Here is a 287227-nt window from a genome sequence, read left to right as displayed (position 1 = left end):
ATCCTGGGGATCCTCCTCCCCCTAGGTAAGGCCTGTTGTACCAACCTCCTGCACAAAATGGTACTTTGCCCCTGCTCCATCTTACATAGGGGCTTGCTGCTCCCTCAGCACCAAAGCAGGCTCCTGCTGCCAAACACCACTTTATTTTTCAGTACACAAACGCTCTTGCCTGACTCAGCCTTTTCCCACACCATTCCTCATGGGCTCTGTTAGCGTGAGGTAACTCAGCCCTGAAGCAGTTGTTTCCCTAATGCCCCATTAGCTGCAGCTACAGGACAGCACGGAGTGTTTCAGCTGGGATTTCATGAAGATGTACGAGGGGAAAGCATTTGTCATCAAACCATAGGCCTGTCAGCAGACAGCTAAAGTACAGAGGCCACATATTTGATAAAAGGTCTGTTCAAAAGCAGCAGTTTCAGAGATGCTATCACTACCAGAGCGCATCCCTCTCCTGGAGCTGGCAGGCTTTCTATAAATGGAGTCCCACCACATCAAAGGCACAGGGTCAGGAAATGGGATCACTCTTCCCCCAGCTGTAAATATGACTAGCAGGCTACAGTTCTGACTTTGTGGAAGATCAACGTAACATCAGAACCAGAAGAAAGGAAAGACAAAAGGCAAACAGTTCCAGCTAGAGACCTCTTTTCTGCTGACTGAAGGGCAAGGAATAGGAGCTGAAGGAACCAGCAGACAGCGCTCGCTCTCTGAGCAAATGAGCAAACGTCCAGCATGGGCTAAACAAATGGTCAATGTCTGAAAGTGCTTTCCTAAGCCCAGGCAAAAACAGATTTAATAACGATTTTTACTCCTCCCCACTGCACAGCACAGTGCACTGTGATTGTTACACAGCTTAGAGAAGTCATCACCGCAGATGAATGAGGCAGTGACAGAGGCATCTCACAAGGTTGACATATAAGGAAAAAAAAAAAGGGAATCAGGCCTCTAAGTTCGCTAGTCCCATAGTTACAGGTCCAGTAGCCAGGAACACTGAAGGAAACACCTCTGTGGAAGAAGCTGCACTTTGAAGCGAGACTGGAAAATTGTCCCCCCTCCTCCTCTTAGCATCTTTAAACGATTTCCTGAATACTAGCTCTCTGAGACCAGCAGATTTGCTACCAGCAATTTGCTCAACCTTACTGTATCAGTGTGTTCTTCTTGAGCCACCAAAAAATTAGTAATAAAAATACCAGGGCAATCATTAGAAAAGCCTTCCCAGAAATCCAGGTGCAAATTCTTAACTCTCCCCCAAATCCAAAGTTGAAATCACACAGAAATTAGTGACCATGAACACCTGAAAACGGCCCCAGGGTTTCTTTAGCAGCAAAGCACACAATGCTTAGAAAGAGCAGAGCAAACATACTGACTCTTGCAATTTCATCTAAGGTGAGACAGCTGTGACTAATGTAGCTAAACACACTGACAGGTGGTATTAGGCTAGAGCACTGATGGAACTGTGAAATCAGCTGTGGTCTTAATTCACTGATTTCAGCATCTTAATCAAGACAGTTTACAGAAGCAAAACAGGAGAAGGCTTTACTTTTAACCCAACCTATTTGTAAGTGTTAGAGGCCATATATAAAGCTGTTTGCTTAAAGCCTTTGGACCATCTGTAAAAGTAGGGCATGTAACCGTGATGGTGTCAATAAGAAAAAACAAACAAACAAGCCTCTGCTCAAAAAAGTGAGGCCTGTATATAGAACGATTCTGCAGAAATGCCAGAGCACAGCCCACGCTTTTCTCCAAAGCATGCTGCTTTGGATTGTTACAGTTATCAATAGTAGCCTAAGCCAGAGCGTGGGCAAGCTTGGTTTGCACAGCCTCTGCAGTCTGAAGCAGGATGGAGGTGCAATGCGCTTACATCAGGCTTTCACCAGGAGTCCCACTCCCACTGGGAGGAAAGGGACATCTCAAAAATGTCTCACTCATTTTCTTCTCTGTTAAAAGCACATCATTGTTAACCAAGATGTAAGTGAGAAGCTCTTAATGCCATTTTCTGGTGTGTAGAGTGGGAAACATAAGTTCATATTAATAAATGTAGGCCCTGCATTCAGACTTTCCAGGAGAATTTAAACCAGAGACATTGAAAAGCAGATTTAGAGTAAAAATGAGAAAAAGAATACACCAGTCATTTTACATGCAAAATGTCATTAGCTGATGCAACTCACTTCAGCCAAAATATAAGTGAGATTCAGGAAAGGATTAGACATTTACATGGATAATGAGAATATCCAGATCAACAAGAGAGAACAAAGTTTGCAGAATACAATCTCATTTCTTAGAGCATAAACCACCCTCTGTCAGATGGATGTTGGAAAAGGCTCCTCAGGGCAGGCTGCCCCATAATTTCCTCCTTAATTTTACTGCACCCACTTTTGAAGCACTGTTGCATACAGGAAATTAGATTAAATATAGGATCAGTCTGGACTAGCAGTTCTCTATATATAGGAGCTTTGTTAAGGAATTCATGGACAGTGCACATTTCTTTCATCTTTAATATTGTTAAGAATATTGATAGAAAGCTAACACTGTATCTCAGCATTATAGTTGCTGTGGAAGATGACTTACAAGACATATAATGGTACAGAAAGTGGACATAAGCTACACAGGGGGACAGTGCAAGCACTGAGAATATTCACTAGATAAGCTCGGTAAAGCATAAATGCAAAAGCAACCAAAAGGAAATAAAATCAGTTTTGTACAGTCCACTGAGAAACTTCAACGAATCACTAAAGGCTGCAAGCCAGCCTTTCAGACTAGGACTTTGTTCACTAGCATTTCAAAGTCAGAGACACTTTGACACTGAGTAAGTCTAGGCAGGCTGCACAAACCATCATTTAAGCTCTCATCAGTGGTGAAAGCAACCAACCTTTTTATTCGGTAGCCCTGAAAGCAGAAGTCATGGCATGGCAGCCTTCCTGTCCTCCTCTGGTAGCTCAAGTAAGCATCAGGTTTTGAGTTTGCTACATTCTTCTAGAGCTGAAACTTTTCATAAGCAATAGAGATTAATGATTTCAGGTCCACTGATCTCAGGGTTGATCCCTGGAAAACCATGCATGCACTGAGAACATTCAGTTCACTAGAAGCCTAGGTCCTAAATTTCTAATTGATGCCAGACTACATAGCTTCTCTGGCAGCTTGTTCTTTTAGTCACTCATCAGTTGAGGACATATTCTTGTCTTCATCATCAAGCATATCTTTTAGTTGTTGACGAGAAAACTCCTCAAATACCAGCTCTGCTTCACTGAAATGGAAGAAACACAGGTCTTTCAAAATGATGTTAACAATTTTTTTTATACCAGCAGACTAAAGGCAACATATAGAAGGAAGAAGAGAAGCCCGGAGCAGACTCTGGTAATGTTTCTTTTATCTTCAAAGGGATTTGGATCACATTCCCACAGGCACCATCTTCATTGGTGGTATTCTAGCTAGTATGAAAAGCAGTTGATTGAGCAAGTCAGGACACAAACTGTGGAGGTTTTCATCTGTACTGAATCATCTCCATTCCAGCTAAATATTTATCAGCTAGCTGAATAGTCTGCAGCCTGAAAGGGTCTTTGTCTAGAAATAAAATGTGAAACTTTCAACCTTATTCCTTCTGTACTAAAATAGGGGCACATGGTCAAACCTATCGAGTTCCTGAAACTTAGAGCTACGGAGCACAACTGACCACAAACACATCCCTCCATCAACTGTGAGGCAAAACATGTTCTCTTAAACTAGTTTCACATGGTCATTCATTACTGTTCAACTGCTAGCAGTAATTTGTCAAGCCACAGGAACTTACTCACTTTGGATTTAAGCTTGTACTCTGTGAACCCTGTAGATTTTTGTACAATTGTGAAGAGTTTTCAAAAAGTCAATGCACAACTGCAGCTAGAATGTGAAATATCATTAAAATAAACTTACTCATCCTTCCCTGCAGTCATCAGCATGCAGTACAGGAGGAAAAAAGACACACCAAGTAGTTAGAACAGTGGATGCTAAAACCAGCAAAAATTTATAAACTGACAAGACCAAACAGTGACAACCAGTAGGATTTGCAGGAACACAAGGAGAATTCCAGAAAGTCTCAAAATGTGCATACATGCACCTGATGAAGTAAAACTCAATCTCCCAAATGGAAAAGCACTCTAGCAGTGTTGCCCAAGACATCAGAAGGGCTGAGAAACAAAGACAGATTTTCCCATTTATGCTTGCTAGTGGTCACAGCTGTGAGAGACATCTGTGCACACACTTCCACTCAGAGATGACAGTACTTGCATGACATGATGTTAGTCTTAATTGGTCTGTCACTGTAATTTAAGTAGTCAGCTGATGAGAAGACAATGTTCTTGTTCAATAAACATGAAGGTATTAAAATCAAACGAGGTCAGAATACCGAAAGGCCTAGGTGGTCTCTCATTAGATAGTTTATGCACTGGAGGCAATACTCCCAATTTCATCCTTGCCTAAATATAATCCTCAGACCTTTGGCACTTGTGTTTCTTTAATAGGATCTTTGCTAACCACACCATAACGAATTCTGCTTGCTAGCAGGATTCCTTGGAAGCTGTTTCAGCACAGCCTAAAACAAGCAGAACAGACTGTGATGAAATGGGAGCTGGGATTTTTTTGTTCTCACAGTTACTTTAGCTTTAGCAAGTAACAGTTACTTCACTAGCTTAATTCTCATGAGTCTAAGTCAGGGAGCAAAGCACACCTAGGCCATCGTTCTACAGAAGTCGTCAGGGATGCTTCAGTGACTGGATAACTCAGTACCTGGAGAATTCCAATGCACACTGAAATCAAGGGCAACAAGTGGCGACTAGCACTGCTGGAAAAGTCAGCATTAAAAGTGCGCCAAATGGGGCCACTCTAGCCAAAATGCCTCAAAGGATGTCTCATGTAAAGACATTCATGATGGTGTCTATCCAGACTTGGAAAGGATGGTTTCCTCTACTCACAGAAGCCAAGATGAAGTCTGGAAAGTCTCAGGGCATACATGCTTGATTGAAATGGATTTAAAATGAAATATTTAGAACTTTAAAAATTTCCAACACATAGAGCATCATTCTCATTTCATTTTTCCTCCAATTTTTATTCTTTAAATAGTCTGCTCTCTTTCCCCTCTTTGAAGTACATTCATTACTATGGGAACAGTGACATACATCAATGATGTGGGTGAAGCTGAGTGATACCCACCAATGCGGTTTGAAGCCAATTTTACAAAATGGGTTAAGGGAGGAAAAATAGGTAGTGTTTCAATTGGGCATATACTTTACTGTCAGATGTTTATTGAATCAATAGATAGTGTGGCAGTAGAGTAATGCTTATCATATACCTCAGATGTAAGATTACATTCAAAGATGCACTACTTTACCTTCAGGCTGCTATGCTAACATGTAGTTTGTTAAATGGTTACATTAGCACCCTAGCAGGAGTTAGGCCCACTCCACATAGTTACCTTGCTGTCCTGCAGCTTGTTTAACATTATAACATTGGATGATTCTCAGGAAGCTGAAAATGAGTAGACTTTTTCTTTTTTTTAACTGGCATCCCAGCAATTGTTTTGAGGGTTGTGATAGGAGGGGGCTGTGTTCAAGGATCAACGAGGCTCCAAAATGTCATCATACTCTCTGCAGAGGGTTTTCTGTAAGCTTTCATTATGCAGCCACAGAAATGATTCCATATAATTAAAGTTGTGGCATATGGTAATTTTCATTATAAGCTTGCTTTTAACCTTTCTTAACTTTATTGGGGGGGAAGGTGGGGGGGAAGGGAGTAGGCTGTGTTATTTTTCAAGACATTAAAGTGCTTAAAAAATTAACTAATTTCTGAAAGTTACACTACCAATACAGGGCAGGTATAGCTTTAATATTAAAGGGACAAAGCATTTATGGGTTTCTTGAAACCAGCCCTTTCATGCAAGTTTAACAAGGGAGCAGATAAATGACCATTTGTTGAACAACAGATAAAACAAGGACCAGTGTCCAAGACATAGGGCTACAAAACATAAAACATCAGGAGAAGGGCAGGAAAACCCCAGATGGAAGAACTCATGCTGAGACCATAGCCTTGAGAAAAACCCAGCAGGAGCTTCTGGGCTATCTGCTGACTGGGAAAGGTCTTGGAAGCATGAAGAGACAAAACCCAGTTTGAATCTATCTTTAAAAGAAAGAGATCTCCATTTTTGTCAACAGGTGGAAAAGAGAGACTGCCAATGCAACAGGAGCTGCTTCGCCTAAAAATAACCACCTGTGAACCACATGGGTCCAAAAACAGTTGCAAAACCAGCACACATGAAACATGCAAATGCTGGCCTACAAGAAGTCCAAGACAGGGAAGCTATAAACAAACATGGGAAAGGAAAGGTAGAAAGCCGTTCCTTTTCTGTCTCCTCCAGGCACAGAAAAAGAGCAATCTGCAATAGCCGTGGACTCCAAAAGACCTGCTTTTTACTGAGTGATGAATGCTTCAGAGCTCACTCACAGACAAATAAAAAGGGCAAAGCAATCTGCTGTGAAATAAAGCACACAGCAGTTGATCACACTTACCCCAGTTTGGCCCTAAAAAAATTAAACAATGTTTTTGAGAACTGTATTTTCTGAGGTTCTCTACACTCAAATCAGCCCTGCATGATTAAATATACTGATGCTACACATGTTTTATTTACTTTTGCCATAAATCACCTTGGCTAGAGAAGGGAAAAGGATATTACCCCACTGCAAGGAATAAATCATAATATGTGGCATTTTTTAATCCCACTTTAGCTTTGACTCTAGAAGATGGTTGCTTTGACTTCTTTCCTTTCTCACAGCTGTGTTCTAAGATGAAATGACAGTCAAGTAAGCAGGGAGGTGCAATAGGCAAACTGGTTACTACTGACTCATCAGTAAAAACAAAAGGGAATGGAAAAAGAAGATAAGGAGTGATCTCAAAATTCCCTATGCATGCACCCATGCCTACACCCACTGCAGAGGCTGCCGAACAAGCCAGCAAAGACAAATTCTATCTTGTGGGACCTTTGAGAGTCTAAACGCTGTTTGTTGAAGCTCCATCTCTGCAATTAAGTCTTGATTCTCTTGATTCCAAATTAGATGTTATTTCACTAATGAAACACATCTTATTTCTCAGAGTTTATGAACTAAGGTGGTAGAAGAAAATTTTAAAAGCATGAACTCACAATTTGGAAGAGTGATTAGGCACAGGGCATGGAAAACTACCAGCCAATAAAGCCAGAAGAGTTTTAGTTTACCAGCTTCATATGGAAGGCTGTTTTATTCCCTGTAATGAGCTCAGACACCACATTCCAGCACAGTTTTCAAGTCAACTATACAGGCTTCAGAGGAATCTTCTGTTGTGTTACAGTATCTTTTTTTTAAGAGAAAGCATTTATTTCTCAAGTTAACCATTTGTAGGGCTTTCCCATGGGATAAGCTCCTGAAACTACCTGTATTTTTTTTCAATTTGTAAGAAACTCACAATTTCCATCTGTACAAAATACATGAACCATAGCTGTCTTTGACAGCAACTCCTAGAAGACTTTGATGTAGCAAACAATACGTGGGCTGTGCCTTTGCTAAGAGGATGTGTTGGGGGAAGCGATCTGAGAAATATTGCAGTTCTCCATTTCCTTTGTAAACTCTTCTGCCCACATCCTTTTGAGTGTACTATATAAAGGAGTGTATCAGCCATCCTTTGAAGTGATCCTAGAAGGGAGAACTGACTGACTTCCATTTTTCCTCATATTACAAATGCTTCTGCCAGAATTATCTGCCTGAAGCGTAAGTAATAAAAAGGGGTTGCAGCATTATTAACAACAAAAAATGTCATGTAAAAAAATTCACACTATTCTAAAAATGTAAAATTCTTTACAGTTGCCTAAGCCTTTGGACGATCCTTGTTTGAAGCTTTCAAGCTTTTCTCTGTGTCCATGAAAGCTCCAGATTTTGCAGCCCTGAGCTGCCCCACCATCACCTCTGCCCTGCGAGGCTTCCTCACGGACACTAGATGGCCCTCACCAGACACCGCTCCTGGGGCCACTGGTGCCAGTCACAGCCCCTCACCAAGTTCGTGGGCAGGGGGATTGCTGCAGGAGAGTCTGAGGGAAATGCTTCAGTATGTACAAGCTACCAGAAGAGACAGAAGACCCTTGCCAAAGTGGCTCTCGCACAATGAGTCACCCATCTGAGATCGTGACCAAGTACGCAGCAATGTCAGTGTTTTGCTGGCAGAGCTTCGCTGGCCTGCAGCATGAAAGGGAAACCCGCAGCATGGGCACAGCTATGCCAACAAAAGCATTTGCTTCACAGCAGCTTCTCCAAGGTGATCCAACCTTATTAGTCCTATGGACCAACCCTGAGGACCCGATTTCCACCTCACAGGCCAGCCGGAGACAGCTTTGGGCTGCATGCTGCTGTGGGGTGTCCTGTGCTGCTACTCAGTGATGTGGCTGCCTCCTGTGTGGCTACAGCAGAAAGGGGGTGAGAGTGGAGTAGGCCTCGTGGATTTGTCCTGAAGGTGCTTCCTAGACTCATTGCACTACTCTGATGGGGGTGTAACATGCACAAAAAACTTCTCCTATGAGCATGTTCTGTGTCTGTGCTGAGAGGCCCTGCTGGCACAGCTCACAGCAGGGGTTTTCCCAGTGGAAGTGAGACTTTCCTATGGTGCAGTTCTCAAGAGGAGTGAAGAAACCTACCTTTGCCCACTCCAGCACATCCATAATTAGCAAATACTGATTCCCAACCAGAGCAACTGAGTGTGGAGAATATCACCAGTCTCTCTTCTCATCACTCACATTTGATTCCTCCAACAATTTCACACAATAAGGACTGAAGTCACCCCTCTCTAATGCCGCCAGTATAGAACATGGCATCTGTCTGGGGATAACTCCTTTCATAGCCTCCTCCATCTTCTTCCAGTGGTCATGTTCTTATATATAGCAACTTTAGGTAAGTCTGGGCCCAAAGAAAAAAGAAAGAAAAAGAAAAGCAGTGCACAAGCAGCCATGGGTTTTTGTTTGAAGCCCATGCAACTTTGTCTAAGTACAGAGGTCAGGACAAGATGACTCATCATCTTGACAAGCTCCAACATCAAAAAGCTGACATAATGTTTTGTGTTCAATAGCTGCTTCAGATGCTGTACAGGAGCTCCTGATTTAGTGCAAGCACCTTGCAGTTTCTGTACATTCACTATTAGAGCCAGCCAGGGCCTGAGGAAGTGGGAGGAGAACACAGATCTCAAGACAGCCTGCAGTTTTGGCATCTGATCCCAAGCCTTGACATGCCTGGGGATGGCTAGCTCCTTACACTTCTTTAAAGTTCCCACACTTCCATTTACTGACCTGACTCTGAAGAGACATTCCTCTCAGATACCCACTGAACATGAAGGCCATATCACAGACACCGTGGCCAATGCCACATGAAGATAACAGGGACTCTAAATCATGAAGAGTTTTATCACCTCTGAACTTTGCTTAAAAGTGGTTTGCTTTTTACAGTGCTCATGTGTCTTAGGTGTTTTCTGTGGCAGATTCTTGTTTGCTATATTGGAATCCAGCTGGGAATTGTTGACAGCTTCATTCAGGACATTTCGCACAGTAGTCATGAGATTTAACTGTGTAGTGCTTCCTCAAGCCCCTGTGCTTTGAGCTGTGATTCTATTGATGAAAGACAAAAAGGGAATATGACCCATTTCCACCTTCTCCCATCTCAGCATCCCTTCTTCTCCCTGTTATTTTATGCCTTGAGGTTGAGATATATATACACACATGCATATACATATACACACGCACAGAGCAGCCCTCATACTGGAGTATTGTAGACTCTCTAAAGGCTTCCTGTAGAACAAATCACTATAAGCCTTGCAATGGTAAGATTTCACATGAGTCTGTTACTGAAGAAAGGCAAAAAACAGGCATAACTGACCTGCTAGGTTCTTCTCCTCAGGTTTGGGGTGCATGAGACGAAACGGCAGCTCTGTGCCCACTTCACTTTGGGGAGAAGAGAGAATGCATCAGATCCACAGCTCCATTCATGCCTGGTTCAGACCCCTTCCCACCTCAGGCCAGCCCAAGCCCTGAACTCCAGATTCACTCATTCTTTCATCTTTTTCTAATCATAATTTTCCCCTCAAAAAGACTTAAACTCTGATTTCTCCACAAACATCCCAGGCATATCCACTTTAATAAACTGGGTTCATTATGTGCTGAATATACTTGCATGTACACAAAATCAGAAATATTTTTGTAATTGCTTCATTTTCACAGCTGAATGCCCAGAATTCTTATTTCTATCAGCTTAAGGGATAGTTGTTTTTTTTTAGGGAGGTGGGAAAGGGAATAGGGAAGAGGGTAAAAAGACAAATTAACAACTACAACTGCATGGTCTGAAAAGGAAGATGACATTTACCTGGAGGTAAGGTCTCCCAGCATGCTACAGAAGAAAACAAGGAGAAAAAACACAAGCACATTTAATGCCTTTCCATTCTGGTGCTCTACCAAATGCTGTTTTATTGATGGAGTATTGAAATCACCTTCCTCATATACTCTTCTCTACTTGCCACAAAGCGTAACATCCAAATAAACTTGCTTTTAAAAAAGGTAATTTTCATTTTTCATGTCCTTCCCATGGAGAAAGAGTCTAGGTTTTTGAACTCTTAACCAAGTGTTGGACATGGCTCTTTTTCTGAGAGCCAAAGGACATAGGCAACTGGAGGACCACAGAAGGCAGCAGTCATTTTATCACACTTTAGGCAAATGATTGACTCATTTTTATACTAGAAAGAAGGACAGATTAATTAAATACAAATGTAAACAGTGACTATCACCAACAGAGAGTTACCCTTGTCCTCTTTTGCACTGTATGCTGGGAACTAGCTCATGTTGATAACACCAGCTTCATCCAGAAAGCTGGCTCAGTACAGAACCTGAGCTACAGTATTTATGACTTTCAGGCAGGTGTCTCTACCTTCTGCTCTGGGAGAACAAGAATGCCAACATAAAGGCTCACACAAAGTTTCACTTCAGTTCTCACAAAATAAGTTATGGCTTTGAAACAAAAAAATTGCAATGCAAACTAGAGGTTCATACTTCAGCCATAAAGTTATATGGTATCTAAGGAAGGTAATCCAACCTCTCTGGCTCAGGACAAGTTCTTTGGATAGGCCAAGACTGATTTCCAGGCAGTTTATGCTTTAGAGGGAGCCTTATGTCCTACAATATGTGCCCCTTCTCTTAGGGTGGACTGTCCTGCCCTCTCCCTACTCATCAATGAAGTACACACACTCCCCTCTCTTAACTCTATGCACATGTAGCGAAAAGTCTGTTATTCTTACCCTGGAACAGTGAGCTTCACTTTGACCTTGTAGGAAACCAGAATTCCCATCACTGTCTTGTCTATTCCATCCTTAATACTACCAGAGAAAACAGACAGCAGTGTTAGGCAATGTAGCAACAGAGCAACAATATATGGCTGGAGCAAGAACTAGGTGAACATCTATTCTCCTGAAAGTGATAGAGCAGACAAGCCTAGGGACAGCTAATACCTCTCCAGATCTGTGATCACTATTTACCCTGAATGAATATGATAGGCTAAGTCATGCAACTTACATCTACCCATCTGGACACACGTTTACAGGTACAAACTCCTGATACAAGTGTCTCCTCCATCCTCCCCTCTTCTTTATAACCCTCCACTAGCTAAGACCTTTTAAAACTCTACTCACAGGGTGCTAGAAGCCAAGTTGGTGTCCTCATCCTTTAGCTTTCCATCCAGAGCTATTTCCCGGGTCTCCCGGTTATTTGCTAGCAAAGGCAAAAGTGTCAGTGTCTTGGTCAGGCTGCTGTTTGGCTGCACCTTTTCCCTGCAAATAAGCAGCAGGTAAGAGAAGGAAAGTGATACACACTCCTATTTGTGTTATGCACCCAACCAAGAGAATTTCAGAACAGATTACAAAGCCATCCAAAAGATGTGGAATTTATCTGTCCAAATTTAGTTGTCTACAATGCAGACGTCTACATCTAAACTAGTCAGAAAAATTTGCTTTATAATCAGCAGAGAGGAACAAGAACTTGCAGAAAATTATTAATTTCACATTAAGGCAGACTTCTAAAGTAGGTCAAACTATGCTGCAGACCTCTAAATTTGGACAAAATAAATCCTAGCTTGGAAGACCAGTACTCAATGGAAAATATGTCCCTAAGCTACAGAGCAAAAAACCCCAGAAAAATATAAAATGTCTGGGTGTGTCCAACCCTCCTCACAAAGCAAAGTTCAATGCTGCACTGCCAATACAGTGCAGTGCAAGAGAGCAAGTGATTCTTGACACTGTCAATAGGCTCAAGGGTTTCATGGGCTTTCCAAGGCCAGAAGAAACCAAATGGAATGGTGTGAAAAAGACTGACCTCAAGCTACAGCATCCATGACTTCCACTCAAACAGCAGCACCTTTCAGAAAAACGTTGCATCTCTATTTAAAGATTTCAAGCAATGGGGAGCCTTCCACAGCCCCTGTTAAGTTTTTCTAGTGAATAATTACACTTCAAACAAAACCCCTCTTCTGCAACCTTCCTCTGTTCTCTGAAAAAAGATGCAGGCTACCTGCTGGCTATGAGAAAAGGAGACCAGCTGCATCCAGAGAGTACAGGTGGTGTGGGAGACACACACGAGGTGAGAGGAGAGAGCACTGTAACAGCAGGCAACTGGAAGACTATAGCTAGGAGTACGTCCCATTACTGAGGAGGAGGGTAATTAAAAGGGTGTGAAGGAGCAAGAAGGGATAAGCAGAGCATTCACTCACTGTGCTTCCTCAGCAGCTACCACCTTTGTATAGTAGTCACTGGAGTACAAAACCACATTGGCAACCTGCTCCACTGCGTGAGAAGGGAGAAAGCAGACAATCAGTTGTGCGTATGCATCAGAAACAGCATAGCTGCCTCCCTGCCCCTGAGTCTCAGGAATGGAAGACATGATGAGGACAGCAGGAAAACCCATCCATTTAGAGCCTGAAGGGACCACCAGGTCAGACAGCCTGACCTGGATAGAGACCAACAGCACACAAATGGTCAAAGAGATGACAAAAAGTCAATAACCCACCATTTCCCCTGGGAGCCCCTGCTCTTTCAGTTATAAAGATCTCCCTCTTCTTCTCTAAGAATGTCTGCTTTTATCTCTGGTCACTGGTATCTCTTGTGTATCTATAGCCAAAGCATTTTCATTCAGGAGACACAATCATCAAGCAGACTGGATACCAAACTGCAGTCAAGAGCCTGTGATACTAAATGGCTTATATTCTCCAATCAAACACAAAAAAAACATACGGTAATTCTGACTGAAACACTGATGAGGAGAGAATCTGGGGATCAACAAGGTCTTTTTAAGCCTTACAGAGGCGTGTCAGCTTAAAAATATTTGGGAATCACTAGATAGTGCATCCAAGACCAGCACTGAACTGGCTTTCTCTAATATAGAGTTCTGTAAAAACCTCAGCAACTTCATTCCCTCCTTGCCTTCCCATCTCTTTCTCATCCTTTGTGTCTCAGACTGTCTTCCACAGGCCCAAGTGCAATGGGTCTTGTGGGATGAAAACATGCAGTGCCACAAATAAAACAGGCACAGTACTGAAAATCCTCTGGAAGTCAGCCCCTGCCCTTGGCTTCCTCAGGAGGAATTACACCATCACTGGCAGAGCAGCTGTTTCTCACATTGCCAGGTGTTTCTGAAAACCCAGGCAAAACTGTATGCAACCTAGGCACATTCACATTCACAGGAGCACATTCACAGTAGGCACATTCACAGTAGCAGGAGCATCACACTGAAAGGGGAGCCCTTCCCACCAGCCTCCCAAAAGAGGTGGATTTTTCCCCTTGCCCACTGCAGGTGCCAGACCCTTTCTGTTTACTAGAGGGGACACACTGGTTTCTGAAATTAAGCCATACAAGTAACCATGAGAGTCAGGAAAAAGGCTGCAGTGTTTCACTTGATGAACAGCAAAAGAAACAGCAACAGACAGGGTGGAGGGACAAATTCCTGACTTGTCCCACGCTGCCTGCTTAAGCTGTTGCAAACACTAAATTCTGGCTCCCTTTCAGCCCTCCCACCATTCAGTCTTCTAGCCCTCAAAGAATCCCAAGCAACAGTAAAAACATACCCTGGACCTTGATCTTCTTCACAGTTTTCTCTGTGCTGTTGTTGACAGTGATAGTGACTGGAATGGGCTCGCCATGGTAGTACACCTAGAAGGAATTTGATGCTCAGAAATCCAGCCAGGAGGCTTCTCCCAAGCCCTAAACCCCTCTAGTCCCCCCAGATTAAATCTCCTCACAGTGGCCATATAAGGCAAGATGACCCTTCCTTCAGTGACTTATCTAGCCTCAAATGCATCTTGTAATGGGGTCTCAGCCTCCCCTAATAGTAGCTACTGACAGAAGTTACATTAGAGCCCTTGAGTGCTGGGCCAAGGCAGTCTCAGCTGAGACCGTCTGGGTAACACACGAAGTAGCTGCTTTGGGCAGTAAAATGCATATTGGCATGCCAATACTATGATGTCCACAGCCCTGGGGCAAACTCCTCACCTCTTTACTGAGGCAAGCTTTCAAGTGTAACGGCTTGTTGGACATGAAGAACTGCCAGGTGGTCTCCGCACAAGGTTGGGGTCCTGGCTTTTCTGGAGCATATTGCACCTTACGGATCAGCAGACGTGCAGAGTTCCTGGGAATCAGCAGAGGACAACATGGTGGTACTTCATGCTTGGCAGAGGCAGGAGTTCTGCATTCACATGTGCTTACACCCAAGAAGCCCAATGACAAGAGGGGCAAATCTGAACAATCAACCAAGGTGCATTACTGAACCACCCACCCCCTTTAAGAAGGGCAAAGCTGAAGACACACACATGTTCTGTTACCTCTTATGAATTCTCTCTTCCACATTCTCTGTTGAGAAAGCTTTCACCTCAAAGTCCACCCCACAGCTCTGCCAGAGAGAGAGAAGACAGCTGTGAAACCAGCGTCAGAAGCCAAGAACATCTGCAGATGTTTAAATATCTTTCTATACACCAGAAATTGGCAGATTCCTGCCAGCTGCAAATTCGTCTGGCCTCCTACCATTATAAGAGAGATCCCTGCCAACTGATGTGGCAGCATCCACCTGTTCCATGCTGCTTCTGATAAATGAGGCTTAGTTCCCAGCCTTTGACATCCCTACTCCTAAAAGGCTTTCTGTGAGAGCAGTGCTGCAGAGGTCACAGCATGCTACAGGTTATAAGACTAATCAGCTTGCAAGGCTCTCCAGTCCACCTTGGGTTTCTGAGCTGAATTTCTGAATGGCTTTGTAATGCCAATACCTGACTTAGGGTCAACCTTCTTACTTCCTAACGTCTAAGGTCAATATCTAATGATCAGGCCAAGCTGACCTTTGTTTTAATGGGTTTATACTACCATAGGACATCTGTGTGAGTCCCAGATAACACTCTACAGAGCAATATGGAAACTTTTGCTAGAATATCATTCCTTGGCAAAAACCACAGCTTATCCTTGTGGCACTGGCTTCTACAACCTGCATCCCACCTTGCCTGGTTGTTAGTCTAGCTCAGCTGTTCAGAGAAGTGTCCAGTGAAGTATAAAAGGAATATTTTAAATCACATCAGAAACCTTGTGTCCTGGTTTCAGCTGAGATAGAGTTAATTTTCTTTATAGTAGCTGGTATGGGGCTATGTTTTGGATTTGTGCTGAAAACAGTGTTGATAATACAGAGATGTTTTAGTTGTTGCTGCACTAGTCAAGGACTTTTCAGCTTCCCGTGCTCTGCCAGGTGCACAAGAAGCTGGGAGGGGACACAGCCAGGATAGTTGACCCAAACTGACCAAAGGGCTATTCCATACCACATGGCGTCATGCTCAGTATATAAAGCTGGGGAAGAAGAAGGAAGGGGGGACATTTGGAGTGATGGCGTTTGTCTTCCCAAGTAACCATTACGTGTGATGGAGCCCTGCTTTCCTGGAGATGGCTGAACACCTGCCTGCCCATGGGAAGGAGTGAATGAATTCCTTGCTTTGCTTTGCTTGCGTGCGCAGCTTTTGCTTTCCCTATTAAACTGTCTTTATCTCAACCCTCGAGTTTTCTTACTTTTGCTCTTCCGATTCTCTCCCCCATCTCACCAGGGGGGAGTGAGCGAGCGGCTGCGTGGTGCTTAGTTGCCGGCTGGGGCTAAACCACGACAGTCCTTTTTGGCGCCCAACGTGGGGCTCAAAGGGTTTGAGATAACGACAGGTTTGATTGGAATGTGCCAGATAGAATTTATAGCTGTTATTCCTGTTTAGCTATTAATCAGCAGGCTTCTGTGCCTGCCATAGGCTTGCTTGCCTTACTGTATGTTAGAGTCTAGGGCTCATTAGTGTCTGCTTTTTGCTTTCACTGCTTGCCGTGCTGCTGTACTGCTGATCATTTTAGGCCGCTGTGCCTGGGAACATTTTGGTAACAGCAATGGCCTTGCACCTGGGCTGGCAGATGGCCAGGACATCGCTGCTGTTTCTGTGCTGCTGTACTGGACAGGCTGGAACTCCGGTGCGAACTCGAGTCAAAGGGACTGTGACCTGTGGATGAATCCACGTGGGAGCAGGACACCCCAAAGCATCTATTCCCATGGATAAGCCCATGCCAGAGCAGGTATATCTTGAAACGTCTGTGGCCATGGTTATGTCTGTGCCACGGCAGGTATACCTCTGAAGGGATTGTGGCCCAAGGATAAGTCCATGCTGGATAAGGTGCACCTTGAAGCATCTGTGGCTGTGGATGAAGTCCATGCTGCAGCAGGTACACCTTGAAGCATCAGTGGCTGTGCATGAGGCCATGTTGGAGCGAGTTTACTTCTGAAGGTACTACATTCTGTGGATAAGTCCAAGCTGGAGCAGGGGCAAGGGGAGGACTTCATTGCAATGTTAAACCTGATGGTCTGGTCCAAAGGGACCAGGGGTGGAGATTGTAATGGAAATACCTTTAAATTGTTGTAACCCATGATTTGAGTTGCATGTTATAGGAATTACTACAGCCAGAACCACCTGAACCAATGGAGGAGAAGCCTTACAAGAAGCAGTGCAAGTGCAGCAGTGACCTGACCTGAGCTGGCTTTGGTGCCCAATAACTCCAAGAAACACACCACCTCTCCTGTCCTGAGTAACAACCATAAGAGATGAAGCCCAAAGTCATGGACTAAATGAACTCAGTGGACATTTTGTGGACATTTATGGACATTTTACAAATATTTTGTTGGGGTGGTCCATAGACTAAGGGAATGATATGTGCGTATTATATCAAAGGATGGGAAGGGTGACGGTGGTTAATGAGAATGTACTGGATTATGTGAGACCTGAGCATGACGTAAATGGTATAGAATAAGGGGTGGATACTGTCCTGGTTTCAGCTGAGATAGAGTTAATTTTCTTTATAGTAGCTGGTATGGGGCTATGTTTTGGATTTGTGCTGAAAACAGTGTTGATAATACAGAGATGTTTTAGTTGTTGCTGCACTGGGCAAGGACTTTTCAGCTTCCCGTGCTCTGCCAGGTGCACAAGAAGCTGGGAGGGGACACAGCCAGGATAGTTGACCCAAACTGACCAAAGGGCTATTCCATACCACATGGCGTCATGCTCAGTATATAAAGCTGGGGAAGAAGAAGGAAGGGGGGGACATTTGGAGTGATGGCGTTTGTCTTCCCAAGTAACCATTACGTGTGATGGAGCCCTGCTTTCCTGGAGATGGCTGAACACCTGCCTGCCCATGGGAAGGAGTGAATGAATTCCTTGCTTTGCTTTGCTTGCATGCGCGGCTTTTGCTTTCCCTATTAAACTGTCTTTATCTCAACCCTCGAGTTTTCTTACTTTTGCTCTTCCGATTCTCTCCCCCATCCCACCAGGGGGGAGTGAGCGAGCGGCTGCGTGGTGCTTAGTTGCCGGCTGGGGCTAAACCACGACACCTTGCAGAACATCTCTTATCTGGTGACTTCTGCTGCAGGGGTTTTGTTTTGTTTACACATGTGTGCAAGCCAGCCCTTCTCTGCATTTGTTTTAATTCAGAAGCAGGTCTTAACACATGCTATTTATAGTGATCTATGAGATTTTAGGCACTCGGTCTCCTTTTCTCTCACATAGCCTGGGAGCTACAATCATCTTACATGCAGCCAACCCACAAATCATGTGGTACCCTTAAGGAAACTACAAGCATTGCAGATTTAGTAGTCTTGCTGCTATTTGACTAGATTCCCCTTCTTATTCTGAGGACTTAAATTCCAAGTCTGTGACACACACTTATAGCTCTTGTCAGGTTCCTGACATTTGTGGCATAGCACAGTAAACCCCAGTATCACCTTATTCTACTCTCAAGCTAGTCAAATACATTCACATGACTTTTTCCATATGACTTTCCTCAACAATGATAAGCACAAGTGTCCCATTGGTCTCACCTTATCAACATCACGAGGTGCAGGCTGCAGACAGACTGAACAAGGCAGGTAATCTGGAAACTGGGAGGAAGAAGAAAAAAATACCCCAAAGCAATATTACAAACATTTCCAACTCTGCGATGCTCTAACATAGCGGTCACAAAAAGTACAAAGCAATCCTGAAGACAACAGGTCACTCACTGTAACGTAGTAAACCTTTGAAGTTCTGGCTAAGATAGAGGCCTTAATATACTGGGCCTTACATTTGCCTTGTATGAAGAAGTCCCTCTCTTCCAAAAATACTTTAATAGCCAAGGAATGAGGGGAAAGAAAAAAAAAAAAGAATGAAAAAAAAGTAAAACAAGTCCAGGCACATGAAGCACCTGGTTTAAAAAACAAACAGAGCCCTAGAGGCATAGCTTAGCTGGAGCATCTGGCTCCCCATCCAAGATAATCAATACAGCTCACAGCAGTGCTATTCACTGTTCACAAGGGCTTGAAGCTTGAGCAAAGAATCTCTGTGTCAGAAACACAAACTAAGGCCATGAAGATCAGCCAGCCGCCAGCCAGTGTCCATTCGCTCCTGGCCTGGGCAGGGCCAGCAATTCCAGATGCCAACTGGGAAGGCTGCAGAGTAGCTCATGAAGACTGAGTGCTAACACCTCATTAGAGACTCCAACAGTTTGAAGATCACTAGATTGTATTTGAGTGGTTAATAACATTATGACAGGTACCAACCCATTTAGCAGAATCATTCAAAGACTTATTTGTTGCTATATCAGAGCATGTGGCTTTCAAACCTGGATCTTTCTAGGGAATGCTAAGGCAGACATGTCACTGACAGTACTGGAAGCATATCCTGTCAGAATCAGAATTTGGCAATGAGCTGTTATTTGTTGACAACATCTGATACAGAGCTTTTCATCCACTTGTTGATCCATAAAATTTTTAAAGAGAAAGGATTTGGCACTTCCTCTGTGAGCACTGGGACAATGGTATAAAGTATTCCAGCCCCTCAGGAATGGGGAAGACAAGGATATATGGGGATGTTGCTAGCATAAAGCCATTGCATGTTTCCTTGCCTTTTCAAGGAAAGCACTTTTCACATGCAGTTAGGATCTTCTTGCACTTTACCACTTAGGACGGTAAGAAAAAAAAATTGGTACACTGCCTGTCACTCAAAACTGGAACTTTGCATAACATGAATTCACTATTAATCCCTGTCTTCAGTCCACCACCGGGTCTCAGCAGCCTGGTAATAACAGACAAGGAGAAGAGGGTCAGAGGCTCTTAGGAGATATTTACCGTAAAGAAAAAGGGGTAAGCGTTTTTCCCCAGCTTCTTTAGCAGAGATTCCTGCAAGTGGGAGAGAGACTCTGGCTTGTCAACAGGTGGGTACACTTGGACCCTAGAGAAGAACAGGTCCCGTCGGAAGGTGAGGCCAATCACATCAATGTCTTCCTGGCCATACCGGAAAGCACAGGTCAGGGACACATAAACTGGAAAGAAGCATATGATGGGTAAAGCATGCAGCAGGCTAACAATGCAGCCAGGATGGGATGTAAAATCCTCCTGCACTATAGAGTCAGGGAAACCCATTTCAACACTGTTGAATAACCCAGTAAGTATTCATACCATATGTAAGAACATACATTACGCTGAGTAAGAAACCCATTCGCTGGGGAATAGAGTTACATTTGTACCCTTAAAACAATAAAAAAAGATTCTGAGTATCTCACTTCAAAAGAGGACTAAATCTCTGAAACATGTGTTGCATAAAACCTCAAACCTTTTTTCCCCTTGATAATTGCAGGATCCACCAATACAACACCATCTGAAATAAAGGAAAAAATAAAAAAGATTAACAGAGGATAATCAGGGTTGAGAGAGCAGGAAGGACAGCACGTATCCTTGTGGACTTACCTACAGGTTCCACATTCCCTACGTTGTCAATGAAGTCCCGCTTTCCCAGGTAGATGGTCAGCTGTAGGGAGATGATGACATGGTTGAACTACAAAGTGTTGATGGTTGGGTGGTTGTGTGTTGGAGGGGGACATAGCAGAGAGCTATAAATCTTGTAGAGATCAGAACAATTCCCTTTAAAATGGAATATTTATTTTTTTCCAGCAAACATGCAATCCCCACCAGACTCAACAGGATTATTCATGTGCTTCAGGACATCAGAATTGAAGACCTGATGTAGACCAACTCCCAAAAGTACAAAGTAAATACTTGTGCATGGGACAAAGAACCATAGATTTAAAGATTTTTGGTGCCATCAGGTTGGAAAGACAACAAATCAGCTTTGTTTTAAACATTTACCAGCAGGAGTACAACCCAGGAGGAGTGAGAGGCAAGTTGCCTTCCTCTTGCATTATAATATATGAGAAGCTTGCCCTATAAACTCTGTTTACATCATCTCCTCAAACTTAGCACTAAATGCAGTTCGTGGTCCTTCTTCAGAAAGAAATGAAGGGGACAGGAAAGAGCTTTCTAATAAGTCTCCAGTCTGACTACAAGTAAAACTCATATAAACCCATTATTATGGTACTTACAGCTTTGTCACGGGTGCTTTTTTTGAAGATAACTTGTTTTTGAGGAGAACTAGCATTCTTCCCACTCATCCCCATCTTTTGAGACTCAGGGCAGCTCATGGTCAAAGATGGGTATGTGACTGTGGGTGAATGAAGCTTTTCTGCCCCAAAAGGTCCTGGGAAAGATGTCAGAAAAAAATAGGTGGATGAGATAAAAGTGGAATTATACTTGGCAGGTAAAGCAGTCTACTCCCATGTATAGTTTACCAAAGACTATTTCAATAGATACTCGGGCACAGCACAGAAGGTGGGTTTCTTTTCATTTTAGCAGTTCCTCATTAAAAAAACTAACAAACAAACAAACAAACAACATAACATCTATTTAAAAACAGCTTTTCAGAAACACTACAAAAGACCAAGAATTCTTTTTAATTCATATTAAAAAATTAGTAGACTAATAGAAAAATCTGGAGGGGAAGGGATAGCTTGGCCTTTGCAGAGAGGTTTGTAGAGTAATTTTGTGAAGAAATCCATAAGAGTACAGATAAAGGTAATCTGATCAACACAAGGTACTTCAATTTTCAAAGGGTACCTGAAGATTTGTCATCGGAGGATCTAAATTGTCATGAGATAAGCAGGAAGGTCATTTCACTCATTAATAATGGGAAAAAATATAGGAAATAAAGAATATCAATAGATACGGGTTTTGGCTACTTTCAGGGTTGGGATTGTTTTGGGGGATTTTGTTTGTTTTTGTTTTGGGTTTTTTTACCATTGCAAGTGTACAACAGCACAGTGTCATCTGTCCTGGGACATTTGGTATTGAGCATATCCTTGAATGAATAGAAAGAAGCCTAGATAAGGAGTGAATAGCCTGCCCACAGACACAAAGCTATTCTGGATTCCCCAAAATAAAGCTGTCTTTGTTAAGCTGGAGGAGTGCTTCATGATGAAGACTGGATAGGTGATGAAATACCGTACATTCTATAACGGTAAGTGAAAAGTATTGCACTCAGAAAATACAACTATAGTCTGACATGCACAGTTATACTTGGTATCGCTTAGGAAGAACATCTTGACATAAGCAGAGAAGTTATTAGGAAATAAATCAAGTACACAACAGAGAATGCCATTTATAACATTTCAGAACCCCTTACATATCTGCGTCTTGGATACAGCATGCTCAGTCTAAAACCTAGAAAGGTGGTATGTATTAGTAAGGAGTCAGACCAAACCCAAAAATGAGGACTCATCTGTTCTACTGTATTTTCCTAAATCAGAACCAAATGCAATCCATTACTTGCAGGGTATCATTGAACTCAAAACAGAACGAACCTTAAGAATATACAGTCCAGCTACCTGCCCAGAAAGGTAACAAGTATAACCAGGGGCAGGGAACAGCTTGTACCCAAGGAAAAAACAGATGGAATAAGATTCCTCGGGGGGGGGGGGGGGAAGGACCAAAAAGACACAAGAGATATCTAGAGAGCGATGTCCAGAAAACCTGAGTTATACAAAGCAGAGAGAGATTAGTTTTTCACTTTGTCATAAGTCATAAAATAGGAGCATCCAGTTAAGTGATCAGACAGCAAATTCAAAATAAAGTGAAGCACTTCCCCACATAACACAAGATTCAAGAGTACAGCGTGTTGCTGCAGAAGGCTCTGGAGATCACCAATATTAATTGATTCGCAGGATTAGATGCGTTGTCAGGGAAAAGGCCTTTGGCAGATGTTGGACAGGATGATCCAGGTGCAACCTTAACCCTTTAAGACTCTGAAGCTGAGGAGCAGCATCAGGAAAGGACGATGCTACAGTGCCCTATTCTTACACTTCTCCCTGTTGGACCTGTGCGAATGAGTGCTACTCAAATACTGTATTAGACAGACCGTTGGTCTGACAGTGTATGACTGTCCTTGCAGTTTGCTTCAATTCTATTTTTCTGCTTGCTTTCCCATTTTAAAACTGTTTCAAGCGTAGAAAGAGTTTCTAGGGCCTATTTGCACACAACAAACTGTAGAAAAAGGAAATACTTCCCTTCTTAGAAAGCTGGAAAAAATGTAAAGTAGAGATTAGAGGCAGACTTTACACGTTTAAGAATTTCTATTTTTATGAAGTATAGGTAGGTTTTCCATGTCCAGACTAGCATTTGTTGCTGAACAGACACCCTACTCATGCTGTAGACCCAAATAAACAAACCAGCAAATACCATTAAATACCTTGCTGTGTTCCAAATGCCACAGGAGCTGCCACAGGACAAAGACATGAACTCCTAAACTACTGAAGAAAGATGAATTTTCTGCGCAGCCATGTCCTACGCTTCTTCGCATCTACCAGACGGAATCACTAACCCCCTAGCAAACAAGGAAGACAATTTGTAGGGGATTTGAAAGCACGTCTCTAGTTGCGTCCATCCAGGATTTCAAGAATTAATCCCTCTCCAAGAGCAAATATTGTACCTGGGCTAAGATTCAAGTGGGAAGTGGTTAAGTCAGCAACCTAAAGCATTACCTAAGGAAGCTCAGATTGTCAATGAAGAGGTCTACAATGTCATACTCACATGCTTTGTAAAGACAACAGACTTACATAGAACAGGATGGTTACTGAAAGCAGCTTTATTCTAAAGCTCTTTCTCTATCTTCTCCTTCCTAGGGTTGCAAGCCATCCAGCCTGATAAGAAGCTGAACAGACTAGAGCCATTTATGAAAACAAGAGTTTATAAAACACCGAGTCTCTATAAATAGATGCCATTATGAAGGACTACCAAACACCGAGAACAACGTATTATTCCCATAATCACAAAGCAGTTTATCTATTATTGCTCCACCAACATCCCATTGGCATGCTGATGCATAACAGTATGTTGCTAGCTAGTACACCTCCCCTCCATAATTTACTTATAGAGTGAGGCACAACATCCAAGATGTAAGACACATGAACAGAGATTTCAATCAATTTAGCTTTTCTGTTCATGAATGTCCCAAGAATAGCTTCCCCCCCCCCCCATGAATTTGGTCTTGATATTATACACAACAATATGTGTAATTTTTGGCTTGCAAGCTGCATAAACAGCTGTAGCTTTCCTCTGGGCTGCATCTGTTAGTTTGATTAGAAATATCACATGATATCCTCTCCACTTTCCAGCCTGAACAGCACCCTCCATCTCAGGCAATCTTGCAGTCACAAATCAAGCTTGTTTTTTGCAAACAATCACCAACATTTGCCTGAATATAGCAGCCTGGGTACACAAATTATTCCAAAAAATGAACACAGAACCAGTGTTCCTCAGCTCTTTCAGTGTTCTCCAAATTCCAGCAACATTTTATTAACTGGAGGTGGATTATTTGGAGAGCTTAATCACTACTCTGTTTAATCAACTCTGGCAAACACAAACCAGCCAGCCCTAGAACATGGAAATTCACACATGCCTGTGTTGCTGAAGGAAAGCCAGATCCGGGTTGTAAGAAGTAGGAAAGAGACCCCAGAAATGAACCCACAAAATCAACCTGTTCTACTCAGTCACACAGTGCAAAAGCAAAAAAGGAGAAAGCTGGTTTTGTTAAGAGTTTGTGCCGCTGACACTGGAGGATTATTAGGAGGATAATTAATTATTATTATTCAGGAGAGGAATGAGCATTCCCATTATACCTGCTACTCCTCTGAGGGCCTGGGAGGTGTGGGTACTTGTGCCATTGCAAACATCTTCAGGGGAGCTTGGAAGCAGCTTCTCCATAACACATTTCCTAATGCACCCTTATGTCCGGAGAAAGATGCCCATCCCAGCCCCCAAAACCACTTGAAGGGCAGCTCCACCTTTAGCAGAGAAACAGCATGACAGCTACCTCTGCACATCAGGTACCTTCATTTTCTCTTCTTCCCTCTGCAGGTTGAAGCAGAAAAGGGGGCAATAGAAGTAAATACATAAACTATAGCAAAAAAAGCTAAGATTGGTCACTAGAATTTCCTACATACCATGGTCCTAAGGAATTTTAATCTAAAATGCTGAAGGTCTTAGCCAGCTAGCCATTATCCTCGAGCATTATTAACCTACTTCGTAGCAGCATCAACAGGCAAAACAAAGCCTTTTGTGTAAGATCTGTGTCCATGCTGTAGAAAAACACAAGTATAGCAGCCTAAATTATACGCACCCTAAACCCTTTCTGATCCTCCCCAGCAGAGCCTGCAGAGTTTTTATTACGTTAATCTCCCAATAATCCTTCATCATGCTGACTTGTCATTTAGTGATCTGCTTTTCTGCAGTAACCAAGGTCACCTGGACTCTAGGTAGGTGCCTTTTCAAGAAGGACCTTCTGTCACAGCAACAGGCAGAAGAAAAAAGTATCTTGCCTTTAGAAATGCTTCAGAATGCCAAGGTGAATATTTTCATTTTTGCTACAGTTCTCACTTCCAAGAGCTGGACAGGTTTCTTTTCTTACGAAAACGGGAGGGTGGTCACTGACAGCTCTCAGTTATGTATGAAATTTGTACATTAAACAGCTGAAGGCTTTGCTTCATTACTCTGAAGTAGAAACCAGAGTATTATCTTCAACAGGGGTTTTCAGGTTTTTAAAGAAACATGCAACTCCTATTACTGGCTTAAAAACTTAACACAGTAGCAGTCAAAGTATCACAGCAGAAAAAGCCTTCTATTTTCAGCAGTGTCTGAAATACAGATACTGATTTCCTCAATTCAGTAATTTATCCAAAACATCCAAGAATACATCAGCCTTTTAAGGACAGAGGCACTTGTTCAACGTGGTAAGACATCCTTCGGTCTCAAGGCAGTATTCCTCAGACAGGGCAAGACCAGGTTGTATCTGCGGGATATCCAGCTTCAAGCTAAGAGCATTATCCTCCTTCCCCCTCTACACCAAGTCCCACAATGTGGCTGATCAGAAATCCACAATTCATCAGGAAAACAGAGCACAGAAAACACACATTTCAGGTTCCCCTCTTCGCTCATTCAGAACAAGATCTCACACACACAGACACACAAATAAATGAACCAGAGCATTGTGGGGTTTTAAAAGCAGAACACAGGTTTATTTACAATCAAGTTCTTCTGGGCAGCTGAATAAATAAAAACTTTGCCCCATATACTCTAATTCCCCTCTGCAGAAAGTGTCTCAACAAAAGGCTAGGTTAGAGAGATGCCTGTTGTAGCAGCTGCCCCCTAATCTAGCCTCTCCAAAGAACACACTTCCTTAGGAAAACACTGTCAGGAAAGAAGGAAATAAAGTGCAAATAAAAAGGCAATAAAACGCTGGTGTCTTGTCTTGAGGCCCAGACAATGTGGAAAGGTTTGGCTGGATAAAGTTGCCAGGTATCTCACACCCAGCCACATCGTGGTTTTGGATGCTTAAACAGGGGCAGAGCCAAGACACTGCTCCGTAGCACAGAGAAGGCTCCAGCGCAAACAGGAATATTGCACGTGTGCTCAAGAAGGGGGCAAGTGGCCTGGAATTGCCAGCACCAAAACAATGGATTTGGGATTTAACCCCACTGCTCCTCTGCGTTCTACTGACAGCCGCCAGGACAGGACAGATGAAGAGAAAAAGGGACTGAACATCTATATTCTGGTACTGAAGTCACAGTATGACTACATTCCTCATCACAGCAGCACAACAGAAGTTGAACTTCTCTCTCCTCACACCCAGTAACCAAACTGCCTGTGGAATAAAAAGATTAAAAGTCTCCTATTTTGTGATACCCAAGCTGTTGAAGGGCATTTTAACAGAAGGGTGCAGAAGTCCTGAAGAATGGACCATTGCCTTAACAACAGGTGAAACTGATGCAAAGAGTTCACATGACAATGCTGGAGAACCTGTATCAGGATCAGAGCAGATCTGAATTGAGCTGATGACTCAAAGGCAGAGCTGCCAGAGCCATGGGACGCTCTCTTTAAAAGCTGTTCCAACACTTCAGAACTGCCTAGGACCTGTCCACATTTTAGGATCTTCTCACCCCCTGCCTGAACTAAGCCACAAGAACAGAACACAGGAGACAGGACATGTATTAAGTCAGCATACACAGTAACTTCTTTCCAACATTTCCAACTCAGAAGTGCTGTAGATACATTTGTGTGACAGGGTATTTGGCACAGCTGTCTGGTGAGGAATCCCGCTAGTATCTTCAGCTCCACTTTGTGCATAGATACTGCATGTAAAGGCATGACTAAGTAGCATTCTCCATCCAGAACAGCTAATCCCTTGCTGAGTCCGAGTGCCACAGTGCAGTTACGGCCATAAGAAGTCTCTGACTCAGGCTCCTTCTCCATTGCTTTAGAACTTTCCTCTGGAAAGTGAGGCCCATGCGCTTGTTAATATCCCGACTCAGGATGGATCTGGGCTTGGGTCTCCATTCTGCTCAGCCACGGACCAGCACCGCTATACACAGAGGCGCTGGATGCTCTGCCTTTCACCCTCCGTCCAGTCAAAATTCAGACCACAGGACAGCCTTGTTTCCTTTGTCCACACTGACCACATGGGCACCCGCTGGTGACCACGCGACTGCATTGATAGAAGAACTGAAATGGAAGCCAGGTATAAGTTTACAAAAAAGCTGAATTCCACAAAAGCACTTACCATTGGAATGAAATATTATAGTACTCTGACTATCAAAGAAAAAGCACTCTCTCAGCTCTCAGGAGACTCAGGCTTTTAATAAGCCTAAGAGAGATATGGTTTCTTCAGAATATATGAAATGTATTTTATTAGAATTGTATCTCAGTTTAACAAAGCTAACCTTAATTCAATCTAGAGAATACCACCGTGAATCCACAAAGAATCTGCATATTAAAAATTCTCACACACCAATATAAGTTGCAAAGCTGTACAAGTACAATTCTTTCATAGCTCAGCAAGATTCACAACCCAGATCCCCACTTTAGATTATGTGGCCAGCCTCCCCTCACCTGTGATGCTTTGCAAGTGTCCTCTCCAATTTCCCAGTGAGCACATTCCAAATGTAGAGGGCCCCATCAGCTGAGCCAGCAGCCACATAGTTACCGTCAGGGCTATGAGATCAGAGAAGGTGCAGAAGGCAGAGAACAATTTTATCAGCAATTTATCAGCACACATCATCATTCCACCTGCAACTTCCTAAGCAAGCAACTTGAGATTAAACAGCCTTTTAAGAGTTACGTGTTACCAGCTGCTAACACTAAGAGGTGAAAGCACTTTGAAATCAGAAAGTTTCCAAGACACTGGATCAACATCTACATATATACTCTGTCATGACCAAGAGGTAACCTTGGGCAAATCACAAACTCTGCCCCAGTTTTCCTAGCTGTAAACAGGGACAATGCAGCCAAGCATCAGGAATAATTCACTTTTGCTGGGGAAAGATTTATCAGACATCTTGCTTATATCCGACCTTACCTGAACACAACTCTCGTCCAGTCAGAGCCACATTTGAATCCCTGGGCGCTGAAAAGTTAGAATCAGATAATTGTAAATTCATTTATAAGAAGATGGACTTTCAGGTTCTCACTAAAGAGCATGGTAAGGATTTCTACATGGTTCAGAATAAGCTCCAGTATCCCTTTATCACAATTCTCATTTCTCGTACACCCTCCTTTCAATCACATCTGAAGAAATTTTTTCCTTTACACCAAAGACTTCTAAGCCAAGCTATCATCTTTAAAGAGGTAAATTAAGAGATTCACCAGAGCAGATCTTTGCTGTTAGACTCTGGAGAACTTTGCTACCAATGTAGAAAAATAAGTTAGGAGACTGTTGTCTCCATGGAGATACTGAAAAACACTCCAATGCTGAGGGCCATCTGCAATCCAAAGTTCTGAAATTCATTATGTTCTTGTGGAGAACACACTCACCTGAATGTCTGCTTGACAGCACTAACCCGCAGATCAATGATCTTTAGTAGATCATCACGGGAACAGGTCAAAAGCTCTGTTCGCTCTGAGTTCAGGTCCAGAGCTGTGATTCTTCCAAGCAGCTCCAGTTCTTTTACTATGCTTTCAGTCCTAAAGACAGAAAGAAGAAAAAGAAAGGGGGGGGGGGGTGGGGGGGGTGGGGCCAGGGAGGGAGAAACAAGAAAGAGTAAATCAGAGTCCAGAAGCAAAACCACTGCATCAAAGAACTTTGACTTGTCCCACTGTGGAAGAGGAGATAAAGGATTACTGGTTTATTCTCACCTTTTGATTCTTTCCCAAGCTAGATCTCACTTTGTGGATAACAGTTCCAGCCAACAGTTAGATACTACTTTCCTCACAACCCCACCCTCTGCAAAACTAACATCTAGAATGGCAAGTACTGACCAATGCAAAGTATTTGCAAGAAAGCAGACTGCCTTTTCAGATAAGAAACAGCATCCCCCCCCAAAAATCCCAAACCCAAAACACCAAACAGTATAAAAGTAGTAACAAAAGTCTCTTTCAATGACCTTCTGCAACTCATAACAGTCTCATTAGCTTCCGAGCTCAGGAGGAAGAGTTCCCTAGTTCAGATTATACTTGGACAGCAATCCCATAGCCATTCCTACACTATAAGCTCTCTTACAATAGTTTTACCTGATGTCCCAGAAACGAATTTTCTTATCAAAATGTCCACTCATTACACATTGCTCAGTACATACGATGTCATTGCAGCTAGATCCTGCAAACACTGTTTTTATACCTAAAAAGGATAAACCAATGGTGACACACTGAAATTTATACTGTACAAACTGATGAAAACAGAGACAAAAAAATAATCACTATACCACACACACACACACAGAGCAGTGTCCAAGGAGGGCCACAGGGCAGACAAACTCTGTCTTAGAATAATCCTGACTTAAGTCTTCAACAACCTCTCTGCCCTTCTCAATCTCCTTTGCTGTGGCTAATATCCCTTTAAATGCTCCCATGACAGCTGCTTTATTTCCACTGCATATTTAGACAGCTATAATTTGCTACTGTTAAACGGTCTCCTTGACCTATGTTTGCGGCCTGGGTATCAAGGTAACCTTGAATCTTGACTACTCTCTCAGTGCAAGCAGGTTTAAGAGCCATCAATAGGAGAAAAGCCAAGGAAATAAGGTGTTTCTCCTAAAGAAAAACATGGATCCTAGCATTTCCTTCATTTGAGATATTGACATTTTTGGTACATTTCCAAGAGCCATTTCCATTGACCTTGGGGTTAAAAACTCTGACCTGGCTCCAAGTTTTTAGTGGAAGACTAAAATACCCACCCCCAGACTGGTAAACAAAGAACACTCGCAGAACACAGCTGCAGTTAATGTAATGGCATTAATAGCACTTCCTGCATACACATGATATCTTACTCTTATTTCAGGTAACAGGCAGAAAGAATCCAATTACTTGAATAACAACAGAAGATGGCATGGCTGCTAGTTTTTGCTTTTTTAAGACTAGCAAGAAGATGAAAATCTGGCTGATGTCAGACTTCAGTAGAAGCACATTTACATTAGGTAGAAGCACAGAACATGGATGAAAGACAAAGTTAGGTTTCCTTACAAACTTTGCTGCGGAGGTCCCAGAGCTTGAGGGTCCGGTCATGACTTCCCGAAACAATGCGTGCATTGTCCAGCAAGAACTTGGCTGACAGAACTTTACCGCTGTGACCTGTCAGGGTGTGCTGAGGACAAGAGATTTACATGGTAAAACTGCACAGTTCCACTTGCTCCCTTTCCTCATAGCTTACTAGTTCTGCTATTTAACAACTCAAAGACAATCTTAAATCATAATTTGCATGTCTACTGCATTGCTTGGAGAAAAAAAATTATAGTTAAACAGAGATTAACACTGGGTAGGAGTGTTAAGTACCACAGAGTTCAGCCTGAAGTTGAGAGACACAGGTCACCTTTGGCTGCAGTTTCTCTAGCTACTCAGGGAACCTGCAAGCTCTCTTCCTCAACACTCCATACACCTACGTTTCATGGACAGATGGCAACTGCAACACAGCCTTGCAGGAGCAATGAGGAGGAGTGGATAAAGCATGCTGAAAATGGAAATTGTGCCTTCAGGTTTTTATAATGAGCTTCCCTCAAGGATACAACAGGGTATCTGGTCTCAACTGCTGTTATATCTTCAAGCCTGAAAGCTGAGTCAACCAGAGATTTCAGAGAAACTCCCTGCAGCAGTTTCCGTAACTGTGGGGGAAGGCTCTGTGGGGCCGAGAAGAACATGAACCACATTCACTTCAAATTACTGAATATTTACATATTTAAATCACAAAAGAAATAATGAATGACTGAAGTAGGAATTGTGAAAAAACAAGATAAATCTTTGGTATATAGTTAGATTTTTTTTTTAAATACTCAAAGGACTATCAAATTACACAAAGCAATCTGGGCTTGGGAAATACAAAAGAAAAACCCTTAAGAATGGAAAGAAATGGGAGCAAAGTTTGGGAAAAAAGCAAACCTGATACACAACACAAACTCTGAAAGAACAAATCATCCCATAAAGACCACTTCATCTTAAGAAAGGACACAAACTCCAGAAAGGACGATCTAAACTTTCACTCTGCATCTCTCTTCTGCTCTTGCTGCACAGTCATTATGTACAGATATTTGCATTTCAGTAGGGAGTTTGTGGCAAAATTTACTGTGATTTCAGCTTCACTGCCTCCTGCTCATGCGCAAGCCATGACAAACCCATACCACAAACACTTGTGAAACAAAGAACGCACTATTTTATCTCAGCAAACAGTGAATGCACTCACCTAAAGCTGGCAGTCACCAAGGACACCAAAAAAATTACAGGAAGATATGGTGAAGCCAGATGGACGTTTACAGGGATAACGAACTTTTTGCAGTGAGTAATCTATAGTCTGCTAAATATTTATTCACTATAATTCACATCCAATAGTAGGTTTTGCAGCCAAACAGAAGCTGCTAAAGAACTGGTATTCTTCACTTTCCTAAATGAGACCCAACGTCTCCACACTGAGAGCTACCCAGTGAATTACAATGCAACTGTAGCTTATAACTGACATGTGAAATGTCAGAAGATTCAGAACAAAGTAACATCTTCCTAAAATAAAAAGTTGAAGAAAAGTGTACATAGGAATGACAATTAAAAACACTTAGAAAGCTGAAAATAAACTTTTATTTTGGTCAAAGGTGAATCCTTCTTTAAACTAGAGTTAAGTGTTGGAGAAGAACATGAGTACAAAGGAGTTGGGAGGAGAGAAGGAATCTTTCAAAAGACATTGAGAGTAAAGTCAAGCACTTTTAGGTTTGCTGCCCTTAACAGCTAGGCAAAGGACTCCTTTTCAAGAATGCTGCTCCTGACTTAAAACAATAAATCCCTTTTTGTCTGCTGCAAACCCTTCTTCAACTGTCCTCTCCTTGGATTGCGGCTAAAACATTGAAGTGGTTCTCCATAAACCATGAGAAGCATTTACATTTCCACAGATGGAGATGTAAAAGTGTTTACGCAGTAAGGTTTTCTAGTGGGGGCGGGGGGTGGGGAGGGCTGTATTGTGAAAATATGCAGTAACTGGAGTTTCCTGCAAGGCTGTGCAGAGACCAATGCTGTATTTTAGGTCTTGCTGTGAAGACCCTTAAGAGAAATAAAGATCCTGTTAACAAAAAGAATTATTGAAAGTGTCTGTAAATTCCCAACTTCCAAAATTGCCACATTCCCATTAGACAAAACTGGAAATACAAGACAGAAACAGCCTGAGCTTTGCCTTCAAGAGACTCACCCGTAATCGATTGTCATCAACTGTCCAGATTCTGCTGGCAAAGTCATTTGAAGCTGCTAAGAGGTAAGAACCCTGTGAACACAAGATTAATTTAAAACTACTTCTGCAAGTAAATATGCAAATTAAACTCAAAAGTATTTCCAATAAATCATTAAAACTGTATTAGTGCTATATCGCCAAGGGAAAAAAAAGAACAAAACCAAAACCAGAGTAGCATTTACCAGTAAGGAAAGCTAGTGTAACAACTTTCAAAAAGGCTATGACTTTTTCTTCTCATCAAAACGTGACAGCGATTTGTAGAATCATGACTACAGATAAAAGGAGTAACAATAACCAGACCAGAAAGGACATTCTCCTTTCCCTTCTGCTGCAGTGAGGAAGCAGGTTCTAGTTTACCCTCATCTATTGTGGGGTTTTTTTGCTCTTTTTTGATTTTTCACAGGGAAAAAGCCCTGCATCATCTACCCCCACTGCTCAGATAGGCTTCAGAGTGGCATTAGCCTGATTCTTGCAATTTTCATTACAATTCTAACATTTTAAACTAAGATTCCAAAAACTCAATCTGTCCAAGGAGAGATAAATTGACTTGTTCACGGCTTTAGGCTTAGGGCTCTTCCAAGTCATCCATGATGGAGAATGGACACCACAAGATTCATGCTTGCACTCCTGTCCATCTCAAAAGACTTTCCTGAATCCTTAAAGCCCATTAGCATCTCACTTCAGGCAGTTCTCACCTCAAATGTGTTCAAGCAGCTTGCGAAAATTGGAACTAGTTTCTCCTGCAGATTAGCAGTGCCAGCAAATCTCTAATGAGCTGGTCAGTGTCCAAAGGAAGGATCCTTTTGGGTGTGTATCAATAAAGTTTAGCACATAGAATCACCAAACAGAAGAAATGATGTCAGCTTTGATCTACTGTCTATGCAGTAAAGCACTGTGTTATGGGAGAGGTCTCAGCAGAAAAGTCAGATCACATGTCCAGTTATAACAATCCAAGACCCCAAACTCCTTCAAGCAAGACTGTTGGATGCTGATCCCAGTCATGTCTCCAATACTTCAGGTTAACATGAACTGAACACATCACAAGCTGTCAGCAAACACTCTGCCAGCCACACCATTACTGTGCCGTGACTGGTGAGAAACTGCTGGGAGAAAAGGTCATGGAAGTGCAAGTCTTAGGATAATCAGACCTTTTACTATTCATCACAGACCTCAGCACAGCACTTAGGGAAATAAACTTCACAGAAATAAAGCCTCAGTGTATTTGCTTCTTTTGTGCTGTTATGCCAGCTTTAGTGGGAAGCTGAAGACTAATTTCTTACTTTAGACAATGCCTAGTGTATTTTATTGTAACTTTATCATAATAGCGCATAACAGCCAATGTCTGAGCTGCATATCATCTTCTGAATCGTAAAGCAAAGATGAGAATTACAGACTGCAGCATACAAAATAAAGATCTTTTGTACAATTTTTAACTATTTGCAGTTACTCTCATAAGTATTTTAACTCATTTCTTAGGTAACTCTTCGAAATATTAGAATGGAAATTGGTAGCAGAGCACAACATAATTCAGTTAATTTATTCCCAATCACAAACAATGGATATTGCACAGATACTCACAGCACTATCAAATTCTATGCTTGTAATCCCAGCATTGCTACCAGAGAGGGAACCTTTGGGCTCACACCTATCTGCACAGAGAAAGACGAACAAAACTTAAGCAATGGATTAGAACAGAAGCTGACACAAAATGAACTATAATATAAGTTTGTTTAGCATCCCACCATATCCCAAAGCAAAAAAGTTTACCTCCCAAGACTTCCCAAAGCTTAACCCTCCGGTCCATGCCTCCTGTTGCTAGTAACCGGGAGCCAGGGCTGAACTGCACTGCATTCACCTCCCCATCATGTGCATCCTGAGGAGTGGGAGGAACAGAACAGCCACCCAAAATGGAATTAGTATAGACCCAAAAAAACCACAGATTAGAAAGCTATAAAACTTAAAGGTTATACAGAACCACAGCTGTAGATCTTTCAGCAGTATATAGGAAACAGACACAGACTGAAACTCTACTATGGTTGATGGTGTACAAACAGAGCAAAAAGGCTGATCCTTATCTAAAGAAAAAAAGCACAAAGAAAAACACTAGCAAGGACTCAACAGTGATAATAAACTGCCAAAAGCCTTACAATGCTTCATAAATTTAGGCTTTTTAATGTAAGGCTTTTAAGTTACACCAGAAAAAAATTAAGGAAAGGACAGAAAACAGTAATAGGTGATATGCTGTAGAAGGAAACTAACTTTTCATTTCTCCATCTAGAGCCAGCCATGGAACATGATCAAATCAGTTCATGCAACCACAGAACACTCAAGTCAGGCTCGAGTTAGGAAAGTCTGCTAGAAAACAGCATAACAAATTAACTGCATTCATTTAGTGTCTTGGTGATAATGCTACTTTATATTGGTGATTAAGTAGTACCAGCACAGTTGTGACAGCACCTTCTCTCACAGAGAACTTGGGCTTAAACTGTGGTTCCTATCTGCAGGTGCAGTGACACCCCTGCATCCCTGCTTTCTCACAGCTTAATGTTTTGAAACTTGAGTTGGCCACTTAATAGCGATTCTTAACCTTTTAAAACATGTGAATTTTAAGATTCCTTCCTTTTCCCCCCCCTGTTAATTTCACAGCTTTATACTACTTACCCACACAGTATTAGTACCACATTCTTAATTCATTTGCTGCATTCCTTTTTAAGTATTTTCAGTAACTGCTCTTTCAAAATCAGTTTTTCTGGAAACTTGTATTTTTCTGGAACTTGTTGCTTGAACTTGGACTGCCAGCTCATATTTAGGGGTCATCACACTTCAAATCTGATCTTTCTACAAGTGCAGAAGAGCCATTCAGAACAAAACTGGTCAAAGGTCTCGCCTAGAAACTATGCCGATGAATGATGGCTGAAGTAACTACCTTCTCTGCCTTCCCAAGCCTGTTCTACTCATCTCTCCAGAAGTGAGCTTGGTCTGCTCCCTTTATCTGCCAAACCTTTGGCAGAGAGTTCTTGCATTCATTCCTGGAATGCTCTGCTGGACCTAGACATGTCCTCACACTCCACCCGGGCTCCAAATGCAGGAGCCAAAACGTAACACAGATCATGTCCAGAAGGAACATATGGATTCCCACAAAATGAGTAGGGACTTTTTCCTTCTAATATTGCAGTGCTAACCACACATCACCTCCATCCTGCCACAGTCTGACAGGCTTACTACTGCAGCTGTTCCTACTCCTGCTGCAAGATGGGGAATTGGAATGGGGCAGCATTCTCCACATTGCCAAGACTAGGGGTCAGCACAGTCTACTGTGGTTTGCCCCTCCATATTGGGAAGACAGGCCACGCTGCTCTTGGAAGTTCAGATGACATTACAGATCAAGAGAAAGGCGAAAACAACATAACCTCTCACATGGTTCTTGAAAATCTTACATAGATAGCTTTGCAATACCTTTTATGATGAAATTAGACAGGATTCTATCTGTTGATCAACTGTGCTTGCTGTACATAGCCAGAGGAGGAGAGAGGTTGCAACACGTACTGCAGCATGAACACCTCCTCTGATGTTCCCTATTCAAGCCAGCTCCAGGCTGTCACTTACATTATGACCCTATTCTCACTTAAGGTAACATTGCTACTCCCTCCACCCCATGTCTTCCACTAGAGAAGATGGTAACAGGACAGGCTAGGAATACACAAGCCTCCATGCTGCAGCGAGGCACTCTGTTACTCTGGATGAAAAAAAATAAGTCATTTCATATCCATGAAATACCTACATCCAGCACTGGAGTGCCTGAGAAAGCTCAAGAGGAATGTTCAAGCAAGTAGCTGCATTACAAGACAATTTACCATAATATCTTTCATTTAGAAGGCAATGCCCTTCACAGAAATTTAAGTTTGACCTTGTGAGGCCAAAATGACATATAAAGGAGGTCTCAGCTTGAAAACTTTAGATCACACACAACAAATGAAGACACCCCACTACCACAAGCTCCTCTTAACCAGTTCTGTTGGATGACATTCAGTGCCAGAACTCCCTTCACTGTGGAGAACTGGAACTGAATTAATCCCAAACTGTCAGCAATCTCTTCCTCAATCACAGCTCTACTATGGCATGACAGAACAGGGACTGCTGGGAGCCAAGAGGGTAATGGAGTGTAATTCCCCTGTGCCCTCAGACCTTTTACTAGTCATCATTGACCTCAGTAAGACAGACATCAAGCACATTGGCTCCAAGAAGCATTTGGGCCAAGAATTAAATGGGATGAACTATGCCACCAAATCAAGAATTCCTTCTTGTCTGGCAATGTAATAGAAAGAGTTTCAGGAGCTCAGTTCCCACACAGATAGGATTCACTTCCTCCAAATACAGTAAAAGGAATGGTAAAATCGAGAATTCCTTCTATACTTACAAAGACACATATGGCAGTAGTGGGCACTCTCACTTCTTTACTGGCACCTGGATGGGGCTCTACATTATCCTGGGGAGGAGGGAACGAGGACAAAGAACGCCTCCTGAGATGAAACAAAGCAGAAATATTTTAAAATGAGAAGTGAACGCTGTTTCTCTTGATTTCATCCAGATCTGTACCTGTCACTCAACTACACTGTACAGTGATTAAAAAAAATGGGGGAAGGAGTTTTTAAACTTTCTTTTATCCCATCTTTCAAAAATTACATTTGTCATATAACACTATATCCACTTGTGGCTTTAGATATTTCATAGTATGCCAGATAAGTTACCTGAACTGATTACTGACCTCATTTTGGAGCAGTCATTTTTTTTTAATAGGAAAGAAAAACATGGGAATGACTGCAGCCGAGTACAGCTGAAGAGACTGCAAGTCCATCATTGTGTCTAGGGAGACTCAACACCACTGCAGCACTACATCCCAGGCAGCAAAATGCTCCATTCAAAAGATCGAGCTGCACCATTTAAGCAAAGACCGTCCACCTAATGCAGAGCTTGACTTAGAAGGACTGGCTCCACTCGGGATACTAAGCACAGAACCCAACAACTTATCGTAAATAACCTTATTAAAGGAGGAAAGTGCAGTGGAAAGTAAGAGCAAACCCCAGGTATTCTCTCCACAAAGAGGGGCTCATTGCCTCTCTAACTGTAGACAGTTTCTAGCCAGTGTTACCAACATTTGAAATCTAATCAGGATAATGCAGCTGGGTTCCGTGTTACTTCAATGGAATACATTCACATGCTGGACTAAGAGCGGATAATGTTTTCACCTGGCAGCATCAGAAGATTGATGTCCCAAAAGGGGAGACTCAGACAGACTGGAGGGAAAGGTCAGAGGTCAGCACACGGCAAGATGGAAGAAACAGGAAGTTGAGGAGAACAAAAAAGAAAAAAAAAGAAAGGCAGAAGCTAGAAGAAAGGCTGAAATTATTTGTTTGTATTCCTTGCATCACCAAGATTCTGGTGTACATTGAAACCAATATACAAAACAAAGACGTGAAAGTGTTCTAACCTACCCAAAGATATTAGTGATAGAGTCCAGAAGGCCTCCAGCTGGCTGGGAGAGTCGCTTACTGAAGGAGGGGAGGACAGGTTTAAACCTTGTGAATAGCTTCTCCACATAAAGATCAATACAAACACATTTCATAGTAACAAGTCTCTGGAAAGACTCCCTCCCCTGCAGACCCAGTCCAAAGACAGAAAACACTAGAGGCAGGCATCAGTTCAAAAGTCACTAGTAACTACAACTCAGAACATAATTTGTGAGTGAAGTTTCTTCAATTTCCCTCAACCTCCTCCCTGTGAATTACTGGTTTTAGATATAACAGTCTGCCAAGTCTGAAGTTTCAACCAAATTAATCCATGTTCTCATCTAACTATATCTTACTTTCCACTCACTGCTATTTTAGAGGAAGAAAAAGATGCATTGAATCTAGGTGAAGATACTTTTGGCATTTCAGCTAAATCAAATCACGCAGCTACTTGTAAAGTCACATTGATATCTTGTATAGTAACAGTGATATAATACAATAGGCTCTGCAATATCCATTTTATTGTCTATTTTGCTTTTAAACCTTTGGTTTTAAGATTAGACACAGATTTTTCAGACACTAGTTTAATTTATTTAAAACAGCAAAGGAAAAACAGAGCATATTTAGAGCATGGTAACAGAGAACACAGCACATGAGTTTCATACTGCTCTCGTGGAATTACTAAACTGTGTTGCAACTAATGGCAAGTAAAAACTGTAAGTAACATTCCCAACATTGTTCCAACTCTTATATCCCTTGCTCTTCCTCAATGACATGATAAAAAAATCTCTCAGTCTACAAACCTGGATGTTCGGCTGACAGCTCGCACTGGAGATGTCTCCTCAGCTGTGTCAGAGGTTTCATCTGCAAGCACTTCAATATCATCATCCCTGCTGAAGTGAGAGAAAACACTTCATTTTCAATCAGCCAGAGCTTCCTATGGAAACCACCCACTGATGTATAGGAACTGAATGGACAACACTGTTCCAGGGTCTGTTGGTGTCTGCACCCAACCCGCATCTAGGTTTACTTAGCTGTAGTAACATGTAGGTAGATCCAGATAACACACTGATCTAGCTGTTGCTGCCAGAGATACTACATTCAACATACAATGTCTGAAAACAAGTACATGCAGCACCTAAATTTCAGGTTTTTCTTTCCAGCTGCCAATTACAGTCTTCACTGACAAGGCGGGATTGCGCGCCCTCCCCCTCCCCCACATTTGGGTTGACAGGCATCCTTTCCAGATTCTCTTTACTACAGGCATTATATTTCAGCTTGCAGCACTATACACAGCATTATAAGGACCTATCACATCTGAGCAAGACTTTGCTACAGAGTGAACTATATTTGCTGGAACAGTTACAGAACAGCAAAAACATGAGTTATTGCAACCCCAAATATAGGGGACATCCTATTTTCACAGCACCTTTTTTGCTGTTCCAAAACAAGGAAGTATTAAAAAAAAAGCACAAGAGTTTGAATTTTCCTTCTTCATCCACACCAAAGATATCCGGATACTTTCTATACTGTTGTACTTCAGGTGCTGCTCCATTAAGTACAAGGGATGTTTTGGTACATTTCATTGAAGTGTTGGTGTACAACTGAACAGAAGTGTGAGGTTCCAATACATATATCAAATTAATCCAGCTAAACTACTCAGCTAATGCTAAAAGGTTTTTCCCCATTAGTCATCGTGGGCTCTCATAGTCTAGTATTTTTTCCTTCAATGACGATTTTTCCTCCACTGCTGATTTTGCAGGACAGACTATTTTTAAACACAATCAACTTGATGCCATTGGACTGAACAGGAAGTTTAAATTCAGCATTTAAGTAGGAATAAACCAATTCCTGTCATCAGATAACACTCAGCTGCAAAAGAATTGAAGAGGATACTCTCATACTCTGATTGAAAGTATGAGGCTGATATTTCAATAAAACACTATCAAGTTCTGCTGATATTTCTTTTTTTAAAATCTAAAGTTTGAGCTATTAAAATTGTATGTAGCAAAAAAAACTTTTAATATTAACTTAACATATTTTTGAAGTGAATATAAACACCAGGGCACACTCCTTGAAATGCTGCAATTTTCCCCTTCAGTAAGCAGCACATTTATACAATACAAACCCTCTAAAATTACAAAACCAAAACCATCTGTGAAGCAGAGTATGAGTAATTTACAGAAGCAATTATTTTCTAGATTTTTTTTTTTAAATAGGCTTCTTTTTAACCTCTCAGTGTCTCACATCAAATTATTTATGAAACACTGAGACCATCATCCCCACCAAAAGAGGAAGTAAAATATTCAAGCTGTTGTGCTACAGCTACCTCTGAGCTCAGCTCTAAGATAGGAAGGTCTCACTTTGGGTAATGGAGAGGAAGAAGCTTAACAGGGAAAGTGGCCACAGACATTACCTGTGTGTTTCCTCTCTCTGTGCAACATTATTTATTGAAAAGTATAATATTCTAAGATATTCCATGTGCGTTTACATCAAATAACATGGACAAAAGGGATGTCACTATTCTTACGAGCTGGGAAGACTGTCCTCTGGCTGGGGACTGTCCACTGGCCTGTGACACAGAGGTCAGCAATAATCTTGTCATGGAGAGTCACACCTCAATAAGCTAAGGGAATGGAAGCATTTAAACATTTCTTTAAAAAATGCAAAGCAAATTGTGCTAACTAGTTGTATTGTTAATTGCAGTTTCAATTTTCCTTCCAAATGCTACAAGCTCTCTCATACTCCCCTTATATGTGCTCTTCCTACCTACCCCAGACTTTTGCGTGGGCCCTCTTCCAGAGCAGATACATTGCTCCCATCACGTGCAAGGACATGCAGCACAGAGACCTAACGTGATTACACCATGCTAATACAAAGATAACAAATATCAAGAAAAAGCCTGCACACTGCTCTGGCACTGTGCTCTGCAGACTGTCTCAGCTGTTTCCAGTAACAATGCAGCAGGTGTAGTTTTTCTGGATTTGGCTAACCCAAGTGCTAATAACCTTATCAACCTCCTGCAAAGCACCTATACCATTAACTGCCCACTTCAGTCAGCTGATTAAATACCACCCAGGAGTAAACATAGCAGCAAATATCCATGTGCTGCTGCTGAAAAGAACAAGAGACTATTTATCTCTGGCTTGCCAGGAAAAGTAACTCCATATCTATATTTTTTTTCCCTACAGAATAAATCTCTCCCAGTATGGAAGTGATCAATATACTTTCACCCACCTTAACTCACTCAGTACCTGTTCCTACAGGAAATCCTTGATCCTATTTGTAGTCTAACACTTAAAAATATAGGCATCTCAAGAGCATATTGCTCCATGATTAAAGAACTATTCTGAAGACCAAAGGCACTACATAACAAGTGTTTTCATGCTGAGATAAGAATATATATTCACCGTATGAACCATTCTTAGGACTTTCAGTCCAAGCATCTATTTTTAGTCATAACAGAGCTCTTTCTTCTGGAAGTTCAAGTAGGGAGAGTTACTGTACATTTTTTACTTTACACCAAAGTTTTAACACTCCTCTACATCACCAAATTTAGAAATAACTAAGATACCATTTATCATGCATCTGCATAGAACTGAAGCATGAAGTGATGAAGGAGACTCTGTAAATCAAGACCGCTTACGGTTCAACAGGCAGGGGTTCTTTGGCAGCTTCTGCTAGCTCCTTCTGCAGTCTGGCTTGTCGTCTCCTAAGAAAAGGAAAACAAGGTTATTTTAAAGGCTTCCTTAATCCCATTCCAAAGGTTACCCTGCACAGTTTTGATGGGCTTTTTAAGATTTCAGGGGGGAAAAAAAAAAGCAGCCAAACAAACAAAAACAAACAACAGACCACTGCCCTAATTTTACCCTGCTTTTCAAGACACTCAGTGCAGGAGAGGCAGTTTTCTTACTGTGAATAGCAAAGCACAAGATCAATTGAGTAAGGCAATAAGGTGAAGTGTACCTATGGCCCTTTATGACCCATATGAATGCGCACTTGCTCAGAGTGCAAGAACTTGCAAAAATAATAATTATGTTAGTAAAGATAATACAAAACTGCCAAGTGCTATGAGACTTGTCTTATAGCTCTTGGTCTCCAAGTATTGTTAGTTGGCAAGTAAGCTGAAGCAATTCAGAAGAATAAGAAAAATTATTCTGCAAGGGAAAAAAAAGTACGAACTTATATTTGCAAGTTATACATAGCTCAGTCATGGTAGCTTCTCCTTTTAGCAGAATGCAAAATACACTTAAATTGGTTAAGTCAAAAAAAGGATAAAACTAGGAGTACTATCAAGATGCAATGTGAACAAGATAAGTCTAAATCTAGTACCAGCAAAAAACCCCAGCTTCCATCTGATTTATGATCTTTAGGCTGTAGTTAAATGTTGCTCAAGAAACAAAAGAACATGTTTTATCCATTTAAAAGACAGGAATGTTTTCACAAAGCATCCATCTGTGATGGCCAAAAGAAGGAACACAAAGTTCTGGACTCTCATTGTGTTGTGCAAGAATACAGAGATCAAAACTAAATCTGTTTTTATCCTATGCACTCATAAGCATTCAAAAATATATTGGGAAGTAGTTTATCAAATAGAGGTCATCAATCTCACCTTGAATCCTTTTCATTTTCTGCATTCAAACGATTGGCTTCTTGTGCTTTCTCTGCCATCCAACGCGAGACCAGCTCCTGGTTGTCTTCAGTAGTTTTCCTCAGTTTCTCCTCCAAGGCATTGAAGGTGATCTGGAGAGCATCATATTCATCTTTCAGTGTCTGATTAGCTCGCTCAAGATCTTGCAGTTTGCTACGCAATTCCTGGCACTCTGTTTCCAGTTCAGAGATCTTTTGCAAATACTCTGCAATCCTGGAACAGCAACAAAATACACAAAACAATTATTATATCCTTTGGAACCTATACCATCCACCACTGTGCTATTTGTACAATGCCTAACAAAGGAATTTTTAGCCCACGGCTAGGGCTGCTAGAGAATCTTGTAACACTAATAAATAACTCAACCAGAAGTCTGGGTCTCATACCAACCACACAAACAAAACAGTTCCTACTCACTTTGCTTCATTCATCTGCATCTCTTTCTCCTTCTGCTGCATTTGGTTATTCAGATCAATTACAGACTGGGCCAACTAGGGAGAGGAGAAAATTACATTACAAAATGCAAGGATGCCAGCTGGGTAACACATACTAAGCAGCAACCAGTAAGAGTACAGACCAGTCTAACATCACAAGCAGGAAGCATACCTTTCAGGTCTTCTTTCACAGCTTTCTATACAGATCTGTCTACTGCCCCTATCACACAGGTCATTACATCAGGGAATCTACTTTCAAATATGAGCTGTCAAAAAGTTATTGTCCTTTGATATTTCACTCCCTTCCCTCAAGAAGTTTCTTTAATAAAATCACATCAAACAGAATGCATATTAGGAAGAAATTTTATTTTTTAAAGTTGTGGAAAAATCAATACAGAAACTAAAAATTGCCAAGTCAGTGAACAAACACATGAGTACTAACAACCAAGCAACAAATCTTCCTGTTACCACCAGGACAGCTGCTACAGGAGACATGTAGCTCACATATTGTAAACACAGGTTTCATGAAGAGTTTTCCCACAAAGAAAGTTGCTGGTGGAGTCTCTGCAGTGCACAGGAAATAGAGGGGCAGAGGCCAACACTAATGAGCTGTTGCTGCCAGCTGACAACTACCCAGTCAGTAAGCGGCAGCAAGCGCCACAGCATGCAGAGCCTCGGCTGCCCGGGGAGAATGTACACTGAGTTTTGAGAAGAGTGCCTGCCTATGTAGATGGCTTAGGATACCAGGCTGGGGGGAAAGAAGGAATTTTCACTGCTTTGACTAGTCAGTGCACACCTCCTGTAGAAAGCTGTCTCCTCTCTGAAAAGCTCCGTATTACTGACACTGGAGCTTCTCCACAACTCCAGTGAGGTGTGATCAAAGGAGCATGATAACATTTTCCAGGTCACTCCCACCTTCTCCCTATGAAAGCCTGCAGTACCATTCAGGTACTAGCTCCTGAACTCATTCAATCCACTGCTGTGGTTTTTAAAAACCCAATTCTGCCAATGAAGCCTCCACATCTTCCCTAAAAAAAAAAAAGCAGCTTTTCCTCTCTTCCAGGCTCAAGTCTCACAGCTTACAGGACTCCTGGGCTCCCTGCTGCATCTACATGGCAGAACCAGTACTCTCTTTTCAGTCTAACACCATGGCACTTTCAACCTTTGCTTGTGCTTGCTTATTTTGTCCACTCTTTTATAGCAGTGGTGCTGCAAAGTGAGAGAGACAAACGACACACAGCCACCTATTCTCTCACTCATTCACAGTCTTTTCAATGTAGAACTAGTGGTAGTGCACAGCACTGTAAACTGGATCAGTTCCTTCCTCCTCTAACAAATACAGTTAAAAACCTACTCGCAAAACAAAATTAAGTACTTCTTAAAAATCATGCTATGCTGACAACATAAGCTCTTATCTCCTGGCTGTCAGTTTTAAAGACCATCTCTGGTTTATTTTAATCATCAACATGGGGAACTTTAAAAGGCTGTACGTGAAATGAGGAAAAAATGATGATGAATAAGCTTGGTAAAATTAAGGTCATAATCACAAAGGGCCACATATGGACCATACAGAACATGAGAGGACTTGCTAACCTCGCCACGTTTCTTATGCAGCTCTGTCAGCTCCTCTTGATGCTTTATCTTCAGCTGTGCCAGTTCCTGCAACTGAGCATCATTCCATGTGCCATCATGTCCTGGACTGGAGTTTGAGAGAGAGGAAGAAGAGATGTCACAAACTAGAATCCAATTGCTCCTGTGCCTTTGATCTCAGGACAAACTTCCTTGGATTTTCTAAACTACATTAGAGATACAGGTCTTTCATAACAAATTAAACCACATCTAGCTCCCCCACAACATGCTTCTCGCCAACCAAAATGCCGTTATATAGTACTGGAAAATTAATTTACTGAGGACTCAATTCGCCTTTTTGTACATCTCTAAAATAGAATTCAAACACAGATGAAAGATAACTAGCCTTTGCTTAAATTTGCATGAAGACAACTGAGTCTTAGAAGTACACTCTCCAAATTCTGGAAGAATTACAAATATTTTACCACCTCAAATTTATTTTGGAGAGAGCTGGTGGACCTTGAAGATGTGAGACATCTGGAGACAGCATAATACAGGGCATAGAACCAAAAGCCAGGGAATCAAGGGTATATTCGCAGGCCCTTGGGTTTATAGTCCCAGCTGTTACAAGTCGCTTCTCCATTGTCCCAACTATGTTCCAGCCTTATTGTGTAAAGGTTTTGCAGTGTTTTTTAACTGTGTTATACAACACAGTGGTACCGTAACATAATCTGGAATTTCTACGCACCAGAACGCCACACATATTACCCCCCAAACAATTATGACTGTAACATTTATCATTCACATCTTTGAAAGCATAGGGACAGGAACAGAAGTCAGTTTTTTAAAAGCATATACACACATATACGTATCACACACACAGACTTTGAGCAAGTTAGCAGCTATATTATAAATTACAGCTTTTAAAAATAATAATTTTAAGTTCATTACTATTATGCCAGACAAACAGAACAAGCATCTGTTTCTGCAGTCATTCTGTGTTATAAAAGTCCAATGGGAAACAGATAATGTATTCAGAAGCTGAAAGGTCTCACAGCGGTATCAGTAACTTAATGCTCTTCTCAAAAAACAAACAAACAACAAACAACACCTTACTGAACTAACGCTGCACTAGAAGACACTGCATTTCCAAAAAACTGTGCCCAAACAGACAGGAAGCCAAGTCCTATGGTAATATCAAACATGTCCTATAACTCTGGCCACACATACCTCTATAGCCCGAACTAGATACTCCTCCTTGGCCTTAAGATAAGTAAAAGCATTTTTCCTCAGCTATCTAGGATTAGGAAATTCATTCTTTTTCAAAAAAACTGTCATATACTGAGGACAGTATCAGAGTTCAACTTAGTATTTACTTTGAAGATGCTGTTTCTGTGCATTTCTTCTCATCCTCATCTACTCCAGCCTCATCTCTTCAAGTAGGTGTTCAGCCAGAATCAAATTCCCATAAACTACAGATGGTTCAAGACAACTGCGGTGATCAGAAAGCTTTTGAGAACTTTTACACAGGTGTTAACTCCAGCCTGCTGGACAAACGCTGACTTATTGCCTGCAATTCCTGTAAAATCAGGAGTTCTTCTTTCCTTACTAGTAATAGTATACAGTAGCCTTAAATGTATTTGTTTTGTAGCCCAATTAGACATGCATATACAGTTTTGCATTATATAGCAAAAAGAGCTTCAACAGAGGAAGCAATTCCTACAGAAGCAGGAAATTCTGAGCTACTGCCCTGCCTTTTCTTCAGTTACACCAAGAGCAGAACCTAACAGCCTTTACCTGCTGGGATTTACATGCTGTCCAGACAGAGAACACAATACTAGCATGCTGGTTTGCTGTGGATTCAAATGCCAACAGAATAAGCAGCATGACCCCTGCCTGCTGCACTAGAGTGCTATTCCCAGGTTAGAGAGGAAGTTTCCTGAAAAATTCCTGCTAAAAGCAGGCAGAAGACACATTCTTTTTAGCATAGAGTGCTTATTTAGGACTGGCACTTCACAATCATGATTTTCTCTATTCTCCCCTTCTACGTGATAACACAGATTGAAAGAAACTAAGATGTTGTTTTCTCCCTGCAATGCTTGAGATCGGACAATTTCAAGAGTCAGACCATAATCATTAGGAACTAATATCAGGCAAACCTTATAAGCATTACAAGGCAAACAGATCAGAAGCAGAAGCTCATTCTGGTCCACCTCCATACTTTGAGTTAAATTAATTAACAAATTATTTTCTGTCCAAAACTTGGTCAGATCTTTCTGCACTGTATACTGTAAACATATTGTAACTTTATTACATGTTTAGAGTTAATTTATTTTTAGTTCAACAGATTTCCTGGTTTGTTTTATTCCAAGTTACTGTAGTAACTTAGAAGTTGTTTATGTAATGCATCAAACAATAGTTTAAGGTTACTGTGTGCATGACAGACAGCCAACTGACAGAAAAGGAATTTTAAATACCTGATCTCATGTCTGCTCTGCATGTCATATTTTTCTGCTTGAAGCTTATCAGCCAGCACCGCATGAAGGTCTGACTTCTCTAGTAGCTTGTTATCTGAAAGGGCAAAAAGTACAATTAAGAAATATCCAAAAAGCAAAACCAGATTCCCACCTTCTTTTTCTACCAGCTAAGATCTAGTATCTTTTATTCTGACACAACCAAATATTACGTAAGCCTCCACCATATTAGTGTGTGCTCCTCTCTGATGACAGCAGGCTAAGACGGCATTCAGCTACAACTCCAAGAATTCCTCACTAATCCAGATGCTGTGTGAGACTGGTCTTATTAAAGTTTAGTAGAGACTCTGCTCAAGTATATTCCTATCTTCTAATACAGAAGGAGTTCAAAGCTCAAACTTTTTATAGCCCCTCAACTGATAGCAACAAGGAAACAGACCTGCCAGAGAACTGGTCACATCCAACACTGCACACAACCCCGCCGAGGTTTGTTTGCTCCCCCCCCCCCCCCCCAGCACCTCAGTGTGTGAGCCAGCAGCATTAGGTGACTCTCCACTTCCATTCGCTCCTGTCACAGTTGAAGCAGGAGAGAGATGGGCAAGTAAGCACTGGATAGAAAGTGCTGGCCCCTGAATAGCGCCAAATTTTACAAAAGATCATGAACATGGTCAATAGCACTATTGTTCTCAATTCCACAAACATCTGAGCGGGAATTGCGCAGACAATTTAGACGTTCAATCACTGTCCACAGCACAAACTCGGTTTAACCTGTGAGAGAACTGAGAGAAGCAACTACTTATTCTCCTCAATAATGTAGAAACCCTAACTTTTCTCCATTTTAACAAACATCTCCCAACCACTCTTCTGAGGCCTCGAGGGCCCTTTACCGCCGCGTTTTTCCCACTTTCCGAGAAGGGGGAAAGAAAAGCGCCTCTCGGCCTCAACCCCGCCGCGAAAGCCGCGCCGCTGCGACCCGCTTACACTGCCCGATGATCTCCTCGAAGGCCTGCCGCTGCAGCCGGTCCCGCCGCCGCAGCTCCGCCGCGATATGCCGCTTCCAGGGGGGAAAGCCGGCGGCGCGCAGCCCCGACGCCATCTCCGCGGCGCGGCGGGAAGGGGCAGCGGGGCCGAGCACCGCCCGGGCCGCGGCCCGCGAAGGGCGGCCGAGGGGAGGTGAAGCGGGCAGGAGTGCCGGGAGGCGGCGGAAGGCCGGTACCCGGCTCGCGGCGGGGCGAGCGCGGCGGCGAGGAGCGCCCTCTCAGAGCCGGGGCTCGGCCCCCAGCCGCCGCCCCACGCCCGCCATGGCGCTGCGGCCGCGCTCTGTCAGGGGCCCTCGCTCCTCAGCGGCGCACCGCAATGGCGACAGCGGCTGCCCCGCCACTGCCTGACGCCGCCCACCCGCGCGTCTCCGGCACCGCTACCCCCCCACCACCCTTGCCCCCGCGCCGGGCAGCGCCGTGTCGAGGCCGCACTGCAAGCGTGGGGTCAGCCTCCACCACCGGGCAGGCAGACACCCTTCTGAGAAGAAGGGGCCTCACGCCACGCCATTTTGCGTCCCCTCCCGAAGGCGCGTCCGTCCGCTGCCGCCATCTTGAGAGCGGCGAGCTCCACCATCCAGCCCATACTGCCATCTTAAGAGGGCCCTACCCACCCCCTTCAGAGGCGCATGCGCCTATCTCCTGTCGCGCCTCAGGCGGCGGCGGTTGCTGTCGGGAGCGGGAGGAGGGGAGGGGAGGGGAGGGGAGGGTGGCGGCCCTGGGCTGTCCCAGCGGGAGAGTGCGGCACCTGCCATGCTAGCGAAGTGAGTACCGACAGCTGCGGTTGGCGAGTGGGGCACCAGTGTTCCGCCGGCGCCTGGGGCTGTCCCGCTCCCGCCCTTCCCGGCGGCCGGTAGCGCCTGGTCCGGGGAGAAACCAAACCCCTCCGCCCGCCTGCTCTCCCCGTGCCGGGGCTGCCCGCCCCCGCCGCGGACAGGGCTGCGTGTGGCTTTGGGCAGGGGCCAGGACTGGGTTGGTTTAGGCACTGAACACTCAGTCCCTCTGAGCGGAACCAAAAGGAGGTGAATGCCTGGCGCCCCAAAAGCGCAGACATAACTGAGGTCACCCGTCAGGAAAAAATCCCGGCTTGCTCTTCGAAGCCTGCATAACTTCCCTTCCTCCCCTGTACGTCTGATGGGATGAATCTGGAAATTCAAGTCGACTCAAAGAAGTTGATATTATTAATACCACTTGTCTTTTCCAACGTTTGGAGTGCAGAGTGCCACAGGTTCACTAGGATCTCCTGATACTGCTAATTTTTAAAAGAGGGGATGAAAGGACACCATTTCAGAAAGCATGACTCATAATATACATAAATAGCTTCCCTAAAAGAATAACAAAAGCTTTTGCTATTATGTCACCTAGCAGAGCCAAGAAGTACGTGACACTTTGATGGGGCTTTGGTGAACTAAATGACTGGTGCACGTGTGGCACCCAGGGCACGTGCTGGCTTACCAGCCATGACTCTAATGTTCATGCCTTTGCCTTTTATTTTTAAAGTAATGTTATTACTGTGAATGAACATTAAATAGTTACTAAAAGCTATACAACTAGCAGAAGGGTGATGTACTGCATTGCCCAAAATAGAGACACCTGCGATACTGTTTGTTGGGTGTTTATTGTAGTCTTTTACCCAAATCTCCACCACAAAACAACCTCCAGTTCCAGCAGGGCATACAGAGCATCAGTTATGAAGCTTTACTAAGTTACGCTGCTGTTCAAGGAGGGTGGTGGTGAAATAAAGTGCGGTTTGGGGGTTTTTAGATAGGATTACTTTGAAAAATTATTTGGAATACAGGATAAACTACAAGGGCAGCCTTCACTGCACTAGCACATCCTGTCCAGCGTCACGAAGAAACCACGCATTCTCTGGCAAATGTAAAATCTGTAACAGCTTGCTTCATTGCTTTACTTTTAATTGCTTAACCTCTTAAGTAATGTGTTAGGTAACCATATTATTGTAATTTAATTTGAAACTGGGCAGGATTCATAAAGCTTTTTGTCTTGGACTACCTGAATTGTTTTGTTTTTCTTTTGAGTAAATGAATGAAGATGCAATTATTAAATTGTAACAGAATAAAATAGATGATTCACTAGATTATTACACTGGAGGAGAGAGCGCTGCTGGCTGAGTTAATAATAGTTCGTGCACAGCTCTGTCTTATCAAGTACACAATACACAAGATTATGCATGTTCTCTACAAAACTAATTTGGCCAAGTAAAAGCACACATCCTACTTTTTTCTGCTTATACATCATAAAATCAAGTTAGATGTTTAAAAATGTCAAATTACTTGTAACTGTAAGCTTAAGTCCTAATTCTATGGATATAGTTACTGAACTTCTGAAGGGCAGTGGTGAGAGAAATTCATCCTTTCACATCTTCTTCTCTACATCTTAATCCTCTGCAGAGAAAGAGGGAACCAAACATGAAGCATGAGAAATGGGGAGAAGACAAAAATACAGAAACAGGGATCAGACTCAGTTACTCCCCTCCTGAGGCTTTTACCTTGGCCTTAATATATAATCAGCCCCAGAGTCTCTCACTACCTTTGAATTACGAACCACCTGCTTTCCTTTAGCCTCTCCAACAAAAATCCTTCAGCTCATTTTTGAGAATAGGCTTTTCTCACTAAAACTGGGAGAGAAAATAGTTATCCACTATTTCTTTAAGTGCAGCAGGAAAAAGAATCAGTTTGAGCAGAAATGGCATGAAAAAAAAAAGAAAAAAGTGTGTCCTCATATCACACTATGTTAAAGATGTCCACCTTTCTGTAATCTGTGATTTCCGTAGTGGGCAGGACATCCCGATTTTTTTTTTTTTTTACAATACCTGCTAACAATTTTTCCACTTCAATACAAAGGTCCTCTTTCTTCTTAAATTCAGCTTAGGCTTCTGGCAGTCTTTCCAATAACACATGCCTGCACCATGTCATCATCTGTCATCTTGCTCTCCTTTTCTATCAACAAGCGTTACAAGAACACGTGATAAAATAGCTCATTCAGACTGAAAGTGGCTTCTTTCTCCATTTGAAGTGCCTTTCTGCTACCACCATCATTAAAATCTGCCAATTTGTTCAACAGCCTAATTCAGGAATAAAAATTTAAGACAACTAACAAATCTAATGATTGTCAGAAAACTCATACTGCAGTGAAAAAGTAAAATCTATGCCTCCAATGACAGTATGTTGTATTCTACATCCATAGAGGCTGAAACTCTGCTTCCCAGAGAAAGCTTACTGCGTATTTGGTAGTTGTGCATCCAGGGGAAAAAAGGCAAAGGAGAAAAAACTCTCTTCAGCAGATACAAGTAGAGGGAAGCACAGGGAGGCAGTTTCAGATGTTAGCAGCTGTAAAGGAAGAGATACTTGCACCAAGCATGCAAGATTGCTCAGAGACACAGAAAAGGCTAATATCAAAATATTTTACTGATCTACCTGCCATGAGGGCCAGTTCTTTACCAGGTGACAGGCCAGACATTGAGTGCCTGTCAGAGAGGTTCATAGTGGAGCCAGGCAGAATGGTCAAATGTGCACTGTACTGGTCACAGACTCTTGGATCAAAAGAAAAAACACTGGGACAACTTTCTTCAGCACCCAGGTGTGCCTATATGTGGGGCCATGGCACATCTTCACCAGCTTTCCTAGTACCCAAGCTGGTGCAGTCTGTGCATCCTAGCTGTGAGGTTAAACCCTCCACCACGTGGGGCACGTTTAGTCCTTCTAAAGGTATAATCTTACCCCAGATTACAACAGTTTGTATTTAATTACTTACAAATAAACAGGGAGATAGAGAAGCAGCAATATCTAAATGTAGTCCAACACTGCGTTAAGTCAGCCAGGAAGTGCCTCTAAAGACAAAAGCTGTATGCTACAATCCATGTTTAAAAAGGATTTCACTCAGAGTCTTTATGCGTGCCCTTTGTGTAACTTTGGGACTCCTGGAAGGTGCTGTCCATTTTGTGAGATCTCTGTTGTGCTTCTGTATCCATTTCTGTTTCTGATGGCAAGCTCCACTCTTAATACCTGCAGCAGCTGCAGTTTCCCGTGAAGACACTGCAAACTGAAGACTGCAAGTATGCCGGAAAATAGGTTTCCAGTTCAAAATTCTCTTGACAAATAGGACGCTGTTCAGCAGTGGTAAATGCAAGGTACTGCCTCAGGCAGGAGGAACTGGGCACGTGAATGCAGAAAGATCTGTAGGAAAGGACCTAGGGTTTGTATTGGTTCACCAGCTGAACATGAGTCAGCAACAGCATACTATCATGAAAAAGGCAAACCTCATCTCAGAGATAAACAGGGCTGTCGTCAGCAAGAGACCTGAAATGATCCTTCCCCTTTAGTCGGCAAGAGCAAGGCTTCTGGTGGAGACGTGTCCAGGTTTAGCCATCACATTCCAAGAGAAATCAAGAGTGTTGAAGTAGCCTAGCAGGAATGACCAAAATATATAGAAGAATTGACCCAGAGGAAAGATTTGGGCAGTTGGGACTGTTTAAAGAGGAGAAGGCTGATGGGAAGCATGAGAGCAGCATGTAAATATGGTGTGTCAGAAAATGAAGACAATAACCTGATCTGCTTGTTCACAGGGGACAGGAGTAGACTATAAAGGGCTTGAAGTCCATCAAAAAATGCCCAGTAGAGATGAGGAAAGGCTGGTAAGGCTAGTGAAGCTCTGAAACAGACTGCTTGAGGAAGATGAGAAACTCCCACGCTGGAGGTATATAAGGCCAGTTAAAAACATTCCTCTGTGAAGAATTTTGTAGTTTACCCTTTGCTGGTATGGCGAATGCATTTCATTGGTCCCTTCAGGGTCCCTTCCAGCCTAATTTTTCTCAGATTCTGTGCTGAGATGACCATGTTGATTGACACTCAAGTGATGAAACTGATCCTTCCTCAAAAGTGACTGGAAGAGTTTCTGATGCAACATTTCCCTTTAGACCCGCTGTGAGGTTGGACTGAAGCTTGGTGCTTGGCTTCAGTTACTTCCTTTACTGCTTTCTGACTAGAACCGGAAATGTTCATTTTCTGGGAAGATGCTGATCACCAGTGTCCTTCCCAAAGGCTAAGTTAAATTCAAAGCTCCATTTTCAAATTAGGCTTTTTTTTTTGATCTTCGAGTTTACATTTGAAAAACCATTTCCCACATCTGGTCATTTTCTTTGTGCTTACAAGCTATAATTGTGAAGATGCAAATTGCTGTAAAGTACGGAGCAGACATAATTTCCATGCTAACTCTTCATCATTTCAGTGAACAAAAAGGTCTCTTGTTCTTTTCAAGTTTCTTTGCTGTCTTTCCTTCTTCCCTTCTCTGGGTTGACCTGTTTCTATTGGAGACAGCTTTTACCCACCTTCCTTCTGCTGGATTCTCTCTCATTCTACAAAGTCTCTACTTTGTTGGTTGCTTTTCTGCAACCTTTCTGCTTGTTGCTGGACCCTGTCTCCTTCATCCATTCCCATTCATTCATTCTTTCCCAAGCCCAACATTTACTACTCTGTTGTGTGCCATCTTTATCTCTATTAGTTATGATATAATCTAATGCTTTATGATATGAGAGATTAATGTATTCTGTATACAATCTAGACCAGACCTTGGGAAAAAAAATGCAATAAAGTCTTAATAATAACTGTAATGTGTAGGAGATTACCATCGCTGGCACAGAATGGTTTCATTTAAATATAATCACAGAAGCACAGAATAGTTGAGGCTGGATGGGCCTCTGGGAATCGTCTAGTCCAACCACTAAATCTCAGCAAACGCTCATGGCTAGTCTTCATGATGTCTCCTGCAATACTGGGTTTTTGAGAATACAGTGTTGATTACAGTTCTCTGAACGCTACAGAAGAATGTCAGTTATTTTTGATCTAAAAGGATATGTTGAAGCCCTTCCACGTGTTTGCAGCAACCGAGTCTTTTCGGGCAAAACTTTTATTCATCTCTAGAAGCTGAAAACAAATAAAGCAGAATTGTGACAAAAATAAACCACGTCTGCAATAAAGACTGGATTCATACATGGGACATTGTGAACCAGCAGATAGTTCTGCAGAGCTGAATTAATCTCTGCATGTCTAATGTACCTTTTGTTTAGCTGACTTGGGAGCTAGTACAAAGATGATCTGTAAATAAAATTAATTAAACAGGATAATCGTAATGAACTGAGAACAGAAGTTCGGGAAATTTGGTGATGCATAGTGAGATAAAGCTTTATCTCATTATGCATCACAAAAAATATAGCAAATTACAGTAGGTAAAAAGAAATCTCTCTCTTCTGTCAACCTGGGATTCATCTGTGAAAGAATTTCTGAGAGACTTCAGAAGTTTTAACACAAATGCAATCCTAAAATACTTCTTATTAAGAGCCACATTTGAAACAACACCATGCGCACGCTGTGGAATTAGAAAGGAGATCTTTTTCGTATTCCTGTGAATAATAACCTGGTGTTTGCTTATATATATAGAAAGAACATCTTGTACCTCTACAGCTAACACCTTTTCTACACTAGGGAAATTTGGCATGTTGAAATGACTATTTGGATTCTGTAGCACTTGCATAATGAGCCCCCTCCATAGGCGCTTGCAGGAAGGCACTGGTGACTACAGCACCTCTTAGGTGGCAGATGTAAGCAGCTATGTGAGACAGTTCCGGCTGTACTCAGCTCTTGCTTCAGCTGTGCACAGAAAATAGGGAAAGTCATCAACTCCTTCATTAAATTCTTCAGCCCCAACAAAACAAGCACCATGCAGATGCAGCTGACATATATTATGGCACCAAACTGTCGATTGTTACAGCAGATCAAGAGAAGCCTTCACCATCACCTAAACTTTCCTAACACACAGTCCACCTGCTGCATCTCTGATTATGTTATCATCAAGGGATATAACAAATGAGGGTAGGGATGGACTCTCTTTAACAAATGCCCTAGAGTGGAGAGTGTGGATTTCTCTCAGGCAGAGATTAGAGAAATAAAAAAGAAATATTTGGATATTGTGCATTTCCAGCCAATCTGTTGCCATCTGAGGCCATTGGTTAGGAGATCTCTGGGTCACCTTGGTCAGTTAGCTAGTCCTGACACCCACAGTTTAATCATACACAAATATCTGAGCCTTCAAAATGTTATAAAAATTAGGAGCTTTGTCTGGAGGGGAATCAATTAATTTTTGGACAATACATCCCTTCAATCACATGGACTAATTTAATTGTACTATCACAAGGACAACAGAAAAATGTGGTAAAAAATTTAGAAAAACTTTCATTTTAAAAACAAATGGGAGGATAGTGACTAAATGATTAGTTTTAAGCTGTATAGAAAGAGACTGCTTGGCCCCAGCAGACTAGAGGCCTAAGCAACATAATTTCTAACATCAAAATTATCCCCTTGCTATTTTGGAGTGACTAACTCATCTTCATTTGTTTTTTTTTCCTTTTATTTTCCCTCCTCCTTGAGCCATTTTCTGTAAGACCCTACCTTTACCAGGAAGGAAACATGTAGCCCACTACAACATTTTAGGAAAGGCTTTAACAGCGCCCTGTGATAGTTTTACGGTTGAGGGGACAATTAAGCTTGCATTAGATGCATCAGGTGCAGGCAGGAAACAGGGTTTTAAAAAGTTACTGTGTTCTACAACATTACATCCTGTAGCTGCGAACTTAAAGCATTTTTGACAGCTGGGTCTCCATGGAAATACATACACTAAGACTGCAGCTATTTTAAGAACTTAAAGGATGCCGGAAGCTTATGGATAGGTACTACATCTGGGGGAAATCAGTAAATTTTTTGACAACTCATACCCTTCACTTCATGTCTTCTACGCATACTGCCTGTACCAACTTAACTGGACAATAACAGAGATTGCAGAAAAATGTGCCTGGTTTGGCAAGAGAGTCATAGGCCCAGGGACATAAGAGAAAGAAGCTTGTGTTCAGTCCAGGTTTCATCTGGTTCAGGACACGGGCAGTAAAACCAGTAGATATCATCTTAAAGGCTTTATGACAGAAAGTAAAAACAAACCAAACCAAACATAAGCACAAGAGTTATTTTTTAAATTCAGTTTTCTAATATTCACATCTGGCAAGCTCCCACAGTTGGTGTTATCAACTCTACCATCTCAAGGTACAGGTAGTCTTACCATAAAGACAAGTATTGTGTAGTGTCCCACTACTTTTTTTGCATCAGCCCATCTCTCCCACTCTAAGTCTAAGCTGCTCACCTGAGAACTCTCTCTTCTGTGGAGGCCTCAGAAAACTCTTTACAGAGCCTTCTTTTGAACATTTTCCACTTGCAAAAAGTGTGGTGGCATTTGCCATCATTCCTGTCATAGAGAAAAACTCAGACTCTTTTTGGAGCCACAAGTGATAATTCTTACCCAGCTCTCAAGCTAGGTAAGTAATGCATTTTTAGCATGGGAATAGTAATGCATTTTTTTCTGCTGGAAACTTGGCAGAGAGCTTCTCTTCTCCCCCAGCAATACACCTTTCTAAAGGACAGGCCAAATCAAGTACCTGTATGTCACATTATGCCTTAGGAAGTTCAGTGTTCTCAAACACTGCTCACCTGCAAATCTGTGCCAAATTTAAGCAGTATTCCCAATTAGGATAATATTTTTGCAAGAAGCTATCCTTGCTTAATCTCAAGCTTTTATTTTGCAAACTTTGGGGAATATACTTTCTTTTCTACAGATTAGGAAGTCAGTGGATATACACAGAAAATCTGAGCCTATCTCGTTGAGAAGTTAAAAACTTTTTGTAGAAATCCTGTCACATTTCTACCTGCAAACATATAAGGACACACCACAGAATTAATAGGAACTGATCTAACTCTCCATATTAGACAGAAAGCTCACCTGCTCCAGGAAGGTTTTACTCTGTGGCCATACGAGTTCTTCTACAATCTGGAATAGAAAAGTGAAATGCTCCCCAGGGCCAGGGAAATACCACAGGTATTGAATTATGGGGATTACACAGAGAAGATTCTGTTGAATAAAGCAAGACGAATGTAAGCTCATGGCCTGTCTTGCTGACTTGTAGGTTAGAGAGACAGGTGTTTCAGTAACAATGCCTTGAAAGTCCAACCTGCATGGCAGAAAAACCTCTCTCTTTAAAAGATTTCTACCTTACAGATTGTCCTCTTCCACCCATTCTCACAAGCCTATGCTTGGCCTCTTCCGCTCCAGTGAAATTACTGTACATTTTCTATACTCATACAATTAGTAACTGTACCTGCTAATGGGTGCTAGAATTTTTAAACCAGCTGTATCCACAAAGGGTCTGTGCCCACAGACAAATGTGTCCTCAGTTGCAATATTGCAGCAGCATTGTTGTATCTTCCCTGCACTCCTCTGTGCCTTTGGTGTTTCTTCTGGGCAGAGACTACTGTCACTGAGTAAGCTGGTGTAACACCCAACTAAAGCTAAATCATGGCAGGCAGTTCTGAATTTTCAGTAAATAATAATCAGAAAAGTGACTATTTTATTATTTTTAAGTAATCAACATGGAAAAAATAGCAATGATTAAGTCACAAACAGGCATAGCCTAATTGTAACCACATTAATACTTAACATGAATATAACAGAAATTACAAGTATGTTAATACTATTCATTCTCAGTCAATGAACAAAAGTGTACAGTAAGGTCAGCATTAATCTATTAAGAATGCTACAAAACCAGCCAGCCAGTGTCCTTCGAAACATAGTGCTTGCTGTAAGACAGGCTGGAATGACTGCTGTCCGTCCCTTCAGGCAGCTATACTCCTAGGCTGCCTATGGACCCTGCCTATTCTCCCATTTCTGCACATAGTTCTGATACTTCCCTTTGTTTGTTAGGGGTACAAAAGCACTACCTGCTAGGAAAAAAAAAAAAAGAGCTACAGTGCCAAGGGCCAGCCCTCACACTCTGCATGAATAATGCATGTATGCAGCCTGGGAGCTCACACTAGAGGCAAAGCCAGCTCTGTTGACAGTGTGTGACATTCATCAGTATCTGCTATTCAAACTCTTTTCCCACCCTCCCCTAACTCCTTGCTCCATGAATAGGACATGCTTTTGGAGCTGTACCGCTTTCAAAATGCTTTCTTTTACATATCACTCTTCAATAGGAATTCTGTAACACAAAATAAAAGTTTTGCTTTTGTAGAAAGGGGTTTTTTAAAATACACCCCTTCCATCTCCTAGTCCTTATACCGTACCTTCCTCTTTTCCAAAACATTTACTAATGCATGTACTTAACCACCTGCCTCTTAACAGAAGTACCAAAGTGACACTACAAAAGGCTAACTTGTGTTTGGTATTGTGTCCTGGCTCTTCTTGGTCTGAGCCACATAGGATAAACTTCTCAGCTAGAACACTTTCATAATCACAGAGAGGGATACACCCTCAAAAATAAAAATCCCCAGTCTTTTTAGAACCAGACCAGAGGACATCAGTGTGAACAAAGCAGTAATCTCCATCTTTCTTCCCATCAGGATTGCTCCTAGGGTGCCATCTGCTCTGTTGTTTCACTGTAGAGACAAGAGAAGACATCAGCTTGTCTATTGTCGATTCTAAAAGTTTTGATGGAGAAGGAAAAAAAATCCTACAGCTTACTCAAGTGGGCTCTCTTTTTCTCCCAAACCCGTTTACTAAGACCTCCCCTACTCCTTCTCACCCAGCTCATGACGTTCTGGGAAAAAAAAAACCAACAAACCACAACAAAAAAACCCCACCAGCCCAGAAAAGTAGATGTGTGATTATTTCTGTAGAGGGTTCAGTAATGTTTTTGGACACCACTGTTCTAAGTTTATAAGTGTTTCTGCTAGATATCTACTTTTAATCATGTTTTTATTAATTACAGCAAAGCAAATCTATTAGCCAATACTGTAGATTTGTGCTGTCAGGCCAAGTTTAGACATTCTCAGAAACAATGCAGTATGCACCAAATGAGCAATAACAACATAGCTGACTATCTGCATTCCTCTTCTGGCCATGAAGCTTAAACAGTCCAGAAGAAGTTAAAACTTCATGCAAAACTAAGGCCATGGTTTCAAAACATGACATCTTCTGCAGCAATATTACTTTAAGATACTCCCTTGCATTCCCTGCTCTGCAAGCCCTGTAGGTTTGTGGGACAGTGCTCTGAGCTTGGTTAGGAAATACAGAGCGAGGGCACAGTGGTTAAGCCAGTACTACTCTAGTAGTATTCTGCTGTGACACCACAGTCTAATAAAACTTCCACCCTGCCTTATTCCCACAAGTAACACACCGGTGTAGCTGTTCTGCCGACTGGTCCCTCTTCTGTCCGATGCTTCCCGGCGTGTGGCAGCTCCGAACTGTCCCGATAATCTCGGCCCTTGGAGTTCTGCATGTCCAGCACTGCCCGGCTCTTCGAGGGAAGGGGTGGCTTGTTGTGCTGTCCCTGGATGCTTGAGCTGACTTCAGACCTCGATGGCTTGACTAGTTTTTTGAGTGGTGCTGAGTTTTCTAATGATGTAGTCATCTTCGGTTTGCCTTGAGTCTTTTCACCTGTATTCTTTTCTTCAGATTGGCCAGAGCAGGTATAGGACCGAAATCGCTGTGTGGGGACCAGGAAAGATGGTGATGGTTGTTTGCCAGAGGTCTTGCTGCTCTCAGGCTCCTGTGACTTTGTGAGATGAAAGCTCTGATCAGGCAGTGGCAGCTGCTCTTTTCGCAAGGCCTTGGGGTAGTCCTGCTCCTTCTTTGATGCCACCTTGCCCTTAGAGCCCATAGAGCCATACAGTGGGTTCTCAAACATCTCTGGCTTTTGCTGTCCCTCCTCCTGAAGCAAAGGCTCTGCTGTGGTTTTCCCCAGTTCAGGTGGCCTGTAGTCATCAAAGCAGTGTAAAAAGCAGACTTGTAAAGAGCAGGCAAGAGACACTGACTGATTCAAAGAGAAAACAAATAGGAAATGAATATGATAAAATTAAACTGACTGTGCAGAGGGGTAACAGGATAACAATTAAACTCAGGGGGAGAGAACAGAATTGTGTATTGTTTTCACTTTGTTTAATCATTATTAACATGACAGCTGAGAGCAGATATGCATGGTACTGTATAAACTCCCTGCTGGACTACAGTCTTGTCAGAGTGATACTTGGCTTCTCTTTAAACAGAGATAAGCTACTGAGCCAAACTGCATCAAGTGCTTTGATGGCTCCGCGACATGCACAAATCTGAATTTAAATATTAATAAGAATCCTCAGATCTGGCAGAGAGGATTGAAATGGCTGTCTGAACAGTTAACATAAGAGCTCACATCACACTGTAGCATTTTACAACTAGGTCAATCTCCTCTTGCTACCAATGCCACATGGTATTCCTAGGGAAGGGATAAAACTCCTTAATGCACGCAAATGCATTGTATATAAGCAATAGCTATATACTGTAGGGTGAGGCAATAATTGTGCGTTCACAGCTGAGCCCTTTGAACTGAGGCTCAGACTGGAGTGACAGCACAGCTGTACAATGGGACAAGGGAGGTTTCGTGGTTTTTGTATGACTCAAACTGATTTGGCAAGGCTTTCATTTGGAGAACCACCATGATACTTAAAAGATCAGCCACAATATCACTGAACAGAGTGGAATAGGGGTGAGCGGCACATGTTCTTTGGGTGTCTTCAAATGAGTTGTGTTCCTTGCTTCAGGTTATTTTCTGGAAGTCAGTACATGCAGGAGCAAAGAGCTGAGAGCATGCATGATGAAGCATTGTCAGGTACATAACAGACTGAGGCAGTGCTTGCAGCTCTGACTTCTGCAAGTTCTGGCTTATAGAGTGCCACATACATTTACCAGTGAACTCTAGCCCAGAGTCAGAAAGCAGCTGTCACTATGAAAAAGAGGTCTGGAACGAGGACACTGATTGCGTACACACACTAGGGTGAGTAGCCTCATCACTTTACTAAGTTGGGTAGGGATGGGATATTTTCAATTGCTGGATGGAAATTCTGCATCAAGACTTGTGATAGATGCAGCACATGGATGCTAACTTCTATAGCAAGCTGGACATTTGTATAGTAGTGTAAGCAGAAATTCAGTTAAAGTACTTCACATATGACATGTGAAGGAGCTCTCCTTCCTATCCAGTGGAAAGATCTATGCCACACTTCCCTTTTCTTCTTTGTTACTACAGTCAACTCTGTAGTCTTCTCCTTCTCTTCTCTTGCTAGAGAATTAAACTTATACATATATATTTGGCTTTCCTTTCACAAAAGTCTGAGGAACTACTACACTAGTTTTCTTTGAGTGTGTGATGTCTGCACTTGTGACCTTCGCTTATCTTTTTCTAATTCTAGAGATAAGACTGAAAGAATATGCTGCACCTTGAACTTTCTGTACAGATAATGAAATAGTGACTGTGCAGAATGACAGGAGAGAGGGGACTAGCCCCAGTGCAAAACTCAAAGACTCACAGGTACTCTTGATTCCGACTACAAATGTTTCTGTTTACTGTAGGCTGGAGGGATGTTTTTGGAGATAGAGGCGACAAGGAGGGTGATGTGGAGGATGACTGACTCTGTCCCATTACGGAGGTAGTCTCTTTGGCCTGCTGCTCATAACTCCAGAGAGAAGGTGGCTGGTCTGGTGAAGGTATCTGCTTAAGTTGGCTGGTTGCAGAGGGTTGTTGAGAGAAAGCAGCCATCCCCAGGTAGTTGGGGTTGCTGATGTCTGTGGGAGTGGAGCTGCTGAAGAGAAGAAACATTGTTAGGCAGATACACGCACAAATACATTTATTTTTTTGCCTCCCTGCCAGCTACAAAGGAGTTAGTGCCCACTGACTGCTTACATTCAATACCACCTACTTTTTTTTTTTTTTGGTCACTGTTGCTTCAGTATCAGAGAATAAGTGGGAGTCCTGCTAGCGGCTCCCTGCCCTGGGTCACTGGAGAGGAAGCAGCTGGGTCAAGGCCACCGCCCCCATCCCCAAATAGCTCCTCTGGCTGTGGCAGATGCTTCCATTTCCAGGCTGCAGAGAGCACTCAGCTTCTGCAGCCACATATAGGAGCTTTTACAGGTTACTGGGCCCAGCAGTTCAACTGGCAGCTGCAGCAGGACAGCTCCAAGCAAGAGGCAAATAGCAGCACTGGGCAGCATTGTGCAGCATAGGAATATGCTGCTGGAACAACAGGAGAGACATTTGGCCTTTTGAGGTGTACCCATATAGACTAGCAGGCAGAAGGCAGGAAGCTGCCCGCAAAGAAACGCACCCGTGAAACTGGAGTGAAAGGACAGCCTTACCCAGAAGCATCCCATGACTCTTGGAAAGGAGAAAGACAGGCAGTTTGAGCATAGCTTCCCACCCCAAGCTGGCAGAGGTAAAGCAGCAAGATTACCGTAACATATCCTCCTTTCCCGGGTTGTCTGGAGAAGAGGAAGCACTCCCCCAATAGCGAGCAATGGCTGCTGCCTCTCTGGCCATCAGATGAGTAGATTTTGACTTTCTGTTGGAAATAAAGGGGCCCTTTTTAAGTGGGGTGCAGGGACCCAGTTTGACTAATGCATTCTCAGCTTTTGAAGCTTTGGGCACATAAGCATTGACCAGCCCTGACCAGAGAGCCACAAAGGCAGCTTCCCAGTGTTCACCATGCCTATTAATACCGCTCCCACAGCAAGCCCAGCTTTGCGTTTGTTGAGCCAACTAGTTTTCTGTAACTGACTTACCCACTTGCCCTTTACCTGTTAGTCTGATCCCAGTCTTTGCTAGGCTCTAAGTTGCTGGTGTTCTTTGGCTTCTGCCCAGCGATTTCATCACGTTCAATCTTGACAAAATCTGAAGGAAAGAAAAGGCATAAAAGAGTGTTTTGGCAGCTTCAGAGTCTGGTTCCTTAAGTTTTCTGTGTTACTGCTTGTATTAAGGCATCTCCCTTTGTCTATCAGAATGACAATGAGACAGTTTTAAACAGTTGTTGCTATTACGTTTTCAACTGCCCACTAATACATATCGTGTTTTGTTGACATAGGAAAAAGTGTGTATCTTGAAATACAAAGGTCATGATCCCCCAAACAGTCATATATGGGTCATTTTACCATTGACAATAATAGTAAATGTCATGAGGCTGCTTTTGTACTCTGAAAGACAACAACAGGTAGCAAGGTAAAAATAAGCAAAGTCTGTGATCTTTTAACTGAGGAACTGCTCCTTGAGCGCCTCACATGCTCTTTGCAGATGTTCCCCAGGGTGACTGGGGCAGGGAGAGCTTCAGCACCTTGTCATATAGCCACTGCAAGTGGAAATAAGGCATCACCATTCAATAAAATTGGTATTAGTGACAGACAGGGGGCTCTCTCAGTCTGCTTTTATTTGAATGATGAAAAAGAAAAACCCAAATGGAATTGCTATGTCTTTCTGAAAGAGTACAGGTATACTCCTGAGAACTAACGATACTCACATCTCCTTGCAGGCAGCATCAAAAGCTCTTGCCTCTTTGGGACTAAAAGCACTGCAAGGATAATTTTCAATTCCGTGACAGTTATCAGAAATCTTTTGAGATGGATGTTCTCTAGAGCGAGCATTGCAGAGATGATCTCGTTCCTTACCATACAGTTTCTCTCTCTGTTTTCCTTGTGATGTTTGTAACTTGATTTCACCTTGGAAGACCCCTGTTTTCTCACCATGGTGTGTCAGCACAGTATGGATAGGAACTAAGGATTCTGTTGCTTCTATTCGCAGGGCAATGCAGCCTTCCCCTAGAGGATGGCAAGGAGACAATGAGCCTGGGACTGAGAAAAAAAACATTGAAATCTCTTTCTCGTGTCAGTCATCTACTATCACTATGCCGACAGGGCTGAGATTACTGGAGAGCATCTGCTTTGGATCACAGTAAGGAGTGTAATATCTGTTGAGAAATCAGGGGCATTCATTTCACTTCTTCATGTATGTGTGAAGGATTTGGGCACTGGAGACACCCGCAGGTGACTACAGGGCTCTGAGCTTCCATTACTGGTAAGGAAAACCTGAGCCTGTGACTGCCATTTCAGTTAATGGCATTTCAGCAAAGAGCATTCTGTGGACAAGGACTGCAATCTCTGGCTGGTTAGAATTTTGAAGCAAGCAGCACTGACAATGACTTTTCTGTAGCTAGGAGAAATGCATCAAGTAAATGCAACTGAAACTGGATTTGTACATTCTGAATAAACCCATTTAAACAGGCTGACTCCTGATTTAATTCCTGTAAAGTACTTTCTTTTTAAGCCACTGCTGTTTTAGGGCTGGTAAAGCTCACACAGATTAATGCTTCTAGTTCATATTCCTCTAATCATCATTACCTCACAAAATATTGCCCACAATGTATTTTTGTATGTATTGAGTTCTAAATCAGAAGTCAGAGCATCATAGATGTTCAGTCTATAAGAGTTACTTCTGTTGTCTCCCACTCTTTCAGCGGTTTGGAAAAATCTAAGTAGATTTTGACTCATCCAGAACTTTAGAGCTAAGCGCTTACCATAAGATTCATCACTGTCTGATGACTTAATGCTGATCAGGATGTGTTGATCCAGTAGGTATTCTGGGTCTGAAATAATTGGAGTCAGCTGCGAAGACAAGTTCATGTGGGTCAATACAATAGGTGGTCTACATGAACACAGTTCTCCCTGTGCCTCAGTCCCAAATGAGCAAAACTTAGCTGGACAGACACATGAGGGTATCATGTCACCCCCAGGATCAGCCTCTTCAATGATGTTTGGAGGTCTGTAGTAGAAGGCTACACGCTTTTAGAGTCTCCACACTCTCGCTCCCAGCACAGCAGACAATGCTACAAATCAAACACTCACATTGGGCTGAGCTGCAGTTTTTTCCTACAGTGCAGACTGAAAATTGCTCTAGGAGGAATAGATCTGGACTCTGGTTACAGTCTGTGCCCAAAAATCTGTTTGGCTGTTGTTACAATCACTTATTGTAGAGTCTTTCCCCAATCTCTCAGTGTAAGGTACTCTTTCCAAAGTCAGCAGTTCTTCTTTTGGGCTATTCAGAAGGGTACTGACATGCATATTTGCTCCAAATCCAAGAGCTCTGATAGTTCTTCCAGCTCCCACCATGCCAGGAAATGGAGAACAGCTCCGATCTCAAGGATAGGACTTGTCTTTGACACTGACATGCAGAACATTACTTCTGGCCACTGATGGTCTTTTTAACATGGGTAAAACATATTTAGTCAATTTTTCTCAAAAATACCAAGAAAAAACCCCTTTGTCTCATAGGGCAAAGAAACTCCAGCGCAGCTGTTTTATCTTCCATCTAAAACTAAAAAAAAAAAAAGGCCTGCTTAAAAGACTTGTCAGCATAGTTATGCTCACTAAAAAGGTGAGAAAAAAGTCATGCTCCTGAGTGACATAATCAGGCCAGCAAAATTCCTGATACAGGTGAAAGTATACTGGCAAGAAAGTCCTTTCCTTCTTATAACATACTCTGTTTAGCTTAAGCCCATCCTGCATTCTTACAGTCCCTTTTGAGTGTAAACAAGACCACAAGCATGTTCCTGAAAGTAATGTTTATATAAGCAAAAGACATAATGTTGCTTATGGGATGCAAGTGGAAGACTTCCCTTCCATATGGAAATGGAAACATAGTCCCAGATTACCTTTGGAAGAGCATCAACGAACTTTACCACAAGCTCCCCTTCATTCCCATCCTCATTTTCTCCTTCCTGGCTCTTTACAAAACCTGCGAAGTGATGAGAAAGGAGATCACCAGCGAAGAGACAGCAAGAACTTGGCTACAAATCCTTTTCAGATGCTAGATCTCCAAAAGGCCTACAATTATTTTCCCACTTGGACACAAGTATTAAGAAGCTTAAAGTCTGGGCTTTGGGTGACTGTTTACACAGTAAACTTACAAGTGATTTTACTAGAGCATTGTTAAATGGTTTTATTTTACAGTTAAACTTGGCACTGAAAAGCTCAGTGCATACATGGACTGGAGGATAAGAACATGACAGCTCTTCCTACGCCACTCAAGATAGCACACTTTTGAAATTCTAATTTAAGATTCGTAATACACTGTTTCCATAGAAATTTATGCAACTTTTGATACAGCCAAAAAATAATCTTTTATGGAACTGTCTTTGACACAGCGCTCTGACATGCGATAATGTGGTGAAGCATACACCGAAGGCATGCTGTCCCACTTACAGGAGCAGTCCTGTGATGGGGAATCGCTTAAAAAAAACCACAGCAAGGGCACGTAGGCTCACATTACATAAACAGCTGAGACTCAGCCCTGCAGCACAGGGACAGGGAGTAAAATCTGCAGCACTGGTGGGTACACAGTCCCATTTACAGAATCAAACCACTATCTTTCCTTTCACTTTAAGTTGATCCTCTGACTTATTCTTTTCAAACCAGGGTAATTAAGTTATTTTTATTATCATAATGCAGATGCTTTATTTTGAAAGCACCTGATCATTTGTAGCAGGCACAATTACAAATTTAATCAATCGTTTGCTAAGTAGAGATTTTCTGTGTGATAAGCAAGAACAACACATGTTTGTCTTCAAGAAAGAGATGATCAGATTGCTAAACAAGATGGAAGAAATGGTGGAAGGCTACATGTCTAAGCATGGGTTACAGCTGAATAGCTGTGAGTTTTGGATTGTATTGCTGACAGTATAGGATGACTTGTAAACTACAACAAACCTCTAGGACATCTCTTTTTTGCAGTGGAACAAGTGATCTATGCAGCTGTTTATTTACATCAAAGCAAGAGGAAGGGGAACTAATCCAAACAAGCAGGAAACTTTGACAGAAAGAATAAAGATGGGCAAAACCATACTTTCTAAGCAGCTAGAGTGAAACTCGATGTAGAACTTGGTCTGGGACTTGGTCTTCAGAGTAGCGTAGCAGTGCAGGAACTCTATCTCCCCTTGGGAATCTGTGTACTTGGAGTCTAGGAAAGAGGAGGGGAAGATAATGGCATTTTCAGTAGGAGATAAAGAGAGGGCATTTTTTAGTGGACTCTTTAAGAATCAGCTTTTTCTTTCAACATATACAAAGCACTGCATTTTATATCCAAAGGTAAAGACAGCTCATTTGCACCCAGCCTGACTAACCATTCTTTGAAACAAACTGTGAGGTGACTCCCACTTCAAAGGTGGCAAAGACAGGACTGTGGTCACTTGTCATGATGTCAGTGGCGCAGCCTGCCAACGAGAAAGGGAGGATAGTTACTGCCCTGCTCCAGTGAGATTGCTGCGATAGAAATATTATTCGGTAATTTTCCAGAAAACATAACTGTCGCTGTGGTAACTGTCTCTAGTCAAAGGTGTTTCTACATAATCTCATGTTAGTCTATAGGAATGTAACTCTCTTCTCAAAATACATAAAAATTTGGTTAACGGACACAACTTTACCAGATCATTTTGCAAGTGACTGTCAGTGTTAGATTCCCCCAGTACAAAAACCACTTGCAGGCTTCCTGATTGCCTCTGCAACATGCACTGCTAATTAAAGCTCTAATATGGCAGGAAATCACACAAGAATACACTGGTGCTACTTCAGTGCTACAGAGCAACTCATGGCCCAAGATTAACAGTGAGTGAGCAAGGTCTTGACTTGACCTAAGTGCACACTGCGTTCCAGCAAGCCCTGTCCATTGAACAGAACAGTGCATAAAAGCAGATGCCAGACTTTCTAGAGGTGTTTATTTGACCACACATGTCATCATCATAGGGTCTGTGATCAGATCAGTCCACCTTATTCCCCAAGAGACTTCTACAGCCCTTTTCTCAATCCCATGCATAGGAAACCATCAACATCATGCTCAGATGCTTGGTCCTATATTCGTCAGTGAAATTTCAGGAACTAGTATCTGAGCCTTTTTTTAAACAGGTCTTATGGGCTTCCTCTCTTCCCTGCACTGCACTTTTGTGGTGCTCCTCAGCAAGAAAGGGAATAGGCTCTTGGTACCACACAGTCCTTCTGGAATATGATTTGATGGAAGAGACTTGTTTGCAGCTCCAGCCTCTGCAGACTGGGCTGTGTACACAGGGTCTGCCCTGCTGGCACCATCAAGCAAGGAGCTCCTGGTGGTAACTGCACAGGAAAAGTGGTTGTTGTTGCCAAGAAATAACTGGCATAAAGTGATCCTACAGCGTGGCCTAAAGCTGGACAGCTGCAGCTGTCTGAGTGGTATTCTGCATATAAAAGAATAACAGAATTAATTCCCAACCTTGTAAGGTTACAGGCAGAGAGATTTGGCTCCACTCTGCTGGTTTAACATCAGGTCCCTCTATGCTGAGTGCCTGGCAGTGCAAGGAGATCCTACAGACTCTGCTCTGAATCATTTCCGTTTCAGACTGATTGCTTTGCTATCTACAATCTGTTATCTACCCACCATAGGACTGACACACAACATGCACCATGGGGTATGATTTCCAGAGCACTCGATCACACCAGGATGGCAAATTGTACTTCATCTGCAAACCAAAGGAGAAGTGATGTCAAGAAGAAGGGAAAGGACCAGTTCACAAAAGAACAGGAAATTCACTTGCCCAAGCACTATATATTTGCGTCAAATCTTTTTGTTTGTATTGACTCCTTTCAAAACACTACAAGGGCAGAAAATGGGGAGACTGGTTTAGGTCGCTTTCTTCTGTAGGAGTTACTTTCCCTGCTCTGCCATATACTTCTGAAGGGAAATCAGTTTTCACCTACCCCTGTAGCTTTTTGCTTGGTGTAAGCATACTTCTCCCGAGTACCTCTTTCAAAACGGTAGGTTGGAGCAAAAGTAATCTCTTCTTCCTCTAAAACAGACAGATAACTCTGTTACAGTTTGTCCCATTGAGAGCCCTCATCTGGGCAAGACAGACACTGCTCTGTACGCCCTGCCCCACATCAAGTCTGGCAGAGAAGGTTGCTGGAAATGGGAGATAAACCTGCCAACAAACTCAGAATCTTACCGAACTGCAGAAACACCTTTTGGTCCTTTCTCTCTATGAGAAGCTGGTCAAAAGCCAGCAGCTCCGGATACTGCTGCTGCCTGATCTTCTGGATAATATTCTCTGCTTCCTGCCAACAGGGAAACAGCAGAGCTGCAGATGATGCAAAACCTTCTTATAAATACTCTGTTCACTGGTGAGCCGGCAAGTGCTTCTGAACTGTTTCACAGAGCTGTACCCCCTGTCACTTCCCCACCTTTCCCTTCACTGAAAGGCCCCAGTCTTTGCTGCGTGGCTGAACATTTGTCTGTCAAAACAGGCATCAAAAAGCCCACACATCCCCTATACAAGCATATACACACATACACACACACAATCAGATGCACATCAACACCAGGCTTGCTGTTGTCTCCCGCCTACTGAAACCTATCCAGTATTTATTATGGCTTGCCTGTTTCTGAAGGCCTGTTCTGAGCCATTAAAAGCTAACCAAATAGAGCAGAAAGGCAATCTCTGGATCAAGCTGTTCAGGGACAGATGCTCGCTCACAGTGGGAAGGAGAGTTGGGAGGTTTGGGGAAGCGATGCTGCCTGGAGCAGCAAAATGTGCCAGACGGCATTCCTCGCGTGCCCTGCGCCTATTAATCCTTGGAGAGGGCAAAGGGGTTTTCCTTACTCTCCCTCAACTGGTGTCACGCTCATGCCCTGGGGATCCCTTCTGCCTCCCCTCTTTCTGCCATCTTGCCCTAGATTAGAAAAAGATAGCACTTCTATAGCAACACAGTATTTTGTCTCTCCAGGGATTCACACAGAGTCCCCTAACCGTTGGGGGCTGTTCCACACGGTAGTTCAAGTCTCCCAGCCAGAAAAGATGAGTAAAGCGATGAGTGATGTTAAACGGACTCAGTTTCTTATCTCCCAGTGTCAGGAAGCGCAGGATGTTCGTGTAGTTCTGGTTGCGTCTGTCAAGACAATACAATACATCTGCCTGACATACTAAATTGCCATGCAATTTCTAAACTCTTGAGCTGGCAGAGACTGCCGCTTTACCAGGCAGGAACCGATCTGGCTCAACATCTAGAGAAGAGCAGATCAGAAGCTGAGAACTTGCCACCCCTGCCTTGCTCTGCACCTCGGCAGACAGGCCCAGGTAACGTGCTCAGTGTCTCCCGGTGAGCCAACCAGTAGCAACCAGTAACGCAGCACAGCTTTCATGCTGCAGCTTGTATTGTGTGTGGCCCGGGGAGCTGGGGGGCAGGAGGGCAGCCTGCTGTGAGGAGGGGGCAGTGGCATTTACAGCAGCTCCTGGCTGCTCTACCTTGGGTGTCAGACTGTTTCCACCTGAATTGAAAGGCTGGAAAGCTGTCCTAAAGCCATGTTGGTCGCCTCCTGGGGCTGTGCTTTTCTGAGCTGCATGTCCTAGAAACCCAGCATTAGATTGTTGCCTTCAGCTTTTAGCAGCAAACACATAACTAGATTTTGGCAGCTATTCCAGGCCCTGGGGAACCCTTCCATAGAAGTTAACTCCATCAGTGGCAAAGACCCTGTGCAGAAATCCCACACCATCTGTTTTCTGGGTCCTGGACTGGGAAAGATGGCAAAGCCAACCTCTTAATTTCAAGTGCTCTTTGCTTTCAAAACCACTCCTTCCAACTGCTCCAGCTCCTCCCAGCGTGGGCACAGATCTCCCACAGATGTTGGGATCTTTGCCTTCCAGTCCTGTGCTGCACAGAACCTGCCTAGACCATGGAAACTCATTTCACAGCTGGGTATAGAGAATTAGCCACCGTGGAGATATTTCTGTGCTACGCACCTCCCTCTTGGTATTCCTGACAGCGTGCTCTGCCTAGCAGGGTCTTTCTCAGCTGTGCCCCAGGGCGCACTACAGCTCCTGTGCTCACAGCACTGCCTACAGTGAGGAGGCAGACAGTCCCCTTCAGCACATTATTCTGGGATGGGAAAAGCCTTCCCACATCTCTCTAAACCACTGTAGATAAGGGAAGTGTTTTCCTCATGTACTGGGCTTGCAGGACAGGTCACACAAGTGTTGTGCAAGACCTTTACACTTGGCTCTGAAATAATTTTGCTGTCCATTTCACGTGCACCTATGTGGTATGGCCATATAGCAGAAGTCCCTTATTTAAATGGTGACACAATGGGCAGGGTCTTTAGCATGGGTTGCCCTCCCAGAAGACATTTAACAAATTTTTATGGTCAGGAAAACACGCTTGTGACTGTCTGGTGGGCCCTCCTTCTGAGCATGGCCCAGAGAATTTCACCCTGAGTCAACATCCATTTTTGAGAGGGGAGCATGTATCTTACCTGTGTTTCTTTTCACTTCCTGAAGTCAAATGGCTGTTAACAAACCCAAAGGAGGTTCCATTAAACATGAATGACACCCCCACAGCTCCTTTATTACCTGGAAAAGATAAGCCAAAACCATCAAGAAGTCAATCCACCTCCAGGCTGAGTCTAGCAAAGATAATAAAGCACCTAGCACATCTTAAAAGTGAAGTGGAGGATGGAGAAGAGAAACAAGTTGACTTAATCAGCACAGAAACAGTACATACAGCACAGATCATGGTACAAATTTTCTAAGGATGCTAAAAAAAATTAGTTGAAGGGAAAGAAGTGCAGTTTCCTTGTGAAACCCAAGAAAGAGTAATCCAATAGCCAGTCAAAGGTGTTTGCTGGGAATATAAATATATATATATATGTGCTAAGTATACACACAAATAGATTTCCTCTCTTACAGGGTAAGATATAATCAGTGCTAGTGGGATATAACTTTAGTAACACTAGTGTCACATAAATGTAGTCAAAGGAGTCTTGTGGAGAAAAAGCTGTTCCATTTCAAGGACAGTATTGGCACAGACTGAACAGATCTCAGTCCTTTGGACAAGACCAGCTCTGTTCCTCACCCAGTGTATTTGCAATGCCTGTCTTCACGTTGTCTGTGCAGATGTGGCTGATCCGGTTCTCATGTTCTGGCTTGGCCAGTACAACAATCCTGATGTTCCAGAGGGTATGTATTGCTATCTGCAGGGATGGGAAGGTTAGAGGTTATATTTCTGCACATACCTGTGAGCTGTGCTGTAGCTGCAGCCTTCCTGACTCCTGTAGTACTTCTCCTACACAAATTTTCTTCCTGTGCTCAGGATCTGCTTTCAGTCATTTTAATCAAAGGTGGGAGGAAGGACCTAGCTGTTTTCTAGTGCTATTTTCTAGTTAATCATTGGAATGCCTCGCTTGCACAAAATACAGTTTCCTAATCACTATGAGAGTCGTAAGTCCTGCTCTCCTATGGCCTTCCAGATATGCTTAGATTTGTTTCTTGACATCACTGAAATTCAGGAATGTCCAAACCTGGTCTTAATAAGGTTCAGTTTCTTTTATGATTGTGCCTGTGTGCTGTTACATCCTATTTTGAAAGTGCAATAGCCTAGGGTGAGGTCTAGGCTACAGCTGTCTCAGAAAGTTTTACAGTCTCCTCCTTTATTAAGGTCAAAATATCACCACCACTTGACTCAGGTGCTCAGCGTCTGCCCCTTGCTCCCAAGCTGGTAGGCAGAGGAGCTTCATGGCAGGGTTCCTGCTTTGGCAGTGGAGGGATCACTGTCCATGGCAATATGCCCATCTAGCCAGCTCCAGGGGAGGATCTCGTGGAGTCCACAGACAGATTCAGTTCACTCTCCCTCATCCAAATGCAATGACAATAAAGGGAGAGAAGGGGAGGTGGTGTAGGCAAAATGCCACTTATTCCTCTGTCTTTTTTTTTTTAGCACAACGTGTACTCTCCTCATATGCCTGAGTTATGTGCAGTAGCTGGAATAACCCCTCACCACTTTGAAGCTGATACTGGTGATTTCCTGCAGGGATTGCCTCAGGGTCTCCAGCCATTCCTTCTCCCCTTGGGGATCCTCCTGGGTGCCAATCACATAGATGTCATGAGGAATGTAGTCAGCAGTGTCATCCCGGGTCTTTCCCTGCCCCTTGGAGAGAAACCAGGACGTGATCTTCTTTGGGGGAGGTGCAGCACCTTTTATTAACAAATCAAACACCAAAGTAAGTCAGAGTATGTTCTGTCAAACCCACGATATAGACAACCCATAGGGACAGAAATAATAGGCTTCACATTCACTCTGTCCCATATGTTTCCTATCAGCCAGGGCACACTATTCCAAGATGACAAAGATGTTAACCCCACCTGACTCACTCATGAAGGAGTAACTCTGCTTTGACCATCTTCCACCATTTCATTAGCTTACCAAGGCTAGCCACGTGTAAAGGTAAGGAGCTGTACTCCTGGCCTGCCACTGCCTTTACCTTACCCCTTAAAGTATGACTGAGCACAGACAGCTCAGCTTACAGCAGTTGAACCAGGCTTTTCTCCCAAAATGGGAAAAATAACCCTCGTTAGGTTCAGAAGCAGCTAACGTGCAGTTATTGGAATTGCTCCTGCCCTTTCTGCAAGGTGGAGGATAGCGTACACTGCTGCACCAGCTTTGCGCCAGCCACAATTCCCTGTCGTTGGAGGAATCCTTCAGTACCCATCAGGGCCAACTTTATGGTCCTTTGACTAGAACCATGAAAAGTGTCAAACTGCATGCAAGAATAAGCCTAGAGATCAGCTCTTCCCCTGTCCCAGTGGAAGACAATCCTGGTGTACAGATCTGCTACAGAACAAACACAGTGTCTGGAGCTCATCATGGGAGGTGAGCACACATTTTGACAAGTGTCTGAAGGAACACCCATGTCAGAAGGGAGCCCATACCCATATTCCAGGTCCCAATGAAGATGGTGATCATATCAGGCTCTGGTTGCTCCGAGTGTTTATTCTTCATCTGCTGCAGAAGTTGGCAGAACCCTTCTCTCTTCTAGACAGGGAGGAGCAGAGACAATTAATGAGATGCTTAACTCCTGCAACAGGACCTCTTGAAAAACTAGCTGAACCAGGAAATTCCCAGCACACTTGAAGGGCAGATTAGCTGTCCACTATCCTGAAACCTTCAAAGAGGCTGTCTTTCCTGTGGTACTTTCTTAGGCACTTAGCTTGTGCATTACTTTAACAAGTGCTGAGCTGGTCAGAAGAAAGCCTAGACTTCCCTCTTGTTTGTCTATATGAACCTTTTTGCAGCTACCCTCACACAACTCTTTGCCTCTTCTCACGGCTTGCTGACACTCCATTCTCCCGCCTCAGTGACAGCACCTAGGTAATGTTTGCCCTCTCCAGTATCTCTCTTTACACAGTACACTTGTTCGTTTTCTGGATGTTTCCAGAACAAAGGAGAAATTTCATTTTTGCAAAGCCATCCACCGTCCTTCAACAGTTCCTCTTTCTGCCAAGGAATGCCCCTTGTACCACTCCCACCCAGCTACCTGCTCCAGGCTGGCAGAAAGTAAACATTGTGTATGTACCTTGGAATCAGAAAAAACATATTCCTTCCGCTGCGTTTTTTCTTTTTCTGTTTCCAGCACAATCACCAGTTTGTTAGGGACCTTCTGGGACTTGATAAGCTGCAAGACTAAACAGAGACTGGGCGTTATGAGCTGCAGTCACTGAAACTAGAATCCTACCAAAACTAACAGGACCCTGCTCGCAGGCTCAGGACTTACACTGCCTTTTATGTCTGGGGCTCACTTTGCCCTGCATAACTGCATGCATTTTAATGTTGCTTAATCCTGTTCCCTATAGGAATAGATTTGGACTCTGAAGTGAAGAGGAGCCCTAAAAATCATTCTGCCTGGAGCTCTTGTCCATACCAAGCCCTGCAGTCTGAAGTGAAGCCTTGGCTTCCTGCAGGCAATCTCTCTGTATCCTGAGCCAGCCTACATATATTCCTTCCCCATCTGTGAAAGAGGAGGTAAAACTTCATTTGGTGGTAAAGGTGATTCCTCCCCATCTAAAATAGCAGCTAAGTAATTATGAACACCAGCTGGAGAAAGCCATATATGAAAGCTAATCTTTTCAATCACTGCCAGCAACAGGTTGAGTTTCTAGCAGGAGAGAACCCAAGGGCATCGTTTACTCTCTGATAAATCCTACCCTGCTTGGCCCAATCTCAGTGACCTGCCTGTCCAGAAACATAACAGAAGAAAAGGGAAGTTGTTTGAATTGGGCCTTCACAGACCAAACTGGCATTGCTCATCAGTAGAGATATTGATTCACGTATTAAAAAAGAAAAAAAAAAATCAAGGGGAAATTCACTGAAAAATGTTATTGCAACTGAGTATCTGGCTTTTTACCATCAAAAATCATCACAGAAGTCAATATGTTCCTGCAGAATATTTTTTTTCCAGTGACATTGCTTTTCAGTAGGAAAATGGGTCTGTTGCAACCATCTCTACGGAGAATCATCTATCAAGACCTGCTCCCTTGCAGTCCTGCTACCACTGTCTTCATTTAGACCAGGAGGCCAGGTCTAAAACAATCTGTGAAAGTTGGGTACCCCAGTAATGACTCCCTGCTGTCTGCAGGCCGCTTTGGGGATAGGCAGTCTAGACTGACTGGAGCATTGCACAACACCCAGGACCTAGCAAAAATATCTGCACTCTGGGCCAAACCTTGCCGTCATTGGGGCCGAAGGGAACCCCTCCCCATCATCCAAGGGACCGAGAGTCTAGTCCAGCATTTGTGACCTTAAGCATCTTACTTTTCTTGTGGGTATAAAACTTGTCTTCTGGACCATCCTTAGCTCTCTTGATAATCAGTTTTCCCATTTCCACATCAACTTTGAGATGTATTTTTGAGAAAATTCCTAGGGAGTCAGCTTTCACCTATTGGAAAACAGATTTCTCGTAAGCGATCTTCTACGCTTCAGTCACGTGTATTACAAATGCAACACTTGCCTGAATTCATGGACCCATATCATCGTTATGCCAATCCCACTAGACATCTCTTAAGTATTTGCATGGTGCTAAACAGCATCCAGGAATAGCTGTTATCTCTGTGGCAGCACAGCAAAGTTCCCAGGAGCTGAGATACCGACATATATCTACATTACTGTCTCTCCACATTGTGATCAGCATTGTTAAAGAAGTACATTTACCTCAAAAGTGACAGGGGGGATAAGGGAGCGTCTGTGTGTTGAATCAGGACCTTCAATCAACAGTGTTTTCACCTGTAAAAGAATTTATGTGTACCAAATTGCATTTGGCGATTCTGCACTACGTTGAGAGTAATGACGTCAGAGCAAAGAAGGATTGCACTGATGATGAACAAGAAGCATAACTAGAGGCAAAAGATGACAAGAAGGTAATATAAAATAGCTTTAAAACTCTACCTTTTCTTCAATGGAAGACAGCAAAGAAATCAGCTGATTGAGTTTCAATACAATATTGACTGGACTAGCTTCCCCGAGCATCTGATAACCGCAACATAGAAACAAAACGAGAGAGAGAGAGAGATGCGTAATTACCAAACCCACAGAGCACGGCCTGGAAGCGCAGCAGTCTGGCCCCAGGAACACTTCGCACACAGAGCAAGGAGCAGCACTTGTGCCTCTGCCGCTCGAATCCATAACGGGCAGCACAAGAGCACGGAGTTTGGCTGAACATGCAGAAGTATGGGAGGGTGGAAGGACAAATTTGCAAAACTTGTCCGTAGGTTAGAGGCAGCTGGGCATGCAAGGGAGTCAGCTTGCTGCTGGGGAACAGGTTTGCATGACCAGGTCCAGGGCTCAACATACAGAAGTCCTGGACTTTTGGTTTTCTGGGCTACTGGTAGGGAGAGGAAGGTCATGGGACTTAAGTGGGCTGGGGGAAGGAAGGATTTGGCAGTGACACATCCTGGAGTGAAGTTTATGGAAAGAGAAATGTGCAGTCCTAGCCCACAGGCTGAGGGAGGATGGGGAGATGGAAGTCCTCAGGCAGTTCGCTGCACTTTCCTCTGGGGCAGGAAGGGAGAGCAGGCAGAGGGGACTATGGGATAAGTGAAACTGTGGGGATATAACTCACTGTGTGCCCTCTGCACTGCAGCCAGAAAGAGGCTAGAGAGAACAGAAGTGGTAACTGATCACCTGAATCCCACCGGTCAGTGCTGTGCAACCAGCCCTTCCCTCCCCCTGTGCTGACAGCCGCCCGAACTCCTCTCTCTTCTCCTTTTCCCACCTTCCAGCCAACTTACTTGTGAGCGCTGATGGACGCCAGGGTGCAGCTGCTGCTCAAACACCTTCTGGATGGATTCCAGAGATGGGAGAGTCCTAGAGGCTTCACTGGGAACAGAGACACGGCAGAGGTCTAAGGCTGCGGTTGGGTCCCTGGGTAGGTTAGCACTTGGTCTCTTTGGACAAAGCCACGCAGCAGAGACTATGGGCACACGTTCACACCAGGCCTGCTCTCGCCACGTGTCATACTCTTACTGCCCTCTGAGCTGGTGGGATGGGTGGTGACAGCATTTCTCAACTGCCCTAGAGACACTGCCAACGAAGGCAGCTTAGACTTAGGCAGCTGACTTTGCGTTGCAATGGCTGACTGCAATGGCTGACGCATGGGCATAGTGGCTGTTCCTCGGTTTTTGCTTTGGAGGTGGTAACTTCCTAAATCTCCCCAGAAAGATGTCCCAGAAAGTCTGGGCCAAACCTGAGGACACTGTGTAAAACCAGCATCAACCCAACCATACCAACTCATAGATCAAAGTGCACTCAAAAATCTCAAAGCCCAGCGAAGTTTGGTGCCTGTGAATGCCACAGCGGCAGGAGCAGCTCAGTTTTGCACAGGTTTTGCGCAGCTGCTGAGGCTGATGCAGGATGCTGGGGACACTGCACGAAGAGGAAACTAATTTTTAGATTTTTAGCTCACATGACAAAGAGGGGCCCTGGTGCAGTGAGGGGGTGGAAGAGCCAGCCTTTAATCTCTTGAATGGGAACAGTTTGCTGGTTACAATGAGATTCCTTCAGCATTTTCCAGTTAGATTCCACAGGATGCTCATTTGTCAAAACACTGTTGTATGAATTTGGCACAGAAACCACGCTCCGATAATGACAAGACTTATCACGGAAAGAGCAGCCAGGGAGCGCAGGTCAAAAGGAAGGTGATGGTGGGGAGCACTGCTAGAATGCTTGCATTGTGCCTAGTCAACAGTGGATATTAATGATTTCCCTCACTTTCCTAAGTCTGAATGGACCGGATTTTACTCCCTGTTTGTTGGGGAAAGTGCTCCAAAGTGAAAGTATGCCTGACTGAAGATTACATATTTGTCTTGGTGCTGAACCATGGATGATTAATGGCCTAAATTAAGCACTCACATTTGAAATTTCGGTCTGAAAGACTTGTCATGGGGCACACAGAAGTACAAGATACTTGTAGGAATCTGGATCTGCTAAACTTAGTCCTCCAACACCACTATTCAGCTTTGGATTGCCTAGGGCTGTTGTCACTGCAAATGGCTCTGGCCCCAAACCCAAGACTCCCATTGATTTCTGCAGCCATGGAGTCAGGCCCCAGGAGGCTGCAGGCAGTTACAGGAGCATTGGGTGAAGTTCAGTCTGAAAAGAATGAAAGGATATTTACTGTGACTAAGAGTGCAGGACATGTAGACCGTCTCTCAAAAACAGAGCAGCAGCTGCTTGAAGCAGTTCAGAAATGATTTCTCATGGGAAAACTGCCTTCTGTTTACTGTACAGTGCAACATGTAGCATGCATGTCAGGATGGGGGAAGAGCATCTGCAAGTGTTCAAACTCAACAAAACCACAAAGTGGTTTTAATTGCACTTATAGCTCCTTTTGTTTTCTTCTCTTGATAGTATAAAGGAAATATATGTAGTGATCTTCATTGAAGTGTCAGAAACCCGAGTACCCGCATATGATTGCACAAGTGCTAGTATCACAAGTTCTTGAAAAGCTGCCTTAAAAAGATCCATATGAAAATTATCCAGTGAGGGAGAATAAAAAGGAGCATGCAGAGCAATGATCGACGACCAAATGATGGCTTCAGACAGTAGCAGGCTGAACAGGCCACTATTAGTGTTTTTCACTTAAAGCTGGTAGGGAACTCTCAACAAAGTCCACTCACATGGGTAGTCCCTGCTTTTTGCTGCACTGGCACCAAGTTCTCCATGAGTCAGCTTTCCAGCCCCTCAGGATTCCCCTGACTAAGGAAACCTTTGTACACCAATTTCTTTTAGCACTGAATGCTTCACAAAAGTACTCATCAGCCTTACAGGTCTCTGTTTTGTTTCGTTTTTAGTATATGAGCTGCCAGAGTGAACAGCCTTACCCAAGAGTGGTTGCCCCGTTGTCCCCCAGGCTCTGATAAGATATGCTGACCCCCTTGGCCACAGCTAGCCCTAGAAGGCAGCAGCAGCTTCCAGCAGAGTTAAAACCAGCTTTCAATGTCTCTAATGCATATTGGGGTCTGGTCCTTGCTGAATTAATCAGGGATCAGTGGTGAGGAGGGTGAGGGGAAGAGATCACAAACTCTGCGCTCCCGGTCTGCTGTGGCCCAGCTGTGCTTGAGGTTCTTGCTCAGAAATGGGTCCTGCACATGTCCATGGATAACACACAAACTGCAAAAGGCACAGACTGTTCACAAACAGTTGGCCCAACTCCTCTCCCAACTCCATGGTTCACTATAAGCTCTTTTCTTCTCCTAATCACTGAGCAGCTCCAGTATCCATCCCCTCTACCTTGCTAACATTGGCAGTCAGTGCTTACCCATAGTCCAGTATCAAAACACAGAAGTGAGTCAACCAGAGGGCATCGGGATGCTCAGTTTTCACAGTGATGGCAGGGTGTCTGAGAGCAACCCTGAAAGATGGGACAGCTGAGCTCTGGGAGGTTGGAAGAAGCCAGAATACAGCATCACAAAAACCTCAGATTCACAGCAAATCAGTGTGGCTCACAAACAGCCAGGGTCAGCTCAGCCACAGCGACTGTCTGCCTGCACACTCTTAACCCTCAGCAGTGCCAGGAAATTCAAAGGAGTTTCAACTCCAGTGAAAGAGCTCAAGCTGTGCCAATTAAAATTTCTTCTTGTTGTTTGTTTTTTTTAACCTATTATCAAATATTGTGAAAATAATGAAATTGAACATTATTAAGAAAAAGAGGACACAACCACTGAGAAGCAGCCTAGGAATTACCTGTACATTCAGCTGGAATCCATGTGCAGCTGAAGAAAGCTGAGGTAAATAAAAACTAAATTTAGGTAATGCCACTGATTAAATTTGAGTTCAGAAGTCTGATAAGGGAAGTAAGCTAAAACCCCAGACAACCTTGGAGATTAAGACTGCAGAAAACAATAAGATACCCAAGCATCTGACTATTAGCCAGCTGAAGCTAAACAAATAGTTTGGTTGGATGGTAGAGATTCATGGGACAATCCAAATAGAGGGGGAAATGTTCCTCAGAGAGGTCTGACTGGGACTGAAAACAGCCTCCAGTTCTAGACCTTCACAAAAAAATTGAGAAGGCAGCTCCATCTATCTGAAATAATGCAGGTATGGGGAGAAAATGCTGGGGAAGCAGGGGGAAGAACTGCATGAGGACATACATTTCCATAGCTACACGCAGCCACCAGAAGGACAGAGGGCAGGCAGCTTGCCCTTTGCTGTGTTTGCAGTGGTGCAGTGCCCCTGTGCTCAGCAGGCTTCTACCAGCAGAAGAACTCACCGAGCTCTGTTCTAGGATGATGCTTTGCAAAGTCCAGTCACAAAAAAAATCCTACAGAAAATCTGGAAATGTAAAAGGTGTCCTGACACTTGAGAGGATTGTAGACCCATTGCATCTCCTTTCTTGCCATCACATGTACATTTATGAGGAGTAGGGTTGTGAAACCCAGATAAGGTGAAGTAGAATAAGAAGTTGGAAATGGAAAAAGCCAGCCATCATCAGAACAACAGTACTGGAGATATTTTAGTAACACAAAACTCTCACTTGTGATTTCATTAGATTTTAGTTTCCATTGTTCAGGTTTATTCTTAGCTAGCCACCTGGGTCTCCCCCTCTGTGGGCGTAGAGAAGCAAAACCCTCAAGCAGGGCACAGAAGAAGGGCAGCTCTTCACACAACCCATCCTCAGTCCTGCCAGGGGCTTGTCTGTGGGCGGCTGGCTTCTGGCAGAAGGAGCAGGGCTGCATATTCCTCCCCCTTTGCCTGGTAAAACATGCACAGTGCCCACTGCTTCAGGGGAGTAATGGTGGTCCCAAGCAGCTGAGCACCTCACTCACTCCCTGCCTTTGACCCTTCCATGGGTTAAAGCCAACCAAATCAGCAGTATCCACCCCTCATTTTAGCCCTTTCTTCAGCCTTGGTGAGCTCTAGGACAACAAGATCAGGCCAGTAGCGCTACCAGCCTCACTTCTAAATACACTGGAGAGAAGGATATTGCAAGCCACAGATACAAATGTGGAAGTGTGTGCCCTCTGCCGTAGAGTGCTCCAAGGTCTCTGCAGAAGTGTGGACTCATCTCCTCATTTGCTTAAAAGCAGCAAGGGGGGAAATCATATCCTTCCACCAGAGAAAGAGGGAGCTCTGCAAGGTTTTAATTCCCTATCAGAGTTTTCCTATTTGGGACCTGGAAGGTCTATAAATAGGAAAGGTAAAATTTGTGGAGTCTGGATTGTTTCTCTTTTCATTTGAGCTGGACTTCACTGACATCAGTGGAATCACTCCAAGTTCACAGTGCATTAGTGGGAAGGAAAAATCAGTGTTTAAAACATAGCTATACACCAATATGTGCTTGTTTCCATAAACGACTTGTGCTTGACAATTCTGTGGGTGTCATTTATGCATTACCAAACTATGCAGTTAATTGGTTAGTGCATTTTTTGTTTTGTTTCTTTCTAAGCAAAGCATAAAAATTAATACTCCACTGACTGAAACTGCCTACTTCACTGTCAGAACTATGTCTTTATATAGATTTCACACCTTTGGACCAGAATCACAGGTAATGAGATCTAAATGTAATGTTTTTGAGGGTAAGCCAATTTTCTATGCCAGAAACGCAGGTTCTGAATGCATGCATGTGGAACCTATGTTAGACTACAGTGTTACAGCATTATACTCTGATCTCTGAAAACCAGCCTCTAGTTACCTGAAGAGTCCTTTGCAAAGAAGTGTAAGTAGTTTCTTCAGTTGAGGAAGATTGCTTGAGCCAGTCTGCACCATCTCAAAGTCACTGATTATGTGAACTCGCAGGTAATCCTGGATGAGTTTAAGATGCTCGTCAGAGACACTGTGAAAGAAACAGACAGGTCAAAAGCCAGCTCTTCTCTCTGCTCCCAAATATCAGACAGCTTTATATTTTTGTGAAACTTCCACTGCCAGCACAGACAGATGGGGGGCAGTTTGCCTTGGATTTCAGTGTAAATATGCAGTTCTCAGAATTGGACCATGGATCCCCCACCACACCGCTGACACCTTCTCCTCTTCCTCCTTCCCCACCCCAAATCCTCTCCTCCATGACCACTGAGCTACCATGCCAGGGGAAGTCTTGTGATGCCTGGCTTTGCCAAAGCCATGGTGGGATCATTAGCCTTAGAAGGTAAAGCCAGGCTGCTGTGAGGTCACTAATAGTCAGCAGCTCAGGGGCTCTCAGGAGATGAAGACTCCCTTTCACCTCACCAAGTCCCAATTTGAAGGTTTTATTCCAAACAATCCAAAACAGTCTTAGGGGGTCTGATATCACAGAGCTGTACAGGATGCTCCCCTCCACCCTGTCCCTGTGGTGCCTGGACTCCAGCACCACAAGGAAGGCTGAACCAGGCGGACTGTATGTGCTGTCTTGTGCCCTGACAAATGCAGAAAGTCCCGGCTGGCTGCTTAGCAGATGAAATGGTGCAGGCAGCTGAACAAAACTGGGTTTCTCCCAGTCAGCCAGCTGCTACCAGGCAACCACAGCAGGACCTGTGCTGCCACACACCACCACTGTTTGCTCACAGCCTCCCACTGCCCTGCCAACGTGCATGCCTTCTGATTTTATTTTTATTTTATTTTTAAACTTTGCAGATCCGGCCATTAAATGTCATGCGGCTTCCTCTAAGGCTTGAGTGCATGTCCAGATTTGTCACAGCTAGCACGTGGGACAATGTGAGTCACACCTGTAGCTGGAGTAAATCAGTAAGTATGAGTACCTGGAAATCCACACACAAGTTTATTCTTTTTGAGGACTGGTTGGTGCTTTCTGATACAGCCTGTAGTTCAGGCACACAGCTAATACACCAAGTTGTCTCAGATATTGCCATCCTTTATATTAGAAAACTATACCTCAGTGGAGAAATTGGTGATTTTTAAAACTTCAGAAAAGTATTTTTTTCTAGATGAAAGCTGGACTGTAAAGAGTAGCCAATACATTGTAGATCTGATTCTGTTCTTCAATTGGTAGTACAAATGAGGAGTAGTTTCGCTGAATCAAATAGGTCTTCAGCTGTCCCAAACAGAGAGGCCCAGAAAGCACAGAGCTGGGCTGAAGGCTGATTCTGCAGCCCTGTGACTTGCCATCCTCACCTGCTTGTGTCCTGGTACTGCAGTCGCTGGAGTAGTGTCTCAGAAAGGGACAGTTTATTAACATCTGCCACCCTGGAGTTTTCAGGGAGAGAAGATACCTCCTTTGTCTCGCTGCTCGACAATGCCATGAGGATGTTGCGTGGGGGCAGGATAGGAGGCGTGGGTACCAGGTCTGGCAAGGAGGAAGGGAAAGGCACAGTCATCCCAGTATGGCAATTTGACCTCCTCCCCCTCACCCACAGATAGGGCAGAGTCTGCACTGCAGTGGCAGTCACCACAGAAACCATCTCTTCTGAAGGGCCTCTGATTTCAGAGCTGGAAAGCTCAGGGCTTGATACTGGCCCAGACCTGTTCTCAGGGATGTCAGTGGTGGGAGACCACTGGGCTGAGCTGCCAGGCTTGGACCTCACATGCAGGCAGCGTATGCCTCTACCTGGCAGTGTAACCTCATCCGAGTCAGTTTGACTGTCCCATCTGCACAGCAGCTATGAAGGTTAGTTACTTTGAATATAACGCTTAGAGAACGTAGCTGTACCTCGTCCATATCATTACCATGGAGATCTGCTACTGGGGCAGAATGGATGGAGGGGCATGACAGAAAGAGCACCAGAAGCTGCTAATGGAAAGAAGTGAACAGCTAAAGTAAGCAAACACAGATGGAGAAAATAGACCCCATAATCCAATACAGAGGGGCTGAGTATCCTGCCTTGTCTTGTGGGCATCAAGTTGGAAGCACAAAGGGTTTTCCTGCTCTGTCATCCTGCTGCTCAGCATACCTCCCTCTCCTGGAAGAAGAGTGGGTTCATCTCCATTTACCCCGACCATGGTTGCCTTTCTTTTCATACCGATCACTCCAACACTTTGTTACACCTGTCATATGTAGCTGGTTGAGTTGTGAGGTTTTGTTTGGTTATTTCCTAATGGTGGAATTTTCATTACAAAAAAGATACCCAAAACTGATCCATTGCTTCTGGGCAGAAGCTGTGATTCATAGAGCCACCGCAGCACTGAGCAATGGCACAGCTGGGTGGTGCATCTGCAGGGTATCTGGGTGCTCATCTTCCACCTCTGCAATTCTATGTGCAAGATGGCCAGACATCTGTAGGCCCTACATGGCTCCAGCACAATGGCATTAAAGTGCCTTAACAAAATTAAATTCTGTATGTGAACAGCCCAGCCCCAGTGCTAATATCTCTTCATCTAAAGGCTCTTAGTCTTGGCTAGAACTTCATTCCCTGCTGCTCTCCTCTCTGTGTATTATTTTTGCTGTAGTTCCCTCCCCCGCCCTGAGAGCTGGAGACTGAGTGCAGCTGGCCAAAAAACAGGAACATCTTTCCTGAGCAGCTTTGCACAATTTTGTTCTGTTTCTTCATGAGAATTGCATACCAAAACCTTCCAGCTCCTATTAGAGATCCATTGGATTGCATAAACATACACAGGCACATGCATCTGCTTTAGTGCACATGCCTGTCTGCCTGTCACAGGACTATGTCCTTCAGACAAGTTTTATTGTAATGCTCATCATTTCCAGACAGACGTCAGAAAGGACAGGAAGGATGGCTCTGTGGGCATGACCTTCCCCTGGGCTTCAGGAGAACAATGACAGATCCAAGGCATGATCCAGGAAAAGTCCAAGGAACAATCCAAGACCAGTGAGTGTCAGGAACCCACAGTGACATTTCATATAAAATAGTTACGATGATGCCAATCACACCTCTTCATCATACATCTGCCTCTACGCACAGAGTTAGACTGTCTGCCACTGTGGGATCTGTGCCCTCTGTTTATGACTGTTAGAAACGTCCTCTAGATCAGAGCAGATAAGGGGACCTGAGTTTCAGATGACCTAAGACCCATAGCAGCTGCAGGTGTGTGGCACTGCAGAGAGATGTGCTCCAAGTCTCTAGAAGAGCATCTCTTCTGCTGAGACAGTGACCCTACAGATGCAGTGCAGGCAGAGGGGTGCAGAGACATGCAAGATGGCTGGACATAAACCAGCTTGAGTCCGGATGAAGGACAACAGATTAGTCAGCCCTGCACCTGATACAATATACTTCTGCAGAGAGTCTCAATGTATTCCCTTGAGTGAGCTAAAATGGTGCTCTAGATGCAGTACTGCCCCAGAGCCATGACGACTCACTGCCTCAAGGTCTTGCCAGCTCAGGTCTCTCTATGCCCTGCTCCTTTTTATTGCATGATGTGCTCTAATCCCCCTGCCTGCATTGCATATCTCCAGTCCAAAGTAAGTGTCAAGGGTCTGCATCACCAAGTCACATCATGGGTTTCTTACCAGCATCCTCCTCCTGTTCATCTGCAGCCTCCTCTTCTTCCCGTGGCACTGGATATTTGAGGTGCCATACCAGACCCATGTTCTCCTTCTTGTAAAATTCTATCAGTTCCTCCAAGTTCTCAAAATACTTCACGGGAACACCCTCTGATGCCTGAAACAAAACACAGAGGCTGTCATGGTCTGGGATTTCCTACCACAGAAACACCGCTCCTCACAGAAGGAAAAACAAAGTCATAGAGAGAGAAAAACCCACTACTGCTGTCCAGAGAAAGCCAGCCCAGCTCTCACTGCCCATCTGACCACAGGGTCTGTGCAGAATGACTCCTGCAGTACAAACAGAAACAGATACGCACACACGTTCCAGCCAGTGTCAGCAAAAATGGCAACCTCAAAGATTCACTGAAGCCAAATGGAAGAGCGCTCTCATTTGATTCAGTGTGCTTGGCTTCAAAGCAAAGGAAGACTTTAAAAACAAAGAATTCTCCTGGATAATTTTTGCATTCCCTCTTTTACTGAGCACAAAACCCCTGGACTATGTTATATTTTGTGGTATCCAGGAAGAATTTTTCTGTGAAATTGCAAGATAAACATGTCTGAATCTAGACATTAGCATCCCTTCCAGGATTCACAGGCTCAGAACTAGGTTCAAGTGAAACAAGCTAGCAAGGTAGTCACGCAAAAAAATGCTCAGATGAAGATTTAGAAAGCTGAGGCTCGCGACACAGTTAGGACTGTGAATGCATCAGGCATGACACTGAGCTTGCCAGCTGAATTTTAACTGTGACTAAAGCTGTTTTAGCACAGCCCTGGCCACTAATCTCAGGAAATGGATACTTGCAGAGGGCAAACAGAGGGATAAGGTTTTAGAGGTCTTCAGAGGCAAAGCTTTGGAGCAATTATATCTGCGCATCGGCATGAACGGTAAATCTGCTGGATTCACCAGGCAGGAACAGCTGCCACCCCTGCAGCTCGGCCCCTTTGCTTCAACCAAGGGCCCTACCAAGGACAGAGAAATGATTTGTCATGGCTCAGCACAGACCTCCTGACCAAGAGAAGGAGCTCTGCATTATCTCCAGAACTGCGCTTAAGTACCATCCAAACCCAAGGCAACAGCAACGCGTAACAGAAGCTCTGATCACTCTTCACAAGGGGTGCTCTTCCTGGCAGGGTGCTCTCTTTCTGGACGAGAGGTTTTCCCAGAGAAACCAGCCGAAGAAAGCCCCGTCTACACATGCAGCAAAACATCAAGGAGCAGGGGCAGAACGGTGCAGAGTAGATGTTTTCCAGCCCCACAAGACTGTTGTTCTTGGCTTAAAAGAGCAACACTGGGAACTGTTCACATCTGGGGATACAGCAGCAGTGGGCAATCAAAAGGAAGACCTGATCTGCATAAAAAGCTGCATAAAGCTAGATTTTGCACAGGAAATATGGTTAGTTAATAATGGATTAAAGCTTTGCTTCCAGTTTGAAATAACTTGTTACACAGCCACACTTTAGACATTCTGCCTCTGACTAACAGGCAGGACGTTTTAATTTATTTTTGGGTTGCAATTATTGGCTGTAAAAATTAACACACATCAGTTTTTAATACAAGTTTGAACGAGCTTATTTACCTGCCATTTGTGTTTGCCCAGTTTCTTATTATCTGTGAACTTTTTTGTTTAAAAGGCAAATGTAGCAAACCAAGAGATTAAACAGGAGAAATGCTAGCATAAACCACAGTGAGCAGAACGCAGAAAACTGTCTTCAGTGAGTCCTAACAGCAACAAGACTTCTTTTTAATTTTCCTAAAGAATAAAATCTCAGGCCAGAAATTAGGACAGTGCTTTCAATACCGAACCACATTTGAAGCCTTCAGTGCCCTCAGACCTGCCATCAGAAATACCTTTCATTTTTAACTACACCTGCATGTCTTTAAAGGCACAGCAAGACACATTTTCATAACAAATATGTATGATGTTTCTGAGAGCTCTGCCTATACAGCCTCCTTTTCTGTCCCCCAGGTGTTCCTGCATTTATCAAGATTTATTATTCTTGTACATTGGAAAACGTCACATTCAGCATGAAAGCGGTGCTTGGGCAAACACTGGATTATATTTTTGTGAGGCCAGAGGTCTTGAAACAAATCGTTGGTTAAAACTTCACAGGACCATAACAGCGTAGGCCAGATCCTGCTCTGCTAGAGCAGCTCAAACTCAGCATAATCAGAATGACTTCTGATTTACATCCATTAACGCAAATAGCATCTTGACCCTCCCAGACTCTTCTGCTTCTTGATGCCAACTGTGAAGGCTGGGAATCAGGGAAAACCATCAAGGAAAAAAAGCACTTAGCTCTAATCCATCATTTGAAAGGATCCTGAAGTCACAGTGCCCCACTGGGACAGACCTGGAATAGTTCAGCCAGTTGCTTCCATATTTCTCTGTTCACCTTCCCTGCAGTACCTTCCTCTGCTCTGAAGTCCCCGTGTTTGTGATTATTTACGCAGCTGTGCGCAGCAGTGCCCCTGGCAGCCCAGAGCACGCTGTTCGCACTGACTGCAGGACGGCAGCACGCTCAGCCCTCATGCCCTGCCCACTGCCTTGCTCAGGATGGAGCAGTGTTACCCACACTTCACCCTCCAGATTTAACCTGCCTGGGCTGCCTTCTGCCCACCACCTACAGCACCCGTAGATGGGCTGGAGCTCATGAGAGATGAGGCTTGTGATCAATTGCTTTGCCCTAAGCTACCCCAAAGGGTGCCTCGAAAAAGGTGTCAGCCCCATCAGAGCACACACTCAGACCCTAAAACACATCGAGGGTAAACAGATGGGTCAGGGTTTGCCATCTGCATCTTTGCGGGAGGAAAGCTTTGCGACCAGTGCGCTCTCCCATCTCTTGAATTACTGCAGCCTACCCCACCCCTCCTCTTTCCAAACTCGTCTTCACACTCCTACTTCACTTTCCAAAGACCTCACCGTCTGCCTGCTTCCCCAGATCTCCCCTGACTGATGACTGGCCCCACAGCCCTCCATCCCACCCCCGCACAGCATCCCTCCCACCCCAGTGCCCAAACACCGTCTTCTCAGCCTTATTTTGCCTCTCAGCTCCGGCTCTCCCAGGGCACCTGCAAGAAGACGCATTGCCCTGCACAGGTCTTTTCAGGCCAAATGGAGCCTTGATGTAAGTGGCAGGAAAGGCTGAATTAGCACTTTTTGCTGCCAAGGGTAGTTCAGTCTCTGAAACCATGCTAGTCTCTGTGGTAACCAGAAGAAGCAGCATTTTGTAACAGGCCTCCTTCCTCTAACTCAGCGCACCGCATTTCAAGAGTGGACCAGAGCCTGTGGTCCAGCTCAAATTCCCCAGAGTGGCCATAAGCCCTGGCTCACGTGCAGGCTAGCGGGATGCACATGGAGAGAGGCCCCACCGTTACACATCCCCTCTACCCTGGTAGTTCAGCTGGCTGGTGAGGCAGCCAGCCCACCACCTCCAGCCACCTTTCTCGATGAACCCCACCATCTCCTCTCTCAAGGATAACTGGGATTTGTGGCCACGTGGAAGAGCTGGGCTTTGCACACATCCAAATCCAGCTGCTCTTTCCCAAAGAGAGGCAGTCTCCATCCTGGCGGTGCCAGCTCCTCTGACAGCCCACCTTCCCCGAGCCCGTTCAGGATAAAAAGGACCAACTCCCCACAGCTCACAGTAAAAACAAAGGGTGGCGCTTTCCTATTTTAAGACAGAATTCAGCAGGGAGCTGAACATGTGTCCTGAGCAGCTGCACAGAAACAGTGAGAGCTGCAATAAGGAAACGGAGAACCGGCAGGGCGGGGAGCTGCAACCAGCCGTGGGCAAGCACAGAGGGAAGGATGGAGGAGCCTCAAACCTGCTCAGCGCCCGCTCATGGCAGGGGAGCTCGAGGGCCACAGCAGCAGCACTGCCTCTCTACACATCAGCTTTGCCATCACGAGAGCCTGAAAGCAAAGGTCACGGGATTATTCTCACTCATTTTCTTTTGTATTATAATTGTTATTATTTGCAAGGACCTTAACAGAGGAAGCATGCGGGAAGGGCTGTGCCCCACCAGCACAAAGCAGTGCCCAACAACCCTCTCTGCCTGTTTGCCTGCACTATGAAATGAGCTCCTCTACATTCAAGGCACCCCCAAATTTCCTCACTCCCCCTGAGCGAGCAGGGCACGCTGCTTTGCGCTGCCTCCCTCTGCACAGAGGCACAGCAAAAACTGCACGTTGTTTGAATTGGGAGAGAGAACGGTAAAAGCAAGACCTCGCTGCACTTGCTTCTCCCCCTTGGGGAAAGGATGAGAACAAAGCCTGCGTGACAGATGTTAGTCATGTTGTTCGACACACAACTGCAAGGCACTTGGATACCACCGGTGACGAATGCCATGTGAGCCCCTCCAAATCCAACAGCCCGTAACTTTGCTACCAGCCCCAGGGCAATAGGACCATCCCCCAGGCTGCGGTGTGTTGCCAGCCTGCAGTGCCCAGGACTGCAGGGATTATGCCTGCATAGCATCAGTTTAACACAGAAAACCCGGTTCAGTGATGTTGCAGCTAGCACTCAGGTTGCTAGATGACCTACCTGAAGGCTGGTCAAACACTTTTCACTGCCAGCAAGCAAGGAAAGCAGCACATAGCTGGGACATATGCTTTCTTCACACCTGAACTTGTGGCAAAGGTTTATAGTTTGGGAAGGAAAAGCAGTGGTGGATAGTGAAATACTGGCATTGAGTCGGTCTGCATCTGGCTGCAGAGCGCATCACCAAAAACTGGACTGACGGTGCACTCTGAATAAATGTCCTTGAGACAACCACACTGGATGACAGGAGCGAGGCGAAACAGAGCCTAAACTTTATGCAAACTTGTTCTGGTTTTTGAGACAGGGAGCCGATGCGGAACGGGGCACTGCAAACAAAACGGAGCAGGACGGGGCAGCGCAGAGCAAGCGGGAGCCACCCGAGCAGAGCGCAACAATGAAATCCACTTCCCGCCCCCCGCCCCTTCATTTAGTAAGTAACTATTACCTCGGGGTTATCACAGGATAGATCTTGTTTTAATTGTGAAGTGAATTGTTTCGAGTAATTAGAAACGTGGATGGCAAGTGTCATCTCCACGGCAACACACCACATCCCCAGAAACGCACTCACACATCTCTCGGGACACCGGAGCAGAGGAGGGCAGGCTCTGCTTCCACGGCCATGCCTCCAGCATCACCACCGGTACCTCAGCTTTGTGCTGACGATAGCCATAACATACAGAAAGGAAACACTGAGTGAACGTATGCAATACAGGGAACAGCCCATAAAACAGCAGAATTGCACAAAGGAACCTGGGTAACTGAATCAGAGACTGCATAGCAATTTTACAGTAGGAAACTGCATCAGAAAAAGCCTATGTCTTTCTAAGATCTATTAATGGGAGTGTCATATGAGATGCAGGAAGAAGCTATTCCACTGTACTTGGTGCCGTAAGGCCTTAGCTAGACTGCTGTGCCCAGCCTGTGGCCCTGCTTTTTAAGGAACATGTAAAAATACCAGGGGGAGTCCCAAGGAAAAATTTTAAGGACAGCTGAAGAGTTGGAAAATGTGATTTACAATAAAAGCTCGGAAGAAAGGGACTGGTATGGTCTGGCAAAGGGACAGCCTGGAAACATCACAGCAGCAGTCTTACAAATTTTAAATTCCCTTATAAAGACGATGGCAACCAGCTGTGCTGCAAGTCCCCCAAGGACAGCAGATGTGGCTGGCTTGCTTTGCAGCAGAGGAAGTTTAGATCTCAAGGAACCTTGCCAGGCAGAGACAGTAAAGTCAGGCTACACAGGGAGAGTGTGTCCACATCTCTGGAAGCGTCACAGTGCAGACTACCCAGGCATTCTTCACAGCTAGCTAGCGAGCACCTGATCCTGCTTCAGCCTGAAAACAGGGCAAACGCTGGACTCTGAGACCTCAAAAGGCCTCCTGCCACCTCTACTTCTGCAACTGTAGGAAGGCCTGTGCAAATCTGCTTGCTGCCTCTTTGTCCAGATCCTGCTACATCCTTGAAGGAGACTGGTAAAACTGGATATGACCATGCTTGTCATGACCAGCCCAGCCATTCTACTGCATCCCAAACCACAGACTCTCAGATCTTCCACTTCTGACCCCAGCCCTTTTGGCTGGAAACCTCCTTTCCCACAGGATGTCCTGGTGTCTCCTGTCCTCCAGAAACTGCCCTCAATTCTGCAGGTCCTTCCAGTTATCAATTTCCCTTCCATCTTCTGTACACTCACAGTACAATGGTTTAACACAACTAGCTACAACTTGTTCCTGCCTTCATGCTGAATAGGCCTCTGGGTTCTTCATTTCTTGAAAACAGGTATGACTAAAGCCTTTAATCACTAGTCTTTGGTTAAATTTTGTGAGCCCCTTTGCAAATTCATCCACCTAAACTTTTCAACAGGTTTTTGTATGGCTGAGATCATCTAATCTTCCTTTATATCTGATATAAAAGGGCCAACAGGGCCCAACCTAAGTCTCCTTCATTATCTCCAGGCAATGTCATCTGGCCAACAGAACACCTTGACAAAGATACTCCAAATATGGGTTTGCTGAGAAGCAGCTCTGAACATAGTTTTAAGAGAAGTTGTGAGTGGAGTATAAAGACATAAAGTGAAAAGAGATTTAAAAGATTTAAAGCCTATGCTAAGCTAGGCAAGGAAGTGGTTAACTTGGGGTTCATTACAACAATTGTATAAATAGATGGCACAGGAAGTCTGGGGCCCTCAGAAGGAAGAGGAAGTGTTTTCCTTTCCTGAGCCAAGGCGCAAGGAGGAACTAGGAAACTGGTCATCTGGTTATATTGCTTAAGGCCAATCTTTTCTAACCAGAGTGCCTTAAAACAGGTATTTAAACCCATATATAGGCATTTCAGTAGCAGTCAATAAGCTTTCAAAGTTATAAAATTCTTGCAATACCCACCAAGTTGAACGGAAGCTGAAAATCAGGTCACTTCTACTTTGGTGCAAAAGGCTGGCAGGAACTTTTTTCCTTCTAGATTTGGAAAAAAAATTTCTTAGGCTTCCTGGTTTGGAAAAAAGTTGTCTTTAAGACTGTCTGTTAGCTAGGAAGTCTAGGTGGCATTTTTAAATTTCCTTTTGGATCTCATGTAGGCAAGCTTTTATATTTCACTGAAGACCTGAACCTAAGAGCTAAGAAACTCCTGGTAAATTATTTTTAAAGCATTTTAAAGCGACCTGGTTGTGTTTCAGTTTTGTTTTGTTAGAAAACATTTCTTATTTTTAGATCAAATCTTGTGCTAAGAAACTGCAGGAGCATTTCACAGGAATGGAATCATAGACAGGAATCACAGCTGGGAGAAACAGCTACTTCCCAAAATAAAAGCCAGCCAGAAACGTACTCTGTTTCAAATGCAATGCCCGGGGCTGGGAAGAAATGGGGCTGACTAGGGAGTACAAAGGGAGAGGAGCAAGTGCATGGCTGAGGAAAAGGGGGATCCTGTGATATGGACGGTCGGTAAGGGAATGGTGTAAAAATGATCAGTAAAAATAAGTGGTGGGAACCTGCAAGCTAGCAGGGGAGTTTGGATGCTGGGTAAAGCTCAGTGAGAGGGTCTCTGCAGGGGAACTGAGCACGAGAGAAGAGGCAAAGGGAAGAATCCAGGGAAGCTGGGCAGAGGATGCTGGTGTGTGGCCAGAGCAGCACCTCCTCACCTGGAAAAAAATCATATGAATTTTTGGGAGAATGGCAAAGGGTAAGTGCAGCTGTAAATTATATAACTTGAATAATGTTGGAGAGAATGGAAGGTGAATAGTCCCTGTTTCCTCTGAGATGAGAGATGATGAAGGCTTTCTTGTCTCATTCTGCATACTGTTTGGTCCCAATGCTCAAGTTTGCTTATTCATGTCATTTTGCTACAATGGCCATTTACACTTAAGACTTTGGGTGAAAATCATGGAAATCGGAGAGTTCTGGGAAAAAGGGCTTCAGAATTTCTGAAAGAGGTTATTCATGGAAGGAAACATGGAATTGCAATTTAACAAGTATGTATTACTTCTAGCTTGCGTTCCCAGCTGAAAACCAGACCTCCAAACAAAAAAAAAACCTAAGTTAAAAGAGGAAAAAATAAAGACAATTACTGTGTTGTCAATCCTATAAAATTCCCTCTGTTCCTCAAATGCAACTGAAGGATACCATTACATACTGTCTCTACCACAAGCTCCATTTCTTTAAGCATATTACTGACTTGAGAGACACTGTATATGAATTACTGGCACTACATCACAATTCCTTTCTTATTGTACATATAAAAAATGGGAATGCTAAACAATTTTCACTGTCTTTCACACTAGTGTGCACAGAACATTTGTTAAAGTTCAGCACCTACTTCCTTGCTTGCTTGCAATATGTGCATGAAATATGAATCCTATTGCTGCTAGCTGGAAACAAGTCAATCAGCTGCAAATCAGCATTTTGTTAGGAGGGCACATCACTGGGCAGGAGGGCACATCATGACTTCACTTCCAAATTGTCTGGTACAGTGCAAATCTAGATTAAAACTGGAACTCCCTCCTGATCCAATTTGGGCCAAAATGGCCACCTCACTTTTTCCTATCCACAATGTCACAGAAAAGACTTGGGAAGCACAATGCATTTTGCTCATGTTCGGTTTCAAATGCTTACCACGTTCTATGCGTGGAATGTGAGTCCAGTTTGAATTAATCTTAAAAATATCCTGACTGTCATATCTGCCACTTCTGATCTCTTCTGGCCCTGCAAGAGTTTTCCTCTACGTGATCCCACTTGGGCTTCATTCTGGCAGCCCGAAGATTGGTCATGTTCACAGGTAGGAAGTGCTCCCATGGCAGAATTGGGACACTTGCAAATTAAAAGAGTCTGTTGAAGTGAAGGAACATTGAAAGTTTTCAGTACACTATAGCTGGTGCCAAATTTTTATCTCAGGTTCCTTGTTAAAATTCTACATCCTGAAGAAAAACACATTAGAAGTTCTGGAAGGTAAAGGACCTATAGAAGTCTTTTGAACCACCATTCTCTCACAAGATAAAGACATAGTTTGTAAAAATAATGAACTCAGATCCTACTTAAGGACCCCAGTCCACTCTGCTCTGGCACTCCACATTTCATACAAAAAGTATGTTAATTGCCAAATATCTAACTAATATAGTTAGATACAAGCTAGTTAAGAACACCAAGCAATTGTAGGAAGCATCAACACCCTGTACTTGAGGTAGTCCTTTGCACTAAATAAAACATTCAAACTCTAGCCATCAAAAAAGATTTTAGCAACAAAGCGTACTATGGTCCAACTCATAGCACCAAGAGAATCCTCCTGAGCAGCCAATCCTTTCAGCATTTCTCTGTGTTATAATAAATAAGATTTACATCAACAACAAGCAAACAACAGTACGGTTCCATGACAGAACATGAGGGACTGGTGTTAAATTTAGCTACAGGGTGCAAGTCAGATGAGTTGGTGATGAATGAGCAAGGACTGCAGATCCACGGGGATCTGATGCAATTTTTTAGCACTTCAGTAGTGTGTGGGTAGAATTTAAGTAAAAGTTTTGGAGTACGCTACTTCTAACAACTTTTGTAATTTCATCACAAGCCTTGTGCTTTTTGGTTTTCCACTGGAAAGCTTCAGCACTTGAAGTCAAGTGAAAATTTCCATTTTCATTTCTGCATAAAGTATCTAGCTCTAGTGATTACCAAGACAAGCTTGAAAACACAGGTCCTCAAGAGCTAGCAAGGCAACCAAGGCAGCAAATGTAACACAGTCATCATTTCTGAAGGCAGTTTGTGGAGGTCATCATTCTGATTTTGTCAGCACTCACTGCTGACAGTAACTGAGCTGGGGAAACTATTGCAGGTCACTGATACTTGCTTCTCAGTGGAAATTCCCAAGCGCCCTTCAGCTTTTCCCTCTATAGAAGGCAATAAATACATCCTCAGGCAACAATGTGAGGGGTTTGAAGTCCTACGAGAGAACTTTTCCCTGAGACAGGTGAAGGTGTGCCTACACTGGCTCTGCCTGCACAGCAGGGCAGGACCCCTCAGCTCAGATCAGTCCTACACTACATTTCTGGGGGTTTCTTCTAACCTGTGCAGGCAGACAGTGGAGGATGCATAATCAGCTCTCTGCTTTCCCTATTGTCTTCTGTGCTGAATGAATCCCAGTTTCAACAGACACCAAGCACTAAATGTGCATGAATTACATAAAATATCCAGTGGAAAAGAGAAAATGTAAGATTAAAGAAATTATACTTATAACTGAAGCATAGCAATGCAAGCAGAAGGTGCATGTAAAACAGCTGCATTCACCACATTATACTGCATAACTTTCTGGGATTGCATAATTAAAACGAAAAGCAATGCACAGATAAGGGTAAGCACCTTAGTGTTACAATTTCCTGTCTTCAGCCTGCAACATTTCTAAGGCTTTAAGCTGCAGCAACTGTTTTCTATTTTTGTGACACTAAGGGTGACCACTCGTCCTTTCTTTTAAGGGACTGTCCCTTATTTCATTCATTTACTGCATGCGTAAAGCAAACCCTTACTTGATTAGAAGCAAGCACTGAGCCATACCTGCTAATTGAACAGATACAGAATCCAGCCTGAAGAAGCACCGTCATTTAACAAAACTAACCACAAAACTAAAAACAAACAAAACCCATCCTTCAAACCCTCTCCTTTTATGTTCTCCCCTGAACTGCACCTCTGGAATAAAAATAGCGGATGTGGTTTTACAAATTTTTTTATTAAACTTTGCCCCCTAAAATTGGACCCAACCCAAGGTCTTTGGTTTTGCATGTGCAGGGATGTGGCATAGAGTGAAGACAAACTTCTGGAAAGGCTACCTAGCGCCTCTGTGAACCACCAGTGCTTGCTGCATGGGGGTTCTACCGTATTCAATCACAAAGAATACTTTATATTGAGTTAAGAGTTTTAAACAACACAGGTCACTGCATCCCCATCAAGTTTTGGAGAATGAGGTTTAATACAGAGTTATCTGGAAATGGTAATTTAGCAGCCTGCTAACACAGAGCAACCCCAGCCCATAGAGAGCTTTGCTATACTTGGTCCATGGGGTTTGCTGAACCCAGCTGTGCTGGTTGTTATCTTCTAAAATACTGGAAAAGGAGATCTGTAGAGCCATGGGATGGAATAGGAGAAGGGAACTGACTTAGACTTTCAGAGGAGAATCAAGATGGAAAACTCTGTCAGAAGTTACAAATTGAAGACAAAATAAGTCAGCGGGGCAAAGACCTGGGAACAACCGAAAGCTGTGTAGTAACTTCACTCTTTCAGAGGGACTTTGAAATGACTGAATCTGAGCTATCTTTGCTAAAGTCTGTTTCGTTTCCCTAAAACAATTTGTCATTTGAAATCAAGTCCTGTGTGCTTTGCATTTATGCAGCAATCTTAAAACTAAAGGATTCTACATTTCTTTTAGAACTTTAAACAGAAATAGCTTCAACCACCAAAAGGTAAATTTGAAAAGTATTGGTGGAGCAGACCTCATTTACCTAAAACAAGTGCAATGAGGACAATACTTCAAATTGAACATGTTGTTATTTAAAGGTGATCGTATCTTTATATTTTATATTTATACCAGTAATAAGCTGCAGCACGTGTAGTGTGCTGGGTGAGTTACATCTCTGTATGGGGGACACATACAATGATACATCCCGATACAGCCTGCAATGATACATCTCATCAGCAAATCAAGATACATCTCTAAAGAAGAAAGGGCATCACCCTGTCAAGTGCAGAAACGATTTTGTACAGATGGCAATATGTGCTGTAAGACTCACTGTAAACAAATTCAATAGCAATGTTTTCCAAGACTCATTCCTATCTTAAATGATCAGGACAAAAAGCCTCATACAGCACCAACAATATATTAGCTTCTCTTTCTTTGAGTAAACAACTCAAGACTTGCCTGAAAATGAGTACTTTTCTCTGCGACCCTTCGCGCCTCAAAGCACAGAAGCAATAAAACACAGTGCTTCATCACCACGCTGCTGAAAGGGGAATAATCTGCCATCTCCCTGAATACTTTAAATTCAGTTATGAAGCTTCATCAGAAGCTTTGGAAATACAAAATATAAACAGGATAAGACAATCAAATGGATTAAATGCTATGTGACTGATTAATATTAAAGCTAACATCCATCAAATTACTGAAAAATTAGAGTATTTTCTTGTTGATAATGTTGGTTGTGTAAGTTTTCAATTTTTTTTCCTCATCTGCCAGGAGAGGTTTAGAATTTCAGGAAAGTTTTCATTTTGCTAGTCCTGAAGATGTTGAGGTGTGTGTTCCCAAGGTGCTTATCTCAATTCGGATTATACATTTGGCCTCTCAAGCACAGACTGTAGTTAATTTGAAAAGTGTATTTAAAAAAAAACAACCCTTCTTATAGTTCTCAGTCCATGAGCAGAGATTACTACCCCTTCCTGTAAAACGTGCCCACAGAAACGGTAGATTCGGGATGGAAATGTCTGCATGAGGGGCGAGGGCAGAGCAAGAACTTCCTAAAGTATATTTACTGCTGGAGAAAGTTTCTGTGCCGTTGGAGGCTGAGTGTCCCACCACCTCCCAGCCGCTCGTTCCCGTCCCCCAGCCAAAGTCTCTGCCCCACTTTTGTGCCAAGAGCAAACTCGATTGTTTGTGCACTCGAGCTCTCATAGTTGGAACTGAAGGATCCAGCGGAGTAGGAAAGAGCTGCTCACTATGTGGTTGTGGGTGGTCAAAGCCTTTCAAAAGGATAATACGGTGAAACGATTATTCTTCTAAAACAATAATTGTTAAACTGGTTACTGTTTAACTGCCCTAATCTTTATCTTCTGAATCTTAAAGTATCTTGCAGTGCCTGGAAGTTGCTTTTGTACTTTCAGTGAGGATTGCCTATTTGCAATTTTGAATTGTTTAAGCATGATGAAGGCTTTATGACATAACATATTTATTGGAGGGCAAACTGTAAGAGAAATTTATGACATGACATTTCACTCTTTGGAGTGAAATTTTATGTGAAAGCACATCCAGATAAAAGGAAAAGAGATTTCACTTCATGGCATGCATTAGCTTTCAAATATCAGATTTAATTTTTTGAAGCCTGAAAAACAAAATAATAATATAACTTAACCTGATTTAAGCCATCTTCTCCAAATGTTTTTTTTATATATTTTCAGGAAACTTGAAACATTCTGGAAGGGTTCAAGCTAGACAAAAGCTGGATATGGTTTGTTTGTATGAAGAATTTTGTATACAGAGAGATTCAGTAACAGGAATGTACATGTTTCAGGAAATACCTAGTTCTCTTATTAAATGCTGCTTCTTTCAGTTTTTCAAAACCTGTGAAATGCATTATGTTTATTCCTACCTCAGATGGCACAGTGGAAAAAACATTTTCCTTGTATAAACAGATTTGGATAGTTTGCAGAAACATGAAGTACACAGATTTTGCTACGCCCTGACTGCAAATTATTTTCAGCCCTACATGTAAAGACTGTAAAGAGTTTCACAAACTGATTTAAATCAACATTAAATCATATTGAAAAATATTCAAATTGGAATATCTACCATTTTCAGTAATAAAGTGAAGCTTAATATAATTAAAGTATGTATTTGGCATACTAGAAATCTGTTTCCCTAACCATGTTTCAAGACATTGCTCCTAATTATTATCTGGTTGTCTACTTGTCCCTTGTTTCTGTCCAAGAAAAGTAATCACCCTAATTATACCTCAGCCCTTCAGTGCCAATGGAGTACCACAAACATGGCAAGTTTTCTGTGGTAATAACTAACTCGGGTGAGATCAATTCCATCCTTGGCATTAACTATTCTTGAAATTTACTGTTATGCATAAAATCCCACTTTCCCATAGAGGGTCTGCAGCTCTGCGCACCGCTGAACTCTTGACTCTTCAGCGGGGTCCCCAACTCCAAAGCTTTGCTGGGACCACTTAGTTTCACCTTAAGACTGGGCTGCACCTCCTGGCTCTCTCCCTTCCCCTTGGTGACCCCCTCTCTGCTTCCTACTGAAATTCCCTCCCTCCAAGCCCCCGGTGCCTCTCTGTCCCTCATGCAACACTGCTGTCCCTTCCCCTCCCTTGCAGCATGCAGGTGCTGATGGTCCCCCTCTAACTCCCAGGGACACTGGCATGCACCCTGTGGTGCTGGCACACCTCTCACCTTGGCAGTACCCCAGCCCAAATACACACACCCCTGCCCACCAGCATACACCCACCTGGAGGGGGTGGTTGTCCAGCTGGTATGTCCCAGCCCACCAAGCATCCTCCTTGGTGGGACACTTTGTCTCCTCCTCAGTGCAGAGGGAGGCCAACAGTGCCCGATGCATCTCAGCTGCAAGCAGACCATGGATGACTTACAGTCTCCATGCAGCCTGGTAGTGATATTTTGGGCAGGCCTGTGCCTGTCCTGTCCTCGCTGGAGACCATGAAGTTTTGACATCAATTTGAGCAAGTACAAAATCCTTACACAGCTGTCTGACAGAAGCTGTAAGTGGCTGCAAAGTTGTGAATGGGTGAGCGTCACCCAAAGGATTTTGCTTTGCATTATCTCCCACTGAAACCAGCTCAAGTGTAATTTCCTAGTAGAAAAGTTTTGATCAGATATAGATAGCTCCAAGGCAAATCACAAAAACCTTACTACAGAAAAGCTCTTCTTGGCCACACGTGTCAGAGCAGCACAGCAAACAGGGATTACAGTGCAGTATCAGAGAGGACAAAAATTTTGCATCTCTCTGCAAAGGGCTCACAAAGGACTTGGTACTGCATGTACCACAGCCAGACACTGCCTCTGATGTTGGTGACAACAGCAGTGACACCAGGAATGCAGGAACTGACCTAAACTCATGCTGTTATCAGATCATGCTGGCAGGATGGGCAGTGGTACATCTGCGCTCTGGGAGCAGGTTAGCACGCCGGATGAAGCTTTTACGCCGAGCTCCACCCTGGAGGACTCATAAACAGAAGCCAGAACAAATTCTGGCTAGAGGCAGGGACAATCCTGCCGACCGGCTGACGCCAACAGGCAGCCCTCTCATTGTATGTCTTGCCTGTCCCGGGACAGAGGATCTTGGTCTTTCTGGCATATTTAGCCAAGCCATATGCAGACAGAGTACAAATCTAGATGTTTCCCCCAAAACGTGTTTCTAGAAGTGTGCTGGAGAGGGAGGGTTTCAGCAGGAAACCCTATACACAGTATTTATCAGCTCTCCTGCCTTCTGGGAGCCGGTGCTGCAAGTATACTGGTAACCTACAGCTTCAGTGTCAGTTGATACAGTGAGTCACAGCGGCTGGCCTGCTTTCTAACTGCTCACATAGCACCATTTATTTCCTGTTGCACACAGCCTCATATCAGACTAGAAAAATTTACCAGAAAAAAAAAAGGCACTAGATGATCACTCAATGTAAAACAGTGCTGCCAGGGTATCTATAATTTTCACTGAAGTCAGCAAAACGTACAAGTAAATAGCATCAGCCCCTCCCTTTGCAACAAGTAGTAAGTATAAATATAAGTAATTTTTTAAAAGCCCTGGCAGCAATGGTGAACTTCAGCACAAATGCAAGCCGTGCTCATGCTCACAGAAATGATGATCTGGCACTAGAACTGCAAAATTAACATCTCCCACATTTACCCATGGAACAGACTGCAGGAAGATGCACACATGCCGCTGCTTTCTGTCAAGAAGCCAGGCATCTAGGACAGCCTGGGAAGGTGAAGCGGAAAGAAAAAGACAGGCAGTAACTTTAAAAATACTAATGTTTTCCATAGTGTAATACAGTCTCTTACGCAGCGTGAGAAGGCAGCAGCTTTTCACGATTCTTTCTCACAACAAGGTAATCCACAGAAATTGCCAAACTCTGGAGGTGGTCAAACAGTTTTGCTCAAAGCAAAAAAAAAGTTTATTAAAAAAAAATGAAGGGGGTTGGAGCATATGCTATACAAGGCATGGTCTTCATTCAACCCCCCTCTCCCCATTAATTAAAAAAAAAAAAAGGGTGAAAAGTTCAGAATTGCTTATCTGGCCTTTTTCAAAAGGATGATCCAGTTTCTCCATCTGAAATAACATTTTTCTTCAACATCCTGACAACACTGTGATAACTTCTGAAAAGCTCAAAATCAAAATGAAACATTTCACCTGAATGCATTTTTTTAAATTTTCCAGTTTGCTTGAAAATGTAAAGTGGTTCCTACTCCTGCTCAAGCCAAGCTCTATTTCTGCCCTGTCCTGCAGAGCAGCCAAAAGACACAAACACCATTCAAGGGATTGTGGGTGGCTGGAGCCTCAATCTTTGGCAGCCCGCAACATTTCAAGGCAGGTACACAACTTGAAGCAAGAGCTCAGCTAGTGGCATGAATGGGAGAGCAGACTTAAGGGTAATACAAGAAAAAAAAAAACAGGTTGGCAAGAAGAACCCAGGTTGGCAAGAAGAAAGAGCACCCTTGCCAGAAGGAAGCAGCAGTGGTCGGGTGAGGCCTGAGCCCTGAGGTGGTGGACAAATGTCTCTGGTTCAAGTTCTGGGTCGCAGAATGGGAACGTTACATGACTGAGCTGAAGCATCAGGTCATGCCCACGGGAAAGCGCTGGGAGGCTGTGCCTTCCTCAAACTCAGAGGCCAGACTGTGCCACAGAGCACAGGAGGATACTGCACACAATTATCAAATCTGTCCATGGCACTGAGCTACCAAAATCATGCTCTGCAGACGCCCCAGTTTCTTAAGGAGACTCCACCTTTAGAAACAAGCTAAAGCTGTTCCCAGAACTACTAGGCTGACTGTCTCAAGTGGCTTTAGCAAAGGCATCTTTGGTGACAGCCCCGTTTGTGCAATGTTGACATCTGTCCATCAGGATATCTCCCCCCAGCCTTCACAGAGTGGCATGAGGTAAGTGCTTGATCCTGCAAACGACCTGTGAAGTGTTATCTGACAGACTATGAGCATAAACTAAGATGCAATCTAGCTGCCACTAAGAAATGACTGATTGCACAGCAGCTAGATTGCCGAACAGCCATCAGATAACACAAGCTGTGAACTCCTATTTGAGATGAACCAGAAATATAGAGAGATCAAACTCCACAGGGCTTTAGAGATGCTACAACACCACCCTATACCAGTTCATATTTACTGACCAGCCAACTCCAGTGTCTTCTTCCTTCTCACCCCCTCTTTCAAGCATCCTCACTCAGGAGGCAGGTTATACTCTTGACAGTGAGCTTTTAAAATTGCAGTATATAAAGGCAATACAGGCTAAAGCTTTGGGCAAAGGCAGCACCACAGTTTTTCAACAGCAGCTTTTGACCTCAGTGTCTTCTCACACTGAACAAGAGTCAGCTGTAATGGGAACCTCCTTACCTGACTTCAGCCTGCCAAGTCTGGCAGTCCAAGGGGCTTCTCCAGGCTCTTCAGGCAACAGAGAGAGACAGGACCTGCCATGGACAATTTAGGCTGCCCAGGTCAGAAACCTGTTTCTTTCCCACTGACTACAGAGATACAACTCAGCTTTGACTGCACATCTAAAAATGAAGGAAGATGAATACTGATATACCACACACATCTTCTGATCCTGTGAAAGTCAGCAAGAGACAGCTATTTAAAATTATTTTTGGTAACCCTATCCTCCTTAACAGACCGGGACTGAGTTCCCCGTTTGTAAAATGGGAACAAGAGCACTTCCCCTTGTTGAGGAGATGCTAAGATCACAAGGAATTCAGATTGTGCAGTGATGAGGGTCATATTGACACCTCAGCTAGTTTTATAAATGAGACGCATTAAGTGACAGCATAGGAAAGTTTTACCTTCTGTCAACCTGGATGGCAAGAACTGAGCATAGATGCCTAGCTTAGAAAGACAGTTTTAGTGTCTTTAGTGTTTAGTTTGAACTTGTGATTCCCAAGGATTCCTTTGCTGCTCTGACCCTCTTTGCCCAAACATGATTACACTCAGCTAGTCCCCAAACTTTCAACAGCTCTGCATTAGTTATGCCTCCCCATTTGAGCAAGGGAAAATCATATTTGTTTTTACAGAGAAGAAAGTTGAAGTACCCCAGCCATGACTTGCCTGACAGGCAGGCAGGAGCTAAGCTAACTCGGGGGTAGTTAATTTCCAGCCTCGTACCCCTGCTCCTGGATCTGTGTAACTGTATGTTTTTTGCTCTCTTCCTGTCTCAGCTTCTCAGTTCTCTGTGTTTTACTACAGTGAGAGTCTACAGGCTAACAGAGATATCTTGATGACTAATTGTTCTCAGCCTAAGGAAAAGATCTTTACTTTCTGTTACAGATCCTGTGTTTCAAGGGTTTTTTTTTTTTTACTCCTCCCCTCCTTCCTTAAATATGTTTTCATCAGCAGGATGCGAGTTTGATTCATCCAAGACATGGATTTCTTTGCCTATATTTTGAAGTCTCAAGTAATGGAAGGAGAAAATTCAGCAGTCCCAGAAAGAAAAGGGAAAGAAGAGATATTTGTGTTTGAATAAAAAAGTCTATGACTGTAACCACTATGGCCTGGTATGTTTTGGGGGGATACCAGTTTGACTCCAGATATGGCAGGCAAGAGGGGTTCCTGACTATGCTAACTGCTGTAGAGCTGCTGCAGATGCAGAAACCCAATGGTAGATCACGTATCATGCCACAAAATGCTGGAAGGACATATGCAAATATTTTTTTCTTCAGCCTGAATGCAAAAATGTGCACCTCTGAATGCAAAAATATGCACGTCCCTTTCTGCCACCTGTACTTGAACAATTAATTTAACCATGCAAAAAATGACATTGAGTATTATTCCACTAGTGCCGGACCAGGCTCTAATTTAAAAAAGAAAAATGAAATCTACTCTCTGAGACTCAAAAAAATGTGAAGCAACTTGCAGCTTTAAAGGTGAAAAAACTCCAGAGAGTGGCAGAGGGAGAGCTGTCATGTCACAAGTGCTGTGTATGTAGCTGTGATATTACACATCTTCTGAACCTGCTGTCATCATGAAAAATGCCTGACAGACAACAGCCCAGATCTGGGCAGGAAGACAACTTTGTTAGCTTCAGGAGGGAGCACTATGCAGGCAAAAAAGGTCACATTGCACGATCAGGGCCCATATTTGTAACTAATACAGGCTAATCTCAGCATTTAGTATTGAATCTTTCCTATGTCTTTTTTTTTTTTTTAATAAACCCAGAAATGAGAAGCATCTACCAATTCCTGTATTAAACACCTGATCTAACTCCATAGGATTAGTAGACTCTTTCATTTTTAATGGGATTTTTTTAAATGTCAAAACTCCTTCCTATTCAACAGCTTTTACATCCTTGCACAGGAGAACTATTCTTTTCAAAAATCTGATCTTTTAATACACATGAAGTAGTTTTTGTTTTATCTAAAACTAAACAGACAAGCAACCAAAAGTGTCTGGCCCAGCTGGAACAACGTACCAAGAACAGCAGCCAATGACATGAGACTGTTTTGCTCTGAGCCTCAATTACAACTCTCACTGCATCTCTCTCTTGCCAGAAGAAGCCAGCCCCCTTCTTCTGCCTCTCCCACAGAACTGGAATAAAGCAGCACAAAACAGGAGGTGTTGTGTCTTCAAAACATGAGTTAACAACACTTTTTATTTAGCCTACTCCTGATATTCAACCTACAGCTCCTGGCAACCCAGCATACAAAGGTATTCCACCACAGTCCCTCTGCATCCCACAACATATAAACAAGAGAAATCCCTCACAATCACAACACAGATCCCAAGAGAATCTTACAAATCGCTTCGGGTGTACTTCTAATAGATCATATTTCCTTAACAGATCCAGTAGATTTCAAAAGGTTTCCTTCAGAAAGATCCCCTGGAGTCCTGATAACACTGTCTGGATCCACCAGTAGTCCAATAATCCCTCCCCAGAGAGGATGAGGACATATTTATTTGTAAATAATACCCTGCAGAATTCTCTATGGAGAACTAGAAGGTGAGGAGGTGAAGGTGTGTGTGTAGTGGGGAAAGCCTGAGCTGACTGACATCAGTCACACTTTCTGCTTGTTCATAAACCTTGAAACAGCATGAGAGCTGCCCATTGCTCCAGCAGAGAGAAATACTGATTTCTTATGGCTGCAGTACTCTGATCTGTGGACAAATGGAATAGTTGTGCATGAAAAGAGGCCCTTTGTCATGGCAGAAACAATTACAGATCCAGTACAAACTGGGAAACATAACTCGCATCTTCCCGGGTTGTAACGTACAGAACTCCATGCCAAGTCCGCACCATCCCTTAGCTGGCAGGTCCTGGGAGCAGCCTGCAGCCCAGCACTGCCTGCACACAGGCACTTTGCTCTGAACTCAGATTTCAAACCCTCTTGTAACTCGTGGCATCTGTGCCCTTCTAGAAAAGGCTGCACGCCAGGCTGCATGTTCAGCATCACCAACACGACCTGCCTGCAGAGCAGCTGAGGTACGAGGAGGGGGCCAGGGCTTGCCCAGGGTGCCGAGGCCCCATCCAGGGCATGTAAGGGCAAAGTGTGGGGTTATGTAGCTGCCTTTGCAGGTAACCTCTGGCCTTTCTTTCTTCCTCTCCCTCAGGTGAAAAGCCAACATATGATAATTTCTGTGCTTGTTTTCTGAAAGACAAAGCAGCTGCCAAACTCATACCCCGAACCCATTCAGAGTCAGGGTTCCCCAAGTTCCCTTCCTCATCACAGTGCCAGTGCAAAGAGCAAGGCTCTGCCACAGAGCTGCTGTGGGACTTGGATAGTTGTACCCATTGCCTGGGCCCCAGGTCTCCCCAACACTCTCCCCGCCTGGGGTGCTTCACTTGCAGGCTATCTGGCACAATGAGATCCTGATCTCTGCAGCTGCTCTAGGTACTGTAAATAATGGTAAACACTGTATCACCTTCTGGACCCCTATCTTACCATCACAACACATCATCACACCAGCACAATATGCCAAAACACGTTATTTAGGACAATAAGGCTGAGATATATCAGATGATGGGGAAAAAGTGAGTATTACTACAAACAGCCTGCAGCATACTGTGTGGAGCCAGATCAGAATGACAGGTTATTCATTGCAGCTGAGTGCTGGCCCCACGCTAGCAGCCTGCAGAGCCTGCACAGCATTGCCCTGTGCTCTGGGAAGCTGGATTAGCTTTGGTGACATGCCGTAGTAACGCATACAGACCCAGGTCAAGCCTGGCATAGTGTCCTGCTGCCAGTTCCTCCTCAGAAACAGAAGTGCTGTGGCAAGCGAGGCAGAGGTATCTCAACGGCTCTGGGGAAACCAGCCGTAGCTGGTGAGGCCAACTGGGACACCTCGCTGATGCTGGTCAGCACACAGTCCTCTGGAGCACAGTGCCGAGAGCCTGGAATTGGCCTTGGTGGCAATACAGCTGTGTTTGTGCAGAGCTGCATCTGAGTGGGGCTCCTAAGAACAGCCCGAGCCTGAGCCACCCAAAAGTGGGTGTGTGCACCCAAGACACACAATCCACAATTCTTACCAACAGCTGAAAGAAAGCTGCCAGCACTCAACTGGTCTCACTAACCTGATCACTCTAGTTTCAGATATGCTGCCTCTTTGGTGCAGATCTCAAAGAAAAACTGATGCCCCTGAAGCACATCAGGAAATACATAAGTAACATGGTGCGCATGAGCCATGTGAGCTGCACATGGAGTTGGTAGAAGTCTGTATTTCTAGTATGGGAAGCTAATTGTCCTCTGAAATGGAAAGGAACAAATGTAGACCGAGTCTAAATAGCAGGGCAGACTGGGGCGCATGGGTAGCACGGGCGTTTCCATTTCACTTTACAGGGAATGTCCATGCAGCACTGGCTGTGCTAACAGAATGGGTAGGTTACAGTCCCCACTGCCTCCTACTAAACCCATGCCCACTTCCTGGGGCTGCAAGACACCATGCCTCCCTCCCCACCCCAAGTTTCACGATCTATATTGAGAAAACAAGGGCTGAGAGGTGGTACAGGAAGGGGAAGTGGCTCGTTCAGGATCCTAAGCAGAATAGGAATAAACAGAAGGTCGGATACTCCTGCCCTCAATCCTGGTACCTTCTGGATCCTGAGACCACAACTCAATTTACACTCCCTGGGTGTAGGTAAATTGTGCTGCAATTTTGGATTGAAAAGATCTGCAAGGTATTGATAAGAAGCTGGCTTCAGAGGAAAAGGTATTCCATAAGCTGAGGTTCTCAGCTATATAAAACATGGTAGTACCACTGAATTGAAGGCACACATGTTAACGAGTGTGCTGATGGCCATAGCAGCGGACCAGAGACTAAAATCTCCATAGCAGTGAACTGGAGACTAGCACTGTGCTGGCCACGGGCATTAGTTTAACTCCTTATATCCTTTTTCTCTTGGTGTTAGAACTACTTTGAAAAAAAGCAGTGAGCGATCTTATACGCATCTTTGTGGGACCGAATGGTACACAGCATGGCTTACCTGGACAATTAGCTTATTTTCTTTATCGGGCAGAATTCGGTAGGTATAAACGCAATTCCGGAACCTGGAACAGATCAGAGGAGATATGGTTAGACCATCTCCAGAAGGGAATCGCACCATGGCACCCCTCTCCATGAGAAAAGGTATTGGAAGATCCTGAGACACATAGATGGCTTCATGCACAAGGGTTTTAAACATTTCTCTTTCTTTCTTTCCCTGAAGTCTGTGAACTAACACAAACCTGAAGTGTCCCTGGTCACTGAGACATGTTTGCAGATGTCACTGCAGAAAGTGATATCAGCATCAGCCTCAGAGTGAGTTTTTCAACTCTTCTTCTGGCCGGAAAGAAAGAAAACACCAAATGGCTCTAGCTGTCAGTAGAGTGGGCGTCTCAGGAAGGAATGAAAAAGCAGAAATCCAAAAGACACAGGGCCAAAATCAGCAATGAATGAGTAAATTGAAGGGCTAGTATATGCATTGACTTGTATTGGAAAAAACAAATAATAGGTTTCAGCTAAATCACAGTAAGACAGCTGATTGCTAGGCACATTTTCATGCACATATCCTAAACAACATTCTAAATGAAAACCCATCACGCTATCCTGGTGCGGATGCACACCGTACATGTGCATCTCTAGATCAGCCATAACAAACATTTTGTCCCAGCTAAATTAAATTAGATTCTTTTTTAAGGGGGGATGGAGGAGTCTTTTGCCCAGTGGAGGACCGCATTAATGCACAAGAGCCCAAGGGAAGCCTGAGCAGTGCCGTAATGTGGTAAGCATGACCTTCCTCAGCAGCTGCTGAGCTTTGTGGAGCTTGTCCAAGAAGTGTTGACTAAAAAAAAAAAATATATATATTTTTACCTTTCTCCCAAGTGAACAACAGATTGATCAAATCTTTTAAGTCACCTGCAAAGCACTCTGTTAAAACATACAACATGGTTTTAAGCCAGCAAACAATGCTAGTTTCAACCCCTTCCTCTCAAAGGGAAAAAAATTGAATCCACTGTCAGAGCTTCCTTGGCTGTAACAGAAACACTGCATTACCTGTGGAATCGTCATGAAATGTGGGCTGAGGTCAGCCCCCAGCTGGGGGGATCAGGCAGATCAATAAAACATCCTCATCTCTTTTACAATTATGTTGCGAGTCTGTTCATCATTTGCCTTTCAGAATCCCTCCATGCAGGAGAGAGAAAGAGAGAGCGCCAGGATTTTAAGGCAGCCTTCTACAAGGAGTCACAAAGAGCAACTGGAAATGAAAAGAAATTACTCATAAATCATAGCTGAGTTTTTCCAGGGTGTTTGGAGGATTTTGTCATGTATCCACATGAACCTGTATCTTTTGATGGCATTAATGCAAAGGACACAGAAGAATTAGAACTGCTCCAGAGCTCAGTACCACTTCACTAAGCAATGTAAGACCATTTCACAGGCACCTATTCATTCACACATCCGAGTATCTCGTACAGAGCTGGAAGTCACAGACATGATCCCCAACTGCTTTGGATTGCCACAACACTGCTAATTTCACCAAGCCCAGGGCAATCAATGCCAGATGAGGATATGCCCCAAGGAAGGGTATGGGTTTTGTTTTTATCTGTCAATGCAGTTCTCTTACACCATTTCCTCCTGCTGATATGCAAACAGGGCTAAGCAGAACTGCTCATGCAGCTGATGAGAGAAAATTTGTGTGTGTGGAGATTATGAAACTGATAAACAAACCGGCTCAATGGCTCTTGTGTCACAAGAGGACCCTCCTTGTTACCTTCGCAGAAAGTGCCCCATCACACAGGCCTTACGAGGCTGCTGTCATAATACTTGTAAAGAGGTTTAAGCTGAGGACAGGTAAAATCAGTGGAAGAGCAAGGAAAAAAGGGCTGTTGGGTGAGACAGGAGCAGGGAGGAGCACTTCCTAGGATCAAAACCCTGAATCCTCTTTAGTGGTCCCCTAATTTACTACATGTGGGTGGAGAAGACTGGTCAATTTCTTGCTCCGTTTCTACCCTTAGGCTTTCTCTCCTCAGTGTCCTGACTGTGAAGTTATGTGGTCCCAATTACTGTCACATTCCAGGTCCTTCCTAAAAACTGGGTTGAGTTCAGAATTGCTTAACCACTGTTCAGGCTGTCTATGTGCGGGGTAAACATAACATCAGCCTCAGCTTAAACATGTCTCCAAGTAGTTTGTCATCTCTCTGTCCTTTCAACCAACCAGAGGAGGAAAGGGAACAAGGCTTGTATTTTCCCTTTCCTCTCCTGCTGTACATGTCTTTATGCACAGGGGATGATGTGCACATTGGGAGCACCTGGAAATCCTAAACAGGACTGCCGTGCTAGGCATGGTGCTAAGTGTACCATGAGAGAGGCCGTCCCCCCAGGGGGTTGGAATTCTAAATGAAAACCCATCTCACTATCCTGGTGCGGATCCAGAGTGTCCAGAGTGTCCTCTGAGAGGGATCCCAAAGAACGCTAAGCAGGCTCTTTTTGATTTCAGGATCCAGGAACTCCCCTCCAGGTAAGTTAAAGAGCCCATTTCTTGCCAATAAACTGGCAGATCAAATGATCCAGGCACAGAGAAAGGAGGAGGAAAATGGCTTTGCTTCTTGCCTTTTATGGGGCAGTGTGACCAGTAGAGCAGAGGACAGCAGTGCAGGGGGAGGAGCGTTCCCTCTGCATTTGCGGACTCTTCCAGCTCTCTGCTAAGTTAAATGCTGCCGCTCTAAGTTTCAGAAAAGGAGGGGAGGCACTCTTAAAAGGCCCTGCAAATACACCTCCCTTACTTGCCTATATTTATACAAACCCTGTTTTCCTAAAGCAGCTCTTCAAGAAAATCACTATTTCATTCTATGATATAATAATAATAATAAGTGCTTTGCTGGATTTTGACTGATCTGTCCGATAAATATTAGAGCTTTGTAGACTATGACACTTCTTTTTCAGAGCAAATTTCATGGGTTTTTGTTTTCCTTATCCATACACAGTTGACACTTTCTCACTTTCAACATAATTCTCTTTTTGTGAAAACCTTTTGCAGTCAGGCTTTCAATTCCCCTCTGTCTCTCATTCTTTGTCTCCAGCCTCTCTGTTTTTTAAACAGAAGTAACTGAAGAGCTCTAACTTCAAGCATCTTCCAGTCAATAACACAGCTGAAACTGATACATCTCTGAGGAAGTTTTCAGCTTCAGCAAAGCTGCCCATTTTGTCGAGATGACATTCAGAGAGAAAGACTTATTCACCGCCTTTAACCCTTTCTCTTCACAAACTAACTGCAAACCACCATAAGCTGAAAGCTTGTTAGGTACTTTGACAGAAGTTTGTGTGAGATTTCTCAGGCTGTAATTAATGCCAGCACTTCGCACCACAGATCTGGCTGCCCTTGGCTGACAAGGCTGGGTGCTCCCCATTTCTTTAATCAAGCCATTCATGTTAGCCACCTCAGAATGGATTTAAGAACATAACCTTTGGCTCCCGGTTCAGAAAATCCTGGTCATGATATTGTTTCTATTTCCTGATCCCATGTCTCTCAAGTCACAAAAGGCTTTCAAAGTTGGCTGTGTAAACATTTACAATGGAAAAACTTATGCAAATGCATGTTAGTAGACATTTTTACAGCACCTTCCCTTTCTATAATCCCCGCCATCACTCCGTAAAAATATTTTATGTACATACTGGTTACAAGGCAAATCAAAGGTGTCATACTAAAAACACTCAATGGAAGCAACAGTCTATTCCAGCAAAACGTTCCCTAACTTGCAAGTCAGGCCCTTAGCCTGTGCTACATGATTGCCCCTCCTTCCTCCTGCTTGTCCTGTCTATTCATCTGCAGCCGCCCTTCTTTCTCTGCTCCCTCCCATGAAAAGAGAAAAACAAAACTCTTCCCAATGTTATTACAAACATCTTAACAGGCAGGCACTGAGGCTCTCTACACTTTGTGAACACCCCCATTACCCAGCCACCGATCTCTGACAGTCCAACACCTACGCTTATAGGGCAGTTACCCAGCCCCACGCTTTTCTGCAGATGAATCCTCTGCAGCAGACTGTGCTGTGACCAGAAGTCTGACCTCAAAGACAAGCAGTTAGACCAGAGTTACAAACAGCAGCACCACCTTTATCCCTGCAAGAAACATACTTTCAGAAAGAAACGACACTGAGAAACTTGCTTGTAATTTCATGGGGGGTAGGGATGAAATAAGATTTATTCATCTCCTTCACAATGGCAGCAAAGAGGATCTGACAGGCAGAACAGGGTCCCACAGAGGCTCTCTTGATGTCTCCTAAGCAGAGAGCAACTTCTTATCTCTCTGTAATGCAAAGTCAAATGCCTCAGACTTCACCTACTGACTTCAATCTCCTCTTGCCCCTGCACTCCTGCCTCCAGAAATAACACCTGCCCCTCACAAACTCAGGGCAGGAGGCCTTGCTCTCTGGTCCCAAGCCCCAGCCCAGTACAGGGGGGTCAGGGCTGCCAGCACTTCTCTCCTCTCCCTGTTTCCCACATGAAATATTTACCCTGTGAGCCATATTAATGATGCAAGTAGAATCACCGCTGTGCCGGGTGTATCATGAACAGCTCCAGGAACTATTTCAAGCCTTTTGCTGAATGGGACACAGCATTGTACAAGCAGGTGGGTCAAACACATGCTGAACCAGAGCGAGAAAAGTGCCTGGGAGGGTACCAAGCTCAGTACTTGAGTTGTTAAATGTAAAATACCTGACCCAAGTTGTTAACAGGCTCAAAGAGGTCAAGAGGTTATTTTCTCTCAGAGCACAGCCGCAGTATCTTTGATTATTCTCTCCTTTTGAATCAGGGGCAAGAGTAGCGTGAGCAGTACAGCAGTAAAAGAATATGGGTTTGTTCAGCCTGGCCCTGCTCCCAGCCCTTCCCTACCCTGTGGCCCAGTCAGGTGAAACCAGCCATGCTCTGATGTGGGCTGCACCTTCCCAGTGGGTACAGCGGCTGTTTGCCTCTGTGCTGGAGAGGATGCAGGGGATAACTCCCTGCACAAGCAGGTACAAAAGTGTTCGCGTGAAGTGCGAGGTTGAAAGCTGTACTTACAGCACGCAGAGTGCATATGCCGAAGCAATTGACTCACTGGCCCGCACAAGGAAGCTGCCATCCTTGCCTACTTTGGAGAGCAGGTCTTCAGCTCTGGAGCGAGTGATGTTGCCGTGGTACCAGCACTGATCCATCGCTGGAGCTGGAGGAAACCTGAATGCCAATACAGGAGCTGCCAGAGCTGCCTGTGTGTCTGTGTGTAACGATCAGGCAGCTTCAGCTCACCAGCTTCCTGTTTCAATAGTACAGAGAGGGAAAGGAAACTCAGCCGCGGACAACTTCCTCAACTCAAACAGCTCAGAGAGTGAGCGTGACATGTTCCTGCAGCCCCCACTCTCCCTCTTCATGCTGCAGCTGAAGTGACTAGCAAGCCCATGTTCCCTGCCTTTTCCTCCCCTTTCATGTCCTAATACTCTGTATCAAAAAGTCCCAGCTGGGGATCCCTTCTGCTCCCCCACCAATTCAGTCCCCCAGGCTTCGGTGGCCTGCCATCCCACATACCAGACTCTTTGAGTTTCCATCTTTTTCCTGTCTGTCTGTCCTACCTGCTACAGGTCTCCATGGGGAATAAATAAATCCCAGACTGATCAGAAACACACTATGCATTAGGATACTTAGCACTGACTGCCCCATTCCTGCCTTGCCTAGTCCTCACATCTAGCTGGGTGTGAGGAGGGGACTTTAAAGAACTGAAAAAAAACTACCCCTGCACGTTTCCATGCACAGAAACAGACTTAAAGTCTGATTTGCTCTGGGGATTTGTGACCAAAGCTCCCTGTCAGCTACTGCAAGATGGATTCAAAGATCTTTCCTACTCTAAATCCCCAAAGGTGGGATGCAGCAAAGCCATTTCTGGCAACCAGCATCAGAGAGGGGAGAACTGGAGCTTTCACTTCCCTTTTCTTTGTCCGTACATCTGCCCCTTGTCTGTGCTGTATGGCGTGCTCAGTGCTGCACCTCCAAGGCAGAGCAACAATGGGCATGTTTGCAGCAAGCAAGGACATTGCTAGAGGGGCGCTGCCTGCATGGCAAATTTGGTTGCCTATCCTGTACCTCCAACCACTCTGCCTTTGAAGGCAAGCACTTCTGCACATGCATGTTTGAGCTATACCTAAAAGCAGCAGCCAAGCTGGGACTGTGCCTGGGACTCAGAGTACAGAGGGAGAGTCCCCAGGAAAGGCACCGACACTGCTAGCCCTATGCAACCCTCACCTCCCAGAGCCAGGAGAAGTGCTGGGGCCACAGTACCTTGATCATGTACAGGGTACCAGAGTGCTGCCCCTGTACACAGCATGGACAGCCAGGCAGGAGAGAGGACTGAATTGGGAGAGACTAGATTTTGTGGCTATGAAGAGGGAGAGCGAACCAGTGCAGCCCAGCATTCATCCCTGCCTGCCTTCCTGGTGCTTTCGGTTATCCAGACATCTGTTCTGCAGTGACCAGCTTAATCTCTGCCATTGAGATTAAACTGTGGGCACCAGCAATTCAAAATTGTGTGGCCAGCATAGGACCCTGCTAAATGGGCAGAACTGCAATGTGCAGGGCTTCCTGTCCACGCTGAGCAAGCACTGTCTACAGACCAACATTAGCTCAGCTGGACCTGCCCTTCAGCTTCACCCAGATCCACAGAGGAGCCAAACTCCCATGGATTCAGGTGCCTAAAGGGAGTCAGATGCTGAATGCCATGAAGTGGCTCTGCATGGACAGTAGCTACAGCTTACTCTTGTAAGCTACAGAGTAGTTACAAACCCTGTTCTCCCTACTGAGAAGAGTGTCTGCATGTGGCAAAGGGACTGTGCATCTCCTTTGGCAGTCCTGCCTGGCCACGATGTGCTGCTAGTCTCACCTGTACCAGCTCCTTGGGATGCGCGATGCTTACAGTAGTTTCTCTGGAGCATAGCTGCAGCAGGAAGCAGAACAGCTCTGAATGTTAAACCACTGCTTGACCTCACAGTGCTCTCCATGCAATGGACCTGTATGTCGATGCAGAGTAGACAGAGCTGCTGCACAACATGAGTTTTGCTGGAATGCAACTGTGTTTGGAGAGCTTCTCCTGGTCTACTGCAAGTTAACACAAAGTAACAGAGAGGTACAAGCCCTGGTCAGACAACTGAGACTGATTAGCTGGATACTTAACTCCTATCCATCCTGCCACCAACTTCGGTTTTTAGCAAGCTGCTACTATTTCCTTCAAATGCATGAAACCCCTGTCCAGCCACACACAACTCCTTGACTTGGAGACATAAAGAAGGGGATGGGATCCAAACACATGTGATGACTGTGGCAATAAGATGTGCAGGATGGGTTCTGTGCATACTTCTTGGTCCCAAAAGAATGCACAGTACAGCTCCAGCTGCTCAAAGGGTGAATCCCAATCCCCTAACATAAACACTTCTATGATCCCTAATGGCTCATTCGCAACACTGCCTGAAGAGGAAATGGCGTCTGTTTTACTCCTCATGGCTCTGGCATGTGAACTCCGCAGCGCTGGAGAAAGATCAGTCCCTGCGTGGTCAGCACACAAGTGTGTGCATATCCTGAACTACCTGATTCCCAAAGGACAGCGGTAACTTCTTCTGTCCCACACAGAGACAAGAGGCTGCTCTGCAGCAGATACTTACACCATTCATTTTCTTTCCATCTGTGCCTGTGTTGGAGAAGGCTGGTGAGTAGATCTGAGGAAGAAGAGATTAGAGAAGTTATCTAGAGGGGAGCTAGAGTGTTTGCCATAGAGGGGGAGTGCACTGATCAGCCTGCACCAGTTACATGCCAGCTGATACAGTGATACTACAAATATAGCCAACACAGCCCTAAGGTTTCCACAAGGAATAGGATACACTTCAAATAGTCTACACTGTCATTCCACAGTCGGGACAAAGAGCTACCGTGTAAGAGCTACCCTCGTAAAACAAAAGAATAATGGGTACATCTGTCAGACAAATCCAACCCAGACTCAACAGAAGCTTTTAGATAACTGCAGCAGCAGCAGCATTTCATTTACACTTACTTGAGAGAATGAGGCCACAGACAGAGAACTGGGACACATTTTGATGCTGGATAATAAAAAATTGCAGCTCTGGCAGTCTACAGGCAAAGCAGACATTATTTTTCCCCACATTAGGGTATTATTCCAAGCTGTCTCAGACATTGCAATAAACACTTTATCTAATCTGGGTTTGCTACAGATGTCCAGGTAGTATTGTACCAGCTGGCTGTGAACTCACCAGCCTGTCCAGGACCAGTAGATAAATACTGTCTGTAGCATCATTCAAGATGCATATTGGTCACCCAAACTCCCCCACATATATCCAGTCTGTGCAGTGCATCAGCAAGGGCACTGCGAGGCTTGGTCAGATGAAAAGTTCTTGAATATGCTTTTTCATGTGATGAAACAAAAGTATTTCATAGTATGCCTGATGAGGGAGGTTAAGTCTGTAGGACAGCAGTTAGCTTTGCTGAAGTCTAAATATAACATTCCCTCATTAGGCATCAGTAACAGGCTATTGGCCACAAAGGTGTATTTAGACTCTGGCCTACATCTAAAGAGCACATGAGTAATACCCACAAAGTACTGGTTAGCTGAGCCACTCTGTGCTACTCCAGCCCAGCACGTTACTGACCTGCTGCTTGGGAAAGGCTTGGCAAATTACAGGCATATTTGTGAAGGCCATGAGATCTCTTCACTCCCTTGGTACCTGCAGCCTCCAGGTGCCCTGAAACAAACTTGGATAGTGAGAAAAATCAGGGCCACTTCTCCCACTGCCCCTGAAAGCTATCAGCAATAAAAGGCAATGGTGGGGACGCCGAGCAGAGACTCACAGACCTGAGCAGTGACAGTGCAAAGGATCCTATGGGACCTGCTAGCGTTCCCCAAAGGGGATGCGTTCTGAGAATGCTCTGAAAAGCAGGTATTTTTCTTCACCAATAGAGCAAACAAACATATTTTCCTTGGAGCCGTTCCACACGTGCACACACACAGAATACAGCACACAGCAAACAAGCACTGACTGGTTCATAAAGCAGAATTTTGTCCAGAGGCGTGGGTAAAGCTTTCCTAGCTCCATCTGCTCTGACATGTCTCCCTTGGTACCCATTCATTTCTGGTCACTCCCCTTGCCTACTCACAGCATAATGGCTCCTTTCAAATCACACCATAGCCTCAGAATAGTCTCTCTCTCACCAAAACTGGGGCTATTTCCTTCAGAAACCTGCTGATAATCTGTCTACATTGGAAAGCCTTCCAGCTGGAGCACTCTCATGCTGCTCTGGGCTTGGTCAGGTCCCCTTCCTCTGACACCTGTGCCTTTGCAATTTGCTGGACATGGGGCAATGGTATTTATTTGACATACTGCCTCATATGCCAGTAATACTCTGTAATAATAACAGCCATGCTTGCAAGACACAGGGTTGTCAGCGATAAGAGCAGTTGCTCTATGGATCATGGCTTAGCACTTGTGTTAGAAAGACCAGCAAGTATTTCCCCTCCTGACTATAAATTGGGAGCTCCCTCTGCAGACCTGTCCTGATCCTGCAGTTCTGATACAGGCAAAATGCCGTTTCCGCCACTTGCCCTGTCCTCAAACACGGGGGGTCCTGATGTCCTACATGGGTCCTGCTGTCACTGCCCAGGGAGGGGGAACAGCTGGAGCACATGAGGCTGTGGTTTTCTTACACGTGAGAAACTGCAGCTTCTTAGTGCAGTGTAAGCAAAAGGGCAAATAAGCAAGAACATACAGCACAGGAAGTAAGGAGAAGGCTAAGTTAGATAGAAGTCCCTGGAGGGCCTGGGAACTCAGCAAGGCAATCCCAAATCCGCAGAAGTGTGCAGGGAATATCCCAAGAGCATGGCATCCCACGGACTCGCTGAAATGCGAAGACAGCAAGCCCTGAAAGCTAGAGTTGCCAGCAAGTGCTACACTGACTGCAAGAAGCAGCACACCTAACCAGAGCCAAAGCAGTTTTCTGAAGAAGATAACTGCAGATATGGGGCAGTAAGTCCAGTGTCCTCTCTAGCACTTTCTCCATAACTTACCAAATACAGCTCAGCATAAAATTGCTGCCCTCTGTTCCCCCACAGTCCCTGCACTGTCAGCATGCACGTCCCTAATCAAGTCTATCAGAGGCCTCAAGGCAAGAGGCCCTATATAAAAGTCATGCTTGTTTTGAGCATGTGACATTTAAGATGGCAGCCAAAGGAAAAGGTGAGAAGGGAGAACAGGCAACAGAAAACAAAACCAATCACATGTTCAGTTTTAGTATGTTTAATAGACTTCGTAATCTACAGATGCCACAAGCCAACACCAAACTGAGGGTGCAGGAGTACAAAAACAACCCCTTTTGCTGAAAGATGAGAAGTGACAGTGAAAAGAAGTATCAGCAAAGGTGGTTTTCAGAGGGTTGCTAATGGAAAGGCTCAAGCCTCAGCACTCTGATGGAAAGGCTTGCTTCAAAGTGAACATTACAAAGATTATCTCTTCACATTGTTGGTGGGTCCCATATTCAAAGAGGCAGGAGAACAAGGGTGAGCCATCTGGCCCAAACCCCATGTACTGCAGATCCGAATAAGCACACAGGCCCTTGAAGAGGATGCTTGGTTTTGTCCAGTGTGCAGGATTTAAAGGGCTTTTGTTTAGGTAAATTCCTAAATCTCTTCGACCCTTTGGGTCTGTAGGATGAGCGTAGAGCAACCAACTATCTTGGCATCTGGCATCAGGGGGAGGCGGAAAGGCAGTAACACTTCCATGACATCCAGAGGGAGGTTCTACTAGCATTTCAACCCTCTGGCCTCCCTCAAAGTCCACCCCATGATTGTAGCTGACAGCCTGGATTCTGGCTCCCCTGCTGCTCCTTGCATTGCAGTAGAGGACCTTCCTGCCACAGGTGTGCACCTCCGCTACCTGGCACTCCACCGCACTCTCCTCACCCACAAAGTTCCCCATCTCCCACGTTGTCCCATGGTCAGAGCTGATGAAGCAGAAGGCATGAGGGGTGGGGTGTTGCTTAGGGTCCAAGATACGATAGGCATAGGCAGGAATCACAAGGCTCCGGGCCTCATTGAGCAATTGTAATCCATGACCTGGCCCCACTGCAAAAGTGGCCCAGTTCTTGTACTCAGTGCTAATGGTACCATTGGTGACATCCTGGACAGTGCTCCAGGTGCGTCCTTGGTCCATGCTAGTCACGTAGCAGAGACGTACCAGGTTGATCTTTGTCCTGAGCTGATGCTGCTCAGAGATCTTTCCTGGGACGGCTATGAAGAACAGGATCAGTTTCCCTGAGACCTCATCGTAAACAGGACAGGGGTTCATAGATCGGTGGTCTTTCAGCTGCGCACTGACAATGGTCTCCATGCTATTCCACTGCCAGGGCCCGTGTGAAGGGAGACAAGAATGAAACACACCATTACACATAGATCCATCTTACAGCGTAAGGATGCCTGGATAAAAGTTACAGAAGAGCACGAGAAGAACAGAAGCGAAGCAAGTTAGTGGATAGAGCAAGAAATGGGAAGACAATATACTGGCATTGCCAAACCTAAGTGAAAATTATTTGGATGACACAATGCACATGCACTTCACCAAACAGGTGGGTTATGTCCTTTTTAATTACTACTCACCGAGGAGCTGATAGCTCTATCTCAATGCAGCTAGTGTCTGATGACACTGTTTAAAAAACTACTGAATCTTCAGAAATTCTTACATACATATATATGTCACACAGACACGCCCAGTAGTCAAAGTGTGCTGGTACAGACACTGTGCTGTGCAAGTGTTTCTTAGGAAGTCAGCTAGATAACTGAGCCCTTTTCAAGTATCCTGGATACTGACAAATTCCTTTCCATTCAGACTCCTGTTCCTCCATTTTAATCCGCATGTAAATGGGCATCCCAGCCTACACTGAGGCACCTTGCTAGAGCTGATTGCATCACTTTACACACTCTGGTGTGGAAATTTGGACCCTGAGTTGTCCAACGCAGAAAACAGGTCGCAGAGCAGGTATAACTACCCTCCAAGCCCGGTCTTTCCTTAAATGAATAACACAATCGCATTTCTAACACTAACACTACAATTAGAAAATTATTCCTACATAGTGTTATTGGCTTGGTAAAAGCAGCACTATTTTCCAGTAAGATTATACTAATTAGCTTTTCTACCCTGACTTGCTGATTACCCTTTTTGGTCATGTCTTATCTTTGTCTATTCAACCAGTATTAACTTTTTTGGAATATTTAATATTTCCATTTTAAGAAACTCTAGCATGTGAACACAAATTACTAACTTTATGACCAACTGAGCCCTACTTAACTGAATTACAGGGGGTTACACAAGATCTTACCTGAACGGTATGACACTGCAGGTGCGCTCAGAGGCTGGTTCTGCGAGGCAGACTCCAGCTTTTAAGAGTCTATAATCTAAGACAACCAGTCACCAATGAAGGATTGGAATAGAAAAATATAATGACTTTTGTTTTTCCAAGACATTAATGCATTTGCAAATGCAAAAAATGATTATAAATAGAGTATCCACCACCCCCAGTCACCCAGCAAGATAACTGTTAATAATAACTGGTAGATTAATAAGGTAGCCAATTCACTGGCACAGACAAACCAGACGACACTCTTTTGCGTGGGGAGACTAGCTGTTCTCAATTGTTTTTTAAACCAGAAATTCGTCCTAAGAAGATGAATTAAAAAAAAATAGTCAGTGATTACTAATTCACTCCTCCCCATCCCTGTGGCACTCCCCATTTCTGCCTCTCTTCCACATCTTTGCTGTCACAAAGGACTTTTGTCCTATCTCTCTATCTGCTTCCCCAGCTCTGCTATGATGGGTCAAAACCATCCCCAGAAAATCTGCTGCACCTGCCTGCTTTAGTCCCTCTGACAGCTGCCAATCATGGGGTTGAATCCCAGCAGTTATAACAACACATGCATTACTTATAAGCAGATTTGTCTCCTATAACTGGGGAGAAGGAGAAGCTGCCCTCTCCCTACAGCGAGAGGGCAAACACATTCAACTCATTTGGGGACAGGGGAGCAGTACAGGTGGGCACTCTCCCCATTTTCTCCCCACACTGGTACCTGAACATGGTGTGCGGCTGGGTCATACATGCCTCTGCGCATCGCTATTAGCTTGGCATGTTCATCTACCACATCCTCTCGTTCCTCAGCAAATGCCAGGATGATGCTGAAACGTGGCAGGTAGAGCAGGGCTGGAATTCGATAGCTCCAGGTACCGTTCCGGAATAACGTCTCTTGCTTCAAGACAGGAAACGAAGCCATCGTGCTAGGGGGAAGAAGACAAAATGAAATGCATTTTGACCCACCCTTAGCCCTGCAAAATGTGATGGGGCAGATTCCACTGCTTTTTGCCCTCCCTGCTCAGTGGAACCTGTCCTGCATTGAAACATGATTTCTGCTACTTTCAGCTTTGTCTTTTTCTTGTGCTTTTCCAAAGAGAACCCATGTGTTGCATACTAGCTGGCAACACAGACCAGACTTACCCCAGGAACAGCCTGGTTGATCTTACTGGAGTGATGTAAGGTAAGTAAACTGAATACAGTTAATGAAAAAGCTGTCTGTGGTTTGTTTTTTCTTTTTAATTAAGTTCACAGGCTGGGATTTTTGTCGGTTTGCTTTGTAATTCAGAAGATAATAAAACATTATAGTATTTTCCCTCAGAAGACCATTACTGTCTTTGTTGATGGTATTTCCAAAACCCCGCACAGAACTTCTGCTTTGCCAAATATGAGCTTAAAATCCCATATAAACGACACACTGAGGCAATCCCTGACCCCAGCTGTGCCCCTATTTAAGAATGATATGCCCTGAGCATGAAAAAAGAAAGAGAACATGCCTCCCCCAGTAAGATTAAAGAACGGTCTGAATGGTGTCCCACCACATCAGGTGGGACTTCTGGCCAGGCAAAAATCTTGTCACCTGTACAGTGACTTAAAAGCAACATTAGGAAGGCAAACATGAGGGGGCATTTAGGGAAGCTGCCTCTCTGTAACTAGTCTGTGCTATGTGTCCACATTGTCTCTCTTCTTCTCCTTAGACCCTCTCTGCCCTCTTGCACCAAGCCTCTCCCGTGAACTCATTTACCCTGGAAAAACCCACTGGCTATGGGGAATTATGTCAGAGGAGGGAGAAAGAAAAAGGATATCTGACATGATGCACCAGAAACTGAAGGCCTAAATATCCCCTGCTTGGGGGGGTGGGGGGGTGGGGGGTGGGGGGTTGGTGTTAAAAAAAAATAAAAAATCAAGCCTTAGATCTCTGACGCATTGAGTGGGTAGGATGGCAGGAGAAGATGACAATACACTATGAGTAAGAAATTCAAATGCCTCCTACCTCAGCTGAGGCAAGACTTGCCTTGTTGAGGATTCTCCTATTTACCTAAATCTTGGAAAGCGCTAGGGTGGCTATTGGCCACGTATCAGATCCTTATGTTTTTGAAGGCTGTCTTGATAATTCAGGACCAGATGGAGGCAAACTGAAGATTGCTTATACAGCTGCAGAGTGCATGTACCTACCTGGAGAATAGTTTCCACTCTTCCATATCACAAGAGAAAAGATTATATTAGCCAGCATAACTAACATAGATTTGGTTAACAATTTTATTTTTTTTTTCCCCACACAGTGCTGATTACTGAATTAGGGCAGCACAGATAAGCTAAGTTCATCCTCCTCAGATAGGACCATCACATTATGCTCTATCCAGATCCATAGCTAGGTAGTGATTATTCAAATATTCCTTGCTTCCACCTTCCAGATGCTAAAAATCAGTGAGATTTTTGAACTCCCAGCACTAATCAAAAGGGTCTGAACTGCACTGTTTTAGCTAAAGCCAGCTGTACAGACCCCAGCACGCTACAGCCCCATTGCCACTCAGATGCAAAGCCACTGGAGACAGAAGTCTATCTCCAAAGGGTAGCTGCTTGCTCCTCACTGTCACTGACAATACGGCAGTCTGAGAAAAGGCAGCAGCACTGCTACTATACAGAAATGTTACCACAATTTGATTGCAGCTATCCATGCAACAACATGAAGAAAATAGGAACACCTTTCTAGAACAAATAACTGTGCTGTTCACTACTTACCAGCATGGATCTGGCTATTTATATAGACCACAGTCGTGGCTGTGTTCTCATGGCTCCTGAAACAGAAGCTCACTAGAGTGCTTCCAGGCTATTTAAAGGGAGATTATTTAAAGGGAGATTAGTCAGCCTGTCTAGTGCAGCACAGGTTCCCTAGCATTCCTGCTCATGATGCCATTCTGATATTGCAATCCTGCTTCAGGGCAGGGCACGAAGGAGGGAAAAAAAAAAAACAAAAAAGAAAAAAGAAAAAAGAGAGAGAGAGAGAAAGATCTGGGCTACCCCACAAAGCCCCCAGTGCAAAGTCAAAAGAACAGTGCCATGGGAGGCTGTGCTGCAGCCTGCTGTACCCAAGTCCCTCCCGTATGAGCCTGTCATCCGCAGACATCTCTACCCATGCTCTTGGCCCTGCCACGAGATGCTCAGTGTGGGTGTCACAACACTCTTCCTCTTATTGCCACATGGGGACTGAGGGAAGTGGGACATTAAAAGGATGGGAATAGCTGCCATAGAAACAAGCCTGAGGTTCCTGGACACAGCACCCGCAACTATAATCGAGGAAAATACTAGAACCAAGTGACTCTCCCATCTATTCAGAGACTAAACAGGGATATGTGTGAGTGTGTGTGTATACAGATACATACATTTGTATATATACTCCCTACACACAGTGTGGGTATTATGTCTGTATGCATATATATACACACTATATTATCCATCTACAGAGAAACTCTTCCATCCTTTTTTAAACACACTTAAACTCAGTATTCAGCTTCTTCTACCTTCCCCCTCGTGGATCCTCAAGCAGAGATTGAGTCACAACAGTTTGAGTTTCATACAGAATCATAAAGGCAGAGTCTTTAAATAAGCTTAAAGTTCTTAATACATTAAAAAAAAAAAAAATAGTGCTGCTTTAGTTACTTCTCCAGCCAGTTGAAAGGAATTGATTTTTCTCTTGACCTCTACCCATTTGCAAAGGCAAAAACACTAGCTACACCCTCCTGAATAAAAGAGAAGTAAAATTAGCAAATCATTCACAGGACAGCAAATCATCAACAGGACAGCCACATGAAGAGTGTTCAAAAGCTCATACTTTAGCACTGCAGGAATGCAAATCATACACGCCAGTCCCTCCGAGATTAAATTGCCAAGGGATGCATGCATCCATGATGCTACTTTGTTCCTAAACCCTACTGAAATAGCACTGGCTGGCCTGCAAGGAAGAAGAAGGTGGTAGTGTTGCAGCCAGCACGATGTAAGGACATTGGTAAGATGAAATTTGTAGACCATGGCAATATCTTTTGAAAGAGCAAGAGCTATCACTAGAAAAAAAAGACAAACAACTGGGAACACAAAGGCCTGAAATACAAGCAGGCGACTGGAGAGCTGTACGCAAACCAGCAACAATTGCTCAGACCTGTATCAACTCAGTCACCTTCGAGAGAAAAGTTAGCTGTAGTTTTGTGAGGTAAAGGGGTGAGAAAGGGAAAGCGGAGCTGATACAGTAATTTTTTCATAGGAGAAAAAGAGGTAGCTGGTAACCTCTTTCCGGATGACAGAGATGCTAGTGAGGAGAACGGAAATTTATCATGTAGCCATTAAGCCAGTATTCCTCTCTGTGTTTTGGTATTTAGTGGAGTTTTGAATTTATTTCCCAGGCTTATCCTTGAGAAGTGTCCTGTTCAGGAGACTGACGTTTACCTGCAATTCCTCTCCAAGGCACCAGGGAAGATGCTGCACTGAGATCCAGTGCATCACCTCCAGACTGAACTGGCCGACAGGGAGAAAGACGGACACAGTGAAAACACATAAAAGAAGGGGGGAGTTAAATTGGAGGAAACCATTACTCATAGTTTGCAAGTTATACAGCTGTAATGATTTCCAAAGCAGAGACTGTTTCCAGCACACCAGAAGAGTCAAAAGAAATAACAGCTGTCAACAAATGAATCTATGATGGATCTGATGCCTGGAAGGAGCCCAAGTTGCAGTAAGAGATAGGTGCTGGTAGACACCAGGAGAGGGTATTTGTTCCTTGCACTTCTGTCCTTCAAGGCAGCTCCCATGGACTTGTCTGTAGAGCAGGATCAGCCCTTGCATGTTTATTTGCTTTAACCCTCTCCAAGAAAAGTGACTAAAAAGGATAACATTTCCACTGGCCTCAGCTTCTGTAAAAAACCTGTCCTTAACATGTTCAGATCCAAGCTGAAATGACAGTGTGTCTTTAAAAACACACCAGCAGAAATGAGGTAATATGTTGAACTCTATCCCTTGGTCCCTGTCAGAGTGCTCTGTGCAGGAGGCAGCTTGTTCTTGAAGGAATTCAGATAGATCCCAAACAAACTCACTCATTCAGGGAGGTTTTGGGTGGAAAATACAAACAAAAACCCCGAAAGCGCCATGTGTAAAACCCAACTAAAATTCTGCTTTTCAAGGCAAGCACAAGAATCCATGTCTGGTCGTTCTCTACTCAACATCAGACCTGGACTTACAGTGTTTTCCAAACTTATAAAAGTCAACTAAGCACTATGCTGAAATACATTTCTTGTTTCACTTAAAGAAAAGAAGACATTTCCATTGGGATATTGCATAGCAGGGTCCAGGAGTAGCCACATTCCAGTTGTATAGGGCTAAGAAATAGGAGACCCAGTTTGCTTCTAGAATACTTGCTACACAGCATATTCCTGTGTGCAAGCCTTTCCTCCTAGCTAAACAGCATGACTGTGCCTATTTCTGCCAATGTCCAGCATCAGAGTGCTCCATCTCCAGCCTTCTTATGCCCCTAGACCAGATCCTACACTAAATCTAGGCTGTGGGATTTCTTAACAAGCCAGACAGCACACATTTATTTAGTCCAATAAATCACCCTCAATGTAAAGTCAGAAAGGAGAGTTATCAGCAAGACTTGTCAAACAATAAACTTCAAGCAAACTAAAACATTCAGAATTCAAAACTGAAAAGGCACAAAATTGGAATTACTTTAATCCAGCAGCCAATTGGATTAAACTTTTTAACCACACTAGAAACATAAAGTTTTTCTTGTGGTAAAAACTTCATACCACACTTAGAAGGGGATTTTCAGCCTTCCCAGTACATGCTTTTCTAAACAATCAATCAAGTTCTGCTTTTAAAATGTTGTGGCTCAGCCTGGCAGTAGCTCCTGTGCCTTAAAGTGCAGGTTTTCACAGCACTAGAGAGGAATTAAATGAAGCAGCAGTATATTTTCTTAGCATATGTTTGGTGGAGGAATATAAAAACTGCACTCCTACTTGAACATACAAAATGTTGTATTTACCTTTTTAGTTCCTAGCAATGTCCACTGTTAAGAAAAAGTTGGGGTTTTTTTTTTTAAGAAAAGGAAAAAAAAAAGAAATACCTCTTTCACTCTGTGTCTCCTGGAAGTCACGTCAAAGGGGAAAAAAAAAAAAACAACAAAACCAAAAGGCACTCCTATTGGATTAGATAAAAGGGAAGCTCGCCACAACCTCCAACCTGCAAAATTATTTATATTGGCAGCAATGTCAGCTGTCTCAGATCCCCAAGAAAAGCTAGCAGCTAGCATGTATACACAAGCTGACACTTAAATAGCAAACCTGTTTTGCATATAAGGGGAGGTTCCATGTGAGCTGGACAAGTGCTAGGGAAAGACTTTTAAATTATCATAGTAATTAAACAGCATATTTCTACCTGCATGAACTGACAGCACTGTGGAACAGCTGTTGTTGCTAATGGTTATACAGTTCAGTATGCTGTCTTATTCCTTGGTCCTCCTGTCCCCCTGTCCTGAGGAGGGGAAAGTTCCCCTGGTCCCAGCATGCAGACTCTGAGAACTTCCTCTCAGAGTGCCCCTGAGCCCTGGCAAAGCTTGCCAAAAGAACCCAGAAAATGGTTATAACCAGCAGGTGACAGTGCAGGTGACATATTCCTCTCCTGGCTCCACCCACCTCCCATCCATCAGCATGCTGTTTCTGGATGAAGAAATGGGTTAACACAGGAGCCCCCAGGCAACGGTACAGGAATGACATGCTGGTGCATGCAGATGCAGCTCACAGCAGCCTCTGTGGAGGTGTTACCAGGGCCAAACCATCCCAGCAGCTGCAGTCAATGAGCTAATGGGGAGAGTCAGGCAGAGGAATGGAGGGAGAGACCCAATGAGCCTAGGGTCCCAGATGAGGAAGAAGAGGACGACATCACCCCTTCTCCTAGCTGTGCCCTGGCTGGCTTAGAGGCAGCACCTGCAGCTGCTGAGAGCACCCAAGCAAATGATTTCACGACTACCTTGTGCTACTGATCTAATATTGTGCTGCTGCTGTCAGAGATGACCCTTCCTATCCCATTCCTTGCTGTTTCTTTTGCTTTCCCTCTTCTCTACTGTGTTTCCATTGCTGACATTAATGTTTCTTGTCTTTCAAGTGATCTGAAAAAATTAAAATAACAATCCTGCAAACAGATCTTGCTAGTAATGAAAAAGGAGGAAGAAAAGTCTCCTCATTTGACGGCAGTTGTGGTTGATCTGTGCAAGCCAAACAGGGAGTTGCAAAAGTGTGGATTTACAACCAATCAACCAACCAACTGAATTAATGTAATGCTTCTGTATTACTATTTTTCCTCTCTCTTGAGCAACCCTGTATCCCTTCTTGTGCCAGCACTGATGCTCTTCTTACCTTGGCAAGCCATCAGAGGATGTCAGTCTGGCAGAAAACTAATCCAGGGAAAAAAAAAAGTGAACAGTTTTCTGCTAGGTCACTGCCTGGACTGCGCCAGCAGAAGTCAGACAAGCAGTAGGATCTGCAGTAGGAGAGGGAGTAGGAGCATGAAGCTGGTGGCAGGAGGAGCAGACTCACCTCTCTGACTGGCAGGTAGCCATTAGATCAAATTAGCTGTACGCTAAAACCACACCCCATGTTTACGAACCTTGCCTAACTGGGCAAGTAAAGTATTGCCTTAACTGAGACACACAAGAGAAGCCTGAGGGCATTTGTATCTCGCTGCTTTACGTGGAATCACACAATAGTCAATGTGAGGAAAAGTCCCTCCAGAGACAGTGGCATTGATATCCACCAGATAATAACTTTTAACAGTGACTCCTGGAGAAAATCCAGAGTCAAGTAAAAGAGAAGCAATTAAGGAAGGAAGAGAGACACTGAAGAGGCTGCTAAGGCTCAGTCTGCCAGAAAGCCAGATGTAAACGATTGCTTTGTGGATTTCTTCACCTTTTTTCTGCTCCCTGGTTAACAGCAGTGTTACTCAGGTGGTGTTCGGAGTCACACACTTCGCTTCTGCAGCCAGACAACCCATAAATGCTCGTTTGTTTAGTAGAAATCACCTTGCCCAGCTGCAGCTTAAAACTGGTTGTCCATCTCTTCTTAGAGTGTGAAGTCCCAAATGTGGCATGCTGTGGTGGCAATGGTTCCCTGCTCTACGTTGGCAGCACGCACATGGCAGAGTGGCTGTGCCTCTGGCCACCCCCCATCTCCCTTTATCATCCCTTCCTCCCCAGGCAAGGCCCCCACCTTCCTCCGCAGCCAGCTGCGGTGCCCTGCCTTCGGCCCACTCCCCAGGGCAGGTATCAGACATGGCTGTACAGAAGCTAACAGCCTAGAACGACTAAAACTACTCCCAGAATGAAGAATGCACTGCCTAGTCCTGTCGTGAGGTTAACCCGGGTGTACCCCAGTGCCTGTGCAGGACAACCACACAGTCAAAACACGGGCACCGTGCGGTGCTTTCCCTGCACGGCCACTGCCGAGCACTGCCAGCATCCAGGCCTCCAGCACTGCTCTTCAGGCACTAGCCCATACCACAGTCCTCTATCTGCAAAAAAGCCTCCTTCCTGATAAAAGAAAAAGTGCTTTTTCCAAACAACATGTTGTGTGCTGCAACTATTTTACAAAACCATTCCTTGCTAACTATAAAAAATGGATGTCTCGGTGTAGACGTGCTAGGTTTGATCCCCCCTCTTTCCTTTTGGTGTAAATCAAAATCAGTGTCAGCAGTGAAGTTCAAAATGGGTGTAGATCTGAGACGAATCAAGCTCTTCACTTCTATTGTTCCACGCTTACTTCATTGCCCTTATATCTGATTGTTGTAATGAAAACGTTTTTAAAAAGGTTAAAAAATGCAAATGGGGTGTGTGGGTGCATTAATAAGAGGATATAAAAATAATGCAGAAGATAATATAACGACAGAATACTGAACAATGGAGCATTTGCATTTGGAGGACCATGTTCGATTTCGGGTGCCACCTCTTAGGAAAGATATAGCAATAGCTGCAAATGAAGGCTAAGGAAAAGAATTCAGAAGCTAATGTTCGTGAAAAGAAATCAGTAGGAAAACAAGAGAGGTTACATTTAATGAGTGATACCTAGTCCATTAAAAATTATCAATGTATATTTCCCTTACAAAATGTTCAAACCTGAATCCATTGATTCTTTAAACTATTAGAAAGACAAGCCCAGCTCAGGTAATTCAGTATTTTTGCTATGCTATACAGTGTAGCAGCTGTCTCAAGCAGGTATAGCTAAAATCAAGAGGCCTTCTATGGAGTCAGGCCATGCAAGAGAGCAATTACACCATTTTGCAAATTTTCAGTTAAAACACTATGGGCTGCTCTCCAGACATTAGGGAATATGGTATCATTTACGCGGAACATAAATTCTATAGACCTGGAGTCTGACTGAAAGTCTGCTCTGTCGGGGGGGGGGGGGGGGCGGGGGGGGGGGAAACAACAAGAAAAAGCCAAAGTAATAATAATAATGAAAGTAACATGCAAATGCTAATGGCAGAGCTCTTTAGGAAACAGGGTTCACTGGACAAGGAAACATCCACCGTTTTCTTTTAATTCCAGTTCTGGTTAAGGAAATGAGCCTTCGTGCACATTTGAAATGAGCACCTCACTATCCTTATCAGCTGTAAGAGCAACAGGTATGAGGAGCAGGTACTCTTTCAGTTCGTACTGTTTCACACTCCATTGACTCCAGTTACTTTTGATTTCCAGCAGGAGGAGTAAGCAAAGAATTGTGCTGCCAGTGTTTCTTTCCCAGTAAATAATAGCCTTTTACAACTTATTTCCTCTCCTCCTGGAAAGAATGGGGCAAAATCCAAAAAATACTCCCTTGACCCAAAGGGCAACAACATCACCCCATAATGGACCTGTAAGCCTTCTGTCACTCCATGGTGAATTGTGGGTTTGTCACAGGGAAGCTTCCTTACTCTGTGAGAGACAACGTCCAATAAACAGCCTGCCTATGATACACATTACACCATTTTTCCATTTACTTTGCCCATTTGGAACAGAAAAAAATAAATATACTTTATTTTTGTAACAATACAAATGGCACAATCTATGGGAAGTAAAGGAAGAGAGGTGGTGAGATTTACATACAAAAAGAGGACTGTAGAAGCAGGATTTATTTAGCCCTCAAAATAGCAACACTGGGAAGGAGTCACTGGAGCAATTTAATGACTGGAAAATGCAATAGAACCAGAGTCCCTTGCTTCACGTACTCTGCCAGTGCTGGGACACTCAGATAAGCAAGTCTGAAGCACAAGGCTAGCTAGATTCACCCTGGAGCAACTCTTGCGACAGAGAGGAGCCCAAATTCCAGTGCATCCCTCATTCCTGTGTCCTGCTAGCTCACAGACCAGGAGTGCACAGGTCTGATAGTGACCTTGATTAATCATTACAGGATTAATTGCTGACATCCCTCTATGCCCAGGCCAGGCCCTGATATAAAGGGACACTGACACTGGCAACCATGAAGCTATGATGACCGACCTCATATTAACCAAAGCTTTACTCAATGAACATTTGTCCTTCCACAGAGTAGGCTGGGCATACAGCTGCATTTTAAAAGGAATAGGGTAATGTTGTGGCCAATTAAAATATTTTGAGATGAACAAGGCACTTGGCAAGTTCAATGAACTTCAAAAAGAAAAAAATCAATGGAAAGACTAGCATCAACTTCAGCAGGCGATATGATGCTTTTTGTAAGAGTCATTCAAACTACAGGCTTAAAAATACCAAGTGAGTTATCCAAGGATGAGGGAAAACTTCTCTGCTAAGTATAGCAGTGCATAGGTATCTACAGGAATTACAGGCTTATTTGTCTTCCTTTGAAGCATTGGGCCCTAAGCTGCCTACAGAAAAGGGACATTCAAGTAATAGCAAACAAGCCCAGTGGAGAGAACAGCAAATGTAAGCACAACCTGAATAAGAAATTGAAGTATTTCAAGGGCGAAAATTATAACAGGCATTTGGATGAACAGATACAAAAAGCCTTAAAATAAAACCAGGCTGGCTCTGCTGTATCCACCCCAGTGCCCAGGTATGTGAACACACATCAAATTAAAAAATGGCAATCTAAAAATACTCATAAACATTTAGGTCTTTTCATCTCAAATGGCTGTAAATAATGTAAAGCAAGAGCAGTTTCTCAGCCAGGGGGCCTTAAAAGCGTAAGCAAATACCATCTACTGTTTCCACTTATTTGAGTTTGCAGATTTGGACCAAAGTTTCACCCAGTTGTTAAAAATTTATACAGGAGGTTTAACAATGCCCTGTCATTAAGCCTTTGGCACAAGCAGTGCAAAGGACATTCAGGGCATGTTTGTACTAACTTATCTGGGTAAAGGGAAAGCTGTTCCTTTAAATTATGTTTGCTGTGACTCTGGAAACTGAGCAAACAAAGTCTGAGGGAAACTTCACTCTCAAGCAGAACTGACAGAAGGTACAAGGACTGAAGGACAGGGATCTTCTGTAGGACATACCTGCCTCAGGATTCACAACTGAATTGCAAATCTCTAACAACTTGGGGGAGTTTAGTCCAGACTTGTTGGACATACCTCATCCTGATGGCAAATGAGAGACTGGTTCAGCCCCAGACTGTCAGGTGAGTAAAATCCTATTCTGGGGGGATGCTGGAAGAGAAACAGTCTGGGGAAGAAACCTCAGGCCACAAACAAAGGCACAAATCCAGTCCCTGAGAAAGAACTGACTTTGCTTTACAAGCAAAGTCACACTGAAGGAGTCCTGTGCAACCCAGACAGAGCACAGCCGTGACACTGTTGAAATGCTGGCTGACGGAGAGGAGAGACACCATTGGCACCGCTTGACAGGCATGAAAACCACCACAGGGAGGAAGCCTAGTCAGAGAGGAGACCCAGCCTGCACAGAACGGGCATTAATGTGACCAGCTAAACAGCAAACATCCCCAAAATCAACCAAACTGTGTGTCTTTTTCCAGGGGCAGGAAAAGTTGTGTTTTTTCCTGGCAAATGTTTATGTGTGATCTTGCTTTAAAAAAATATATAAATAAAATAAAGACAGGAAATATGAAAAACAGCCTGTTTTCCTCCTAACGCCAGGCTGATCCTTCCCCTTAGCCGATCTTTCCTTTCACTCTCAGGAGACCAACTGCTGTGTATCCAGTGTAGCTGTGAACTGTCCCAGCAATTATGTATATTTTTAAATGCACAAAGTAAACAGGGACTCAAATTTCATAAGAACAAGCTAGCTCTTGAGATGTTAAACTATCGATGGATTCAACCATTATAGTGGAGTTGCCACTTCCAGATCTAGCTGAAAGCAGGAAATGGCACTAAAATAATGAAAAACATTTAAAACATTTCGCTGAACCTGCAAAAAGGACTAATTGGCTGAAATTCATTTTAAGAGATGGACAGAAATTTTACTCAGGTCTGATTTTCTCCAGACTCGAATTGGGACTGATAAATCCAGTCCCCCTTAAGACCAACTGTAAATCCAGGAGGGTGTATGAAACACTACAGTAATTGCGAGAAAAGAAGAGCCCAGAGACAAAGAACCCATTGTCCCCCACTGCCATAATTTGAGAGGACATTTGCAAGACAATGTAAAATGTTTTAACTATATAATTACCATTATCTGTCCCTGAGTATGTGGCCAATGCTTGGGGTTTTAACTCAAATTCTCCTTTTGGAAGTAGCTTGTTCTATGATTTCTATAGGCAGTTCTAATTTTTCCCACAATAGTGCCTGGAGGCAATATTTCATTCTTCCAAGCCGCACCCCATGTAAGCAGTCCCATTAGATCTAAAATAAGAAAAATGGACAAGACTCAGTAAAACCTAAAACAATCTAGAAACCTTGTCTCCTCCCTGCCCTCTCTTTCCTAGCCAAAATCATCTTTGAAACAGATGTCTGTGAAAAAAACAGGTCTAGCGGGTTAGTCAATCCACAAAACCTGGGCTTTGCTAGTCCAAAAGGGAGCAATTCCTGAAACAATAACCCCTTCTTAGGAGAAATTGCAGCCAGTTCAAATAAAACTTAGGAAGAGCGACAGGGACACTGTCTAGAAATCTAGACAAAATGCCTGCTTTTCACTTGGGGACAGAAATGTAGGAAATAGCAAATGAAAAATAATTAAAAAAGAAAGAATACCCAAACTGGTTCATTTTTCTTTAATTACAGTATTGTCCAGAGCTCTTTTGAACCCGTCAGGCTATCTCATGTCATGATCTTGTACTTACACTGAGTTCCCGCTCAAGTAACTTAGAAGAAAAAAGACTATGGGAGAAATATAGGAGTATTCATAAACTGTAGTATACCACTCCCAGTCTAGAGAAGGGGACCTAAGACCCAGGAAAATCCCTGATGTGCTCAAGATTGCCCAGGGAACTGCAGCAAAGCTGAGAAATGAAACCTGCTCTCACAGGGCCCGATGCAGTGCCACAGCTATGAGATTCACTACCCACATCCCAGCCTTGCTCTTTCCGTGCTTAAAAACTGGGAATGAAGAGGAGGGTAACAGAGGAGGGTTACAGGAGGGTTAGGAGGAAAGGTCTGAAAGGGAAAGGTTTACCAGTTTTCACAGCACATTGGTAAAGTGAGCTACAGAGTTATGGTTGAGGAGACCATGTCACTTGTTTGACAAAAAAATGGAGACTTACTGTGGATGCACATGCAGCCAGAGAGCACTGCAAGTTGCCTGGTTTTCTGCAGTGCAACACTGTCTAGTGCTAGGCAAGTGTGGGGGGGCTTCTGGATGTCATTGCCTAAGCCCTGAGGGCAGAAGAGACTGCTCCGCATTGGGAGCAAGCGTCCTGCAATCTTCCCTTTCTGCCAGGGTCCTCCCCTGGGGCTAAAAAGAGCCCTTCTGGAGGGGAAGGTTGCATGACTGATGCTGTTTGCTGCACAGTTTCCAGAGTTTTCTATCAAGTATTTTTCCTGAGTTACTAAAGACACGTGCAATCAGGCTATAAGAATAGTATCAGCTTATGTCAGGTTTGAAATTAGCTGAAATTAGCTTGATGCAGTTGACAAGGATAGCCTGGCACAGCAGCACTCCAAACCTGCCTGGCATTTCAAACCAGTAGAAACCAGTCTAACAGGATTCTGATGTCTTATTGACTTCTGGCTCCCTTGCAGCTATGAATTTACAAGCGGATTCACGAAACAGGCACTCCTTGGACCCTCCACCCAATAACCACTGAGGGAGGAAAAACTGAGAGGTCTGCTATTTCTTGATCAACAAAATCAGCCCTCGTCTTTCCCTGCTTCTGTATGGAAGCTTTCAAATAAAACTCCCTTTGAGTTCTTACCTCTCTGCAGTTCAAATAACCACCCATGCTCGTTTCTTCCATAACAAGTGTCTCATATGCAACCAGCAAATCTAGAAATAAAAGTGGATATCATTATATTTTTCCCCAAGAGCAGCACAGGTGTTGTCTGCTCCAGGGACACTGGGCCTGTCTGCTTACTAACGAGTCTGTCTTGAAAAGCTTCAACCAAGACATCTGCTAACCTCCTCTTCTAAGTATCCTGGCATAACTAAACCTCTCTGCTTTCAGCAAGGCATTATACCCAGGACATTATTTCTCGTACTGTGTTCCTGACTAAACCACTTCATTGCAGACTAAACTTTCTACACCTGAGTCCTTTAATTTTTTAAGTGTAAGCTTTATGTTGCAGACTCTTTCCATGGCTAGAAGGCTTCACACGGTGCAAACAGAAGAGAAAAAACAAAAAGGAACAAGGACTCACAACTTTCACGTGCAACCCTGTAAAACAAGAGATCGCCAGGCAGGCTGCTGAGGGCCTTCTTGTGTACTTGCATAGTACATTGGTATCTCATGTTTTGAGGCCATGTCCTGTGATTTGCACCTAGCCTTGCGTTGATAGTTGTGTACTCCCCCCAGCCTAGGAGATGCAGTGATTTGTTTTTTAATTATTCACTTACCTTCCAGGGATAAGCCTGGAAAACCTCATGAGTTTTAGACCACAGCTACTTAGCAACAATTTCACTAGTATCTTCTAAGCAGAAATGAGGAATGGGATGGCATCAGGGGCAACAATATTTCATAATCAGCAGGGAAAAGGAAAGGGGACTTCCTCTAGAGGCAGGAGTTCTTGTTAGTATAGAGAGAGATGTCAGTGATGTCAGAGGAACAGGATGAGTTTTATACTTCTCAAGATTCTCCCAAAATCTTCAAGCTGGGATGTAGTTTCACCATTGCATGTGCACTAATTTAAGGGAAGAAATAAAAATAAGGTCAGGTTTTTGTTTAATTAGTTTTAAGAGCTTATAATGAAAACCAGAAGGGCTTGTAGATTTCCACTTGTGGTCTTCTGTATGCTTTAAAAATTAGGTTGACTCCCCCTACACAGCTGGAGAGCACGTGTGTGTTTATATATGCATATATGTGTGTACATATACACATATGTAGAATAGCTCCAGAGAGGGAATTCTTTAACATCTTAGCTATAGCCCGTAGCTACGTCTACTACACAAGACCCAGGGATGCAGCATGGAATGCGATGGGATAGGGCTGGACCACTCCGAGATACATGGATTGAACAAGTACATCTATGAGCAGAGATGAAAATTGTTAGTGGTATACAAGAAATCACATATTTTTAATCATTATTTTTGACTTGTAAAGAATTGGTAAACAGTCAAAAAGATAAATCATCCTGGCAGCAGAGAAATTTGCAGTTATTTAGTGTTATTCATTAAGTATATATTGATATATATTAGTTAATTAACACAGAGTAGCTGCTATAAATACTCCATGTTTCAGGCAGAGGGAATTGTGTGAAGGCATGTATCCTTTTCTGTTATGTGTAAGTAACCACTTATGGGATACAGTCATTTTGTGTCTATGTTTACACATGTATGCTTACCTCTACCCATGGAAGGTCCCACAATGCCAGACATAATTTTGGAAACATTTTTATATCTAGCAAGATCATATGAATAATTTTTAGCTGTTTTAAATGTACTGGTTTCTCCCTCCAAGCCCCGTTCTCTTGGTCTCATGGTGTCTCCAAAGCACATGGCTTTGGAGGCTATATTAAACGAATCCAATGTATTTATTTTTAGTCTCTGAAGTGTTTCTAAAACAGGTTCTCTGTAACATATGTGCAAGACATAAAGGTTTTATTGTCACAAGCGTGTAATGAACTGCATAATTCTCTCTTGGTTTTGCTTGCTATAAATAAGGTACCATCACTAAATCAAGGCAATAAAACCATTCTGTTACTTTTGTCACCTGAAAGACTATCTCAAAATCAGAGTGGTTGTAGTTTGATTCTGTTAGGACTGGTGACAGGTTCAATCTTATTTACAAAATAAGTACAAAATGTTTGTTTTCTGGAAACATGAGGGGTCAAACAATTTGATATTCTTTCAGCCAGCCCCTAACATACTGTCTACTTTTCTCTGGCTTCTGCTGTGAACCTCTTTGGTCTGTGTCTCACTTTCTGGTTGGTCTGTTCTCATGCTCCTCCTGGTTTCTCCACCCCTGTGCCTTAACCAAATAATACCTTGGCCTTGCATCTAAATAGTTCAAACTCCTTTGTGAAATGTCATGTACCTTCGCTTTGGACAGGGACATGTGCTTAACTGCCTCTTGCCACCATCTAAAAGACAGGGTCAGGACTCTTAACAGTTCCAAGGAGGGTTATCCCAACCAGTAACAATGAAAACATAAATATACATACAGTCAGGCAGCTCAGGGCCCTGATGGCTTTAGGTTAAGATGTTACCATGCCCAGCTGCCTGCGTGTCCTTCTGCTGGAAGTTAGTCCCCCTGTAGCAGGGGTGGCTCAACGGGACACGTGAGAGTGCCTCACTTACACCAGCTTAAAGCCTGTGCATTAGCTTAAACCACTGATGAGGCTAAATGAATTCATAGCTACATCTGCTGAGAGCTAAATCTGCCAGAGCCTAGGGCTGAGTCTGTGGGTGTTACTATTCCCCTGACTCAGACAGAAATATCTCCCGATGCAAATGCAGGCCTGAGCTTGTGTGGAGCCCCAGTGCCTTCAGCAAGGCCCACCCGCGCGTGGCACTCCTTAAGGGATTGGCACCCACGTGAGCAGAATGGCAGCTGATGAGTAAGGCCTGCTGCTGGATTTTGGACTGTGCCCCATCCCGACGGAGATGTTTTCGCCTCATTATGATGCACAGTGAAATAGTTTAGAGATGACATTCCACTCCACTTAAAACCAAGGAAGAGGGGAAAAAAAATCAATGCCTAATACATGGGCAGGGATGTAATGTGGGACTGATGGCAGTGGGAGGCAGAGGTTTGTTTTCAGTTTGCACAAGACTTTCAAAGTAATTAAAGCATTTTAGGAAGAAACTGGTAAGATGCAGCAAAATCGGTGTTTGCATGTACATTCAGATTATACTTAAAGATGAAATATTAAAGGAGCCATGTTAACTATGAGGGCTTGAAGACAAAATACTGTCTTAAAAGAGCTCCATCTGGTTCATCAAATATACATGAAAGGTGCATCTCTACATTCAGCGTGCAAAACCTTGCAGATGAGTCATTAATAGGGCTTATACTTGAAACAACTTCAACAGATAAAAAGGAAGAAAAGATGATATGACCTTCTGCCCTTCTACAGCATAAAAACCCTACAGCCAAGATAGTAATTTCTGCATTGAGCCCCAAAACTTTCTGTTGAGCTATACATAATTTAAAGGGGCATTCAGTCATGGACGGGTTTAAGGTGATGGCAAAACTAACATACCACTAGATAACTCAGTGTAGGGATTCATTGCCCTCTGTGCTGAAAGCATCTGCCTGCCTTCTGGTGGGACACAATCCTTGCATATTTTGTGTGGGCACTTAGGCACACCAATACTGTTATCTTGTCCTTGGTCATGGCAGGGACACGTTATACAATCAGACAAGGGCAATTTATCTTCTGTGACTGTATGCCCCTATACAGAACAACCATACAGACAAGTTGTATTCATACCTGTTATTTCCTGCTTTGAAACAACCCTGAGTTGCATAGCTGGATATTTCAGCCTGTCTCTAATATTAATTAAGCAATCTTCATTATGCTTCCAGACTAGGCAACAGCATTGTATAACATTGGCAAATCGAGCATTTTTCATTTCAAAACCATTAAGCATTCTTTAAGTATATACTTTCTTACTACACTACTTAACACTTTTCAGTCAGACAATACACTTCCCCATTTTAAAGGGGAATTAGGAAGTTAATGAAGCACTGGATCCACCAGCAAGCAGAGCCACTAGCCTCATCGTACTGCACCCCTTCTATCGCAGGGAAAGCTGGGTGCAGGGAGCCAGCTAAATCCCATGCAGACAATTGCCTCATGGTGGTGGAAGGGAGCATGCAGAAGAAATCCTCCCAGAAACAGAGGCTGTCAGCTCAGGGCCAGCACCAGGCATAACAAAATAGCCCATTACCCAGGGCAGCAAATACCAGGGGCAGCAAAGTGGCCATGATCCAACTGCCTGCTCTGCTGTGCTGGAGCCCTGGAAAATTGCTGCTGAGAGAGGGATCAGGGCATGTGGAGCAGCAGGTTCAGCAGGGAAAGGAGGTGGCTCTTGCCAGCAGCTTGCACCCCTCCTGTTTTAGCAACAGCTGAGGCAGCCAGCCTGACTTTCCGGGACTGCCAGCCCCCAGCAGCTCCCTCTGCTACCGGTGCCCACCAGGGCTGCCACCAGCAACAGACCACACAGTCTGCCCCTACCACAGCTCATGCAGCTGCGCCGGCCTGGCATGTCACGAGATGAGCAAAAGGGAGAGATGATCAACCGGTGCTAGAATATACCTCCTGCTCCAGACTCCCGGATCAAGCTCTGCCCAGACTAAACCCATTTGAAATACCTGCAGGTCTACACAGCTGCAATCTCAGCTTTCAGGCTGCAGCTTCTGCTACTAAAAACATTCTTATCTTTGATTAAATCTAACTGATTAAAAGGAGTTGCTTTTTTGATACACCTGATACCCTTTGAATCCCTATCAGCTCACTCTCTTTGTACAGTAGGGACCAGCAGTTAGTCGTTGGCATCCACAGCCAGACCATGCCTTGCAAACGCATCCAGCCCCACCGTCCCAGAAGCAGCAGTGGTCCCCGTTTCCCACACACATCCATGTGTCCAGGTCCACACTGCTCTAGGAACCTCAGACCCTTTTACCATTTTTATTAGCATTTTACCTAACGTTCCCAAGATCAACTGCTCTTGTACAATTTCATGGCATTTGCTGGTAAATGCCATTTTTTTTAAATTGGCAAGTAAAATTTCTATACAGTCAAATTCCTGGAGGCTGAATTATGCGTGAGTCAAAATGCATATCTCTAGCGTTGCTGTATGTGCATCACTTGCTGGTTTTACTGTTGTCATCTTTCTCTTTTTCCCTACAGACTGCTACTTTGGTCTTCTTGAACTACAGGGAAGTATGTTTGCCTGCAAAGCACATTCAGGCAGGTGGTGACGCTGCAGCAAGACATGTGATCTCAAGATGGCATGTGATTATACTCGGGATGGGTTACTCCTGACGCAAGACCTGACACTCACCTACCTGTGACTATCAGAGGTGAATACCTTCTTCAGAAATTCACTACAAACACTCAGACAGGGATAGTTATGGTCCACACCTGCTTGAATCATTCATTCTCTGTCACTGAATAGCTTGACTGCTACCAGAATAATATAATACAAAATTTGAATGTATCCTTTAAACTCATCCCTAGTTTTTAATACACCTAAAGCAACTGTAAAAGCCAGGACTATTTGATTGATATATCAGTAAATCGTTTCTCAAAAAATTCTTAGAGTATCTATTTTGGAATCAGAAGCATTGCCTTCAGAAATACATTCTGTTCTTGAACTCTTCATTGAAGAAAGTAAAAAAATATATATATTGTTTATAGCCACCACAATAAACAAGTGCCGCCTCAGCCCTGCCTCTCCTAGAAAAGGTCTTTCTCTCATCCACTGCTATATTCACTTCTGGTCAAACATCTTGTTTGTTAGGGACTGTTTGGTAGCCTGACAGCAAGCTAACTGTTCAGGATGGACAGCCTTCATTCCTCTGATGGACCAAAAAAAGTGTATCTGGCAAAGATAACTACACTGGATTGATAGGGCTACTGAACACATAGTTACGTCTTTGAGCAACCCACCTGAGTGAGTTTCACTTAGCCATGCAGAAGGCTCCTTTTCTACCAAGTATCTTTGTAGAAGCCCAACAACGACATCCATGTACTTTCATATTCATCAGGTAAGTGAAAGGGGAAAACAGTCTTCTCCATGCATGCGTGCACTCCCCCACACACACATGCGCGTACCTATTTGCCTAATGATTCCTTTGGAGATTTACATGGCTTTGAAATTAATCCTGACTGGTGAGCAGCTCCTCTGAAAACTTTAACTCATTTTTCAAGAAAGCACCAGCAGCAATTTGCTAAGCATTGCAAACTATGTCGGCATTGCAAAGGCCACAAAAGAGACAGGTATCTGCCCCAGTCTGAGTAACATGGACAAGGGGCAGCCACTCGAAGCATGTAGGAACTTTGATATAGAGGAGATTGTTACAGGTTCATCTCCTCGAGCAGCAAGGCATAAAACAGTTTATAGAAGAGAAATAAATATAAAATAAGTGATTGTTAGAGTTTAGAGTTAGGAACGATTATAGGTGTAATATTAATTGTGGTCCAGTTAACAGAAATGCTTCCATCACAGTTGCAAGGATCAAGCCTTTGGGGCTTTAGTCATGGGACAGTAAGAACGGCACAGGAAAAGAAATAGCCTCTTCTTTCTTTTCAAGCTGTCTCCAACAGCAGCTGTTTTTATTTCGCTGTTCCACAGAAACAGAAACAGGCTTAGTGAATCTCTATACCTCAGAGTAATTTACAAACCAAACTTAACACCACAACCAACAAATGGGTCCTTCATACACTTCCAGTAACACTGGAAACAGTCCCAGAGCAACCACCAGTTCCAAACAGTCCAAAAGTCTTGGCAGAATTGAAGTCAGGATCCAAATTTAGCAGCTATGAGCTGCATGCTGTGGTTCAGGTTATGAAAGGAGAAAGCAGACTTTCTCATCTGTAGAGCCAGCAAGCAGGCCCAGCACATGATTTCAGGTAGTGACCATCTGTCCCTCTATAAGGATAAAACATAGGGCCCTCAAAAATTTTGGAAAGCAGAGGATTCACAGATGATGTCCCAACTGTCCCTGATGTCCCAGGGTCAGCTAGAGTGATCCTGGGGACAAGTAAGAAAAAGGTTTGTGGCACACATGGGATCATAGAGATTGCAGAAGGCCCAGAACAAAAAATTGAGACACTTGCCTTGTAGAGTATCTTGTATATTGGATACACAGTAATGTAATAAACCAGTGATATGTATAACTTCTCAAAACAGCATCTAATGACTAATACATAGCACTATTTTATGCCCTTCTCTCAGTGAACTGTTGATTTTATATTCACATTTCCTATACAGCATCTCTTTCTACTATTCATGATAGCCTCATCAGTCACAAAATCACGTTAGGTACTTAGAAAGGCTTTGACAGCTGTAAGAATTCAACAAGAGAAAGCCAGCAGCGAATGCTTAAGTAATCAGTTCACGTTTTACCCCGTCTTGCAAAGGCTGAAGGATCAACTGCTGTTTTGCTGTTGTAGTGATTTGCCTCCTAAAAATGCTTGGGAGTACTAGCATAGTCCATGTACTGACACACAGAGCAGCGGGACCCCTGTGCTGAAGTCCCTGTGTCACTGAGGGGGTATACTGGCACTTGAAGGCAACTCTGGGAAACAAAATCAAGTCTGTGCTCTCCATTGCTACATAATCTTGTCTCTTCTACCTTCACTTCTCCACAGTTATGTATTTTTCTTCACTTACCTGCACCGCAGGAGTGAGTGCTGTTAGTGTTAGAAGGCACCCAGCCCTGTAAAAGGCATTAATTCTTTTATTACAGGGAGAAGTACACAGATGATAGACAGATTAACAGAGCTTTCTCTTCAGCTTTTGCTTTCTATTCTGTAACATTTTCACCCTCAAAAACAAGGACATGGCTTTACCTATATCCACTCTAAATCAACTAGTAATCTACTGCTCACAAGTGACAAAAGGGAGTGGTCATCAACTGACCAAATAAGACATTTTTCCAGTAACATCTGCAGCACTACAATGTGTCATGGCAGGACAACCACGAGCACGTCAAAGCAATGTTCAGGATGTTAGAATGAGGCTTGTAAGGTGATGATCTCAGCATGATCTCAGACAAAAAATCCTGGGAGGTCCCCCTTATCCTAAACAGACGATGCACTACAGCCTCAGAACTAACCAAAACTTTGTCCTCTCTTTTCCTGTTTTGTTTGTCCATCTCCAGCTCTAATTTAGGTAAAGCTGATGGAGTTGTGGAGGCTACCTGTCTTCTGCTGCTCTGCTGCTGATCCATCCTCTCAGTTGCCATAGAGACAAGATCTGGAAGCCATGGATGGGCACGGGAGGGAAGCCACCCACAGGCTCTCTGCCGGTGGGCTCCGGCAGGGCCTTTCTCAGCGGGTACTGAGAGAGTCAGGTTCAGTCTCTGAAGGTGAGGATGAGTCAGAAGGTGCTAACCCAGTGACCCACGACAGGGACCCGCACACACATTACATTGCCATTCAAAGAAATTCCAGGTACTACCGGTCCATGAGGCTGCCGAGAAGAGAGAAAAGAAAGACTTCAAGAGAGGCAATGCACGTGGGGCATGCTACAGGTGGGTACTGACCCAAACAGCATTATGCTTCCTTTTCCAGTGCGATTAGGAACTATAGAAGTCAATGAGATTAGAAAAGGGACAGGGAAGGTAGAAAGCAGCTCAGTGGTCAGCACATTACAGAACACCCCTGCCCTATGGCACAGCTGGCAGAGGGGTGCCATCCTTTGCTCATCTTGGAAATGCAAAATGGCTGGATGTTTAAACATGCTTCATGGCAGAGAATCTAAACAAATGTGGGACTGCTCTGCCACCCCACTGCTCTCTAAGAGAAACATAATTTAAACAGAGAAAGACATGAAGCTGTCAATGAAGTAGGAACTTTAGCATACAGGAAGGACATATTCAAAAGTAGTGAGATCTATACAAGTAACTGTATGGCAAGCTGAGTGGCGTATAGAGGAAACAGCAAAAGTCAGCGAAAACAGAGCAGTACATTTAGGGACCAAGCCTGTGGAAATTGCAATGGGCCTTTATGAGAGGGGAGCAAGACTTCTCTGAAAATGCAGTTGCTGCCACCTTGCACTGAATACAGCTGTAAGAAACAGCTAAGCTCCCTTTGAACTAGGAGGCTGAAATAACAGGAACACCATCCAGAATATACATGCACTCAGTCATGGCTGCAGTAGAAATGGAACGAGTTGGCTTTCTCTGAGTATGAACAGTACAGAGCATGACTGCAAAGCTAGGCTTTCACTGAGCTGACACCTTGTCTGAGCAGCTGTCTGTGAAAGAAACAAGAGAAAGATATGAGAAGCTGGAGAGAGAGCCAGGAAAGGAGCTATTGCAACACACTCAGAAGCACTGGAAACAGGGCTGCAAGAAAACAACTGGAAGTGGTTTTAATCTAAACGCTAAACGCGAGAGACCTGGAACTGTGAACACAGAAAATGCTCTTTGCTTCATCTCCCAGGTGTTCAGAGAAACTGAATTTTATAACTGCTTGTAAATAAAAGGAATCACAGCGAAAATACCTTCAGATTATAATCTAACAGAAACAATGTGCTGGACTCTGAACTTTGGCTAGCTGCAGGAGTCAAAACGATACACTACTCCTGATGTTTGAGTGCTATGCAAGCCACTGAAAGCTATTGCTTTGTTATGCAGTAGTAAAGCACACCGCTTCAGCCCCTGAAAGCAGACCAAGTTCTCTAAGAAAACAAAGAACAGACATCCTCCACCCCAAAATAGAGGAGATCTGGGAAACGTCCCCAGGAAAATAGGTGTCTCCTGCCTGCCTCGCCAAGGGAGACACGCTATTTCAGCGGTATAAAGGCCCATTCAACCCTATGGCAGGGACAGAAGGAAAGTTCCCTCCCTTCTCCAAGTTTCCAAGCAGACAGCAGTAGAGCAAAAGAGCTCCTGTTTAATATTCTGCTACTGTTGTCAATGAGGTTTGTGGGTAAACTGAGCGTCGCCTATGCCAGAGCAGAGCTGCTCTCTCCACCCTGCCAGTGCAGCAGCAGGACCAGAGCAGAGCCGTCCTCTCACCACCTTCCCAGAGCGCTGCTGCAGAGCAAGCACAGAAGAGACTCGCCCTCTCTCTGGCTCCCCGAGCGTCACAGCATCCAGACCGCTCCTGAGGAAGCCCTCTCCCCTGTTACCTGCTCCTGCCACTGCAGCAGGACCAGCACAGAAGGACGCACCTTCTTCATACATCTGCAGTGTCACGGCATCAGGACAACAGCACAGGAGGACACCCCTCCTGTCTAGCCAGTGTCATTGAGGAAGGACAAGCTAAAAGAAGGGCTTCTCTCTTAGCAGCTCATTAGAGCATCCACAGAAGCTGACCTGCGCTTCCCTCCCACACCCCCCTCTCTGTGTTACCACTGCTGAAACAGGATCTGTTCCAAACAGGGCTTTTTCTTCCATATCTGCAATTGTTCAGCAGGACACACTGGGAAGAGCATTTTTTTTCTCCAGTCCGTACAGCAGGACCTGGGCTAGGAGCAATAGCTCTTTCTCCAGTATGACTGTAGCAAGTCCAGCTCAGAGCTACAGCTTTTAAATTCAGCTAGGATTGTGTAAGCAGCTCTTCTACCCTCTCCCTCTACTCCACTGATTCCATCCCCTCTCCCCGAAACTGGACAGCGGGTGCTTCTACACCAGCCTTATTTGTAGCAGGAACTTCTTCTGACAGCATTTGCTGACGTGCATGGAAGCAAGGGATGGGTGAGCTCTTTTATCTTGACTTCAAACCCATTTGAACAGCAGCTATCCAAGAGTCTGACTCAAGCTCAAATGTTAACCTGTTCTCATTTTGCTTACGGAATGACGGGGGGGGAGGAGAGGGGAAGGAAAGAGGAAAGGAAGAGACAGAAAGATACAGGGAAAAATACAGAGTAGGATACCAAACGGGAAAAATAAAGACTCAAGAAATGAGAGCGAGAAAAATAATGTAAAAGAATATAAATCCAGCAGAGAGAAAGGCTCTTATATAGGCACTCTTTGCACCAGCCTAGCTTTGGCTTATAGCCTAGGAGCTGTAAAACATAATAGATGCTTTCCTTTAACTGGAAAAAGAGTTTGTTTTTGTAAGCAATCTCCTCTGACAGAACGATACAATGTTTAAACTATTCAAAAGGCAGAGACAATAAGTCAAACTAGCATTTCATAAGGCCTTGGCACTGTTTTAGGGAGTTTTAAAAGTCTGGATTTCACCCTTTCCCTCTGAAAATCCATAGCATTGATTAAAAGGGTGTGTCAGAAACCAGCTTCAGTCAGATCATTGACCTGCCTGTGCTGTCACCAGTTTGAAATGCAAAGAGAATTATGACTTAGACTAAAATATTTCTAATAAAAAACAACAAGGCCATTTATCAACAGGCCTCAAACAACAGGAGGTTTCATTTGAAAAGTGAGATGCATCCTCTCCTGCCAAGTACTGCAGTAGTAAGCCATGGACTTAATACAACTTTGGCTCCCTGTGAAACGATCAGAGGTTCATCTGAGGGAAATTGGAGAAGCAATTAAAAGTAAAGCTCCTGTCTCACCCAAATCTAGCCTTGATTTATGCAGTAAACTGAACATCTACTGTGTGCCTGAAAGCAGAGCAGTAATGAAGCTCTGACTTGGGAAACTGAATATTGGCATGCACAAGCACACACAGTGAAACCTTTTCTTCTTAAAAAATTGCACTGAAAATCACTAATGTTGGGACCCAGTTTTCAGTGGTGAGAGTGCTACTTGCATACATAAGGACTGATGCCTTATAGCTACCTTCACCTTTTCTCAATTGCTTTTGCAGCTGTGACAAAGGCTGTACAATCTTGTACTATGCAAGCTGATGACACTTCAATCTTGTTGAAAATCCAAGCTAAAATGTAGCTGTCTTTGTGCCTGTGGTCTTCCTGTTGCCTTTGGTGCAAGCAAACCACTACCTACAGTAAAAGTAAAGATGACCCTTAAGAAAACGACTGTTTTAACACCCTCTTGGCTTTCTCTTATGTCGCAGGTTCACTCAAAAACAACGAGCCTGTCAAAGAGCCTCTGAACGTTTTATCTCATAAGGGATCGCCATCTCCAGTAAACTCTGATAAGACAACGTTAGATGAACTATGGATCCAAAGGTAAGGAAGTGCACACGCAAGGTATTCACCGTGCCTCCGCTGAAGAATATAGGCAGAGCGGTGTCAGAGCAAGAATGCTTGTTTTGGGAAGGACAGCTGAACTAACCTATAGGTGCTGATCCATGCCTTCTCACCCCAACTGGTAGTGCTGTTTTCAGTCTCAATGATATATATCGCATAGTACTAGAATCATGGTATAAAGGGTCTTATGAGTCTGAAGGAGACAGTGAAGGAGAAGGGGGGGAACAAGAAGGCAGTGGGGAAGATTGAAAAAAGGGGAATGTGATGCAAGATCACCCAGTGGTCTAAGCAAAGCGGGCAGACTGCCTTAAGCAGCTCGTTGAGAGAATAAGGACAGCCTGCAGGCATTTGCTTACAGAACATCCCAACATAATGGTGATCCCATTCTCAGCATTCCCAGAGGGCTCTCCTGAAGCCTGTTATACAACCCCACATGGAAAACAGGATTTTATAGCTGAGGAAGTAGCTACAAAGATGTTTTCTAAAGTATTCTGACCTTCTGTTCGCTGTTTACTTTAAAGAACGTATAGGCAACAGAGGCTTTCAGTGAGGTAGCCCTTTTTGGCTTAAATCCCTCAACGACCTAGGTCCAGCAAAAAGCCCTGATCCTACAACCCATAAATTTACATACATCCCATAAATTTACCCTCACCCCTGCTCTCTTGCCACTGCAGCCAGGCAGAGAGAGGAGCAGTTACCTAGCCTTACATTTTCTAATATGTGAGTGAGGTATTCTCCCAAACTCCCTCTCCAGCTCCTCATCTCTTGTGTGTATAACTAAGAGATAGTCCGTACTTGTGCTGTGGAAGATCAAGCTGAAAGTCCTAAATACTTGCCCTCTAAAGGTGCATGCATTATACTGCACTGTGTGGTCCTAATTACTGAACCCAGCTGTATTGGTGTAATGCATAGTACCTTTCCAGGCACCTTTCCTTAAGGAGAGGGCTTCAGTAAAAAAAATTTAGCCAAACTGCCAAGTTGGGTTTAAATAAATTAATTGCCCTGGCTAAAATTGATAGCCCTTTGGCATTAAATTGAGCATATGAAACTAGACAGTTAGAATCTGCTGCAATGTCAAACCTGTCTTCCTCTCCTTGCGGAATAATCATCACTGTCAGGCTCTGACATCCTGACACTGCCACTTAGGCAGCTCTGAAACATGCAAATTCTGATTCTCCCTGGAGCTGGAAACAATGAGCCTGTGCTGGGAGTCAGTTTTGTCAAAGATGCTGCTGCGCACGGAGCTTGACAGGTCAGTACAGGTTCTAAGTAATGTGTCTGCAAAAAGCAGGCAATGCTGCTGAGTGGCATCGTCCTTGGCAACTGAGCAGAGAAATTTGGCAGAGAATGAGACCAGAGCTCCAGCTCAAACTGAGCCCGTGTACCCCTCTTCCCTTCTCCAAAAGACTGGCTGTAATTTATAAGAGAACCACTAGAAATCTGCATTGTGCAAAGCCTGCAGGAGCCTAAGGATATTGCCATTATTTGCAATAATCACTATTCTCCCCCTTCTATGGGGAAAAGAGGCAATTGTGAAAATAAGGCATCTAAAATATTATCACTGGTCTCAAGAAATGCATTTAACCTCTCCCCAAAAGAACAAAACTGGTACCTATCAGCTAAGAGTTCTTCTGAAAGCAGAAACTAGCAGTTCTGCAGAAAGGACAGTATAGGCACCTCTGACCAGCACTGAGAAGGTCCATGGGTTTCTCAGGAGTGAACCCCCACAGCCCTGAGGGCAGGTGGGGCATCAGGGCTGCATCTCTTCACATTCAGCAGCATCCTACAGCAACTATATAAATGCTAGGCCTGGGCAGGCACAATCCTTTCTCCTTGCATGAAGATAACCAGCGTGTCTGACACAAATGTGTTCTTCACAGATAGCGATGTCACTTCACATAATAGCCGTGCTACATAATTTAGGACAAGAAGTAAACACAACTGGGGAACGTAATAAACGTCTCAGGAAAAGGAATAATTATCTGAATTGTACTCAGATGGGATATATTCTTTAATACTCCGATTAAGGAAAAGCACCATAGGCTCCTTCAAACCTACCAGCGACTTGAATCTATGAGTCATTGAAAGCTCTCAGAATAGTAGAGGAGTTCATTGATCTCAGAACATTGATGTCGGAAAACAAGATGACCTCAAACATTATTGCTAGTGTTCCAAAATCTGCCATACACCCTCCATAACATACTTCTTAAGAGCATTTTTATGCCTAACTATTCTCAAATGATTTTTTTCCCATGACCTTTCTTCTATGCAATCCCCAGCTCCCCCTAAGCACTCTAGAGTTCTCCACAAGATCACGTGTCTTGTCTCCCAGTCTCCCACATTGTACAAAGATCCAAACCCCTTGCATGACGAGCCGCTTCCCAACAACTCGGCTGACTTGCCCTGAACATTTCAGTGCTGAGCTTCTAGCACAACTTTCTGTTTTTCAGAGTAACCAGAGTCAAAGACCTGGAAGGAACTGAACTTACCAAAAGCTGCTCTTTCCCACTGTGATCAGTCCTTCCAGCTTCAGAGTGGCAGCAGTTGTGCAGACTGAGATTATAGAAAGCCATCACAGAAAAATATCCACCCAGGGTGTCCATCCACAACTGTCAGCCTCAGCTGAAAGCAGCTCCACAGAGACCAGCAAATTGGTCATTTCAAACCCTAGAAAGGAGATTCACTAATCAGTGTCTACCCTGTATTACCAGCTAATAGGATGTTGACTTCTCTTCATTTCTAATACAATACAGATGTTTTAGCAGCATGACTGTATTAGGTACCTACCATTTCCCACTGAGTCAGATTCCAAAAATGATGTGTCTTTATTATGGGCCAGTAGATACAGTGGAAGAGAAACTTGGTGTGACATTTCATGTTGCAAAGGTCACTGCGAGGTCATTGGTCTACCAGTGCAGAGCAAACGATTTCTTTAGGCTGGTTATGAAACCTCCAATTCAGAGAAATGAGGGTCATCTAAAAATCATGTGATTACGTTTGATCTAAGCTCAAAGAATAGAAGTACTACAACAGTGAATACAAATAGCCACCTTCAGCAGCAAGAGGGAATCTACCTTGTTTGTATTCTTGCAAACACGTGTATTAGAAAGAAACACTATGCATGTAAAATAGTGTAGCACTCTGAAGGATGCTTGTGTGAATTTGGGTTAGATCCCGTAGCCCAGCACTATTTGTCCTGGGCAGCAGAGGGCACTGCTTTTATAGCCTGATTTAACCGGAAAAGCGGGGGAAGGCCTCTAGAGAGACTGGGACCTGTATTGCAAAAGGTCCTATACCACACTCGAGCAGTTTCTTTCTACTTAAGAAATAAATTTCTTATAGTCACCTCTTCTCTATGCTGCCAATGGTGCTTCGATTTGCAAGTGGTGAAGTCAGGAATAGCTGGTGCAAACACGTGTTGACCAAACCTTTGTATTTTGTCTTTTAGAGACAGACAGACAGACAAATAGATAAATAATTTTTCCCATCCCTCTTTCTGTACAATCTGAATCTTAAAAAGTCTAAGAGCAACAGTATTTGCAGGGAGAAGAATTTAGAAAACTAATACATTTTCAGTAAAAATAGCCACTATAGGTATTAAAATGTCAAAATGTCATATTTCACAGGATCATACAGAATAGTAAGCAATAACATAATGCAATTCTAATTAAGTACCCTTCCAGCATGCAGCCAATGGGGATCCCCATCCCAGTCTGCCCACCTATTCCACCCAGTCTCTGCTTGTCAGGTTTTTCAGCCCAGTCATGGTTTCATTACCCAGCAAGGTCTAGGCTTTGCCCTCCAGTTCTCCCAGTCTGATCTGCTTCATCTGGACATACCAGTCCAATCTCAAACAATCTCTTTGTTTCACTCTTTTTCTATCAGCTTCACCTTGTAATTCCCCACACGATTTCCTCAGCGTACTGTTTCCCAGACACGTTATTCCTATCTCTTCCCTCCTGCGGCTCATATCTCAGTGTCCTGCCGTTCCCCAGGCTCTTCACCCCTTGGCTCCTCATACAGTCTCAGTGTCCCACCCCTCCTCCTTGCTCCAGGGCTACATTTTACAGCCTTTTCCTACTGACCATTTCCTGAAGCACCCAGCTGTGGGTGAGTTCCTCTCTTCCTAACAGTCTCCTGGCCTAGAAGACAGCCCCTCCCTCTCCATGTTTGAGTCTCACTTAGTCTGTTTTTCAGTCAAGTAGTTTTCTCATTGTCCTGCCTGGACCCAGCACAAGGATCACTGAGGATATAGCAGAAACGGCCTTTATTCACAGCACCTAGAACTGGACCAGGCAGTTTTTACAGCTGCAATATCAGAAATGTTTCTGTCAGCCCTGAGCAGGACACAGGTTCTCTCCAGGGGCAGCAGCTCAGGGATTTTAGATGCTAAAATCTAAGTCTAGAGTTTGTGTGTATTGCAGAGAGTGGAAAAGGGCCTGTAATTTCTATGGATTTTCCTAAGTGTGGCAAAGACAAAGCCCTGGCAAACCCCGAATTTCAACTTGTATTTCAACAGAAACCGAAGTTGCTCAAAGGATAGAACAGCAGGTTTTCTGTTTTCCTTTAACAAGGATCCAACAATATTTTCCTAAGCCTAAGAAATTGTTAATTGTTTTTAATACATAAAAAATAACCTGTCTATGGCAGATGGTCAGTAAGTAAAAATGTAACCCTGATGATTATGAGCATCAAAAGGTTAGAAGCATCTAAAGGTAAGGATCTCATAATAAGAAGTTCTGAACATTTTTAGTTATTGGTAAGGCTGCCAGCCCAAACAGATATAATTAAGGTATTTTGATGAAAGCTTAAGGAGGTTCAGGAGAACAGATGTGCTCTTGGCCTTTAGGTTCTAAAAATATTAGGGATGAGGAGTTCTACTTATCTCCCACTAAAAAGTCAAAAAACAGGCATAAAAATTGCACAGACACACCCATTGTCAAAAACACTGCTAAAAACCACACGTGAACAGAGAGAACCTGAATGAACCTGAAGTATGAAAATATCCTTGACTAGGTATAACATTATTCAAATCTATTACTAACTTCACACTTCTCCACAAATTTGGTTAGCTCAGATTAAAACAGCACTTCTTACCTCATCTTGTGGCCTTTCTTGGTGTGAAACTCCCACTGACTAGAAGGGTTTGGGGAATTTTTCATGAATAAGATCTGCTGGACTGCCTCTTCTCTTTTTAGTTTCTGGAAGAGGAGGTCTAATTTCTAAAAACTGCTATAACAGAACATTAAAAAAAAGCATTTCAGCATCATTTGAAAACAAGCTCTTTGCACAGCTTTATTCTAAGGATTGCTTTTGAGTTTAGATGAACATAAGAAATCTTAATTAAAATGATTAATCATTTTTCAAAATTACTAGCACCTGAAAATACAGGCCAAGATTGGAAATTCATCCTGCAAACATAACTTAAATGAGATAATTGTAATAAACTAATTATAAACTCACACCAATTATCACATTTTAAATGCAACCATGGACTAGGTCAGCCAACGTTTAAAATCTTTCCCAATAGCAGTACAGTGAAGCTGGGAACAGTCTGCAATCACATTAACTCCTTTTTGCAAGCTCAAACCTCCTCTCCTTTGCCCACAGGGAGCTGAACCATGGTCATGCTTCATGTCACCAGAGCATGGCCATCTAATGATGGCCATGAGGATCATTTTCAGTGCCTGCGTGCTGGGGATCCTAAGAATTCTTGAGTCAAAACTGGGCTTTGGTCTGTCAGGGCGTTGCATGACTTCTGTCACCAGGAAGAGAACAGGGCATGCAGCACCGCTTGTGTGGTGCTGGGGTAGGATTTTTAACTAATTGCTTTAATGTATGTTGTTCTAGGAGTCAGATTCTTTCTTTCCCCCTACAACTGACAGGGAATTTTCAGATGAAATACAGGGGTTTTGGTCAGAAAATTGATTTGTCATAATGAGATTTTACTGATTTTGATGATTTGGGGGGAAGCTTTATAGGCTCCGGATCAAATTCATTGTTGATACAGTGAGAGAGAAAAGAAAAACTCCTCCAAACTCCTACCCGGATGGTTAAGATTAGGTGGAGTGGGAACTTCTGCCTGAGCCTGCAGTTCCACAGCAGTGTAAAATAAACCAAGGTGGCACTGCCATGGTCCTGCCATCCATCTGCATGTCTGCCACCTCCGCTGTGCTGGCACTTGCATTGAGCTCATCCTGTAGTGAGACAATCCAGACACACACAAAGCTCGTTCTACAAAAAAATGAATCATTTTCCACCAGTTTAGCTGCCCAAACCTGCTCACCAAGAATGAGATGAGCGTGAGTGCTGGCATAAAAGTGAAGGTAGAAATCTGCCTCAGGGAGTCAAGTGAAAAGGGGAACTGAGCAGCTAGGTCAGCTTAAACTGCACACAAAGTCCTAACAACTGTGGAAGTAGGAAGAGAGAGGCAGCTATGCCGGAGCTATTCTACTTAGCAGAAATAGTCCAGTATTGACTGCCTTAAGTGGTATCTGGTGAATAAGGCATTCACCAGGTTCAAGCACCTTTCCCAGTGACCAGAGAAAGCAGAGCAGCTCCAGGAGGAGAGACTGATCCGCCCTGGAACAGGCAGTAACATGTGGGATGTGAGGGAATGACACAGCTGTGACTCTGACCTGGATCCCCCACACCCAGCATGAACATCCCAGCCACCAGACCGCTGTGAGAGAATCACTTGTTTGCCTGCCTTCATTTTTCATGACAACCTTGGAAAGCTCTCTGTTTTGTCCCCAAACAGAAAAGCAAGCTTTGGAAAACCTCGACAATTTTTGCAGGACAAAAATACTTCCTTCTTGCTAGATACCATTTTTTACTGCGGTCCCAGAGCTCTGGGAACACTCTGTCACCTCACTTGGGAGAAAAAGTATTTCTCAGGCACTTGTTGGGTTTACAGACGTTCTCTGTATGTCAACATGAAGTATGAGCATAAGCCTGGCAATGAAGAAAGAGCAACAGTTTTGAAAGACCCAATTACAATTAAAAAAGAAAAAAGTTCTAAAGGAAGGGAAAGTAGACTGTTAGTCATTGCTACACAGTGGAACAGATCTCTGAGGCACGAAAATACAAGCTGTGGCCTCCCATGGCCACAAGGGGCACTTCACCCTCAGCTGGTGTTCTCACTGCTTCCTAGCTTCCAACATTTTTATTATCATTATTACTTCCAGTGACATTTTTCAGGTTTTCATCTCAGACCAAAAGTGAAATTATTTTGGAAAATTTGAAGGAAAAAGGAAGACAGGCAGGATCAAATTACCAGACAGTTATGGGATCTTGAAAAGATGCTTTCTATTTGTGAATGTTTTTCATACTATGACCCAGACGCTTTTTCTAAAAAGAAATTTCAATTTGCAACAGATTCAACCCTTGGGAGTGAAGCAATGTGGGGGGTTAGAATCTTTTAAACTCTTAATGCATATTTCTGAAAGATTTTTTGTTTTAGTAGATACACCCAAAAGTTATATTCAGATATGTATTCACTCTAGCAGTGTCAGTAAGAGCTTATGCACTGACTTTGCTTTGCATACTAGGGAGAACTCCCCACTGCTCTTGGTCCTTCCCTTTAGAAAATAGTAAACAGCATCCCTGCTTTTCCAGAACTCAAGATAACAAAGAGGGTCAGTACAGTCACTGTCCTCCCTCCCCTTTTCTAAGAAAGCAGCTTTTTAGCATCCCACCCACTTACTAAAACCCTTGACAATATTCTTGCCCTGGCAGCAAGCCACCAAAACATCAGTCATTAGCCAGAGCTTCAGATAGTCTCTGCCACTTTATCTCTTCTACAAGGTTTTGGCTGCCCCCTCACTCACCTGTCTCCCCAAACCCCCTAGCCCTGGTGTTTCATGGCTGATAACCCACTTTCATACCATACTGACCATCTACCCCATGACAATCTCCCTCTGTACAGCCCCAGCTGTCAGCCTGTCCTCCTCCTCCTCTCTAAGTGCAAAACAGGCTCCAGCTCTCACCCTCACCCTAATTTTTCCTATCCGTTGTCTGGTCCTTCTGACCTCCCTGTCCGGGACTGGACTTGGACTGAACTGACAGTCTTCTCTGAGTCCTCAAACTCCTCCACCGACATTTCCAGCTGTTTTTCTCTCCCATTCTGCCTCTCAATGACTTAAGGACCAAGCTCTCCAGTGTGCGAGATCGAGATCTAGTTCACATAAGCTGAGGGAGTGTTTCTGAATGTCTGTCTCATGTGCTGACTGGAAGCTATCCTGATGTATCATTTAGCAAATACAATATAAAAATGATAAAAAGGAAACCATTTTACACATACAGACCAACACATGGATTTTATGTTGTTGCATAAATTACGTTATCACCTACAGAAAAAAACACAGTTATTTATGCAACAGGGAGAAAGCGAACGCGAGGAATAGCTGAGCGTTTTCTGACTGTTAACTCCTCAATTGCAATATGGTGCAGATGACGTTTTTTTGCTGGGGGTTACTAACGTGTAGGGAAGAGCTGCACCCAACCTGTCCGCAAGCACTCGAACCGATCCGAGGGTGTAACCGTACTCTGGAGCTCAAGAGGATTTATCCCTGAGGCGGAAAAACAATTACCTGAACGAAGACAGATATAGATCATTGAGTACTGAGATACTTACTGCCTAAACGAGACAATATATCCTTATGGAAGTAGCGATGCTGAGGAAGGGGAGACAGGGGAAATGACCGAACGGGTGCAAAGCCCTGCCGGAGGAGGAGAGGAGGATAGCGGTCAATCCTGTGGGGTAATCAGGGGTGCAGTTCCCGGCAGGAGGGATTAGGCTGAGTTTCCCAGTTACATTCCTCCATCTCAGGGTTTCATTCCCGGAGAAGAAATGCACCATATGCACCAGATCTGGAAGCAGTTCAGGAGAGCCCCCCTCTCCCACCCCCTTTTCTCCCTCAAAGCCAGCACCAGCCGCACATAGGCAAAGAGGTGCAGGGGATGGGGGGCAGCGCTATGCCCCGGGTCTGAGGGAGGAGAGGTCAGTGCCAGGGCAGGACCCCCCTCCCGCTGTGGGGTGGCTGTGCGTGGAGGAGAGGGGCTGGGGCTCGGGCTGGTGCATGGGGTGGGATGGGGTGGGGGGGTGCTTGCTGGGGGAGGGTGCCTTGCTGGGGAGGGAGGGAGGGGATGGAGAAGGGGCTTCTGTGCATCTGAGGAAGGAGTCTCTCTGCAGGAGAGCAGGGGGGATGGAGGTAGGGGTGCCTGTGAAGGTGGGGGGCCCCTGGGGCAGGGATTGCTGCCTTTTGGGGGGGCCCTTGGGGAGGAGGGAGTCAGCCTCCTGGCAGAGGAGGGACCTGCATTGGAGCTCCGGAGGGGAGCTGGGGGGCTGAGGAGGTCTCTGCGGGCAGGGGTGCCGGGCACCGGGTGGGCGGCTGCAGGGGGTCAGGGACTCTGAGAGGGGATTTTGGCGGGGGCGGGGGGGAACCTGAGGGATCTGTGGGGGTTCGGAAAGGATTTTGGAGGCTCTGAGAGGGTCTGCAGGGGGGCTTCGAGGGGCTGTGGAGGGACTCGGGGGTTGGGTGGGAGCTCTGAGGGCTGAGTTTGGGGGGCTCCGAAGGGGCAGTGGGGGGCTCTGAGGGAGCAGGGTTAGGGAACTCTAACGGGCTCTGAGGGGTCTCGGGAGGGATTTGGGGAAGGCTGAGAGGGCTCCGTGGGGGTTTGGCAGAGCTCTGTGGGGCCTCGGATGAGATCTGGGAGCACAGACAGGGGCTGTGAGGGGCTAGGGGGCTCGTGGGAGCCCGAGGGGAGGCTCTGAGGGGATTCTGAGGGTTCTCTGTGGGGAGAATCTGTGGGGATGCCTGAGGGGGGTCTGAGGGGAGGCTCTGAAGGGGCTCTGTGGCGATTTTGGGGGGAGAGCCCGAAGGGGTTCTGAGGAGGTTTGGGAAGGGTCTGATGGTTTTTTGGGTGGAGAGCCCCTGGGGACGCCTGGCAGGGGGTCTGAGGGGAGGCTCTGAGAGGATTTGAGGGGGGTGTCTAGAGATTTTGGGGGGAGAGCTCATGGGGACGCCTGTGTGGGTGCCTGAGGAGAGGCTCTGAGGGGGTTTGGGGGCTCAGAGGGTCTCGGGGGGCTGCGGGGGCGCCCCGGGGGCGGCCGCAGCTCCCCTCTCCCTCCCGCGCAGGCTGCTGCCTTCCTACCCCCGTTACCGTGGCAACCGCCCGGGCTCCCCCAGCCCCGCGCCGCTGCCGCCGCTGCCGCCGCCGGAGCTGCTCGGCAGCCGCCTGCCCCCGCCGGCCATGGAGCTGCTGGCCGCGGCACTCAGCGCCGCCTGCGCCCTCGACCAGGACGGCTCGGCGGGACAGCCCGACAGGTGAGCGGCGGGGTGGCTACTGGGGGGGTGCGAGGGGCCGCGCCCGGGGGCGGAGGGGGGGTCCCGCCGGCGCCCCGCCGCCGCCGCGGCTGAGGGTGCCTGCACCTCCCACACGCAGGGAGCCCCCCGCGGCCGCTGAGGAGAGCCCCGCCACCGCCACCGCCACCGCCACGGCCGAGGCGCCGCCGCCCGCCCACCCCATGACGGCCGACTCCTGGAGGAACCTCATCGAGCACATCGGTAAGGAGCCGTCCCCCGCCTCCGTCCTCCCCCGCGGACCCGGCGGGGGGATCCGGCCGGGGTGTCCGGCGGCCGCGCTCTCCCACAACTTCGCCGCTCTCCCGTTCCCCGCACCCGCGGCAGCACAGCAGCCCCTAGAGGTGCCGCCGCGGCGGGCCGGGCCCCCTCACCCGTCCCCCGAAACCCGCCAGACCAGCAGCGTTTAGCGAATGAAACCCAGATGTAAACCCAAGCGGTACATGGCCGCTTATGGAAGCCTCAGGCAGGGGTAAGGCGGTTGTGTTGTGGGAACCCAGCTCTCAGTCCTCGCTGGGAAAACCTCTCGCCGTTGGTGTAAAACATAATAACCATGGCCGTAGCGGTGACTTTTTGCTGTCTTTAGGGGCATCAGGTTTGCATGCTGCCTAGCAGGAGATTTAATGGTGTCGCTGAGCAGCTTTACCTTCATTCATAAATAATGGTTACTTCTTGTAATTATGAAGCAGTTAATCGTTAAGGCTACAGCCAGCTTCCTGCTGAAATCTCATTTTGCGTACTCAAAAAGGCGTAAGGCTAAAGTACTGGGTCAGCTATCCCGCTGGACGTTAGCTGTATGCACCGGGGTCAGCGTGTATTTGTAACAGCCACTGGCTAGCATTTGCAAGGGAGGAGTACGTTATTTTATCATTTGTGGTCTCTGTAAAGGCAGAGTTGAGGTTATCTGGGTGGCTGTGGAGGAGAGGACTGTTATGCTTTTGCTCTTGTGGTATTTTTGATTATTATTATTATTTTTTTTTTTTTGTGTGTGTGGCATGCGGAGAGGACCTTCACAGCTTGTTTCTTGGTTTCCCACATCTGAATTGTGAAATTCCTTAGAGAGATCTGGGCAACTGCAAAGTAAAACCTGCCTCGGGATGGGGGTTAATGGTGGGAATATAGAAGCTTCACTTTTAAACAGTTCTGTTCAATTTCAGGAAATAAATCTCCAAGATGCTTGAATCTAGAGGGCAGGAATTTAGCACTTTGCATGGGAAAATCAGATACATAACTGCGATGAGCAGCAAGGTGAACCTCCCTGGCAGGAACCAGGAGGCTTCTCACGCTGTCTCTGGGAGAGGAGAGCGGCTGCAGTTTGGTGTCAGGCTGTGGCAGGCAGCGCTGATTCTTGGAGCGCTTGATGGGACAGTGCTGGGGAAAGAGGCTGGTGTGAAACCAGCAGCCTGCCAGCGTCTGTCAGACAAAACAGCCAAGTTCGGGGCCTTCTGGAGGAAAGTGGTGAACAATTTGCATAGATGATGCCAGATCTGTTACTTGCTTTTGGCCTTGCAGGCACTAATCTCCCAAGGCAGATGTGTCAATACGTTGTCAGTTTACTGTGACTGTGCCGCTAAGAGGCATGATAAAAATACTAAAACCAGCAGGACTTCAAAGCAACCCAGTTGCTATATTCATATATATTTTTATGTGCTGTATATCAGAGGGAAGCCGTGCGATAGCTCTGCACGCCAGTGTAACTGCAAGTAGGTCTGTTGCACCTTGATGGAGGAGACAGGGTTTTGACACAACCAGAGATGCTATGCTAATCCCCAACAGAGAGGTCATTTCAAATGGCTGGAGCACACTCGCTCCCTTCCCTCCCTCCTGCCTTTGAGGCATTAATGGACTTTTTGCCTGAAACTGGAGCAGAGAATTTCAGAGAAAACGTCTCTGGACCTCCTGAGATTTTACATAGCTTTCAATGTAATAACGTTTACTTTAAGAGCACTGCGAACTCTCTGAGGCGAGCATTTTCCACAATTAGTAACTAGTTTTTCAATTCCCCTCCCGGTTTTTGAGAGAGCTGGGAAGGGAGACTGTGACAGCAAAATTAAATGGAATAAACACAAAGGGAAAAGTCTATTGTGTACTATACAAACTATGTAAACACCCCTTAGGAAGATCAGCCTTAACCACTTAAGTCAACAGGCGACACCAAACCCATGCTCTGACGACATGGTTAACCTTTAGCCAGGTCACAGTAGGGGCAGTTGGGACATTAAGCAATGAATGGAGCTTGTACGGGTCTCTGACATTTTGTACTTGTTTGCTTACTAAATGTAAGCATTTACTAAATCATTGTATCTTCTGAGTCACATTCAGCTACTAATCTCAGCTTCTTTCTACACATTCAGTCAGTTCCCAGATGTATTGCTCTCTCAACATGTCAAAACCCTGTTCCCTGACCTTGCATCTCTTATGCCACCCATCCTGTGCTGTGACCATCTCCTGCTTCATCTAGAGTAGGCTTTGCATGGCTTCTCTCCCTCTCTCTCTCTCTCTCTCATCTAAGCCTTTGCTCTACCCATTGTAACCTCTTTACTGACATACAGATGGACCTTTTACACCAAGATAGCGAGGAAATCTTTTATCCTTGCTAGCACAACCCTCTTTGTTTCTTCCTATCCGTCTTCTACCTAAACATCTACCTGTCTTTTGTCTTTCTTCTGGTATCACCTTTCTGCTTCCTCCTCATATTGCTGTCTGGGGTAGAGCTTCAGCCGGTCTCTCTTCAGCTCCCTCCTTAAAATGAGTTACCTTGCTGTCATTTCTGAATGAGTTCTGGTGGTAGATGCCTTTAGTCAATCAGATCTCCCTGTGTCCGTATTTGCCTTTGCCTGCCACTGAAGGCTCTGTAGGTCTTACCTGTTTGGTTGGTCAGACAAGGAACCTGGAAACAAAATCAAGTTTCATTGTCTGGATTTTATTTCCTTAAAAGCAAGGGGGAAATTTGTCTTGAGAATCTTTTTTAAAGGGCTGATCTCCAGATCTGCACAAGGGACACTAAATCCCCCTTACACAAAATATCCTTAATTGCCTCTGACTTGCAGGGCAGAGCCACCAGCACAACATGGCTGTACAATCAGACACTGCAAGTATAATTACCTCCTGTATGAGTAAAATAGATAGATTATGCTTCAGTTTCCCAGCATGTTTTCCCTTGAGTCAAGCACTGCCCATACTGCTGCAGGGTGTTACTTCCCAGCCTGTCTTGCTCTTTGGTGCACAGTTTGGTGTGGCAGAAAGTATCCAGTGCCCTACCACACCAGAGCCTTCGAGCACAGCCTGAGCTTACAGATCAGTACCACTGAGAGCAGCTCCGATTTAGCAGGCTCTCCGCTCCATTCCTGAAGGGGCCCTTTCCACCCCACTACATCCTCAGCACCCTCACTGATGCTGAACAACAGGCAGAAATGCTTAGGAAAGTCATATAAGCCTAGTTGATGTAGAGCGAAATTATGTAAGTAGCAGCAGCATGCAAAACTTCAGGGGAAGTCTCCTCTCTTCGATTATCATGTAGGAAGCTAACAGAAGACTGTATGGTTTCCTAGGCACAGCTACCCTTATTGCTATTTTAATCCGGTGTTGAATGTCTTTCCAGGGAGAACAGATAACAGGATACACTCGCAGACTGCCGTAATGCTGTCCTTGTGCCTGCGCTTTTCCCCAGCATATTTCTGATGTAGTTTTAACAGTGACTGATACAGACCCTCGTGAAAACTGGCCCAAAGATTTAATAGGCAGTAACATCTACGTTTCTGCCCTCCCTAGACAAACTCCTGACCCAGTTGTCTCTCACCTTATTACACACAGAATCTGCTTCTGAGATCCAATATCGTGAATGCATGTGACCAGATAGATTTTAATCCCTAATGATTCAGACAAAATAAATTGGGGGGGGTAACATCAAGGACTTTTCTCTTTATTCATTCATGTTACACTTTGCAATTCAAGTATAAACTAAGGGAGATAATGTAAATTGCGCTCCTTCAATTTGAGTGAGGAGAGTGACTCAGAGCAGGCTCATGCTTTCCTGTCTTTTCGTATCTTCAAAATTACATTTTATATTCAAGCAATTAATATTCTGGGTCCTACAGATGGCTCAGAAAGAGAAATGGGACAGTTAGAAAGCCCTAGGAGAGACAAAGGATCTTCTAAAGATGGCCCAGGAATTTCAGGATTCCTACATTTTTCGTGCCGTCAGTTGAAATCAGGGGTGGGGGCAAATTTTGTGCAATTTCGTCTGCTCCTGAAGTTAGTAATTGAAACTCAGAAGACACCTTGTGTGATTGATGTGCGGCAAGATGGTATGAATTCAGAGCCTTTTCCTTAGTGCTGTGCCATTCAGGTACCTTTTGAATGTTAATTTTGTATCTTCAATCATCATAGAAACCAAGAAGGAAAACAGAAGGAAATTAAGCAACATGTCCAAGGCTAACCACGAAGTCAATACCAAAACAAACTAGTAACTGTAGCTTGTTGTCCCAATGCTTCACCTGTCCAATGCCTTAACAGCAGCTCAGTGTTTCCTCCTTACGGATTTTCATGGCCATCAAATTGCTCCTTTAAAGTAGTTTCAATGTATGCAGTATTACTTTTCCAGATGAACACTTACACATACCTATCAGTCTATATAACTTGTAACATAATAATATTGCAGAGAAAATCAAGGTTTAAAAGAAACATTTAAAAGTCTGGCAAATAACAAACCAGCTCTTTTATGGCTTCCGGTTGATCATGGATTCATCTAACTGTGTCACTAAATGTTTTGAGAGAGCAGATTGTTGACAGCACTTTAGATTTAGAAATAGCCTTCCATTTATAGTTTCCACTTCTGGCTGAAACAGGAATGCCATAATTGGCTTTTTCGCTTAGCACGGAAGGGATATCTCTCACCTCTGCTGAGGTGAAATAATGCAAACCAAATATCCTTTCCCACAATACATTTCTACTCTTTTGTTCAGCTGTAAGCTCAGACCTGTTAATGTTGCCTCCTAGGGCTCTTGTATCAGGAATATCGAGATAAATCTACACGCCAGGAGATTGAAACCAGACGACTGCAGGATTCACAGACAGACCCTGAGGAGAGTTCACCCAGCGAGGAAACCCCATCTGAAGCAGAACCTACAAGTACAACCGAAAGTAAAGCTCCACCACAAATCAGTTTGCTGAGGAACTCCAACTCCAGGTTCAACTTATGGCAGGATCTTCCTGAGATCCGGAGCAGCGGGGTCCTCAGCATCCTCCAGCCAGATGAGATCAAGCTGCAGGAGGTAATGGGGGAAGGTGGAGTGTTTCTTAACTGGGTTGCTGCTTAAAAGAGTGAGAGTGAATTAAGTCGAACAATCAAGATTTTAAAATGAAAAGCTTCATAGCAGTCACAGACAAGCCTTGCCCTGCTGAGTACTTTTCTGTGTTGCACTGGTTAGCACCACTCACTCTTTTTTTGAAACTACAGATGTTGTTCTATATGCTATTACTGCTGGACATTTCTGTAGCAAAAAATAACTTTTTTTCCCTTTTCTGATTCAGTGTTAGGAGCAATTTACAAAGAAAGGGAGGGATAATGAAGAGGCTGTTGCAGTAGAGCTTTTGGTTCCCAGTGCACATTAATCCTCTTCTGAACTTAGTAGCAGGATACATACTTTCCCCCAGAAATCTTAGAAGAATCTAACCATTAACTGTGATCTGTTTTAAATATGATGGCATTAACGGAAAGGGAAGAGATAGAGATTGATAAGCTTCCTTATTTTTAAATGTTGTTACTAGGAGTCTTATGCAAAACAGTAAAAAATAACGACAAGTATATTTGCATTTTAGCCATACAGTGCAGTGACATCACTGTTTAAGAGTCATACGCTGTTAATTTATAGGGCTGCAACAAACAGTGAAACGAGTAGGTGGGGGTAGCTGCCTCAATTAATGAAAACATCAGTCACACAACGATTTACAACTGGTTGCTATTTTGGATAGTGTGGGGAGCGTGAGTGCTCTTTGTCAATGCATAGCACTGCATTTGTAGCCAGCAGTGGAGACAAACAAGCCTTGTTTAATGTCTGGTGTGTGCTGTAATACGAGCAATAGGCCTTCAAAGGCTCTATCCTGTGAGTCCTACTATACTCCTGTGCCAGGATTGCTTCTGGTTAGACCGTTGTGGCAGTGTATCTGTTCAGCCCTGGCTCATGAGATTGTATCCAAAGTGCTGAAGAACATCTCAGGGTGTGAGCAGTTCCCCCTAAGTTTACTTGGATTGGCACAATCAGCATTTATGAATCCCTTGTCTATACAGTGCCACCCTAGTCCTGGACGAGGCTGTAACTTCACTGTAACACTGGAAAGGCTCATCTTGTGAACTGCAGGGATGTGATGAGCAGGGCTGTGTTACTTACACCCTTAGTGGAAGGGACCGGTGTTTATACAGGGTAGCTTGGGCTGGCAAGCACAGGCTGTTAGTGTGTCAGGGTTATGGCTGAAGGTGACTAAAATGATTTGTTGCTTTTCCATGTTCTTCTGCACTGGTTATTTCCATATCAGATTTGTTCTGTTTACCTGGCAAAACACGGTACTTCTAACTGCCAGCATTACAAACACAATCTGGCATCTGAAAAATTACAAGCTTTTTACAAGCTTTTCTTTTTCTTTCTGGTTCAAAATGAAGAGTCTTTTACAGAGAAACATTCACTTAAAAGTTTGCATTATAGATTTCAAAACCTGCCATTTCTGTTGAGTTACATTCATTACCTGTAGGTGTTTTAAGGAAAAAAATCTCTGTGCTGCTAAACCCCAACATTAAGTGTGCTGAATTTTCTTCTCGCTGCTTAAATAACAAGAGAAATAAAGCAGATGGAGATGGGACAGTGCTGCCTTAAAGAAGTGCTGTGCTTTCCCCTGATGTTAGTTTATCAGTGCTGAAATTTTCTTCCTGTTTGTTCTGGGATTAGCACAGTAAGAGATTATAAAATTGCTCAAAGCCAGAAAGCTGTGAAATTGGCTGAACATTGAATAGATAAAGAGGAGAACTTGCTTTGTGAGGAGAGTCAAGGACAGAAAACAAGGAGGGCTGGAGAAATCACTGAGGCAATTAAAGAGATGATGTTGAATTCAGCCTTGCTATAAGCAAGCACTGCTTGCTCCTGCAGTGCTGGAACTGTACTTACGTTGGATATGAATTGGGAGCGTGAGCTGTACATGAGGACTTGATTAAGTGAATGTAAAGTGTTCAGCTTCATGAAGGAGAACTGGAGGAATTTACCTGAAGTACAAGGCAGCAGAAATTCTGGAGTAAATGTCTTAAGGACAAAATCATACCTTTCTGACCCATTTTATCTTCAAAGCTGTGGTAAACACAGAGACTAGAAGAGCTTGCAGCTTTTCAGCCAGGAAAGGTAGAACAAGAGTATTATTTAGACCACAGGGAGGAAAACCAGTACACAAATGGAAAGAAAGGTGAAGCAAACGCCTCTGTTCACAGCTGAGGAAGGGAACACCACCATAGCTGTGATGGAGCAGGGCTTAAACAGTCAAAGTTGCTCATCTGCAGTAATCTGCAAAATGAGAGAGACAAGAAGAGGAATCTCGTCTTCGTTATTGGTGATGACAGAAAATGACTAAGCAGCTTATTAATACAAGATAAAAAGACACAGGTGGTTTTCAAGCATCAAAACAAGAAACTTGACTGGAAGAGCAATGGATGCGTGAAAAGTATCACGGAAGACAATTTGTCATTGTCCCCACTGCAAAAAACGAGCCAGAAAATGGAGTTTCAGGAAAGGACCCCCCCCTCCCTCCCAAACCACATCCACCCCCCAGCAATTTCAGCAAAACAATGTTGCAGCATGGCCCATTAGCTCCAGGAACTCAAACAGAATTCAGGCAGCAATGGCCTCTGCCACACCAGCCTTTTTCATCTGAAGCGAATGTGAGAGTAGTAAGATGTAAAACAACAACTGGAAATGTCACAAAAATGTGGGTGCAAATGCAGAAAAAGGAAGACCAAAAGAAAAAGCAAAAGACATGTTACAGACCACAGACATCAGGGAAGTACAAAAATTATGTGCTACTGGAATAATTATCAGAAATTACTAAGTCATTGATAGGGTAATTTTAAGTATCCTGACATCTGTTGAACATCAAACACAGCAAAACATGAATCACAAAGGGGTTTCTTTTAACTATCTAGAAAATGTAATGATGCAAGAACAACAAGCCAAAAGAAATGCTGTTTGGGTTCTGACATGGAGTCAACGTGGAGGAAGTGACAGGCAACATGTATGTAGCAGGAGGAAAAAGTGACTAGAGACAAAACACACTGCCTGTATTACATGTGATTTACGTTAAAACAAATTCTGTCACCAAGGTACTAGGCTCTGAAGAGGTAGTGATCCAGAGATTAGAAGAAACAACATTTAATCAGTGAAACTTCTTTCAGCATGAACATTAAATTAGATATTGATAGGGCCATTTTGTGGAGTGGCTCTGGTTTATTCCTCTTTCCCAGTTCAGTTCTCTACCTTTCAGTTTGTCCTTGTTCTATTTACTGTATAGTTTCTTCATTTTGTCCTTTTCTGCTTGCTAACTGTATTGATTTTCCTACACCATGTTCATCTTCTATGTTTTAGTAGATTCTGAGCTGAGTGGAACTCGCCCAAAACAATTTACTAATAAAAATAGTTTAGCAAAGTATTCTCAATCTTTGAACTGAACCTTGAACTGAACCATCTTTGCTGAGATGTATGAGCTTTGATAAAGTTTTTGCCAGGGATTATTTGGATTTGGGTCACTTTGGTGTTAGAAAAAGGGGCAGAGACAGACTAATCGGCACCATGTGTCATGGTGTGAATATAGATCAGAGAGCTGCTGCTCTGAAAATGTTCTTTGCTCAAGCAAAAGAGGGACTTGAACCTCGTTGTGCACACTGGTGACATGGCCTCTGTGTGGAAGAGTGCATTTGATGGGTAGGCAGTCTTTCTCTCTTGTTCCGTTTTCACAAAAATGTCCAGAAAATATTTAATTTCCTTTCATTCTTTGTGCAAACCTTAGATTTCAAACCTCCAGAGAGCTCTCGTGCTGGACTTACTGCACTTCTAGCAGGTGGATGTCAGACTGGCCCCGTGAAGGCAACCAGGTCTGAGAGCTGGTCACAGCCAATGCCGTGGCATCAGATCAGAACAACATCCCTCCTAGACTAGACCAGAATTCCCCCATCTTACTTTGTGGTTTACATGAAGAGCAGGGCCATTGGGAACAGATATTTCTAATCTATGCAATAAAACACCATATTGTCTCAATAGGAATTTAGCCTGTAGGATTACTTGCTCTTGTCTTTGGTGACTCTTATTTTTTTCTCCTTTTTTATCTTCTACATTTCCTTCTTCCTTAGGCTTCACTTCTCTTTTCCTTTCTTAGTCTCTCTGCCAAAACATAAGCAATGAAAATGTTTAGTATAGGTTTTATGTGACTATAAGATTTCATGAAGTTAATGACCCAGAGGACTGATGGAACAGTATTGGTCATGTTTCCAAGAGATAGTTTCAGACTATTTGTAGACTCAGGAAGATAGTATTACATCAATTGACATTTAGTTCAAATTTTTTTCTAGTTATTTTTGCAATTCTGAGACCAGCAGCTCATGCTTTTTTTTCTAGTGACTGCTTAGAGCTAGCAACGTTCAGTTAGTCCACAGAGATCACACCATCACATCGCATGGTTGGATGTTTGGTGCCAGTTTAGGAGGTTTGCAGCTCATACTTACCATTCAAAAGGGAAACAGCAGTCTGGGCTGCTTGGAGTAGGTACTTTGGGTCTGCAGAGGACCAGCTGGATCTCCAAAGTAAATTAAGAAACTTGTGCCTTGCACATGCTGTGAACACTTCCAGAAGTTTGTCCCAATCAGTGGAGATGTTCTTTACTTTCCTCCTTTAAATCAGAACCCTGTGCATTGATATTTTCACTATGGATTTCATTATTTCTTTAGTATGGCTTGCACTCTGCACGTGCCCATGCAGGTCTAGCACCTCCCACTATGGTGAACAGTAAACACACACAAATTAATTTCTCCAAACATAGGCAGAGGGGCTTCTGCAGATCAGGAAGCAACCTTCTAGATGAAGCAAGTTGTCTGAGGATTTAAAGGCTGTGGTAGAGTGGCAGGTCTTGGTCTTGGCTCTCATGGCCATCCTGCAATCAAATCTGGCAGAAAAAATTCCTGGCTTGGAGTGTCTGGAAAGCTGCAGTGCAAAATGACTGGGGGCATCAGTCCCTAGGATATCTGAAAGGGATAGACTGTCCCAGCATGTCCTGTCTTATTCTTTGTTATATCTTTACCTGTTTCCACTTCTCTCATTTATCAAATAAAAAGGTACAGTTAAAGCTGTAAGACGTGCATTTAGGACCTAGCCTGCCATGCAGAGAGAGAGAGGTAGGTTCTCTCTCAGCTTCACTGGGTGCCTTGGTGAAGCTGTTGGGAGAACCCAAGCTGATACTCCTCCACTTTTCTCATTGGGCATCTGGCCTTGAAAAAAACAAAACATCCTCTTATTCCTTAAACACCAGCTGTTCTACATACACTGACCAAGTACATTCATTTCTAGCCACACCATTTGCTCTGTCTCCCTTCTGGGGGCTGTGCAGGCACGGCCTCCTTCTCTGGTGCAGGAAAGGACCACCTCTTTGACTTAACTGGCCACTGGGAGTATTTCCTAGACTACCAACCCTGCAAAGAGCTGAAACATCACTTCAACTGGTATTTTAGCAGCTCTGGATTGAGTAAGAGACCCTCCTTGCTGCGCCCATCCTCCCAGACCTTGGACTGCAGCAGTGTCAGTAATATAACGCAGGTCTCTGTACCTCAGGTTCTTCTGTGATGCATAGTGATATTTCCAGGAAAAGGCCAAAGAATTTAAAATAATTTATTTAAAAATAAAAAAACAAAAAAACAACCTCCCAAAACCCCAACCAAGCCACAAGACAGATCCCCAGCTAATTTGAAAGATATTTATGCACAGCACAAAAAATACTGCATGTACCTGCTGCTCCATTGGATCTCCTTGACTTTAGGTGGGCCCCTGCAGCCTCTGAGAGCGGCAGAGCTCAGGGACTTGCACCCACACTGCCTGGCCAGCTCCCACCCTCACCAGGGTGCAGAAGAGGAGCTGTGGGCAGTAGGGGAGCTTGGGCTCAAGGGTCGAAGCAGCTTTTGGTTCAAGGAAGCGAGACTTCCACTGAGCTACCAAAAGGTTCCTCTTTCAGTAGTGGCAGCATGGGCCAGCCCCAGGACAAGGAGCCTAAGACACACCTTCATCAAGAGATGTCTGAAGCATCTAATGATTTTTCATTGTGTTGAAGCCCTTGTGAGAATCTTCAGTTAATCTTACTTCAACTAATGGATTCAGTAGTGGTGTAAATAATCACCTTTTTTGTCTACCTCTGAACAAAGACAACTAAGTCTTACCTGGAGAGTAAGGGAGCTCTTGTGTGGTAATAGTGGACTGTCCCCGCGGCACCTGCTGTAGGCAGAAGGCTTTATATCCTCGTCTCATTATCTTGTTTTTTATCTCTGAACCAAATGACCAATTTGTCTTTCTGCTTCCCCAGATCATATCCCTAGCCTGAGGAAGCCAGGCTTTCCTCCAGAGTTTTCTCTTATAACAGGAGAAGCAAGGGATGAAATCTGAGGATTATTTATGACTTATGGTAATAGGGACTACTGTGTCTTGTCCCAGTCCTTGGTGAATTGGGTCAGAAAAGTGTATGGCCAGGGTTGACCAGGGAGCCTCACATGGACAGTAACAGCTGTATTTTGTTGGGGTCAGGGAAGACACAGGGGCTTGGAGCACCACAGCTGTGTGCTCTGTATTAGCTCTGCCCCAAGGAGCATGTCACACACTGGGACTGCAGTGTGCTGGGTGCTGTACATCCCAGCCCCTACACCATGGCTTTTCTAAAACAAGAGCGTAGACGGTACAAGGAAACCCTCCTGGGTAGCACAATAGGCCACAATGAGCAGAGCAACAAGCCAGTGCTGTCATGATCAGCACGGGGTTGGAGGGTTTATGGGGGCTGCCAGGGGGAACTCCCCGAAAGGGAGATGAAACTGCAGGACTGTGACAAGTGGGCATAGAGGGGGCCAGTGCCTGGAGCAGCCTCAGGTTAAGACTGAGTGACACTAGGAAGGAAGGAGGAACCCATGAAGTGCTCTTTATGTGTGCATGTGCACAAAATCAGACTGCTTATATATAATGAGAAAAAGCGATAATTCTGCTGGAGAGATTCAATGGAAGGAAATGTGGTCAAACAGCTTAGGAGAGAGACAGAAGGAGCCAGGGCTGATGATTGAGGGAGGAAATCTTCCCATTCAAGTCACTATCCTGTGTAACACATGGCAAATACCATTGCGTGCTTACCTCTCCCCATACTCTGGGCCTGGAGGGTGGGTGCAAGGTCCATGACTGTGTGCAGCACAGATGTTCTCATTAATGTTATGTCTGCCTCTCTATAGAATTAGAAGGTACCTGCTGATTTCCTTCTTTGGGATTCTCCCCCAGGCCATGTTTGAGCTGGTTACTTCCGAAGCCTCATATTACAAGAGTCTGAATCTGCTGGTTTCTCACTTCATGGAGAACGAACGTCTGAAAAAGATCTTACACCAGTCTGAGGCACACATCCTCTTCTCCAATGTCCTGGATGTCATGGCTGTTAGTGAGCGGTAAGACAACTGCTGCTGGATTTTTGTCCAGCTGAATGGCATCGCTTTAGCTAACCTCATTTGTAGAGGGATGGAGGAGCTGACTAGGGGCAGTCTGTTACCCACTGTCTTTTCAAAGAGCCTGTGGACACATTCATTGCTTTGAACCCCAAGGGCTTCTTCTGGGAACTATCTGGGACAGACAGGTCCCAATTAATATGAGCGCTGGGTTTCTCATCTAGCTTCCTGTTGGACCTCGAGCAGCGGGTGGAGGAGAATATTGTGATCTCGGATGTGTGTGATATTGTCTACCAGCATACAGTTAATCACTTCTCTGTGTACATCACCTACGTCTCCAACCAGACCTACCAGGAGAGAGCTTACAAGCAGCTTCTGTGAGTTCCAGTGCTTGATGCTAAATTATTTTGCAAATTGTATAGGCCACGGATTTAGCTGTAATTTTGATATTTATGAGAAAGAGCTAGATAGCACAGAAACAGGATTTCCCACTTCACTGATTTTTCACTGCACCTATAAAAAGAAAACACAATTAAAAGGTTTTAATTCTGGGGTGGGGTGATATAGTATGTAAGTAACATACCAAGTAAATTCAGAGCCAGCAGTTCCCATCTGTGGGAAATATTTATGGTGTACATGGGGACACACACTTGTGAAATTTATGTATTTTTAAACTGCCAGTAGAGGCAAGAGATTGAAAGGCCAAGAATATAATACAGCTCTCTGACAACAAGAACAGCCTTTTACTCTTTTACTGAGCTTCTCAGCAAGGCATTTGACCTTCCCAAAGTTGAGAATATTTTTTTTTCCAGAACAACAAAGTTTTCTTAAAAGGAAAAAAAAAATCCATTTTCTTCACATTCTGTTGTTACACACACAGATGTTACCTAGGCCTGAGGATGTAATCCAAGATATTTTTGCAGCATTTTTCAAGTTTAGGAAACCTTTTGGTCCGGTAGGAATACTCTTACACCAGCTCAAAACAAAGAGTGGCCTACAAGCTTGTCTTTGAGTAGGTAAATTAATTTTTCTTTAGTTACAATGTCCTGGATTCTTTCAGGACAGCCCATTGCACATGCTGCCCTGTATTTCCTCCCCATAGCAGCAGCTGGTTCAGGGGAGTGTTACAAGCCCTAATTCTTTCCTTTCTCTGCTCTGTAGCTTTTGAGGCAAAAAAAACACTTCAAGGGACCTCTGTTGAGCTTGGCCAACTGTTCTCTCCAAAAGGAGGGTACTGCAGGGTTTCCTTGAGTCAGAGTTGAGCAGTATAGCTGCAGAATATCAAGTTTGCCTAGAGCCATTAGCTAAACGCTCAGAAGCAAAGCAGCAATAGGCTGGATTACTTGAGCTTGAAAAGGACCTGTTGGAGATAGAGGTATTCTTAGATACGAATTTAGAGGGCAGCATTTTTTTCATCTGCAGGAGAACCTAAAGCAAATTGAAAAGAATAGACTCCCTTCCACAGGCTCCTAGTTAGCACAAGAATTTTGCAGCACTTGGCTGAACTCAAAGCCTGAGGTGTGTCACAGTTCCCCCCATTTGGCTGTTCCTCAGACACATGCAGGTCCATTCTGCTGTGGCTCTGGTGATCTGCTGCAGCAAGTACCTGCATCATACGAGTACCTGCTGCAGCAAGGAGAAACACTTACAATGGCTTATCTTGGATTGTTGCGAGTCACACACAGTAAAGACAGGTTTTGCATAGTTAGCAATGTCTTCTCATCCATGCTGGTACTGCTAGCTAGGACTGCAGCAGTGCAAGTCTTCCTCAGGGCCCCACAGTTGCCAAGAGGCATTGTCTTTGACTATGGCAGCTGGGGCTTGTGAGGCTGCTCTGTGCAGCTGTGTCCATGGCCCAGCAATGCCCTCATCTGCTGCAAACACCATCAGGGAAGGCCCAGGCATGGCCCATGCCCTTCTCAGGTCAGATAATGATTTCCATCCTCCGGCTAAGCAGGCAGGAGTAGCCAAGCTTGAGCTGTTTTGTGGCTTGTCTTGTTCTTACGACTGTGTGAATTTCACCTTGTCACAGAGATCCAACTGTGTAAAAATATATAATTATGCCTCTGACTCATCTACTTGGACACACACCCCATTCACACACACCTACGCACACAGCATATGCTGCTGAGCTAGATGTGCTAACACATGTGAACACTACCATGGCTTGTACATTAAAAATCTATTTTTTCCCTCCCCCAGCACTATAACTAGTTCTAGATTTAAACTAAAATACACCTAGAAGCATTCAGTCCCCTCCTCCCCTCTTTTCTGTTATTGAGAGAGGCCAGGCAGATGCTGTCTCTGGGACCAAGCTGCTTTTGGGTCACCAGCCACATACCAGAGTTGCAGGCAGGGTAGCATTCAAAGCCCTCACCTTCCCTCTCTCTCCTCTCAGCCAGGACAAGCCAGCTTTCCGGGAAGTGATCTCACAGCTGGAGCTGGATCCCAAGTGCAAAGGCCTGTCCTTTTCTTCCTTCCTGATTCTGCCATTTCAACGGATCACTCGGCTCAAGCTGCTGGTGCAGGTAGAGTTTTGCTCTTCTATCTCTCCCGAAGGTCTTCTGGATCACTCCTGGAATTTTCCTTTCCAGCTGTTGTGAATGAGGCTTAGATACAGCCACGATCAACCCCAGAGCTGGAAGAAGCCTTTCCACAGAATCAGACATTCTCAACAACTATAGAAAAAAGATTTCAGTCACTCAGAAATCATCCCCAAATTAGTTTGAATTTGTCAGATAGCTTTTACTGAGCAAAAGAGTTGAGGAGGAACTTTGTTGAGCTGCTAGGAGGGGTAGCAACAGTCCATCAGCCCAGATGCCTGATGGTTAGGATGCTGACACGCAAATGTGCAGTGCAGAACAGCTGCAGAATATGGAAATGCTCCATGTGTAATACTCTACATCATGGTGGCTTGGACCAGACTTGGTCAGCCATCTTCCCCCTGTGCTTTGCCAGCTTGTCTAAAGACTGTCCTGGAGGACATGCTTTTAGGGATGAGGAAACAGCTCAGTCCCAAACAGTCTTATCCCACTAGGATTACCAATAGCACTGTCTGTTAGTGCCAGCTCTAGCTATTTTTATTTATTCATTTATTTTTATGAAATAGGAGTCTGCGTGATATATTTCTTTTAGGTATAAGGTCAGATGGGAACGGGCTTTAATGAAAAAGAGGAACTAAGAGGTGAGAGTCACTGTACTCTGTCACCTATCCTGTGATTAGGCTGATGGCCAGAAATAACTCTGAGGCTAGCAAAGACTTTTCTATGCTGTCAGATTGGGATCAGAGTTAACACAGCCTTTCCTTCCCTACAGAATATTTTGAAGAAAGTGGAAGAGAAGTCTGACAGGGAAACCACTGCCCTGGACGCACACAAAGAGCTGGAAACAGTAAGTTTGACTGAGCTAACTGCAGTCCATTAAGATTAAACCATTGTGCTCATTTCTCTCCCCTAGAAAAGACCTACAAAGTGTATTCACTCCTGGAGCTGTCCCTTTGAATCCTGTCACTGTGTTTCAAGAGTAATTTCTTTTTTTTAAAGTCTCCCTTGCTCTCAAAGATGGACTAATCTAGCAGCAGTTAGATGTCATGAGGAATCCCTTGCTAACAACAGATGTGTATGTTTCTGCTGTAGGAAAGGGCAGAGAGAATGTTTTCCCTTGGGGTCTTCAGGAATACAAAATGTTTTTGCAGATACCTGAAGGTGATAGATCCCACTGAAAGATGTAATTAGCTGCAACAGGCAGCAGAGTACAACTGTGTCAGGTTTCCTCCAATACAGCACACTTCTTCCTCTGACCTAGAATAACGGTTTCTTAATGAAGTACTCAAGTCTGCTTTTAGCCCTCTTCCCTGAAGCTGGTAAGTAGGTGTGGTGTTCATTTGTGCTAGTTACTGCTGTGTACAAAACACCAGGAAGGCATTGGGATGTTTTCCATCCGGACTGTTCCTGACACAGTCAGACAGGGCGATCCTACCTCCAGGCTACATATCCGAATGATCTGCACATAGCTGGCAGCTACATGGGCTGGGACAGAGTGTTTGCACCCTTCTCCATCAGAAGCTTGGAACACCTCTTGAATCCTGAAGTTCAGTATAAGTATTTGAAGTTGAAAATTGTGCTAGAACGTCAGCTTGAGGATACAGTTGCAGCTTCTGACTGAAACACTAGAACAAAATGGGCTCTTGGATTTGCCCTGAACTAGTCTACGAAGTGTACACTTTGGAGATCACTAGGGATAAAGACAGAGACCTTAGCAGTGAAGAATGTTCTGCATTAGTTAGTACTTGCAGAATACCTCATGACGTACCTGATAGCCAGTTGTTTTTCCATTGGTCAAAAGCCTGAGGAAAGCTGTTCCTGTAGTATGCGGATGACTACAACTGCTGATGGAAAAATGCTCTTTTTATATTCAGCTGTCAGTGACTCGTGATCACTTTCATAACTCCCTTTGCGTGATTACTTATCTGAAAATGTTTGTTTAGATGCCTGATGTCCAGCTAGGTGCAGGCATCACAACAGAGACCATCTGGTGCTTATTTTCTGTATAGGTATCCTATCTGATAGGTAGCTGATCACTGTTTCAGTTGCTCATATTCTGGTGGATTTTGAGTAGCAAAAACAGAGCACAAAGTGGAGCTTGTTCTCCAACATAAAATGTTTCTACCTAGCCAGCTCTCAAGAGAGTTGCTCCTTATGAAACAGGCAGTGGCATCTAGGTTAAGGTCCTTGTAATAGGGTAGTGCCTGCACGTTGGTTGTGGTTTTTCAGTTAAAAGTTTGTACTCAGAACACAGCTGGGCTCTGTATGATGAACATCTCTTTCCCCAGGACATTTCATAGCCTTGGCATCTGGTGCTGCTTGGCAGAACCACAGCATTTGCATCTTCAAAATGAGGATCTTTGGCTTCGTTCTCTTCTTGAATGTGATACTGCCTGTGTACTCGTTTCAAGTGTTGGGGACAAGAAAGATGAGATACGTGGTGTGTCAGGATTTGGCAAATGAGCTGTTCCCTTTGCTGTGCAACCAGGAGTGTTGCTTAATGTTGTCTGGTTCAGTAACTGAATGCAGCCATCTAACATGTCCTCTGATAGTCCAGCTATAACATTCAGCTATAACTTCCAGCTATAACATCTTCTGGGTGTTTTGAGGGTTTTTTTGTTGTTTTTTCTTTCTTTCTTTTTTCTTTTCTTTTTCATGCGAATACAGTGCTGATAGAAGAGCTTGGCTTGGTCAGTTCCTGTTACAGCAGGGCACTTACCCTGTCACGGTCAGGCCTTTCTGTGCTGTCCGTCATCACTTACCTGCTTAAGGCCAGTGGAGGCAAATCTTTCTACTCTCCTTTTCCCAGGTGGTGAAAGCATGTAATGAAGGTGTCAGGAAGATGAGCCGAACAGAGCAGATGATCAGCATCCAGAAGAAATTGGAATTCAAGATCAAGGTATGAGCATAGGCTGGTGCCCCTTTGCAGACAGCGAACAGCATCCAGGTGTTGTGCGCACATACATGGCAGTAGTAACCTAGTTGCAGTCCTTTTAGTGAGTGTTCAGTGGTGACCTGGTCCATGCTGTCCCCCTCCAAAGCCTTTGAAGGGGATGCTGCTGCTGCAGGCACTGCATCCATGCATGTGATCTCTGTGCACACATGCTGCAGAGGCCGGGGGCAGCACTGAGGCCAGCATGTTGTGCATGTACGCAGATGTGACACGCTGGCATCAAACCACCTGTGCACAGTGGGTGGCTCCTGCTCCAGCACTCAGTTCTGGCTCTTCCCTCTCACCTCTCTTCAGAGTGCAGGTCAGGTTTCAGCTATTATTTTACATTACAAATGACATTAAAGGAAAATGAAAGCTCCAAAGCAAAACACTTCGAAGCTGGAAAATACCAAAACGAAGACTATCCCACCATTTTAATTCATCCCTGCGTTTATGCATTATGTACAGTCTCTAATTACCTGCTGATGATCTATTTTGGCTCCACTCAGGGAATGACTGAATTTAGAGGTGTCTGATCAGATCTCATTTAATATATGCCATGAAACTCCAGTGCTGAGTATAAAGTTGCCAATTCTTTTCTTGAGTGCTATGGAGATGCTTCTCAGATCTGTCTGCTTCACAAACTTTAAGGAGCATATTTAGCTTCCCAGCAACCTTTTTATGTACCTTTGCATTTGGAAAGCCACAGTGGTTGCCCAAAAATTTGATTTTCCAGAGCACTTTACCGGTGTGTCAGCGCTAGTCCACAGGACAGCAGTAGATGGAGGTAGCCACAAGACTGCCTTCATGTCTTATAAAGCGGAGGCTGTAATGACAGGCAGGAGCTGGTTCATCCCTGGAGCAGGTCTGCCTTGAGCACTGGCACAGGCAGGGCTCCTCTGGTGAAAAGAGTGCAAGAGTGTGGAAAGAAAGACTGTGCTACCATGCATGTGTCGAACACAGGGAGGGAGCATAAGTGGAAAGAGTAGCAGTTATGCAGATATTTTCCAGTATTTCAGTCATTTGACTGGAAGCATAGTTTTCTTCTAATGTAAGATGTGCTTTGTTCTGGGCTTCTTGTTTTTAACACAACGTGTGGTAAAACTCTAGCAGAAGTGCTGTTGTGGCTGCGTGGACAGTATCTCCTCCTGGCTGGGACAGACCCAACCAGTGAGAAACCATTTAACCTGGGGTTTTTTGTAGCCAAAAGGCCAAATACATGTTTTTGAAAGGCAGTCTCTCTAGCCAGAAGGCACTTGGCACTCCAGCATCGCCATCCTTGAGTGTTTGTTCATTCTTGGGCCCCTGCTGTGTCCCTGTCCGAGCTCTATTACACTCTGTGCCGGGCTGCGGTGTGGATGGCAGAGCACGCTGCCCTCTCTGTCCAGCTCTGCTCCATCCTCTGCAGTGCAAGTTGTGGTGATGGGAGCTCACTACCCTTCCTTCTGCATCTCCTGTTGCTTGCAGCATGTTGACCGCATAAGCTCATGGGTTTTTGCTGCTTTCCTGATCTTTGCCATCTTTTCTCACTTCTAGTCTGTGCCCATCATCTCTCACTCCCGCTGGCTGCTGAAGCAGGGGGAATTGCAGCAAATGAATGGTCCAAAGACATCACGAACACTTCGCACCAAGAAACTCTTCAGAGAAATCTACTTGTTTCTTTTCAACGATCTGCTGGTAATTTGCCGGCAAATTCCTGGGTGAGTGCAAAATTCGGGTAGTATGCGGGGCACTTCATTACTCCTGTTTGCCCCTGGGTTTATCCAAGCTGTGATGCTGTGCCCCCATCCTGTCCCCCAGGCACAGGGAGGGCACCCTGGCCTGACCTGTACACCCCCCTCCAGCAGTCACTTTGTCTTTGGGCGCAGTTGACTCTTCATGTGTGGCACAGCTCTCTCCAGCTGAAAATTTATGGCAAACAGGATGTGAACAGATTCCAGGCCAGGTCTCCCAGCAGGGCAAGCAAGCACGTATCCACCAGTTTCTGCAGAGTGGCAGTGAGCTACATCAACTGGTGGGCTGACCCAGGAGGCCTGTCTTCCTGTCAAGAAGTGATTTTTGACTCATCACTGCCTGAAGAACAGACTTAGTTAAAATTCTAAGAAAGCAGGCTAGAAAATTTGAGCAGCAGGGAGGGGTATACGTTTAGGCCTGAGGCTAGTGGTTATATTTGACATGGTGTAGCCTGCCTCAGGAGGAGGAGAATGTCATCATGCTTAGGACTATGTCTTGTGCAACTAGACACTAGTGAAATACAGCAGCACAAACAGACGGGTCCCAGAGAACAGCATGTTCTTTGTAGCATTAACTAGACTCACCGGTAGAGAGCATCTCACTAGTCCAACGTTTCTAATAAACATGTCGCCGCAGTGTCTGTACGCCTGGAAATATTTTGCTTCTGCGGCAGCTTGTATCCAGAAAACACAGAGGCATTTTACAAATAGGAATGAATTAAGCCTCACAGTCCCTTTTGAGGGAGCACCGTCTGTGTTTTGTACATGGGGAGTTCAGACAGAGCAAGCAACTTGTTCTAGGCCATGTGGGATGCCTAAGGCAGAGCAAGGAGAAGGTCTCCTGCTTTGCGGTGGGTTTTCATAGCCACCCGCTCATCCCTTCCCACAGCAGGGCATCTTTTATCCTCCTGGTATGCAGAGGTTCCTGGTCTGTGTCCCCAGTACAGTTCTGGGTGGCTGAAGCCGAAGTCTCCTGGGATAACTGCAGTTTTTCCTATTCCTCTAACCTCTCCCAGGGACAAGTACCAAGTGTTTGACTCGGCTCCCCGGGGGCTTCTTCGGGTAGAGGAGTTAGAAGACCAGGGGCAGAGTTTGGCCAACGTCTTCATCTTGAGGCTGCTGGAGAATGCAGATGACCGGGAGGCCAGCTACATGCTGAAGGCATCGTCCCAGTGAGTACAACAGTTGCCCTGCCAGCACTCAGCACTGCTCTGTCCCTACACCCACGCAAGGGCAGCACCCTGCCTGCATGGGGGCCAGCTCTCTGGGCTTACCAGGGTCAGGCCAGGCAGAGGTCCCACTGCTGCAGCTGGGCTGGCCCTACAAACCTCTCTGCCCAGCATCGCTCTCCCAAGGCCGCCTTCATTCTCTCCTACTGAAAGGCACTAGTGAACTAGGCAGGTTTCTCTCCTGTATGGTGTATTTGTAGTATCCGGGGTGGAAGATGGACAGGCACTTTGTATTCAGGGACAGAGAGGTCAGAAATCAGCCCTGGCACAGGAGCCTCACTGATTTACAGCCCGCAGCATATTCAGAAAGTAAAAGCAAGTAGGATGTACACTGTGCACATGCCAGCAGCTCAGCTGGCTCACTCGCAAAGATCAAGGCCACGCCTGACCAGCCCTGTGAAGCAAAGTGGCTCCTGCTTGTGGGCAAAGGTGGAGAAGAGGCCTCTTCCTCAGCGCCTTCCACAGTCGATGCCGATCTTGCGCAGCCCTTCTGCTGCTGGGGGCCTCCTTGTATGCCTGCATACAGGGTTTTTTGGCTCACTGATTTTTCACTTGAGACTCCAACAAGCTCAGACTGGGCAAATGATTCAGCTGTGCTAACACAGACCTGATTGTTTTGGAGCTCAAGGCATGGCTTTCTCATTGACTCAGGCCTTACCAGGCCCACATTTTCTAGGCACAGTGTCTGTGCTATTACAGGTGTACGCGTCCCACCAGTTAAACAGCTACTAGAGATGATGCACACCGCCAGCTTGATGTTACTTTGCTGTCAGTAGGCCGGCGTTCGACACCCATATCCCTTAACAGACACCAGCCTCACCTGGGACCACGTCCTGCTGCAGCCGCAGGGGCTGCACCCTGACCCCCCCAGCACAGTGCAGCACTGGCATCAGGAAGACGAGCCCCCAGCGCAGTGAGCAACTGCACCTTCTCCCCAGAGACATGACTGCAGCTTTGCTGTACTGAAAATAGAGATGTCAGTCATGTTATGCAGGGCAAACGCACATTTTGACGTCTGTGAGACTTAGCTGTGCAGATAAACGATAAACGAGGCCAGGGTTTGCCTCAGCTCAGGGGAGGCAATTGCAGTTCTGTGCTTCTGCATCCTGTCCTATCTTCTAGAGGGCCACAGTGAGTGTGCAATCCAGCACATGGCTTACCAACAGGTCTTGTGCACTGAAATGTGATGTAGCAACTGCTGAAAGCTGCTGTTCCAGAGCTCCAGGGATGATCAGGGCAGTACTGGGCACAAACTGGAAAACTGAAGAATTAGAAGAGATAAGTGGGTGCCAGAGACTGCTGCATCTGTTCCACAGCTCTTGCAGCATTGCCCAGCTCTGAACCCATATGGCAACGATGACCTGCTTGGTGGCAGCTTGCAGCTAATGCCCTGGCTGGGCTCTGCCAGGAGCTGGCAGTACGTTTGGACACAGCTGGTCGCAGGGGCAGGACTAGAGCGCAGGTGGGCCCCTCGCAGGCTGAGAGGAGCTGGGGGCAAGGTCAGCCTGCAGATAGGGTCACGAGCACAGCGAGACCCTTGGTTTGATCTCTGTGTGCCAACTCCTCAGTGCACAGAGCCATCATTCTGCAGCTGCAGGTGTTTTGACTGGTCCTTGGCATCGTGCTTCAGCCCTGAAGCACAAGGTATTCCCAGCCCCGCAGATCAGTCTGCCAGCACTCGTCCTTCGCGTCTCCCTTTTAGGCCCTTCTCCTCCCAGAAGACGCTCCGGTGGCTTTAGATGTGTGTCAAATTCAGGCCTTAAAACTACCACCTGAGAAGGTAGAAAGTTCTGGCTCCCTCGGGGCCGGGAGCACAGCTGGTCCTCCAGGCAGGAGCTGGAGCCTGTGAAAATGAACTACCCCGTTTCCAAGCGGGGCTGAGGGAAGCCTTGAGGGAGCGCCAGGCCTGGGGCTTCTCTAGCACCTGTGAAATCTTCACCCTCCTGCTGCAGGCCCAGGTTTTGCAAAACAGCATGCTGGATCTGGCTTCATGTTTGCACGGGTCTCTCGTCTCATCCACTGCCAAGCAAGGCGTACCCTTGGTATGCTGCAGCGTTTGTCTGCAAGTGAATTAATCAGCTCTGCCCTTTAAACGTTCCCGCACAGCAGATGTGGGAATAAATGGTTCCTCTAACTGCTTTTCTTCAGGAAAAACTGCTCCTATTGACCCAGCCCACCCAGGAGCTGCCTTTGCTGGTTAGAGCTCAGGGGATGCCAGGCCCCCCGCCCTGCTGCTGGCTCTCTGAAGCCGTGCTGCTCCCCAAAGGGGGATCCTGCTGCTCGTGGGGACAGCCAGCCCGGTGGCCCTGCAGCAAGCCAGGCCTGTGCAGCAGGGCCCAGGGCACTGTGGCATGTGTGACATCCCAACCAGTGTGTGCAAGAGGCGGGCTCAGCATCACCAGTGAGTCCAGGACCCTGGGGGGGCAGGCAGGAAGGGGCCGTAGGAGGAGAAATTAGGAGCCATGGGCTGGCTGGGCAGGAGAGCTGGGCTCCCTACAACTGTCTCATGCTCATGGCCTCGGTTTGTCTCCCGTATCCAGGAGCGAAATGAAGCGCTGGATGATTTCACTGGCCCCGAACCGGAGAACCAAGTTTGTTTCATTTACATCTAGACTTGTTGGTAAGAGACACAGCATGGGAGCCAGGAGCTTTTCACCCCTACCCCAGGGCACCTTATTCTGCCCTGATCTCAGTCCAACTCCAGGCCTGGGGCCTCTGCCAAAGCTGAACCCTCTCCCTGGGCTCCCCTTACATTTTCACCATCAATACCCACTTGCCTCTGGGCCTGGCGCTGACCCTGACCTTGCTCCCCTCCAACCTGGGCTGGGCTGCACCAGCACTCTCCCTCCCACCCAAGCTGCTCATGGGTGGCACCGCGGTGGTGATGTGTACCTGGCTCCCTTCCCCACAGAGATGCTCCCCTAGTCCCTGTGGCTGAGGCACCCCTTGGCCTCCATGGGGTTTCTTACCAGGTCAGAGGGACCATTCGCAGAGCTCGCGGTGCTACACCCACCCGAGCGGGCTCCGTCCCAGTCCATCCCTCACGCTCACCCTGTTCCCTGGCAGACTGCCCACAGATCCAGTGTGTCCATCCGTACGTGGCCCAGCAGCCAGATGAGCTGTCCTTAGAACTGGCTGACGTCCTCAACATCCTGGACAAGACAGACGATGGTACAGGGGATGGGATGGGGCTGGGCTGGGAGTCCCTGTGGAAGGGTGGGCTTTGCTCTAGGCAGGTGGCTGCCGAGCAGACAGGAGGGGCCTTCCGGCCAGGGAGAGACCCCAGCATTGGCATCACAGCCGAGGGAGCTCACAGCAGGAGGAGGGAGTTACTGCCTCCTCCTAACACTCATCAAATCCAGGCTGCCCTGAGCTGTGGCAGTGCTGGCACAGCCGCCCTGGCACTGGCTGTGGGCCACAGCAGGGCTGGCACAGCCACCCCAGGTGTAACCCAGAGCTGTTCTTCCCTTGATGATGCTTTGCAGCCAGCCGGTCCTGGTTGCTGGGGCACACTTGTAGCTGGTGGGCTCAGTCACATTGGGTCTCTGCTGGGGACCACTCCTGTGGCATCAGGGGCAGCAGAGGGCACTCAGTGGCAGCAGTGCCTGCTTTCTGCTGGCATCCCTTGAGCCAGTTATCCAAACACAGTGGCTGCTCAGGCAAGCAGCCCTCCTTGCCTAGATTTACAAACTGGGTCTGCTCCAGCACAGGCCTCTGAGCAGCTTCCAGAAAGCACTGCCAGCTCTGTAGGCTCTTTCCAGCACAACTGTCCCAGTGCAGGAGCAAGAGCCAGTCCTTCCCCATTTATGCCCGTCTCTGTCTCTGCTCAGGCTGGATATTTGGGGAGCGTCTTCACGACCAGGAGAGGGGCTGGTTCCCCAGTTCTATGGGGGAGGAGATCCTGAACCCCAAAATCCGAGCCCAGAACTTGAAGGAGTGTTTCCGGGTGCACAAGTCAGATGATAGTCAGCGGAGGAAACTGGGCAGCAGAAACCGCCAATGACCGCTGGCGTTCCTGAGCGTCTGGAGTGCCTCTGGGAGAGGGGCAGAGGACAGAGGCTGCCAGCTGGGAGGATGTGGCGGTGGTGCTGTGGGCCATGGTGCAGGACCTGGTGTGCCGGACCAGGCACACGCACCCCTGAACAAACATACTGTAGTTCCTGGGCTCCCCGCCATGCTTCCCACGGCACTGATCCTTTCCTGGAGATCAGTGCTTCGAACTGGCTAAAATAACCCTTTTCCAGATGTTCTGTAAAGCCCCAAAGAGCACGAGCCAAATGGACACAGCCCGAAGGCCAGTGGGTGCCGGCCAGCTGACCCCTGTTCCCTGCACATGTGCTAGCTAGGGGTGGCTCAGGCCGCTTGGGAAAGGCACGTGGCCACAAACGTAACTAAGCAATTAATGTCGCCCATTTTGAGCACTTAGAGCTCATCGCTACCTTTTGAGTTTGGGGCCCTCCTAAAGCGGCATCTTACAGGGGTAGAAACTGAAGCAGAGGAGCTGTCTTGCCACCTCTCACGCAGCCTCTTAGCACCAGGCTGGGACGAGCCCCAGGAACTCCACCTCCCCAGTCCTGCTGTGAAGCCACTGGGCCCATTCCCATGGGCAGACCGTCGATCTGCTTCCAGTCAAATGCTCTGAAACGCTCCATACCCAGCCCTGCTCCACCAGCAGCCCAACCTCGCCAGCCCTGACCCACGTCTCTGCCCGCCTGATGGCCTCGAAGCACATCTGGGCCCTGCCCCATGGCTCACCCCTTCTTCCACAGCCGGCATCCCTCCACAGAGCCACTGCAGAAGCCTGGCACTGCGGCCTTTCCTGGTTGATCTGGCGCTCACGGTCTCTGCTACTCACTGCTGCCGAGGCACAGAGCAGGGTGGCTGTGCCATCGCCTCCCCACGCCCCACCATGTACCACGGGAACACGAACAGACCCGGGCTGCCATGCAGCAGGCAAGTGACATTACCCCAGGAGCTGTTGTCCCGCCTGCTGCGGGAGGCCCAGCGATCGCTGCCTGCATGCTTGTAACCCACACCACCCAGCTGCGCGCACAACCTGCACGCACGACCTCCCTGTACAGGCTCACCTCCATGTATATACGCAAATCCTCTGTCGCCAGCAGAGCTGGATCACCACTCCTTCCAGCTGTGGCACTGAGCATCGCATGAAGCCCAGAGCACAGCGCTGAGATCAGCCAGGGGACGGACCCACGGCAGCCGCCTGTTCAACAACCTCGCTCTGAACAGTCCCATACATGGCCGCAGCCGAGGGCCTCTTAGCTATGGGCTGGTCCTGAGCTGCAGCCAACGTCCATCAGGGAAATCAGTTATTTGGCATCTTTCTGTAACCCTGCAAAGGAGAGTCTTCCAGGCGCTGTGGCCTGTGCTGCCATACCCTCCAGCGGTGCCACGGTTGTCCTCGAAACGGGGATGGAGAACAGCTGCCTGCCGACGGAGCCACGCACCAGCCACGCGCACAGTGGAGGAGCACAGCCATGCCGATGGCAGCGTGGGGAGGAAGCAGGATGCCGGGGAGCTGCTGGAAGGGCAGCTCTGGAGCGCTGCACTGGCGCTGGTCTTTGGGCCACGTGGAGCCCAGGTTACACATGGGGTGTGCAGCATGAGGCCAGACCCAGCTGAGGGAGGGCTGGGGCTGTCTGTGCTGTCACCGCAGCCCTGGGACAGCCGGCCCAGAGTCAGCCCTGCACTGGGGGGCCTGCAGCCAGCCCCCAGGACCAAACTGGTGGGAGCCACAGAGTGAAGGGGTCCCCCCCTCAGGCCTATCTTAGTGCCATCATGTTCGCATGTGGCAACAGCCAGCAGGGCTGTGCCTGCCCTGGCCACCTGTAGCAGCTCTGGAGAGAGGGCCCCCAGGCAGCTGGCACCAGCCGGAGGCTCCCGGCCGCCTGCCAGCGCCCAGCCCAGAGCTGGGGGCCAGGAAGGGACCACACCCTCCCATCTGGTGGTTTGAACTCATTTAATGGGGAGACCCCCAAGTCAGATCCCCCCAACAGCACCCCACAGTCAGCTTTCTGACTACAACCAAACCTCCAGCTCAGGGTCCAGACCTCGCAGCAGCCAGGAATTCTCTATAGCAGAACCCAGAGAAGCTCCAACTCTAGAAGTCCTTAAAAGTACCTGAGAAATCAGCACATCCCAGATCCTCCAGCTTCGCAGCACAGCAGCCAGCCCAGCCCAGGCACTACAGCCCCACACGCCTGCCTGGGATGTTTCTCATAGCACAGAAATGCTCCCTTACCCATCAGAAACCGCTCTTTCACTAGTGAAGGGGCTGACCCACGTTCCCCCCGTGGCAGGACACTGGTTCTTCACTGCGTTGTTCTAGGGGGAAGAGGGGCCCAGGGCTGCCATGCACCGTCCCATGACCCACCGCCAAGCCCTGGGACTCACCCCAGACCCTCTTGCTCTGTTGTGACGTTTTAGGACTCCAAACCCTAGGCACAGGCTGTGCCATTTTCAGGCACCAAGTGGCATCCAGTGTTATTTCCTCAGACCCAGCCCTGCACGCCTCCGTTTCAGTGGTCTCAAGTGTTGTACAGGGCCAGGCCTGGGGCCCACAAGCATGGGCTGGAGCCCCCCAAGCCCCTGCCGGGCTGCCTCAGTGAACTGAGGGGAACTTCTCATTGTCTCGTTTTTCTGTGTGATGAAATATAGCTGAGCGAGCCAGCACCAAAGCAACATGCGTGCGTCTTCTTCCTCCCCCCACACTGACTGCTCGCCTCCTCCCCAGTCCCCTCCAGTGTGACTGGTGGGGGGCAACTGGCCCAAATGCTGGGGGTGAAAGTGGGACTGAACATGAATGTGGGGTGGGGTGAGACCAGGGAAGTATCGGGGTGGTTTATCACCAACAGAACAACCCTTCCCAAGGAAAGCTGTGCAAGGTGATGCCCAACACCGTTAACTGCCACCCAGGCAGACCAAGGGAGCTGCTGCCAGCTCAGAGCCACTCCCTGCTGCAGGTCCCTCCGGACTGCGGGGGTGACACCGCCTGCTGTGGCCAAGCCTGCCAGGTCTGTGTGCACCCAGGAGATCTGCACGCTCAGAGCAAAGAGCACTTTGCAGCTTTGCTGCCCGGCACAGAGGCTGGAGCACCCTTTGCTGCATCCATGGCAGCATTTCTCCCCAGGGAGCCCTGGGCAGATGGGGAGCAGGAGCAGTCGAGGGCAGGAGACAGGCTGGTTGTATTACAGAAAACACTTTTATTGAGCTCAGGAGGCAGAGAACTTTCTCAGCGTGATGACGACCAAGGCCACAAGCACAGACGTACCCAGGAGGGAGGCGATGACAATGGCACCGATAGCTCCGGGCCCCAGCGAGCCTGCAGGGACAGACAACAAGGTGGCGTGAGGGCAGCAGAGCCAGTGGGTCCCAGATGGGAAGGGCTATGGGGATCACCCCCCACACCCAGCACCAGCCTGCCCCAAGCTCCCTGCACTGGCCATGGTGGCCCTGATCCTGTGTCCCCACACAGCCGAGGTGTGGTCCTGTGCCCCAGTGGCATCGAGCCCTTGGGCAGGGGGCTGGAGCCAGCCACACGCCCCTTAGCCAGCTCCCGGTGACAAGGACAGCTGCCACAAAGCAGGTCTCTGGTGCTCAGCTTTCCTCTTACGCCTGGCATGGAGGGACTTGCTTGTTGCAGAACTGCATCACAACAGGCATTTGCTGTAGTTCAAGAGCCAGGGAAGGTGCTCACGCTCCCCGATTAAAGAGCTTCAGGCACGCTCTTGCCCTGGAGCCTACCTGGGCTCGAGGCGCTTCTTGCTGGTGCCTGCTGTGACTGGTCAGACCCGGGGCAGGAGGAACGGCCTCGGCAGCCCCTCGCCAGAGCAGCGCGGCTGGGGACAGGCTGACTCTGGTGGCTCAAACACCTCCTGGGAGGTGACAGGCCCACGAAGAGCGACTCCGCAGTGAGGACTTGCCTGGCCACTGTGGGAGCGACCTGCAAGCAGCCCGTCGCGCAGCCACGTACCGTCCCTGGCGTCCAGCCGGTGAAGGTGGGTGGTGTCCTCAGGCTCCAGCTCGGAGGTGTATGGGGGGAAGGCGGTGGCATCTGAGAGCCGGGCTGTGGTGGTGGCAGCATCCAAGGGGCCAGCTCCGGAGGGCAGCTCGGGGGGCTCGTTCCAGAGGGTGGGCACTGGGCCCTGCGGATACTCTGCTGGGAGACAAGCATCCACGGTCACTCGCGGGCATGGGCAGCCCCGGCCAGGCTGCTGGTGACAGCAGCAGCTAGGACAGCCACAGCTCAGCAGGGCCCAGGGCTCCAGCTGCCTGCCGAGTGCCCCGGGGCGGATGGAGGGCGACCCAAGGGCTGAGAAACCCTGTGGGGCAGAGCCCTTCTCAGAGGGCACCACCTCTGCAGAGCACCAACACCCAGAGCAGCTGAAGGCAATGCCCGTGCCCCAGGGTGAAACCACGCTGCCACAGCCTTTTGTGGCAACCTGGTGTACACACAGCACAGACGGGACAACAGGGAGCTCCCCACAACTGTGCGATGTCCGCTCACACACAAGCAGGCCCTGCGTGAACATCCACAGCCAGTTTGCTCGTGGATGTCTGTGGGACTGGGCCGGGAGGGGCTGTCACATTCCTGCAACAGGCAGAGGGCACCTGGCCACCCGCACTGGCCAAATTCACAGTATCTCAGGGCCTTTCTGTCCTGCACCACCAGCCTACGTGGTGTAGGGTGCTGGAGGCACTGTCACTGCACAGGACGCTGCTCCCCCCACATAGGAGCCCCAGAGCCTCGACTTCCCTCTGCCCCACCTCCACACCGTGCCAGGGAGATGAAAGCCAGGCCAGGCTCTGTTTGATGTTACCATTCACCTCCTGCTATTTCTTCCCCCTGTGGGGTCGGGGACCAAACCAGAGAGCCCTCCCTGTCTGTGTGTGGCTGAGCTGAGTGCTCCCCGTCAATGCCCGTCTTGTTCAGGTGGGCTGCGATGGGAGCAGGAGACATTCCACAGCTCCCTGCCGAAACCACTGGGAATGTCACACTGGGACGGGGAAAAAAAGGAGGTGGGGGGGAAACCTAACAGCATCCAGTGCCAGGGCCCACCTGAACTGACACGATGGTTATCTGGGCCGGGAAAAAGGGCGGCAGAGGAGCTGGAGCAAACAGCCTGGGCTCCCTCAGGCAAAGCACAGAGGTGTCCCCAGGCACCCCGGCTCTGGCACGGTGTCTCTCGGTGTACTGGGGTACTCGGGCAGCAGGCACTTTGTGGGAGAGCAGCGCTGAAGAATCGACACTAATGGGCTCCACCACACTTTGTTCTCCCATAGGAGCGTTGCATCAAAAGCAACAGGAGGGCCAACACCAAAACACCCACACCTTTGCTGCCTGTGCAAACCCACTGCTAGGGTTCACCACAGGGCTCACATCAAAGAGTGGCTCCAGGGACAGTGGGAGCTATTCGAGGCTGCCTGCAGACCCAGGAACACAACAGGTTCTAGACTAGTTTTGGAAGGTCCTTTCTATAGCCATAAAAGCTACAGGATTTTCCGCGAGACAGCTGCCAGGTTTAACTCTGGCCCAATGAACAACAACAGAGACAAATAAGTGCCCGCTTTGAGGCCTGTGCCAGTTCAGTCAGGCAGTGGCACCAGCACACTCTGGCTGGCTGACCCACCCTGGGGAGAAGCTGGGAGCACCAGCAAGCACCATGTCCTCACACGCTTGGTACATCTGTGGTCACAAGCATCAGAGGTGGCATCGAGGGTCCCCGGTATGAGCACACAAGAGGTTTGTGCTCCACAAGGGCTCCCCAGAAACACCCGAGCCCCTTGCCGGGCCCTTCCCAACCTGTTCTGCAAAACCAACCAGCAGAGCTAGAAACTTGCATCTCATCCGGAGGCTCTTCCAGAAAGAGCCATTCCCAGTGGGCCTCTCCTATAAATCCTGTGGTTTAGCTACCAGAGGACAGATCAGGAGGAAATACAGAATTTAGAGGGTAAATGTAGTTAAAACAACAGGGAAAGGAACCAAGCAGAGCTAAGGCTATTTAGTTAGCAATGGTGGCATTAGGAAGCTGTTGGTTTAGGCACAGACCAAACGTACGTAACGCTTTTGAAGCCCCGGTTCCAGGCTGCTTTGGCAGGTGGAGAAACTCCACACAGAAGAGCTATACTCCAGCTACAACCTTCCCGACTGTGTCAACACCCCCAGGGCCAGCACCAACACTGCAGCCGTTCCCACCTGGCAAGAGAACACCACGCTGGGAGGACATCGTTGTTGCATTTCCCAAGAATGTTTTTCTCTCCAAAGCCAAAAGAGCTGGGTGTACCCCTCGCATCTGACCGGGGGAAAGGCGTTAGCTCAGATGATCTATAACAGATGCAGGCACTGCCCAGGGAGGCTGTAGGACCTGGACAGGGTCTTCCCAGCTCCCTGTTCTCAAAGGGACAAGGAGGCAGCGCTACCCCCTTCCGACCACAGTGCAAAGGCTCTTTTTCTAACCAGACCCACAGGTCTCAAAGTCTCTCCTGTCCCCGGTGCATCTAATTCCTGAAAAATTTATTGCAGCTCTCCAAGCAGGGCACAGAGCTTATTTTTGATAGCCAAGTAAAGAGGAAAGGGTCTAATTTGTTTATGATCCCAGTGATTTTTAAGACCTGGATAGAGTCCTGGATGGCTTCTGGATACGTATTTTGTTAATTCCCCTTATCTGATTAAAACATGCTTTCGGTTCACCCTCACAGAAAGGGCAGAGTGTGCTAAACATGCGTTTTCTGTCCTAAGTTCTTGCAGTTTTACCTTAATGGCGCTTCAACCAAGGGAAACACGACTCCTTTCAGTCAGGTCTAGTGCCTCACTAACAGGAGTTGTCAGCTCAGAAGCAGCAGCAGTCGTGCACACGCATACAGTGAAATACTTGCATATGAACATCACCAAGAGCCAGGGCTTACTGCTGGGTCTCCTCTTCGGGTCCTGCACCTTGATGCTGCTAGAGCAGATGCCGAGAGCCCTGCAGCAGGCACACGGGGTGGGGGAACGCAAACCCAAATGCAAGCACCATCCCCAGAGAAAGCTCCCAGCAGGCAGGTCTCTCCAGAGCAAACTGCTGCAGCCTGGGAGAGTGTGTGTTTGCAACGAGCACTTTTCTTTCCAAGACTCGCCTTTGATTTTCCCTCCTAAACTAACAGCTTGTGTCCTCACATGCCTCCATTCCTGCCCGTTTGAGAAGCCCAACCACCCATCCAACTACCCACACACATCCAACGGGTTTCTTTAACAACTGGAGAAGTCACACCTGCTCCTCTCTGCAGTACCCTGACGGTCCCAGTGAGCGTCAGCCACACTGCCGCTGGCTGAGAGCAGCGGATCTCTCACGGAGCAGCATTAAATGCCACATTCCCATTTCAGTCCTCTGGTAAAGGCAAGAAAGGCGAGGGGGAAGGACAGAGCTTGTGTTAGGTGCCCAAAACCAACACACACACACAATTAATAAGGTCTCACATGTCTCCAAGTGAGACATGAGGGCCTTTTCCGGTCGCCTGTTGGATACACTCTGGCTGGACAGGCTCCAAGTACAGGCACGGGACCTGATTCAGCAGGTTAAGTTCTCTGCTCTGCTGCCGACGCTTTGTGGGACCTCTGCAAGTTCCTCTCCCTCCTGGGCTTAGTTTCTCTGTGCATGAGCAAGAGACCAGGACTCTAAATACGATCTACAAGAAAAGCAGCACCAGAGCAGCCAGGCCTGCCCACCTGGATGGTTACTGTCATCCTGACTGAACAAGGAGGACGCGGTCTGTGTGCCCGAACGAATGCCTCCGAGTGACAGCTCCAGACCCAGCGGCAGCCTTTGACAGGGAAAGGGCAAGTTACACAGGACCTCCACAGCCTTGGGGCAGGGCACAGCATTTTTTACTTGTGCAAAAAACCCAAACGCATTGCGATCTCAAGTGAGGGGGTGCAATCGAGGGCTGGAAACCAAATATCAAAGGCAAGGTAGCGCATGGTTTTCCTGTTCACCCAAGAACTTTGTAGAAATAAGGAACTACCAAGAAACACACTCAAAACGCATCATCCATCACAAGACCAGAAGCTTAACATCTGGGTGAGAGCGCCATGCATTAGCTGTGCTGATCCTAAAGCTGATCCTAAGGCATCAGTCTTAGGATCGGTCCTGTCTCTAGGAAAACCCACCTGGTGCACTTGCATGGTTTGTTTGCCCTGGAACAACTCAGCAGGGGCAGCAGGTGGGCACACGGAGCAGCACATGTGGGTAACCCCACCACTGCCAAGGCTTCGTGCCTCAGTGCTGGGTGCTCTAAAGGGAGAGAAAGCTTGACCCCATGGCACAAACGAGCTCCCCCCCAGCATTAACCCTGTCTCAGCACTGGAGCACAGACTGAGGGCAACTGCTGCTCCACAGACTACCAGTGAAATCCACTTGGTAAAAACACAGCTTGGCAGCACTTAAGAGAAAGACATGGAATAATCTTAGTTATTGGGGTTTTACAGGGCAAATATGGAACCTGGAAAAAATAGACTAAAAATATTTCAGTGTTTTGGAACAGGCCAGGTGGAGGATGGCACCTCTTCCTTCCCATATGTTGACACTACGAATTGCCTTATTTCAGGGAAATAGCTATACTGCACTGCATTTTCTCCCTCTCTCCAGCACAGGTTAATTACAGCTGAGGCCAGGAAAAGGGAAGAAAATATCAGCGTTACTACACTATAAAGAAATACACCATGCATTTTCTGAATGATGCAGGGACCACCAGGACTTTAGCAAGATCTAGAAGGGATGATGCCAAAGGCAGCTTGACAAAACCACTGTTTCCACGCTCAGTGAGAAGGAGGTGGGGTGGGCTGCCAGCACAGTGACACAGTAGCCCATACCCCAGATAGTCAGTGGCTGAAAGACTGGAAAGGTCCCCACAAGTGATAGCCCTTGAGGAAGCCAATCAAATCTCAATGATCCTTCAACATACACCCAAACAACCAGAACCTCCCCACAAGCAGACTCTGCAAGACCTCAAGGCAGGCAGATGTGGCCACCTAACATCTTCATCCCATTTGACCAATACTCTTCCTCACACAAGCTGGTTTCAGCATCTCATGATCCTCACAGCCTGTCAACAGGAGATGACAATGAGACTTTCCTCCTCCATTAGGTGACAAATTTATGCTTACAGTGACAGAAATGAGTGCCTCAATAGGACACAGACGCTCAGTGGTCCTGGGAAAGAGGCAAGGGCACCCACTGTAACCTGAGCATTGCACACCGTTTCTTCAGTCACAACAGTTCACAGGACAACTTAATGGCATCCAGCTCCGCTGCTCACATCCTTTTCAAACCCTGGGGGCTTTTATGCCTTTTATTCCACAAGGTGTTGTGTCTTCACATTACATCCATTACAAGGAGGGGGGAAGGTTAAGGTTACACGCTGCTTTCTGGAGCACACTCTCTATCTCCAACCCAGTAACCTTAGTCAGGAGCTGATACTACTGCCAGTAATTTATAAGGAGTGTTGGTGAAGAGCAGGTTGAGTAATGGTCTACAAAGACCTGCTATAAGTCTGGACAGACCTGTTGGAACACTGCATCTTTTTAAGAAACTTGCCTGACAAAACCTATTTACTACTTCTCACATTCTAGTACTTGAACTTTAAAAACTTCCTAATATCTTTTATTCGCCTATTGTTGAGAAAGAAGACACACAAGTTGCTACAGAAAGATGTCCTTGGACAAGGTCTTCTCCTGTATGTTTTCCTTCAGCACAACATCTCCTGTTCTGCTGCTTTTTCTCCCCTACATGCATTCTGATGTGCTGCTGCAGTAGAAGGTATTCCCACATTAGTTCAAAACAAGGAAATTCATGAGCCCACATCAGCGTTTAGATGCCAAATATATACAGGATTCAGAAGCCAAGGCCTTGCAAAGGCTTTTTACTAACTTCCACTTCACTTGGAGCTCTGAATCCATTACAAGAACTGAAACTGGTTTTGCCAATAGGAAAAAAAAAAAAATCAACTCTTCACAATCCTCCTGTGTTCTAGGCTTAAGTGCCACTTGGGTTTGGAGAAAGTGGAAGTGGAAAGGATTTGGGTGTGCAGAAAGTCCTTGACCTGGCTCTGTTTCCTGTTGCACCAAGATGACGTGGACAAAAAGGGTTAAAGACTTGGTTGTTTCTCCATTTCTGACAAATGGGATATTGGAAAGAGCTCAGTACCTCGGAGGAGAAATTCAAACTTTCTCCAGCCACAGAGCCCTGATGACACCATCCAGGAAACCAGACTGGCTGGGCAAGAAGCCAGATCAAGGTACAAGATCCACCAGCACCCCAAAAGTGCTCTGACTGCTACACCCAGGTGGGAACCTCAACTGCCAGCGAGATCCTTCACGTCTCGCTGAACTCCTGAGCACTTACCTGAGGGTTCTGGTACTGGGTAGCTCTGAATCACCGCTGAGATAAAACTAAATCCAACGAGGAAGGGAAGACTCATTCTGGACCTCAGGTCTGCATGGCCAGCATCCCCTGCAGCCCTGCCTGAGGCAGACTCTGCTTCTGCTCACCGTGGAGGGCTTTGCTATGGAAAGTACGAGGTGCTGAGATCGGAGGGCAGCGGCTGGGTGAACTCTGAGGCCAACAACGGGCTGTCCAGCCCCAGGTAGCCACAGCAGGCACAGGGCCAGGGCAGGGATGAAAAGAGGCCTTCATAGGGAGTACAAAGGGCAGCCTGTGATGTGCGAGCACCGGGAGCTCGAGTGTGGAGCAGCGCGGAGCGTTGCGGTTCTGATGAATGTTAAATAAACTTGTTTACAGAAAGGCAGGGCTGCATGTGTATGCACGGAGACCAGAGGGCTGTCTCTGTGCCCTTCCCTTCTTTGTCTGCACGAGGCAGGAAATTTCCTTTTCTAATGGGGTGAAAAGCAGAAAAAATTCCACTGTGCACTAAAAGCCCCTGTATTAGGGATAAGTAGCTCTCCACTCCTAATGCAGCAGAAAATCATTCTGCTTCTGGGATGGCTTACCATAAGAGGCTGGTTCCCCGATGCCTGGCTTTGAGGTAGCAGAGAAGAACAAACTTAAGAGGGCTCGAGCCTCTAAAATGTGACTGAGAGAAAGCACGGAGTCTCTCCTACGCCCCCGGATCCGAATATTGCATTCATCAGTACAAAGTTCTTCAAGCGCTACTGGCCTTGCCGCACGAGCGCGACTCACCCCATAAAGGAATCAAGTGAACTTGGGGTATTTCACAGGAGCAAAGTGACACAGGGAGGCAGCAACAGTTCGGTACAAACCATTGCTGCAAAGCCAAGTCGAGAGCAAGTACACAAGAAAGCTGGCAAGGCAGGAGACAGAGCAAATATGCACCGAACATTGGAAACTTAAAATAGCGTAAAAGAAATCCTAACTCGGAGAGGAAGCAGATCAAAGTTTCAGTGGAAATGAATCAATTTCTGCAGAGTGAAACAGGCTGTAACAGTTAAGAAAAGACTGTGGAAAAGTTTGGGGAAGAGCACTGCCACTGTTTCTGGGAGCATGAGCAAGCTACAAACAGAAACTGTGCACTGTACAAAAATCAAAGCTCAGGGTTTGAGAAGGAAAACATCCATTTTCTAGTGCCCATTTCTTAGTTACTTTAAAGGTTTCCCAGCAAGGTGTCCTACAAAAGGAGGATCTGTGGAAATACCAGCTACAGTAATTCTGTTATTGTGCCTGCAGATGTTCCACCTAGGTGCAGTGATAGACTCCCCTACCCATATGAAAGCTCCTTTAAAAATAAAATAATCTCATCTGCTAGAAGGCTGGCCAGGATCTCCCTGCTAGGCAAGATGCTCAGAACAAACTGGGAGGGAACTGCAATCCAGCCTTGCTCCAGGTCTTGGAAGGCAGGACAAGAATTTGGGAAAACAAGCGCTGCGCTCTTGCCTGTTATCTTGGCCTGAGCCATGCCTTCAACAGCCTCGCCTGCGCTTAAAGAAAGAGGCTTTGAGGGAAGCAGTTCTCCATAGCAGTTTTCACCTGTACACTCAGAGCCCATCTATGGAGTTGGTCTGGAAGCCAGTTTTCCCTCATTTGTAAAACCCATCCCAGACCAGGCAGCCTTTGAGGCTGACTGTGCCCTCGGTTCCCCTCAGCCCACATAGCTGTGCTGAAAAGCAGGAGCAGATATCTGAAATTACTAGCCACCTCCTTAAAAAAAAATAGCGCCTCATGGAATAGGTGCCCCACGCTAACCTTTCCCATCACCTCGCTGAACTTGTCGCAGCCGCGTACCTTCCCAGCGCTGCCATCTGCCTCGGTATACCCAGCTCTAGACAGAAACTCAAAGAGCTTAGATGCACACCTCAGCTTTTGACCAAGCTAAACGTTTTCATAGACACTTTCGTATTTCTACTTACAGCAGCTGTGGTGAAGTGCTCTGCTGTAGCAGAAAGCATAGAAGGAACTAGAAATTGGCACACATGCTTTAGCCAGAGGAAAATGTTTCTTTTCATGATTGTAACTTCTCGTTACCATTAAAAGCTGACAGATAACCTGTCCCATCAGCTGCTGAGAGCACCCCATCTACTGTTGGCTGACCTGTCTACTGATCTACTGTCACTAACACTCACAGAGGCACTACTGCCATTTGCTTAGGAGAAACGACAAAGGATTTTCTCCATTTGCCCCAGCAGAAACATGGTCTCAGGATGCAGAGTATATTCTTACTCACCACCAGCCACCGATGCCAAAGCTAGTTTCCATTAATCAATTATAATTCAATAAATACTTATGGACATTTTTGGGGGAGGGAGAGGAGGTACGCAAGGAGAGAGGCAGGTTAGCAAAAGACATCCCATGCTTTTGGGCTTTAAATGCAAACAAAGCTCCTTACCTGTCAGCACAGCAGGGACCAGGATGCCACACAGCGTTAGCAGGACCAGACGAAGGACTCTGTGGTAGGGCATGGCTTCCCTCAGGAAGAGCATCGGCAGGAATTCTTAAAACTCTTCAAAATACGAAACAACTTGGAAGTTTCACTGGTATAATACAAACTTTGTCCAGTCAGGTCAAAAAAAAAGTTTCCTTCACAACAGCAAGTGGACAGAGAGAGTGCAAAGCCCAGCAGAGACTCGCTCTCTCCGACTTCTAGAGCACACCTCCTCCTGAAGGCAGCTCCACCCTCTACAAGTTGTGCCTAAAACCCCGTAGGCAGCCAAGCCGTTAGGCATCCGTCACCCTGCCAGGTCGGTGCACACACGAGCACTTGTTGGCGAGCCCTTCCCAGAGGACGCGGGGATGCTCCTGGAATGCCTTCCCTCCGGCCGGCCATCCCACGGCACGGGAAATAACACAGGAGCCATTGGGGCAGCTAACCCCGAAACCAAGCAGACTGCTCGAGGGCTTTGCTCTCTCCTCAGTGTGCAGGGCAGCGGTGGTCTTTCCAGGGTGGGCACAGCGAAAGAACAAGGGCCTCAATCTTTTGAGGCTAAAACACTCTGAAACAGAGCCAGAGCAGCTCCGTGGCACCCTTGTTCTCTGGGTGTAACACTTAGAGGCGGACTAGGAGCCGTGTGTGGTCTCCGCTGGCAGAACTGCCTGTTAAAATCTGGTAAGTCTTCCAGGAGTCACCTTTGTCAGGCAAGGCCAGCATCCTCCTCAGATCTGAACTGCACAGACACTACCTCCTCCTGCAACCCTCCGCCACTCTGTCCCTCCCCTCCAAGTGGGCTCATGAAAAGTCCACAGCAGAGAAAACTGAGGTTTGTTTCAAATCACATTTGCACCGATAGAGACTTGGGAAAGGATGAAGTGTATAAAAAGGGGAACACTCCAGCTTATTGTCAGAGGACAGAAGAATTCCGTTAGGATTTTTTAACGTTGATATGAGGATGAAATACTTCACCATTTCTGTTCAGAAAAAGATGTAATAAAGTACATAAACGCCCCCAATGTCAGTTCTTTGTGCTCAGAAAATATGACAAGTAGTTTTGTCTTAATTTCAGATTCAGATTTTTCTGCTAAGGGATCTCTTTGCTTTTTGGTGTTCTCTGACAGGCAGCCAGATACAGTTCAGGTGTCCTTTTAAATGATTCTGCTTGCTGCAGTTCTTTGCAAAAGTGCCTGGCTGCAAGGGGAAGCAGGAAAAACAAAGAGGACTGAGCAGTGTCCCTGCAGCGAATGAGAAGTTAGGAAGTAACCTGGTGAAATGTGCTCAAAAAGAAACCTCAGACATCTCTAGCATCAAATTCAACATCACCTGTCAAACTTGGATCAAAGCCCCATTAGCTCTCCAGGTTCACATTCTGCCTGAAAAGGAGCTGGAAGTGCATAAATATATATCCACCAGCAGACACAAAGCTGTAGCTCCTATTTTTCCCATCCCTACTGATGGAAGCGACCTCCGCTACAGAAACAGGCCCTGTTTGGCACAGAAGGTGACAGGGCAGTCACCTGAGCATACAGTCTGAACATGCCAGCATCTTGCCTTTGTACTAAATACAGAAACCAGAATATTAAAATATTAAGAGCAAGATCTTCCCCACTGGTCCATTATCTACAAATTCTCAGAAGCCGAGCAAGGTCCTTGGGGTTTGACAAATTATTGCACATTTTCCCTGCTTGCATTTCTGCATTTTCATTTAGCAATCGGCAAATTGTTCCTTTCCTGCTCCCCAGCTGAGCTGGAAATCAACAGGCTTTTGCTTATTTGTTACACAGTATAGAGTAGTCCAAAATTAGCTTGTAGAAATTAGGTCATACCATTAAAAAAAATAGAAAGTACCAGACACCTTATACACTAAAAAAAAAAAGATAGATATTAAAACAAAGTCAAGTTACCAGCCTAAACATGTACTGTTCTCTCCCAGACATCAGCTAAACATAATGCAAAGCTACTGTAGAAGTTAGTTCTTTACTGACTTCATATTCTTTGTGATCATGTGAATGGCAGGACATTTATCATCAACTTTTACTGGGATTTTCCACACAAAAAACAAGCAGCAAGCGGGGGGGGGGGGGGGAACGACAAGATTTTTTTTTTTTTTTTCTAAAAAGGGAAGCCTACAAGGTGTCCATGTGGACTTTACATTGAGGGGGGGAAATAACACCTCTCATTTAGGGAAGGGAATTGGAGTGGGTGGGGTGGTTACCAACTGGCAAAAAAAGGCTCCACGGGAGAGTGTCTGTAGTGACAGAAAACCAGCCGTGGCTTGATCTCTCCTGCATAACCACGAGCATGAATGGACATGTTTCTCGGGGGGGGGGGGGGGGAATTAAAGCTTTCTTGTGAGAATTTTCCAATCTCAACTTACTGGTGTTTATTTGAACTCTAAAATTATCAAGTAGAAAAAACCCACCGGTATTCCTCACCAGGGAAGAAATAAAGCAGCAGTTGTTGTTCCACATCCTGTGTATTTGCTTGTTGTTTCTTGATGAAAACTGATGATAGTCAAGTCTGGGGTCAGTTTTAGCACCAGGAATTATCTCAAAACTCAGCTTCGACAAAAGCAAGCAGGAAGTTTTCTCTCAGATATAATACAACCAGGTTTTATTTAAGTTCTCTCTTTCCCCCCCCACACTGGCAAAAGTTCAGAGGGAGTTTAAAGTTTTGTAAACATTTTAACTACCCCTCTTCCCCCTTTTATGAATTTACAAAGCAAAGGAGACAGGGAGACCAGATTTGCAACAGTTCCAAGTCTCTCCATGCTATTGGATCCAAAAACTATATACAAGTCTGCAGCAGTCTCTGTATAGTTACTGTACATGTTTGGGGGCAGGGGGAAGAGAGAGGAGGAGGAGAGGAAGGTGACCCCAAAAAATGAATAAACCAAACGAAATAAAATCCAAAGCCAAACTGCTCTTGAGCAACTCGAACTGTTTTCTTTAGGCAGTGATGACAGAAAGACAGACACCTTTATACAACTCCACCAAAACTGTAGCGTATCTCCCTTGGCAGGTTATAACCCTCTGGGAATGGGAGATGGGACCAGGGGGTTGAAACTAAGTGCATTTGGCAGTTTTTATTTTCTTTCTTTTGTGGTGTGTGCACATGGGTGGGTGGAGAAGGGAAGGTGGTGTTAATCTTTCGGTGAGAGAGGAAGGTTATGATTCCATAAATACTTAAACATTATGGATCCCAGTGAAGATGTGTGAAGTAGTTTAAGGTGTAGAAGACAAGCAGGGCCATCATTGCACATAGCTTCGCCCTCCACAGTCTCTCTTCATGACAAAAGGGCATCTCTACCTAAGCACTGCTTGAAATGACAACTAGCTAAGACTGCTAGGCTGTATATCTGAAAGCCAGTGTTCACTCCCACCAAAGACTAAAGATCCACACAGTACAGATCCTACTGTCTCTTAAACGAGACAAATTTGCAGGAACAGAGCTCAAAATAAACTGGTCCTAACCCTCCGAAGGTAGCATTTCAGGGATAAATTCAACCTGAAAGAAGAGATGCCACCCCCTTTTTTTCCCCAGAGTAGAAGTCCCCACTCGTCCAGGAAGGCTGGAGTATGCCGAAAGGGAACTCCACCAGCTTCAGCATCACCACCTAATGAAGACAGACTCGAGCTTTCCCTCCAAAAATAATGTGCTGAGAAGGGCTGGCAGGGGGTGTGCAACTTCAAACCAACCCAAGCTAAACTGTGCCCGCCACCGCCCCTCTCCTGCTGTTGCCAGTTCTAAGGTTAGCTTATGAATGCAACTCCTGGCTTGGGAGAGCACCTCTTGCCCTGATGGAGCGCGGAAGTCAGTATCGGTGTGGCATTTTGGTTTTGACCAACATCTGTTAACCACAAACTCTCTCTCTCTCTCCATGACTGCATGTGTTGGATGTGGTAAGAGTAACCAGGAGAGGGAAGCAATGGTTTGCAGAATCCCAATTGAATTTTTTCCAGGTATGTCAGCAGAAGAAGAAATCACAGCACAGTGAAAGCTTACTGCCCAAATCAGCCTTGTTGTGAACAAATCCTATCTCCCACCCTCCCAGGACTCTGAACAAAGTCCCCTTGACTCTAGGCTGACAGTAGGAACAACGCCTGTGCAGTCCTGGGCAGAAAGGGTTTGCTGGGGCTAGAGGAAGCAGCCTGAGATGATTGATTCTGTGATTCACTGTGAGGCGAAGAAGAAGAACGCATGGTGGAGAGTACTGTGTCCGAAACGGAGAATCCATGGTTAACAGATGCAGGAAAAGCCAGTTGATTTGCACATGCTCAGTAGTCTTCCAAAGTCTCTATTTCTCCCATATTAAGCCGCTCTGATGAGGCATTCACTGAAAACCCTGTAAACCAAAAAGGACTTGCATTAAAAATCTGGATGTGGTATACTGTATTTGATGCAATACATCTGTTACATGCAGTAGCAAGCGTAAGATAAAGTGAATAATACACATCACATAAAAACTCGGTGAAATTCAGTAAGGCTAGAGATACAATTACCCAAACTGTTTGGTTTTTTCCTTAATAAATCAAAGATAATAAATTGTATATTTAAGTAAGTATCACTTGGTCTTGTAAAAGAGATCAGCAAAAGACTGGTTTCAACTTTCATTTAAAAGACATCATCTGCAGAGCTAGTACGAGGCACATCTAGGCACAGTGGCAATGTGGCTCAGCAACATCTTGGAGCACATTTGAGTCAACTGGTACTTTGAAGTGCCTGTCAACACTGTACTTACATGGTCCAAGAGGCAGAAATACACATTTTGTGAACCCAGAATCCAAGCATGGAATCATGCTCAACACTCCGGGGGGGGTGGGGGTGGGGGGTGGGTAAGCAATTCTACCCCTTACTTTAAAGTCTAAATACATGTACCTATGAGACATAGTGGCAATTCCATGTATTTTCATGCTTTTTTACAATCTTCTATCTCAGAAGTACAACATGAAAATGTGCAAAGTTACATAGGGCTATGCAGATGGCTCAAGATGCACCTAAACTTCCACCCAACCTTGTAACTCTCAGTGCTGAGGACACGATGCACATGAGAAGAGTGTGAGAAAAAGCAAAAACATTTTCTACAAAGAAAAAATCCAATATATCACATGCAACTTTCCTACTGAAATCCCATTTTTATGGTTGTACCAACCCCATATGGAGTATGAGAAAAAGGAAAGTTTTCCTGTGTAAGGCTACTAAACCCAAACCTGACATTTCATTGTCTTGAGACTGCTATGTAGGCATGCTCTGTGCTAGAAAACAAATCGCTTTTCACAGCTATTACCTTCAACAGATAAAAAATGCTCTGTTCAGCAGGTTTCAGAAAATTGTTCTGGCTCCCTCTCGTGGCAGTATGTTACCTAAAAGGTTTTGGAATTATTTGGTAATGGAGTGTACTGATTTTTAAGAAGCTGCATGTTCTAGTTCTCTTACAGCTGCAACTTCTTAATTGTATTTAGTGATTTCTTCTTCACATTATATGAGCAGGTTTTTAAATTATTCAACTGAAGACCCAGATCAGACTCACTGGATTGGCATCTAGGCATGGCACAAGTCAGGATTCCACTGAAGAGTTCAGTATACTTCAATGCAGAAATCATTGATTTAATTGAAGAGTATTGATTTTTTTGAGAACAAAAAGGGAAGATAAAAAAAAGGCAGGGCTCTGTCAGAGCCTTAAAAAAGCAATGACTTCCAGGGGGTTAATACCAGGCTGCTTTAAACAAGTATGAGCTAAGTAGCACCAACACAACAAATACTGGCCCACTGTGGTGCCCTAGTTTCTTTTTTATCACACATAGCACAAATGTGGGCACATTTATTCTACAAGAATACTACAGCGACGCATTGCATCCCACAATGCTCACTACTCATGTACTTACACGATGCCCTTGGATCTTAAAGGCCACTTCAAAGAAACCTTTCCATCAATGCTATAGGGGCTGGTTAACTACCATCCTCACATACAAGTTAAGATAGGGGGAAAAAAAAAAGGGACTACTAATGATGTCATCATCTCCACTGCCTCCAACTGAAAACTTGTGACCACTTTTCAACTTTTTTTCATAAGATCTTTGCCACCTTTTCTGACTGGGGTGGTTAGCTCATGTAAAAAGGTGGAAAGGAATAAAGACAAGCCTCAAGAAGCTGTTCCTCATGAAGAAACAGAAAACATGCTTTTCTTAAAAGAATGAATTAGCATTAATTCATTAAAATAGGTGTAGGTCAACTCAAAAGAGGAAAGGCAGTGTAAGTGACATGCCTGAGCTACTTAAAGGTTTCCAGGTAATAACCAAGGTATTGAAGAGGCCTTTTCATGAGCGAAAGTTCGACAAAAGTTTTCCATGAAACTGATACAGAAATTTTTAAATCATTAAATAATAATACTGAAACAAATTCTAAAGATGCTTCAACTACCACCTTTTCTGCTCAGATTCAATATTCCCATTTAAGGTTAACAAGAATTCTACACTCCACAAGGCTTTTCCCAAATTAAACATTAATTTCTAAAAATTAAAACTGACCTAGCAAGCTGGGATCTGCGCGAACCATCTTCTGTTTCTTCTTTTTCTTTCCACTCTGCACAGCCTCAAAATTGGATTGCTGGTTGTTGCTCTGATTGGTCTGAAAGACCGAATGTAGCGAACTGTGGTTCATCCCCCACACTGAATCCTAGAAAACAGAGCAAGTACAAGATTATGAAGTGCAATTAAGTTTGGGTTGTTTATACTGAAAACATTCAGAGGGCCCAAAGCACATTCTACATCACATGTGGCAGCACTAGCCACTGATGCATCCATCCAGCACATCTACCTCATCTTTCTAAAGCATATCCTGGATCAGCATGCTAAGACACTTGATCTACAGTTGGCCTCAATTGTTAGTTATAAAGGAAACTTGATTCTGCAGTAAATATCTGAAATCTGCTTTATTCTCTGCATTTCACATGACCTGTAAAATCCTCCTCATCCTCCTATCAATCCAGCAGAAATGCAGACTCTTCAGACTCAAATATAGTCTCCATACACTCCTAAGGAACGTAGCAAGTAAGATTTACCTGTTGCTGCTGCTGTTGCCGCTGCTGACTGGCTTTCTGTTTGGCACGGCGCTCCAGAAACTGCTTAGCAAACTCCTTGGCCTCAGGAGTATCTCCAAGATAGGCTCTGATGTAATCATGGACCTCATAGGGAGACTCCACTTCCTTCAGGAAAGAAACAAACGTGGGAACTGCAAGAAGAAGGCAGACTATGAGGGAATGCATGTTGATGTGTGAACACATGCATGCAATAAACACAAACTTTGGATTTCTGTTGCAAATATTTGCTAATCTAGTAGCCATGGCAAACAGCTTGCCCTTTTAAGTTCCCACAGTAAAGCCCTACGATGCAATGCTTCATCTATTCTACAGTCAAGGCAAGGATACAAAAAACAGCTAATATGATGAGAAGGAAAAATACACTCACAATCCTAAGGGTATGTTAGCCCATCACCTTTAGCCACTGCCAGCTTTAAAGCTCAAATTTAATGCCAGACCCAAATGGAAAATAATCGCCCTCAGAGCTGTCATCAGTACAGTCTCTTTTTGGCTGAAGCACAACAGATCACACTCCACAGTGGCTGACCTGACCTGCACGGACCCAAAGTTCAACAGCTAGCTCACTTGCAAGCCTTCTTTACCATCTTTTTTTCTTTAGAATACTTTCGTTGCATTGATTTTTTTAACATGGAGAAAGGCAAACCAAACCACAAGCCAGGAAGACATCAGGACAACAGGCTGCCACATGTGGCACAAAGTACCCTTGGAAGCATGGAAGCTCACTGTGGATGCTTGACCCACGATGGCATTGCAGAGCCATGGCCTCTCCTCAGACACCAGATGCAGCTAGTTAGTATATCACAGATGGGGACAACAAGTTACTTCTAGTATCTCTTCTCTAAAAGGAGGGAAGCTGTGGCACTGCAGTGGTGTGAGGTGTAATCCTAGCTCTTGGGGCAGCGCTGGTTCCTCACTCAGGTTCAAGGGTCCCACAGAACCACAGCTTTGCAGCGTGCAGATGCTGGAGCACAAGGATTTGCACAGGTCCGTGCTGGAAGCAGTAGGAAGCCTGCAGTGTTTTGCTACAAGAAGGTATCGGTTTGTGATCTTGGCCTGGGAGTTCCTCTATGTGCCCTCCAGCAGAATTAGTAAAAATAACCAGTTTCACACCAAAAAATGCTTTGCACAGGATCAGCAGAGTCTGGGTGGCAGACTTTAAAATTGTTTCCAATCCCCACTGATTTGCTACAGTTAGCCCAACAAAAACCATGGAAAAGATGATGCAGACAGTTCTTTGGACCACTATTTAATGATGCCATTTTGCTGACTGCATTAAAAACATTACTTTGATATCATTACTTTCCCTCAGAACTACCTGGTCAGGAAACGGGATATTGTTTCTCACAGTGGATCATTTACATTCCTCCCCACCTCTTACCATCTAAGTTGTTGGCTGTGTTGAGTGCATGAAGCATCTGTTCACACCACTGAGTGAATCCATCCTGGGCTTTATTAACCCCCTGGAACAATTTCAACAGCTTCTCCTCTTCTTCCACCTTCTTGTTTTGTCTACTTGTAATACCTACAGATTTACTGAGATAAAGAAAACACATATAATAAATTATAAATTACCAGGCTTATCAACAGTATAGTATACAGTACAGTGTTACAAGACTCACTAGTTTACAAGATGCAAACACCGTTTAAGAACCAACTAATTTTCCAAGTAGATGACAAAATAAATTGTGAATGGTCACCTATTAGCTATTTTTGTTGTCAAAACAGATCCTGAGTGACACAGAAATAAAAAAGGAAAACACATGAAGATTTTATAACTGCTAAGTGATCATCTCAGGAGTGGTAGCCTTTCTTTGCAAAAGCTCCTTCCCCAATTCCTACCTGAGGCTGGCATTGCTTTTGTTTTTATTGGTCGAGTTACGAGGTCCCACTTCCTTCACTGCATCATCCCAGAAACCCATGTTTGAGTTTTTGGTATCAGCATTACTCCAGATGCTACTGACTAGGTCAGATGCCCACTGGTTGCTGGGATTAGTGTTTAGGGAGCCCCACACTGAATTCCCAATGCTGGTGTGCAGGTTAGAGTGCTGTTGAAACATAACAAAGAGATCCTGGTTATTAGCACCAGACCTGGCAGAATAGTAATGAACAGATATGGAGAACTGTCATGTACTATTTCCCTCTACATACTGATTAGATGAATACCATACGTACTGTAGTATTTCTGACTCTGTTCGGTTGCTGGTGCTGCTGTTGCTGCTGTTTCTGCATCTGCCTTGCCTCTTCCTGCTGTATCTCCAGCAGGGACTTGGTGGTGCCTGATGGTTTGGTGACATTACCCCAGCCTGACAATTTTTGCTGCTGTTGCTGCTGCTGTTGCTGGAGGGCCTTCATTAGTTCACGCTGCTGACGCCTTTGCTGTTGCATGCAAGACAAAAGCGCTAGTCCGTACTTTCAGAAGATCATTACTATTCAAAAGTCTAGCTGGGAAACTGGTTTTAAACTGATTTCACTCTCTTCTGGAGGAGTCTGGCTGACCTATTATTTTTTGAGCTATTACAGTTCCTCCAAAAAAGGAGACACTAAGTAACTAGTAAATACAAATTGCTCATTAGCGCAGGACAGAGTAAATTTGGCTAATCATGATTACAGCCAGCTAAGCATTTGGAGTCTTGGAAGAATACTTTCTCTCCTACCACTGCTTGCCCCCTTGCCCCTTAAAATGCCCTAGTCCTGTGCATATCTGCAAATAAATTACAGTATAGATGTGAAATAATTTTGTATTTTTTTGTGAACATATTGTACTCCTAGGGTTAAAAGAAAGGGTAATTTCCCCTCCTCTCAGATATTTATATTAAGAAGCTATGAAAACCTTCAAACAAGTACTTATTGAACCTATGCCTGAAAGACAGGATTTTACCTGAGTCAAGAAAACATTCCTCATCCTCACTATTCCTTCTAATCACTTAATTGACAGTTATGCAGTCACACAGTTGAGCTCACTAACAAGTTACTCTCCATTAGTGTATTCACCTCTTCTCGAAGCTGCCGTTCTCGTTCTTCTTCTAACTTTTGGATTTCTGCCAGTGACAGTGTGGTCTGGGATTGGCAAGCTCCTGAATTTGATTGCTGACCCCATGTTGAAGATGAAGGGAGCTGGGCGAAAAAACCACATCATTAGGAATTACAAAACATTTTAGAGAATACTGCTGAAGTATAATCATGAAAAATCAGTATAAGCCCACAGCACAGGGGAAAAGGAAGACCACCTTGAAACTTTAACAAAATATTGGAAAGTATAAAATGGTATAATTAAGTATTAAAAAAAGCACACAAAGTATAAACTGTATGTTTCTTTGAATTGCCCTCTGATGTATCATAGTCAAAGACGCAGTGTATCAAGAATAAGGTAACATATAACTGCCTGAAAAATAGCAATCAATTTTGATTTCAAAAACTTTAGAAACTGCAAGCTTTAGAAACTTTCCACTGGCCCTTGCTCACTCCAGCAGAATAAACATCTAACTCATCTGTGAATCCCTTTCCAGTACGTTTCTATCGACTAAACCTTTTTCTTTTGTGTTTTGCAACTTACCTTCCTCTTATTTCTCCCATCACTTTCAAAGTCCACTATTTACCTTCTTCCCTCTCTGCTCTGTTCAAGCTAGTCTAGACCACCCTGAATCCAGCTGTGGTTTTACTTACTACACTGAACTGAAGGAGGAAGTTAAACTGTAGAAACACATTACCTTCATTTGTGCAAGTTGCTGCTGTTGCTGCTGTTGTTGCAGCCGTCGTAAAGCCTCCTGCTGCTGCTGCCTCTGTCTCATTATTTCTTTCTGGCGCTGGAGTTCCAGCTCCTTGCGCTTTCGCTCTTCTTCTTCAAGCCGCTGTCTGGCTGCCTCTTCTTCCATGCGTAGCCGACCTTCTTCAAGTCGCCGTTGAGCCTCCTCTTCTTCACGTGCCCACTTGGCAGCCTCCTCTTCCTTCCCACGACATAAAGAAGAGTAAAGTCTAAGTAGACTTAGAAAACCTAAATTACTTCTAGTCTGTGGTATTGAGATCCTGACAGAACAGAGACTGACCTTTATATCTGTAATCTGTGCTGTTTAGGTTGTTCATTTACCTTTATATTTCTCAGACAAGAAAGCCCAATAATATAGTCTATATCCCCTCAAACTGTAAGTTTCCCATTGCTCCACCAAGGGACTTGGAAGAGAATAACATCTCCCTAGTTCAGACTAGCTAATTTCACACCACTTCCCTTCTAGGAGTTATGCACCTTTCAAGTCTGAGCTTCTATCTGCTTATATTACTTACAGTCAAGCGCTGCTATACTTTCAATGGAATAAAACTTGAAAGGAATAAAGGGAGAAGAGGTGTTGACATGAAAGAAGAAAACAGATGACACAGATGGTGATGTTTACTGTTATTACTGAACACTAGAGTTGCAAAGGAAAAAGATGCTTCTGCTAACAAAGGAGATGACTCTGTGGTGGGACAGAAGTGGTGATGAATGTCTTATAGGGAGGGCCCTGAAAAAAATTTTTAAATAACTGGCAATTCTGAAATGGACCTGGAAGTTCATGTGAAGCCAATCGTGTTTCAAGATTAATTTGATTTAGGGACTGTGACAGTATCAATTAGGGGGCTGGAAGCTCAAGGTCCCCAATATGGACTTCTAAAGCTGACCCCAAGGGAAAAAAAACTATTAACAGCAATACAAGAAAAGGGAAGAAAAAAAGCTGAAATTTTGACAGTGGGTATAGTCTTGGCATAGTACAGAAAGACTGGCAAACCTGATCATCTCAGATGACGTTAAAGATAACAATTCTATAGTAAAGGCTTAGAGAGTGACAATTCAAAACAAATTATTATTCTGGTACTGTACTTTGCCTTTCTTTTGAAGAAAGGATTAGAAATACCATGCTGCAAAGCCATACTTAAGACTCAAACATGAAGGAAAACACTCATTCAACAAATCTCTTTTCAAAAGGGCAGATCAGATTCTGATTATTTCGTCTGAAATCAGGATACAGGTAAAAAAAAGCTATTATTCATTCACTTGATACTGTCTACAAGCTTTGCCTTCCTCCACACCAAAACTGATGGTGTCTCAGGCACGGATGCAAGTTTCAAAGCTTGTTTGTTCTGGCAGCCTCCATAATTAAATATAATAGGTCCCTTTTGCCATTTTTTCACCTGTTTACGAATTAACTCCTCTCGCTGCCGTCTTTCCTCCTCTTCTCTTCTTCTCTCTTCCAATCTTCTAAGTGCTTCCTCCTGTTGTTGCCGCTCCTCTTCCTCCCGCTGCCGCCTTAGTGCAATTTCCTGCTCTCGTTGTCGCCTCAGGGCTTCCTCCTGGAGTTGGGAAGAAAATGTCAATCTATAAATGCCATTGTATTGATGAACCTCAGCAGAACACAGACTACAACATGGTCTGGCCAGATAAATGGCCTCGAGAAAAGCTCCTTAGCTCCAAGCTAAGCGCTACCAAAACAACTATATTAAACACCACAGACCCATATGTTAACAAGTTTTTTGATGCAATGTGCATCTCATACATATATGAATTATTTTAATAAAAAAGAAACACATAAAATCATTGCCTATCTTTGGTTTAAAAAGAATGGTGTTGAGAATGAAAACAAAGGGTGAGACTCCTCTTTGCAATATGTACTAACTGTACGTGAATGTATATATATTTTAATGTGTGGGTATCAATAATTCCTTTTTTTTGGGGTGTCAGCTATAAGTTGGAAGCTTTTCCTACTTATAGGAGTTTCTAAACACTGACTACTCAAGTGCACTACAAAACTCAAAGCACATATCCAGACATCAGAAATAAGCTTAAGAAACTCAGTGCGCTTAAGGACACTAAGTCCCAGAGATGTGGAATTTCATGAAAGGACTTTGACTGGGCTATTCCTATACTATTTAAATATCATGGGTGACGAAGGGCTTAAGGGCTTTAATTTTGGGCTATCCCTAAATTATTTAAATATCTTCCAATAAATTGTGTTTTGCCTTCCAAGTAGCAAAATTATTAACTCAAAAATAAACATCAGCACCCCTTCCTACTGCTCTGAAGAGCAATATGAACAGAAACTTTTCCATTCTGCTACTTGCTATTTGGAGGAATAGGGCACAAACAGCCTTCTGCTGGCCTCCTGTATATTGTTAAACAGGAGTGCATCTGTACAACTTTTCCCCTAGTTCTGACTTTCCCTTGCATAAAATAGCCTTGCTTTTTACTGCCTTTTCTGATCTCTGAAGTCCAGCAACTGTGTTAAGGCCACCCTGCTTTTCATCCCTCCTATTCTTCTTTACACTTTCTGACTTACCCTATCAGCTCAACCCAAAGATCCTACTTTTTGGACAAGAACTTTTTAAAGCTTTCATAAATATGTTTTCCTTTTGAACAATCAGTACTGTGCAATCATACTGTTACAAGTTTTTTTACAAGCAACACATTATTCGCAGGATGAAGGGAGACTAACTGTGCAGCATGGATATAAATTCTGAACTCTGGTAAATCAAGGAAGTTAATTCTGAAGTCTAAGACCCTTTTACTAAACCTGATACCAAACCTTCATATACACGCAGCACAGATAAACTGCAATACAGTCCACTGAACAACTGGACCAGGTTTCTCTCTGACAATGGCTAACTTCAGAAGTCTACAATATAGCTGTCCAGTAGACAGAACATTTTTTATAAGCAATCCTATGGCACTGAAGAGCTGCTGGCTGCAAGCCAAGAAGTAATTCATATTCCTGTATATCACTTAAGTGTTTTAGTGCTAAATATAAGTGCTATAAGTGTAAGTTTAAGTTTTTCTTCCACTAGCTGGACACAAAACAGTAGCCTGTGAATTATTTTCTCATTAATCAAGTCCTTGATTTGTCATTCACAAAAGCTTCAAGAACAACACAACACCTAGACCATTTTGTTACCTGGGCCTATAACTGAATTAATTGGACACATGCAGTCAACTCACAATAATCAAGTGTCCCCAGTACAAGTGCTGAAACATTTCTGCTTGTTGTTTCTTTTGCTGAAAAGTCTACTGAGGAGGCTGGAGGTGTGCCAGTCTGTTTTGTTTGACTAGAGACCACACACCAGAATCTCAGCTCAGGATGCTTAGACACCAGCCAGGCTGGGGGGATGTTCGGCACTAGTCATTGACATAACACATGGTGACTTTGTTCATCTCCCTCAGGTACTAAGTCCTCCTATATGACAGCAGTTCATTGACATGTCTGCCCTATTTTCCCTTTGGGAAATGAGGCTAGAATTGCCATTAATAAAACTGTAGGGATCTCTTTCTTGCTCAGGCATGCCAGGAGAGACACTGTTGAATGACAGCAATTAAAAAAAAAAAAAAAGACTTCTCTCCCCTAGAGAACTAAAGATGAAGTGTTGTACCAACATGAGGAAAAAATCTGCAAGATTATGAAAAGCTGGGAACCACATGGCTGATGTAATTCTTTTTTCCTACCCTTCACAGCTATATAAAAGGTTGTTTTAATATTTACTTCTGTATCTTCTTATTCAATGTTTTTGTTTGAGCATGTAACCAAAAACATTCAAAGCTCTCCAGCTTTCTGCTACTGACTTGTATGGGAAACAGACTCATTCCTTTGGCTCTTACTGCTCCCATATTCATGGCTTCCTGCTCCAAGAGAATCCCAATATTCTTTAGCATCTTTTCTAATAATTGTTTTCAAGCACACATATCTTGCTGTACAGACAACTTATTTTAGATCTTTTAAAATATCTGTAATATTGCAGAAAGTCCTTAAGTAGCAAGCCTCATTTCAGTAGACTCTGGATTCTTAAATAAAATATTATAGAATTTTTTGCAGTTAGCAACACCTGCAATTCTGCTTGTCTATGTTACTAGGGCTTACAAATCTTTTAGTTTTGTGGATCTCATCTTTGAACCAGGTACTTTAAAGGGAGCACTAAAAATATAATTCAGAGAAAACAATTTTTAGCTAATTATTAAACCTCAAATTTTGTTCCTGAAAGCAATTAATCATTACAAAATAGAAAGTATCAGACCAGAAACAAAAAAGAAATACAGGAGCTACACAAGCTGGGCATTACTGTTTGCAATTCTACAGTGCAAGTAATTGATGAAAACTATGAACAGAACTGGATTCAACATTTGGTATGACATTTCATCCTACAGAATTGAATTTCTATTAGTTATTTTTTTTTTATTTAGAATTCACCATCAACAGCATATTTACTAACCTTATATACTAGTCTTTTATGCAGTATTACATCAAAAGCCTTCCTGAAGTCCAGGCAGATTAAGTCTACTGCTTCACCCCTCTCAGCTCTCACTGTCATCTCCTCAAAAGAAGTTAATCAAATTTGTTAAGCATCATCTCCTCTGTATAAATCCATGCTAATAAATCAGTTCATCCCTGATTCTACAATGCCTTCCAGAACAGAAGTCAGATTCAAATATTAGACCAGTTTGTTTGTTTGTTTTTTTAAATACAGAATACAATATTATTTTATCTTTCCAGAGAAGTGCTTAAACTCTTTTGTTACCTTTTCAATACATTACTGCTCAGAATTAAGCATTGTGGCAATTATTGCATTGGTAATGAACTAAGATACTTGCTGTTATTGCTTTTCAAACCCATTCTGCTTCCTCCTTGTAAATAATTATTTCCCATGACATCTCAGAAAGGGAGAATCAGATTACTGTACAAATCCAAAGTGGACAAAACACTTTGGAATTTAATGGACATTTCTAAGAAGTTATACACAGTAGAAAAACTGTTAGTCTGAAAAGAAACAACCCAAGTCTGTTTATTTGAAGCCACCATGGATGAAACACATTGAGTTACCAGGTGATCAGCTGAAAAATTAATTATTAAAACAGATCTAAAGCAACTTAGTTCAAAAGTTAAACTTTTGAGTATATTATTGCTTTAGTGCTACAAGTAAAGCTTGAACTCGAGCATCAAAGGATGCTTTTCCACTCTATACCGTGATGACTTGCTGTACACAAAGTGGATATATTAAAGCAAGGAGCCATTTATTTACAGACTTGATTCTTAAAGATACCATGAACGTTAACTACATATCACACTGCAGTCTATTAAATAGATCTTCAGTGACAAAACCCAAACACTGAGTGAACTGAGGTCTGTGAATAACTTACAAATAAAACTAAAGATTCTAGAGGCTTCCTCAGAAATGTCTGATCCTTAAACCAGGAAACGTGCTTTACAACTGCCTACCTAAGTACACAGAAAATATTATAAAGGACAAAATTATTTTTTTCACCTATTATTCATGTGCTACTTTACAGGGCCTTTATTGACTAACACTCTAGTGCATAAGCTCAACAATGTGCTTGCCCTTATCCTTCACGCGCAGAGCAAAAACTTTAACTTTCACTGTCTTTCCCTCCTACGACATTTAAGGAACAATTAATCTTTCTTCCATACAGAATTCAGAAGTAAATGCTAGAAACATCAAGCTAATGTCTCCGTTTCATGTTCTTGTAAGATTAAGAACATACTACAACTCCTACATGCGTTCTCTTACTGCAACACAGATCATGTCATTAATTTTAACAAATCTGCTTGTCCAAACTACATCCTTCATTTCCCAAATATCAACAAGAAAAATCAAGCTGACAGACTCTACAACATAACCCAGATAATAATTTATTTTTAAAAAATTATTTACTAAGTTAAAAAGAAAAAACCAAACAGGGGAAAGAATAAGCTAAATGTTACATCACTTTTTTCCACTATAGCCCTCTACATTTTATTCATTTGAAACAGCTGCTCAGGCTCCAGTCTATGCCAGAACATACCCTTATCAAAACACTAGACTGCATAAATGGTGAATAAAGATTAAATATACAATAACTGAGCAACTAACTAAAGTCTAATATTGACACTAAGAAGTCAGGAGGGAATACTCCACATGGAATAAAGCCTCTCGGCTCACAAACAGGAACCATCAAAAGCCCATTTCTCAGATTGCAATTTGGGCTCTTAAAAATCAAGAACAGAAGAATAATTTCATATACTCACATGAAAAATATTAGAACTGTCTTCATACACACCTACCAAAGATTAATTAGACCCCACAGGATTCTTAAAGTGAGTTTTATAACGTATTAAAATTAGAGATGAACTACATTGAGGAAACTCACTTGCTTCCTGCGGGCCAGTTCTTCTTCTTCCCGTCGTTTCCTCTCATCTTCCTGCTGCCTCCTAAGTAGCTCTTCTTGTTGCCTCCGAAGCTCCTCCTGCCTTTTCCTCTCCTCTTCCTCTCGTTTGGCCCTCATTTCCACTTCTCTCCTCTCTTGCTCTAGCTACAATTCACATAAAACTATACTCAGATGCAGGTAACGTACTCCTACACCATTTCTTAGGGCAACTCTGCTGAGATTACAGTAACAACATAACAGATGAAGCCTCTGACAGATGCTCTCCCTTAATTGTAATTTTACCTATCAGCTGGCTGCCTACTGGGGTCAGATTCCTGAAATAGTCTAGAACAATTTCTGACAATTTCTGTTCTGTAACGAACACCAGTTCTCTAGTCAGTCTTTCTACATCAGCTCCTTAAAATAACCTCTGACTTTAGAAGCTAGTAGCAAGTTGCTTTGCAGTCATCATAAAATAATCAGTTTCAGGAAATGTACAGAATCATACAGGTTCAGACTTACAAAAATAATTTAATACTAGAGTAAGTGTAGAACAACCCTGACAAACAGGACTCTTACGATTCCCCAAACCAATTCTACTGAAAAGATGCAAGGATTAAGAGAACAACTACCTGCTCCTACTCAAGGTTTGGCATGACAGCTCGTGATGATCCCATTTTAAAACAGAGGTGGCTAGCAAAGAGTTTTTAATCACAAGTATAAAAAAAAAATATAACCACTACTTTAGAGGTCAGTACCTCCACAGCAATGGTTTCCAAACAGCAGTCCACAAGGATTTCATAACTGGTTTCTGTAACCCATGTTCTCCTTATGGTGTTTTCCATGAAAATATAATCAAAATTGTACAGAGTGGACTGAAGATTGAAGAGCTAATAGTCTTACATTGGCTCAAGAAACACAGTTACATTGCAGAACAGCAATCCCAACTTTCTTACAGTACAAAACAGTTTCTGACCTTTGCAGCTTTGGCCTTCTCGAGCTGCTGAAGTTGTTCTAGAGCTGGTCCCTGAGCTGCAGTATCAATGGGGAGATCCCAGACACTGCTTCCTTCCCAGACTAGATAGTGAAGAAAACAAACATTGACAAGCAAAAATAAGCACATAACAAAAAACAACTGAAAGGGGAAAGTGTTGTGTATGCAGTTACTGTATTTTATGAACTAAAATCATGACAATACATTAGTCTTAGTCAGTAGAGGGCCACTTTACCTTCCTGTAGAACAAGGCTTCAAGCCTTATTCAGTAATTTTTTTAATGGCTTGTTCAGCCATTACTGAAGCAAAGCTGGATTTCCTACAAAATTCTACACAAGAACCAGCATTCAAACTCCTCCCAGAGCAGAACATCTTTATAATGTAACACTCAATCCCTTTGGATCAAAACTTCCTATAACAATAGGAAAAATAACCATATTCTTCACAGCTCTCAAATGGAATTTAAACTGCAAGGCAAAGTAGCCTGAACCAGTTACAAAATACTGATGCAGAAATAACTTCACCTAGTGCCAAAAGGGGAGCGATCATCTCAAAAATGCTGGCTCTTAATCCATGAACTTTTATCAACACATCAGACACGTGCTAAGCATCTTACCTGTAGGTTGTGAAGCTGACTGAAGTTCCCATATTGAGCCAGTGTCCGGCACTGACACAGACCTTGTGACAGGTGGCATCATGTTCTGTTCAGACATTCTGTAATACCAACAGGAAGAGTCAACATGCCACTTCCAGGGAGAGGAGTGCTCTGAACACACATGAGATTCAGTAACTTGTAACATACTCCTTTCCTTCCACACCTCTATTTAAAACAAAAATATGACGTGGACAATACTACTTGCTTGCAGAGTTCTTGCTCATCTCATCCTTGCTGCCAAGCCAAGGGCTAAGCCAGCTACTGCTACAGTTTTGCATCTGCTGCTTATAAGCTAGTTTGAAGAACAAGCATCTAGTATTGCAGAACTCCATTGGCAAAGCCATCCTGTTACCAGCACAACTGATCTGTCAAAAAGGTATGATTTCAACTATAAGATTTTCCTCCTTGTTTTCATAAACATTCTCTGAGGTGAAGGCTACATATATATAGAAGTATTTGACATCCTACAACTGTTTCACATTCACACAATCTTTAAAATATGTAATGCTCAAATATGAGCAATCTTGAATAGGATGGACCACTGACAAGATTATAATTATCATTATATACAAGTTAAGAGTACAGGAAGAATGGTATTCAGTTCAAGTCTGGGCTAACTCACCGCATCTTCAGGGCCTGGAACTGTTGCAAGAGAATAGCGAGCTGCTGCTGCTGCTGGGACGAGAGGGCTGCCTTTTGCTGCTGAGCCAGCACCTGTGCATATTGTTGTCTTCAAAAGAGAAGCAGAGAATCACTGGTATTTGTTCACTTGCTTACTTATATAATGCCCAAGTTGCAGAAGTTGTGCACAGATTCATTCTCTGGGATTTATGCCCACTGACCTATATAATGTACATGCTAAATACAAGAGGAAACCACAGAATGGGGCCTTGGAAAGAATCAAAATACAAGAATACAACAAACTGGCCCACATAAGGAGAACCAAATTTCTCTTCACCCTCAACTATGTCAACTGGTTATTGCTGTCCAATGTTACTCTTGTAGGCTGTGCAACACTACTTCCCTTTTTCTATAGATTACACACAGATTGCTTAAATTAATCTGGCTTTGATGACTGCCCACCTATACAAATCAATCTCTTCCCCAGTATGTCAAGGCATCCCCTAATACAGGGAAGGCTCTTGCCTTATCAAATCATAAGCTGACAATCAGTATTCAAAAATCATAATCGTGGCACATGCTTTCAAGGACCCCTTGAACAAGTAGTCTATCTGATTGCTTCTTTTTTCCAAGCTCCTACAAAACAAGTTGTTAGGAACTGGCCAGAACTGAACAACTGACAGCTTTGGCAAAAATGGATGACAAACTGCCTTCTCCAGCAGTTACCTTCCACTGATCTTCAAAAAGCTGAGCAAGCAGACCAAAAATAAGTTCTGCCTTCTCCATCTCCAGTTCAAAAGACATGTAGCCTTCCCCTGACTCCAAAACATCCGAACTGCATTACAAGGATAGCTGGGATTCAGTTTGACTGTAACAGCTACCTATATAGCAGGTCTTGCCAAAGTAGCTACGTATGACACTGAAAAAGACTCTGAAAAGTGTGCCTGAGGTAGCTACCCTCTAATCCTGTGGACTACTGAGCCTCTGGTGTTTGTGGAAGCACACTATTGCTGTTGGAGGCGCAGCACTCCCAGCCCCATTGCCCAAGGAAAACAATGACAAGAAGCTGAACCCAGATGATTAAAAATGCAGAGCGGAACACAGCCACTGGAAGATCTCTGGGACTGGCAGTCTTACTGTATTAAAAGATGCTGATACTGGAGGTGCTGCATTTGGATCAGGGCCAACTCTTGTTGTCTAGTCAGCCGCTCTTGGTCCAGCTCACCCTATGTTTAGGAATAAAACATTCTATTTTAATAACATATATAATAACAGTAGTAGTATATTGCAAACGCAAGCAATGTAAAAGTTGCATTCTGAACTGAAAAGACAAAGAAAATAGAAAAATACCTAGACAGAGATCAACATTTACAAAGCCTGTAGTATGGCAACTGTGAAATACACAGCACTTGCATGTATTACAGGACCAAGCCTTCCAGCCACAGACATGGCAAACCAAACATTTTTAAATTGAGTGTCTTTTCTCCTCTTAAAAAGGTAATTTAACACATTTAGCACCAAGCTGGTGCTTGGAACACCTGCAATTTCAAGACAGAGCAGCTGACACAAATAATGCAATTTCCATTTGTTACAGGACTATTTGAATACAGTAACTGTCACATAATTACCAGATGTGGAAGCGGTGCTGGACCTGGAGTGAAGGGAACCCTGCCCCACATTTTCATGATGTCTCCCAGTGGCTGGAAAGTCTCATCACAGGCTCTCTTAACCAACAGTGACATAGTGAAGTATCCAGCCTGGAACCACTCTGCCATCTCCTGATTACTGAAAGGACCTGAAATAACACCAACCACCACACATGGAGGGTAAGGGGAAGTAAGGCCAAGTTGAGCATACTGGAAACAAAGAGCATGGTGCTTGTTAAAGTAACACAATACTTAGCGTTCCTGTCTGTCTCATCCACTTGTCTGGACAGACAGTACATTCAAGGCTCGAGTGTCAATGCACATATCTAGATCTTTACAGTGGCTACAGCATTCCCCCAGATAGTCTTTACTGAAAAGTGCATGACTGCTTTTACCATGCACTGGAGGGAGACGAGTCAGCTCTGAGATGAAAGCCAAGCAGCCACCGTGGTGTGGAGCTTGGTCCAGCTAATACACATCCTGCCTTCCAGCAAAGCTCACTACTTCAGGCTCAGCATCAGGTTGACAACAGTTGCAATTTCCAGTTTGGACCTCAGCAGTATCCGCTAGCTGACAGTGCTAAAAGCACAAGCGCTACTTTCCCCACATACACTGCACAGATAATTAAACAATCTTAGCTTGTTTCAACTCCTGCCTTCAAATCAGAGGAATTCATATGTTTTATAGAAGTTTTGCTTCTGGAACTTAGCAGATGAGCAGATCCACCTCTGAGTGCAAGATTACATTTTTTAAGATAATGAGGAAACCAATTTCTCTTTTCCTTTCTCAAAAAGCCACACTTCTCCTTCTCTTCCTCTTTTTCCTGAGAAAGATTTCAGTCACTCCCTTCAAAGGAGGACTCCTAAACTAATTTTACATATCCAAATGGACACAAAGCCAGTATATTTAAAAAAATAGGTTATTTTAACAGAGTAAGAACCACGTAAATACAATTTTTGCAAGAATATCTTCTGAAAAGCAAGAATGTTCAGTAATTCTCACCTTCGCTGTAAAAGTATCTTTAGAAGGTACTTCCTCTCAGAGAATATGAAACCACAAGAGGTATCCCAAGAAAAAATTATGTGGGAGTGTTTACTTCTGGAGGTCACATTCAAGGAAGTATTTACTCCAATGAAAACCTGTTAGACCGTCACTGAGCAATAAAGACCCAGCAGCGACTAACGTACAGTTTGAAGCACACTGAGCAAATAAAAACGTTTTATGGTTAATATCCTTTAAACTTAAAGGGGTGAGAAGAAAACCCTAAAGATGTGTAATACCCACAGACAAGAGACTGGCACAGATCTCACAAATAACACCCCCACAAATCCTATCTAGAGTTCATAGCTGAGGAAGTCATTCACACTAAACAGCGTTAGCAACTACTACTTAGTGAAGTACAGCAAGTAAGGAACTCACTGCTTAATTGCATTTTTGGGAGGCAGCTAAGCAGCTGCTAAAACAGAGCCCTGAAACCTCCAAAAGAAAAGTCCCTTCTGAAGGCAAAGACGCAAGTATCTATAACAAAGGCCTGTTCCTACTTTCATTGCGAGATTTCTTAAGAATTGAGATTTCTTAAGCAAAAACTGCAAGCATGAAACAGTTGGTATTATATGACCTAATAATGCACTGGCTGCAAGTACAATTTAAATTGAGATTATGTGCGAGCACTGGCTTGTGAAAATTTGTTTTCTCTTTGCCCTAGATTCTAAACAAATAACCCTTCCCTGAATACTCCATGTCTTCGGGCTGAGACTAGCAAACTGATTTCAGTGTTTCTCATGGATTCTTCAACAAGCTACTGAATCGTCACATTCTTGTTTTGTTTCCACTATTGTCCGGAAATCTGAGTAACTATTGGCATGAAAAACAGGTTTTAGTCTAACCTCAATTTACAGAAACATGAAGTGATGGCAAACCTGAGCCACGGTAAAGTATAATTCTGGACATTAGGCATGCTGAGCTGATGGGGGCAGTGATGGGTAGAAGGATCCATTTTCAAAACCTAATTCTAGAGTGGTAAATACCCTGGTGCTGCTTTTGTAAAAACAAGCATCAGTATCTGTTGGTGATAATTTTGTGACGAACTCTTTAACAGTTCTGTGAAACAAAAGAGGAAGTGTAAAGGGCACAGACCTACCCTGAATTTCTCCTTGTGGATCTTTGTAGTACCACTTCTGCATGGCTTCATGGAACAACGGCATAGAGGAACCCTTTGCTCTGTGCTCTTGTATTTTTGCTGCTAGTCTTTCATCATCAAGGGCACTGTCCTGCAGGTATGCCACCATTTTCTCTGCTTGCTGCAGGAGACATCAAAACCAGCAAGGAATACAAGTTAGATGTGTGCACACAGATTTGAAAAAGAGCGTGCCAAATACAACAACTTTGTACAACCCAGTGCTCAAGAGTGTACAAGGAATTACAGGCAACTCAAGGACTGGTGTAACTGCACCACAAACCCTGAGCTCAGTCTACCACCTTGTCAGAATCCTGAATAAGCACAGTTCACCTGCTTAAGTAAAACTTTAAAACAACTTGCCAAGAAGGTCCCACACAGTATCGTGGTGAAAAATAAAACAGGTATGGGAGCACTAGCATGAAAAATGCTCCACATCCCAGCAGTCACTAAACTTTCATGAATACAGTCTGTGTTTCATTTATTGTTTGGTGGGGTCTTGTTTTGGGTTTTTTGTGTGGGGTTTTTTTGGTTGGGTTTTTTTTTTAAATATTGGGCATACTGTTTTATGGTTTCTCAAGGCACATGGTAAGGCTACTTGACAGTGGTCATAAGCACTAGGATCTCTAGCTCTTTAACACTGGGTATAGTACCCTTATTCAGAAAAATATTACATAGGCTTGAATTATTCTCAAAAAAAAAAAAGAAGAAAAGTAGCTTTCAGTATACATTGTGGAGTGTAAAGTTTCAGCTGCATTTCTGTTTTTATGGGCTTCAAGTATTTTTTGCATTCCACATTCCTCCAGTCTCATGATTGTCAACAACAAAGGAATTTGAGAAATTTTACCTGCTCTAGGTGTTTGAGGCCCTCTTCATCATCTGGGTCAGTGGGAATGTTGCCCATTCCTGGAGCAGCTGTGACAGGTGGCTGAACTGGCCGCAGAGCAGGATTTGAATTGGAAACAGGAGGAGAAAGATGAGCAGGAGAAGCTGTGTCTGCAGAAATCTGTGGCAAAGGTTGAGCAACAGAAGCCAAATCTAAAGAAAAATGTTAAAATTAGTTCATTATCTTTAAAATAAATGAAAATTACTTTTAAGAACTTACTGTAGAAAACATTCAACAGCTTAAAATTAGCACCACAGCAAAAGTATTTTCAGAACTTCCTGTACATATGACTGCACATTGGTACTGTTAACAGCACAGGCACCCAACCCAACTTCAAGGAACAAACAGTTTAGTTCTAACAGTGCAGAACTCAGCACATTTCAGCGTATCCCATTCCCTGGCCACATACATTTATCTAGACTGATCTCCTATACCACAATGAGGCACATCCACAAGTAGCTCATGCTTCTCTAGACTGCATTGCAATGTGAAGTACCAGTGCACTGCAAGCATTTGAGATCGTATATCCAACAAATCCTATATTTATAGACCAGTTGGTGAATTCTGGCTTTTCATCACCATAATCCAGTACTTGCCTCTTAAAAGAGACCAAGACTAATCACAACAAGTAATGGAAACTTAGTAAATGTATCTATCAACTTTATTACCTTCCCCTCTGTTGGACATTTTGGCTGGCGGTGTATTCTCTGTTCGATTCTCTTTATCTTCTGTTTTTTCTGTTCTTTCTGGCACAGACTCTTCCTTCCTTTCAAAAAGGCTCGTCTGCAGCGGGTCTGGAGGCTGGGATTTCGGTGGGGTATCTGACCTGGCAGCCGGTGAAGATGTTTGGACTGCTTCTTCCACTGCTTCTGTAACATTGCATGGTTCTACGTAACCGAATTAACGGAAATTCTACACTGCAGCATAGAACAGATGCATGAGAAGTTCCCCCTTACCTGCCACTACTCTATCTGTTTTCTCCCCCTCTTTCTTGGTGGTCTTTTCATGATCTTTGGCTTCTTCATTGTGGCTCCCTTCAGAGTCAGATCTTTCTTCCCCTTCCTCCACAGGTCGGAAGTCCATCTCCTGTTCCTCAGGGATTGGCTCCTTCTGCACCTTCTACAAAGTCAACATAATCATCGATAATCCACCCAACATAACAGGACACTTGCTCGAAATGAACAAAGGGCCCAAGACAGCTTTTCACCTTTAAAGAGAGAAATGCTCCAGAGGAGTCAAATGTTCCCATTTCTTCTTCTGCATCTTCTAAGCACCACTCAGGGAGACTATCCCTGTCGTCATCCATGCTGCCACTTCCACACCGTACTCGTCGATAACCCCGTTCATCATCTCGTTCCCGGAAATCAAATTCAAACCTCCGCCGTCGCTCCATGTGTTCTCGCCAGCCTGCAGAACGAGGGCCGTCTAAGGTGGGGGGAAAGTAGCTTTACAAGACAGTCCCGGGGGCAGTAGCTTACTTGGAAGGGTGAAGGGGTGGGTGAAGAGATGACAAACAGTGACAGAAATTCAGAAAGCCCCTACAGGGTACAATCCACCTATGAATAGGCATCTTAAAGGACAAGGGAAAGAAAAGGAGTATCTTCTTATTAAGCAGGAGCCTTTCAAATATTGCCTGCTGTATACCCCCGCAATATAAATTGTATTATGATTATTGTATTATATAATATGTATTATATTCTCTAATTCAGAAAAGAAATTTCCAATGTACACTAAAACAATACTAAATACTAAACTAAACAGTACTAAATACTAAACAAGAGACAAAGGAATAGTACACGTATTACTTTTTTTGGCATACATTGTATATGAACCTAATTTTTGTTTTGCTCAATTTTAGAGCAAGATTCTTGAATGTACTTTAGCTGCTTTAAGATATTCAAGAAGCACAAAGCACAATGCCCAAAAAAATAAGAAGTCTACTTGATTCACAGCAGTTGATTCTGAAAATGGAGTGAACCAAGGTGAATTTGAAAAGCCTTTCAAAAGAAGCAGCAACCAAAAAAATCTTTCTATGAGCTTATAGACTAAGGCCTCTCTAAAATGCTTTTCAGGAAAAAGATCTTAATAGAGCTGCTTAAGTAAAGACAAAATCCTATCAGAAATTTTAGGCAAGAAGAGATGATCCCTATTCCTTAAGGATGACTTGGTAACAAAAACACAAAACCAAAACCATCTATACATCATTCACTAGTTTTTTGAGACCAAAAAAAGGTTTGTATATGTATCTGATAAAATGGACTTGCTCTGCAAATTCAAAGGACAATCATTGTATGAATGCAAGAACTGCAACAACAGAAAGAAGGGGCTTTTTAGGTAAGTAGTCATTGAAATCATTTAAAAAGATGGCTAAAAAAAATCAAGAGAATTTTGAAGCAGCCAGTGAATTTAAAGCCATGGTCACGTTCTTCTTACATATAGTTAACCCAGTCTAAAGATCCTATTTCACATCTACAAGAGCAGTGGTACCACATTTACCCAGAACAACTAGCAAAACAACTTTTCCATTGTATAAGCCAAGGAAAGATGTCTTCTCATCAGACTTCTAGTCCTAGGGCACAGACAGTAGTAGGAAAGGCAGAAAACCCCATAAACTCTAAATGGAAAAGCCTGGTGATGCAATCCAGGCAGTTTTCATGCTGCAAAACAGACAAGTTTACATCCTTCTGACTTTAGTAGAAGGGAAAAAGCATTAGGCTTGTCTATTTTAAGGAGAAGTCCGACTGATTTGCTGCTTCACTTCACTACCAATACTCAGAAGACCGCTTACTTCATATGAAGCATAGCCATGTGAGAGGAGAACAGCTTAAACACAGCATGGACACATGACAGATCCCTTCAACTATGTCAAGGGAGTTAACTTTAGCTACAATAAATCAGATCATAGAATCTGGGAAACTATATTTAGGGGCACAAGACTGCTTCAGCAGAAGCAGTCCATCCTCTTGATCCTTTGCACCTATTAAAAAAAGCACAAAATGAGCAGATTTAGGTTAGCCATCCTGCAGTAAACACAGCTGAAGGACCAAGACCAATTCAAAAGCTGGAAAAACAATGGTCTCTGGGAATCAAAGTATTCTTTGCTTAACAACAGAAGAAGATAAACTCAAGCCTGACAACTACTACTTTATTCTAAACTGTTCTCACCCAAAAGAAAAAAGAAAAACAAGCAGCGTACAATTTAGTAGGGAGTATGCAGAGCCAAGTCAAAGGAAGCTAAACAAATGATGACAGTACTTTGAAGACATTTCTCTATTTTTAGCAGGACATACGATTAGTACCATTACCTAACAGCAGAATAAGTACAAAGAAGCAGTTTAAGCCATGCCAATTTGAGTTAAATTCAATGTTTAAAGCAAGAATGTGATCAAAACCATTTTGATGGTCCTGTGGCTACTACTAACAAGAGAATTCAAATACAGCTCTGACCAAAGCTGAGAAACTAGTACAATACAGCTGCCAGCTCAGTCTATCTCAAAACTAGCAGCTTCTCTGCAGATTCACAGAATTCTTAGAACAGGCTTTTTATTACACCTGCTAAAACTAACTTGTAAGTGAAGTTCAGTTAGTTGTCTACTACAGCAGAAATTCAAATAAACAGTAATATTTCCTAAGATGGAAGTAAGATGAATTTTTAAAACCTTCCTCAGAACATCTTCCAAAAAAGTTCAAGACATGAATGTACTTCTGAACTTTGAGGTCTATACTTCCTTTTAAGCTAAAGCATGCAGACTTGTACTTGCAAAACACTCCACTCCTGAGTATCATGATGCATCTGATCATCATGAGGCACAATCGTAGCTGGCCTGATGTCATTTGAACTATATAACAAAGCAGCAGTGTCTAATGAACAATCGTGACCAAAGACTGGGGAAAAGAAAATTACATTCTTCAAAATTTGCCCCTTAGCTCTGCTGTAAATAGGAAACAGCTGATAATAAATCTAGCCTTGGGCTCACTGCTAAATTTTAGTACAAGCTAACAGTTGTTTAAGGGCAGAGTAATACGTAGCTGTGGAGAGGGTTAGGAACAGAGGTAATGGTTGCTCACAACCATTATAGTACTGAAAGTCCTTTAGGACGTTGAAAAGGGTGATAGACCCATTGTAAGAGCAAGTGTGACTTGTTTTAATTGAAGAAAAGAAGTTGTCCACCTCAGCCCCAAGAATGTCCTACGCTTCCTTTGCTTCCCTATGAAGATGTAACAGTAAGAGAGCCACAATCCTCCCTTGGTTCCCCGGAAGCCTTCTGCAGCCAAAAAATACCCAAAACCAAGAGCATACAACAGGTATGACTGGCTAGCAGAATCTTTTCCAAGTAGAAGAAGAAAAAAAAAAATTTCAGCCATACTACTCAAATACCAAGCTCCACTTTGTATTTCTCCTGCACCTCTAGCAATGCAATGCTGCAAAGCAAGTGACTTTGACAGGCCAGGGAAGGGAAGAGTGACACCAAACAGACGCCTCAAATTTAGCGAGACAAGACATCCTGTAACTAACTACAGGATGCATAGAGCAACGTATTTTGAGATTTTCCAAGGATGCCTCTTGGCATTGCAAACCCATTTAGAAAACTAGAAAGAGGCCAACAACCCGAACAATTTAGTGGCAGCATCACTCCGCAGCCTTAGATATGCTGCCTAATGTGGGTAACTTCTCTCCCCTCAGCATTACAGCCACAGAGAAACAGTGCTATTTAAAAAACTCCTGGTTTTACCAGGCACATACACACCAGGAGCACACCACAGACAAGCATTCCCTTAAATATGTTAGGGTATTGAAAACATTAAAAAGAAAACAAAAGGCACAATTTTATGCTAATTGTTTTGGGACCAAGAGTCCCAGGTATGCTAAAACAGTATTTAATAACCAAAACCACATGAACCTTACCTATTTTTGTCCCAAACTTTATTCCTCCTCCCTTTCCTCTGCTTTCCCCATGCCCCAATTCACCCAAAGCCCTTTCCCTATAACCATGGCTGCATTTTTCTCCACATCTCCTCTCACCTGGACTGTGAGGGCGCCACCTCTCACCATCCCTCCGTGACCCAGCCAGTCGCCAGCCTCCATCATCATCTTCCCCATTTTGTTCCTCCCTGAAGATGCGCCAGTTCTCGCTCTCAGAGCGTATAAACTCATGCTTCCTCCCAGTTGTTGCTGTCCCACCTTCCTCAAAGTTTGGTCTCACTGCAAAGAAAACACATGCCAGTGAACATGCGTCCTGTCTTTAGGAACCTAGAAATAAAAGGGTTGAAATCTTGCTCCCTTAGAGGCAAAAATGCACCAGAAGTAAGTGGTCATAGGAACCTAGAAGAGGAATGGAAGTTCATGGAAGGAAACACGACAGCCAGATTCAGGAAATCCCTCCACATCCCTACATACCTTGGGATGGGAAGACTGAAGGGAAAAACAAAACAAAAAAACGCCACAGAAGAAAGCAAAGCATACAAGAAACTATGACATGGATAGGAAAGACAGAGGAGGAAAAGATGACAGTTTAAGAGACATAGGGAAGCATAAAGAAGCCAAAGTGTGCAGAGAAAGAATAAAATGCTGTATCATGAAAAGTCTCATGCTAAAGGAAAACGGGAATACAGTAAACTGTAAACATTACACACATTTTATATAAAACAAATATATTTGCTACTTCAGTAATAAAAATAATGAGACCTATATATTTAATCCAATACGATGTACAGCTTTCTTGCAATGTTTTAGGAAAGACTGAAAATTTAAAAGTAGGATTAAGGATTAAATAAGAAAAACATAGTATGTTAACATTATCCTGTAAATCCATCTTCTGGAGAGCCAAGGTCAGCATATTAAGAGTTAGAAGCAACTATGCTCGAGCTCAAGGATCAGTCTACCAGAAGTTTAGGAGATAGGATAGTCTTTTAGTTAATAATTTACATTACGTTATATTTTAAATAAAACATAAAATCCTCAAGTACTTAATGAAGAGCAACACTGTCAACAAAAGGATGATGTAAATATTTTTGTAAAAAGAATTCGCATTATACACCAGTAACTCAGGCTAGACACACAGGCTGCTTTCACTGTTGACTCATCCTGACAAGGATACACCACCATTGAAATAAATGGTAGTACTAGCTTCAGGACTTCTGGACTTTGTATTTCGTTATATACGTTTAGCTGTGTAGCAGCAGAATTCTCACAGGAACCATGATGATGCCACTTCTTCACTGATACTATTAACCAGTGTTAACCTGAAATTGTGTGGTTATCTATAAAATAAAGTATTCAAGTACTAGAGAAAGGCATACTTAATTTTCCTTCTTAAGAGTCTTAAAATCCAAAAATATAAGATGATATTTGGTGAAGACTGTATAGTATGCCTGCTTGCTTAGACAGGCAAAACAGAAAGCATGACTATGCCCTAAGATTCCTGGGGTGGAACGAGACTTTTTAAGAATTTAGTTTAGGAAGGACATGAGATTGCATTCCCACTTCTTCACATCATGCAGCTTTTTCAGTCAATGAAAAAATTAGGAAACAGAGTACCTGAAATTCTATGGCATATCAAACCTCCATTTAGAACTCAGAAATTCTTCCTACAGCTTCTTGCACTCTGGAGACAAGGAACACACACTGTCTTTGAACATTGCATGTATCTTGGAGAAAAAACAACATCCCTTCTCCACCATCTCAAAACACTGGAGGAAAAAACCTGTCTCTTTCTCCAGCTCAAAATTTTCCACAGTATATTGTGTTAGGGAGGGACTATAGCGAGAGAGTGCAGGTGGAATTGAATCCAGAGTACAAAATCCAAGATGGAGTACAAAATCCAAAATCCAAGTTTCTACAAGAATTTTCAAGATGGCAGGGCCCTTGACCTATCAAGTAGACAGGAGAGGCAGGAAACACCCCAATGTTTAAGATGCAAGAGTTCTTCCACCCTGATGACTACCTGAGTGACTACAAGTGACTACTTGAGGCCCTCAGAAAGGTAACTGGAATACCTTCCTCCTATGTTGTTTCTATTTAAAGAGCTAAAGCACACTGGCTAATTTAAAGTACATCATCAGTATCAACAGGCAGTCTCAGTTATGAAGCCTAATATAACCCAGACACATATTTACTTCATTGAAGGGACATCTGACTAAAGACGACTCCTGTACTTGCTGGGCTTTGAGAACAAAAATTTTAAAACAGTGTATTTTGGGAAGTCTCTGGTGATACTGGCTCTGAATAAAACAAAACTGCTGGAGACACTCAACTCCTTTCATTTGGTAGGTGCAATGTTGGCAAATTTACTTATCTGGAATGGATAAATCTTTGCAGATGAAGGTCAACCACATTCTGTTTTTCCATGCTTACAGAAAATAAAGGCAACAAGCTAAACAGAAAATCTAAGTCTGGGAAATATAGGGGTTTTTTTTTCATTTTGGATGTCTGAAAAATGTCACATGAAAGAACGAAACAAGAAGTGCAGGGAAGCCGGTCAGTATTGCTCCTTGGATGGGCTTTGCATGGTAGAAAACTAGGAGACAGAGCTACAGAGCCAAGTCAGCTGAAAGTAAAACACACAGAGATAGTGACCCAGGAGAGAGCTGCAATCCAACAGACCACATGAGCCTAAGACCCAGACAATAAGGAACATGCCTCATTCTTTCTGAACTTATTTTTAAAATGCTACAAGAAAGAAGAAAAATGTAATTTTTTTTTTTTACTATTCTGCAGCACAAGACACTCATTTTTCCTCACTAAAGCAGTTACTGACAAAAGAGTTACTCAATTTGCTATTTTGAGACTAGAAAAATATTATTCTTAGAGATATAGCTATTCTTTTCATCAAAATTCACAGCTATTACCTGACGCTCATTCAGCAACATTAATTTGAGAGATTTTAGACTCTACCAATTAAGAAAAAAAAGATGTTATTTCTTTCCACTGTTATTAAGTTCAGTTAAGATTCTGGAGACTGCTCTTTAACACTGGCAAGCTATTAGCTCACAGGCTTTGTTCTGCTCTCCCAAAAACATTTGGAAAAAAGTTACCTAAAGAATATTGTGAAGTCTACTTTGCCACTGAATATCCATATGTTCTTAGCCCCTCTGCAGATATATACATGCTATAGGCATACCCAATGCAACTCAGGTTTTCTTAGTCCTTAAGACAGCTGGTTTTGCTCCCAAGAACTGAACTATTAAAGTCAGGTTTTGTATTCTGAACTTGCAGAAAATGGCATCCCCATTTGCTGCTGTGGGGTTTGAAGCACACTTCTCTACAGAGATGACAAAACATCAAATGCTGTTTGCCAAGATCAGACACAAGTGGGATACTGCCCCTCCTCTGATTTTAAGTTCTACAGCATTAGAAATCTAAGAAACAAGAAAATAATCGATTATAAGGGGGCAGTATTATATTCATCTGAGGATGGTATCACCTGTGATTCTGAAATCTTTTTAACACAGCAGCATTCCAGTATGTCACATCAGATGACTGTTCTGATGCCACACTTCAGTAGAATCAAGAGAGAAAATGCAGTATATCACGACATAAAGTTTTCTGGTCCTAGGACACCACAGCAAGCAATATTCAAAGACAGCAAGGTATGTGTCAAAACAGATCTGGCATTAGAAGATCTTGAACATTTGACAGATCAGCCAAGAAACTAGTTCTTTACAAAGACAAACTGGTCATAGGTTAAGGATCAGAAAAATCAAGCTACCCAAGTGACAGAAAGACTATGACAAACTGTATACAGGAATACTCCTACAGCTTACATCTAAATTCCTAACTTCCAAAGTCCTAGCATATTGTCTTTGCAAACTGTTGCTAGACTTGAGAACACTCATTTCAGCTGAAATGACTTCAGTCAGAGAGCCAGTATTTGGCAATATTTTAAGGAGGAAAAAAAACTAAAATGAAATCTATGGTTTTGCCTTGGACTAATTGACTGGACTTCCTGAAGAGAAGGAGCAGTAAAAGGGCACCTCTGTTCAAGTCTGTCACAGAGCCAGCAATGGTGTTTACAGAAAACTTCAGATAGAGCCTAGTGGTATCCAGTCAAAAAAGCCTACAGCTGTGCAACACTGAGTTGAGAGAGACTTAACTGCAAAGAATAAGACTGGGATTCTGGGATGTAGCCCTGTGGCAACACGATTATGAAGAGGACTTACTAACAGAATGGCAAATAACTTTGGTTCTCCATGCTGTCAGTCCATGTTTCCTATGACATGCTCACTGTCCAGAGAAAATAAACAGGAAATCGATGACTGACAGCAATACTGTTTTCTCTAAAGAGGGGAAAAACTAGGAGAGTCTATTAAGTGCTTTGACTTGCTCTCTTCTTTCTGCTGCATGCTACACAATACCTCAAGAAGATAAAAAGAAAAACCTTTGCGGCTAGCATTTTTAAAGGAATTCAAGTAACTTTGCCTAGATGTGTAATTTTGAAGCTCATTTTACAGAAGAAAAAAAACAAATGGCCTTAAGATGATGTTTCTAAAGAAGGACCACCTTCTCATTAGGACAGTATTTGACAAGCTAGGGACACTATAGGAATACATACATCGTGAAGTGACTCACTTGTAACCAAAGTCAGTAACAGAAATCAGAAGTTCTGATGCTCATTTCTAGCTTCACATTTTCTCTCTCTCCATAAAAATCTCAATCTCAACAGTAGGTCTCAGACATACTACTCAAATATCACTCCATATTTTTTTCACTAAATTGACCATTATCCACCATCATGAATATGGGTGAACCAGTAAATTCAAAGTAATTAACAAGAGTTTAATTCTGTAACACACACCTGGAAATCATGTACTGTAGCTCTTTCGTCTGCTGTACGATCGTGTTAGATTTTCAATCCATTCAATTGGATCAGATTAGAAAACCTGTGACCAGATACCATACGCTTTCTACAGTACAAAATATGGTTTGTAAGAAAATACTGCTTGTAAAAAAAAAATCCTACTTGTGAATAAAAGAGGCTGGCTGTAGTGGAAGTTCAACTTTGCTGGAGTATAGAGGGAAGGGTGAAGGGCAAGTCACATTGTCCTACAGGCTTGCCACAGTGGTGGGAGCCCCCCGCACTACATTATTTGCCCTGGTTCTGAAGGTCACACTATGCCTATCAATTTTCGGTGCTGTGCCTGAACATGTATTAAAATGTTCCATACTAATGAAGCAAAGAATTAATGTTTTGCAATTTAGGGTTGGGGGGAAGGTTAAAGAAAAAAAAAAAAGAGGGAGGATTTTGTTTCCTAAGCAGGAAAGTCTACATTAATAATTTTCCCAGCAGTAGTTTTACTGCAAACAACCACAGCCTTTGTTTCTCAGATCCTCTTACACCTGACGTTCAATCAAAGCCCTCACCATCAGCAGCTCACCAAGGGGAAAAAAAAGTGTGAAATACTACTGCATTACAAAGCTGTGCTCAGAGTTTGGTTTAGTAGTACAGCACGCTGACCACTCTGCACAGTCGTTCAGCTAAAACATCTTCCCCAAATAACTCTCCTCATTTGATAAGTGAGAGAGAAAATAGCTTCAGTGGAAGTGGTTTCATTTCCTGCATGGAATCAGCAACCTACCTAGTTTGCGTTGTTTCATTCCCAGGCTTTAGCAAAATCCTGGGATTAATTCCATGTTTTCACAAAGGAGCAATGCAGAGATGGAAGAGAAGTGGCCAGATCTACATCTTCTGACCAGCATTAAGCTACAGTTCAGCAACACCCCCCAGAGACCATAGGCTGCACCATTAGCTGCAGCCCACCTTTCTGCTAACACCAACACTCAGGAACTCAGGACCTAATGAGAAGAAGAAGTGGCACTAGACAAGCAGCAGTGAGACACAAGAGTTTCTCTTTTCACCTAAACAAACAGTAGTTGACACTGGTTAGGGAGAAAGTATCAGAGAACACTGTGTGTTTTTCAGCAGTAATACTGGAACTTTTTCCATTCAGCTTTTCCAGGGGAATTTTGGCCTTTTCATGTAAAACTTTTAAGATTATACAAACCTAAAAAATTATCTTGATTAAGGAGGTGAGGGGGAAGGCACCCCTTCTCCAAGTAAGTGTTTGAGGATTTCTCCTTGGCTGCTAGGGGTTTGTATTGGGTAAAGAAACACTCCTAACAAACCAGCATTCTTTTCCACATGATCAGAGCTAACCAGCCCCCCTGCAGGCAAAATGACCAATCAAATCAGCTTCAGATGAAAACCAACCCCCCCAGCACTATAAACACAGGAATGAGACATACAAACCCATTTTTATTTTTTTTAAAAAAAAGAAAGGTCTCTACCAACCACTTGTGGGAAGTTCCTTGCCAGTGCTGGGACCAATACACAAGACCAGCCCAGTCCTTCCCCTGGAGCCCAGGTATTCCCCTTCTCCTCCACACAAACCCCTCGAAGACTGGTAAGTACACAAAACAATCTTAATTTTTTTTCTTTTTCTTATTGTACAATTAGAAATTGTTCTGTCATTCTTTACTCAAAGAAAATCAAAGTTGTTTCACGGCACAGAGTTTTATTTCTAAAGCTTCCTAAATTATGTATCACCTTCAACAAAATTGTTTCTTATTTCCCTCCCTCAAAAAGAAGAAAATGCTCTCTCAGATGACCATAGTCATAACAGCATACAGAGCAAAACCAAAGTCGTCATGCAATATTTTTTCAGAAAGTTTAAGATAAACAGTGCTGGAAAGACTCTGCAATGCTCTGCAAACAGGGAGCATTTGCAAGCCTCCAGCTAAGGTAGCTGGGTATTACCTGGCCAAGTGTTAAGAAAAAGTTATCCTCACCTTCTTACTGCATTCATCGTAACTCAGCATTTAACTCCAGTTCCATCACAAATTAAAGAAATGAGTTTCACCTCTTCAAGCCTGCTTTTACCATCTCTAATTATATCTCATGTCTTCAATCATTTTCAATCAATGCATCCTCTGTGCTTATGGACACATTGTGAGCAGGCACCACTGCCCAGGAAACCATGCACAGTCATCAAGCATGATCTCCAACATCCTAGAAAACTCTGTCATTCTAGACAAGCCATTGAGAAGTTTGCATCACATAGGGCAGGACTGTTCTTCAAAAACAGCAAGTTCCTCAAAAAATGGATAGCAGTAGACTTCTATTACTACAGCCTTACACCAAATAAAATCTTCCCTCTTAACTGTAAATTTACTCCTCCATTAACAATACTGAATTTTGCATTTATGCTAGCATATTTTAAAGCCTTAAACAACATTTAAGCCAAGTCTTGGTAAAAGTTTTTCTGCTTCTCTAAAGGTGGCCAGACTAGTTGGTTCACTCAGATGCTACTTCATAATCAATAATTAGGGTTCACATGGACCATCACAGTATTTTCAGCATGCTGTACTATGTGAAAATACATTATACACAAAATGGAGCATTACAGATGTCCCCAAAAATCAAGTATGTAAGCAGCCTTGCTTTCTGTACTATAAAAAAAAAAGGACACACTCTCCCATTTTACCAAAATTTGGGGGATTGGTTTTGGTTTGTTGGGTTTTTTGTTTTGCTTTGCTTGTTTTTTTTAAAGTGCATTCTGTAGTAAACTGTCACAGAAGGTCAAAAGTACAAGCTCTTATACCCTATACTTTGTGGCACTTGCTCTGAAAAGTATGACTTGGGCTCAAGAAATTAAAGTTTCCATTTTTACAAGACTTATACACATAACAAGTCCTAAAAACTGTTATCTTAATTCTGCAGACTGTTCAGAAAAACAATTTTGTCACAAACTACTCCCATTCATCTCAATGTACAACTGTACATGAGATTTCAACCAAAGCAGTTATTCTAACTGAATTACTTCCTATGTTTCCAAGATTGTCCCCTAATATAAATTATATGATCCAGTCATTCATCAATATTGAAAAAACTTTCATTTCCTAATATTAATTTCAGAGCATCTCAAGGATTCCATTCAATCTAAAAATAACAGTATTGAGATTTTAATAGCATGAAAGTGCCTTTAAAAAAATAATAAACTTAGTTTGTTCTTGTTGCAAAGTGCAGAGGCAGCAACACATCTGAATGATCACAGCTTACAGTACAGAGATGATGTTTAAATCTGAAACTAGTACAAGATTACGTGGACTCAGGTCAAGTAAAGAGGGAACATACACATTCCCAGAGGGGCATGCCAGCACCACCTGGGTTCTAATAAATCTTGAAATTATGCTACAGTTGTAAGCAGTTTTTGCAGTTACTCCCGGCAAACAGCAGGTCCTCTTGACTACTTTGCTGTCATAATGAAACAGTGCACTACAAACTGCCTCAAATCCCTTCCAAGGTCAATTAGAACATATTTTAAGAGTAGTGTAGAAGTTGGGCAGGTAGGGCAGCACTGCAGAAGTCTCCCCTGAACACAGCTCCACGTAAAGGCATTCAGGCTCCTAAAAAGGTTGCAGGTGCATTAGTGTACCAAGTTGAAGAGAGGCTGGAAGTGTCACTTTAAATGCCTTCAACTGAGAAGGCAAACAAAAAGAAAATTAAGACACTGCTGCAAATGAGTCCCCCTGCAATCCTACCAGAGTCTTAACAGCTGAGCTTCTGCTGTCAAGAGAAAGGCTAAGCAAGAGGAAAGAAGAGGAAAGCAACATGATGGCATGAAGCAGCAACGTAACAAAGAGCTGTTACAACACAAGGAAGAACAACTCAATCAAAAAGGCAAAGCGTGGGAGATGAGTGTGCTGCATCATGAATTTCAGAAATGCAAACAATATCCTAGAGCTGTAAGGCAAGGTTTTACAACACATAAATCATTAGCAAGCCAGCACAGTTTAGAACCTGTCCGCCTGCCAGGAAAAGGGAAACTCTGACTTTGATTTAAAAAGGTAGTACTCACCATACCTTGACTTGTCTTAAGAGTGTATAGAAGAAAGAAGCCAGAATGAGGGACAATGATGGTAAAGAGATTAAAAAAAAAATAAAGCTAAGAACTGACATACACACTGGAGTTGGTGATAACCATTTAATTTTCAACTGACTGGAAACAGGAAGGATTAGACACACTGAATCCATGATAAAAGACTGGTCAACATGCCAAAAGAGTTTTAGAAAAGTTGTTTCTGACAGTTCCTGTCTTTCCAGTCAAGGGCTATCAGCTGGGAGATGGAGGGAGAAGAAACACCCCAAAGCTACAGTTTCACAAGACAGGAACCAGGAAAAGCAAAACCAGACAAACAGCATAACATAAAGGTTAAGAGATTACATTAGACAAATCTGGATTAGAAACACAGTATGTATTTAGCAGTGGAGATAATTTTTCTTTTTCAAGTCAAAGTTGAATGTCTTTCCTAAACATACACTGTTTGAAAATGGGATTAATGTGGGGACATGAGGGACCATGCCAGGCAGGGGATCAGATCAGATAGTCCAAATTGTACTTTACAACTTCATTAATTTATCACTAACAAGGAAGGAAGGTATTTATATTTTTTACTTGCCCACTGTAGGAAAGGAGTAGACAGAAGACAATAACTCTTTTTAAATTCAAAGTCACATCTACTCTTAAGTTGACCCTGCTTGAGAATATAGAGAACCGATCCTCCAGCCTGAGTAAACTATTTCTCACAGAGCAGTTGTTCTTTCACCTCTTATTCTAAACCAACTGCACTGCTCTCAGGGACTATTTGCAGTTTCTTACCCATTTTTCCCACCCCAAGAAGTTGAGACTTGTGGCTTTTAAAGCCACCAATAGCTTTTGCAAAAAACAGTTTTGGAACTCAAGCTTAAGCACCTCCAATGCTATTGTGGCCATCGAATTAGATACCTAATATTTTAAACAGTCCCAGACAAGAAAATCAGAGGGCTTTATCAAATGAGACCAGAGCAGTAACCTGGTTAACCTCAGCAGGCAAACTCCCCTCCTGGGCATCTCAAGGAGCAGACACACAGGACTGCCCTGCTGGGGGCTAATGGAGGTTCTCTTTCTCAAGTACCTTCGAAATCTGTCAGTAATGGATCCTCCCCCACAGAAAAGATCCCAAACAACCTGACAGTGAACACTGACTAAATTTTTTCAGAGCTTTAAGTCAACATTACATTATTAATCACCACCCTAGAAAGCTCCTTAATCAACAAAATTGAGACCCTGCAATGCTGACAGCATTTTGCTATTAGCAAAATGATAAATTATTATCAGTAAAGTCTGTGGCACAAGCACATTACCTTAGCACCAATGTGTGGAAGATCTGAAGTGTAGCCAAGAAAAGTATACCACATGAAGTATGTTCTTCCTTTTTCTCTTAATGTATGTAACTGTAGAAAAGGCTTCTATCACCAGTCAGTCAATATCAGATTCATTCTCACAGCGCACGTTTGTTTTGCAAACCCGAATTACTTGGAGGCTATGAAGCAGATGCTGCCCTCAAAGTACTATGAGAATTTACACAAAACACACTAGTTTTGTTTTTTGGTTTTGTGTTATGTCGGGTTTTTTGGTGTGTGTCCCCCCCAAGAATGCATTATGTTTACACCCAGAGACATTTTGTTCTGTAAGTGTTCTCCTCTATTCACACAAGGGAGTGCTTCTTGTGAGGACTGCTTATTTTAAGATAAAACCAAGGCATTGTCCACAGCTCATTTTGAGCATGGTCCCCATCATCCTTCCCATTCAGATATGCCCATTTTCCAGCTCCCTCAAGGCATCCAGAAGGGCTCTTCTAAATCTTAGCACAAGGACTCTGCTCTACAGACAAGTTGCTAATCATCTCGTTCCTGAAGCATTTAAAATTGTATTCAGGTTATTGTAAATTCCGTAACAGTGCAGCAAGACTAGAAACTGTCATTTAGAGAGCTATATAGTAGACCAAAGATCAAACTCAGATGAAGTCGGGGGGGTCATGCTATAAACTGAATGGACTATGATCAGAATCCCCAACAAAAGTAGCCTGGTACCGTTGACCAGGAGAATCCCAGTAAGACCACTGTATTCCTTGGCACAGGGAACAGTTTCAAAATATTCCTTCTAGGAGATGCAAATTAGAAAATAAAAGTGAGGGGAAAAACACCAAATTCCACTTAGGCCATCATCTACTCTACCTCCTTTGACTACAGCATGGAAGAAATAACTGGATAGTTTTGAGAACATACAGAAGGAAATAAAAAATGAAAATTTAGCTAAATATTCACTGTGATGTCAATGCTCATACTTCAGTATCCATTAAGCATAAGTAAAAGCAAAAGAGAATGTTCCATAATTACTAAAATTTGGTATCAAGTAAACAGTCATGAAAACTACTGGTTTACAGGATCAAAGATCACAAGAAAGATTTTTACCTTTCATAAATTCATTCTAAAGTTCAGGATCCTTAGATCTAATGCATTTCAAGATAAAACTAAGACTGTACTCTTGGGGGGAAAAATCCAATTCCTCTAGACTGTTTGTATACTTGTATTATACACTGAAACAGTCAATTCAGAGAAAGGTCAAAATTGATAGGAAAACAACAAAATTGACTAAAGACACAATTTCTAATTATGATTTGCAGAATTTACATATATTTTTTAAATCCTCTGTTGTTCTACAAACAAGCTTCCTCATCATCTTCTTTAAGTAGGCTGTACACATTATGAAGTCTCTATTTTATATGAACCCATATTTAATTTTAATCTGTCCCAGGTGAACTTAAAATATTCAGTATTTATAAAATTTATGGATTTGACTGGCCAGTGTCTTTTCAAAAGACACTCAGCATCTCTGACAAGTCTGGCAAGTTCTGAGGTTTAAAAGTAAACAAAGGAGCCTAACATGTCAAGTATCTGTAAGTATCCATTTTGCTTCCCACATTTGCAATTCCACCTTCACCCCCTAATTCCCATACACTTGCTGTCCTATTTTCTTATTTGGTCACCAATAAAAAACACACTGCTTAGGCAGACTAGACTTCAAATTATGTCACAGTGTATTTTCAGTATCAGTCTCCTGCCCTCTTTTTACCCAATCCTTACATAAACAGCCTCAGACTCCCAGAAGCAGCTCTGCTCTGAATATTGTAATTCTGCTTAACTGAACATGGTGGGTACAGACAGCAGTCATTTCCTGAGCCAGGAAAGTCTGAAAGGGCTACTAGGTAAACTACAGCATTCCCCTAAAATGCATAAACATGTTAGAGAAATAATATAATAAATATTATTTCCATAATACTATTGTTAATAGTAGTCATAATAGTATCAATAAACTATTATACTCTGCTAAAAAGAAGTTACAAAAACTGATATAATCAGACAAAATTCAGTTTCTTTTCAGATACAGTATGCCTAATCCCATCCCACTCACTCCTAAAGAATTAAAGCATACGACTCAAATATAAATTTAGGAAGGTAAAGTATGAACGTTATATTTAAACAACTAAGCAGGGAAAATCTGAGAAGTAGTCAGATTTTTAAACTTAATCTTTTTCAGCAAAGTGTTACCACAAACAGTGGTAAATTCCTCTCCAGGCTCCTGACTTAATCTTCTCTGGACTGCAATGTATAAGCTCTCCTTTGTTGGCTGCAGTATTTCAACCCCTGCTGATGTGTCAAAAACTGTGAACATTAGGCAAAATACAAATATGCTGCATTGTATCACATTTTTTCCTTTTTTCTCTTTTCTAGAAGATGACAACAGACATGATAGAGAGCAATAACACCACATCCAGTGCTCCCCTCCTGACCCAAAGATACCTGAGGATGGTGACCAAGGATGGACACAGCACATTCCAGATGGACGGTGCCCAAGGAAAAGGTCTGGCATACCTCCGAGATGCATGGGGAGTATTAATGGACATGCGCTGGAGATGGATGATGCTTGTCTTTTCTGCTTCTTTTGTCATTCACTGGCTAGTCTTTGCAGTGCTTTGGTATTTGCTGGCTGAGATGAATGGGGACCTGAAGCTGGACCATGATGCTCCACCTGACAACCACACTATATGTGTCAAGTACATCACCAGTTTTACAGCTGCTTTCTCCTTCTCACTGGAGACGCAACTCACAATTGGTTACGGCACTATGTTCCCAAGCGGGGACTGTCCCAGTGCTATTGCACTGCTTGCAATACAGATGGTCCTGGGGCTCATGCTGGAAGCCTTCATCACAGGTAATCCTTCATATTTAATCTTTAAATAGAATAGGTGTAACAATTAGATTTAAGAAATGGAGCTAGAAATAAATAGTGATCATATTGATATCTGAAAGAACAATTAAGTCAGTCACTACAAGGATTATGAGATTTCAGCTATGTAGTTGTAAAAGTTAAACACCTCTCATTAACAAAAGACAGATTAGGTGATATCAAGATTTGGACTTGAGAGTTCCACTATTCATTGGACAATACCTGTGGCAGATCCCCACTTATCACTCCATCACTTATTTCTTATACCATTATCTCTCCAAGTTTTTTCCATGGAATTACAATATTTAAAGTAAATTTGTTTTGATTTTAAGGTTTACTTTTGCCTAGCTGAAGTATTTTTTTATCTTTAACTCAGTGTTTAAGTATTCCTCAATGTCATGAAAATTTTTACAGTGTCACAGCTATTTTGAGGTATTTTAAGTTATTTTAAATAATCTTCGTGTTTAAAGTATTTCATAAGACTTTAAAAATACACAGGTTAGTTTACTGTGTATTAAGAGCAAGTTTCTCCAGTGGTAGCACACCAAGATCAGGTACTATTACCAATTACAGTAAATTGGGGCAAGCTAACAGCTCTTCTCCCTACAGCTGCAGTTCACTCTCCAAATATTTATAAGTAAACACAATTTAGAAAAAGAAGCATTTTAGGAGAGCTATACTTTTTCAACAAAAATGGGTTAGTGTGCTGCCAGCCTAGCAGTTTTCAAACATGCAGGCTGAGGCTAGAAAGACCATATCCACCCCAGCCTGCTTCTGTTCCTTTGGACTATTTCACAGAGTTCGGAGGCTGCAGGAAACCAACCCAAGCATGGTGCTCATATTCAGTTTGTTCTTTTCCGTGATGCAGGTGCTTTCGTGGCAAAGATCGCCCGACCAAAGAATCGGGCATTCTCCATCCGCTTCACCCGTTCTGCTGTAGTGACACACACCGAGGGGAAGCCATACCTTATGTTCCAGGTGGCCAACACACGCTCCAGCCCACTGACTAGCGTCCAGATTTCTGCTATACTTTACCAAGAACAAGAGAATGGGCAGCTGCACCAAACTAGTGTGGACTTCCACCTAGACAGCGTTACTTCAGATGAGTGTCCTTTTTTCATCTTTCCACTGACCTACTACCACTCAATCACTCCATCCAGCCCCCTGGCTGCTCTCCTCCAAAGAGAAGCTGCTCACCATTTTGAACTGGTCGTCTTTCTGTCAGCTGTGCAGGAGGGCACAGGAGAAACATGTCAAAGGAGAACATCCTACCTCCCCTCAGAGATCATGCTGTATCATCGCTTCGCCTCCGTGCTAGCCCACAATGCCAAAGGTGAATATCAGATCAAGATGGAGAATTTTGACAAGACTATTCCTGAGCTCCCAGCTGCAGCTGACTCAAAGAGTCCAAAAAGGACTGACAAGGAGATCCGCATCAATGGACAGCACGCTGACAGCTTCCAGCTCTCCGAGACTGGCCCCACAGAATAGAAAGAACAGACTTTGAACTTTGTGCTTTTTTAATTATTATTACATTAAAGTTTCAGGTTCCATTTACAACCTTCTTTCCTTGCCTGCCCTGCCATCTTCTAGTGTTCTTTCTCTTGTACTCCCATCCTTTTGATTACAACATGATATGCAGAGTAAAGAGAACTGGTGTACCCACATAAGCTGAGGAGAGGCTGGATTAACCACCCAGGACAAAGTCAGGTACAAGAATCACAGTACTAATTCTTGGAAATTAAAAGAGCTACCTGCTGAATTCACCAGACTATGATTAAAACCGCACTGACCGTGAAAGGAAAGACCTTCAAAACTCCCAAAGCTGACCAAAATCAAAATTAACCAGCTTGTGACAAAATGGATAACAATACAAAATAAAAATCTCAGTCAAAACCAATATGGGGTTATTCAGTAAATATATTAGTTCTGGGATAAGCAACTCTGTTCACCCAAGATCTTAATTTCTTCTGTTCTCTTAACTCTTTGGGGATACAGAGTTATATCAGTTTTCAGATGGCTGAATTCACTCTTAGGAAGTACCGCCAATCTCTCATGGCAGTGAAAAGTACTCCTGCTATGCTTATTAAGCAAAATTGTAAATACTAACTGTAGTTCTTCATTCTGCCAAATAAGATAACATCTCATTTCAAGACAAGTCTATGAAGACACTATCAAAAAATCTTGATGTATATGACAAATGCTGCAGTGGAAATTTTTTCATATTTGGAAACGCTGAATAAATTATTTAGCAGTGGAAAACAGACTATTCTAAATGAATTAATGTACTTTTTTTTAAAAGGACCATACATTCCACATGTTCTCACCTTTGCGCTGCTTGTCTCAAGTAGATCTGACCCAGAAGGATGCACTATATACACGAGAAGTAGAACTGCATCCATTTATATTTTATGCTTTTTAACATCAGTATTTGCCTGTACACACAGCACAAAAATATTTACAGACAATTGAATCAATTTTAAAATAAAAAATTAAAACAAACTATACATGAGACTTCTGTATTTAAGTGCCTCATAAACCTTTTGCAATTAAGACACTGTTCTGAAGTTCCTAAATAATTTAATAAGCTAAAGAATAAACAGAATGATGGATAATTATTTCCAAGCTCTCAACAAAAGCAGTGCCTATTACGTGTTCATGCTTGAACAGTCAAGTATCCAAAAAAAGTAGAAGTTATCTTCCAAAGGTAAAAGACTTTTCCCAGAAACCAAGATGACATAAATAGCAGCTTTCATTGACAATAGCATAACACACTACCAAATATGCCTTTTTTTTTTTTTTAAACTTCACTGAAGTGGTCAGCAGCAGGAAAAATGATCTCAAGCTACCTGATGAGATACTGTTTAACTGAATTCTTCAATCTCCAAAACTCTGTTAACTGAAGTGTGTTCACAATCTAAAAGAGGTTAGCAAAAGGCTACTTTGTTCCAGGGTCTGGGGAAGTGGGAAGCACCCCATAGAAGCATTTCACACAGGGAAGGGGAATGAAGCAGAAGGCCTACGTTTTCATGGCAATTCTGCTCTCATTCCAAAATTGTTCAAGTGTTGCCTCCCCACATTCCAGACCTTAGACAGATTTGGTTTTATCACAGATACTCTCAAAATATCTTTTTAAAATTTAATTTTATGTAAAAGCATTCATGAATATTGTGGAGCTTGGAGAGCACCACACTATCAAGTGTGCCTTCATTCCTACTTTTCTTAGCTGTTGACCCTTCATCCCTACTTTTCTTAGCTGTTGACCCATATGCAGTCTAAAGATCCCTTTTCCACTCTCATATCAGTACCAATAATTTTTAAGTATTTCGTGCAAGTGTCATTTCCACGTTCTCTACCAATATAAGACATTGAGAAGAGTCCTACAAATTAAGAACCAGTGCAAGAGCAGTAGAACAGATTCCTGTGTCAAATCTGAAATAACCACTTAGGAAAAAAGAGCATTATTCTGTGTGAGGTATTCTTTTTCCCATCTATCACATACTCCAGTCTTAGACAAACCAATTGTTCTAAAATTCAGATGCGTAATCCCAACAGAACAGTACTATAATCTCATCATTTAAAGCCAAAGCTATAAAAAGCTATTTCTAATTTCAATTAACATCTAATCAAAGTACGGGCTACTTCATTTGGTTTCTAAATTACTTGATACTTTAAAGTTGTCCTGTTTTTTAAATTATTTTCTATTTATATTTGGTTTAAAAGGGGGTACAACAGCAAGTATAAAGAAAAAATATGTTTAGTATACACTAAATGCAATCTTCACATGTTACATTTTGGAATGTAAAGCTGAAGCATACTAGAGAAGCAAATTAGACAAACACAACTGTGTAGTTACTTCAGAACAACTGCAGAACAAGGGGTAGACAAACCACCCCTATTGCTTTTACAGTTCCAGAGAACTGGTGAACCATGGATGTCTGATAAAATATTGGAAATATGCCATAGCCCAAATTGGAATACAAGCCTAGAAAAACTGCTGATGGGCTCTGATGCAACAAAAGTGCACTCTACACTTTGACTAACACTGCAAGAGTAAGCTGGTGATGAACATTCTTTGGATAAACTTCTTGCTAGCAAGGTAGGGAAGAAAAACAAGCCAGGCAGAGTAAGGGAAAGTGCGATTCAAAGAAATTCAACATCCTTTTTATAGTCACTTGAACACCCTTTTTATATTCAAGTCTTCTTAACCTAACCAAAAAATGCACATTAAACAGAACTCAATCAGGTTCCACAACTGACTTACTAAATGTCTTGTTTAATCTACATTACAATTATTTACTACCAGTGTGTAATTGCTGGCAACTAATCAAATCCCCTCAGATACTAAGCTGGTATTAGTTAAGAGGCTGCACAGAAAATTAAGCAGCTATTGTGCAGTTCTAAAAGACAGCCGTGATCAAGAAAACAACTTGCTCATTTTCTTTGCTAATGGCTTCAGCCTTCCAGAAGCGATTTGGGTTCTCAGTGAAGTCTGTCAGAACTGTGACAATCTGCAACGGAAACTCACAAATACTTTCTGCATCTTCAATTCGCATACTGAATCTAGGAACAGATATTGTTTATGTTGACAATCAGTCAAATATGAACTTGCAAACTGTTGTGAGCACTGAAAAAGCAATCATTAATTTTTAAGAACAGCATATTGATCATATTTGAGAAGTAATTCTTTGTTGAAGGTCTATTACTTTTTTAATCTCATGGTTTTTAATTGAGGGGTTCTTGCACTGTCATCCATTATGAATGCCCAGAAGAGTGTAATATTTGATCTCTTATTAATTCTGTAATGTGATCACCCAGAACAAAGAATATGAAAAAGCTGGCAACTCAGTAAATTACATAATTTGAGGCTAATCCAAGGCCCTATGAAAGAGCAATGAAAAACTGAAGCACAATAAATTTAGAGAATAAAATTTAAATTTAGAGAATAAAATTTAGGTTAAACTCCTAAACTAAGGAGTTTAACCAGGGTAACAGAAAACAATATATATATGCATCTGCTAAAGCATGTTATAGCCCGAATTTTAAACTGCATGTCAATTCACCCCTTGATCTCTCTGCTTCCACTGCTTTGTGTGGTATACTAGGGCTTGGTATTGATGTGGGACTTCTTTTGGCACATCTGTATTGCTATCTCACACAAAATATTTTGTCATTGGAAAGCCTTTACATAACAGTAACTATTTGTTCATTAATCAAAGCTTGAGTCAAAACAGGCCAACACCTTCTGTTAACATTTTTGTGCTCTCCACCTTATTTTTCTTTAAAGGTAAAGAGGAGAGAAATGGTCCTCTCGCTTACTGGGACATTAATCTCTAACATAGTGATATGCAAACATAAATTACTATTGTTAAAACAATTTTTTTATATTAAAAATTCAGAAAGATTGCATGTTTCTTGACTCTGTCATACTGTGCTACAGAGCTTCTAGCCAAATAAGATCAAACTAGAAGAGAAATAGAACAAGAGACTTCAGAGGAGCAATCAGGTACTACAGAAGGCTTCATGATTTGAGAATAAGCACACCATCCCTCACAATGAATCAGGACTTCCAAAGCAGCACACGGGGACACCATCTTCTCTAGAAAATGATTCACAGAAGACGCATTCCAAAGTCCTTATCACTAGTAGTTGCTACAAACAAGACATGCTCTAAACCTGCTGAAGTATTAATCCCCACGCTCAGGCAGAAGTCAGCTTCAGTAAGGACATCTTGCATACTGTAAATTCTTCTCAATTTCAACTGAGATACACATCTCATCCTAAACTGACATGCAATATTTTTATCACAGTCTTAATCAGAAATGTGGTACATTCTATAGTCTGGATCTGGAAGTGTCATAATTTTATCACAAAAACAGGAAGAGGCTAAATAAATAAAATGGAATCAACTGTAGCAGATATTACTTTTACATCCATTTGTCTTTTGTAAAAAATGCAGTCCTGAAATCTCAGTAGTAATTACTTTTTTTTTTCCCCCCAAAAAGGTCCCCGAATATAAAGACACACCGAAAGTCCAAAGTTTCACTACTGGCATTTAAAGATGTACAATCTCAGACCAATCTCAAGTTATTTTTAGAAGTAACCTCCTTTTAAGGAAAACAATGAGGAAAACAAGCAACATCTTAGTTTTGTGTTAACTTTCAACTTAAAAAGCAGAAAAATAAAAGCGCTCTTTAAAATAGATGAAAATCAATTCCTACATGGAGAGAGGATTGGGAGGGCTTTGAAAGCAAACATGGTAATTTAAGACTCCCAAGGCATGTGCCACCATGGTAATCTGGAAGATTAGTAAAATGGCAACTCATGCTACGCTCACTAAAAAAAATACTGACAGCTAAGCAGGGATTAAAATACATTCCTGTCAACTTTTAATTGCAACTGAATCTCTTTGAGTTTGTCTTGAAATTCAACCTGCAATTGTCTTTTCTGACCTATGCTTTACCAATATGTTCACTAAGGAGGATATTTAGCCAAGACTCCTTTAGCAAAGACCAAAAGATCCTGTGTGTCCTAAAAAGCCAAGACCCATTGTCAGCAAGCTTTTACTAGTACAAAACCTCTCACTAAGCACAGCTGTGACACATGCATGTGGAAACATGCCACAGAGAAAGAGCAAGGTCATATCAGAGAACAATCAATGCATGATCCCATGAAGCAGAAAATCACTGCAGTTACTATATAACCAGTTGATAGATGAGAACTTCCTTCAATGTTCTTAACCCTCTCAGAATACAGATTTTACCTAAATGGATGTGTTTCATCTCCAAGATGACAACCCACTCCAAGTTCAGCTGAACATTCAAACAGACATACTGGGTCACAAATGAGGATCCCAGTATTCTGCCTGAACATGGCCAGTGTGAAGCTTTTAAGAAACAGAAAATTTCTTTTTAAGAAATAGAAGAGGAATGGCAGAGAGGGGGACCAGATGACAACCTGAATGAACAGAAGATTTGTATAATGACTTAAACTAACTTGACAGACAGTAAATCCATCAGCACGGGAACCTCAGAACATTGCTGCTGGGATCTACCTCACACTAGTAAGCATTCAAAAAAATTAACAGTTCACATGGTCCAGAAGTCCTAGATACCAAAATAGCACACACCAGGAATGTTTAAAAGCTGCATTGAAAAGGCATGTTGCCACAGCACACCTGTTAATCAGTACAGACTCCTTTCACAGAGGTACAGAAATTTAGTTCCAGCTGTAGACAGCACATCTTAATTGAATAAACAGAACCTACTTACTGCAGATGTTTCTTATCTAAAACATTTAAATGTCCAATAGTGAAAACAACACAAAGTAAGAAAAACAACACCGAGAACACATTTACATAACCTGGCACAGTATCATGAATCTTGCATCAACAATATACTTGGAGCAGTAAGAAAGGTTTATGTATATATAGGTCCCTTCCCCAAAACACACCCTGCTCCTCCCTCCCATTTTCTGCCCATACAGTAACAAAACCATACCTGGATCTTTTCGCCCTGGTTTTTCAAAGCGTCTGTCTCCCCTAGAAAGGCAGAACAGAAGATTCAAACAAGGTTTTGGAACCATTCCACTCATTTTAGGTATGGCTGGTTTGTTTTTTGGTTTTGTTTTTTTGTTTTGGGGGGTTTTTTGGGTTTTGTTTGTTTGGTTTTTTACTTGGTAGGGGGCTTTATTAAAATCGGAGCTTGATGGACAATATCTTGAAAGGTCCAAGTGACAACTGAAATTTTCAGGAACACTGATACGCACACAGCATTTGGCAGCTAGGTATGTTTTGAAATGTGACCCTAAGTACTGTCAACAATGTTGAGACTAAAATTGAAGTGAATCCTTTAGCAATCCATATTTTCACCCATCATTTCCACTGCAACTGTCATAATTTATATTCTCTTAAAGTAGCTCCTTCTTCCCAGGAACTCAGCAGAAAAATTCTTTGGAAAAATGCTCTTTTACTTGCACCCGAGTTTCTAGAAACATTACTGTGTTGACTCCATCTTAGAAATTCAGACACTGCACTCAGATACACTTAAATCACCTTTCCTAAAGTGTTTTTATGAATTCAAAAGACACAAATGGAAGCTGAGCAGATGTATGTAAAAAAATTTTACGGGCTAGAGTTCTGTTACCTTTCCTCCCAACTCTGTGATCTGTGCATTTCCCTGCCCCCTCCTCGCCCAAATCCACCCTCCACTTCATCAAAACTTCTTTGGTAGAAACCGCTTTCTCCTCGGCCTCTGCCTGAAAAGACAAAAAACACAAGTGTTTGTACAAATAATAATAGAAGTTGAAAGAATCAGGTAGGTTTCCCTTTCCGGGTGTCCCTGTGAACTAATCTTGCAGTCTTAAGCCCCAGTAAAATTATCTGGGGCAAAGGGAAAAAAGAACAAAGACTGAAGAAAAAGTCTTATGTAAAAATTCTTATCAAGAAGCACAAGATCAGACAGAACAGGCAAACAACTCTGAAATAAATACTATGCAGAAAAAGACAGAAAACAGATACTTACCCAACAGAAATTACCAAACAAGGATCCATTGTTCACACAACATCCACACAGTACACGGGTACTTTATACTCATAAAAATCAGATTGCTTTTAACAGTGGAATCCAGTATAATGGTACTGCACTGCAGATGTACTCATAATTACTGCTGTCAAGGTTAATAAAGCAGAACGAAGCTTCACCACTGTTAAGTTCTAGCAATTCCCAGCAGAAATCTCCCCCAGGAACAGTGGGGAGAAAAGAACGATCACAGGATGGATATAGGCAGGACAGCACGCAGAACCCCAATAGGTATAGAATAAAAATTATCCTCCTCATTTTTTCAAGAAATTATTCTCTGCAGGTGGCTACCAAGTATCAAACCTCAAGCCAAGAAGTTACAGATGTAGCCTCAAGTAAGCATCTTGAAGCACATCTTCAGAGTTTCAGTAGGTGTGAGGTGTTTGGTTAAAAAAAAGAAAAAAAGAGAGAGAGAGAGAAAAAAAAAACACAACAGAAAAACAACACCCACACACATCCCCAGACCTTCAAGATAGCTTCCAGCACTGGTTAGATTAATGGCTGGGGTGAAGTTTCCAGATCTACAAAAGATAACACTGCTTCACAAAGTGCCACAGGAGAAGAAACGGGCATTTTTTTTTATCAGCTAACTTACCATTTCAAGGATCTCATGGAAAGAAGACAAACAAGTGAAACACATCAATCACCTGGCTGCAGGATAATGCCTTTCCTACGTACACATGCAGTCTCTATAGTCAAGTCCAAGAATTTAAAAAGCACCCGATAAAAGGAATTCTTGGCTGTGAAACTATCACAAACCTCAATCCTTTCATATTTCTCTCTTCCTGGCTTCAAGAAAACAAACACCTCAAAGGATGAGGTGCAAACCTGGCCAGGGATCTGGAGGAATAAGACAGAATGACCAAATGAAACAGGAAATTCTCATTCCAGAAGACGCTGTAGTCTTCTGAAGAAAGTGATAACAAGCCTCTACATCTAAAAATCTAAAGACCCCTGGATGCATCAAGGAATTTTACCGTATTTCAGTGTCTTATGAAAAGAGGCTCTAAAAAAATGGAAATCATCAAGGCAGTTACAACAGTTTCTCTACTATTCTATACTGAATCTCTTGCAAAAAAAAAAAAGTTGCTTTCCAGGCAGAGAAAAAGAAAAGTGATCCCCAGATAATCCAGTCAGGCTCCTCAAATACACACTGATGTCGTATCAGGCAGTACAGGTTGCAGGGTGTATTAAGGAAGCCACAAAGTTAATGTCTGTACAATTTCTCCTTCTGCTTCAGAAACAGGATTTAAACATCCTCTTTGGACAAAACTATCCTGTTTCTAGCACCAGCAAAGCAGTTCAGTGGCAGACCTCCTTGTCACAGAGATGCAGACTTCCTTACCACAGAGTTTTGGGGATGCTTAAGTTCAGATGTACCATCTGAATAATACAACCATCAATCAGAAAAAGGAGGGGCGACAAAGGAAAATAATTAGGCTGTAGCTTCAATTGTGCATTCCCTTGCAAGGTGCCCTGACTCGCCGCAGCGATAGCAGTTGACTTCACTGGTCTTGCTGCAGTTGATGGCTACATGGCCAGTTTCACCACACCTATAGCATTTCACTTTGGTGCAGTCTTTTTGAATGTGCCCAAACTCTCCACTGAACTTAAGCATCCCCCATAGTATCATCACTGTGATACTACAAGGCTGACCATAGTCACGAGTGCAAAATAAGTTGCAAAGGCAAGAAACAGTAAAGATGTGATACAACATCAAAAGTAGCACAATGTTTATCCAGTTAAGGCATCATGGGTCCCCTAAGATCCTGGAAAAGGACTCCAAGCTGTAATTCTTCACAAATAAAGGCGAGGAAAGTTTAAGCATCTCATGCAATGGCAATCTTTGCCTAGTGTCTTCACTACAGGAAAGCTCTCTTCCTTCCTCTCACAGGAGATAAAGCAAAAGCAGTTCACAAGAGAAAGCCACAGGCAGGCAGAGTCAAAACAGAACGAAGGCACTGACTCATCTCGAGTCTCTGAGGTAGTGGAGGTGGAAAGTTGCATACACTTTTCCAACAGAAACAAAACCAGTGGCCTTTTCTGTTTGTTTTTTTTTCCTCCAGTGAGTGACAGCAACATTTGTAGTGCTCCCCTTGCAATGTGAGCAAGCATGAGTGCACACTGATTACTGATAGCAGACACACAACTAGCAGAGCTAGAAGACTGGCGATATGGGAGATTTCATCAGCAAATAAAGCAAATGTCCTGTATAAGGGGAAGAACAGAATCAGAGTTGTTTTAACAGCAGCATGGCTTATGGCAGCTTTAAAAGTAGGTGAAACAACAGCCTGAGAAACCTCTCTCCTGAGAAACACCCCTTCTGTGTCACGGTTCATCAGCATTTCAGTTGTGCTCAGACCAGAAATGGTCTGAATTAAAAGATAACCTTGCAAAAGGTCCAAACAAATGATCTCAGCAATTCAGTTTAAGGCTGCCGGTGGGGCCACAGTACTCAACTCCCAGCTGTGCTGATACCAACATGGTACCCAACAGGACCTATTTAAGCCACCTTTGCCCTGGTTGTGTTGCCACCCTCCTCCACTGCATTCTACAAGACACACCGTCCAGGTGTGGTAACAAGATGTGCCCATTCAACAGTACCCAGTTGAAGTACATGTGCAACTCCAGCAGAAACCAAGTAGACCACTGTGTGAGAAGCATACTGCACTGAAACAGATCCTACCAGGCTACAGAAGAGAAGTAGCTAGCTAAGGAAAACTGTGGTGTACAAAGTCAGTTATTGAGCAAGTATTACGTAGATGAGTCTGACCTGAAAGTGTACACTGGGACACAGCTAACAGTGATAATAGAATGTATGAAAAAATGCTTGCAGAGGATAAAACTACACATATAAGCACACTGTTCACCATTCTGTTTCTGCAATTCTTGGGTGTTTTTGTGGCTAACAAATCTAGAATGACATGCTTATTTTAAACAGAATGCCACTTCCAAAAAAATGCCTGGCACATGAGGAGCAGACTTCCTAAGTGTAGATGTTGCACAAAGTATTGAATGCCAAGTCAACAGATGTTAATAAACCCTTCCATTTAAGAACTGAATGGAACAGCTGTATCATTTGTATTTCATTAATTCCTTAAAAATGTCAGAATGAGGACCTCAATCCACTGGATATTGTAATCATAACAGCCAAAAGTCTCTAACCTGAAAAAGACAAGCCTGAACTTAAGTAAAAAATATAAGACACAAGCAAGAGGGAAAGCAGCAGCACAGAGTCATTCTAATTGTAATTAAAAAACCACACCCACCAAACTACACAATACAACAAGCAAATTCTTGAAATTACAGTGTGACTGGAGCTTAGGAGCTACAACCATAGCCATAATACTGTGTGGGAAGGGCAGTATAACTGTAGTTCAACTACTGCTGTTAGGTATGAGAACTTTCCATTTTCACACCATTTACACACTCGCCACAGCAGCAAAGACAGATTACAAAGGGGAAAGAGGGTGGGAGGGGAAAGAGCTTTAATGGGAAGCAAAGTACCCTTCATAAGGGTCTTAACCAAAAAGGAGAACAGCTACAAAACAAGGTGTCTGTAAGCTTACAGCCCATTCCAGGGACTATTTAAATCTCTCCTCGTCTGAGGCTCTTATTCATGAATGTTGACATTCCAGTCCCACCAGCACAAAGCACAGGGCTTAACTGCACACCACAGGGAGCTCCCAGGAAAACAAGTCAATTAGAAAAAAGGTCACGTGGAAGTACTTGGTTTCTTTAGAGAATATAACTTCAGAACTAAATAAAATGTTTTGAATTTATGTCTCCACACGACACATACAGTATTAGTGATAGCAGGTGCACACTGCAAATGGTTTTTAACAGTAACACCAAGTTGTATTTCAGCACACAGTCATAAAAATTTCAAACAAAAATCAAAGCAACTTCCACACATTAATCATTTTAACACCAGCTAAACGTAATCGTAGTCAGTAAGACTTGGGATGACTATTGAGAAAATATTTACCGAGTGTTATGTTGTAGTTTTAAATACTAATAAGGGAAGCCACATTTAAGAGTTCTAACAATAACCTTCCTTTACCAGCAGTTCATCCATTCTTCCCTTTGCCAATCTGTCACAGATTCCCTCTCACACTCCCAAATGCTGGATCACAGTTCTGTGATTTGTGCCTCAGTGAGGGAACTTAATTAACATATCTAATCGTACATGCAAATTCTTCCCTGAAGTTACTGTTGTGCAAGTCACTTCAAGACAGTAATCTTGTTTTGGTAAAGCTGAAGCCCATGTTTGATCAGCAGCAACTTTGTTGCATACAATGATGTAAAGTTCATGAAAAACACCAGATAACCTTTTGAACACAGGCAATTTCGCAATGCAATAAAGAAAAATGTTTTCCAACTGTTAAGTGAAGCAGTTCATTTAGTGAACAAACTCCAAAAAAATTCCAAGTCATTTTCACTGTAAGTTGAAAAAACAGAACTGTATTTAAAGCTTGCTACTTGCAAGCAACATGTTAGTTTTGTAAGTTAGATGTCTACAGTCCTACACTGAGCTTGTCATAAATAACTATTAGAAACATAGTCCTGAATTACAAGAACATGACGTGTATAGTTATGAAAAAATGTACAATGTTGTTCTGGCAGAAGCCCTAATTTGTTTGCTGAGATATAGAAACTTTGGGAAGACTCATCATGCCTAAAGCCCAAGACTAATTGTTCATGGAAAGAAAAGGGGAAGAGTGGAAGAAACAAGCAGCAACCAGGATCAATGAAAGAGGGAAGCTCAGTAATTTACAATTTCAAACTGTATCAAGAATGAAAAATGAATGGGGTAAGGCAGAGAAATGTGTCCTTTACAGTTTAGCAGAAGATAAGAATGACAGAGCAGCCTAACAAGCACAGCATATAACAATTCATACAAATTAAGAGAAAAAGATCAAATGAGGATGAAAACAAAAATAAGTGAAAAAGATTAATTTTGCAACAAAGTTCTTGAGCTAATATTTCTTAACATATCTTAAAAATGAAGTATAAAAACCCAGGAATATATGCAGTAGAAGCTTTCAAACAGTCTTAATAATACTGCCTAAATTTTAAGTTCTGTCCACTAAAGTGTAATGAATCAAGCTTTATTGCCAAACAAAATTTCCATGCATACAAATAGATTCAATAACAGAATTACTGGATTAGAAGCCATATTCTGCCACATTTAACCCTACGACCTCATTGAAACTAGTGGGGGCAATTAAAAAGCAATCCACTGCTCACTGCATAAGGATGATGTTCATTGTTAACAGTACAGGAAAAAAAAGGAAAATTTGACAAAAGAAAGAAAAATAAAGGGTTTGGCAAATTAGAAATGGTCAAGGTATCTTGATATTGAAACTAGAGAGCACAGAAGTGGTCATATGATCTCAAACCACCAAATTTTAAGCAGCATTCATTTCATTCGCAGAATTAAGCCTTAATGCATCTAAAAAAATAGGTGATACATGTATTCCTAGAAAAAGTGAAACATGGATGCTAGAAATGCAATAAGCACATTAAATGCACACAGCAAAAAAGCAACAGCTTTCAAATGTACAACAGAAATATAACAAGGTATATGCAAGAGTGTCACCCCACATCTATATATGTGCACTTTTTTTTTTAATTAAGCCCTGAGCATTTGGACAAAGACAATCATAAATAAAGAAGGGGAAGTGACACGGAAATCCAGGAATAGCCTCATAAAAGTTTAAATGTATATGCCTTAGCTGGGAAGCAACCACAAGAGGACAGATGACAACCTACAAATATCTGAAAGATGTAAGCCAAGAAGAAAGCAGGATTAAGGAATGAGAATAGAAATGAGAAAACAAAATTAAGTCAGAACATCCTGGTCAAGCATTTAATTATCTATGGAAGTGATTTCTGAAGATGTTATTGAAAATATCACCAGTTAAGGACATTCAGAATTAAATTAGAAAGGACCCTAAGAGACACCTCACCTAAGCACCTGCAAAGAGAGAGGTTACATGATTAATTACTCCTGATGATATTTCCAAGTTATTAGCTTCTTAGTATTCTAAATGTAACCCATCATATTTATATATAAACCCCCAAAACAGTGTTCACAGCAGTATGCACACTGAAAGGGAACTGCTAAGATAAATTCTGGATTTAACAATTTGGTTTGAATCTAGTGATACGGCTTGAGGACATTTTCTCAATTAATTGCAAATGTCTAAAGTGATCCAGGATGAGACATCAACTATAGTGTTGCACTAAAATTCAGTTATGTCTTTCCTTTAACCTTCTCCTGTTTATTCTCAGGATGCTAATAAAAATGACTATTCAGAACACTGAACACCACCTACTACAATCTTCATGTTTTAAATACGTTTGTGGATTCTCCTCCCCTTTCCCTATAAATTGGGTTTATGCCTTTAATAAAGTTATTTCTAACAATTCTGAACCAAACAATTTCCTATTCCACCTCAAAACTACCTTTCCCTTTTGCTTTCCACATCCACCAGTCTGACAAAGGCACATAACACAGGTACCAGATGTGCACTAAGGTGTGCAGATCAATCACTAAACACAATATTCATTCTCTAACACCACCTTATTGGAAAGGTTTCAAAGCTTTAAGGGAAAAGAAACTGGGCATGAGAAAATCTGGCTACAATCAAGCTCCATCTAACATCTTTCAGAAGCTTTAACCTGGATCACCCGCATACATTGTGGCACATCCCACGAACAGCTCACCTCGACCTCTAGAGGAACTTCGACCTCGAGGAGCCCCTACCACCGTTCCTCCTCCACGTCCCGTCAACCGCAGAACAGCAGCACTGTTTACAGACATCGAGAAATTTCTCTGCCAAGAAGAAAGAGCCAAGGTGAGATTCTATTAAAAAAAAAAATGAAACGAGAAACACTTAACATTATCCTAAATTTAGCTTAATACCAGCTTTGCTTTCCTTAAGTTCATTACAAATTCTCTACAACTGACTAACACTAACAAGGAAAAGGATTCCTTGGAGACATGAGTGGCTGAAGCAGTCTATAAAAGGATCTTGGTCAATATTAGGGCTTCCAAGTTACTTACCTTAAATTTCCATGCTCTAAAGGTAGCAAGGGAGCACCTACTCCTTTATCAGATGATTCCAGCACAGAAGTGATTAGAACATCAGCAGCTTTAAACACAGCCATTCAGTTGCAAAAAGAGATTGGCACCTGCCTATACCTGGCACCATTAATTAATACCAATTCTAAACTTACTTCTTAAGCAAAGCAGGAACATGTAAAGAGCAACAGAACTTGAATAAAGTTATATTTACCAATTTCCTTTGCGGAAATAAGTCTTTTTTTCCCTCTAAATGTATCATAGGAGTAACATGCTTTGGGGAAAACTAAGTCTATTTAAGATTTCTGAAAATCGAGTGATACTCATTTTAATCAGATGAACACCAGTAAAATTCAACTTTATTTTAATATGAAATAATTGCTAAAGAAAAAGCTATTTTGATAAAGAATGGATAATTATAACCAACTCTGGCCCCATTCTCTGAGCACAAATAGTTGGAAAACTGGGCCAAAGAATTCAGCAGCATGTTCAGAAACATTAACAAGCAAACCTGAATTCACACACACTTTCTGAATGCAAGTTTTAAATTATTAGAATGCAAAGGACTCCAAACAGCTGTTACATCAGATTTCTTGATAGGAACTTAAAGGAGGCAAATTGCTTACATGAACTCATCTGAATTACTATGACTTTGAAGGTCTTCAGAGAAAAATGAGACAAGCAATTATATACTATTTAAAAATCTAAATGGCTAACATTGAAGTCAATGGACATCTGAAGGAGTTTTAACCCATTTCAGAAACAAGCTTAACTGCTTGATATGTTCTTCCTATAAAGTAGATCTTCCTTCCAGAGAGAATTGACAACTAAGTAGACTGGGGGGGGGGGGAGGTGGTCCAGTCATGCATGGCAAAATAGCAACATCAGTCTCCAGTAAATTTGATTCTATTTTCCTAGCTAGCTTTTAAAGTTTAAAGCAACCATTTCAACAGCAAGTCAAAATGAACCACCTCCATTTGCCTCTAAGCAAATCACCACCTTTCCTGCTGTTGATACTTCTGCTTTTTCATGAAACAGTGAAATATTTTACTACAGAAAGAACTTTAAGCTATTGATCAGATTCACTGTCTTGCATAGGAGATTCCTTAATTTTTGATGCCTTATTTTTCCAATAAGAACAAAATAGTAATCTCACTTCCTTTTCCAATTTTTTTTAGTTGACTTGTCTGCCTAAACTCTGAATAAATTTTCCCTCCCCTCTGTAGAGCTTGCTGTGATGAAGATGCAACCCTTGTAATGTGCATAGTGATAATAATCCACATGGTAAGATCTCAATAAGTAACAAAAAAGCAAAGTCAAAAAAGCAAAAAACACCCTACTATTAATTAGTATATTACTTCAGTGTCCCTCTCTGACAATGCGCACCAAAGAGCAAAGCTGCCCCAAAACAGGGGCTCAATTAATTCTTTAGTAGCAAATGGAAGATGTCCCAAGAAACAGACATCAGAAACATAACCAATGAGGACACAAAAAAAATTTCCATTGTATTCAGCAAGAGCTTGAGACTCCCTTACTCCACAAGCAGATAAGATTAAGACAACTGAATTCTTTCCTAAGGGCAACAGGAATAAAGGGGGGGAGAAGGCAAAGGAATATATGCTGCATACTGCCAGTGGTCAGTGGTAGAAACCTCTATTAAAGCTATCTGCAGAAACCTTCTTTTCTTCAAAAGACAGTTCCCTGGAAACAGATCTTAGACAAATCTATTATGTCATATAACAAAACTTACTACAAGGTGAATCAGCTGAGCTCTAGATTAGCTCACCATCCTCATCACCAGGAAAGTGACATTCTACATAAAAAGGATAAAAAGGACCAGCAATTCCATCCAAAGTATATCCATGTCCTGTAGTAGGGAATATTGTAGCCTTAAGTATCTGATTGCTTAAATTTCACAGGACTAAATTAATTCAAGCTTAAATTCATATACTTGACATTATCTATCATCCACCTCTAAATAACACATCTTTATATCAGCTTGAGACAAGTTCTTCCTGGACATACTACACATAAAACTAGAATGCTATCAGGTGCATAACACTCAGGTTGCAAGCAAGAATTGCTCTGCATCCACTACCTTCAGTATTCACAGAGGGGGCACAAAGGTGTTTTAAACTCTCTTTTGTCAACCTTAGGTGAAAGAGCTTTTCTGTACCACAACTAGCAGCAAATCCGTTAATATTCACCTCAAGATCACTTCTGAACATGATTCTTGATTATGAACAATGTTTATTATGTCATGGGGAACAAACACCAGGAATTTCTGGTAGCTTAAATAATGCTATTCCCTTGGTATCTCAAATCAGTCATAAAGGGGGAAAAAAGATCTTCAGACAAGAAAAACCAGATTGTTCACATCCTCTGGGTCCCCAGAAAGCATTAAAGGAAAGACTTTCTTAAAAAGGGAATGTGGCCCTCTTCTTTCAGATTAAGATTTTTGTGGAGATTGTAGAGAACTGTTAAACTGACCATGAAGACTCCTGTATGATTACAGGTGAAAAGGAGCAGGAAAAAAAACAGGGACACAATGCACACCAACTCCTCAGAAGTTTTCAAGACTGATGAAACATTGGGCACTGCAGCAGAGGACCACCTATCCATGAAGCTCAGCAGCACTTACCATCTCATCTGTACCAAGAGGCTACTCAGCACATTTTCAATACCATAGCCTTAAAGTCATGGACAGTATCTTGACAGTCATCAGAAGTCAACGTCCCATTTAATCATAAAAGGCTTGTAGTTTACTCTCTGAAGGACTCCGCTATGCATCAGCAAAAAAATATGTCCAAAGGTATTTAACACCAAGGTTCAGTATTTTGGTGTGCTACTGTATGTCTGGCTGACCATTTCCTGGGCTTGCTGCCTGAATCCCTCCTGTTCCCACTGGAGAACAGGAGCTGGGCTAAGATTTCCCATAAAAGCATACTCTCAATCTCAGTTGCCTTTTACGACTATGACATGAAGTGCCTACAATGTATTCACATGAATTTATATACGACTGTTGATTAAAAGCTAAACTATTAGCATCTTATGGCAAAGGATAGCATCCTAAAAAGACACAAGAAATATGAACCAACTCTGAAGAGGAAGGAATTCCAGAGGTGAAGAGGATATGCCAGAATACCCAGGCACAAAAAGATGATGAAAAATTCAAAAATACAATAGCATGGGACAAAGAAAGAAGGATGCTCTGAAATCTTAAGAAACTAATACTAACACTCCCCACCCCTGCAAAAAATCTAATTACACTCAAGTCAGTAAACATTCTCAGCTTTCTATTAGAAAAGAAACATACAAACAAAAAAAAAAATCACACCACTATTCTGAAGTAAGAGAAGCGCTAGGATATATGACAAACCAGAGAGCAACTGGAAAATCAGAAGTTCTGACAGCCATAAAGAGGGAATCAATTCAGAGTGAAAAGTCAGAGGCATTTATCCAGAGGGGGGCAGACAGCTTTCTCCACTAGGAATCAAATTTAAAGCAAGGGCTTTCAAACTACTCAGATCACTCACCCTTGAAATGGAATCTTTGTGGACTACCTGTTCTCACTCTTGTCTTGTTCACCAATTAATTATACATCTAGAGACACCAAAGAAGGAATAATCAAGCAACTGCTTACATACAAAGTACTTAAGAGTACTGCACCTTCCTAAGGAATGTTAACAGTCAAAAAACTTCACCACTTCTCCAAAGACCACAAAACTGAAGTTACAGAACTTAGACACTTCTATTACAACAGAGAAGGTGTTCCAAAAACTGTATAAAAAGTTTCACTGGTCTGAAAATGCTGTGTACTTAAAAAATAGGTAGTACTTCCCAGAAGATGATCCTGAATTTAACAACTTGACTGTCTCCCATCAACAGAACATAGTATGAAAAGTATTTGTTCAAATTTCAGATAATAATGGAGCACGAATGGAATTTAAACTTTATGCTAACACAGTATGCTTTCATAATTTCTTTCCCTGAAATCTAACAATCTTGAATTTTATGGTTTTTAATGGAGGTATACTCTTTATTTTGCCTTTGCGCTAATGACAATCTAAAGATTTTTTTTTTTAAAAAAAGGATACAAACCTGTTCTTCTTCTGTAAAAGGTACAAGTGCCAGTGGTGGCAGGGGCTCCTCTTGTAAAATAGGCAAAAACTCCTTATCCAGAAGGTCTGAAGGTATCTGTATGAAAGGAAAACAGCATGCAAATATACCCAAGTATTTCCATTTCAAGGATGATGCTCTATACTTTGATTTACAAAAAAATGTTTATCCTGCCAACTCTGTCTCCAGCTACCTGGTACACCAGTACTTCCAATAACATTTATTGGGGGTGGGTGTAACTCCACTGCAAATTTACACTCCCCAGAAAAAAAATTATTATAGACAAAACATCCAAATCATCCACCACCCACAACTGTAACAGGTAAAGTACCAAGATCATACACATCAGAATTCAAGCTTCCACACCTCTGCAGCTCAAATCTGAACCATGAAATGTCATCTGGTAAATTTAAAAAGTATTGTTTTAACTTCAATGCACTTTTATAGCCGGATTTTTATTTATATATTAACAAAACTACCATATCTAGCACAGAGGTTTTATTTGATTTAAAGTCAGCATTTGCAATTTACAATCAACAAGGAAAGTAAAACAATAAAAAAAGGAAAGTGAAACTATAGGTATGGATTTATTAAGTAGAGAACACTGATGATTTAAATCAAAATAAATGTTAACACTAATTTTTAATCAGTCCATCGTCAGATGGAAGCTCCATCAGCAGATCTGACCTTGAGCATTTGGACAAGAAGCTGCAATTACAGACAAGTGAGCTCTAATTATGCCAGCAGAGAACTGTTTCAAAAATATCTAGTTCACAATACAAGAGATAAAGACCTCTCCCAATTTTAACTGAAGCAAAGCAACCTAGGGTTTTATTTTTTTTTATTTGGGTATACACTAGCAGAAGTCTTCCTGCTTTCAATCAGAGTGTCTTTTAATCAGAGATGTAACTTTGCTTAATCTTCAGCCAGCAAAGATTGAAGGTGACACAGTGAAAAGGACTAGGGTACAAGATACAGCTTCAAAAAATCACATCTAGTAGTTGACTAGAAACAGTGTCAAGAGTCCTCTCAGTCTCAGTAACTAGAATGACTCAACACCATGGAAACACATGTATATCAAAAGCAAGACACACTCTTAATAATAATGCCCTTCTGGCAAACACACAGGGAGAAAATATTCTTTTGGACCATTCATAACCATTGCAGAGCTTCCTGTAACACAGGGTATTAATAGGTTGTTCTGAATCAGCCAGAAATGTAGAGGTCTTAGCATCATCTGATATAACACACACAAAGTGCAAAAACCAATGACCTCTGACAGGCTGACTTATTCAAGCATAACATCAAGGTTTAAATCGCAGCTTCCCAAAGCAGAGCAGGATAATTCTGCATGTTAAAACATGGCTTTAAGCTATAACACACTTAACAGCTTTAGAAAAATCTTTGACATTCAACGCCCTTGAAGCATGTATGAGCAATACAGGGCTCCCAACATTGTATGAAAATATCAGCACAGTCATGGTAGGGTAAGAACATGGAGGTATGTGCGCACATATCTATGCAAAGCTAAAGGCACAACCTAACATAATTTCTTGCAGTCCCTCCCTGACTCGAGGGTAAGGCTCTTGGAGGGATTCAGACTTCCAAGTCACTATGTGTCTGCTGCAACAATAAACCAACCTCTGTCACCATCTACAGAAAAACCTAATGTTTACAAATGCAGAATGTATGAATCTTTTGCCCAAAATGCTGAAATGTGACTTTTGTATCACTGAGAACCTTCATTTGAAATTAAATCAGAGGGAAGTTCTTGACTTTCTACACTGCTCTTTTCTATTACATGTGCTAGACTGTATTTGTGTCCTGAGACCCAGAGAAGTGAACTACTTGAGGACTGCTCTCATTGGGCTGGTTACCTGCTAAAGTGAACTGCCTTAGGTCAGGATAAATGGGGAGCTCTTGCCTTTTTTAGATAATCTGTAATATGATTTACTGCCTGACTTTCAGGCTGAATCAAATAACTATTTTACACTATATTAAATAAAATCCTACTGAGGCAAGCAAATCTGCACAGCTGCAAGGAGACTTTAACCCTCAGTCATCTGTGGCAGTGGGACTGAACATGGCAATCCGTTTTGTTTTTTTTTTGTTCTCGGGGGTACGGGAAATTGCCCCTAAAGCAGCAAAAAGAATCAAACATAATGAATGCAGTAAGAGTGGGATCAAATAAGCACACACACAAAAAAACCCCACCATCAGACCTCTTCAGTTCTTTGCCAAGGGATACACAATTTCTTTGTCCATAATCACAAAATACAAACAACTATTCCTAATCACAAGGCTGCCATTAGGAATACACACATCAGGCCTTCTTCCTCTTCGTACTTACCTTATTATCCTTTAGAAAAAGTGCCAACATTTCTTCTCTCCCATAGCGATAGTCTGCTAGTTTGTACTTTGGCAAAGCCGGAGACAGAGGAGGGGATGTCACGCTCCCACCACTAGACAAAGCTCGCAGCCTAAAATAAAGCAGAAAAGCAATTAAAACTGAATTGAGGAGAACATGTCTTCACCTATGCTATCACCCCTCTGCACATTTATAGATTTGACACAAATTAAATAAATCCAGTACTGGAAGTAAAGACATTAACAGTCTAACTTCAAAACTCTAAAACTTTAGAGCTTTCAACAAGAAGAGTGAAAGAGCTTCCCTCATTTTTCCCATAGTCAGGGGAGAGAAAGAAAAAAAAAAAATATTCCCACGAGCACATCAAGGAATTCAACTCATCCCCTGGAGAACTCTTATGTTGACTATGTAGCAAGCTAGCTACACCCCCCTAAAGCCTTGACTAAGCTATTTACACTGGCTGCACAAAATTCAGTTGTAAATCTTCCATAGATATTAATGACAACAGCTTTTTGACAAGAAAAATTCTTACCACACTATGGACAGTGCAGCAAACATTAATCTAAGGAAAAAGTTTATTCAGATGTTTCGCAAAGTTTAACAAACAGTATAGAACAGTGAATTTTGCAATTAGTTTTATTCTTGTGTCTGTAGAATTCTACTCTACTCCAAATTCCTTTTCCAGAACTTAAAATTAATGGCATTTTTCAGACAGCACATATATCATTTAGCTTAGTGTCTCAATAAAGAAAGATGTACGAAATATAGCTACACTTCAGAGACATTTCAAGCAGTAATCTAACTTATGGTAACAGATAAATATGCTCTTAAGTTTGGTCCCATCCCACACAGTTGAGTCCCACACAACTTCTTGCAGATAATATCATACAACTGTAAGATGTTATTCCCACTCCACAGGTGGATTAGTCTCATTCTATATAATCATTTCCTCAGCTACCCAAATATCCTGTATTTTTAAGTTTGAGGAATGTTTTACAAAAGGATGCGTGTCAAGAAACAAAACCCAGACCATTTTCCTACATTCTCCTTGATGTGCATCTTAGACAAGTAAAACAATGAAAACTTCTCAACAACCACAAAATCCTTGGAAAGGAAGGTGCTCTAAACTAAAACATTGATTCAGAGGCTATCTTTCATCTAATTATTGAAGCATGCTTTGATTTGTTTTATTGTTCTTTAAACAGAAAGGAAAAAGTAATTTGCAAGTCAAATGTTTATCTTATTTTTTTAGTTTGGTGCCACCCAGTGGCAGTTTCTTTACATACCACTTCCAAACAAAAAATGCCTGGGGAGACATTATTCAAAGGATTAGACCACTCAGTGCAATGTTCGACTCCAATCCAGATCAAACGTGACCGAGAGTTTCACTATTAAGTGATACAACAGCATACATGACAGACGTGACTATACTGCAACCCAAAAGAATAATTATAAGTCTTAGAATTCTATTCCATTATTGCTGTAAAAATCTAGTAACTCACTGAAGTATAACATATACTTTCATACATAATCTACTCTGTTTTTTAAACTAAATGGAGACTGAAGTCCCCTCACCATGAGCAGCAATCAAGTTACTGTTAAAATATGTGCTTTTTTTAGAGTTGCCTTCCCCCTTCTCTTTTTTTAACATAACTTTGGCTTCCACCCATCAATGAATCTAATCATCTCTGTCTCTTACACTGAAGAGCACTCCAGCATAAGGTATCTGCCTGGTGGGTGTATTTATAGATAGTGATAAAGTCATTCTTTAACCTTCTTTCAATCTAACAAAATAGACTGAGCTCTCTCATTGTTTTGCAGGCCACAAATCATGTGTCGTCTTTGTTGACTAGTCTCCAATTTTTGTACATTGTGTATAAAAACGTGTCAGCAAAAGTGAATACGTTATTCCAGTAACAGTCTTACCACATGCTATGCAGCAATTATATTTCCTATAACCACTCCACACTCCCATTTACACACTAAAGGATCACATCACTTCAGAAACCACACCATCCGGAATTCTTGTTTGTAATTGCAGTCATCAACACTTTAAGAAGAAATTGAAACAAATACTGAACAATAATCACACCTGTGCAATTACTCTTTAGTAAAAGCCAGGACAATGCAAGTTAGACAAGCTGGAAAACTAATAGCTGACACAAGATTATACAACATCATGGATTCCCTTTAACACAATAGCTCGTTTTTCCTGACACTTTTCAGTGCATACATGCTGGAGACCATGACATGAAACGCACATTTTTACCATATTCCATACAGTGGGGTTTTTTGTAATACTGGGAAAAAAAGCTTGCTTAGCTACAGATTTAAGTTCAGTAAGGAGAGTGTAAAAACTTCCTTATTAAAATGTATCACATGGAAAGACCAAACAAGTCAGTCTTCTTCACTTACTTTGTGTAGACCTCAGAGATAATAAACAGTATTTCTCCCTCAGATACTTGGTAGCAATGTGAATATTATGCATTACCGTAACATGAAACCCAACTCATTTCATACACAATGCCAAAGTGAAGACCAATTTTATAATATTGCTTTCAGTCACAGGCCAGGGACTAAGGTGAAGCAGTATGGAACAAAGACATTATACCTCATTCAGTCTTATAATCCATTCAGTCTTATAATCAATTCAGTCTCAAAGGACAGAAATTCATAACTTTTTCTTAAATTTTAGAGAAGGTTCTGGAGTCTCACAAAACAGAAAAAACTCACCATTCAGGCCCAAAGTTAAGTGTCTGAGTTTCTGCTGCCATTTTTTCCTGTTCTATTCCTCTTTTTTAAAAAGCGTGAACCTGAAAAATATAAATGTTTACTATGAAAACAACGGGATTAATACAGTCCTTCATAAATTTCTTCACAATACAAAAGCACATCTGGTGATGCAAAGTGAAAAAATTTGACTACGTGGAATTTTTTTATTTTTTTTTAATAATCCATTTCAGCTCTCCAACACAGATTATTTACTAATATAGGAGTAACTGCATCAAGATCTCTTCCCTAAATTCCTCTTTTAACAGCTCAAACAGGACACTGGATCAGGGTGTCTGAAGAAACAATTTGTACAAACAGTCCCTTTTCAAATCAGTGATTACCACAAGACAACCAAACACAGAGAAATTTGATGCATAATCCTCCCCTGCAAGAACAGTAATGCTTAATTAACAGAATTGCAGCTTCCTGACAATTACAAGAGGATTAAAAAAACCACTAGAATTACAACAAGAAAGATTTGCCAGTTGAGTGGCAGAGTATTCAAGAAATTTCCACTGCTCACTCTTGAAAAATAAGCCTTCTAAAGATTGAGCACATCCAATGCTGTGACATCCTCCTAAATCTGCAGGCAGATGACAGTATTTCTCTCATTCTTGGTATTATTAAGCAAAAAAATTCACAACTTGAGACTTCAGCTACTTTCATTCCTATTAGCTGAGGCCCTGCAGACACTAGTGAAGGTCAGGTCAAGTTCCTATATATCCTCCTAAGAGTGTATGGACAACAGCAGATGAAGACATACTGGAGGGAAAGAACAAGACTATGGGAAGGCTATGAAGTTTTCTCTATCAGAGCCAAGTCCAGCCCAGGCAGCTCTGGAGAAGTGTCTTTTCCAGTAAGAAAATACAGCTCCTCTTTCTTTCCAGCAACAGCAAAATTCACATCTGCAGAGGAAGGGGTTTTGGTTTTTTAAAAATCAAACACACTGTAGACAAAGCCCAAACAAAAAAGGATTTGAGGCATTACCTCTAGAAACTGATTGATTAGACTTGAAGAACCCATCAAGACAGTTGGTAGGGAAGGAGCTTTGCCGTATCAGAACTCTGTTATTTAGTCCTTGGGTCTATTAAAGAAGGAGCTTCACAAGTTTGTCTATACTTTGCACGAAAAGGTGATGGAAAAGAAAAACAAAACGTGTGGACATAGAAGTGGAAAGGGCATTAGTTACTGAAGAAAAGAAAAAGAAAACCAAACAAAGGAAACATTTTCTTACAGATATGCTACTGAAGTAATGATATTAAAGTTAAAAAAAAAATCAACAGCCTGAAAGCTAGAAAATGCCAAATAAACCACGCTAAAACTGCTTGAGCAGATTTTACCCAAATCTTTTGGGCATAAGATTACAAATAATTGTAAAACTCCCTGCAGCCTACACCTACCAACCAATGTTTGGCTTATGTATTTTTACTACATGCCACATTAACTTTTTCCCATACACGATATAATTTATATACAGACTGTAATATTTTTATTTTCACAATAACCCTATATAATGGAATGGGCTTATCCCCACTACATGCCCCAGAAGCTAATATAAAAACATCCAGCTATTCTCACAGGCCTAGTTTAAGATTATTTTGGTCTGATTGGGGTTGCCTTTTTGAAGCAACCAACAGCTCATTAGAACATTCACAGTACATCCATTCATCATTCTGCAAATCAAAAGACAATGTTAGGTACTTAAAGATGACATACAGCAGACACATGCAAAAATATTGTGGGGCAATTCAAGCAAACCATCATGGACACTTTGGCGGAGACAAGTCTCTAACAGAACTCCTAGTAGCCTTAACTGGATGGCCGCCCCTTCACTTCCTGCAATGCCTATAATCCTTCTGCTGGGGGGGTGTTGGGGGCAGAGCTTTCAGATCAATCCACGTGGATCACCAGGGAACCTGGGATCTTTAGCTACTAACATCAAAGCTAGCTTAGTACCAGTAATACCAAAAAGGCTGGCACTGAATGCTAAACTGCAATGAAAACACAGCTGAAAAGCATCAGATACAAGGATAAAGCACTAAAAACCAATTAGGATCAAGCAGTTTACTAGTTTTGGACCCACTGGGCCCCATCCTCTTGAGCCTCAGGGTTTCCTTCCCAAAAACTAAGGTTACTGTGTCATCTTTCTCTACTAGACTCCTAAGCACTTTAGTACCTACAAGCATACTCAAAGCCTGCTAATCTCATCCCACTGAGCTACAAAATGGCTTTCCTTGTCCCTCATTTTGACCACCACACTTTGTTTTGGTAACTCATTGCTGGCTTCCTCTTCTGTGCTGCATTCAGATAAGTTACTTCCTCCCTAGAAGTTTTGACTGTATGAGTTTTGAATTGAAAGCGAGACACCTGTAAGTGGATGAAATTGTAGCTGAATGGGAAAAAAACCCAGAATAAAAAAACAGACCTGCAGATGATTTGAGTAGGTGTAACAGGTGAATTTACTCTAATAGGCAACATTACCCAGAAATAAAACATACATGAAAAAGAAATTACAGGTAAAGCTGAGAGAAAACCCTTGGAAAGGAGGCACTCTGGAAACGGTAATGATTTGGGGGGAGGGAAGCAGAGGAACAGGAAAAAAGAGACTCAAGAAAGCTAAGACAGCAAGTGTGCAACAGGAATACACTTAGCCATGTCAGAGCAGACAAGATAGGGAAAGCAAAAACCATGTGCTGCTCCTGCTGGTTCACAAAGCAGCAGCCAAAAGGTGAGAGCATGGAAGGCAAACTGGGGAGGAACCTCTGACAGGGACTGCACAACACACACGGTCAGTGAGCAAAGGAGAAGCTGTGCTAACTGGAAAGGCAGGTGGGGGTGGACTACACAGCGCTCGCATCGTGAGAGGAGTGAGTCTGGGTGGAGCAAGAAAAAGGGTGAGGAATTAAGGGAATGAATGATCAGGTCATAAATTTAACTATTTTGGCCAAGGAAAAGGCATGAATTTATCAGATCATTATCATCTAGATAACTTTCTTAGGCTCTAAACTTCAACATTAATAATTAAAATGTTAATTTTCATCTTTTTTTAATCTATGCTGCCTCCTTATTAATCAAGAATGGTAAATCACAAAAATAATATATATCTAACACATTTCCTCCTTAATATACTTTGATGAAGGAAAAGCCCCTTTCTAAACTGCTAGAGTTTTATAATTCCAGATTTTCTACAAATTAATAGTTTTGATTGAGGAATCTGCACAGCCACAGATTTTATATGGGCAAAGAGCACACAGGGACAGCCTGAACAGAGTTTACTCCAGTTGGCGGCCGGTCACAAGCAGTGTCCCTCAGGGCTCTGTGTTGGGGCCAGTCCTGTTTAGTATCTTTATAAATGATCTGGACAAAGGGATCGAGTGCATCCTCAGTAAGTTTGCAGACAACACCAAGTTGCGCGGGAGTGTTGATCTGACTGAGGGTAGGAAGGCTCTGCAGAGCGACCTGGACAGGCTGGATTGATGGGCCAAGGCCAATTGTATGAGGTTCAACAAGGCCAAGTGCAAGGTCCTGCACTTGGGCCACAACAACCCCATGCAACGCTACAGGCTTGGGGAAGAGTGGCTGGAAAGCTGCCCAGCAGAAAAGGACCTGGGGGTGATGGCTGACAGCCAGCTGAATATGAGCCAGCAGTGTGCCCAGGTGGCCAAGAAAGCCAATGGCATCCTGGCTTGTATCAAAAATAGTGTGTCCAGCAGAACTAGGGAAGTGATCGTGCCCCTGTACTCGGCACTGGTGAGGCCACACCTCAAATACTGTGTTCAGTTTTGGGCCCCTCACTACAAGAGAGACATTGAGGTCCTGGAGCGTGTCCAGAGAAGGGCAACAAAGCTGGTGAAGGGTCTAGAGCACAAGTCTTATGAGGAGCGGCTGAGGGAACTGGGGTTGTTTAGCCTGGAGAAAAGGAGGTTCAGGGGAGACCTTATTGCTCTCTACAACTACCTGAAAGGAGGTTGTAGAGAGGTGGGGGTCAGTCTCTTCTCCCAGGTAATAAGCAATAGGACAAGAGGAAATGGCCTCAAGTTGTGCCAGGGGAGGTTTAGACTGGATATTAGGACATTTTACTTCACCAAAAGGGTTGTCAAGCATTGGAACAGGCTGCCCAGGGAAGTGGTTGAGTCACCATCCCTGGAAGTATTTAAAAGATGTTTGGATGAGGTGCTTAGGGACATGGTATAGTGGTGGTCTTGGTAGTGTTAGGTTTGCAGTTGGACTCAATTTTAAAGGTCTTTTCCAACCTGTGTGATTCTGTGATTCAAGTTGAAGCAAGAAACTGAGGCTATATTTTAATAACGTGCAGTTAGCACCACTGCTTGGGCAAGAATGCTACCTGAGGATTTCCCACCACTCCTTCAAAGGGGAACCTTTTCTCCAAGGTTTTCTTCAAATCAGGTCAATCCTTGATCAAGGTGCCAGTGCAACCCTACAAACAGTTGCAGTTTTCCTGCATATTTGGGGAAAAATTGAATTGCTTCACAAACTAGAACTGGGACCCCATTTTCCTGGGGTGGTACCACAGCCACCAACCTGCTATCAGCATGCAGGACTTAGAAGAAATCACATCAACCCCACCATCAACCTGTGGACTGCAAGGGAAAAAAACATCCTTTCTATTTTGTCAGCAGCTTAGTACTTTGGAAGTCAGAAGTCCATCCTCTGAGCAGACACAAAATATAATCCAATAACATTAAGCCTTTAAGTGGCTTTCACTCACAATTAACAGGTAATATTATAGGTACAGAAGTTGCTAGCAGCAACACTCAACTCATTTCATTGGTTTGCTTTAGGTACAATGGTTGTTTTACCAAGCTCGCTATTTAGTACCTGACAAATCTATTAAAGCTCTCAAACATCTGCTTCAGACACAAGTCAGAACTTGATTCTCCCAGCTAGATTTGTGTGTTAAAATGCATAAGAAGATGTTTCAGTTGAAAAAAATCTAAGGAAGGTCTATAATTACTGTGGCATATTTTGGCCACGAGCTCTGGTCTTTTAAAACTTACAGCTATTTAATAAATATCTAGGCAAAAAGCTGTTTTTCAGAGACTTTGAAATATCTAAACTGCCATGGTTTCCAGACTTTGCTCAACCTCAGGATTTACACGAAATTGCCATTTTAAGGTTTGCCCCTTACACACAGGCACTTGAGTTAAGATTTTCAGGCAATGTTAAATTCCTACATTTCCATTACAGAATTCTGTTGGCTTGTACCACATGGCAATCTGTCTCACCAAGATGTTTTGCTGTTTTGGATAAACTGATTCTTAGCATCCCAAGTTGAGTCTAGGCAATGACTGCATTCAGGTCTGCCCATCTAATCTTTCCTACAGACAAAAAAAAAAAATTAAAGATTTGGACTGTCACTGCAATTTATAGCTTTGGGGCTGCTGCTTGCTTAGGTTTTTTATTAACTTTGGAAACCTAAACCTTGGAAAAAAGATATACCACTGATCCTTCCTATACACAGCTATTTTATTTTGAAATGGTCTACTGTTTGATCAGAGATGTTTAAGAAGAAAAGTATCCTTTCAAGGTAGTTCTGTTGCTACAGTGGGTTTGAAACAGCCTTTTTAACATAGAAATGGGTTGAAAATTTTGAGAAGCAAACACCACAATGGAAATCTAACGCGGAGCAGATTTAAGTGCAAGGAATTGAGTTCTCCTTAAACAAACTTGGAACAGGAATTTAACAGCAGTGCTCCACCATGCAACAGCAACATTACATCAAGACAATAAAACTTCACCTTCCACAAGCAACAAAACATTCCACAGGCAGCTACTAGAGCTACCTAATTTCAGTGCCAGTAACTGTGTTTTAAAAAAATTAACAGATTGACTGAACAATTAATGCGATTTTCTCTAATTCTTGAAATATTAAAGAAGATTCAGAACTGTATACAAGCTACCTTTTAAGCACAGTGGTAAACAGGATGACTCAGGTGGCTACACTACCAGTCTGTTTGATATTAATCATTGGCTAAAACAGACAACACTGATTAAAGGACACTGACATAATTAAGGCCAGCCAACATGGATTTATGGAAGACATTCAATCAAAATATACTTTCGTAAGAGTAGAAATTTCATTGCTCAAGCAAGTAGGTGAAATAAATTTTAACTTCTGCAGGACATTTCAATTAAGTAGAATGCTAAAAAGGACAAAATCATTCAGAACCACATTAAAAATCCCAAATCAGAACCTATTTCTTCTTTTAACCTTCTCTTCTAAAGAATCTACAACAACCCATCTCAGAAGGCAAAATATTCTCAAAACAGAGTAAAAGGTAAGAAGCTATCCTCTACTTCTATAGAATCTGTAACATTGGCTCACAACTTCTAAAACCTGAGGATGACAAACATGGATATGGTAAATAATGGAAATGACACATCATCAATAACACCATTATGAAGTATTCAATTACTCAGTCCAGTATAGCAGGTTGCATTTAATAAGGCCAAGCATACAATCAAAAGACTCACAAGCAGAAAACATAGGTGATATACAACAAATGCAAGACTGTTCTGGAAAACAAGAGTCCTGAAACCAATCGGAGACTTATAACATTAAGCAGCTGAAAAGGAACGTATGATACAACATTGACTAGAAGAGCTAACAGAAAACACTGAATACAGAAATAAGGAAATACAGAGTAAATATAGAGTGGATTTTATCACTGAAGGGATACTGTGTCCTGTTCTGTTGTCTGTAAGGCAAGGAAGCTGATAAATCAGGTGTTCAAAAATTGACAAAACATGACATATGCCATACAGTGGGGAAAAAAAAAACACACCAAAGCTCTATTTATTGAGCTTTGAGAAAAATCCAAGTATCTCGCTCAGTCTGTAAATGACCGTGCAGGTAAAAAAGGCCAAAGACCCAAGTTTATTCAGTGAAGGGACTGAAGCAAGATATTCAGAGATAAACAAGAGAGTAAGTTGTTTTCAAGTCAACAGTAAATGATTTTCTAAAAAGTATGTTCTAGTTTAAACAGAAAATTAATCAGAAAAAAATAATCCATTACACAAGATGCCAGACAAGTCACAGTAGTCCCTTCTGGCTTACCAAGCCTTTACCCTGATAAAGGTGGTGAATTTTTCAAGGTCTATCTACCCACATGCCAAGAGGAAGTTTTTCGTAAGGGAACAATGTGCAAACCATCCCCTTCTCCAGAAACTACACCTCTATTATTACAGTTACACTTTCAGATCTCCTGAAGTCTTATAACCTTCCTGTCTCAAATAATTGCAAGAGTGTTTCAATCTCTCAGCAGTTTCTGGTCAAAAATTGTCCATGATGTTCTCAAGTGGCAGGACCAAACTGACTGCCCTCTGCTCACTTCATACAGATCCATCTAAAACTTCACGGAGTGCTGCACCTTGCAACATGGCGCACCACTGTCAAGAATGACAAATACAAAAAGTAGGCACTGAAGCTCTTCTGGGATAGGATGACAAGAGAGACCAAGGAGACCTCCACACCTAACAAAGCCCAAGAAAAATAAAAGAACATATTCCAGATATTTTCCTCCTTTCCTACCTACTACTGTGCACTTGGTGGTTAGAGGTAGGTTAGAGAGCTATCCACTTCTTGCTTCACCTGAACATGAACAAACGTCAAAGCTTTTCCCAGTTTCTCAGCCAGAAAGCAGTATGACCTCCAGCTTTATTACAAGGCTTCCAGCCAAAGGCAGACACCAGCGATTAAGCTCCAAGCAGAGTCAGGGGACCACACCCTTGGCCCTGCCACTGGCTGGAACACAAACCACTTCTCATTCCAAACCCTGTCCCAAAAACCTGCCAGAACTTTTGTTTTCCAGCTGAAAATCACTTCCACATCGGTCTCTACCTTGCACATTGAAAATATGTTGGTAGGTAAATATTTAGTCTGTACCATTCCACAAGATATTACAGATCAGGGTGCTGAGTCTGTCTACCTGCTCCTCAACGAGGCCAGTAGCCAGACTACATGAATGCAACCAAAACCACACTGCAGCACTTCTCTCCCACTTTTCACACATATTATACAGCCCATACATATATTCAAAGTGGCAGAACAAAGCTTCAGACTACATTCACTGAAAACATTCATTGAATTAACAGATCTGGGCTGTTGTGGGGTTTTTCTGTTTTGTTTTTAAATGTAATTTACATAAGCAGCTTCTTTGGGCTTTGTAGAAATTCTCCCCCCCCACCCCTTCTTAAGGTTTCCTAGGCATGCAGTTCTGAGACATCCTGTACTTCAGGAAACAAATATTCAACAGTGAGAAAGCCTCTAATAAAAAGTCCTAACAGAGAGAATTAGTATGTGTATCAGATTGCATATGTTCATCAGCCAGGAAGTCAGAAGATAACTTGTTACTACATATGAACTACAACACTTTAATAGATTATCTCTTTTCTTCTCTTTATGTTAATATTGCTAAAGATATTCACTTGTTTTGATCTAAGAACCATACCTTTGTAAACTGACTTGTGATGTTATCCTGATCCTGCCTTAGTACTCTTAAAGCCTACTATAACATAATAGAGAAAATTACATATACAGATGATTCAGCATTAACTAGGCCTAATGTAAAAGCTTCCACTGCTTTTAATGGTAGTTGAACTAGGCCTCCGATCTGTTAAATCAAGTTATTAGCTGCTTTTGCTTAAAAACCTTGCCATATGCTACTTCCATGATCAGCCTCACTCACTTTCTATCACACACATTCTTCAGTCTAACACTGACGCCAGCCTGCTTTGAGCAGGAGGCTGGAGCAGATGACCACCAAAGGCTGGTCTCTTCCAACCAAAATCGTCTTCAGATTCTACCATACATGGCTCAAAAAAATTCAGTTTATACATCCATTACTTGCCAGTTATACCAACTCCTTGCCACATGACATTCTGACTCTAAGTCTGAAGTTACATAAATTCAGCTATCCATTCATCATCATAAAATTTCACCCAAAATCATGTTCACAAAGTGTACATGTGCATCTTTTCCTTGTTTCTTCCAATCTGAACTGACACACTACCACACACAGACCACAAATCTGCTTTTACCCAATCTGATCTACACATGGACATCTATAGCCTGAGTCTCCCAGTCACACAAACCAGTATCTTTATCATAAAACACTATCAACAGAATGCAAAGTATTTAATTTCTTGTCAGTGACTGGGGGGGGGGGGGGGGGGGGGGGAGTATTTCATAGTAACCACAACTTGAAACAAGTATTTCTCTACTGAATAAAAAGGACCAAATACCCAGTAACAAATCATTACCTTCACAAAGTGCAACGCATTATGCTTACTTTCATTGTAATAACAGCTATTTAACATACAAAAATATTTTTCTAACCAGTTTATTTTCCTAACATGTTATATGTAAGCTCATTTATCTGTTTATAATGAAAAATTACATATACAAGAGCCACTGTTGAAGGCATCAAGTAATCATTCTTTCCTATTTGCATAGATTTTTTTTTAAACATATGGCCAAAAAGATAGAAAATCATAATGCACAGCTTTAATAATTAGCTAAGGGAATAAAAAAATAGTAAGTGATCCAAAAGGTATTGTCAAAGCAGCAGTATTTTAAGACGAATTTTCTAAATGTCCATCAAAATTTCTCATGGACCTATAGACTCTACTACCTCTACAGAGCTCCTGATATCCCTTCTGCTTTTCTCCACAATCCTGAGGTCTAGATATCTAGCTTCTATATATTACAAGCTTTAAGGATTATAGGAGAGGCTCACTCCTGAAAACACACACTTTGATTTCATGCTTGCCAAAAACCTCAGATGCATCAAAACAATTCTTGTGCATCCTTTCCATAAAAAAAAAAAAAAAACAACAAACCACCACACAAAGGCAAGAGGGACATAAAAATTTCAATGGCAGCCTAGTTCCTGGACAGACATCAAGCCATCGCTATAGTTTCTATATTCAAGGAATGTTTAACCATCTTTAGAGAGAATAGACTGACAGCCCTCCCTCTGCAAAAAAAGAGAAGTGGACACATTTTGTAATCAACACACTATGGCAATCTCAGCTACTAACAAAGCAGTGTAAAGACCTCGCTCTGCTACAATCCCCAGCTACCATCTGAGCTAAAGATTAAAACACAATGGTATTAAACATCACTATGATGAACTACATGGTTCTATATATACATGTATATTACCACCAACCACAAGAGGGCCAATGCTGTATAGACCTTATAATTTAAAGCACTTAATTCTTCTTAGTTCCATCCATAACTTATATACACCTTGAGCAAACTTGCTAAGTTTTTTCAGTTCTGACAATCTTCAAGCCAGACCATTTGTGCAACCAAAAAAATGTTCAGGAGTTGACTGCAAGAGAGAAAAGGAGAGGCTAAGCTGGGCTGAAAACTGACTTTCCTCCCATAAAAGCAAATACCATCCCCCCTGCAACATTTCACACACCTAGGTTTTCAAATGTCACTCAAATTAAAATAAATTGATGAGAAAACCACACAGAGAAACAGAGTCCCTTTCAATACAAATGCTTCTTCAGTAAGAAAGAAGAGATGGGTTTGTCCTTACCAAAGCATCCAATGGATCTCTAGCAAGCTATGTAGGAAGGAGAAGGCAGATCAGGCCTGTGCTTTTATACTTGTGAGCAGAAAATTTATTGCTCTGCCCCTTAGCTCTGTCTGTCTATAATCATTAATTAAATATAGCTTATCTCCACTCACCTTTAAGCAGAAGCACTGAGGAAAAAAAAACCAGAAAAATGAGAAAAAAATGCTAGGAAAAGGAATTTTTTTCTAAATCAGACTACGAGAAGATTTAACATCATACCTTAAAAAGCCCTAAGAAGGAATTTTAAATACCTCAATGAAAGAATAAGAAGCATACATTTGACAGTTAAACTTACAAAATCAGACAAAAGCAGGCAGAATCAAATTTCATATTCTTGGCATTTCAAACAAAAAAAAAAAATCTAAAGAGCTGGATGCCTGAACTACTTTAAAGGAGGAGGAAGAGGGGAAGGAAAAGACCACGGTCCAGGTATCTAGCTCATCTTCATCAATTACTGTGAACCAGCTTCCCTTATATGTTTAAATAATTAGAAAGATCTTTCAGCAGAGGTATGTAGTAGCAAACCACCTCTTCAGCCAGTCAGCTGCCCCAATGAGACATTCCATATGACTTTGACATCTAGTTTGTTTCTAAATGAAGTACCTATAGATCTTAAAAAAGCTGCCAACCTTTTTCTTACATTCAGGTGTAAGAAACTCCAGTTTATGATAGAGATCCATTTAGATAACTGGCCTTAGGAGACAGCAAGCATAGAAGAGGTGCAATGGTACTTAGTCTGAATTCCTTAAATAAAGCACAAAACCTTCTTTGCACTCCCCTTTTACACACAAAGTTTTTTCCTCAATCAAGGAATAAAACAGCTGGGAAAATTAAATTGTAAATCCCTCAACTCTCTATTTACAAGCATTTTTTTTCACTTACATCAGCATAAAAATCATATTTTTCATTTACTGTACGTTTTAGGAAAGCAAGAAAAAACACTAAACGGGGTATCCAAGGATATTTTACTCTTACGATCACTCTTAAGATAAACATTGGTAATAACGAGGATCTGCAAGAGTCCAAGTTTTTACTGTGGTATCAAAGTATTTTTTTAAGCACCCTGTGAAACAAATCATTGCTGCAGCATGACCACTTTGCATTTTAGTTCTATGCTCTTCCTTTAAGTGACAGGCTCAAAACACCATTCAGAAAATATCCTAAAATAAATACAGTGACCAGGTACTCCCACACATATGCATGTATCTAGGGACTAGGAGAGCCTGAGCAGTTCTTAAAATCATTAAGAAAACCCAGTATTTATACATGATATTATCAGATATTGAAAGGGGCTATCAAAGTCTCAACACAAGAAGTATTGGAAGCGACATTAAACTTCCATGGATAGATCTCTACCTTCTTTTTAATATAGTCGACCATCAGACAGAATTTTTTTTTTTAATCACACATTCAGTGAGAAATTAACACTGACACACATGACCGTTGACATCAGTTAACCTGTAGAACTATGCGAGCCTGGGGATCGAAGGGGGTGCAGAAAGGGAAATGGACACTCCAACATTTCTGTTGATACCCCCAGGACAGATTAGGGCACATATTTTTACCTCAGCATCAGCTAACTGTTCAAAGGATGCCTATTCAAGGGAACGGCAAGAATACCAATCCCTTGTAATACTAGAGCTCTTATTATCTATTGGAGCCAATACCCAATAACAGAGCTCAAAAAAAACAGAACAAAGCTTTTGTTGGTGACAATTGCAACCCATTTTGTTTACAAAGGTTCCCAATTATCACACTGTGCATCTACCAAGTGTTCTATTCACAAAGTAGCAAATTAATTTGTGTTTATTAAGAAGTTTCTTAAGAACAAAAGCAACCAGCAGTTATGGGAAAAGAAAAAAAAATTCACACGTACTTTCCAGGAACTTGCCCAAGTCAGCTCCTGAAGCAAGAAAATAGAATGAGCAGCAAGAAGTTAGACAGAAAAACATAATCAAAATTCAGAACTTCTTTCCCCTCCCACCCAAGAAAACACTTAAGAATTACAGTAATAGGTAAAGCACTACAGCAGCAAACCAAGAACGCCGAGCTGAAGATTACTGAGGAAAATGCAGGTTTTATTCCAGAAGTACTACTTGGCAACATCTCCTTTTGGCCTACAACTTGTCCCACTTCAAAGTGCAATTACACAGCGTTGAAAGAGCAGAGACTGCTTTGTTGACACTGAAACTACTTGTCTTGGATCAATACCAAACGTACACAATCCTGATCGATGTTCTCTTCAGCCTGCCAAGGCCTCTCCAGTCAAACACTGCTGGTCATTGCTGCTCCCAACACCCTGCTGCCTGCGGGGGAGAAAGGCTCCTTCCTCTGCCTGTATAACCTGACAGGGCTGGGCGTGCTCGGAGCGGGGCATACACGGACTTCAATGAGGGCGCACCTGCCCGCGGCGCCGCCGGAACATAGGCCCACTCCCACTGGGCTGGGAGGGGACGAGCGAGTTCACACGGGTCAGTGTGAGGGGAGACGGCGCCGGGGACGCAGCTGCCAGCCCCAGAGGGCGTGAGGAGCCCCGGCCGCCCCGCCGCCGCCTGACAGGCACCGTCTCCCCCTGCCGGGACCTGCTGCCAAGGAGCCGCATGGAGAGGGCAAGGCCCGCACCCCCGAGCGGGGCCAGGCCCAACAAGCCCGGCAAAAGCCCATTGCCAGGAGCGCAGGGGAGGCCCTCCGGGCGCGCCTCTCGCCGCCGGGCCGGGGCGGCCTCGCCTCCCGGTAGGCCACAGGGCGCCTCGGGGCTGCGGTACCCGCGGCGGACAGAAGCCGCCGGCGAGGCCGGTGCTCAGCGCGCGGCCTAGGCCCGTTCCCGCAGGCGGGGAGCGCGGCGACGGCGGGAGCGCGGCGGCGGGGAGGCGGCGGGGGCGGCTGAAGCGGTGGCGGGGGCAGGGAGCCGGCGGGACGGCGTTACCTGCGCTCCCGGACGGAGAGTCCCTCACGGCCACAGCGACTCCTCAGCCCCAACAACACAAGATGGCGGTTGCGCCGCCACGCAACGTCACGTGAGGGCAGGCCCCGCCCCCTGCCGCCGCCGCAGGACCCGGATGGGCGACGGCTCTCCCCTCCCTCCCCCGCCCTCGCGCAGGCACCGCCCGCGTGACGACACCGCGCTGCGCGCACGGGTGGGGGGAGGGAGGGAGGGAGGGAGGAGGCGGTCCCCCAGCGGCTGCGTGCGCATGTCCCCCTACACCCCCACACCCTGCGGGAGCGCGGGCGCCCCCTGCTGGAGGCACGCGCCGACTGCAGCCTCCCCCCCCCCCCCGCCCAGGCCTGTGGGAAGGTGGGGGTCCTGGGGGGGCCGTGGGACGGCGGTGGGCTCTCCCCGGCCAGGGCCGCTGCGCCTCCCGCCCGGCCTCCTCTCCCGGGGCAGCGGCCCCGCCTCAGCCTGAGCCCCGGCCGTTAAATTACTGCGTCACTCTCCTGCCGTTGTCTCCCGCCTGGGCAGGCCCCGCAGGGCCGGGCGCGAACCGGCGTTTGGGGCGTCGGCCGCTGAGGTAAATTACGGCTGGGCTGCTGCATCCACGCTTCAGGAACTCACGTTATCACCCACGGCCTTACCGCCTCCCTCCCCTTCTAGGTTACATGTAGACAGTTCAGCTTCATTGGTGGCACTAAAAGCCCACAAGGTACTGTCTAACTCTGAGAAGCAACCATGTTTTTAAGCACACGCTGTGTCCAGGCACCGAAGGCAGGACGGGCGCTGCAGAGATCAGAGCTGCTCTCACCCAGTCACTTCTGTGGGAGACAGGCTGGAAGGAGGCTGCTGCTGCTGCTGCTTACAGAGAAAGGTAGCACATATTTTTACTCCAAATTACCTGATGGAAAAATCAGGAGCTCAAGGCAAACTTTTCTTCACCTAAAAATACTGTTTTATTTTTAGTCCTAAAACCCGTATTAGTACATGATGCAGCCCCGTGTGGTTCCTTCAGCCTAAAAAACTTTCCTTAGCTGTTATGCACTGTTGAAGGTGTAACTGTTCTCAGCCGAAACGATTTCACTCCAATCATAATTTCAGCCACAATACACGTAGCTTTCTCCCTCCTCTTCTAGGTGAATAAATACTTGTCATTGTGCACTGAACGCTGGCCAGAAATGATGCAACAGTAAACACAAGTGATTCTTCTGAGCTAATGGGTTGAAAGCCTGTAATTCTTAGGACATATTTTTAGCTGAGAGCAACATAGGACTGGACTACTTCACCTGAAAATCTTAGAATGAAATTTCTCCTTTAGGAGGCTGGTATGTAAAAGCAAAGCTCCCGAGCAAAGGGCTGGCATCTGAGAAGCTACATCTGATCCTCCTGATTGTTGTCACACAGCTTGAGCCAATGCTAATAACAGTACTGGGAGGGAGAGAGGCAGCGCTGCATTTCAAGCTGTCAGACAGAACTTCCAGCTTCACTGCAGAAGTGGCTGTGCCTTGTTATTCTACTTATCAAACTTGAGTTTGAGCACTCAAAAATATTTTCACATGCTCCAAGACAAGCTGTATCTGGTATGGGAGAAGTTTAGCACTTGTGGAAATTTTTTTATCCCAGTTAGCACAAACATTATATTATTAAGACAAAAAAAAAAAAAGTGTCTGAAACACACCTCATCTGCAGAACTTGGCATTTTTGTAAAATACCTCAAGGAAACTCTGATAACTTTTTTTGGTAATAGCGGACGCATCCTCCACAACACTCATTCAAGCAGAACAAGGAGACTGTCATGAAAATTTAGACTGTACCTGTGTGGTTAAATTCCTACATGGTTCAATTACAGGACTTCAGCTGATTCAGTTGTCTAGGTGTGAAATCACCCCAGCAGCCAGTCTGACCTTTACTAGGGTACCGAGGGCATGATGTACTTCAGAGCCCTGGACTACCATCTTGCAGAGGGATTTATTTGGACACTCCCATAAGGTTAAAATTCTATTTAGTCACTTTAATACTCACAGCTAAAGCCTGAACCCTAAGCCAGGAAGAACCTGATCATACTGTTTCCCTTTCCCTCCTGACTGTTTACACTGAGCTTTTTAGGTAAGACTTCCTGCCATCACACGCTGTCCCCTACAGCCAATGACGATGGCTGTGACAGAAGCATCAGTGAGAAACACACTGTGATCCGAGTATCCAGACAGGCTGAACCCATCCTCAGTGCTGGCTGAAGTGTTAGTGACTCCTGTACTGTACTCTGGGAAACTTGGAAGAAAAATCCTCCAGGGATCAAGGACTACCTGGAGTTCCTGTTCTAGGAGATCAGCAACTTGAGGCAAGTCTTCGTCCCTTCTGGGAAAGACCCATAACCACAACAGGCTTTTCATCAAACTTCTCTACTTGCCATCACAAACAGCCTTAGAGTCACTTGCGGCACATCAGGAGTACCAGACCAGTACTGATGTACCAGCAGGTATCAGTAAAGAGAGCTGGGATTGCCAGGACCTTTAAGAGCCACCTGTGGTGACATCAGGCATAAAAGGAGGACAGAGTGACAAGGACTGCAATATATTAATTATAGGTAAATAAAATTAAGTAAGTATTGTCAGCCAGATGGGAGATTGAGCTAGACAATTTCTTTTTAGTACTTCTGCATAACCTAATGACATTGTTATTCAACCCAATAGTTGTCAGCAAAACAGAACAATTTAGAAAGCAATTAATTTCCCAATGTCAATTTTTGCAAAGCTAATTTCAAAACTCACATTGCTGCAACTTCAAAATCCAAAAGCACTTACTGTTCACTGAGCTGAATAAAGGCCGCAACTAACAGCACCTATTTGAACTGAACAAAACTACTACAGACACACTGCTCATTTCCTTATTGAAACTCGTCAGCTGGAGTTTACTCAAATCTATTAAAAACACTGGAAGCCCTTTTTCCATCCTCTCCTCCTGCTGTCCCAGGCTCCTCACCCAGCTGCACGTGCAAAGCAGCACGAGTCAGCAGTGCTTGCTACACTGTGGAGAAAAAAAAGAAAATCAAGAGCTGCAGTGTTGCAATTTTCCTGTGGAGACAGAGACTAAGGAACCTTCACCCTGATTTTACCTGACCTCCGAGACCCAAGGACTCTCAGACACACAGCGAAGGCATTGACTGCCGACAACACGCAGACCAGAGCTGCACTGGATAAAATATTTACATTTTCTGTTTCATCACTGGATCATACCTGCAACGATGCATAATTAGGCCTCCTCCTGAGCCGCCCCAAACTGGCCATGCCAGCAAAGCTTAGCAGATCAGTAACAGTAGAAACAAGAAGCTTGGATGCATTTTCAGATGTCCACATATTTTTTTTTTCCCCTCCCTTCTGTAAAGGCAGAAGGAGGAAATGCAAAGGGAAATCTAGCTGAAGCAACCTGCCCGGCTCCCAGCTGGGGCACTACCAGGGCTGAGATGCAGTGGCTATTTTAAGATAAGGGAAGGCTGACAACGTTCAGATGTCAACATTTAGCGGTGGACAGTATTTCAGATATTTACACAGCCATGCCCCTTTCTGAGGAATTGCAAACATTAGAGCTTTTTACACCAGAACTACTGTACAGAAGGGGAAGTGCTATCAAGAAGGAGCTGAACACTTCTCTCACTCATACAAGTCAGGACGCCAAGCTTTGGGGATCAAACACAGGAACGTTCAGGAGTGAGGATTGCCACTGTAATTTGTGAACAAAACGGTATATTCAGGGACCTAAAATAAACGACAGACAAGACCAGAGATAACAATGCTTTATTTGTACATTTCAGCAACAGGAGAAATAACTGAAGATGAAATTATCTGCTTTGTTGTAAAGTATAAAAACATTTAATTATAAATATTTAGCTAAAAAAGCGTGATTTATAAAATATAATCTGTGAAGATATATATACACAGTTTAATTGTTTAGCAATTCTTTCACCTGACATTAAAGAGTAGAAGTTTTTCTATTTATTATTCCACACTCACAGTTTAGTGCTCACAGTTTAAGAAGCAAAACAGATAAGTGAAAAGATGACTGGTGAGTTTCATTCTGGAAAGAAAAAAAAATGCACGAACTGGGGCAATAGCAGAGGCAGAATTTGAGCAAATCCATGTTTCAAGAGAGGTCTCTGAGGGAACACAGCTCCCCTGCCATGCCCTACAGCGTATATATCCAGACAAGCAGTGGGCATTTTAACATTTGTGGGCAAGTTTCCTGTGTTTGCGAAAGAAAATGGCTACTAATATAGTGCAAGTCCTCCAAATCAGTTCAGCTAAACGTGCTCACCTTGCTGCTCTTCCCTTCTTGAGCAGGGATTGCTCAGTATGCTGGGCTGGTGTTATCTGTCGTGGCTCTAATTAAATCAAACAATGTCACCTTCATGATTCAGGATATGAGCAAGTTTCCAAATAGAAAACCCCAGTGTGCCATCTGATTGCATTGTCCAGCTGGTAATATCCCTTAAAAACAGATACAGCTGCCTAAGGCTGGAAAATACAGTGAAGCCATACAGTACACTAAACGTGATGGAATGTGAAAGAAGATACATGGTCAGGCAACTCAGTTTTCTACTCCTTGTTTAAGAGAGAGCCAGCTTCCTCCCTTTGAAGTCGTGGGAAATCTCACCTCTTATTGAAAGGTTTATTGCTATGGCACTTCAGAGAAGAAAAAGTGGAAGACTCTCCAACATGCTGGGCAGCAGAAAATGCTACAGAAAATTATAATTAATTTGATCCATGTCCCTAGTAACTATCTTTCTCTCTTCACAGTGTTTTCACAATACCTGTGGCACGGAGCTTTGAGGACAAAGAAAAGGGTTAGTCAAGGATGCATGACAACACCCAACAGCAGTACAAACGTACAGGAAATCAAGCTGTACTTTGTACACCGATTTACACAAGACCTCACTACTTGCCTGTAAGCAAGGAATGAATTAATAAGGAGTTAAAGAGAAAAAGGATGTCTAGGAAAGAAGGAAAGAATTAACTCAGCAAACACGACACTTGTCAGTGCTCACTGTGATTTGCTACCTGCTGTTTCTGCTTCAGGGTGATGTGCTCCTGACAGTTCAGAGCAAACAGCACGTACACAGCTCTTACGATTCACATCATTATGAATGCATAGTAACTGCAAGAGTTGTGCCCTTAGAAACTCAGGAGGATCTTCAGGAGAGGAAGGCTAGCAAAGCTGTAACAAGTTTTAGGCAGGATCCAGGCAGTTGTCTCCAGGTAGAGCCCTGATCTGGGAAATGTACCAAGTCATGTGCAATCTCAGAGTGCATATTGGCTGGTCGGTTACTGGGTAAATGCAGATTTTAACTCCCTGAAAGCTGCTCGGCGGTGTTTCCTTTCCTCCTCTTCCCGCTTTCGCTCATCCTGCTCAGCTTTTATCTCTGCTTCAAATTTACTGGCTGAAGAGAGAGCTTGAACCTTTACAAGAGAGAAAATAAAAGAGCATTAAGCCTTACATCAGAGGGAGAGCCAGAGCGTGAACTACTCCCAGATGAGCAACGCAGAACTGTTTGCTGCACCTCCCAGCGCTTGCTGGGAAGCTCTGTCAGGATGGGTCAAGTATTAATTACACTGCAGTGCTTGGGTATTTACACCCAATACCTGTTAGCTCACTTGACTAACATCAATAAAAGAAAGGTCGTTTACTAGTAAGTCACTAACAAGTGACGAAAACAATGCTGTCAGTACAGGGTCACATACATTCTTTCTGTAAGCAGGCAGCATAGCATAAGTTGTGAGTATACAGTGGGAGAAACTACTGCAGAAAACAGTTCTGAATCACAGCCAAATCTGAGAACATCATACTACGCCATGGATAATCTGCAGATCAAAGAGACATTGTTTATTTGCTGGCTATTTTTCTAGCTTTCATCTCAGTACATCTGCTGTGCAATAGCTGTGTTATGCTCTTGGGAAAAAAAACTTCTTATATAAACAAGCAGGATTATTTTCTCTCCAAGAAAGCTTTCAAAAAGGGTGCTTTGTCAGCTTCAAATGGTGCAAAGCTCTTTCTGCCAACCCCAGGACCCTGCAGAACAATTTTGATTCCAAAGGAGCTGCTCGAGAAAGAGATGTCTGAAATCCTATACTCCAAAATACTCCATTCACCACTGAACTCAGAGTGTTCAGACTGAGGGAGGTTTTGCAAAATGGGAAACTCAGTCCCATTAGTTGCCAGGACACTTTTGTCTTTAAAAGCAGTCAGCCAACTAGTCCCATAGAGCTCCCAGCCACAGGGCACAGGTCAGACAGTCAGCTCTACCAGGGTGAGACCCACAGCAGAGAGGGTGAATTAAGTCATTCTAGCGTTGACTGATGTGCAGAGGAAGGCTGTAGCAGGAGTCCAACATAAGGTTTGAAGGGAAAAGCTATGGCTGAGTTTAGAGGGCAGGGGCATAAAATATGCATCCTTTTAGCTAGGGAGAAATCTGGTGGTATCTTCTATTGAAAAGCAAGCACAGTCAGTGTTTCAGTGGCAATTAAGGCCTGTGTGCAGAGCTTTTTCGTGTTCCCCCATGCCACACCATACCTTAGCTTCAAAGAAGTTCTTGGCTCCTTTGACTCCCTCAATGGAGACATCTATCTCTGACAGCTTTGCAAGAGTCAACAGGCCGCTGTCCTCCTCGAGTTCACCAGCTGCAGCTTTATGGAAAATCAGCAGGAACTAGCAAGACAGAGAGGAAACATTCAAGTTCTTCACTGAGGCTCAAACAACTTAAAATGCAAACAGCACAGACATTTACCTGGAGGGGGGCTGGAATTTACATTTCTGAGCAGAGGAAACCAGGTCTATATAAATGAAGTGGCACCATGCAACTTGTGCTCCAGTGCCCTGGCTCTGGTACACAGCCCTGCTGGACTAAGAGGTAGAAATCTCATAGGAAGAGGGTTTTCTGGGGAGCAGAGCCCTGGTGAAGCACAGCTCCTACCAAGCCTGGGCTGCTACATGGCCAGAGGAAGGAGGCCACCTCTCCACCTGCCTAGTACAACCATATGGTGGGCTCAGATACACATCTTTATGTCCCCACACCCTAATGGTGTATTCACAAGCCCCCCACCAGCTTCCCCAGTGTTCTGAGGGCTCAGATCACATCCCATGACAACAAAAGCAGGGCAAAGATGGCCCTGGCTCACACCTGAACCCCAGGCTCCCTGGACTGAGGTGCCAGTGCAATCCTGTTAAGAGAGAACAGCAGCCCAAGTGTGTGCACTTGAAAGGGATCTGGGGACTGCCTGGCTGCTATGAACCCTGCCTTCTGTCCTTCCCAAGCCCTATGGTCCACACAGTATGGGAGGGGAAACAAATGCACCAGGAGAACAGAACATAGTTACTTCAACTGGTCCCTTGTCTAGGGCATGGGAAAAATTACTTAAATCAACCCCTGGAGCTATGCCTCAGCCTGTTCCAGGGAACCCCGGCTGGTTTCACTAAGGTGAGCAAAGCCTATGTATTCCTGTCGTGCCCATTAAATAACATAACAGGAGCGCTTCTCTAAGACCTGTCAGAGGCATGCCCTTGTGATAGTCAGAGTGGCTTGAATGAATGTCCACAAGAGCAACTGGCTTTGAAACCTTTGTCCTGCAGTGGACCATAGACATTTAACAAATCCAGAGTCACTACAGCAGAGTGCATATTAGCAAGTGAATTGCAAAAGGAAACAAACAAAAAAAGAGCCATATTACCCTCCAGGAAAGCACAGGTTTTTTCCTGAAGGAACAAGACCTGCCTGCTCAAAAATAAAGACCTCTGCACCACCTTCAACCTGCAACTGAACTCCAGGTTAAAATGTGGATGCTCTGTGCATAATTTCAGAGGTCCTGTAACTCCCTGCTATTCTTGGCCACCCCAGGAGGTGTCTCAACGCTCACCCCAGTGCAGGAAGAACAGAGACAGGGACAAGTCACTCGGGTACAGAAGGAGCACAAGCAACAAAGCTGCACCACTTCAGTCCAGGGCAGAGGGCTGCAAATACCACGTAGGGTTGCCCTGAAATCCATTTGCACAGGAACATCAAATATCTCTCGTGCTTGCTCCTCAGACTGCCAGGCTTGGGACTTTGCTTCTTCCTACAGAGAGCCTGAGCTGTCCCGGAGGAGGGCAGCAGAGTCCCAGCATCCACACTAAGCCAGCCCCTAATGTGCTCGCCTGCTTCAAGTTGCTCACAGAAGCTGGTGGAGACGCAAGAGTTTGGGAAGGCCTCCCATGGGGAAGGGTGTGGAGATGACGGCAGCACTGGCTGCCCTCTCGCAGAGGCAGCGTCACGAGGCATTGCTTCATGCAATGGCCTTGTAACCCATGTGTGCTCAGCACAGAGCAGCCAGAAAGCAGGCTGTGCTTGGGGAGGGAATTCTTCCCCCTTCAAACACATGTAAGAAGTTTAATGATGCTCTGCTGAATAGGCAGAACATCCTGCTCAGAAAGAAACCAAATCCTCCCCAAGATATCCTCTCCCTCTGCTCAGATCCACTAGGCTCAGGCTAGTTCCTCTCCTCCTCCACCACCAAGCATGGAGACACAGAGGGCTGGCAGCCAGGCTGGCATTAGTCATGGTTCCTCCTCACAGTTTCTGCTCCACCCTGCGAGTCCCACTTCCTGGCATCAGAAAAGGGCAGCAGAGGCAGCACAATCCTGAGGTCTGGTACAGCTGTTGCCTGGGGAGGGACTGGAAACACCCAGTCATGAGTACAAGTGTGCGTGAATCATCCTGAAACTAGGGGATGGGGCAGCAATCCTCCTGTGGAATATTGGCTGCTGCGGCCAGGAAGCTGAGCTCAAGGAATCCAGGGACTGACCAGTTAGGGCAGACACGGCATAATATCAGCCCCAAGGACTCAGCAAGGTGGACCAGGGGACATCATGCTGGTTTCCACAGGAGCTCAGGAACAATCCTTTCTCATGTAAGCACACCCCCTGCAGCACACCTCACCAGTTATTTGCCCTGAGGCATCGGTCCTCACTAACTAGAGAAATCCAGGAATCTGCATTCAGTTTCCCAATGAGCTCCCATTCCCAGCCCATCTCACACCCTTGCTGGCCTCAGGACACATTGCATGCAGCTAAGCCTCAGGGAAATGTCAATAGAGAACCAAAAGTGAATAATGTTGGTACTTTTAAAAACCCTGCCTCTCAAGGAGGAGATGACACACGCTTTCCACCCCACTAACCTCATAAGACATAAGAGATGTATCTGCTCTCATGTCTTTCATGATTTAAGACCCACCCCATGGTGCCAGGTTTCAAAGCGATGCTGCAGTTACGCAGCCCCACCAGGCACTGTGCTGGCCTCAGGAATGCGAGGGAAGGTACAGGACTGACTGGCAACAGCAGCCTTGCAGCAGCTTGCCAGAAAAGCAGTGCCACCCAAGGCTGTGGTTTGCACCAACCTTGCTAGCAAACACATGATGTGGGTCAGCATTTAAGCTGGTACAGGCATGGGGGCCAGTGGGCAGATTTTTGCAGGTTCTAGATAGCAGCTACAATTAGACATTATTATTATAGCAATTAACTCTGGTTTCCTGTGGTAATGACAGAACTAGACAGTCAGAGGTGGTTTCCACCCCTCCACTGTACCTAATCTTTTTAAGCCTAAATTTCTTTGCTTGAGTCATGGAGGGAGTCTTGTGCAGTTAATTGTTGGTGTATTGATGGATGCTCAGAGGTCAATGGTAGAAGGCAGCTTTCCTAACGGGGCCAGTGGTTCAGCAGCAGCAAGTCAGAGCCATACAAGCCTGCTTTCCAGGCAACAGCTTACATGGGAAGAGAGGACATGACACTACTCAAAGCAGCAACAAAAGGTGACCTATTGCAAGTGAAAGAGGTCCTTATGAATTCTCTGGCCAGGCCACAAGAAGCACATCTTCAGGCAGGTATGTCAGGACTTTATATTCTCTGGAGAGGCAGACAGGAGCACTCCAGTGCTCGAGTTACACCCTGCTGAGTTCAGACACTTACTTAAACCAGGGTTTCTTCTTCTGTTGTCAGAGTGCCCCAAGTCAGCTTGGTCACCCACCATGTGCTTGCTTGTCACCACCAACTGAAGCGGAGTGGGGCAGGGCTATGGGCTGGTTCGGGCCTCCTCACCCACCGGGAAACCTGCCTCCCTGCCAGCCCTCTGCCCGAACACAGCACATCTGCAACAAGGCAAGAAGCATCCTGCTCCTCTCTACCACAGGATGCTTTGGGTACATGCCAAAGCTGCTGTGTAATTTGTCCCCAGAGCTCTGCCAGTGACACTCCTTCATTCCAATCCATGTGCCACTCAAGCTTGCATTTGCTTGACTATCGTTTTGCATCTGGCAAGAAGCTACAACAGCACCAGCTGCCACACACTGCCTGCCAAGGGCTGGCAGCACGGGCAGCCCATACCGGCTGACAGGCAGCCGTGCATGGGGCTGTGCTCCAAACAGGTGGTGGCAGAAGAGGAGCTGCTCTGCCACTTGTGCTGCACCACTGGTGCCAGGACACCACAGCATCTTCCAGAGCCTTAGGGATAAAGGCACTTCTCTTTCACAGGAGAGCGCCCCTGCAGCAAGCCCAGAGGCTGTCCCCAGCTCTTCAACCGGGTGAAGGGTGGCCCAGGGGGCACACAGAGAGTGCTCCTCCAGCCCATGCAGTGATTTGGCAATTGCAGCCAAGGGCAACCTGGAGCCAAGGGCATGGAGCTCTTCCTGCTCTGCTGGATTCTTTGCTACCCCAGGTTCACCTCTGACCAGCACGTCTCCTTTCCTGCCCAGAGCAGCTGCCAGCTTAGGGCTTTGCTGGTGTGAACTGACAGGCTCTCACTTCCCAGATTTGCTTGTCTTTCCCCCTTCTATGGGCCAGGCCCTGTAACCCAATGGTCTTAGGCCTCTGTCTT

The 287227-nt window shown here is 43.6% G+C and overlaps 9 protein-coding genes and 2 non-coding genes across 43 annotated transcripts in view; 2 read left to right on the top strand and 9 right to left on the bottom strand.

The window, feature by feature from the left end:
• Positions 1–2557: 2557 nt before the first annotated feature.
• Positions 2558–21116, bottom strand: SAG (S-antigen visual arrestin). 3 transcript variants are annotated; one of them, XM_072866463.1, is made up of 14 exons: positions 20968–21116; positions 20336–20396; positions 20202–20246; positions 19718–19911; positions 18434–18493; positions 14883–14950; positions 14554–14689; positions 14130–14214; positions 12780–12852; positions 11707–11844; positions 11317–11394; positions 10392–10415; positions 9905–9973; positions 2558–3241 (listed from the first exon to the last, which is right to left on the bottom strand). In XM_072866463.1, exons 1-14 carry the CDS (start codon positions 21064–21066, stop codon positions 3148–3150), a joined length of 1224 nt encoding a protein of 407 aa, XP_072722564.1. In that variant the 5' UTR covers positions 21067–21116; the 3' UTR covers positions 2558–3147. The 3 variants fall into 3 exon arrangements, with proteins under 3 accessions (XP_072722564.1, XP_072722563.1, XP_072722561.1); XM_072866462.1 differs by having other exon boundaries at positions 9909–9973; XM_072866460.1 differs by lacking the exon at positions 2558–3241 and adding an exon at positions 9511–9640 and having other exon boundaries at positions 9909–9973.
• A 5841-nt stretch (positions 21117–26957) lies between these two features.
• Positions 26958–48659, bottom strand: ATG16L1 (autophagy related 16 like 1). Of its 7 annotated transcripts, none has more exons than XM_072867208.1 (18): positions 48277–48659; positions 47299–47392; positions 44846–44951; positions 43236–43309; positions 42780–43031; positions 41814–41879; positions 38971–39060; positions 38153–38209; positions 37078–37180; positions 34428–34533; positions 34239–34333; positions 32622–32693; positions 30425–30545; positions 29477–29582; positions 28781–28930; positions 28326–28373; positions 27860–27961; positions 26958–27472 (listed from the first exon to the last, which is right to left on the bottom strand). In XM_072867208.1, the coding sequence occupies exons 1-18, from the start codon at positions 48389–48391 to the stop codon at positions 27379–27381; spliced, it is 1851 nt and encodes a 616-aa protein (XP_072723309.1). In that variant the 5' UTR covers positions 48392–48659; the 3' UTR covers positions 26958–27378. The 7 variants fall into 7 exon arrangements, with proteins under 7 accessions (XP_072723309.1, XP_072723310.1, XP_072723312.1 ...); XM_072867209.1 differs by having other exon boundaries at positions 38971–39057; XM_072867211.1 differs by having other exon boundaries at positions 34239–34309; positions 38971–39057; positions 48277–48658.
• Positions 33568–33830, bottom strand: LOC140655051 (small Cajal body-specific RNA 6). Its single transcript, XR_012043626.1, has one exon.
• LOC140655049 (small Cajal body-specific RNA 6) lies at positions 36597–36867 on the bottom strand. Its single transcript, XR_012043625.1, has one exon.
• Positions 48660–58501: 9842 nt separating the features above from the next.
• Positions 58502–113571, bottom strand: INPP5D (inositol polyphosphate-5-phosphatase D). 3 transcript variants are annotated; one of them, XM_072867240.1, is made up of 28 exons: positions 113438–113571; positions 108381–108444; positions 85915–86065; positions 83625–83796; positions 82213–82353; positions 77309–77396; positions 76467–76547; positions 76233–76304; positions 75837–75960; positions 74602–74708; positions 73958–74060; positions 73026–73222; positions 72105–72222; positions 71506–71602; positions 70007–70145; positions 69206–69314; positions 68961–69049; positions 68641–68722; positions 67358–67447; positions 67081–67194; positions 65891–65973; positions 64757–64844; positions 63852–64001; positions 62991–63084; positions 62648–62755; positions 61727–61999; positions 59563–60139; positions 58502–58822 (listed from the first exon to the last, which is right to left on the bottom strand). In XM_072867240.1, exons 1-28 carry the CDS (start codon positions 113569–113571, stop codon positions 58820–58822), a joined length of 3648 nt encoding a protein of 1215 aa, XP_072723341.1. In that variant the 3' UTR covers positions 58502–58819. The 3 variants fall into 3 exon arrangements, with proteins under 3 accessions (XP_072723341.1, XP_072723339.1, XP_072723340.1); XM_072867238.1 differs by lacking the exon at positions 58502–58822 and having other exon boundaries at positions 59519–60139; XM_072867239.1 differs by lacking the exon at positions 58502–58822 and having other exon boundaries at positions 59519–60139; positions 61727–61996.
• A 5286-nt stretch (positions 113572–118857) lies between these two features.
• NEU2 (neuraminidase 2) lies at positions 118858–152308 on the bottom strand. Its single transcript, XM_072867658.1, has 3 exons — positions 152244–152308; positions 121518–121722; positions 118858–119796 (listed from the first exon to the last, which is right to left on the bottom strand). Exons 1-3 carry the CDS (start codon positions 152306–152308, stop codon positions 118858–118860), a joined length of 1209 nt encoding a protein of 402 aa, XP_072723759.1.
• Positions 143289–182650, top strand: NGEF (neuronal guanine nucleotide exchange factor). The gene is made up of 15 exons (XM_072867657.1): positions 143289–143556; positions 147011–147125; positions 157286–157474; positions 157593–157714; positions 162509–162783; positions 170053–170213; positions 170435–170587; positions 172609–172738; positions 173526–173600; positions 175563–175652; positions 177222–177385; positions 178435–178590; positions 181188–181267; positions 181714–181818; positions 182478–182650. The coding sequence occupies exons 1-15, from the start codon at positions 143289–143291 to the stop codon at positions 182648–182650; spliced, it is 2256 nt and encodes a 751-aa protein (XP_072723758.1).
• A 3201-nt stretch (positions 182651–185851) lies between these two features.
• Positions 185852–198115, bottom strand: SNORC (secondary ossification center associated regulator of chondrocyte maturation). Of its 5 annotated transcripts, none has more exons than XM_072869091.1 (4): positions 197976–198115; positions 195499–195612; positions 186638–186823; positions 185852–185986 (listed from the first exon to the last, which is right to left on the bottom strand). In XM_072869091.1, exons 2-4 carry the CDS (start codon positions 195590–195592, stop codon positions 185877–185879), a joined length of 390 nt encoding a protein of 129 aa, XP_072725192.1. In that variant the 5' UTR covers positions 195593–195612; positions 197976–198115; the 3' UTR covers positions 185852–185876. The 5 variants fall into 5 exon arrangements, with proteins under 5 accessions (XP_072725192.1, XP_072725194.1, XP_072725191.1 ...); XM_072869093.1 differs by having other exon boundaries at positions 186638–186820; XM_072869090.1 differs by having other exon boundaries at positions 197963–198079.
• A 13-nt stretch (positions 198116–198128) lies between these two features.
• GIGYF2 (GRB10 interacting GYF protein 2) lies at positions 198129–276430 on the bottom strand. 19 transcript variants are annotated; one of them, XM_072869069.1, is made up of 30 exons: positions 276337–276385; positions 275287–275313; positions 262762–262841; positions 260011–260140; positions 257643–257738; positions 253184–253322; positions 246017–246128; positions 245372–245412; positions 224791–224970; positions 220975–221192; positions 220724–220886; positions 220436–220654; positions 219729–219919; positions 218846–219005; positions 216688–216854; positions 216197–216285; positions 215061–215168; positions 214400–214497; positions 213766–213866; positions 212793–212954; positions 210860–210961; positions 207800–207958; positions 206347–206583; positions 205631–205753; positions 204812–205015; positions 204479–204684; positions 204018–204172; positions 202601–202770; positions 202068–202215; positions 198129–199885 (listed from the first exon to the last, which is right to left on the bottom strand). In XM_072869069.1, exons 3-30 carry the CDS (start codon positions 262800–262802, stop codon positions 199818–199820), a joined length of 3987 nt encoding a protein of 1328 aa, XP_072725170.1. In that variant the 5' UTR covers positions 262803–262841; positions 275287–275313; positions 276337–276385; the 3' UTR covers positions 198129–199817. The 19 variants fall into 19 exon arrangements, with proteins under 19 accessions (XP_072725170.1, XP_072725172.1, XP_072725171.1 ...); XM_072869071.1 differs by lacking the exon at positions 275287–275313 and having other exon boundaries at positions 210860–210958; positions 276337–276430; XM_072869070.1 differs by lacking the exons at positions 275287–275313; positions 276337–276385 and adding an exon at positions 275631–276320.
• KCNJ13 (potassium inwardly rectifying channel subfamily J member 13) lies at positions 237638–239363 on the top strand. Its single transcript, XM_072867024.1, has 2 exons — positions 237638–237857; positions 238624–239363. Exons 1-2 carry the CDS (start codon positions 237638–237640, stop codon positions 239361–239363), a joined length of 960 nt encoding a protein of 319 aa, XP_072723125.1.
• A 4880-nt stretch (positions 276431–281310) lies between the features above and the next one.
• EFHD1 (EF-hand domain family member D1) overlaps positions 281311–287227 on the bottom strand; it is a 15563-nt gene continuing 9646 nt past the window's right edge. Inside the window, exons 3-4 of the mRNA XM_072867857.1 lie at positions 282901–283035; positions 281311–281789 (exon numbers count right to left, since the gene is read on the bottom strand). Coding sequence (XP_072723958.1) covers positions 281655–281789; positions 282901–283035 — 270 coding nt within the window. The 3' untranslated portion in view covers positions 281311–281654. The remainder of the gene's footprint in view (positions 281790–282900; positions 283036–287227) is intronic.

The sequence above is a fragment of the Ciconia boyciana genome, chromosome 7 (genome assembly GCF_034638445.1).
Source record: "Ciconia boyciana chromosome 7, ASM3463844v1, whole genome shotgun sequence".
NCBI classification, from domain to species: domain Eukaryota; kingdom Metazoa; phylum Chordata; class Aves; order Ciconiiformes; family Ciconiidae; genus Ciconia; species Ciconia boyciana.
Note: the sequence above shows the minus strand (reverse complement) of the source record. Positions and strands in the feature narration are given on the sequence as shown.

What these genes read in the sequence shown, in the direction of transcription:
- SAG (XM_072866463.1), bottom strand. Translation starts at nt 21,066, where the DNA reads ATGAGCTGCCCTGAGTCTCAAAAGATGGGGATGAGTGGGAAGAATGCT. An exon ending in AATTATCAAGGGGAAAAAAG is followed by an intron (nt 19,912 to 20,201) that starts GTTTGAGGTTTT and finishes GCTTCTTTCCAG; the next exon opens with TTTATGTGTCCCTGACCTGT. An exon ending in GAAGAAGATCAAGGTCCAGG is followed by an intron (nt 12,853 to 14,129) that starts GTATGTTTTTAC and finishes CTTCTCACGCAG; the next exon opens with TGGAGCAGGTTGCCAATGTG.
- ATG16L1 (XM_072867208.1), bottom strand. Translation starts at nt 48,391, where the DNA reads ATGGCGTCGGGGCTGCGCGCCGCCGGCTTTCCCCCCTGGAAGCGGCAT. An exon ending in CGAGGAGATCATCGGGCAGT is followed by an intron (nt 47,393 to 48,276) that starts GTAAGCGGGTCG and finishes TTGCCCTTTCAG; the next exon opens with ATAACAAGCTACTAGAGAAG. An exon ending in GCTGTCAAGCAGACATTCAG is followed by an intron (nt 28,374 to 28,780) that starts GTGAGTGTGTTC and finishes CTAACTTTTCAG; the next exon opens with CGCCCAGGGATTCAAATGTG.
- INPP5D (XM_072867238.1), bottom strand. Translation starts at nt 113,571, where the DNA reads ATGGATCAGTGCTGGTACCACGGCAACATCACTCGCTCCAGAGCTGAA. An exon ending in TCCCCCCTGTCACTTTTGAG is followed by an intron (nt 75,961 to 76,232) that starts GTAAATGTACTT and finishes GTTTTCCAATAG; the next exon opens with GTGAAAGCTGACTCCCTAGG. An exon ending in ACAGTTTGTTTCAAAGAATG is followed by an intron (nt 67,195 to 67,357) that starts GTTAGTCAGGCT and finishes CCTCTTTCCTAG; the next exon opens with ACTCCAAGTACACAGATTCC.
- NGEF (XM_072867657.1), top strand. Translation starts at nt 143,289, where the DNA reads ATGGATGGGCACGGGAGGGAAGCCACCCACAGGCTCTCTGCCGGTGGG. An exon ending in GATGAACTATGGATCCAAAG is followed by an intron (nt 147,126 to 157,285) that starts GTAAGGAAGTGC and finishes CCTCCCGCGCAG; the next exon opens with GCTGCTGCCTTCCTACCCCC. An exon ending in AATTGGAATTCAAGATCAAG is followed by an intron (nt 175,653 to 177,221) that starts GTATGAGCATAG and finishes TCTCACTTCTAG; the next exon opens with TCTGTGCCCATCATCTCTCA.
- NEU2 (XM_072867658.1), bottom strand. Translation starts at nt 152,308, where the DNA reads ATGAAAAATTCCCCAAACCCTTCTAGTCAGTGGGAGTTTCACACCAAG. An exon ending in AAGAAAGGCCACAAGATGAG is followed by an intron (nt 121,723 to 152,243) that starts GTAAGAAGTGCT and finishes TCTTCCCCCTAG; the next exon opens with CACGATGGCTTCGTTTCCTG. An exon ending in CAGCCGCACACCATGTTCAG is followed by an intron (nt 119,797 to 121,517) that starts GTACCAGTGTGG and finishes GGGCCCTGGCAG; the next exon opens with TGGAATAGCATGGAGACCAT.
- SNORC (XM_072869091.1), bottom strand. Translation starts at nt 195,592, where the DNA reads ATGCTCTTCCTGAGGGAAGCCATGCCCTACCACAGAGTCCTTCGTCTG. An exon ending in GGTCCCTGCTGTGCTGACAG is followed by an intron (nt 186,824 to 195,498) that starts GTAAGGAGCTTT and finishes CTTGTCTCCCAG; the next exon opens with CAGAGTATCCGCAGGGCCCA. An exon ending in CCGGCTGGACGCCAGGGACG is followed by an intron (nt 185,987 to 186,637) that starts GTACGTGGCTGC and finishes CTGTCCCTGCAG; the next exon opens with GCTCGCTGGGGCCCGGAGCT.
- KCNJ13 (XM_072867024.1), top strand. Translation starts at nt 237,638, where the DNA reads ATGAATGGGGACCTGAAGCTGGACCATGATGCTCCACCTGACAACCAC. An exon ending in GCTGGAAGCCTTCATCACAG is followed by an intron (nt 237,858 to 238,623) that starts GTAATCCTTCAT and finishes GAGGCTAGAAAG; the next exon opens with ACCATATCCACCCCAGCCTG.
- GIGYF2 (XM_072869067.1), bottom strand. Translation starts at nt 262,802, where the DNA reads ATGGCAGCAGAAACTCAGACACTTAACTTTGGGCCTGAATG. An exon ending in AACGGCAGCTTCGAGAAGAG is followed by an intron (nt 205,016 to 205,630) that starts GTGAATACACTA and finishes TGCATGCAACAG; the next exon opens with CAAAGGCGTCAGCAGCGTGA. An exon ending in AAAAGCAATGCCAGCCTCAG is followed by an intron (nt 204,173 to 204,478) that starts GTAGGAATTGGG and finishes TCTTTATCTCAG; the next exon opens with TAAATCTGTAGGTATTACAA.